We start from the raw sequence: 282,221 nt of genomic DNA, 5'->3' as shown, positions 1-282,221 counted from the left end.
AAAAAAAAAAAAAAAAAAAAAAAATGTGTCGCATTGAATTTTGACCAGTACAACTTTCATATTTTTTCCCAGTTTGGTGACCAAGGACCAAAAAAAAAAAATAAATAAATAAAAAAAAAACTTGGTCCATTTCACAAATGGGACTTGTTAGGAGTTTGCGATCTCTTAATATTAGAACGTGTTTGTCCCCCCTCCCCCCAAAATAAATAAATAAATAAATAAATAAATAAAAACAAGCAAGTTTGCGCGATTAGCCTAGCCAAGCACATGTACGGCGGCCTTCATGGGACAAAAGGCATTCAAATTTGTGAGTTGCCAGTAATCTGAAACATTTCAGACTCATTTACTCAAGTTATCATCCCGGCTCATGACGGCCACGCGTACACTGGCCTTTAAAGGACATAAGGCAAATACTAGAGGCTCTTATCATAAATTCTACTCTGATTATTACTTTGCAAGTTTCGACACTAGAAACAAAGTTCCTGTGTGCTTGACATTCTGATTTACAGTTGCTATTAACTGTCATATTAGCACATCTTAATCCTTTGCAATTCCAAAATATGCACCGCTCAAATTGCACAGATCCCTTGCTGCTGGCTGTCACCATAATAATAATAATAATAACATAAAAAAAAAAAAAAAAGTGCTCTTAAAGCCGCTCTTTCCTGACATTAAAAGGAGCATGCGCGTAGTTGCAGGCGTATATTTATGAATAGGAACCTTTAATTAGGGCCCGTGTTTCCTGGGCGAGTCACATTGAGGGATGGTCCTAGGCGACATTCATTAATGATAATCACCAAGAGCGATGATGGCGCAGCTACAGGCCACGTCTCGGGGGAGCCTGCACTTGAAAAGAAGAATTAAATTACACACGGTGACTCTTTAATTGCGAGGAAGAAAAAAAAAAAGAGGGGGGGGAGGATATATAGCCATCATTGTTAAATATGCTCGTTACGGGATCAAGGATTTGTGTGAGGGGCTCTCATCCTTAAACACTCGGGAAGTCGACGTCTTGTCGCCACACGGCTATGCAGGCACGTTTTTATGTGCACGCACTTGTTTAAGGTCTCATTTTTTTTAAGGGAACTAATAAAGGATTGTAATGCAACAAGAAACGGATCAGTTTAAATTTAGCCCGTTGAATTTGGAAGGAAATGGAAAAATTTATGTAGAACAGCGGTGAGCTTCTTTTTACACCAAAAATATGGGTTAAAATTGTGTAACTTACATTAGTGTAATATAACTTCTTATTATACTTAATACGAAAGTTAAGAAAAATATATATCTAAAAAAAATCAGCAGGAAACCTCTAAATTCAAAAGCCCGCCATTTCGCACATTTATGAAATTCAACCCAAAAATGCTGTTATCGAGGTGAACGTGTTTTATGAGCAACTATGATTAATAAAATAAGAAAATGTAATGACTTGTCTTTGTTTTATTATTTTTGTGTATTTAATACAAAGTTATACGACGCGTGAGCATATTTTCTCAAGTATCCGTCGGGAAAAAAGTATACGCAAAAAAAAGAAAGAATTTTATTGCTGTATACAAGTGTAGAATTGAGGTCAAACAACAAAAAAAATGCCGCAAAATTATTAATTCCCCATTTTGCAGGGGGAAATTAAATATGAGTCCACAATATATATTCAAAAATTCTAAGAAATATAATTGGAAAAAATAATTCTGAATTAAGAACAGTTATCTTACATTTGTACCACAAATAAGAAATAAATGTTAAACAGTCCCAAAGCAAAATTTGTGACAAACAATTGGGATTCGACTCAACTTTAAAGATGAATGCATCACAGCATTTTTTTTTTCTCCTTTATGTCAACATTTCCATCATCTCTACATTTGCATGACAGTCATGAATGTCAAGACGATTGCCTGTACGGTGAATAAAGCTTTTATGATGGCCAAAGTTTGACTGGAATGGATTATTTCTGTCTGGGTTGTAGATGTGACTAAGACAATTAACACCACACCTTTGAAATAGTTTTTTTTTTTTTTTTTACTTTGATTGCAAATGTCTTCCAAGGCTGCCTGATTGCATCCAACATCTGTCAGGACTTTTGTGACATTTCTCAGACGCCTGCCGTTGCACTGATTAAATGGCAAATTAACTGATCACCCAAATAATTGTCAGTCGCAGGCGTAATTAACATTTTGCCCAAAAGTTTGACACACACACACACGCGCACACGCAAACATCCCTGACCTAATTGCTCAGCCTCACTGCACTAATTAATCACAGCTGACTCAACATGGTGACAAGGTTAGCTAGGTGACGTGCCACGATGGAGAAAATTCAGTTTCTCAATCTTCCTCCTCCGTCCTTCCCAAATCCGATGGTTAAAAAAAAAAAACTCGGCGCCCAATGGGTCTAAATTTATCTGAGTGGAGGTGCGACTGGGGGAAGTTGAAGAAGAAGAAGAAGAAGGCGGGATCGGGGCTGGGTCATGATGCGCCATTAATCAAAAAGAATGACACGGCAGTCCCCCGTGACAAGCGGTCGCGTGTCGGATCCTCCTCCCGCCTTCCGACGCGCCGCCGAGCCAACTTTATTAATCAAGTCTCCGCCCGTTAATTGTCACCCGTAAATTCCCCCCATTTGGATTTTTTAATAATCTTGGAGGCGCAGTGCTAACAATCTGCCTGCTGATTGGAGTTTTATTGAGAAGCAAGATGGAGACGGCGGAGTGACACAAATAGCTTTCTCGTCACCTCGCGTCTGGTGACAGTTATGAAATACAATTATGATCGTCCACGGCTGCTTAAGGATTCACCGGGCGCACCCCCGCCTGTCGAAGGGGGGCGGCGTTCTGGGTTCTACTTCGAGTCCCCGCTGATAAGACATCTCCTTTAACTAGCGCTTCAGTTCTCCATCGAAAATTGCATTTACACTACATGCTTCAAGTGACAATTTTCATTTGATGCATGAGTGGGTGGGTGGGACGAGGGTGCGCCATGTTTGTCAGGACCTTAAAGGGGATGCGCGACTTTTAAAAGTTAGGCAATGGATGGCGTAGAGAGTTAAATATAGTCTATATATGGAACATTAGCCGTGAACATTCCAGGAATCGATTTCGAAAGTTGCATGTAGGTGAGGTGGGGTGCACCAACCCTGTCAGGATATTTAATGGAGGAGGTGCGTTGCTAATAAAAGTTTTGGATTGCACGAACAGAATGTAAAATTGGTCAAAACATTAGCGGTGACAGTCCATTTGAAAATTGTAACAATCCTACACTGGGGATGCACAAGATAAGCCGGTATAATAATTTTATAAATATATATATATATATATTTATATATATATATATATATATATATATATATATATATATATTTTTTTTTTTTATTTAATTTTTTTTAAAGCATGATCACTATAAAAATATTTTAAGTTAATCCTAAAACGTGAAGGTAAGCATAATGCACTTAAACTAACATCGTTCTTAATGTTAGAGGGGATCTATGGCTTTAAAATAATTCATATAACATTAAATACGGCCAAAGGATTTCAGAACAATTGTAATTTGTAATAATAGTTACACATTTTAACACCCGCCCAGCCCCAAAATTTACAATAAGTATCTACAGTCTACTGAAATGACTAAGCGAGATGACAAATCTAATTGTTGTGCCTGTCATGTGCATAGGTGGATGAAAATGACACGGAATTGGACGCCAATCGCTGCTTTAAAGGATATCAACTCGTAGGGCGCCCCTTGTGGTCAAGGTCGCTGCTGTGAGTGGTGGTACGTGGGATTGGGGGAGTGGGGGGGGCACTCCTCTATGAGAAGAGTTGTTGGTAATGGAAGCAGCCAGTGACAGTGATCATCAGCACCGCAAACAATGGACCATAAACATCCCGTGATGAGTGGTCACACATACGGGGACGAGGGGGAGGGGGATGTTTGGCCACAGGGATCGCATGGGGTGCGCGTGTGCGTGTGTCACATAGGGAAAAGACAAACGCACACGAGATAGGCTTCCTAATTAGATTTCCTATTTGCTATATGTAAAAGCTCTCATGTCCTTTTCAGTGCATAAAAAAAACAAAAAAAAACGTCAGATCATACTTACACATTCATGGACACCAATTAAAGAAAAGTTCTCAATCTTTAAAAATGAAAACATATACAGTAGAATATCTACAGAATGGCAATGTGATTTTCTTTGCAGTGTTTTGTCACTATTTGTGTCAGTTAAACACGCGGGAGCGGCTTTAATTGGCCGACGTTTAACAGTCTTCTTATGTTTCGAACAGACGGGGGGTCCAATTAGCGCAATCCTACATAACACTTAAATACCGGACCATCGCACGCGCTCGTTCCCTCACTTCGCTCGACTTTGTGTGTGCGCGCACACACGCACGCGAGCATCTATGTGAACGTTCTCAGCGGTTTTGTTAGTGTGCACTAATGTGTGAACGTGCACACATGCACATGCGCAGATAAACACATACAAGGTAGATACACACACACACACACACGCACGGGTTAATGCATTCTCACTTGGGCAAACACACACTTAAGCCAACTGTTTTAATATAAAATCGTATGTATTATGCCCATGTTAGCAAACTGGCACGCTAAACGTGTGTGTGCGTGTGTGCGCAAAGCAACAAAGTCTCCTGTCAGCCGTAACAGCTGTCGTGTTGCGTTCAATGACTGTGGCTTCAATGCGGCCTTCACTCTGGAGGATACATCTAATTGCTCTAATCAACAGCGCCGCGCTAAAAAGGGGGAATTCTTTTTGCTTCTTAAATAGCAAATTAATTTTTTTTTCCTTTAAGCGCCCACCCGCCCACCCCCCCAGATCAATTTAACAGTATTTTTAGTTTTGACAGCTTTTCAGGGTATGTCAGCGTCAGTTGTGACAGCTGAAAAGTGAAAAAAAGCGCCCGACGTGGACACAAGAAGTGGCTGGGCTGTGATGTGCGCGTGTCAAACGACTTATCTCGCTAAAGCGCTCGCTGGCGCGCCCGTCACTAAACTTCACAAACGGGCGAGGCTTCAAACGCGTCAAAAAAAAAAAAAAAAAAAAAAAAAGGGAGAGAGCGCGAAACGGAGTCATCACATCACACATCAGTCATGTAGCCACCAGCGAAATGAGCGAGGTGTCATGTGCACTCAAGGAGACGCTCGCTGATGACGCTTTCAATCTCAACAAGACTTTAAGTGATAACATCATCTCTTTACCGCTCACTCTCGTTGAGTCTTAATCAATTACGCCTTTGATTACTGACGGCGATTAGCAAACAATTTCACGCGGGGCGACCGAGTATTTGAAGAGCAAAAAAGCTTTTGGGGGGGAAATGTTGTTCTAACGAAACATTGTTATTAAATGCAAGTTTGTTCTGTGGCAAAACGTTTTTTGTTTTTTTTTTTTTTAGATGACGAGCCTGTAGTGCACTTGAACGCAACTTGGCTCTCGGCAAGAAACAAACAAGAACGCATCTTGAACAAGCAACTCATTTCCATTGTTCCCTTTTATTTGAACACACACACGCACACTGGCCAACACAAAGCATCAGTGCTGCACGTGAACAACATATTCACAGTGTGTGTTTGTGTACGCACCGTAATGTGAAGGCGTGACAAGTTTGTCGGCAACATGATTGAAATGGATGCAAAAAAAACCAACAAAAAAAACAACATAAAATGTCAAAAGGGCAGAACAGAAATGTCGTTTTCACCTACCGGGCTGCTGCTCATCAGGGATGGGCATGATGACTGCCGTCGCAGGCTGATGACATCATCACTTTGTTCAGCACATGTGGCCTAAACAGGAAATATCTTTTTTTTAATCGCATTCAACTGTGTAGATGTACATCCATTGCAAGTCGCACTCATTCTGAAACTTGACATGAAGAAAAAAAAAATATAGCAGAACGTCATATTTGAAATCTTCATTAAGTCGGTGCCTGCCTGCCTGCCTCGAATATAACTATATTTCACAAGAGATTAACAAGAGGCAGCCGGGTTTTATTGGCTGCAAATAACCATGTAAAATATGCGTGAAAAAATTCTAATCATTAAAGCCGCATTAAACAATATTATTGACCTTTCCGTGGCCACACTTTTTTTCCTTTTCAACCTGCACCCACGTAGGCCCCGATTAACATACGCTGCTCTTAATAAATTACATATTATAAAAGAATTAGGCACAACTGGGCGCGTTTTTATGAGCCCGTAAAGGTGAAGGCCACGCATATTAAGGCGTTCACGCGCCGTGAACTTTTGGAGTAACTTGCCAAATTAATTCCGCCATTGTGCTCCATTTTCAATCTGCCAGAGTGTTTAAAAAGTAAAAGTGGATTTCTATTATCAACCTGGCAACAAAGAACACGTTAAATATGCGTACCGTAGTTGCAGAGCTTACCTTAGCGTTGGAGGTGCGCGGGGTGTCGACGGCCACACGGCACCTGTTCAAACAAAAGTTAAACAATGCAGTTATTTTCTTTATTTGAGACTTTCAGTGTTACTGTCTGCTTGAATCGGGGCCAATCGCCATCCATTACATTAAAACACAAGCTTCCCAAGTATACGTTATGAGGAGTTCAGGTGACAAAATGGTCATGGACAAGCGAGAGGATGTCAATACGAGCCAGACAATACAACATTTTTTTTTTTTTTTTTTCGACCTTACCCAGTCCCGCCTGACAACACTGACACGGAAAAAATGGCTCGTTGTCGCCGTGACAGCTGAACGGACATGGAGGGAAAGTTTGCCTCAGTTTTATACATCTCTTACTAAAAAAAAAATAAATAAATAAATAAATACAAATATGTGAAGTGAATCCGAAGCACTTGGGGAGTGTGGAGACAAAAAAAAAAAATGACACGCAACAATAGCATCTACCAATAGCACTGTCAAAAAACACCACCTCTCGCGGATGTTAAAAGCTTTAAGAGCTGATGCCTCGGTGACACTCGCAGCCTCGGGATGTCACACATGCTTGACGACTTGAGAGCGGTCCTCTGTTTTTTTTTTTTTTTTTTTCCCCTCTTCCTTTTCTTTCCGTGGGCGTGCGCGTCTCCGGGCGGCAAAAGTGACATTTGAGGGGCACTTTACACAAGCCGGCGTTTGCTGCGGGGGGATCCTCTGTATCACCTAAAGAGCCTTTGTCAGTCATCGGAAAGCTGTCACCTTTCCGGGGGCCGATACGGTAGGGGGGAGCGCGTTGACAGCTCGGAATTAATGAGAGGTGCATGACAGCGCACCTCACAGCTCTCGTGTGCGTGTGTGCGGTCCTTTTGTCTCAAGAGGATGGACCAACTTCCTCACAATGCAGCCGGAATGATAGATAAGACGAGACATGGAGGTGGTTGTTTGCTTGGACTGGATGCTGCTTTACCGAAACATTTCAAGGCTCGCACAGCCCGCCCCCCCATTGTATTTACCCGGAGGGCACAGGTGGCGCACCCCCTTTGCCCACACCCGCGATACAAAGTGTCATTATTATATCTTGAAGCCAGGAAAAATATTTTGGGCGCCCACCGAGACTCGTCGCGCACCCTGAGCTGGCTTCAGGTGTCGTGTCGATGGTCTTGCCCAACAATTTTAAGCCGCCACACAGCCTTTGAACATCTTGGCAGACTTGGCGCACCCCTTCCTCCCAACCCATATATAGAGTGCATTACGCTTCATCTCACGCACCCTGTGGCGCACTTGTGCACCCCCGGGGTGGCTGCGGGTGCCATCTAGGTCAGCGGCCCCCAACCTTTTTGGTGGCATGACTGCTGACACATTAAGCAATATTTTAGTGGACTGATGGAGAAATTATTACAAATATAATTGATCTAAGGGCACTTGTTGTATTTCACAAGAGCCTTGCGCTTGTTTCAATTCAACAATCCGGCTTCATCTTGGGGGAATGGGAGACGATACCAGCCTGAAGGTGCTACTCATGTTCAGTGTACTTAAAGTACATTTATTTTGGTCGCAGTCCTGCAGGAAATCATGTTTAAAGTGTAATCTTGAGGTTTTTGGGCATTTTTTTAATCCTTGGTTGCGTCATTTGCAAGACTCCTCAAGTCGCACCTCCCCCCGGAGTGCATACGCCACAATTTGAGAATCCCTGACTTAGGTGTGATGCGGCAGCCGACTAAGAGAGTCGTCCCATTCCAGGAAGCAGATGCGCCCTCTCCAGTATCAGGGAAAGACAATTGGAGAGGCTCCTCAAATTGCATTCTTTGCGCGTGCGTCCGGATGTAATAATCTCGCGGTAAATGATTTCTGTCAATGTTTCGGCATCTCTATTACGCAACGGGGGAAAAAAAACAGGGAGCCAGAAGAGGGAGAAGAAGAACGAGGAAGAGGCGCAGGGACAGAAGTCAAAAGTTGCGCGGATGACAGAGCGTCTTCACATTGCTATGATGGAACGGGATTTGAATGTCTAAGAATTCTTGCGGGTTCCGATGACGGCAGCAGCGAGCAAGTCAAAAAGATCAGACCAAGGACATGCAAAACTGCAGGAAAAAAAACAAAAAAAAAACGAAGCATATTCAAGACATGCGAACGCTTGATTTGAATAACGGACTCGGAGGATCTGACATGGAATGAAAGTGAAAATAAAAGCAAAATAAAACAGCCATCAGCAAGTGAGTTTATCAGCTTGGCACCTGCTACTGGAACATTCTTGATGAAGCAAAGGTTGTCTTCATTAAGCGCATTAATATTCATGACACATGGTAATTCTGACACAGAAAAGGTCTTGGTAACCTTTTCGCGTGTGGGTTTTTTTTTTTTTTCTTAACTTCTCAAGGAAATTACAGTCCGGCAATGACTTAATTAATGCTCGCCTTCTTGCCGGCAGTTTGAGGGCCTGTCAGTTTGCCTGTCAGGCACGCCGAGGGAAGGATTGAAGGAGAGGAAACGACAAGAAGAAGAAGAGGAAGAGAAGGAGAAGGAGGAGGAGGGGGAATAAAAAAACAGACAGATGAAGTCAACACTGAGTCGTCTTTTGCAGACGGAAGCTGGTCATAGCTTTGTTTTTTTTTTTGCATTTCGGTTTCTTGCTAGTTTTTACCCTGCAAAACTTGATCACTATTTGACACAATCGGACTTCTCTCATTTCCCCCCACATTCTATTTTTAATGTTATCGTTTTATGGCCTGTGCACAGAGCGGCCCTCAAGGAATTATTCTTTGAATTCTTCTGACGAACAATCGGGGCCGCCCATCCACGAAAACAACCAATGTCTGGTTTTCTATTGAAAATGTTTGTAACCCTCAAAATTCAGTTCACCAGTTTTAACAATCCACATTTAATTGTGTGGAAGTGAGGGAAGGTGTCAAATCCAAGACGGATCTGGCCCTCCACTAAAAACTCAAAGTGAGCCTTCACAAAAAAAAAAAATATATATCTATAAATCAAATGCAAAGCCAATTATGAACTATAACGGGTCGCCACTTATTCACACAAAACATATTTGGTCAGGAACAAGGAAGTGCAACGTTCGAGGCAGAACGGCAAACGTTAACTGATATGAAACCGCACCAGAATTTATCTCGGTTCATATACGGTGTAAATAAATAAATACATTTCCCGACATGTCGACTTGGTTTATCGTTTAACACCAAATACATACATACATTTGTCCACTTGGGCCCCTCCCCCAGCGAGCGTCACACGGTGCCAAATGGCTTCCAGCATAGCGAATAACGGCGCCAACATCAGGGGAGGCAAAAAAAAAAAAAAAAAAAAGTGAACATAAGGAAGCATTTCCTTTATCATGTCCCATAAAAATAGCAATTTGGCCCAGCCCTTGTAGCGCCGTATGGAAGGCGCTGTGTTTGGCCGATAATGTTGAGATGACAGATCGCCTGGCGCTGGGGGTGCTTTCTCTTCTTCCCCGTGCAATAAATCGAGGCGGAGCAAGAGCTAAAGTGCGGAATTGCGGACCGCCGACACTCCCGCAGCCCTCCGCTGATGTTTCCGCGCTCGCCCGCCGTCACGTCCCCCCGCGTCTTCCTTCAATACAAACAATGATGCCGAGCGACGTGTCGCTGACAAACGACGGCGTTTTGCCGCCTTTAAACGCTGTTAACTTCACTGAGCGAACATCCCCGGCGCAGCCGCCGACATGCTGTTCTATCACATGCATTGTTTAGGTGACATGAATATGTTGTCACCGTGTCACAATGCGTGTGCCTTTCAAACAAACAAACGCAAAGGAGCGTGTTTGTGTACGTGACAGTTTGTTGAATATGGAAATTGGACGGATGTGTGTGTGTGTGTGTGTGTGTGTATAAAAAAAGTGCGTGTGTTCAGCTGTGCTTTGATCATGTTCACCGTCGACTGCACAATCTGCCTCGAGGTGTGTGTGCGTGCGTGTGTGTGTAAACAACTATGTACACATCCATGCCAACTTGAATTTAGATGCGTCGGCAACACACACCTAAGAATATGCCGCACTTACTCGACTTGGAAAAAATATCCATCCTAGATAAGCGCATCAGGTATTGTTTACAATCAAAATCAAGAGTTTGAAGAACACTTGTTTAATAAGTCCGGTGGGCGGTTGGTCCGGCAGATTACGAACAAGGAACGTAAATCCAGTCAATCTAAGATTCGGCCCTCCTCACCTGAAAACATAATTACGACAGAGTCCCCAGAGCTAAAGGTCCTTGAAGGCAAATAAACGTGCCATCTACACGCCTCTTCTAAAACCAACCCCGCTGCCGCTTCCTTCCCAGTCAACAGGCCCGACGCGGCGGCCCTCATCTGTATCGCGTCTGCCGGCGTCCCCCGGAGGAGCGCTCGCTTTAGCATGCAGGGCTCGCGGCGGCGGCGGCGGCGACGACGGCGCTCCCCCCCTCGCTCCGACGACGCCATGGATCAAAGTGACACTTGGTCAGCATCAGCAACATTATGAACTATGGCCACCTGCCACACGAGACGCATTGTTCCCTCTGTGCTAATGTGAAGAATGTAGAGGACGCGCAAACACGGGCTGCTGACATCTTATTCTCTCTTATCGTGTGCGTGTGTGTGTGTGTGTGAGTGTGAATCATATCAGCACTTACTACTGGTGCAGTACCTTGTCCATGCTTCAACCGGATATTGAACAACAACAGGAAGGTAGAGCTCAAAAGACATTTGATTATTACACATTTTTAAGTTTCTATCAATGAGATTATGTTGTGAGTTGAAACTGAATTTTGACCGGCAGTAGCTCTCACAGTGGACTGGATTCCTTTTTCGTACTTAGATCACTCTCAGTTCTGCTATAAAAGCCAATGATTCTTCTTCTTCGCGAAAAAAAAAAAAAAAAATCCCAATTCAGACCTAACTGAAACATAACAGATCGTAAAAAGGGTTGCCCTCTTCAACCTCTCATGAAATCTCTTCCTTGGGATTTTCATCATAATGACGCAACTCCAACAAGAAAAAAAAAATGATCTCATCTCCAATGATAAATCGCACCAACAGGGATGAAATTAATTTCCTCTTAGGGGGAGAAGAAAATAGGCTTCTGCCTGAGCTGAGGAATAAAGATACTCGCTCAAAGCGGACCTGGCGACGTCTCATCGCCATTGACAGCCTTCATGTATGAGCAGGTGGCGGCCGTCCACTGAATAATGAAGCGGGCGATTAAAGTGACGGATGTACGGCCATCATTCTGCCCGCTCTACTCTTTTAATGCGGCCATTAGGGCTCGTGTGGCCAAACTTAGCTCATCAAATGGCCACATTCAGCGTCAACAGTACATCGAGACGCGCTTCAGGTCGTCTGCGATCATCTGACGATGTGGAAAGTGACTTTCCTCAAGTAGACCGGTTCACGGTAAGGCAAGGGTTCTCAGAGGTTTTGGGTCCAGGGAGGCCCCTCATAATCGCAACGCCAATTAAACATAATCGGCAAGTGGACCCCTAACTGCCATCGATCGGATTTAGGATTACCTCAGTCAGCATGTTTTCCCGCACTGCGCTGGGGTTTTGGGTTTCTACGTTGCCCGGCTTTTGCGTCACTGTTCATGCCATCATGGGGCCGATCAAAAAGCGTAACGAGATGTCCTCTGAAACCTGGACAACAACGCAACTACAAAATCCTCACGGTCACCATGTAATCTTCTGCTTCTTATACATCATTAAGCATAGAGGCATCATTGCCTCAGTTATTTAACATTTCAGAAAAAGCATGAACCCTAATCATCTGGTTTCGAGGAACTCTACACCATTTGAAAGGAAAGTTGTCCTCGTAAAGCTTACTGGATATGTGCTACTTGACAACAACCTGCCTGATCCTCTTTCAGGAGACGGCAGCCCGACAGAACCACTCTGATCGTAAGGGTCTCCGCTCACGGCCGCAATGGCATTGCCGTCACCTGCCGTGTCAGACCCGTCAGCTTGACGCGGCGCTTAAGTGGAGCGGGGACCCAGAGGTGTCACTTGCACTCGGGCATTACAGGCGGCTTAAACGTGCTAATGGCCCAACTAATGCAGTGGTATTCATCAGTGGGTTGGCCACGGGCACGGAGTGATACATTAAGTCCCTGTGTCATCCATGTCGCCGCCAAGTAGGCAAAATATTGTTTTTGACGTAAGGGCAGGTTGTCACGACAATTTTGTAGTATTTGGAAACAAAAAAAAGAAAAGTGTAGTTTATGGAAAACAAACAAGAATTGAGTTTGTTTTTGTATAATAGAAATAAAATCACAGTTCGGAATGGACAAGTACCGATATCCGGTATCGGTATTAAGCTGATGCCTGCCTGATTTCCAATTATTGGCTATTCACGAAGGCTGCCGATACTGGCCACCAATACTAAAGTTAATAAAAAAAAAATAAAAAAAAAAATCTAATAAAAAATTTCCTTCCGTTATTTGGCTATATCCAAGTGGTCAGCTATATTTATTTATGCTCGTAAAAAGATTTCAGACATGAAGAGAGTATCACACTTTAATTGATTGAGGAGTTGCTGTTTTGGTTAGCAACAGAGTTCAAAAGGGCTGAGCAGAGTACCTGATAACATAAAGGAGACGTCTGTCTGAGGGAGGCATTGATTTGTCCAGTGGATAATGTACCATCTGACTATTAAAAAGTAAAAAACAATTGTTCATTTTTCAATGAATTGACCGCTAAATTTAGTGATTGAATATTTTTTGTTCAGATTTTGGTAATACACAGATACCAAAAAACAATCAAATCTTGCACTGCAATATAGTTCGTCTTTGTTCCCGTCGCGTCTCCCGCCTCGCTTGTTGACTTTCACTTGTCGTGTTTTTTTAAGTCGACATTCATAGCCGACAGGCGATACACGGGGAGAAATGCCACACATCACACAAACGTCTCGCTAAAAACGATTGCGCCGCTCCTTCTGCGGTCAGCCCGCCTGGTTAAGCGAAGATGAAGAGAAGTTCCCTGCCGGGGCGCCTAGATCAACACTTGACATCTGCACATTTGTAATGGGGGTCGAGGGGGGGGTGGGTGGCGTTCTACCTGCAGCCGGTCGCTGTGGGACACCCGAACAACGGTGCAGAAAGACGCCAACACTGACGCAAGGCTTTGAAAGCATCAATTAGCTCTCCTGGTGGTCGTCACTGTTTTTTTTTTTTTTTTTTTTTGTTTTACATTCCCCATTCTCTTCTTTTACATCCTCCTGGGAGTAGCTGTTAAGGGATACAATTAATTTTTTGACACAAAAATGAAAGTGGTAATTTACCTGTGATAATGAGAGCTATTTTTACCGCCCGCTGATGAACAGCAGAAACGCGGTGTTTATTTATTAATTAATTTCGGCCGCCGCCGTAGCCGCCGAAAGCGCCGGTAAATTGTGTGATCACGACTTCACAGGGGTGTCTCAAAGGAAATAGATTACAGAGCCGCCCGACAGTAATGAAATATTGTCAAAAAAAATGTTGGGCGGAAGTTATAGAAACACTTTGATGCGCCTTTTTTTCAACAAATTGTCAGAAAAATGTTTGATGGTGACGCCTGTACTCAAGCTACATATTTTTTCCCCAATTTTGTTTGGCAAGTTAAACTGCCTGTTTCATTCCGTTATTGCCAACATATTCCACTGCTGTGGCTTATGGAAAACATTGTTATTTTAATTGAGTATGTTTGATCGTTCAAATTTTGTAAGTACAAAAAAAAAAAATCAGCATGTCTCGAAGCATAATGCGCCGAAGCAACATAATACTACTTAACTGCCTAAACGGGCTGCAAAACAAAAACGATCAAAAGGAAGTACATGCTTTGTAGCAGTTCACATTACGACAGCTAATGCTAATGCGTAAAAAGATGGCTGAAGTCGCCATCCATTCAGGGAACTTTTTTGCTGCCTAAATGGGCTGCACGTTCAATTCATACACAAAGTATATGTGAAGTGGTTCCTCCTACAACAAGCAAGGTCAGTACTTTCTATCTTTTGTAGCAGTTCTATCCACAACAGACAAACTTCATACTTTTACACCAATTATTTCAGACCTGACAAGCTTGATGCCGCATCAGGCTGCACAATAAGTCAAACAGGAAGTACATTCAGTAAAATGAATAGAAGGCACAAGAAACCACATATTGCCTTCAAAATATCTTCAAATCTGCTGATACCTGGAAGAAAGATGCTTCCTGTTCAAAGTCATCGCTTAAAAACTACGCTGCCGTCACAGCCGGGATTCAATTGCTGGGGCCACGCTACCGTAGGTCAAAGGGCGCGGGAGGAGTGCGTGATGATGAACGCCCATCCAAACCGGGCAGCACAGAGGCGGCGGCGGATAACGGACAAATCTCCTTAACTTATCAGCTCCCGTTTCAGCTTGATGCATGGGCATAGAGAAAAAAACAATCAGAAAGACAACAATAAATACGTATCAAGCAAACACTCCGGGATTCTAGCGCCACCTAGTCTCAGGTCAGTCTGGAGAATCAGTCAAAACGATCGCAGGTCAACAGGGCACGAACATACCCGTGTTGCCACTTACAAAAATCAAGTCGTGAGCGTACCCGTGAATAGAAATCCAACAATGGGTCAGCAAACATATGAACCGAGCCATTACCCTCAGCTCAGTCTTGCCTCGACTCTGACCAGCCAAAATGATTGCTGTCAAGCCGGGCCCGACGCACTCCATCTTGCCGCTCGCAATACGCCGCCATCTTAAAGGAAGTTTTCGGTGTACCCAAAAAAAAAAATCTGAAAAATGACAATGGACAGGGAGACATACGAACCATGCAATTACCCTCGGACGGAGCGCCGCCAAAACTCTAAAAGGATGACTGGCCAGGTCTAATCACCGGGACTGACCCGCTCCAAATTGCCGCTAGAGTGTATCAAAAAAACAATCAGAAACATGACAGACAAGTCATCACACATGGCTCGAACTCCACCGTGAGTCAAAAACGATCGAAAAGACAACAACGGGCCGGGAGACAGGCACCCTTGGCTCAGGTCAGTCAAGGCTGCACAGCTGGACCTCGCCGCTTAAATCACATCTGGCGCAGACCGGAAAAGAAGCAGAAAAACGACATAACCCTCGTTCGGCTCGAGCACCACCTCGACCCGGGTCGGTCAAGACCGAGGCTGTCCGGCCAGGCCCGACCTGCTCCATCTCGCCGCTTATAAAAGGCCGCCATCTTAAATCACATCTAGCGGCGCACATCTAATGACTACTGAGGTCTTGCATATTTCAACATTAATTCATTAGAGGCGGGGATCATCATGGGGGAGAGGCTGTGGTTGTGTGTGAGAGTCGGAGGGGGTAAATCAGCGGCGGCGGGGAGAATCCTCGGCACACTCTGATTAAGGCCGTTATGTTTTATAGAAGCCATTTTTCAACGCCTCCTCTGACAGCACTTGAGGTTATTAAATTGTGGGCTTCAAAGAAAAGAGTGAGCGAGGAAAGGGAGGGGAAAAAAAGACGGATGACGACGAGAGAGAGCGATTAACAATGGCGAAGAGATGGCTTGCCAGCTCTCTTTTGCTGCTGATAAAGTGAACTACTTATGATGTGTGTGTGTGTTTTCTGGGGTTATCTCTATCTCCTCACCGGGAGATGAGTGTGTATCTGTGTGTGCCTCACTGTACATACACAGCACGCAGCCATTTTCTCTCCGTCGCCTCCGATGCAAGGATTCTGGCTGAGATAAGCAACGGAGGACGCTTTTGTGTCCGAGCTGCGACCTTGAATTTAGAATACAGTCAACACTATATGATTGTTTTTCCTTTGCCGTTTGTGTTCTAATTTGTTGAATGGTTACTCGTAAACGGATATCCAAGATTACGGTAAGATGGTTAAAATGTATCTACCATAGCAGCCAATGGATCAAACGGGAACTGAAACGGGCCGGCATACCATCGACAGAATCAGGTCAGTCGAGACTATTGCAGAGGTACAAACCCTGCATGGCATCCGCTCAAATACCCCCGTTAGTCAAGGCCATCCTGATTTTACTTTACGATTTGCGGTGAGGACTACAGAATCGAAAAACCGGAACTAGTATGGACTGGTAGAAATCGAACCCCAGACATCGCCCTCTGCTCGAGCTCGACTACTCCTAGACCGCATCAGTCAATCAAGACAAAGACTGGGCATCCATGACCGCTGTGGTGATCAGGACAATAGAACCCGAAAATGTAGAACTGTAACAGGTCGGTAGAAATATGAAAATGTATCATAAACGGCGGCTTGAGGTTTACCTAACTCAGACCAGGCAAGACGTGTTTCCTTTGTGATGGTGGAGGCATTACAGAAAAATAAATTACCGTAGCAGCAGATATGACATCTTATACAGTTCCCGTCTATGCAGACAATGCATTGTGACGTTCGCAGACTGATTACTATGCATTCATTAGGGGAGCATGCTACTTTTGTTGCCATGGTAACCATAGAAACTGCAATGCCACTGCCCACCTGATATAACCCTTTTGGTACGGTGTCCCACAAGATGAATGCTGACATTTACGGACCACTGCATCAACAAAGTCCATTTTTTTTTTAGCATGACTACTAAATGAAAGTTTAGCATTACGACAAAAGATTGGCTTCAAAGTGTCATCTGTTTTTTTTTTCTGGGAAGCGTCAGCTAATGCGACGCCAATCCAGCCCTTAACCTTTGAGATGCGCGTCGTTCATCACCGAGAAAACGCGGCGCGGCCCGCCAATGAATTAACGAGCGGTGGCAGCATCTCGTCAGCCGGCGTCCTCCCTCAGCCCACAGCCGGCCTTGTCAAAAGATTGAGTCATCGCATCCTGATAGCCAGGACAGTTCTCGCTTACTCTTGTAATGCGACACGTTTGGGGAAGAAGTATCACGGCAGCACTTTTGTCCGCACTAATGTGAGTGGAGGTGGGACACGTGGTATATGTTTTGGTCGACAGGGATGGGCGTCAAATCAAAGCGCAACCGAAAAGAAAGAGGAAGGAGTGCATACAGGAAGACAAAATTGAACTCCTCTCCATTTATTTGGCGCTTTCACAAGAACTGCATACACAAAGAAACCCTCGAATAATTGAGTGGACTGGTCAGGATAAGCTAAAAAAAAAAAAAAATAACAGATTGAGAGGCCACCTGCAATTAACGAGGTGCAAACAAGATTGTACAGTGGAGGGAAGGAAGAAGCGCATACGGGGGAACATAAAAAGGTAAAAAGTGATTGCCAGTCATAGAAAAAGGCTGCGCTGGGCTAAATGACGCCTGATTCCCAGGGTATTTCGGCTCCTCTCTTGGGAGCATAAAGTTGTTGCTTGGCACTGACAATTTGAGAGTCTCCTGAGGGGAACAAAAGACTTTTTTTTTTTTTTGCAAGACAAGCACACGCGCATCTGCAAGAGCGACAGCCCATCTACATGTAGACGCCATCATCCTGGAACCATCCGACAGAATTAATCAGCGCCGTTAGATTCCTATGCAAATAACATAAACGGCTTAAACGGGAAATCAAAAGTATCCAAATGATACTGAAGGGCAAAAAAAAAAAAAAATCTGGCGGATGCCTTTGGATGCAAAATACGATGGAGGCGTCGTAGTCTGTAGCCAAAATGTTCAAAAGTAAGGCTGGAAATATTCCTATTCAATTCATCCTGGAAACGAACACAAGCGAGGCACAAAATACATTTGAAGACAGAGACAGCCGTCACAGAAAACACAAAAAGACACAAAATAAATTGTGGCAACTTAGTTAGTTACGGCGAGTTTTATCAGAGCCATTACTTTCTGACTTTTAATTGATTTATATTCATGGCCTACATCAAAATATTTCCTGCAACTAAAAATAAAAAATAAATGAAATTTCTGCATAAAGTGCACGTGAATGAAGGGTTGACACTTGACTGAAAATAGCAGAATTTAAATAAGAGGTCCGTATTTGTAAAACGGCTCCACTAATTTAGAATTCGGTGATGGAAAAAGTGCAATTGTGGGGGAAAAAAAAAATTGCGAGACTAATTACCAGTTTTTATCTGCTGAGAAATGGGGGAGGAATGGAAGGATTAAAAGGTGGGCTGAATAAAACTATAAAAAGAGGGTACCCCCTTACATGAGCTTTGTTATTCTTCTCACTGAAACCTTAACGCATCTGTATGAAACGCGATCAAAAGCTCCTCACTTTTTATTCAGATATCCGTGTGCTTTGTGTTGCTCGATGCCGGCGAATCTCGCAACAAGCCGCCGGGTGATTATTCCAGCCGCAAATGGCGTCGGACTTGACGACGAGCCCAAAAGGCGTTTCATATATAGCGCCGACCCCCGGGGGCCGCAGTTTGTCATAACGCGGGGGGAATTATGTATGATGCCCGCGCCCGGTGATGACATCACAATAGCGGGATGAAATATAAGCCGCGATATGGCGAGCTGATTGCCGAGTGCTGCGAGGGGCTTTCATTAAAAACAGCATATCGCTCATAAAAAGATTAGAGCCGGACAGCTGTTCCCCGATAGTGCGAGGCTTCTCTCGTGGCTTCATCACCGGGAGGCACACCTGACAAATAGAAAACACCACAAACGCTTGTTTGGGCACTTGGTGTCGTGCCGTTTTCAAATACGTGAATACGTCGCTGGCCAATGAAAAATGTTACGCGACAAAAGAGAAAGCTGTTTTAGTCAATAAAAAAAAAAAAAAACATCTCCAAAAATAAATAGTACGTTACATGTGGGGACAGAAGTGTCAATTTGAACAAAACAAAAAGAAAAAAACATGAAAATGACAAATAGAGGGCATACGCCGCCAATTTGTTCATTTGATTGAGCTGCTGTGATTTGATAATTAAGTCGCATAAAATTATGAATTAATGATCAAAATAATTATTATTGACGGTCATTTTACTTTTAATATCAAGCACATGCGCCACATTTTGGTCATGCCTTCAGGAAACAAACCCAGAAGAATACGGGCGGCAAATATCGCGCGTGCCATTGCTAATTTGGCGGGAGAGGCCGCGACGCGAGTCCGCCTCTCTCAGCACATCAAAGGCTACGGAGCATCAAAAAAAAATAATAAATAAATAAAAAGTGCGCTTGTCGCTAGTCGCACGCTGTCTGCGAGCACGTCACTCTCGCTTGCCGGGGAAATCTTGGCATGAAAGGAGAACTTTACGCTCAAATCCAAGAAAAGTGATATTCCTGGAGAAGCGTCGTGTTTGCACAGTGAAATTGGAAATGAAAGAAGGCAGTCGCACACACAAGCACACACTCTTCCATTTAGAGAATTTCCAAGTGCAAATAAAGTGTAACATCTGCGGCGGAATGTGACATTTAAACGTCAGCGTGGGTTCGAGCCGTGACGAGCGCGTCAGGCACGGATTCCCGTTTTGCTTTTCGTTGCCATTTTCAATATAAGCAGCACGAACGACATTGGCGCATTAGATCACACACGTGCGCGGTTGTGATTGTTTTTATTCCGGTATGAAACAACTCATGCAAGGATTTAGTTAATGGGGGACTAGTAGAGAAGCCATAGATTTTTTAAGAGGGGAATGGTTGAAATCATCCCTGAGTACGACGCGATGTAGAAACAGTAATTTTTTTTTTTTGTCAATAGTGGACAGCAAGCAAGAGCCTGGATGTGTTCATAAAGCTGTAACAATTTATTATTTTTTTTTTTTTGCGGGAGGGGGGAACAGATATATTAAAAACAAATCATCAGAAGGTTTTATTTTATTTTTATATATATATATATGTGTGGTGAATCATATTTAAAAATAGGAACATGTTCTAAAAAAAAATAAAATAAAAATAAATTACACTTTTTATCGATTTGATTTGTTTCCATTTTCACCTTCTGCCCCTGGATGGAAGAAAAAAAAATAATACGAGCAAAAATATCCGATGTAAAGTTTTAGCAAAAAAAAAAAAAAAAATCAAGACAAGCTACCTACTTTTTAATAAAAAATAAATAATGAAAATAAAATTTAAAAAAATGACCATGGATCTGCTGGAGCACACTTGAGATGATAAGTGGAAGAAAGAAGATCGACATTTCTTTCGCTCCCACTTTTTTTAACAGCCGTTGATTAAAATCTCCCAGCCAAAAAAAATAAATAAAATTTACATTAAATTTGACATTAAACCTGGAGTAAAAAAAAGGCGTGAAGCACACACACTTGACTTCTTATTTGGAAAACTCTGAGAAAGACAGTGGGAAAGAGTGCTAATGGCCACTTTAAGTTTTTTAAATCATTTGTTTTGACAAGTTGGGGTTTTAATAATTCTGATTATGTTCACTCATGTTTTTTTTTTTTTTTTTACATGGTTTCCATCCGATTTTCACCTACCACTGGCAGATCGGGAACAGATGCTAAATAAGCTTTTCATTAGCAACCAAGCAACCTCCTCTACCTCCACCGAAGGCCACAACATTTCCGTATATTGTCATTCCGAACACAAACTGCACACCCAAGATAACATTTGAGTGCAGTATAGGCCTAAGTTGCTGCTTGCCGAAAACCCACGAGATGCAAATTGAGCCATTCAAATGCCTGCCAGAACTGCCCGTTTTCATGACTATTAATGCCTGGCAAGACTTGAAACTGGCGCCAATTCCAAACTTTGTGGAGAATTGTCCAATGTATGCAGAGCCTTAGAGAAAGTCAAGGATGTTTGTCTCAATGACAACTATTTTGAAGTTTGTCCCACAAGAAATTGCCCTATTACGTGTTGCCTCCAAGAGCACTGGTTTGATTTAGCTCATCTCCCGTCAGCTCTCTAAACTGTAACAATCTCCGCTATGAAGATAAAGCCAAATGGCACGGCGGCGGAAGGAAGAAAACAACAAAAATAAATTGCCTATGTAGATAGCGGAAAAATGTCCAGAATTGAGAAGAACGATAAGGCGGCGGCGGCGGCGGGCGGCCGCCGGATAAAACGGGGAGGACAGACGAGGAGCGACGTGGCCATTACAGGTGCGCTCATCACCGAGGGGAGCATGTGTCGAGCGGGAAAGAAAGGAGGCCGTCGCGGCGGGAAGACAATGGCTTCGGACAGCCGCACAATAGCTTCATTAGGAGGGCTTCGCATTATCGGCCGGCAGGAGATAGAGGGGAAATATCAGAGCGGACACGCGTCGCCGATGCCCCAAGTTGGCGAGAGGCTAATCTGATCCCCGCCCAAGGTGGCAGTGACGGGGAAACGGGGTGGGGGGGGGTAATGGCCAGCTCACATCGACTGTCAACTCATGTACAGTCAAGAAGTTAAAATAAGTCAAAGTGTTCACTAACTTCTAAATGTAGTCTTAAAAAATATATATTTTAATTTTAATTTAATTCATGCTTCATTTTCATTCAAATCATTTTTTAATAGAAAAATGGATTAATTTATTGCTTGTATTTGTTCATAAATATATGGGAGGAAGAGGTGATAAAATAACTGCAATATTGAATGGAAAAAAAGCATTTTTCTAAATTATTCAGGCCACGCCCCTCCCAGGAACAACTCCAACACAACTGAGCTTGTCCTAACGTACACTAATAACTTTTATGAAACCAGTTTATTCCTTCCCATTTTAATATAGTTTTTTGCGCTCACTAACTGGCTAAATTGGGCCAACCCAGCGTTGGATTGTTATATCGCTCATTTGGCCACGCCCCTTAAAAGCACATATGGAACACATGTTGTGACTTTCGGCTATCGTGCTTGGATTATTTTTTATTTTATTATTTTCTTGTTTTATTTTTTTATATATTTCCTTTGAAATTGTGAAGAATGCCATTACAGCACATTTAAATGGGGAAAATTGATTTAATAAACCGAAAAAAAATATGGTCACGGAACAAATTATATCTGTATGTCAAGGTACTTAAACTGAATATACACCACAAACTAGTACATTTTAAGATCATTTCAAACTCATTTTACATAACCCTGAAGAATAAATGGTTTTGATTCCAAAAAAAAAGGTAGGACCTGAGAGGTCAGTCTCTTCACATCGCAAGGACTTATCGTCTTTACTCTAAAAGTCACATGCAAATTTTGGACCCGTTCCTCATCCCTTCCCCATGTGCCAATTCCACCTCTCAAAGTTGGGAGTCCAAAGCTAAAAATAATGACGTAGCTTTAGCTGAGTAAGCAATAAGGCCACCTTGCTAATGGCGTCGGCGCGAGAGCGGCATCCGTCCCCTTTGTCATTAGCACCCGGCTTGAACCCTCTCCTTCCGCGACGCCCTCCGTGTGCACCCGCCTGGGACATCGATCACGCCGATCAATCACCGGTGGCTGTCGCGTGGACGCCGACGACTGCGGAGCTGTCATACGACACTTAGAATCAATTATAGAAATTAACTCCTTAACCCTCGCGTGGCGCTACAGGACTGCTCAAAGGCGTGAATGATGGATGACAGGGAGGTAAAGTACTTGAAGACTTCAAGTGGACAAGGTAATCGGAAGGACAACGCTGTTACAGTGTTAGCCCGTAACATCAGATCGTGCTTTGCTCCAATTTTCTATCGGCAATTTTGAACGGCTACGTCACAGGTTGAGCCACTTTTAAGCTAACGTTTCAGCAAGCGTGCGTGTTTAAAACAATGGAGTGAGAGCGAGGACTCAGGAGAGTGACTTCCAAGTCGGCCTTAAGTGGGGGGGAGGGGGGCCGGGGGAACTCCTCGGCTGATTCAATCGTCAGTGTTTAGCATCAAGACGCGCTAATGCGGCGCGGCTGTTGCCATTTACGCTCCGTGTCGCGGGCCGTACTGGTCCGCTCCCCTGAATGGAGCCGTCACAACGATGCTTTGAAAGGATCACGCTAACCTCCATTTAACAATCTCTTCCTCAAATCCCACAGGGCGGCGCTTTGATTACGCCCGCAATTAGCGATGTCACAAATTAAGCATTCAGGTTGCTGTTTTCAAACCAATTAGCCCGCTCTCTTGCTACGACTTGTTGATTAATTATAGATATTTAGTCGGAGAAAGGAGGCATTAATTATTAATCTAAATTGAATTACACAGTATAATTAAGCACATCTATTTTGGGCGCGCTGTTGTCTTTCCTTTCATACAGTCATCCATTCTCTGCGACAGAACGGCGGCCACCATTTGACCTTGGCAAAAGTCGTCAGAGGCGACGACTTGACGGCCTTTGCGGGAGCGCTCCGCAGCCCCAAATCTATAACGCCACGACTCTTTGGCTCGATTCACAATTCCGATTTAATTCTTCTACGCACGATTTGCGACCATTTCAATTTCCAAGTACATTTCCAGCGACAGACGCGTAGGTTTGACACCTACTGAAAGAGATTCAGGGGATTCAAGAGCAAGAAGAAGCATTTTATTTTCATCTTGAGCCCCGCTCCATTTGTCTTCTTCCTCTTTTGGCGGAGACCTGATTCTGATCTGAAGATATCCGATTCAGTGTATTTTTTTTTTTCGATTTACACTACCACGACGCATTTCCCGATGGTGCCATAAATCAGAACTCTGCCACTTGGCCCGTGAGGTGTGAATCCGGCCGTAGAAACCAGATGAGGACTTGTTTACTGCAAGCGGCATGGAGTAATGTAATGGGTGTTTACAGGTGACAGCATTGAGTCCTTAAATAATATTTACTGCTGCCGGCGTCCTTGCGCGCTTGACACGGCAGATTGACGGCGGGGGGGAGTGAATTACGGCATAAAAGGTCAGGAAAAATAACTAAATGCACCGGCGGTTACTTCACCGCCTCATTAGCATTGACGGACAGCTTATTAAAAATCAAGTTAGTGAGTGAAAGACGCCGTAAAACTTTGATGGCTGCCGTCGTGTGTGGCTGTTGCCGGGCAGACTTGCTGTTCTTGTCTGACCGTCAACCCGGGCTTTGTATAGAAAGCAGCAAATATATATTTTTTTGTTATCGAGCTTTCGGAACACTTTGCGTTGATAGGTTAAAAATGAAGCCAATGCGAGAGAGTTCCGCAAGGTGACGTGATTCAATAATATCAAGTAATCGTACTCACACTCGAGTACACTTGTCGCCACTACCTTTGTCTAAGTCAAAGTACTTTTGCCAACTCGGAAAAAACATTAATATTCCAACTTGGCGGTGTATTTCCACGCTATCAGCATGCGGGAGGGAACACATTTCCGCAGCTAAAGCGAGCGCCGATGAGCCGAGGAGATTAGCGTACTTATCATAATCACCATTTGCACGCGCATACAGTTTATTGCTTTGGGTGAAGGCTTACAACGGCATCTTTTCTAATAAGCAAAGGTTCGGCGCAAATGGCGGCGGCTAATCGAACGCTAAATTCACTCGGGGTGCCTCGAGGAAACACGGCATCGCGGGACTCCTTTATTTACCTAATAGATTTAACGGCAGTCAGCTGAAAGCAAAGCATAAGCGCCAGGACAAAACATCGCATTAGAAGAAGAAACGGCGTGACCAAAAGTAGGTGCAGAAGACTTTGATCTGTTGTTTCTTTGCAAGCGTGTCTAATTATTTAGCATGCCATCAAAAAAAACAACCAAAAAAAACAATGAATAAAATTGCGAGCGGTGGTGAACAGACCTAACAACCTCAACTAGTGAAATGATCAAACTTTGACGCCACCTCTGCACCATGTTAGTCGCCGTAGGCAAAAAAAAAGCTTCTGAAATGAGCCATTGCGGAATCTGCTTCCGAACGGAGCTCATTTCGGTCAATTCCTTGTCGAGATTTGTCAACGCATTCAAATGGTAGTTTTTAACCTTATTTTTTAAAATCTAAAACCACAGAAATGTTAAAATATTACAAATAACACTGGCTGCATGGTGAAAAAAAAACTCCCTTTTCCCCATTACTCGTCTGTCATTTGAAAAAGGGTAAGTAGTTTTACTTTATTTTACTTTTATGTAACTGTTAAACATTTTCTTTTAAGAATGTTAAAATTATACCAAAAATATTTAACCACTGTTAATAAAGATGCTTGCAAAAATATTTCTTTTTTTTGGATATTTCTGTGACGGAACGGTAAAAATAAAAATGTCACCAAAAACATTTTATAAGACGGCGACAGTTTGACCCGACTGAAAGGAATATTCTGGATAGATTTTCAATGAGGGAGGGAAGGAGATATGACCAAATAAGAGGTCATTATCCAAGACTTTTGCATGAGTATTGAATTTAAATAATGGAGGACAATGAATTTCTTTCTGCCTAAAATGGTCACTTATCGGCCTTCCGAGTACGGTTCTTTTGTGCCTTTTCCCTCCTCACGCGATCAATCCACTGTGATAGAAAATACTATTCAAACCATGTCACATAATCTCCCATTTATTCTCGTTTTAGTCGGTTTTGAGAACACCTGAGATTATTTTGGCGTTGCCTTCAAGCGTGCGAACCAAACCCACGCCGGATTGCGTGATTGCCACCTGCCATTTTGCACCCCCCCCCCCCTTCGCCCAACTCCACCATAAGTCATGACACCCACGACACCAGATCATTAATTCATAGTCGCAATTGAAAGGAAGCATCGAGGACCTCTCTCGCACGTGAGCGCATCTCATTTAAAATGTTACAACCTATATGAATGAATTAGCTTAAATCACGGCGGCCCACGTGCGACACCCGCTATGAATTATTACAATGCATGGAAACGTTCTGGGGTGAGACACAGCTGTAACCCGTCGCGACCAAAATAGAAGAAAAAAAAAAAATATGCCAGAATGAAAAATAATAATCTTTGCTTTGTGGGGATTTCACTTTCACTTCGCAACATGAAATTTTAAAGCAATGTCAATTAGTAGGGTAGACAAACAAATAAGCCTCAGAAAGATGCCATTTTGGCTTGAAGCGGCCATTTTAGGTCGGACACGATCACTATTTTGATCGAGTTAAAAAAAAAGATCAAAAAGAGTTGAAAACCGAAGTGGCCATTTTAGGTTCATTTCAAAGATGAATTTGTCTGAGTGCTACTAAAAATTTTCATCACTATATGTCGATGTCGTTTGATGACTCACCATCAAATCCCGAATAAGTCATAGTTTCCCAGTCCAAACTCACAATAGTACAACTACGCATCCGAAAGCCCTTCCACAGTTGCATAGAGCGCTAATAAAACGGAGGCGCCCATACGGACAGCAGCGCAGACCTCATAGTGTCACCATGGGGCTCCTTATTATTATGAACATCATTCGTCTGGATGTCTGGCTCGCCGCGCAGATAGGCGAGGGTGACATGTTAATAAACGACCCAGGGTGCCTCGGTGGCACGGGCCTCTTCCTCATCGCTGCCCTCAGCCACATCAGCGACACGAGCGCACATGTGCGCAGACACGTATACAACCATTCCCCCGGCGGCGGCGGGAGGCGGCGATTTGTTTTCCGTGAAGGTCCCCGACGCTCGTCTATTGTTGTTTGCACTGAAGGGGACAAATCCAATTCATTGCGATGACAAGGAGGCTGCGATACGCCGGAATAAGGAGAGCGAGCAGGGATGAGATACAAGGGAGGAGGCGCAACAACATGGGCAGGAGCGTAAAAAGTGGGCGCTACGTTGGACCGACATAATCGTTTCATTGATTGTTAAGAATTCATTGGGAACTGCAAAAAAAAAAAAAAAAAAATGGCGGCAACGGGTTTGCTGTCTAAAGAGCGCAACTGACACCGACATGGAAATCGAGTAACTCGAATAAATTATTGGAATATGTTTGTCCGTCTCCATGCTGAAAGGCAGACTACTCTCTTGTTCGTAGAAATTCCACAGACTCACAAGAAAAATGACAAAAGGAAATTTTCACGTGTTGGTAGCCAAAAGAAATCCTGCCCACGTACATTTCCCTGACTCCGCATCAAATCAGGCAACGCCGAGTGACGTCGTTTGCCGCAATCACAACCCAATAAAACGACGAATCCACGCCACCGCTCCCCGTCTCCGAGCAGTCAGTCACCCGTGAACTTGCTGAACCAAGAAAGCGTGTGATGGAGAACACTTAGACCCTCTCATCCATTCCACATTTGTTCCAATCAATTATTGAAGTCGACAGCCAATTACAAAGCAAGAGGATTTGAGCGCCGTCTCCAAAGGCTCGCATTAAACGTCCGCGGGGCGGCGAAATAAGCGGTGCGATTAATTTACTGTTGGGCGCGAGAGGTGTTTTCATCCGTCCGTCGGCAAACAACCCGCCCGCCATATGAGTTCAAGTATTAAGATCAGAGAAGTGGGTGAGTGGTTGGGGGCTCATCAATCGGCGATAACAGGTTGAGCTGAAGTTTTAATTGTGTTTTGATCCATGCGATTACATACAGCATTCTACTTCTTTAAAATCTGTAATTACCGCCTCCTTTGTCCCCCTAATTGGGCCGGCCGAGCAGCAGCGCATGAGAATGAGGATCATTGTAAAGATCTTTTGATGTATTTGCCGCCTTAATGAGTGAATAAGGAGGAGTTTTCCATCTTTGGGCTCACTTCAGACCAGCGTTTGTTCGTTTGGGATGATGGAAAGCTCATTTATTTGCCCGGACAAATTCCCATTTATTATAAGAGCAGATATGAGGAGAGTGGTTTTCCAGGATGTGAGCGTCGCCGAGTATGGCGAGACGAGGGAAGCACAGGTGCACCATATTGGCGCCGCTTTCATCCCCCGTATTTGCTTAAGGGCAAATGTCGGCGTGATGGAATGAAGTGGCAACATCGCAATCAATTGTCGCGATGGAGCAACAGCGAACAGAAGAAAATCGGAAATATATAAAAACAAACACATTTTTCGTCAGTTCTGGACCAAAAATAAGAAACAAGAAAAATAATAAACCCTGAGAAGAGTCACTTTCGCAGCCTGCCGAGTTTGAAGCAAAGACAATCTTGTGTCGCTTTTGTCCTCTGCGTCTCATCTACAGTTTGTGATCAGCAAGAAAGGCTGCTGTCACCATAATGCATGATGGGAAAGAGAAAGCAGGTGCGCCGATGATTCCCTCCCTTCATGTTGAATAATTGCATCGACAACCTCCTCTTTCCACCCGCCCCCCAGCTTGCTTAGCGAATCCACCCCTGCGAGGTTCTGCTTGCGGCGGGTCGCATCCACCTGCCAAGCGCTAAACACGAGTCCATCCATCACGGCGCCACTTGACAAATACATTCCATAATAGAAGTTTATTTTTTATGGGAGGCTGAATCAGAGGCCTTCCCATGCATACAAAAACGTGTCAACGTTATTTATGGGACCTGCTGAGAGCCACAGTATGTCATATCAAACTCCTATTTTGCCTTTCCTGACGCGGCGGCGCCTGTCAATATGGACGCCGCCATCAATAATGTGGGACACCGGTAGAGATATAAAAAAAAAGAAAAACTCCCCTGCGGAGCGACGCGCCGGCGGGTCGAGTGGAAGAACGTCCTAGCGCAAGTGCGCCGATAAGAGCACACAAGTCGTATACTGATATTACCACACACAAACCGCCACACTGATATTGCCATATAGACATTCCTTACAGAAATCCGAGACTAAAATAGTCATTTAAAGAAATCCTGTTTATCGTGTTTTTAATTGAGATATACGTCAAAATATTCCTCAGCATTTCTCGTGACTCTCGCTGGCACATTTCTAAAGAAGATTTGCTTCATGCTATTTGCGACTCCCAATTCTATTTAATTTTTAACTTGGCTATCTGAATGCCTACGTAGAAAGCGAAATGTCATAGACAGGCTAACTGAAATTAGGATGGATGTTACGGTACTTAGAAACAGTCAAACAGACAAAGAGCAGCAACGCTTACAATGATGACTCTTCTATTTTTAATTACATCTAATAATTTCAAGGAATATTTTAGTGACACAATCCATGCAACTTATCCACAAAGCTGACGTAATTTGAAGTCAACATCGATCTATTAAAGTCTATATCCCGTCAAGTGTGACAATACGCTCTGCAAAGTTTTACTGGCCAAACAAGCCCCAAGACAAACATCTGCATGTGTCGTAAACCAAGTGAAGCCGCATTCGCATCGCCACGGCAGCTGAGAGCGCTTTAAAAGAAATACTTTAACCATATATTCGGCAATGTATAAAAATCTTGACGGCCTTTATGATGCGCAACTCAAAACAAAGACATCAGTGTTATGCTGGGTTTGCTCTTGGGGGAGAGATTACCCTCCCGCTGACCTCTCTATTTACATTAATGAGACCACAGGGCTGCTTTCTTCGTATAAAGTGGCCTTGGGTGACTCTTGACACCCAACTGGTTGTTCCTCGAGAACATCCGTTTAAACTCCGGTCTTGCTTACAGGGGAAAAGGGAGACACTTGGTCCAAAGCTCTTGTCAGATCCCATATGGACGACGGCAGTGTGACCTTTAGACTGCACGTACAGCACATGCGTGTTATCACTCCCTTTTAAAAGTCGCTTACTGGCACGAGAGACTGGTGCTCGCCCGCAGGCTCATGTCAGAGCGCGGCCAAAATTCTTCAAATTAAGTCGAGCTTGGATGTTTTACTCACGTCTTGGCTCAAGAATGCAGGCGATGGTTGGTACATGCAGGACAAGGAGAGCATTTGCCAGAAATGCTGCTTTTAACGATGCCGACGGCCTTTTCTCATCTCTTCATCACCCATCAAAGTCCGGTGGCGTTGACTGTGTTTGTATATATATATATATATATATATATATAAAAGGAATAAAATAATTAATAAAAAATAAAATTTATTTTTGGTCCAAATTAATAAATTACATGTAAAATTTTACAATCCTTTAGTATTAAAAATTTAATATATTTCATATTTTTGGGGTAATTTTGACAGATTTTTTTCTTGTGGGTGAAAATCAGCAAAGATTGAGAAAAAAAAAATAAATACATTTTAAAAGTGCGTATATTGGACAACACTTGAACGCTTTCTAAATTATGGGCAAAAAGTCGACCATGACAAATTATTTTCCCTTTAGACTTTATTTATGGTTTTGGGGGTGAAAAAAAGGTCTTGCGTGACTGTGATGCACAGCTGAGTCACGACCGTGAGTCACAGGAGCAGAACGCTTCCATGCAGGAGCTACACACTGTTCCCAAACACGCCTACTACATCTGTCTCATGGTGTTATCGACTTCAAATGAAGGCGGCAGAAAATAATGGCATGTTGAAAATATTTTTACTTTTCTATTTTGGGTGACTTAAGTGATTACATTTCTGGTTAAACGAATAACATTTAGGCTATTTTTAGTGCTGTCTAAATGGGTCAAATTTTAAGAATATGAGCCACATTGATCAAGTAATTAAAAAAAAAAAATGTAAAGACAATCAAGTATGCATCATATTGCCGCTAGGAGATCGCTGCCTTGCAGAGAAGGAAAAAACTACTGGGAATCATTTCATTGGCTTTACCCACACAGGGCCTGAGTCCTGTCAGTCAACTTGACTGACACGTCCTTTTCAGGGTAAAGAAAAACCCAAGCAAATGGGGTCCCCAGATAAAAGCTGACAAACCAATCAAAAAGAGACAGAAATTAGGCTGGCTGACTTGAGAAGTGCCAGTCACGGTGATTGACGGTTCTTTCGCAGGTGACTCCTCGCCAGGCGAGCAGTGGGAAATGTCTGCTTTAGATCATACTTCATGCAGAAAATGCAATTAGCGTTCGCCGTTGATTTCTCCGCTAGATTTCTTATAGGCTTACATCGATTGAAAACCACTGAGCGGTGACAAAAATGGTGCCGAGTGTGATGGTGTTGGGGGCTCTTGCTTGTGTCAATCCAGTTTAGTTTTTTTTTTTTTTAGGTGAATTCCTGTGAAAACAGAAATTCAATGCATTGCACGAAGTATCTAAAAAACAAAAAAAAAAGTTTTTCTCTCTTTGTGTCTGCTGGTCTGCTAAATTTGTTTAAACATCGAGCATTTTTATAATCCGTCGCTAATAGCTAACAAATTGATGTGCTAAAAATTTCCATCAACAACAACGTCCGTCCCTCATCTGGACTGATGAAGTCACGTTAAGAGGTTGAAGGACGGAAATGACGCCAAAGACGTGCCGCTAATAGCGAGATAAATGTTAAAAAATAAATAAATAAAGAAAGAAAGTGACAAAACTTGACTGTTGGATTTCCTTCCCGAAAGCCTCACATAATGATCCGCAAATCCCATTAGAGCCATGGTGACAGAGCATGAACTCGGCTCACTTTTATGTGTTTAATCCTCGCATCCGGACTTGAAAGCAACAAACCATCTGATGGCGAGATGGGCCCAATTGACTTCGACTCCGATTAGCCGCACGCGTATGTAAAGAAGGTCGTTTTTTTTTTTTGCGTACGAAGTCACGCAGAAGGGAGACGAGCGCGCATCTCGCCATGTCGTTGCCGATGCCCCGAGCGTTGATGTGTTGTGCCAAGCGCCTCATTCATAACTTATGATACCAGCGGCGCTAATGGCGCGGGCGCTTTAGCCAAACATAATGAAACGTGATGAGTAAAAGGAATGAGAGATGCGCGGCTGTCATTTGCGCGCCGCTTAACGGCATGAAAGAGCAAATCAAACGTCGGGATTCCTTGACGGCGAGGCTAAGTGGACGCCCGGATTTAAAACATTAATCAATAAGCGTCAATTAGCATCACAACGCGCTCTTTGGGGCTGAGACTGGCATGCGGGGGAATTGCCTTGATAAATTGAGACCAAAATTGAGCATCTTAAAAGCGGTGTTTTTCACTCATATGGATCACACAAGTCATTTTTTATACACATACAACTGTTATAAGTTATAACACTGTTATAACACTACGTTGGCATCAACCGTCATTAAAAGACTCCAAATCATTCAGAACTTCTAAAATACCATCACATTTTTTTTTTTACAAACATTTTTTGAAAGCTAATTTACGACAAACTATTTTGCAGCTCAGCCTCACTCCCTTCGTTGTAGCGCCTTAAATTCAAACCCCAAAAACACTCACGGCACGATTTATGTTTATTACTTTAGGACTGGATGGAAATGAGTTTGACCTGGCCGCGGGCGTGCTCGCGTTTACAAGCTCCTTCGCAAACACGACTTTACAACAAACTATTTACAGCGGCGACGGTGGGTTTAATGTATGTCGTCCCGTAAAAGACAGCCATAAAAAAAAAAAAGAAAAAGTTGACGAGAGTGCAGTATGGCGGGATGGAGTTTGCCAAACGGAGGCTTCATTAACAACTGTGATGTACGGCTGTGTGTGCAAAAAGTCAAAGTTGGGCTCAGCAAGATCTATGGTGGGTTTAGAAAATAACTTTTTAGACGTATGATGAAATTGTTGAAACTACCGGAAGCATCTGCGACAATTAAATCCAAGTTATTCCGCTGCGATACAAAGAGTACCCCCGGTGTCACACCATATGTGTTTTATCAGTCCGACTAATGCTGACAAAATCCCTCAGAAGACAATTGTCATCACTATTTTATCAGGCCGCCAAGAGAGAAAACGTCAACCATCAGCAGTATTCGGAAATCCGACGGCGTGAAAAGCTAATCACATTCGCTATCATTTGGGGGCTGCCGACGCGGGACGAGCGGCGCTTTCATGGCAGGTGGAGGTCTCGTACGAAGCGGCGGGAAAGGAAATTAAAAGAAGCCGGTCAACGTCTCGCTGTCAATCAATCGTCGGCCGGGACGGGAAGCTCTCTCGCTCGGGCGCTGACGGGAGCGAGCGGATTTGATCCGGGGCGGCACGCTTTGATGGCCATCACACGTCGTTTGCATTTAAGCCGATGGCACGCGTGCAGGAAAATGTCTCGCTATCTGTCCTGCTAATCTATGTTATTACAACTCATTTGGGAGCCACAATTGATTCTTTAACTCCTTCCCAACTTTTATTAACGTCAAACTCAGAGGTGACAAGTTGAACTCGAATGACAGATTGTGTGTTAACTCAAAGGTGACACATAACGGAAAATGTACAGAAAACGTACGCAAGACTCCATATGGTACCGAGGTGTACTTTCAGAATGAGCAATTTACCAAGAATATTTTTTTAATCCGTTGTCATATCGTCCAAAAATATTGTCTATTAGCAACCAAATAACGTTTCAAACCTCTTCGGAAAAACGCGCCACACGTTATTTATCTCCTTTGTTTCCCAAAGTGGTCACGATGCCGTTTAGCTAGTAAACGCCGGCCACGCCCTTCGGTGAAGCGGCGTGACGCTCCGTTTTGAAATCACAACAATATTATTCCGCTTAAGCGCTCGCGGATTGAGGCGTTCAAAATGAGATTTAAATGAAAGGCGACAAATTAATGAGCATGCTAATCACGGGATGTGCCCCCTTTGTCCCAAAGTTAAATTTGCTGCACGGGACACCAGTGCAGTGACTAGAATTAGGAAAAAGAAAAAAACCAAAAAAAAAAAAACAGATGCAATCTACTTCCTGGTTGCCCCGGGCAACAAAAATGTTAATTGGGCTTCTAATATGCGATTTTGCTGGCCACAATCTGTAAATACCACTTAACATCAACGTGATTAACCAAGCGGGCCGATGTGTGCAACCACTCAACAATGCTTCATTGCTAATCAGAGTGGCCATAATATGTGATGCTTTCATAATGTCCAAAATACTTTGAAATATTGCAATGGGGGTTTAAATACAAAAATATAAATATAGAAAAATAGGTTAGGAGCAATTCGAAAAAAGAAATAAATAAATAAAATGCTGCATTTTATCCCATAATAGTATGGCTGGAGTCACATTAAAATGCGTTGAATTAAAGGAGAAAATAATTATAATTATCATCATCACTAGTAGTTATAAAATTACATTACGAAAACATTTGAATCTTTTTTTTTTTTTTTTCACAATTTAACACACGGGAGAGATCGACATTAAATAATCAATTTTTTTTTTTCAAATTTCAATAAAAATTCTTCTGAGCCAAGTGTATGGAATGACATGAAAAATAAAAAAATAATTTAAAAGGTAAATGACTGAATTAGAACGGGAATACAAAAGGATTATATTTTTTTTAACGTATAAAATGTTCGAATGCATTACTAAAATGCAAAAGCCTGACTTCTACAGGTAAATAATACATGAGATTAAACAATAGGATTTAATTTTCAGGGAGATTGCAGAAACAGGCGGATGTTCCCACCCCCCCTTCCCCACCTCCCATAAATAAATATTTCATTGAACAACTTTTGGCAATGACTTTAGTGGCACTTTAGCACTAAAATAGTTTGAAAAGCGCCGTATTGTAATTGCTCCACGTTAAGCTGGTGGAATGGACGCAGACAGACATGCATTATTTTGACAGTAATGCACTAAAATGGCCTATCAACAGCAAACAAACGTCCGTGCTGGCGCAGACAACCTATGTTGCTTATTGCCGTGCATTAGGACCTTAAAACGCTGCCAGAGTCGCATTAATCCATCTCATTGCATAAAATTTCCATTTGATTTGTATGCGGAATTTTAGATGACCGGCAGAGCGGCGGAAAAACCCTCATTATTTCATATTCAATCAATCACTCATCGGCGAGCGCCGCGGTGCGGTTTCATCCTGATTATGGAGATTGGCGTTAGCGATCGGGAGCGGCGCGGCGTGGCACTGCGGCGTCCTCGCGCATGGCTGTTCTTGAGCGTCGCGCGCTTTCATGACTATTGACAAGCCGCATGATAATGTACTAATGCCTCGTCTTGCAGTCAAACGCTGCAAGCGCCGCGCGTTCTAGGCTGTGTACGTTGTGATGTATATTTGCAAATGTCACCGTGCGTTAATAGCCGGCTCGCAAGGAATGACTGGGCTGGGGAGGAGGGGACCGATTTGATTTCATAGGAAATTGATTTGAAAAACAACAAAAAGTCTCGAACAATGTAGCATCTTGGTGAATTTGCCTAATTTATTGATACAAATGCTCGTTTTCAATCACAATAATAAACGTAACGATTTTCATTTTATTTTGACTACTCTGCATGGCGGTTTGGGTTAAAATAATGACAGCCCAATTCTATCAAGGTTTGCGCACCCGCTACATATGGCACCGATTTTTAAACGATTCCTTTATGAATATAGACGACCACGCCTCCAATGCAGCACCACACCGGGCAGCTCGGACGTCTTAAGGACGAGATATAGCAAAATTAATAGCAAGAAGAGTAATCCAGTCCCACATTCTGTCACTTACAGTAAATAGTTGTTACCATACGCTAACACAGGCTAGCTCGAATATAGCATTGCGCGTTATGTTAGCGGACTTTCCTTCAACTTAACTGCATAGTTGAGATGAATATTTTGACCAGTAAATTTCAACTGGAAGCAAGCACGTTTCTCTTCATATTTGGTGATCTGTCCAAGTGAGAGCGTGAAAATATATTTTACAACATGTCGGTGGTGGGATTATCGTATATATTTATACAGGTGTGTCTAAAACATCCCCGCAGTAAAATAGATTTTAATTTAAATAATATGACGGCTACTCCTGCCAGTTGGTGACAACTGCAATTTTGCACAACACAAAGAACTTGAAATAATTCACAAAGTCAAAATAATTTCATGCTATGGAATCTACGTGTCATAATTAAAGTGATGACTAATCACGGTGGCTAACTTGCACAACAGGAATAAGAGTCCTTCTATACTCTTTTTCCCCAAATTTATTGGGCTGCATTCGTCCCCATTCCGAGGAACTACCTCTTGGTGTGCGGTCCACTTGAATGTTGAGCCCTCGGCTGTCACAAAACAGGAGACGGGGAGGATGGACAGCCTCCAACTTTTTCCATTTCACTGTCAATTTCCTGGGTAATTACCGTTGCTTTTATGACACCGCCGAGGGACACGCCACGCGGCGAGATGGCAAACGCGTTTCCCCGCCTTCGGACGCCAATTCCCACGTCTCATAAGTGGACCTTGTCACTGCCGCTGACCCCTGCGGCGTCGAGTCCACGGAAAAGTCGGACCACCGGATGGATCGACATTGGGCGGTCGGACTGAAACGTGCGTTTTAAAACTGACTTGAATACAAAGATGGAGAAACGACACCGTGGAGTGACCACGTTATCGTCCTCACGTAATGTGATCGCTTTAATTTGTTCGAAAGAGATGAATGACTAACGCTTTTCATATGATGAAAGTCGAGTCATATTTGATGAATCAATGATGTCATTGATGTTTTGTCAGCACAGCGAGGCCGAAACGTTTTTTCGTCACGGACTTGTTCCACGTGAAGACAAAGATACGATTTGCAGTCAATCATTTTTAAGTGAAACCGGACACGTTATTGTGAAAATGCGGCATACGCTGACGAGATGATTCCAAATTGATAGTCAGGTGTCCCATTACTTTTGTCCGTGTGGCGCCCGCAAACAGCCTCACGTTTCCCCGAGACGTCCCGTCTTTGGAGATCAAAGTCCGTCTCGGTGGAAAGTGACGGGCGGCGGGTCACAGATGGTTAAGAGCCATCCGTCAAGGCCTCTTAATTCCTCCACCAAAACGGAATATTTCTGTGTAAATATGTCAAAAGGGGAATGAAATTAGCACGCTCGCTTATTGACTGTGATACAATCTGAAAGGCAGCGCGGCGCATAATTACATACTTGTCAGAGTCGTAAAAATTAGCCGTATTATCACAGTTTTTTTTTTTGTTTTTCTTTGTACGACTTCATTTAGGTCTCGACGTCTTGCAGATGGAGACCGCTCGCTGCACTTGAACAGTTTGCGATCTTGTGCAACGCCATCTTGTCAGCTGCGACCGACTGATCTCATTATTGACACGGGGAACGGCCACTCCAAAAAGTTGGTCGGACAATCTCACAAGATGAGGACGAGACATTTATAATTGTCATTGTAGGTATGCTTTTGGGTTGCACTTTCTGACTATGATTACTCGGAATAAGTTGTAAGAATTTCAATTGGCAGCGTTTGGTGCAAAAACGGTGAGTCTTTGGAATCCGACATCCGTGGGCGACGCGTCCGGCATCCGAACCTGGTGGGAGCCGATTGTTGTCTCATTAAGGGCTCGTAACAAGATGTCTGGCCGTGCCGCCGCTCGGCCAGCTGCTGCTTTTCACTTCTGGTCCGTCTCTCGCACACCGTCAGAGCTTCTTCCGGCATGTCGTTTATTTAGCTTTTCATGACTATTTGTTACCATTGTGCCAACCCCCCCATTCTCATCTCAATTATCGTCTCGGTCACACATCCCGATTTCCACTCATATCACATTTACATCAAGTCGATAATGCATCCCCCGGCGCTGAATTATTTAGCGAACAACTTGAACTAGAAGAAGAGGTGATTTATATTTAAAGCAGACACCTACTCTTAATGGCAGCTTCTGCTTAACCCTCGCGGAACGTTGACTCGCTGCTCGTTTTTTAATTCCGGAAGTACGGCAACAACGAAAAAGAAAAAAATCAAAAATTCAGATTGTTGTTTGCTGATGAATGAAATTGTCCGATTGTCATTCATGTGTCATTCACTGAAGACAAATAAACGTCTCCCTTTTCCTTATCAGGAAGCAAAAACTGTAGTAAGTGTAATCACATCGGTTTTTAGAGTTCACACATGACATGAAAAAAATTAAGCCCCCTTTATTTTCTGTTGCTAACCAGAACAGCAGCACCAATCAACACATGCTGGAAATGTTTTATGTTCTGGGAAGCATGGTGCACAATGCCTTGTTTTTATTATTCAATTATTTTAGTGTTCCTATTTGTATTTTTTATCATGGAATGTATCGTTTTCATTTTTGTTATTTTTAATGTGTTTATTTTTGTATTTTCATTGTAAATATTCATATTACATTTCAAATGTATTTCTTCAAATTTTTATTTTATTCTTAGTTAAGTATTTTAATTCAAGTGTTTTGACTAGTTAGAGAATGTGTTTTTTTTATTATTTTATTTGCGGGATTTTTACTTTAATTGTATTCTAGTTCCACGTTAATTGCTATGTTAATTTTTTTTTCTATTTGCTGTGTATATTTTTTCTTATTTGATGTACTTTTCACTTATCACATTGCACTGACCAAAATAAATAAACTACCAACACGCTGTCACCTGTGCTACAATGCGCAAACTTCCACTCACACTCCAATAAACGCAACATGAGTAGTTTGCAAAATGGCCCTTTGTACACGACTTTAAACAAATGGACATATTAAGGCACTTCTTGTTTTATTAAACAAGCACAACCAAAAGACGTTAGCTTCATTTCCTCAAACAGTCCCAAGGTTGGCGAGGATCCCTCACCCTGCAGGAGCACCCCTCGGAGAATCGGCACGCTTGTTTAATGAAGGGATCTCATTACGCCGGACACGAAGGATGCGGCCGAGAATTAAGAGATAAGACGATAATGCCGGTGAAAAAAAAAAATAAATAAAAAAAATGGCATCGGTGGCTAGCCGCATTCCTAATGAAGGCGCTAATGGCGATTCCACTCTGGAGAAAAGTTGCCTCCCCAGGTTGTTGGAGTCGTAAAAAGGAGTTTTCTTCAAAACACACCATTTGTTTTCAACGGCTCCCCGGGGTGCTACGACACATAAAAACGGAAGTTTCCGCGAGCAGAAAAGCCCTCGCGCGATACACAGCGCGGTCATGTTTAAAGTGTTCAAATGAAGGCTGATGACTCTTTTGTAATTTCATTATTAATAGATGTCGCTATTACAAATTGGATATGGGATTAAAAGGTACAAAACGAAGATGAACTTGACTTGTGTTTGTACTCTTAGGACTTAATATCACAATTGCTGTTCTTCAGGTTTGCCCTGATTTCGTAAATAAGTGTCCAGGGGAGTTAATCTAGTCGGAAGTAGATGCGAGAGGCCTATTCATGGGGACTTTATTTCTCATTTTCCTTCTTTTTTTTGTTTTAAAACACTTAATATGATTGTTCTAAAGTGAACCCTGCCGATAAAAGAGTTTATATTATTCCCCCTCTCTACGTCCTTGATTCATAAGCATGTATTTATTTATTTATTTATTTAGGCAAGCCGGAATATAGAGTTGGAAGCCTTCAGTGTACTTGTGCAAAAAATATCGGCAAACACAAAGGCCAGGTGCAAGAAATGCAAGACCGAAATTGCCCCCTTCAGCTTAAGACGGTGCTACTTTTCAAAATTCGTTGTTGCCACAGAGCTGAGCGACGAAAGGCCTTAAATATTGTCAGAAGGTCTGGTTAGACAGTTTATAGTCACTTCCGAGCTCATCTTTGATGTTTCACGTTATATGGTACGTGGACTTTATGAACATGGTGGTGTTAAAAAACGACTAAGATTCATTCTTGGTTCTGTTTTTGTAATTCAAAATGGCAACGTAGGGGGCGACAGAACGCACATTCTGTTCATTATTATTGTGGATGATTTTCAGGTTGTTTAGCATAAAAAAAAATAAAAAAACAAAAGGCAAATTTCACGAGTCGTTCGTCCTTCTTAGGCACCACGCAAGTTGTCATTTATGACGATGAGCTTTATTAGACTACAAATTATTTGTCTTGCAATGTTTGCGGCGACCTGGTTATTTATTTCCCGTGGCATCCCGGCACCTTTGATCACTGACCGCAGAGCCCATCAGACAGTGATCGGCGTTCCCACCGGGACGGCGGCTTCCATTAGACCGAACACAAACAGCTTAAGTGCGAACCAAATTGGCGGCGTGTCTGCCGAACGACAGCGCGAGTGCGACGTGTCAAACAAAACGAGTTCGGCAACTTCTATCGGGCCATACGGCGCCGGATGCTAAAATAAAGCAAGACGGCGTTGTCCGTTTTTGATGTGAACGCCAGGATGCATCGAGCCAGCTTTGGGGAATAACGCCACTAACAACCTTCTTCCCTTCTGGAAAAAAAATAAAATGATGACACAAGCATCTACGTTTAATTTATTCCAGCGCCTGACAAAAAAAAAAAAAAAACATGCGTCAAAGTCAGCGGTGGACTAATTAGGCGAGGACGCACTGACAACGATTTTATGTCGGTACTTCAACGTGTAAAAGAGGCAAGTGATGAGCGGCTACCGCATCTTAAAGGCATTTGTCAAAAACGGGAAATGCGCGGAAGTGACTTATTGTCGTGTTTGAAAGGCCTCTTGCATTTATTTGCCCTTTACAACTGTGACGGAAAGCTGGAACAAACTATTTTTATAAAGCCGCTTTCTGTTTCAGATGACCGTTTCCCCCCAAGATCTCTTCTCTCCCTCCTGTCTAATTACCACAGAGGTCTTTTTTCCACCCCCCGAAGCAGACCACATGCAACTCTAATTGCCTCCCTCATTAGTTATGTTTTCACACCGCCGCATAGGGGGGCAATAAATTTTATCACTTAATTTTGTCAGCCGTACTTCCACTGACTGCATATTGATGCTGCCAGGCCCGAACCTCGCAGGAAAATTAATTGACAAAGCGGTAAAAAATTTATCAGCATATCACCAGATTAGGCGACAAATTGACGCAATGAGGGGAATCAATTGCGTGTCCGTCAACGGAGTGGAGGACGGGGGGCGGACGAGACAACGGCGGGGACGAGGCGCGAGAGTGACTTGCGAGGCAGGTGCGTTGATTTATGTTTTTTTTATTTGGACGGGGGAAATAAATCAATGTGTGTTGCAAGTGCGTCATAGCCGCCCACCCGACAGCCTCACACGCTCGGTGAATTGGGAGTAAAAGTGGCTGAATGCAGAACAAAGGTTTCAGCAGATCCATAAGAATAAAGAAAACAAGAATTATATTAAAAATGTTTTTTTAGAAGCAACGACTTTAAGACCGTTGCCCCTCCTACGTCAAAATATAATTTAATTTATTGAAGTTTAAAAAGGTGTTTGATTCCCTTTCGCTTGATATTTTTGCGCTGAATGCTAATTGGCTAATGATAGCATGCTAACTACAAGCTAATTTGATACACATCTTTGTGCTTTTAGGAAACTGGCAAATATTAGCGTGCCAACCAGTAAGTTTTGTACATCCGTGCATTCTAGAAACTTGCTATTGTTAGCGTTGCAGCTAAATGCAGTTTAACCGGCATTGGCAAGTTAATATTTCTGCTAGCTTAACCTCGCTGTTACTGTATCGAAAAAGAGTGTTTGAAAAGGTGCAAAGACATATTATCCAGTAAAATATTATTACAGGAAGAGCAGAAAGTTAAAAATATGGTTACATTTAAACTTGCACTCAGCTTTTATCAAAACTGTTTATATTATCCCAAAATATCCAAACAAATATACTTAAAAGAATGAAAATGGCCGCCATTCTTCGCTTTTCTTTGTGCATTGAATGAAAAGCCGAAAAATGGCAGAATTTGCGTATACGGTACATGATTTTTATTAGCCAAACTATAAGCACATTATCGACAAATTCTAAACTAACATCAGAACAAAAGATGCATTCTTGCTTTTGCTTTCTCGCAAAGTCAATAAACGTAGACTATGGAATATTCTGTTGCCTTAGCAACCCAAATTGTATTTTGTGGCGTGTCAAGGACACAAAAGTGGCGAAGCAAGTTTATGTTTTAATCGGAATGTGTCTTCTGTGAGACACTGTCAGCACGCGGCGGCTTTACATTTAAAGGTTGCAACCTGCCAGCTGAGAAAGAATGTCCGTCTGTAACACATGACCCCCGCTGGCCCAACCCCCAAGGTGACTGCATTTCATGTTTGGCATACATACTGTAGCCGGTGACAGTTGGCCCATCAAAAAAAAAAAAAAGAAAAAGCACCAGCTTGACCTCAACATGCTTTGTGAACAAATTGAGAGCAAAATGGCCACATAGTCTCGGCCCTCGGTGGCATCCTCACAGGGGCGGGCGAACATTTTATAGGCGTGGGGGGGCGGGGGGGGGTGTCTCGAAAAGGCTCGTCTGGAGGGGTGAGCGGCGAGAATTGCTCGGGCGCCGCCACTGTCACGTCTGTATAAACAGCCATTGATTTTTCTGTCCAGCCCCGCCACCTCGGCCATTTATCCTCGGCGTCGCGGTCGGGGAAAAATTCTGTTACAGTCCGTCCGGGCCCTGGAGGCCCTGTGCGCGAGAATAGATTTCACCTGTAAATCGGGCAAAGGGAGCCGCGGCCACTTAACAAGGGCAGGCAGTGTCATCACAGGGCGGGACGGGGGAGGTCACACTTGACGGGTAATGACACGTGCTGTGATTGGGGTAGGTTGGGGTGATGGAGCAAATCCAGAATGTGCAGATAACGGGGGGGGGGGGTTATGGTCTAGGCCTCTATGGTATTCGGGATAACACGAGAGCAAAGTACAGTCATTACATACAAATATTTATACTTGTCTACATTAATAGTTCAACCGGAATTATAACGCAAACATCAAAATCTCAACCTAAGTTTGGCATTTATGCATTCATGCAAGCACCAACGAGAACTAAGTCAAGCACAGCCACTAAGCGCAACGTGGCTCATATCGGCAAATCAATGTTGTGACTGAGCAAGACCGTATGACTGGACCTGCTTCACCCAGGTGACGGTGATTCGACTAGCTTGATTTTTTTCCCCTCGCAGTAACTTGAGACTTGCTTGAAACTTGAAGGTTAAAACCTGCGACGTTGATTACTTATAACTTGCATGTGAGTTAATCCCACCTCTTGTGCAAGAGCGTTTCGTAAAAGAGCATTTATAGAGACCCCTACCCAAAAAATCAGTTGTCTTTTGTTTGCCAAAAGTTTCGCGCCTGATTTCACCGCGCACCGTGTAATTGAGAGGAACGGTGCGCCGCCTTGACGCAGCGGCGCGGCCTCATCGTCGCGAGAAAGCGAGCTCCTGCGTTAAGTTCCCGCACGGAGAGTGACAGTAATGATAGCGTGTTAAGGTTAACTCGCAGGGGAACCGTAGCGCCGCCGCCGTCGAACGGGAAGGCAAGGTTTGAAACGTACTTATTAGTCAAAGTGGGGGAAACGGCGACGGTATAATGAAATCACTCGGTATTACCTACGAAGCAAACCTACAACTTGACAGGAATTTTATTTTTTTTTTTTTTGCTGATACTCCACCTACCCACGAGGAAAATAATGTGTTTTCGGACCAGTGGGAGGGACGCAAAAGAGCTACGAGCAAACACTTGTTTTCGCCTCTTGCTCCCTCCAGTTAACCGTACGCTTCTTGCGGAGAGTCATGCAATTTTAATGAACGCCAGCACGAGCGCTTCTCGGTGTCGTCGCCGCCGCCCGTCACTTTGGCGCAAAACATCGCCTCCTCTGTGATCAATATGGTCGCGCGGTGGAATGCTAAGATGAGCTTTAATGTTGTTTTAGCATATCGCGTCGTTCCTTCAGATCTGCTGCGGGGTCCCCTTTGATTGGGTTCATTTGCATATAATGTCGAGGAACTTGAAAATGATTCGTCCTGGTTTCTTCTTGCAAATACAAAAAAAATAAAACATGCTGTTATCAAGCGTGAAATTCCATTCATCCATCATCAACCACTCAACTAATTTCGTTTTCATAGTTTTATGTTGTAATTTATTAATATGGGGGTAAAAAAAAAAACCAAAAATTAGGTAAGAAAATTTGTAAATTTTTAGAAAGCCAATATCAACAGATTTAATCGGTCAGCCTCCAATTAAAAATGATTTTAAAAAAAAATTGACAATCAAGGAAATGCCCATTTGCCATGCCGAAAAAACAACTACAGCTCGTTTAAATGTAAAAACCAATCAGTCCGTGATTTATCGCCTCCGTTTCCAATCTCAAGTTCACATGCTGAACTAAATTGTCCAACGTGACTCTAATGAGCATCGCAACGCAGCTAAACAGGATGAAAGCGACAGGATAAGAAAGCAAGGAAAGGCCGGAGCAATAAATATCCCTGGGCCGTGAGGCTCGCGTTGCTAATTGCCTTGCCTTCCCCGAGAAAGAAAAAGCCCCGGCTGCAGTAAATAATGAAATTTTAATTTCTGTCCTCGCCGTCGCTTTTCGACTCGTACGGGACTTTCAAAGAAATGTGCCGAGTTGGAGACGGGAGAAAGCGTTGGTGAACGTGCGGGTGCGTCTGAAAGTAATGACGGCTCGAGATAAGTGGAATATATCATGTTCATTGAGTGTACAAAAAAAGGCTCATCAAATGAAGAATATCTACTTCCAATCACAACGTCCGAGGCCATATTGAATCTTGTAATCGCCGCAAACGAATGCCAATCCATTATTCAGGAAGTTCTACCCGAAGTAAAGGCAAGAATCAGATTAATTGTCAATAAATGTAGCTTTCCCAATTTTTAACTACGTGCCAAACGTTTAAACCTTGGTCTCTTTTTTGTTTCCATGATTGCGCAATTATTTATTTTAGTCATAATAAAATGTATTTTGAAATAATAAAATGGAATTTTATTATTGAATAAAAATGGAATTTTACAGCATACCCAACCAATTAAAAATGATTAAATATGAAGTTTGATTTTCGTGCTCCCAGTGTTGTAAAACTTTTTTTCATCTCACTTAAAAATAATTTAGATTTAACGGACTTTTATTAGTTTTCATAATTTAAAAAATTCTAAATAAGCAAGTGTGATCTATTGAAAGGTTTTCAAATTGCAGTGCACAATAATTTGCTGTTTTTTTTCCATTTATTTCAATAAAAATCCATTGAAATCATACTTAAGATGTATTTTTTATTTCACAGAAGCATCATAAAAGATCTCTAACTTACTGGATTTGCCAAGTCGCCTCGTATTGCTGACGTCAAAGCGTTGGCATTACTTAGAGAAGAACTGAAAACTGCTGATTCACAGTTAATAGCAGTAATGATAACTTTTTTTTTTTTTAAATATAATTTATTCATATAACACCTTTCAAAGGACCCAAGGTGCAACGTCGTAGTGTGATTTTTACGCCCCCTTAAAAAAAAAAAAAAATCGAAAGAGGGACCGGTGTGGACCATCAATAATATCCTAGTGAAACAAACACACCGAGGAGCAAGTGAGGACAATGTCTGGCTCTTGCGTACAGTGTTGGCAAAATTTGAAAGAAAGCCTCATTCATCTAAATCCGGCGGCAAACAAAATCAAATAAATCAACAGCGGGCGAATATAAAAATATTTGTGTTGCGGACAGATAATTAATGAGCACAGCTGCACTAATTAAAAGCCATCGGAGTTCCATTAATCTTCCTTGTTGGGAGTTGCGTCGTTTCTCAAAAAAAAAAAAATATAAAAAAAAAAAAAAAAAGGACAGCCACGCCTCTCCCGACACAAATCTTCGTCCTTGGACTCATTTTTCAGGTGATCCGGAAGAGCGAGCACCATTAATAACGCGCAAAGTCGAGATAAAAATGATGATTTTGCTGCTGTCGCGCAGTCGCTTTTGTGCCCAGCTGTCCTGCTTTGTTCAGCAAAGTCGCAAAAGTGAACACACAGCAGGCCAACAATTTGTCTCCGCCACGCTCCGGACAGTTTTAACAACCTTATTTGTGCTAACCAAACTTCAAACGTATTTATATATATATATATATATTTTATTTATTTATTTTTTTTACAAATTTTGCTCATCAAAAATCAACTAATATTTCAACAAAATTTGTCAAGCTTCCTGACAAAATTGCTCTAGCAATTTAATTTTTTTAATGGTTATTTACTAACTGCAGTAGACAATTTTAAAATTGGAGTGGCACACATTTAGTGTTGTAAGACATGGCACAACATACAGAGAAGAGAGGCCAGATATTTGAGAAGCAAAAAGAAGAGGCAGAGAAGGTCCTCAACAAAACTCGAGTAGCAGAGAAAACACTTGCCCGTCAATACTTTTGCATGCTCCGTTTGCTGCGAATAAACATAACATCGATGCTAAATTCTGTTAGCTATTCTGTCGCGTTTCAAAACAGGAGTTCAGAACATTCACAGATTGTCGGATCGCCATTTAAAAAGTCACGATAACATTGTGCTACGGTGGATCTGTCCAAATCAATATTGAGGGGGACTTTTAACATCGTCAAAGTTTTGAACGACATTTCAATGTCACATTTTAAAACCAAACCCTCTCGCGTTGCTTTTCAAAGTAACGTTTACCATTCGTACATTTTAAATTATTCAAACCCTCTCCCCCACACACACACACACACAAGTCGGCACAGTACATAAAAATTGCGGATGGTAATCACAGGGGCAACTGCCATTAAAGCCTTAATGTGGCTAATGTTTGCCTAATCAAAGTTTTATGGACGACAATAAACTCGGAAACAACATGTCTTAATTAGCCTTTAATTCGAGACGCGATATTGGTGTAATCACTCATTGGGAAGACGCGAACAATAAGGCAACTACCCTTGGGGATTGTTATTGTCTCGCATATTAAAAAAAAAAAAAAAAAAAAAAAAAAAAAAAGGTAGTCGCATTTTTTTGCGTTGAAAAAAAAAATAAATGCCCGCAGCTCAATTAGCATCGGTAATTGTTATTATAAAAACATTTATCTTGCGCGCATTTTTTCCTGACTTGCATCATATTTTAATTTCTGATAAGGTGTTAATTGCATTAATGTTGTGACATTTCAAAAACTCGCAAGGTACGCGAGGCGCTGACGGCCCGTTTTGTTGTGGGATTTATTAAGAGTGAGCCGCTCAAGTGTTTCATTGATCGTAATAATGATTCATTACATGTGCAAATGGCAACGGGCGCATGCTAAAACCCCAGACAAGAAAATGTCATTGAGATACAAAAAAGGCGGAGGCAATGTCTGTGTTTTCCCTCCATACAGTATTTAACGCCGTCTTCACATCACCACCCAAGCACTGGGCAGACATTTTGAGCGACTCTATTAGCCGCAAAGGATTATTATTCTAATGTGAAAATGGAACTAATGGTGCGCCAGATGCTTTTTGCACAATTACCAGAGAAAACAAGTCTCGAGTCAAGTCGCGTGTTATTATTTGGTCATTTTTCGGAGACCCTTCAAAATTGCTCAATTATCGTCTATTAAGGCAAGGCCAACCCTGTCAATCAAGCGCGGCCGCGTCGGGGCCCCCGCCTTCAAACGCGTAATGGCTCTCAGAAGTTTTCATCCCGATGAGGCGACGACGTGGCTAATAAAGTTTGTTTTTCTCCAGACTTTGGAATATCGATGACATGAGCAACACGCCAACTTGTTTAGCGTCACGTTAAAAGGGCGAGAAACATGATGTACGTCGAAGAAATGAGATCGGACCTCCACCAAGGCCGCGTGACTCCTAGGATTAAATAAAATGATGACGTTGCACGCAGGACTCGTAGGTGTCGGTAATGCCCATGACAAACCACACACACCAATTTTTTTTTTTTTTCACCTTGGTTCCATCTGATGGATCGGGTGAGTCATTGTTCCACTTGGCCCCGATGCCAGTTGACTATAAAGCATTTGGGAATGTTTGTAGACAATGGCAGAATTTTATTTTTATTTGATGACTTATTTGAGACACCCTCACCCAATATGTGATTTTTTTTTTTGTTTCAGTTGTTTTTGTTGCCACTTTCAATATAGGCCAAAACGTCCCACACACAAAAGTAGCGCTGACAAATTAACATTCGCAATATAATCGCAATTTGAGAAAGTACGATTTTCGCAAGCAATCGCAAAGGCTGCAAATATCTCTCTGCTTTGTTGGATCATATTCAGCTTCAAGAAACAGCTCCGTCCGTCTTCCATTCCCTTCTTTGTTTTTGTATCTTCATCCTTTCCCCTCCCAGCCTCTGTCTAACTCTATCTGGCTTGAGCGCTAGCATATGTCTGCAATCATTTCCTCCCGGGCCCCCACCTGCCGCCCTCGTCCTTCCTCGCACATTTCCTCCCGTTCCCCTCCCATGTCGTCAGTCACATCTTCCTGTGTCGGACCGGAGTTGCGACTGGCGCAGTTATCAATCACGAAAGGCAAAACTTTGTCGTCGTCAGCCCTCGCTTTTATCCGTCTCTTTCCTTTAACAAATTTGTTCCAGTTAATAAGCACTCCCAAATGACCCCCCCCCCTTTCCTAATTAAGCACAGGCAGCATGTAGGGAAATATGATACTTAATTAATGATGAGATAAACTCTCTCCCAAGGCCCTGTCAGAAAAGCGTGACACCATGTTTGGCAGTTTGAAATCACATTAACACGCCAAAAGACACAGGAGAAAAAAAATGGCGGGTGTTTTTTTTTTTTTTTTTTCTTTTGCCGGTCCAATTTTTCATCAGGCAGGGGAGACGAGAAATTTGAATTCACACTTCGAAAACAGAGGCTAAACAGTGACACGTTGTGTATTGTAAAACAAGACATACTTCACAGGAGACATAGTGGCAGCTTACACAGAATTAATTAGCTCTTTAGCAACATACTGCACCTAATCGTTGCACAGCGCCTGGCAAAGTAATCAAGTCGGTGATCACCATCTATCAATGGTCAAAATGTCTAACTCGTAGCAAGACAATGAAAGTATTTTTGGTACGCATGTTCTTGAGGAAATCACATTCAACGTCTGCTATGCTACGTGGTTTGTAAGCTAGCTAGCTAACGTGCTCCAAGACACTTTATGTATCTTTGGTCGGCTTAAGCTGTCGGACATTGTTGAGGAAGTATTTGGTAAATCAGCGCTCCCCGACCACAGGGGAACGGACCACTTTGGACCGAACAGATATGGGGAGGGGGGGGATGCATGTTAATAATTGTCTCGGCCGCATGACGCTAATATTAAACACACAAGCTAGCAAAATGAGTAACGGTAGCATGTACGAAGACTGCTCATCACTGAGAACAACCCCAAACACTGCTCGTCATAATACACCGGCAGAACTCGGTCCGCTAAAGTTGTATGAACCGGATAGTGGTGGCAAACAGGTTGGGGGCGAGTCTGACATTATTTGGCGAGGTCAGCAGTAAAGAATTTGTTAAGATTGCTAAATAATGAGTGATGCGGCTGAAGTGGACAATCGCAAACAACGATTTTTTTTATTTAATTACATTTTTTTTTTATAAAGACCTAGAGAGACAATCAAATTGGAGAAAAGTTCAAACTTGTATTGTACAATAGTGGTGCCGAAAATCCACCTTGAAACACTCAAAACGCCTCAGCCCCGTTGTGTAAATCACTTTGTCACAGCCTGACACCAGTCAGCCATCACTGACACGATACGTCACTTGCGCTGACACCGCAATTATCATAAAAAAACAGCCGAGTCGCGGTAAACTATTTTTACCGAGCGAGGCGTCCGCATGACTTGACGATGACAACTACATTTTTGCTCCTTCTCCTCAAATTAAATCTACACTGACGACTTTGATACGCGCGGAGTGAGTGTTTACATCCCGGCGGACCGAGCGGGAAAATAAATAAACCCAAACGATCACATCGGCAAACAACTAAGAGCAAATCTGACATATTTACCATAACGGCTGTGGTGAACTTTGGTCCAAATGAAACGCATCCATAAAATAAAGTGTTTGTTGTGCGCTGTCGTTTGAAGCCGGATTTGTTTTTGCTCTTTAATGATTTCTCTCTTCTGATGATGATGGAAGCCGTGCTGACACCTTCTTTTGCTTCATCAAGTTCCGCTGCACAATTACATGAATTTACTTTCAATAAATTACCATCTTTGCATACATCAGTCAAATCACCCAGCTGAGGCCTTTGCAAACAATATGCATTATTAATTTCATTGTCAGTGTTTATTTGGTGAACTTGTACGCGACTTGGACAGCCCCGTTGCCTTGATGATGCATTAAAAAGCATCAGGGTCGGCTTTTATCGGGGGGGTCGGGGGATGACATGCTTCTGAGCATCACTCCGCACCCTGCTGAGGCCAAGGGAGTGGGGTGGGGGGGGGGGGGAGAAATAAATAAATAAATAAATAAAACAAATGAGTGAACCTCAGTGAAAGACCAATCCAAAAAAAAAAAAAAAAAAGTCCAAAAGATGCATCACGAGCTGTCCAAGGCGAAACACGGGGGATCGGGAAGATCATGCGCATCACTGCGATTCCCGGTGAGTGGCTGCTCGCGTTGATTGAGTGCGTTTCCCGTAAATGACTTTCGCCTGTCGACAGCGCTTAATTGAATGAGCAGAATCTACTCAGGAGAGCGCCAGAGCGAGCGAGAGAGAGAACTAAAACAACGTTCAGTGGCAAATGAGCAGTTAGTCGGTAGTTGTTGTTTTTGTCTCCGAAAACATCTCAGGAATTTCGCCGGATTTTGCACAAAAAGTGATGCGCTGTGACTAATGGACTATCTAATAGTGGCTAGAAAAACTCATTAGCGTAAAATTCGGACTCTAAAACACGTTTTTTTCCGCCAAGCTTTACCCGCTGCAATTTGAACAAAGATGCGACTCATTTGGGGATTCTCTTGAGTCACATCGTTGTCTATTCTTAGCGCTCTCGTTCGTTTGGACGAAATCCACAAAGTGTTAAGTGTTTTTAAATCAAACCCTCCCGTGCTGACGCATTCAAGTACCGTAGCGATGGATAATTAAAACCCAAAGTGAGCAACAGGAAAAGTTCAAGGGACACGAACATTTAAACCGCCTCCCTGAGAGCGAAGCGCGCTGACGGCAGGACGAACGTAGTTAGCGGAGACAAATCCGAGCGAAGAGCCGCCACGTTGCAGCCATCCGTTTCGCCCCGAGGGCTCTCGGAGCGTGCCGCCGTGGCAGCTCTCATCTGCCATCCGCTGATCATCACATTTGAAAGCTCAGAGGTGCACTCGCAGCTATATTGTGAGGGAGGGGGTTAAATATAACCCAACAATGAGAAATACTTTGATGATGCGGATTAACAACTCAAGTGTTAGCATGTAAGAGTTTTTTTTTTTTTTGCTGTCATCAAGCTTACATACAGAAACGAGGCACCTAAAAAATATCGCGGCTGGAGCCTGTGAGTTGAATATGATTGTAAGACACGGTCACCGTTTTTACACTTATATCGTATTTAGTGAACTAAAAAAATGGGAGTAATGATTCAATATAAAAATATATTGCACGGGTTAAATTTCACCTAAACAAATTTAAATGAAATGTTAAACACTGCACAACTGAACTGTACTTAGGCAGCGATTCGAAAAAAAAAAAATGACCGTACCAGAACACTTAATCCTTAAAAATGGCATCTCCACATAACTTACGATCGTCTTCTACATTGCATGCATCTTTGCGACTGTGTTTTACTGTGACGCCGTAAGTGCTGCTGGTTTGATTAGCAACAACATTGTGGAGAAACCACACAGTTGCCGCTTTGTTGTTAAAGACGCTGGAATAGTGATCACGAAAAACCGTGTTTAACAATAATAAGTTCATCTTTAATACTGTAAAGGGAATCACATCACCTTCGTGACGTGTGAAGTGCTGCTGGTTTGGTTAGCAGCATGACCAATCACGCGGGCGCTAATTGTTGGACAGCCACAGTGAGAGGAAATATTGTAAATCTAGTTTGAGGTCTGACATTTCCCATTTTTTTTTTTTCTCAATGCAGCGTGGTCGCGATACTTATTTGTAATCTCTTTGGACCACCTGCTGCTTAGAAGCCACAGCTGGAGCAAACTCAAAGCGAGGTACCCATGTGGTCCATGAGATTGATTTCCTTTACGTTTCCATGTACTTCTCATCACACTTTCATTTTTGGCACTCGCTCGAGATGTCATCCTAAAGAAAACAAACAAAAAACAGAACTCCACCCATCTCCCTGCCGGCCACCCCTCCATCACCCGGCCATCATTTCTTAGTGGCTCATTGCCCTTATGGCCGTTTTATGGACCGTGGCAAGTCATCTGCGCGCGGCTTTTCAAGAGGGAACAAGTCCATGCGTGTGTGTTGCGTGTGACGAGGGAGGGGGCATTTAAGGCCGGAAATAAGCCCCCCCAAAAAACATCATGTCAAACTGCTGCTTGATGACCACAGCCGCTGAAGCTTGCAGGAGTCAGACTGGGCATCCCCATCCCGAGGCCATACATTTATTGCGCCCCCGAAACAGCAGGTGTTTTTTCCCCCTCCTAACAGGCGACTAGACGGAGGGAGAATGGGATTTAAAAATAGGGGAAAGCAATCATTTCCAGGAAACGAGCAGGAATCGCTCGACTGGCAGAAGGAAAGCGGTGGAAGAAGACTCCAAATCGCAGCTCCGTTGACGTTCCTCTGCGGGATCGAAGCGCGAGCTTGACAACATGTCAATATCACTCGAAGCGCTTTCTCGCAAATTCCGCTTCTTTTGGGAACGCGCGGGCAAGAAAAAAAACACTTGACGAAGAGTAGTTGATCTCGTGGACCGCGGCAAGACAACTCAAACAAACACCGGAAAGAGAAAAAAAAAAAAAAGTGAGACGAGTCTTCTTTGGCGATCACTGTCAGCGCGTTGACTGGACCAGACGGTTTCGTCTAACTCTCGGCGCCGAGCGCCCGCCCGCCTGCCTGAGATCTGACGCTCTTCGGTGAGTTTAGCCCCCAGTCGGGCTGCCTCTTCAATGTGTCAATCAGTCGCCTCTCAGAAGATGACACAATGATTGAACACAAACCCGCATTAACGGCGACAACTTCAGCCGCAGTTGAGCAGAATAAACAGTCGCAAGCAGCAAGCCAGGCGGCGATAAATGTCTTTTGATTTATTTCCCCCGCCGTGTGTATTTTTAATGTTTACGTTTGGAGCTAATTCGCATTATATGCGCAATTTTCCCAATATAGCTCAGCGCCCTGAGGTGCTCACGGCAGTCTCCAAGGGCGACAGCCACGTTGATTTGTCCCGGGGGGCTGTGACGACCACTGAATAAACATGAGCCTCCTTTGCCCTGCTTCCGCTACACTTGTAAGGGGTCACAGGTCATATTTACAGGCAGAGCACAGCCACTTAGAATCAAAACGCATCGCAGGGAATTGTTTAGGATGCCAAATGTGCAAACCTTCTAGGTTGGATCATTTCAGTAGCTTACATGACGAAAGTCAACTGGATCTTCTCTGAAACAAGTTTCAAACAGGGTTTTTGTTATCGTTTCTCCGTGTTTACATTGAATTTTCAAGACCTCTGAAAAGTGGATTAGAAAGCTGCTACAACAAACAGAAAAAAAAAATTGTCCTCAATTTAAATTTTAATTTGAATGTGGACAGATGGAAATTCAACAGAGACTGAAGGCGTCTAATCTTTAGAACACGAATAGCCGAATTCTGACGTACTCAAAATGAGCGTTTCTAACAAACAAAGGGAAAGTGACCACATAGACAAAAAGACTCGTGTTCAGCTTCTACACTGAGCGCAGACGGACGAAAATCACAATATCGAAATGGTTGCTACCAAAACTGGATTTGAAAATAAATAAATACATAAAAACTTTGTTGAACTGCTGCTACAATAGACCATGTGATCAAAATTCCCTTCGACCACTTCATGACAGTCCTGAAGCTTCACTCATGAAAGTTGATATCTGATTACATAACACCAAAAATATCTGATTAAAGAAACCAAGAGAGAAAAGTCATTTTGGCAAAATATTTGACGGACTGCTGGTAAGAAATCGACCGCATAGACCAAGAGTCTATTAAAAGATTTGGAATCCCACTGCCTGTTCTTTGGACGCAAAATGTTTGGCAGTCTCTGATTCAAAGAGTGCCTGCTAACCAACCAAGAGTTTTCCAGGTATAAAAATAGGAACAAACAGCTCACTGACACATTATCTCCAATGAAGACACCGCATGGACTGCATGTGTCAGCAACTTCAGCACGAATAAGAATCCTTGAAACCTCCTAAGAGTCTTTTTTGGATGTTTCGGATCACAAGCATCTTCCTCCAATACCCCTGCCTCGCCTCCGACGACGCGCATTTGCCGCAATGCGAGCAAACATCTGACGCCATCCCGGCTGCTCTTGTTTTATAGAGGGTGAAATGCAGGACCCAACTGGGACCGGGCCGGTCCAATCTCGTCAGGCGCGGGACGACCAGATGAAACGGCCGTCCGAGCCCCGACGGCGCAGGTTCGCCTTCAAAAAGACAACATGGCGTGAGGCCTGCCAAGACGTAACTGCCCATGGGGGCATTTATAAAAGAGCGGGAAAATGATTAATTCAGCGTGTTTACGGTTTACTTAAAGAGAAGAGGATTTTTTTTTTCTCTCCATTTTATAAAAATAAGATTGAAATCCCAAAGGTGGAAGCTTCGTATCGCTGTGGAATTTAATGTCAGCGCTGATCACCTGTTAGAATGCTGAGAGTCTTGATTCAAGAAAAAGATTTCCAGCTTTTTGGCTTGAGCAAATATCTTTGGCATCACCAAAGTAAAAAGTTGGGGATTGAGCAGCAGATGTGAGAGTTGAGAAAACACACTTAATTGAACAGAGCAAATTTCTTCCTAGGCACGGTGCAACATCCATCGTTCCAGGGTCAGCACGGCACTGTATAAGGTCACCACATACGGTAACATAAAGACACGGGCCAGAACAAATTTGTAGGGAAGCATCGAAAAATCAGTCACCAAATTTTTCATCCATCTATCTATCGAAAACAGGGTGTTGTCATGACATTAAACCGCAAGAGCTTCAACTTATATCATATAACGGATATACGGGAGCCAATACCGGTTCGAAAAGCGCAACCAAAATTTGGCATCAAAACCGCACGACATTGATCCATTTATTAATGCTCAAGAAATTAACGAGTATAATATTCAAAAGGTATTTTCTCCAACATCAAACTGCATCGCATTTCGAGCACAAATTCTCAAAGCTAACAGGTAAGTGTCCACTATTAAGTGAGTAAATACCACGTAGAAAAATAGAGCATATGCAAATAAGGGTGACGACAAGGCGACGTGGTGATGCAGCAGCGATTCATCACGGTGGCTGAGGTTGCTCGCTTTGCCGTCCTTAGATTCATCTAATGAAGCCCCCCCCCCCCCATATGCAAATGAGCATGCCCTTTTCCTTGATTTCTCCTCTTCCGTGTTTATAGCTGCACGCCGTTAAAGCGTGCGGCGGAAATATTGGAGCGCGGCTGAGATAATGTATGTATGGAGGTCACCATGTATATTAAGAATCACACCCGTTATTGCTGCTGGCTCCGATTACTCGTACACGACTTTGTCGCATACGGTGAGATGATTGGTCGACGGCGCATTGTATTTGTCTCAAAACCGAAAATCGGTTTAAGTGCAACACAAATAACCACGTTGGTGTCCTTTGAAAGGAAAACTGGGAAGAGTATCACGCCTTTGCCCAAGGTCACATGGTCAATAAGTGATTGGTCCGTTGCTGGCTTTGAAACTTTAACCTGCCATGGTGACAAACTATTATCTAAACTCCAGTCAAAGCACCAAAGTTGATGCAAAAAGTTCAAAGAAGCCTCATGACTAATATGTCAAACTTGAGTCCAAAAAGTAACGACTAAAAAGCGTCGAAAACTGACTTTGTTTGAGATGGCCATACTCATCCATTTAATTAATCACACAATTTTTTTTTTTAGTTATTATTGTTGCACGTAAGTCCTGAATTGTTGCTAATGAATCTTCCAAACTGTAAAAAAAAAAAAACCCCAAACAACCCGAGTCAATAAGCAGCAGTTGGTGTCGAACCTCTAAACCATCCAGCCAAAAAAGTCGCCAAAAGTGAATCGACAAAAAGTTGTCGGGAAAAAACATGAAAGCAAAGTCCCGGGGAGAAGAAGTTGGGGAGACGTAATTGGAATAATGTGCATACGTACAGCATTACATGATTGTATCCCAAGCGTGTGTAATGAAGACAGAGCTGAACAGTTGGACAACATATTGCCAGACAGCAGCCATTAGCCAGAGAGCGGCAAAAGCACATCAGGGGAAAACTCAACGAGATGGAGAGGCAACGAGGAACGGCAGGAGGAAGAGGGGAGCGGCGGGCCGAGCGCAGCGTCACAATAAGCGGGGCCGACAAGCCGCGAGCGCGCCCCGTGCTCCGACACTAATTGCCCGTGAAAGGTGACCCGCGGTGAGGCGGAGGCGCTCAGCTCCGATCGGCCTCGCCGCGCGACGTGCGCTCTGATCGCACGCGACACCAGACAGCCGAGCCGTCACGCCGGCCACCGGCGCCACCCGCTCGACAGCCGGAACCCATCCGGGAAGCGGGGAGGGAGGGAGGCCGACGGCGAGCGAAGGGGAAAGAGCGACAGATGGAAGTCAAAATGATTCCACTTTGACTCTCGTACCTGACTTGCGTTTGGACGCACTGCTGCACTACGGAGCGACGACTAGATTACGGAAGATGTTTGCTGACCTTCATGACCTCACCAAAGAGCACAACTCCCAACATTGTGGATGTCGAATAGATCTTGCAGATCAAATGTGACTTTCAACATCTTACACAAAAAACACGCGGTGAGCTTTTGGCTGTGGACAGTGAAACGAGCAGAACGCAATTAGGTCAATGCACTTACACATGAATTAAATTTTACAAAACATTTATAGGATTTATATGACTTGCAAATGGGGCTGTTTTGGGACACACTGCATCATTATGCTTGGTTCATCAAAAACTCATTAAAATGCACAGAATGCTACATTTGCCGCGAAAATACCATTGGGCCATAAGAGTGCTATGCTTTGCGAGGAAAATACAGGATGGCGCCAAGAACATGTTCAATTTTGCCCCCAAAAAAATGCTATCATCATGATGCTCTGCCACTAAAAATGTTTAAAAAAAAAAAAAGAAAATATGACGCCACAAATATTTCTTTGTAGCACTTTGAGATTTGTGCGCATGTAAAGTCCATTAAAAATTAAAGCCATTATTATTATTATTATTATTATTACTTTTCCCAGGATTTGTAAAAAATATATTTTGCCAAGTAATGCTAGAATTTGCTCAACAATAATTAAAAAATGCGATTTAATCTTTTGCCAAGAAAATGCTATGTGTTGAAAACGTAAACTAGTTTTTTTTTTATTATTATTAAATTTCAACACTTCATATTCTGCACATATCTCAACCCAACTCCTAAAACCAGGCATATATATATATATATATAAACAAAACAAGTATTAATTCACCTAGCAATTGTGGAACTTTTTTTCCCCAATATTGACTCCTCATTCATTTTCATAGCGGAGCTATCTCGCACCCAGAGTGAATTAAAAAAAGCAGTGGGTGTTTTCTTTCAGGTATTATGGTCGAATATGTTCAACAACGAAGCAGGCAGGACAAATGTGTCGAGGAATATAAAGGCACCGGGCACAACATCTGATTCATCATAAAAAAAACAAAACAAAAATATTAATATGATTTCAGCCGTTGTTTCAACTTGACAAAGGCTACATTTGACACACCTGTGCCTTTTGTAGAAGCACAGAAATGTGTTGCATCATGAAATCTACCTCACACATTTATCAACTTGTTGGCTGCCTTTATATTGATTTTTCTTTTTTTTTGGTCTTCTTTTAAGAGGTTGTAAACGTGGAAGAGGAGCAATGAGGCCTGGATCTTTTTACACGATGGAGCCAGACTGCTGGAGCCCTGCGTGGGGGCCGGTGGGATGGGATTAAAGGGTGGGGGGTGGACGCCGATGCACCCTCTTCCCAGAACATATTACAACGCAGTGGACATTAATAACCGCTACGCTGTCATTGATAACCCACCTCACACACACACACACACCCCCACATGGGTGTGTGTGTGTGTGTGTGTGTGAGGGGGGGGGGGGGGTATTTAAAATATGGTGCTGACATCAAATAAAATATGTATTGCACTAATGTATAAACAGTAAGTCTCAAGTGCCCGCGTGCATACTGTAACTAATAGGAAGGTCATTTTAGTTTGTGCTTAGCGCCACCCATTGGCAACGCACAGTGTTGCAGTTGACAACAGAACAGCTTCCGTGCGCTGTATTTAAACCTCCGTGCAGGTTGAACGACGGGGATCGGAGTGGATTGAGAAGCCTTTTTGTCGAATTGTTGAGGGGCAAAAATAGACTCAAATATAATCACATTTGAAAGTATAATCGATTTAGAAAAGTAGTCATTACTCTAAAAACACCTCTGTAAAGTAATGGGAAAATAACAAATGAATAATTTTACAGAAATTTACAAAAATAAATAATTTACAGAATAATCTGCCCACAAATTGAGGAGATATGATTATTTGATTTGTTCACGTACCCTGTTGACAAAATGTTCCATGAAATCAAGGCCTAGAAGATGACACATCTTAAGAAAACACACAATTTGGATCATGGTTGAATGAAAGTAGGGCCAAACTTGTCAATTTATAATAGAGAGACTATATGGACACCGTATACGTCTATGCCAATTTATTTAAAAAAAAAAATGGTTTCAAAAATTGCTTTGTCCTAAAATTGAGAAAGATTATCTTGGATGCTAATTCTTAAATCACAGAGTTCAAAAGTTTGGGGTTGAAGTTCGACTACAATGAAAACACGACAATGTATTTACCGTAATACTGCTACTAAAGAAGAATATGGCGACCGTGACCCAACGTATGTCGCGAAAATCTGCACGGAAATTCCTCATCTTAAAATTGACTCCTAACTTTATCCATAATGCATTTCTGATTAATCGTCAATGAAAGTGTTACTTTTAAAAGTAAGACCAGTTCTAAGTGACTCCAAACTTTTGAACAGTAATCTAACGCTGTCCAAAACTCAAGCTGCTTTTTTTTGTGTGTGGTTGAATCGCATTAACTACAAACTAGAAAATGTGTTTACTTCCTTCTTGGTGCTAACAAGCTTTTTTTTAAAAAAAAAAAAAAAAAAGAATTTCTTCCTGTGGCTCGGCGTGATCATGGGGTTCCTCGGTCGGACTTTCCAATTAAGAACTCACACGGCGAATGCACTGACGCAGTTTTCAAAGTTGAAAAGTTCCTAGGCGTCCCTCGTTCGCAGGCTCCCCGGAGACAACCATCCCCCCTACCCCCCTCCCCGCAAACCAAAAGATATCACTTCGCACATTTTGCCAAGATGACAAAAAAAAAAAGTGGCAAGTGATCGCGCAGTTTAAGACGCTAACATAGCGCAATTAGCATGTGGCCGGCGCTAGCGGCCTCTCATCAGAGCCCCGAGGGCTCCTTCCTCGCTCTTTTAGCGGCGGCCTGACAGGCGACTGCTTGGCTTTCTAGTTAATTAAAGGGAAAAACATGGCCTTTGCTAAGCGCGCAGTCGCGCCCGGCCTGCATAATGGGACGTAATTAACTTCCCCCCGCGTCGTTACTTCACTTCAAAGGCTCGCTTCGGAGGCAGCCAGTGCCATGGTTTGTGTTTATATCGAAGACGCGGACGTTATCGCTTCTGGTGCGTCGGAGAAACCGATCCGTGGGAAGATGCATGGCGAGGTCGACCTGAACCTGGACCCAAATATTAAAACAATTCAAGTTGGGTGTCCTAATACAGGAAATACAAATTTGGGTTTCGAGACTTAAGTCAACACGTGATAATCATTATTGACGATCACGATCATACTTCCAGTTTTCTGGCGGTATGCGAGATGGTTATCCACGAAAATGAACAATATGCCAATACGACCTGACCCCGAGGCGACTGGCGGCCATCGGCGTTGGGCGACTCAGGTCACACTTGAGCGCACGTGAGGTTAACTCGGGCAGGCGAGCGCACACGGTTGCCGTGTGGCCGCGGCTCCTCCCACGATGAATTTACATACGTGCCAATTAGACTGGAAGAAATGACTGGCTGCTCTCCGCATCGGAGTAAAGAGCTCCCCGCATATCCTGATTGGAGAAGCTATCCCGAGCTGGGGTGTCCGTGAGCCCTGTTGGACGGTAATGCGCCGGGGCGGGCCCCATCACAGCGTGTCAAGAGACGCACCTCTGCTGTGTCGCATGTGATTTACTGCATGTCGGACCACCTCGCAACCCCCACCGCCCCCTCCTCCCTCTAACTGTGCGTGGATGGTTAGGTGAGTGGGGGGTGGGCGGCATAAGCTCCGAGTAGAGATCCGTGTGTAAACATTGTGTTTTCTATGTGTGTTTTTGCACACGCAGACTGAGTTTCTACGTAATAGCGCTTGTAAAAATAACAGCTCGGCCTCGTGTTATTGCTGCTGTGACGCGCCGCTGCCAAGAAAGCCCAGTTTGATGTCTACGAGGCTGGCAGGCCACACCGTGGGCTCCACCGACACCCACCCACCCACGACAAGCCTACAGGGTGGGTGTGTGGGACAAGTGAGCCCGAGCATATGGAGCCTACATAAACACGCCGGCGATTAAATACACGAAGCCTGTTTCTTTAAAGTTGCTACGGATGTGCCGCCATCCTGCATCGCCCTCGGTCGCGTTTGTCAAAGCCCATCGAAATGACGTTGGCCGGCAGAATTTTTTCAGCTGGTGAGCGTAAAAAAAAAAAAAAAAAAAAAAAGTGGGTCATGAGATCTGGCGATATGAAAAAGGAAAATGTTGATTCAACCGGGACGTCATCTGGCAGACAAGGTCGTTCAGGATTGCACGGTTTGGAACCTTTTAGCGACACCGATTGTTGACTTAAATCATTGTCAAATGTTTGGTTTCGATCATCGTGATACATCATGAAATACGGTACAACACGATTTAGCAATGCAGAATAAATGTTGGAACGCACCATTAATAATTTTGCACACATGCGAAGATTTGGTTAAAATTATCACAAAAACAAAAAAAACGACGCAAGATTTATGTCACACTATTTGAAAATAATTTTTCAACTGCCACACACACTGAAATCTGTACAGAAGCGAAATACCCCCAAAAAGGGTTCGGAATTTCGAGAGCAAAGCAATACTTGGGTCGAAAGACTCAATTAGTGACGTCAACTAAGACAACAATTATAATTAGTACAATATTTGACGCATGATTTTGGACTAATTATCGTGTGATATTTTAAAATAGGAAACAGATTCCGTCTAGCTACAACAAGTCGAATATAGAGAAAAAGTCTAGTATTTAAAAAAAAAAACAAAAAACAAAAAAAACCAACGTGATATATCATCAAATGGCAGCTTGTTGAAAGGATAACAAGTCAAGCGAAACGGCCTCTGTTTTCAATTTTCTTCCAAAAACTTCTGAGGTATCTGCCATCATTTCAAAAGAAGAAGAAAAAAAAAAGGAAATCATCCAATTTAGAAAAAAAAAAAAAAAGTGAGGAAAAAAATTGAAGCTGCCCCCTCCCCCCCAAATTATGAGTAATTACCACTTTGGCTCTCAACATGGTGGAATGATTTGATGCCTTTCACGGGGTCGTCTGGTTTAGCTCAACGCAGACATGCGAGTCTGCCTCGTGTTAAGACTGCGGTGACGGCGGCAAAAGCCATCGTTTTGGCGCAGATAAAAGGCACCACCCGCTTGCTAAAAAAAAAAAGAATTTAAAAAAAAAAAAAATGACATGGGTGGTTGAGCGGGATGTGCGGGCGAGAAATCGCAGACGCCGGTTTGGAGATGAAGAGCAGGTATTCATTCGGAGCGCTGAAATAAATACAGCGGAGGGTGGCAGACGTTCACTCCTGAGTAGATGATTGTGTTAAAGACGCGAGGCTACATGCGTCTCGTTTGCTACGAGTGGAAACAAGTGCTACTCCGAAAGTCTGCAATCTTTCAGTGCCGTGTTACACACACGAAAAACATGCAGCCTTGTCTGGATCGAACGTGTCTACAACTCAGCTTGGGACTGCAGCACAGTCAAACTTTTCAAGACAAACCTCCCTGAAGTTGGACAATTAGGATTTTGAGCTCAATATTTTGGACTGAAGTTGCACAAAACTTTAAAAGTCTAACCTTGTGTCATTTTATCGAACATCGAGATGATTAATTTAAAGAGCAATGGAACAAATGACTAATTCCACTAAATTTTTCTTTTTTTTTTTTTCACACCACCGCAGTCAAACACGACTAAACTCTTGCATACTTTGCAGATTTTAGCAACTCGTTTTCATGAGTGGCAGACCATTGCTGCAATTTAAAGGGCGTCGCAAAGTTGCAGATATAACAGCCAATCCAAAATGCCGTGTTGTATCACGTGATATTTCACACCAAAAATCAAATTCTTCTCGAAAAAATGAGATCCAATAAACAATATATTATTTATAGCGCGTCTTATAACAACACTTAACAATAGTCATCATTTCAAATGAAGCAAAAGCAAGGTGTGGAGAGTCTCCGTCACCAAACTACATGTCCAGTCAGTGAAGGGGACATTATGTCTTTGTCTTTACACACTCCAGAAGCAGCGAAGGTAACTTGACAACCACGCCTTGTTTTTGTAGTTAAATGTGAAAAAATCTTGTACAGTGTACCGGAGATGGCGCTTCAATTTTTGCGGTAAATACTTTAGCTAGAAAGAACCACAGAGTGTAACCCACACACACAAATATTCCATCTGACTTATGCTGCCGCTTGTTTGATGGATCCCACTCACACATGACAACGCATTGATTTTCCCGTCTATGTCTCTGAGCTCCGGCATGGAGAAATCCATTAAGGCTTTCCAGCGACTGACTGACGGGCCTTGACGGGCCAGCGCTCTCGGAGCCCGCCCGCCTCACTGAATGGCAGCTCGACACTTAAACAAGCCCCTGTGCCCGCCGTAATAGTTTAAAACACTTTCAATTACCCGAGTCAAACAAATACCGCACGCGAGCGATCCGACGCCGCCCGTCCATCGTTTGCCCGCGTCTCGCTCTCGACATCCTAACGGGGCGGCGTAGGATGGAGCAAAAGAACGATGATAGCTGCTCACGTCTAGAAACAATGGAGCAGCGGCGGGGTGAGTTGGCAAAGAAAGGAAGTTTCAGTTGTGTACACTGATAATGACTAATTAATTTCCCATAAAATTATGGGAAATGCTTTTGAGCGAAAAAAGGGGGAGTTATTATTTTATGCATCATACATTTTTTTTTTCGATTAATCGGCAATCAGAATTTTTTTTCTCCACAAAAAATTGCCTCCATTGCATTGGCCTCCAAAAAATTTATAGACTGTTGGGCCCTAATAATTACGTGACATGGGCAGCACCACCTAGGGGGCTCGCTAAGCGGCATTCTCTGCCGTTGCCATGGAAACACAACAGAAAACAGTGAGATCATTACCAGTTTGTCCTTGAGTGGCCAGGCTGGAACATAAACACGGCGAGGTTGACTGGTTTCACAAGTGTGTTCAGTGGCAAAAATGCTGAAACGCGTGCACAATAATGAGAAAAAAAAATGGCTGCCTTCTTTACGATTAGCGATTTGTTTTAAATCTTCATCAACACCCGCTGAATAGCAAATGACAACATTTTGAAAGCATGTGGAAGCATTTGGGCGACCGAGAGGCAGCCCGGACAACTGCATCAAATAACGTGACGCAATCAGGCATGGAGAAATGTGAACTTGGCCCGAGAATCGTCCGAAAATACAAAACTATGGTGTGAATAAATAAATAAATAAATAAATAAAACCTCCTTGGATATTTAGGGCGAAAAAGTAAAATATATAATGCCGTTTCTTTTCTAGCTTTTTAATATTTTTTTTTTTTACTATTAACCAAAAGTACAATAAGAAAAATTAAAACTTAATGAAAACTTATTCAAACAGTATTTTTAATGCTGATCATTCTGGTGGTAGTGAAGGACTGATGCCTTTTTTTTTTCCAGGTGGTACTTGCAGTAAAAGTTTTGAGAACGACAAATTTAAAAATCTCAGAGAGCAAATGTTGAAAAAAAAAAAAATGACACCCAGGTGACAAATGGCATTCTTCTTCTTGCTATGCGGGTCAATACGAGCAGGCGCCACATTGGGCCGCATCATGTAAGGTGACCCCCCCCCCCCTCCCGCCCCTCCAACGCCATTGATTTGTGTCCCGGTGAGGATGTGGCGGCCATTTAATCAAACACGGTCGCCTCGCCATGTCGGACACGGATGAGCTTGTCACGCACATCGATTGGTCATGGCGGCCGGCTTCAAGGCCGAGGGGACGCGACGTGCACACATGCCCGACATGAAGCCAGGGCCCAATAGTGCAATCTGCTTAACAGACTTCATTTTGCTCATTATGATTATTTGAAAAATAAACACGGTGGGTCGGGTCCAACATACGCCAAGGTGGCAAGGAAGATTTGAGCACCCTCTTTAGGCCAACCAAACTTTACTGCAATCCAATCCAAATAAGAATTTTCACGAATTTTAGGGGCATTTTAAAACCACAATTATAAGAACGGAAGTAGAATGACGTTGAATGAAAATTATTTGCAATTATTTTCTCCTGAGAAAGAATTATTGGCAATTTTATTTCGACAAATATTTTAAGTTTATTCGCAAAATTTATGATTTGAACTGTTTCTCGTGAAATATTTTTTTTTGTCACAATACTTCATTCACTGTATGATTTATTCTCATGTTGTTATTTTGCCAACGCAATAATACAAAGCAAACTATTTCAATTTTGCATCACTGTGCTGAAAATCCATAACAATTTAGCTATCGTAAAGGAACAATTTTGTATTACAGAAACTAGTTTCCATTTTGTAGTGACTATTAATCTACTAGCATTTAGCACAGCGCACATTTTCGGGACATCATTTTTTGAAATAAAATACAAACATTTGTAAGCATTCATCCTCTACTGAGTTTTGAACACAATTTCACATTCACACAACAACACACGCAAAGTGCATGTTCCAAAACTAGCAAAGCATAAAATCCCTCATTTGCCATCTAATTTCCAAAGCCGACAGTGGGAAAAACTAACACTTAATATGCATGGGGGTCATCACAAACAGCATTAATAAATATAAAATCATGGAACATATATAGAGCATCAAACACAAGCCAGATATGATGTGACAAGGCTGCCAATTAACAATCTCTCCAACTTGGAGTACAATAAATACATAAATAAATAAAAAAACTCAAAACGAGATGATCAAGGCCGGCTGATTTCCGCAGCGGATGCATAATTAATGTGGCTGCTACAAAATATCGTTCTGTTGGCTCGCCAGGCTCCTTTATTGAAATAAAACGTCCCGGAGGTCCGAATCCCCCCCCCCCCTATTGATGGAAAGACGATGGAAAAAAAGACGGAACGATCTGGGAAAAGATCGCCAGTCACGGGCAGGAAGACGACTGATTGATCGGAAGACATGCAGAGTATTTAAAGTATTCGTGCTAAACTTGAAGTTCACAGCGCAAAAATCGACTTTTTTTGAAAAACATTTTCCTCATTTTAATATTTTAAATTTATTCATTGTACTTGTTGTTAAAAAATGTATTAGCTACACACCTGAACTATGCTGATTCTAAATCCCATTTTCAGATGTCATATTTTAGGAATGAACCACTGCTTCATCATATTCACTTGAATTAAAAAAAAAAAAAAAAAAAAGTTTACTTACTCACTTCTCTTGCACTTTGCAGCGTGAAGAACCAAGCACGATAATTCGATTACTCCATCTGTGTCTGGAAAGGTAAACCGGTATAACAAAGTAAAATATATACATGTAAAAACAACAACAAATAATATTGCATCAATCACTAAAATGGAAACCATTTGTTCATGCAGTGAAAACATTCATTTAGGGATTTTTTCAATGTCTTTAAATGTGTTGTACTTTCAAATTCCCTCATTACACTTTTTTCTTTTCAATTTTTTTCAAGTATTTTTTTTAATGTTATTTGTCACCCTTTGTTTTTTTGTTTCTTTTCATACTGCTTCACTGATTTACGTACCCTTTCTGTATTGACGCTCTTTAGAGGTGTGCTGGGGCCCTCTAGCGGCTTTCTGCTAGATTACACTCAATGCCGCCGTGTAGAAGCAATTTGGTGTTCTGCAAGCACCAAATAGTTATTTCATGTATACAAGTTGTTGGTATTATTTAGATGTGTTATTATATTTACTGCCTTCATGTTATTACTTTATATTTTAACTGTCAGTGTGTTTGTACTTTATGGATAATTGACGGATGTACAGCACTCTGTATGCAGGTGTGGTTGTTTTCAAAGTGATCTGTTTAATTATGTTGTAGAAAATGAGAAAATAATTTTAAACATATGTTTGACTGTAAAAATTGTTTTTCTGTTCAGGTTTTGTTGCTTAATTCTGCCCTGAGCGGCGTAAACATTCAACGAGACACTACCGACACAATTACACGTACTGTGGCGTCATCTAGTGGCCATGTGCGGGAAAACAAAACAAAGCCCAGCACGTTTTCAATTAATGAATTATGGGGAAGAAATTAAGCACGTGAGTATATAAAATATGAACATACAATAAAAAAAAACATGAATATGTAACGACGCATTACCCATTATGAAATAGTTCGTCGACTACTCCAATTACTAAGCGTCAGCTTTGCTGTTAAAACGTGACTTTTTATCAGCAAGAATCCATTCCGCAACGGATAAAAACCGCACCAGCGGACAAACGTTAACGTTGTTGTGCTTTGGGTGACTTTTGCAGCCTCGAGAAAAGAAAAGGGGACAAAAAACGCCGTGTACACGACATGCACCGGTCGAACACGATTCGCAGAATTTAGGAGAATTGTGGACCATGACGAAAATTTTGCTTTTGGCCATTTGACAGAAACAACTACCGGGGCTGTTTCAAAGGAGAACGTTGTATCTTCTCACCTTTACGTTAACTTTCTTTAAACGTTTGTTGCAAAACGCCGTCGAGATGAAAGCTGCTTCCTGCCAAACAAAATAAATGACAGGTGTTTCAAATTCGACTCTGACGTCATCACCCAACGTCACTCTTCAGAAATTCACAATGTCAGGATACAAAAAGACGGATTACAATTTGTGTATTTCTTAAAATGGAATTAGATATAAGTAACCATGTCACATTTTAAATTTGGAGACGCTTTTCACGGCTCAAGCAGCATCAATTTTCTGCACAGAACTTCAAATGTGACATAACTTTTTCCAACAAAACTTCCTTGGCTAAGCTAAAAAGTCAAAGGTCGGAGGAGTCATTGCAAAAATAAATAATGATATTGCATTTTGGGTGATAAAACCTGCAAAGAGAAAAAAAAAAAACGGCCAAAGTTTTAGGGCCTTTATCTCAAAGTGAGATAGCAACACTCTTTTCGGCCTCTCGAGTGTAATCTTGTTTTATTTAGCTTTTAAGTCACGCTTGGACCCAAGAGCCATTTTTTTTTTTTTTAAATGACAACCCACCGTTCGAGCACGAAAACACAATAAAAAGACATCACTTACAAAAGCAAGTAGCCTTTTTTTTTTTAATCTTACATTGCATTGAAAATTTACATAATAGATTCATTACATTTTACAAATAATCTCATCATAAAAATATATTTCTGTACAAAACACTTTGTTTCGTTAGGCATATATATTTTTTACCCATAATTTCTTCTTTTTTTTTTTTTTTAATTTTCAAATAAGGAATACTTCCAGTGTCCGTCAAGAGGGGCGAAGAAGGGCTCCGGTCTTCCAATCAATCTTATTGCAGTCACTGGGAAAAGCTTGTGGCTTTGCGTGGGGCGGGGGAGGAAAAAAATGCCATTCAAAGTTTAATAAGTGTGTGTAGAAGACGCGGGTCACTAAAAATGTTTCTTTTTTTTTTTTTGGTAGGCACTGTGTCAGATTCATTGTGAAAACTAAAAGCACAACAACACAACAACAACGACGACGACGACAAGCACTTCGAACTGTCCAAATGAGATGGGAAGAACTGAACCGCCAACAAAAGGTCATTTTGGCAACATCTTATCATTAATAATAACCAAAAAAAATTCAAATAAATAATGCGAACGGCGGGACTCGTTAAAGGAAGGAGAAAAATATTAAAGTTGACTGGCGAATTTGCCCCCCAAAAATAAAAAAATGTGTTGACTCATGCACAGTTAAAAAAAAAAAATAAAATTAAAAAAAATAATAAGGCTTGTGTTTTTTAAATGCGCAGTTAGAAAAAAAAATGTAGCGATCGAGCCGGCATTTATCCTCCAAATAATTTCCGAAATGCGTGCTCAGTCAGCCGTTGCGGCTTCGCATATTCAGATAATTACAGCAGACGTGTGCTGATGTCTGGGCGACGGTGATGATGACTTTTAATGAAAAACGACGGAACGAGTTCTACTTGTGAAAGCCGGTGTGAAAGGCGCTCATATCACAGGTCAAAATCGAACGCTTTTTCAGCAAAAAAAAAATGGTCCCACTCGAGCGCAAAAAAATGTGCGATAGTGTGTCATTTGGATAATTAGAAACAAGCGGGTGATAAATGCGAAAGACTGTTGCCGTTACAGAGCCATCTTAAAGGGAATAAACAAAAAATCAAAGAACCTCACGATAAACAGACCACAAAAAGCGATGAAAGTGTGCAACTTCACATTCTATGAAAAAAAATGTAAAAAAAGGGGAAAAAAATAAGTGGTCAATCGGATATTTCTTTTTCGAAAAAACCCGACGTGATAATCTGCTGCGGTGATCCGTTTTGGCCTCGCCCCCGTGACAAATATATAGCACAAAAATATAAGTGGTGACCACTCCCGAATATATATATTTCTATATATTCGCGATCGATTTACAGATCAGAAGATTCTGCAGTAGGTAACAAATAAAGGAGGAAGCACTCGCGGAGTGCAGGATCACAGTGGAGCCGCGGCGGCGGCCCACGTTGGCAGGGCGGCAAAGCCCGCTTCTGGTTCGGTCCGTCTCGGCCAATCCCGTCAAAGTGTCCCGTTGTCCGGGGCAGACAGGAAGCATTTCCTGTCCGATGTGCTTTAGTGCCGGAGCCACAATGTCTTGTCTCTCAGAGTTTTTGTGAGTCCGCCTCGCGTCGGAGTCCGTTTGAAATTCACTGAATCAGAGAACAGCTCCGAGTTTCACGTTTGCTCTGATTTGCTACGAGGGGATTTGAAGATCTCGACACCCCCCCTGCCCGCTTCTCTCTAGACGATTCGCATAATCGACTTCCAGTTCAGTTCGGGGTTGTCTGCGTCTCCTCAGTCTTCTCGTCCACCGGAATGGGAAAGTAGAGGTTTAAGCATTCCGTGAGTCAGCCTTCCTCCCCCTCTCCTCTGCTCCACTGGGGCCCGGGCTCCCTTTTGACTCTAATCCGCCGTTCACTCAGGATTAAGGACGCCATCTCCAGGGCTGCCCTCATCCCTTCTTTTGCTCATGAGATGTTTTTTGATTTTATTCCCCCCCCACCCCCCACTTGTGTTACAAAAACTTCTGCTACTCTCCGATTCCAGATCGGGCAGCCGAGACCAGTCTGAATGCCGGGAACTGTTTTCCGTTCCGGGTTCCTGTCCGTCATGGATCGTCAGACCATGGTACAGACCGTGTTGAGATTGGGGTCGAAGCGGACCGCCTTCCCCTCCACCGCCTTGGCGTTGGTGTTGTACATGGGGTTCTCGAAGGCGGCCTGCCCGTTGTTGTTCTCGTGGACTGAGCAGCCCGTGTACTGGGTCTTCGGTGTGGTCCTGTGTGCAAAAAAAGTTGGGAAAATAATGCAACCGTCTTGGCTCCATGGATGGATGGAAGGATGGACGGATGGGATGGCAAGACAAAGCATCCATTAGGGATGTTTAATACCACTTTTTTCCCAGACTGATACTAGTACGAGTATTCACTCTGAATACTCACAGATACTGAGTATCGATACCTGTAGTACTTTTGAAAGACGCAATTGTGCCCAAAAAATTAAAAATAATAAATTGAAGAGGCCTTTCTTCATGTCGTCTATGATGATTTGCCGATGTGTCAAACTGCAGCAATATAGCGCCAACTACTGCTGAGGAGGACTTCACTGGTTGGTATCGGCAGCCTCTATGAGGAGTCGATACCAAAAATAAGGCTGGTATCAGCCCGATACCGAAAACTTGTATCGCGACTCGCACGTCCCGAGCGTCTACGAATATAGACAAAGGCCCCGGTGTCGCTTTTCCCATCGTACAAGTCCTGCAGGTGAGTGAAGTTGATTTAAAGGCTTTTGGGTGTTTTTCAAGGCGAATCCCCAAAATGATTCTGAAACCTTGACGGCATCCGTTGTTTATTTTAAGCTCCGATCACGCTGCGCGGCGAACAATTGTGATTGAGTTCGAAGGCAGGGAATGTTGCGTTCATGTCAGAGTTCTCCAACATTTTTGGGGATTTTGAATGTCCTTGCAACAAAAAAGTAGAGGCAACCATTTTGGTGAACCTTGATGATTTGTGACATGGATGCACATTTTCTACGTTCGTCATCAGTCGGAAATGTTCGCCCCTCAGTGAGATAGCATTTAGACTATGTCGGAGAAAAAAAACTGGGAAAAAAATATCATCAGCCCTTTCGAGTTGGGTTAAGAAATTAGGCACTTGTTTTATTCCTAAAAAATACCCAATTAATTTTTGTAAGCCATTGTATTCAAAGTTGGAACACTTAAATATCGGAAAATAAAAAATAACTTCATTTTTACATCTCCCAAATTTCATAAAAAAAATAGGGAAAACTTCAATAAGTATTTTCCAAAAACTATTTTATTTTACTATCACAAAAAATATTGGAAAAAAATGCTAATAGGTGAATCTGCGTTTGCTGAACGGTGAGTATGCGGTATGATTTCACTAAAATGTGATGAATACATAAAAATTAAAATAAAAAATTAAATAAGAAAAAAAAATAATCTTAATAATAAATTAAATGCACCTGTATTGAACTTACAAGTGAAATACTATCAAACTTTACTAAGGGAGGAATTCTAGCACACACCACTAGAGGGAGCCCACACAATCCCTAATTTACATAGTACCACCCTTACATGAACATTCTGCTTTCACTCATTATTCTTTGGGCTATTTTGTGAAAAGCCTGTCGGATACAATCACTGCACTCTCCGGTACAAACCTTTGTTTGTAGAGATAGAAGCCGAAGCCTGTAAAGATGAGCGCGAAGAAAGGCACCAGGATTGCGATGGCCACCGAGCTGCTGTTGGTGCCCAGCTGAGGTGGATGTGAATTCTGACTCTCCGACATGTTCAGACCTTGCAAAGCAGGCGGCAAGTTAGCCTCCGCGATTGTCATCGGCAAGTCGTTCGGCGAGAACAATTACCGAGTCGCTGGAGTCCAAACTGTCCGTAGTCTTTTCCCTGAATGAAGCCCTGGAACACGTAACTGGAACCGTCGGGTTCGGCCGATACCTGCAATGTTAAAAAGTGACGGACTTCACTGTTTCACATTAATGTTACTGTTAATATTGTCATGAGGAATTATACAAAACAGTATTGGGATCATTGTTTGTTTTATAATCACAGTTTAAACCAGGCGTGGGAAAACTACGGCCCAGGGGCCACAGGCGGCCCATTAAACATTTTAAATTAAAAATTAAAGAATAAACCTTGTTGATGTTTTATTTTCTAAATACTGAGGACATATATATTGTTGTAATGTTTTTGTTCACTTTCATTTAAAATAATATATATTTGTTTTTTTTCCAATGAGGTGAGGTGACCAAAACACTCCATCCATCTGCTCCTGGTCCGGCCCCTCTGTCAAATTTTAGAACCCATTGTGGCCCACGAATCAAAAAGTTTGCCCACCCCTGGTTTAAACCATCCTCCCTATCTCCTATTAATAACGAGCGATTACTATGTGTAGTTTGTATTTCAGGGAGATCGTGCTGAGGCTTACAAATCCATCCATGGTCCACGAGTCTTCTATGATTTTGGCAGGAGAAACGGTGGCGTCTTTGAACTGATTTCCCTGCTGCACGTAGTTGACGTGGTACATCAGCAAGAGCAGACGCGCTTCTGAGGTCTTGTAAAGACCTGGAGGAGGACAAAGACATGTCAAGAGAAGAATGACATATGCAGATTCAGTTTTTTTTTTCTTCCTAATTGTATTTAGAATCAATCAAGAATCAATGTGGTATTTCAAAATGTCCTTGAATATTTGTGTCGATTCATCTTGGCCAAGAGCAACATGCGCGACATGCCTGATAGCAGCAGCTCCATGTTGCCGTTGCTCAGGGTGACGTTGACTCTGCCCGTGCTGGCGTTGAAGCTGGTGATGCTCAGCGTCATGGGCTGCTTCCTGCCCCTGTAATTGTAGGAGCCCTTCCAGATGTAATTGGGGGCAAACACGTCGTCGGGGACTGCAGGACAGGGGGGGAGAAAAAAAATGGCTTAAATATAAAAAGATGGGCTGTGATGTGAGCCAAAGGTGAAGTTAGCCCACTATAGCGCTCAGTGGCTGTTAGAATTCAGTCAGAATATTAATTAACAAGTAGAAAGCTGGTAACAAACAACTATGTGGAATTATAATCTATAAGGGAAACAGTTTTTTATTGTCATAAAATATTGTTCTGATTAATTACTCAGTCAATTTGATTAAAATATAAATAAAATAAAAGTGAATAAAATAAACCTGAATAATAAAACCTCACAGAAATTAAATCACCATGCAGGAATGAAGTAGGGAATATTTTTTTCAACAAAAATTGCATTTTAAGTAAAATAAAATACATCAGTAGATTTTTTTAAAATATTAAAAATGAGAGAAAATGTCATTGCTGCACGGTAAGAAAGATTCTTTAACCAGAAATTTAAGTAAAAAAATGTGCAAAATGAAAAAACGTTTAAAATGAAACTTTTTTTAATTTCAATTATTTCATATTAAAATTGCCAAAATTGTTTATGCATGGAAAAACAATTTCTGGAATCAAATTGCAAATATATAATAAAAAAATATATATTTGTGTATTTACGACTATTTCATTTTAAATAGATTTATTTTTAAATGTAAATAAATATACTCAATATCAAACACTACTCTTGAGATTAATGTGGTTTATGAGGGGAAAAACAGCAATTAATTTAAAGACAAGCTTATTTATTAAAATGTTCTATTATATCATAAAAACTGAAATCTGATTTATTGCAAAAAAATCAACACTAATAATATTTTTTGCCATGGGAAATTCAATAAAATAATCAAATTAAAACTAAACTAATTCAATCATGAGCCTTCGCCTCAACTTGTTTCATTGCTTCTAACTTTGTTTTTCTTTTTATTTGTTAGATGTCTGATGTTCAATTCTGTACAGCAATTTGTTTCAGGTCACTTTAAAAAGCTCTATAAATAAAATTGAGTTGAATATAGATTGATCAATAAAATTTAGTCCACCCCAAGTAGATGGGTAGATTTTATATCGGTCATATAGTAGTGAAGCGGCAAAATAGTAAAAAGTATCCCTGCGTGAACTCCATTAAATACACTTTGATGTATTGTAGATGTAAATAGCTGGTTATTATGCAGCAGACGTCGCTGGCAATTGGCGCTAGACGGAAACATTTGTTACAGCCGCGACTTCACATTTAAAAGTGTTTAGCTCCTCGCCAAAATAGTGACCTTTTGAGAAATTAATATAACAAACATGGCCGGCAGACAAGTTAGCAACGGTCACACTCTGCTGCGGGCTGTGCACAAGCGGCGCTCGGGTGTCTTTGGGACTGCGCAGACCAAAAAGGAATCAGCACTAACCGTTGACTTTGGGGCCCGGCGTTCCCGTTGCCGGTTTTGCGGCTTTCTTCTTCTCTCCAGCTGCAAGCACACAAAGTATGTGAATACACATTTGGCTCCATTAACTACGTGGCACCCATTGATGACATGGAAATTGGTATAAAATATGGTAGCGTGCCAGATGTAGGCTCAATGTCCCTTTGGGGCAGGCGGCAGAAAATTGGAATTCAATGCCGGTCACGTGATAAGCGCTAATTGCTTTTCAAGTCTTTGGAGAAGGAAGGAAAAAATGTGTTACAGCAGGTTTTGCGATTAAACAAAAATATTGACATGAGTTTTTTTACTTTAATTCCTATTTCAATAAAGTTTAAGTATTATAACACCCGACAACTCAGAAAAAATATATCTTAATTTTTTTAAAAAAATGTGAAAAAAAGTGCTCTGAAAATAATAATAATAACAATAATAATGTGTGCACCAATTTCGATAGTGTCACTGCATACTTGAGCGTGAGGCCCACCTTCAAAATAAAAGCCTAACAAGACATTGATATACTTATTAGGACAAGACATGACTTATAGGGATTTTATTAATTTTCTTTCACACACTTTTGTACTTCAATAACATCACCCGTCGTATTTATTTCATTTTTTACCGCGACATATGGGCATCTTTCCAGTCCAGGTGCCGTCACTCTTGCAGACCCTGTGTTCGGAACCCCCGGCGAGGAAGTAGCCTGGCTGGCAGCTGTACACCAGCGTGTAGCCGAAGCCCGCCAGGTCCATGCCCACCACGTCCACATGGAGCGCGCTCTCGGGTTGCTTGCATGCGTGTGCTGTGGGACGATGGCAACCAAGAGGAGAAGTTAGACATGGGGAAAAATAAACTTTAAACTTGGGGCTAACAGCTCTTTTGCAAGCTCATTCCATTTGTTTGCAGCATAACAGCTAAATGCTGATGCACCATGTTCGCATTCAACTCTGAGATCCACGAATTGACCCCAGTCTGCTCCTTAATGGGGCTCAAGAACATGAGGGGACAGGAACGCTGTTGAAAGGGTCTCTTACGTATACACTCCGGTTGCGTCCCGCTCCATCTCAAGTCCGGCTGGCAAGTTCTGGAGGAGGAGCCCTGGATCAGGTGACCTGGCTGGCACTGGAAGGACACCACGCTGCCGACCTGGGACACAACAAGACACCAGACCCTTTCACACAGAGAAGCAGCTAAACTGCCGCCTCAGGGCCATGACCTCATATGAGGTGGTCTACGGGGCAAAAATTCACATTTACCTATCACACACACCCCAAAACCTCTCATTCTTAAAAAAAAAACAAAAAGAAAACTCAACAAATAGATTAAAAATAGGAGTGAAGCAAGCATGCCTCGCCACTTATTTGGAGAATTTTTTTTTAATGAGACTTCGTGTCTTCAAAATAATGTTACATGACAATCTCTGTGATTGAGACTTGACCACATTACCTTGAATCCAAAAGTGCGGTTGAGGGATCCGTATCTGGGTGTTCCCGGGTTGTCACAGCTCGTCTTGGTCGGCTCTGCAAAGAAGGAGCACAGGCTTTATTCCCTCGCCCCTCTTCTTTGGCTCGCTGTTGTCATGGCAACAGAGGCTGCCGTAAGCCGGCGCAGCAGCAGGGGGCAGCAGAGATTCGTCGCAAAACCAAGTGGGGAGAGAGAGAGAGAGAGCGAGAGAGAGCGAGAGCGAGAAAGGGAGAGAGAGAGAGAGAGAGAGAGAGAGAGAGAGAGAGAGAGAGAGCGATGAGGTGCTGTATATGCCTAAAATAACATTTACCTCTCAAGTTCATCAAAAAGCCTCTCATACGAAACAAAAAAAATATCACTCATCGAAAGCCTGTAACACTCAACAAAACATCTCTCACTTACACTGGAATACCACAGTAAAAAAAAGAAAACAAATCGGAAACAACTCTCATGCAAAAAAGCGAGATTTAACATACATGTCCCACATACCTGCATACAAAAATAATCGCATTTATTATAAAACTTTGCACCAATGAAATCCAACGCACACCAAAATGCTCTCACACTCATCACCCCCCCAAAAAACTTACTCTCTCACAAAATCACTAAAAACCTGTAACTTTCACCCAAATCTCTCACATTGTCCAAAACACCTCTCAGATTTAATCAAAACTCTCACACACACAAAAACAAACCTTGTATTGACCAAAAAAATAATCTCTCACTTTCACCAAAATCTCACATAAATAATTGCTTTATCTGATCTCTGCTCTTTAATCTCATTCCAAATTTCGTCACTCCCCTCCCACCTTCCATATTTGTCCTTTTTCTTTCCCCTCCTTCCATCGTGCGCTCTCTCTTTGCACTTCATTTTCTTTTCACTACTCACTGACCTCCCTCCATCACTCATCTCTCTCCTTCACCTCCCTTTTTCACCCCACTCATTGACCTCCTTTTCTTTGCTTCCTCCTCTCTCCAGTCACCCCTCTCTCTCTCTCGTTCCTCTCCCTTAACCGCTCTCTCCATTTCCTCATTCATCTTTTGGTCCTCCCTTCAACTCTCTCCATCATCCTGCTGATCATTCTTCACCTTTCACACCATTGCTCTCTTCTCTCTTTCCTCATTTCTCGCCTTTTACTCCATCATGCTGTTTTTTTTCCCTCCCTCCCTCCCTCTTTCTCCCTACATCATCCCAAACATCGCATGTGCACGCGTTAAGATGCGATCGAGTCAGGCCGGAGTTCTACCTAGAGTCAAACAATACACACAAAAGCGAGCGTGTGTGAGTGTGTTATTAAAGCAACACTCGGGCATAATGATGAGTCAGCGCGTACTTGACGCTGAAGCACCTACTCGCAAATCACGGCCGCGTGTGAAGTGGCGCGCCGAGCGTCGCCTGTGCTTAGCCTTTGACTAAATAGCAGGGGACGCTGGCTTTTTTCCCCGAGACCTCATTTCAGCCAGCATCGACAGATGAACTCGGCCCGTTTAATGTCGTGATAATCTTCTGTGACTGGCGTGAACCATTCGAGTCCATCTGGAGCTGCAGAAGCGACGAGTCACGATGGAGATTGCGATGTTAGCTTGGCTTAACCTTTCGTGAACAAATGGTTTTGATTTGGATCATGTGTGGCTGGTGTGGCGCATTTGAATCGGGATTAGTGTGCACAAAAAGGAGCACTGACTAAACATGGAATTTGTGTGTTTTTTTTTTTGTACAACTGAGGATAGCTTGGTTAAAAAAAAAAAAAAAAAAGATTCTTGCTCCGCCCCCCAGACCAAAATTTAAAATGTATCCACTTGTTATAATTCAAGTCACAAAGCATACTTTGCAGCAAAAAATGCATTACAAAAATCACAAACGGACATTAATGTCCAGGTGTATCATCCTTGGCAGCTAAAGCTAAGATAAAAAAAAAAAAAAAAAGGCTCAGGCAGCCTCTTCTATTTCAGACCACATCAGAAACATGATTACTGCTCAGCGAGCAAAAAAAGTCCCTCCTTACCGAAAACCAGAGCGGTCACTGGTCTTTTATCCCACCACTATCATTTCAAACATGCGTCCGTCTCGTCCTCCGTCGTTATTATTCCTGATACGTCTGTGTGACTTGTGCTTTGATGAGCAGCGGCCGGCTTAACCGGGAGCGAAAGCCTGCAAAATGCCACATGTGGGTGGGCCCTTAATTGCTCTGATCGTTAAGGCGGAGGGATATGAGACAGCGGCGTTAGCCGCGGTAGCTCGCGGCTCCCCACTGAGCAACAAACAAGTCGGAATAAAGCAACCGCAGACGAACTGAAAGAATGTGTGGCGAACCCACGCAGTCAACGGAATACATTCCAAAACTAAAATGTGCGTCTTTATATGTCACAGTGATTTCATTGTGAGGAAAAAAATACATGCAATTGCACTTATGGATATAGGTCCCATTCTATTTTTTTTTCTGTGCAAGGATAAGAAAGCTCTCTGATATTATATTATCACTTGGCAGCGAGACAAACAAATCGAGGTGATTGTAATTAGCGGGACATCAGTTACACGAGGCAAACGATAACTTGCCAGCTCATGTCTGCAAATGTAACCTCGCCTAAGGAGAAACCGACACACACTTCTTTGACCAGCCATCAGGTTGTGTTTGAACACTCTCCTTGCATGCAACGTCTTCATTAACTCGCTCTCATTATTCTTAAAGTGATAGTCTTGTTGCTTGTTTACTCCGGGGTTGACATTTTTATTTCTTTTTTCATGAATATTTATGAATCATTTAGCGGTCAGTTGTAATCATATCCATGAGTGGTATAATTTCCTCCAGCACCCGAAATATTTGACGTTGAAATATATATTTTTTTACCTCATGCAGTGAAAACAAATCAAAAGTGTTACCTATACAACGGGGCTGTGTTCCGCTCCAGCTGCCGTCACTTTGACAGAGCCTGGTTGCCGTGCCGACCAGGAGTAACGGCGTAGAGCAGGAGAAGATCACTTCCGATTGGTAGATGAAACTCCGGCCCTCTCTGGAACCACCTGCTGGGGTGCCGGGGTCTCCGCAAAACTTGGCTGCAAAAAAGAAATAAATAAAAAGATTACGTTGATGACGCGTTGCCGGTGAAATGCATTGTGGGTTGCGGGCTTACGTAAGCACTGCGGCAGCATCCCGCTCCAGCTTCCGTTGGCCACGCAGGTGAGAACGGCCGGGAAGGACAGCTCGTAGCCCGGCGAGCAGCTGTAGCTCACGCTGCTGCCCCACTCAAAATCGCTGCCCTGAAGGACACCGTTACTAACGGTGGGGGGGGTCGGGCACGTCACCGCTAGACGGGGACGGCAGGAGAGGAAGAAGTACCCTTAAGCTACCTTGATACCACTGCTACGCTGGGTGAAATAATGCGATAATATATATTTTTTTTTAGTTTTTTTTCAGTTACATTGATAATGTGGTGGATTGCGTAAATTTTTTTCTTTGGATACTCAAATATTATGATGCGTTGATTTCTATTATGCCAATGATTTGTACATACATGATACATTTTTTTTTTTCATTTCCAAAAAGGTTGGCAAACTATCATGACATCACACTGGCCGTTACCTGCGCAGAGGGGCATATTCCCGCTCCACGTCCCATTCTGAGTACACATCCTGATGGGCGAGCCGTCCTCCTCCATCCGGTATCCGGGTTGGCACTGGAAGGTCACATTCTGGCCGATGTTGAAGTCTTCACCGTAGCGAAGGCCGTTTGCCGGAACGCCAGGATCGCCGCAGTTTATCACTTAGGAATTGCAGAAAAGAAAAGATCAGGGTTACGCTTTGGTTTAGGAGTAAGGTTAGTGTTGGGGCCTTGTCCATTCGCTCCACCTGCATTAGCATGGATCTCATTTCCTTTAGTGGCTTCAAGTCAAGGGATAGCTGAGAGCGGCCGAGGTTGTCTTGGGTCTCTCTTTGGAATCGCATTAACATTCCCTTGACTGTACCTATAAAAGTCCTGTCCTTCATCGCCTAATAGGTATTTTAAATTCCTCTAAAGCCGCCACCGGATGCGTACATGACTATTAATAGATGTCCTGTCATCTGCTTCCTGTGAGTCGGGCGGAGGGGAAACCTTTTGTCCTATCAGTCCGACTAAAATTCATGCCAAAAAAACAAACAAACTTATAGTACGGTATCAAAAAAAGTGAGTATCCCTCATTGTCTTTTCATTGGACAGCTTGTATAAAAATGTAACTTTACTTTCCCCTCAAAATGACAACACAGCCATTATTTTCTAAACTGCTGGCAGCAAAAATGTCTGAATTGACTTGAGCTGAGGTATTTTGAAGGGAGAGTGAATGTACGGTTATATAAGTGTAATTTCTTCAGTATTATCGCATGAAAAGATAAACTGTGATGCCTTGAGATATGAGATTCATTATGTGGCATCGCTCATAACTCAAAACACATGTATCTTAAATCATCTTTCCGCACTGAAATGATGGAAAAGAACTGCGAGCACGGTTACATTGTCTGTCTACGTGAGTAGCTCCACCGTTTGTGTTAAATATTTATTTTCTGGGAAAAAACTTTCTTTCAGGATCATGTTCAATGTTATTTGCAATTCGAACCACTTGCATCCTTTTTCCAGCAGCATGTGAATAATGTTCATGTTTCACGTCACTTTACAGCTGCTCCACATGTCTTGACATGACACATTAAAACGCTTTTTCTTACCCATGTTATAAAAATGTCATCTTACTGTTTAAGGATGTGGCATGTTGCGATTTCCGTCCGTTCCCTCTTCCCAACTTCATTAAGCCAATTAGCTAAAGTAAACACCGATCACGGTTATAGCGGCGGGAAGCATACCATTACTCAGAGACGGGAATAATTAAAAAAAAAAACGGTCAGGAAGTGTTAGGAAGCCGAATGATCACACATCAGCAGCATTGCAGGACTGTTAAAAAAAAAAAAAGATTTAATGGTAAATATTTCCTGCAAGTAACACATAAAGATTGCTATTTAACCTCAAAGCGCCTTTAAGTTAAATTGACAGCGGAAGTTAATTTAGAAAACGAGCAATTCACTATTTTTATAATAGACGTCAACGTATTACTCTTTCTGTTTTTCCCCCACAAACAGGTACTTTTTAATGATCACATTGTTCCAGTTGTCGTCGAGCAATTAATTTTTTATTTTTTTTATTTTTTAAATTGCCCTTTTGGAGGCATGTAATGTTGTATATGTTAATAGATTTGAATACTAATTATTTTGCTGTAGTTTATGCTTTTGATCATCCTAAATACAGACATTAAATAATAATAAAGCTTCGCAATTTTCAACAAAATGGCGTCAAAGTTCTACTTTTTAATTAGAATTTGGGATGACCTGTGGAAATAAAGCTCCTTCGATCACTTCAAACATACGACCTGATTTGCACCAAAGCAATACAGTATTACAGATCTTTGACATGAGCATAAAATGTGTAAAAAAAAAAAATATATATATATATATTCTGTGAGCAGACAAACAGACATATGCAGGTTAACGCCGCTTGCCATGATAAAAAAATTGTACTCTAAATATCAAATATCTTACTGGTACAGTTGGGCTGTATTCCTGACCAGGTCCCGTTGGCCAGACACAGCCTGGTGGTGGCGCCAGAGAGCAGGTAGCCGTCCATGCAGGAGTAGATGACCGAGTGGGAGAAGGTGGTCCCGTCCAGACGAAACACTCTACCGTTGCTGGGAGTACCGGGATTGCCGCACTGGACGGCTGGAAAATAAACAAATGAACCATCACGTAATATTCATAGTCGTGGAAAGTAACAAAGCATAGAAACATTTTCCGGTATCTCTAAATTGAGTAGTTATTATTTCTCTGATGATTCTCTACATTTGTCTCCTCTTACGTTTGCAGAAGGGCTGCGTTCCCGACCACGTGCCGTTGGGGAAGCACATCCTCTCGGCCGAGCCGATCAGTTCGTAGCCCTCCGTGCAGCTGAAGAACACTTTGGAGCGGATGCGGAAATCCGTCTGCTCTCTGGAACCGTGGGACGGGATGCCCGGATCGCCGCAGGAGCCAGCCGTGTCACCTTTGAAAGAAAAGAAATGCAGACCAGCCAATGAGAAATTGCCCATTACTTCCATTAAATAAAAGCAGAAACACTCAGTCATGGAACTTCAGGGACCGGATGACATTTTTCATTTTCGGGGCCAAAGATATGATTTGCATACCAACATAGATTTATTTATTTATTTTTTTTTTTTCTTTGCTTGAGTGCTTTTTTTGTTTGCTTTACGAGCGATATGGACACGACACGGCCAAGTTCATTCACAGTCATCCATTATGCAAGTGCATTAAGTACTATTGCATGGAAATAGAAATTCAGGCTTGCTGAGAAAAAAAAAAATGAACGTGGTACAGTCAAAGTGATAGCCCTGTAATGTAGCTTTTGAGGAAAATGACATATTTATAGCTATGAGCTACCTCCACTGTGCCATTATTTTACTGCAAACAAGGCCAGACAAAGAACATTGTGATTATAATTCCGACGTTATAATCAACCTTTCCTATGAGGCGGAGTCATTTGAGTATTTTGATTCAAGAAAATGCTTTTTCGTTCATTTGCTGTGCATGGTCGGGTCAGGCAAGCTGAAGCAATGCTATAAATGTCAACGTGGCTCACTTCACAATATAAAATGTGTTGAAGTGTTTTTTTGTTTTTTTTGGGGTTAATCCATACAGATCTTTTCCATCTATTGATCTGACGTATACGCTGCTGTGTGTGCATTGCATCATTTACCCGAGCAGAAGGGCATGGGGGCGCTCCACATCCCGTTGAGCTGACACATCCTGGATGACTCTCCCTTTAGCTGCCTGCCACCCAGACAAGAGTAGCGAACCGTCGAACCAAATGTAAACTTATCTCCGCTAAGCACCCCGTTTGGGGGAGAGCCGGGGTGGCCGCAGTCAACAACTGGAGCGGAGAGAGAGAAAGAGAGAGAGCTGATTGATGGAGCTTAAAAAGAAAAAGATGGCTGCAGGACACTGAGGATAACATTTCAATGATGGCAAGTGTCACCGCTTTGGCTTTTTTTCTCGCAAAAAAACGGATGCAAAGGCAATAAATTTACATGAGTTGGGTTCATTTTGATGTCGAGTGAAAGCAACAGGACCAGGGGTCAGAATTCCGGCTATTACCAGCTTGCAACGTTCCCACGGGGGCTTGGAATCCTCAAAAATGCATTTTTTTTTTTAGTGCAACGCAGAAGATTGATTGACAGCACAGTGAAATCAACAAAACGCAACGGCACAAAAGTGGCACGATCTGAAGCTGCTTTTTATGTATTTTAATTTTTAGACGAAAACGATGAACTATTTAGAAGAATGATCCCGTAACTGTGGTAACAGCGGTACAGAGATAAATTGAAGATAGTTGTCTTCATTATGAGAGTAAAATAAATTAAGCAAAAAAAATCTTAAAAAAAAATCAATTTTGCTGAATGATTTGGGAGAAAATGCTCATAAAGGTGTGATGGTAACAGTTAACTCATTCACGACCAGCCGAATAAAAAAAAAAAAAAATGACGTCTTTAGCCGTCAATGGTAGTAAATGAGTTCAAAATAAACGTTACTAAACTAAAAATGTTATCCAAGATGCTTTAATTACAAGCAAGGCAATATGGAAAAACAAAACAAAAAATTCTATTATGAGAGAAATTGTAAACTGTTTTGTATTCCTAACACGGTGTAAAAGCTGTATGGTAATGCTTGTTCCATTTCCACAACATTGACGGATATTTCCGTATTCGCACATCCCTCACCGATGCATTCTGGCAGCGGCTTGTCCCACTGTCCGGTGGGCTGACAGCTCAGCACAGGCGAGCCGAACAGATAGTAGCCCGGGTTGCAGTCGTAGAACACCACCGTGCCGAAGGTGAAGTTGCCATGTTCGATTTTGCTTTGGCGGATGGAGTTGGCCGGGATGCCGGGGTCTGAACAGTTGACCACTGCAAACACACACACAGACGAAAGCATGTGTTATTTGGCATTAACCCGACAGGCTCACTTTTCCTGCCCCATCAACAACACCTCAAAAACATGAGAAAGGCAAATGGACCAGATTTTCCTTCTCTCTATGCTGCATTTAGCAACCAATTGTTGCATGAGGACTGGTTAAGTGTGGGCGCCTTAGCGGGGTCAATCTTTTTTTTTTAATTGTGTATTGAAGCACAGATGGGTTAGAATCTAGTAAGCCTAGTAAGCTGAAGCAATATAAATATTTTTTTTTACAGAGCATAAATAATATAAACGTTTGTTATATTGTCTGTCTACGTGTGTTGCGTCAGTTGTGTTAAAATATTCATCGCTTAAAGGGTTATAACTATAATTAAAGCGGTAATGATTAATCCAAAATTTTTAACTCAGTTAAATATTTTAACTCAGTTTGAGTTACTTCAAAAATGATTTGCATACGTTGCAAATATTGTGCCACATTAGCTGGACATCTTTGACACTGGGCCTTACAAACCAACACTGCTGGAGCGTGGCGCTGGTGGGCAGTTTTGAGAAATGTTTCGGAAAAAAAATGCCGGTAAAGATGTCTCCATTTAGATCACATTCAAGAATCAAAGAAAGCTATTAGAACAGTCTTTTAATTGAATATACTTCAGATTTGATATATTATTCAAGTAAATATCTGTTACAAGCTTTGCAAAAAATAGTAGTTGAAATATGCGATTAATCGCAATTAATCATTGCATTTTTTTGTGATTAATTAGTTAGAAAAAAATAATCACTTGACAGCACTAGTTGTAACACTTCCACACTGATGCCAGTTTGATTAGCCCATCTATGGCGTTTTATAGTGTTTGTTAACTTGAAGCTAATAGACTTTCATCAGATGAAGTCATTTGGTCAAATAAAAAAAAATGGGGAATTCACGTCTGGTCCATGTTTAGTTTGAGAGGAACTGGGCGAGAGTAAGTAACCTATTTGAAAATTGTTTGAAAAATCTGCAAAACCGGTGCATCCAAAACGTTGCTCAGGAGTACAGTTAGGAGTGAATACACTCAACTTTTCTCCCCACCTTTACACGTTGGGGGCGGGTGGCTCCACTGGCGGTTGGCCTGGCAGTGGGCGCGGGCCGGCCCCTCCATCTCATAGCCCCGATTGCACACGAAGCTGACAACGTCGTTGAGGTTGAAGCCGTTACCCACTGTGCGGCCGTAGATCGGGCTGCCCGGGTGGCCGCAGCTGATGGCTGAAAGGGGGAAAAAGGACAAAGCAAATGCCATCGTTATTTTTTTTCCCCCCTAAATTTCTATATTCAAATAACGTTATGTAATGATGACAATTAGCATTCCTGTCGCCAACATTGCATTTGGCGATCTTTAAATTCCCGGAAGATACATAGCCTATTATTAGTAGTTCCGCCTAATTTACCTGTTCGACATTTTTACTAACAGAATGAGTTCAATAAGTGTCTGATGTACAGTGCGTATTTCTCACGTCCAAATAAAGCCAGCGACGAGCAGCAAGTGTAGTTGTTAACGTAGACGTGTCGATGATTCAGAAGCTGTAAATGTTTGAGCTTTTCATTAAGCATTACTCCATTTTCTCCTTCGATTACGTGATTGATTCCACGGCGAAAATAACTAATTATACGGCTTGAGGAACTGATGTCTGGAAGAGCATTAAAATAAAAAAAGGAAAAATAAAAGAGAATGAAATAAGGCTCACATAGCGCTGATTCATAGACATTCATCTCTTTCATCAGTACGCAGCGCCAAAGGCCTCTCGGGCAATTTACGGATGTCATTTCAGGAAATATCGTCCCTCGCCACCCCGCTGGTGTTGGTTTTGAGTGTCCTGCTGTTTGGCGTGGTAATTATTCATCCCTTAGCTTGATTCAGAGGGGCCGCTTAAAAAGTTTCTGCGCTGACCAGGCTATTTTTGACGTTCGCACGAGGAGACACTCGGAGAAAAGGGAAGCGGAGGGGGCCGAGGGGGGGGGGGGGGTGATGGGACGGGGAAGGAAACGAGCAAGGAATGCTGATGAGAGAAGACGGGAGAGAATGGTATGATTTCTTTATTTATTTTTTAATTAATCAGTGAGAATCAAAACTTACTGTGTATAAATTTCATCTCACGTCATCAGACGCACACAGGCACGAGTGTACGCGCGTGCCACTAATCTCCAAAATGACGAGATCATTTGCTAGCAAAATTATTTTTGGGGCCTTGAGATTTCTTGCATAAACAAGCTCAATAAAAATATTGTCGTAAGGACAAATTCATTAAACATTTTGTTTTTGGGTCCGTCTTTTTTTTTTTTTTTTATTTGCCTCCAGATGCAGCAGGTCTCCCAAATTGTGGAAAATCATAATCATCAACGAGCATTTGCAACTCTATAAAAGCCATGAGAATGAGTCCTTTTTGTTTTAATGTTGCATAAGAGGAATTTAACAATCGATAATTGTTTTAGCATGTTTCTTTTATCAGCCCCATGGACGTAATATGATTTTTTTTTTTTTAAGAGGGACATTTATTGCAGATTACTTTGCACAATTACAGCCTGCTGACCCTATTTTGAGAAACGCAACCGGCAGAGGACTGCTTTCACATCACATGTAGACCAAGCAAAAGAATTTGGAACCCAAACTGCCATAAAGTTGATTTGTTTGCAGATTTAAGAAAAAAAAAAAGGAAGTTGTTTGCTCTCAACAAACACCTCCTATGACAACAGGATCTATTTCATGTTGTGGTGTCACATGCCGCATTGACGACGTTCCTTCTTGAACAGGTGGAAAATCATGTAAGAATGAAGCCGGAGCTGTGGGTGCGATGTATACCTAGCCGCGTGTTGGCTTGAGAGCTCGCTGGCCGTTTGGCTCAAAAGGTTGTCATGGAGACAGCCCCCCCCTCAGCGCTTGATGAGATTCATCATTTGTTTCTTTTTTTTTTGCTTACGTATGCAGATGGGAAGCTGCCCCGACCACTGGTTGTCCTGGAGACAGATCCGAACCGATGAGCCTATCAGCCGGAAGCCGGGAAGGCACTGGTACACCACAGTGTCGCGGTAACCGAAGTTCTCCCCGATCACTTGGCCGTTGACGATGCCCTCCGGGATGCCGCAGTGACCGGCTGCAGCACAAAAACAACACCAAACACACATGCTGGGTCACTTCAACTAAATTTGAGGCTTATTTGCCGTGACAGGAGGGAACGGGGATTCAAGGCGACTGCGGAGGCGGACCTCTGGACCGTGCGATGTTTGGAAGTGAGGCAGAACTATCAAAAGTAGAAGCCGACTGATCATGTGAATGAAACGCTTGATCACACATAAGAGCAGGCGATCTTACTCAGACGGCCAGGATGAAAGGGGTGGGGCATCATACGTGTTTGTTGGCCACATTGCACGTCACAAGTCGGCCTCTTAATCGGGTAAAGTACCGGCTGCAAACTCAGCAGAGTAAAAAAGACATTCTGAAATGTATTTCTTTTTTTTTTTTTTTAATTAAGAGAAGCGGATACGATAATGGATGGTTCACGACAACTATTTTTTATTTTTTTTGACAGCGCTGAAAAATTGCACTTTCTGACTTTTATATCCGTCAATGGCAGTGAATGAGTTAACCGTCCGGAACCGTGAATGTGAGTGGTTGTCCATACACATTGATCGGCAGGCAACCTGTCAAGAGCGTCCTCCGCCCGCCGCCCAAAGTCGGACGGGGATAGGTTTCAGCTCAACCGCAACAAAACTGAGAAGAAGGAATATAGGAAAAAAATGCACGAATGAGTAAAAAAGCTCCCGATTGATTTGTTCCACAGCGTGATTTAAAAGCTGTTGACTCTCTCTCACGCTGCACAAAACGAATGTCAAAGCGGACTCAAAGAAGCCTTCTGCCTTTGCAAACTATTTGGGATTCTGTGAAAAAGCTCAATTATTTATCAGTTTAAAAAGGCTCAGATGGTCAATTGGCCCGCGAGCATTTCTACAGATGCGCCGCGAGCATTTCTACAGATGCGCCGCCGGTTCTTTGTGTTGTTTCCAGCAGAAGAAGAAAATAGGGAGGCACACATGTTCTTTTGAAGATGGGCCGCCTAATTGGATTGGGATTGTTGTCCTTTTCAACTCCCTCGATCACGTTCGATTCCCTCAGTTGGATGCGAGGCGGCTAATGAAAGATGATGAAGCGCATTGTTTACAAAGGAGTTGCTCACAGTCAGATTTGATGATTGCGACATGTCAATTTCGATGATTGGCATCGGCTTTAGTTGTCATTTGTTCGAGAGGATAACTAATAAATTATCGTGTGTTTGATCGTGATGAAACATGAGAGCCCGCGGAAGGGCGGCGCGGGGGGGGGGGGTGTCGACTTTGACTGCACGTCAAAGGAGGCTCCTAATTTATAAAGTTTAGAGAAAGCTGCAATCCAAAATACGAAGCATGCAAACAATTGCATTGCGTTGTCTAAACTTTTTTTATGCCGCACACAACCTCCAACACTCGGGAGCCATAAAGAGACACGAGCTTGAATATTACTGGAGAGCGCCAGCTGCTTCTACACTCATGTAGTTATGATTAGGCACCATTTACCATGATTTTGCTCGGGAATTCCCAAACTGCGCACCACCAGGGAAGGTGTGAAATTAAAAGAGTAATGGCTAATAATGTCTCATGTGATTTGATCATGATTTATGATGTGCATCTTGAAAAAAATAAAATAGGGGAATTTGGAAACCTTGCAACATTAGTGTAGTTAGAATTTCCTTTTATCCAGTCGAAACGGTGGTGCGCTAAACCCCTCCAGGGGGCGAATGAGATTAAAAGTGCAATGTCAGTTTGCTACAATAACTCAGAAGAATTTGTTGTGTGTTTTGATCATGATTAAACATGAGAGAGGCTAAACACCCTCCTAGCCCTTTTGTATTTAATCATGATCAAAACACATGAAAAATGATTAGCATCAGTTCTGTCGGGACGATCTAAGGGGGTGCGCGATGCGGAGTTTGAAAAAAAAAAAAAATGTGGGAAATATTGCATCGACAACAAAGAAGCGTGAATAGTATTGAGTATTAAAGCCCTAGCTGCTTATTTACTCATAGATTTATGACTAATTATCATTTCCAAACTGTGATGTGTGCACGTCTTTGGGCTTGTGTGAAATTAAAAATGTAATAGCAGTTTGATATCATAACAAATCATTTGTAATGTGTTTTGATCATGATTAAACACTAGAGGGCTGGGAAGGCAGCAAGAAGAACTCTGCCGGGACGTCGAAGCGGAGTTTGTGGGGGAAAAAAAAAATAAAAATAAAAAAAAAAAAGAATTGGGAAAAATTGCACCTTACAACACTGTCGTGCCACAAAGTTTCTGGAATATTCTCGGTAAATCATCAGAAGTCAGGCAAACGTCAACTTGCCTTGAACACTGTCTCTAATCTGGAAATAAAGATTAAATCCAGAGTCAAATCACGTAAAACACTTTCAAGTGTTTTTTTTTTTTTTTTTTTCCTCCTCCTTCGCCGCTTGGAGTAGACGGTACGAGCGTAAACCACCAAGGACAAGGGAGCGCTTTCCTTCGAGGTAAATTCAATTTATTTTTTTTTCTCTGCATTTATTTTAGCTAAGCCTTTTTCAGAGAGGAAAAAAAAACCCACAAAGGCGTTGAATCTAAATGCTGTTGAGTTGGCATCTAACAGCTCTCGGGTGCCAAAGCATCTGTCAGTGCCTGACATTTTGTTTTTTTGCCTTACAGAACGATGGAAAGAAAAATGAGGTCGAGGCCAGAAGGAAGCAGCTGTGGAAGTAGGTGAAGGTGGAAGGCGGTTCATCTCAGCTACCTTATTAGACAGCAAAAGAAATTCTCTCAAAGGGGAGAGCGTTCTCGACTTGTAAGCGATGCACTAATTAGCGTTTACATCCACGATAGCGCGTACCTAAACAGCGTGACTCGGTTCCGCTCCAGAGCCCGGATGACAGGCACTCCCTGACGGCCGAGCCCACCAGCATGAAGCCGGCATCGCAGGCGAAGATGGCCGTCGCCCCGAAGGTCGTCTGCGTGCCGATCTTCTTGCCGCTGGGCGGGGACGGCAGCTCGCCGCAGGAGATGACTGACAAAGACAAAGCGCAGACATAAGCAATTGCTGCAGGAAAAAAAAAAAGTCTACGGAAAACATCACGACTCACTCTGACAATGCGGCCTCTCATTCTTCCAGCTCCACACGCCGCTGGGGAGGCACTGGATGTGAGCGGGTCCTAAACGGTAGTAGCCCGGGTCGCAGGTGAACACGATGCGGGTCCTGTACTCGTAGTGCGAGCCGTTAACGATCCTCCAGCGGCCGTGCTCCAGCGAGAAGGAGCCGATGCTGGGGCACACCACCACTACAAAGGAGACATCCGTGAAGAAAAAAAAAAAGGATCGCGACAAACGGCGGCTACGCCAACCCGGTTTGTCGTGGCACCAACCTGAGCACCGCGGGATCTTGTTGTGGTTGCTCCACGTCCCGTCGGGCTGGCAGATGGCGGACGTCAGCTCTTTGCTGGAGAGTCTGTAGCCGTCGTTGCAGAAGTAGGAGACTCGCGTTCCCACCGAGTAGTCGGCTGTTAAAACGCCGCCGTTTGTCGGCGCCTTGGGGGATCCGCACGAGACAGCTTGGAGAGGACGGAAAGACGCGCACACCAACACAAGGTGGTTCAAATGTGGACTTAATGCACCGTTTATGTCTTTCAAGCATCCCGGTTTGATGTGTTCTTTGCTTGGTTCCGAACAGATGGCACAGGACGGCCACATCGAGAGTGCGCATCCTGTTCTCAGATCACTTCAAGTGAGCTATGCTACACATTTTAATTGAATCGTTTCGTAGCGGTACTGTACTGTTTATTTTCCCTCCGGCGTTAATATCACACACGCATACACACCTTGGCACGCGGGCACCGGTGAGTCCCAGGCATGGTGGGCGAGCGGCGTGCGGCGGCAGGTGGCCGTGGCGTTGCCAACCAGACGGTGGCCGCGATCGCACGCCCAGCGTACCACGCTGTTGACGTGGCCGCCCGTCTGCGACGAGATGGAACCATGGAGCGGCGAGTCCGGCGTGGAGCAGTACAGGGCTGAACAGAACCATTCCAGGTGACGTCAAGCAGCAAAAGCCGTTACGTGGTCATTAAAACATGGCAACCCCGAAGCTTATTCTCGCTAACACCATGACACCGAGATGCTAACTGCCCAAATTGTGTCTCAGACTTTCACTTGGACCATCAGCTCGTTGCTGGCTTTGATCTCGGTGTACTCTAAATGAGTCCCTTTGGGGCTTGTTTAACACGCTTTTATTTTCATGTACTTTATCAGGGGTAATGGAGCTAAACAATTAGTTGTTAATCAGCATGTTTGTGTCACATGCCAGTTGCTAGCAATTAAAACTTCACCTCGGCGACTGAGCGATTTCAAACCTAAACAAGATACGTGTATAATATCGTCTGCGAAGCTGGCTCAGGGGCAGCTAACTTCATAAACAGTTTGAGATGATAGTGAGGAAAATAATTAAAACACTGGAGTTCAAGTCTCTCTGCAGGTTGCATAGCCTGAGGTCTGCTGGAGGGCATCTTACTTTTATTTAGAGGGAAGTTCACTCACGAACACGAAACCTTAACAGCAACCCCAACCAGAAATAAAAACTCCGAACATCGCCTCCAACGGTGAACCCTGACCAAAAACTAACAAATATCACCAACCGTAAATACATTTTAAAGTAAATCAGATTTGTTGCTGAAAACATAATATACAAATTTCATGCAATATTCATTTCGTAATTGAAGTAAGAAAGATAATTTATTTATTTAATTTATTTATTATATTATAAAATCTAATCATTTAAATTAGACACTCAAATTTAAAATACATGTTTTCTCTTTACAGGGACTTGAAATAGAAACATAACCTGAAAACTAACCCACACTCCAAACTAATAGCCGAGTAAAAAAAAAAAAAAAAAAAAAAAAAGGATCTTTGACGTCTTTATCCGTCTATGGTATTTAATGAGTTATTCCTTCACCAGATCAGTTAGAAAATTATATTGCCTTTTTATATACACGTATCTCACCATTCCACATGAAAATCTGACATTTGATTACATAATTAAAATATTTCAGTTCAAACTGATTACACTCTGCTGTACCACAAGAGTTACGGAGAGGAAACGTCACAGACATCTGCTCTGACTCTCATTGCGAACAAGAGCAGCAACTTAAAGGTCGGAGAAACTAACCAGGTCTTCCGATTATCATTTTCCCCTTCACTGTCAAAAATATCCTTGACTAAAACCCCATTACATGGGAAAAAGGTCCTCAGCGGACAAAAAAAGTTCTCGTCCAACTGTCTAAAAAGCGGCACCATCTGTGCTCAGCAGGCTCCGCTTGGACTGAGAGCGAACGTTACACAGTGTATTCAACTGCTTGAGAGGCAGTCAGAAGTGTGCGCAACGTAGTTTTAATGGTCATATTCGGCATTTTTGCGTTGAGTTCCCGCACAAATCTGATGTTCAAATTTCTTTTGGGAACCATTTCACAGCTCTGACCTTCACTTTGGGAAACGGTCATCCTTCTGTCTGCCTCTTTGATTATATTCCATGCAATATGATCATTCTAATTAGTAGTAAAATAAAGTTGGGATACATACTTTGGTACTCACCAACATAGCGAATTCTGAAGCCCCTCTTGTTGGTTCCGTGGTCCGAAGACCAGCGCACCAAGAACTGGTGCCCGGAGGTGGTGATGTTGAAGGGCGTCGGTAAGTCACCACTCAGTGTGCCCAACGTTGGGTCGTTAGCGGATGGACCTGAGGTGTGAAACAGGGGGAGGGGCTTAATAAACTTTTTTTTAGATGCAGAGTCGTCCCATTCGGGGTACAGAATGCGTAATGTGCTTTACCATCAAAAATTTCCAAGACGTCAAACTCTCTCTCCGTTTGAAAGCTTTCAAAAGTGATCGTGACGTTGTAGCCCTTCTCCACGTTGATGCTCCAAGAGCACATCTGCAAATTGGGATAGCTCTCGGGCCAACCGGGACTCAGGATGACACCCGACGAGTCGTATCGCACGTCGTGAGCCGGGCACTGAACTGGAGTTGAAAGAAAACGAGAATGTTGGATTTAAATGTTCGCATAGGTGTAATGCAATTCCAAGCAAAGACCTTGGCACGTCGGTGGCGGCGCATCCATCTGTAGCCGCTCTCCCAGGCGGCAGGTGAGAATATCGCTGCCGACCAATGAGAATCCAGGATGGCACTTGTACCTAATGATGTCACCTAAATTGGGACCCAAGGTTTAGACAGTGTTAAGGAGGCGATGACATCATGTACATTCAACTTCATGCGTACAAAAGATGTACTGTATTGTATTCAACGGCCACTGTCACAATAAAAGATAGAATTTTTTGTTTCGTTTGGATTGGTGTAAATCTACACTGCTTCATATAATTTTTTTTAGGGAAAAATACCACAAAACATTGTGGCCAAAATGTAGGAGAATGCAAACTTACCTCATTAGCGGTCAATTTGGGTCCACAGTTAATGTTAGCCGTTGGCAATTAAGTATTAAAAAAAGCTATTGTCGACTTATCAGCTGTTAGAACTAACAAGCTAGCTAACAACGAAAGGCAATTTTATTTATATTTTCACAAACATTTGTATTACAAAAAGCCCTCGCCAATGACTATTGTTAGCCATAAGCCACTAGCATTAGCCGCTATCTCGCTAGCTGCTGACTGGCTCCCTTTTTGGCAAAAGTCAATTAAAATAGTCCTTATCAGCTGCTATGCTATTGGCTGATCACGATCATTAGCTGATAACTTGCTGGCCACACAGCTATTTCATTGTAATTAATTTCTTCAGCAAATGTGAATTAAAAAGCTCTCGTGGACTCATGTTAGTTGCTAGAATCAGCCATTATCTCCTAAGTTGCAGAGTAGCTATATATATATATATATATATATATATATATATAACTATTAAATAATTTAATTAACTAGCCCTTGTTTTTAGCGGTTTTAGCGTCAACTAATTTGCTGTATGATGAAAGTTTCTTTATTTTTATCTATGAACGAGGAATCAAAAACTTTTGTCAACTCTTAATGTCAGGCACGTCTGTAGCTTTCACTCTCTAGCCAGAGGCTGACTTTTCCTTTTATTTTTTTTTTCTTAAGACAAAGCTGTAATTAGCCCCGAGTGTTGTTTGTTAAAAAGGAAGTGAGATTTATTGCATTTTTATCGCAATGTTTAAAAAAAATTAAATATGAGACTTGCATCTTCTGAAGAGTCCACTTCTATTCATCCACAAATAACTGTTGAATTAATACATTTCTGATGAAAACTGGGCATTATTCTTTTTATTTGTCAGACTTTTCTGATGCATCTTACGCTGCGAACTGCTGTTGCCCGGCGAGTTATTTTGTGCACGTCCTTTGAAAATACATTTTCTTCTGCGGTCTTCAGAGTGCCTCGTTTGCAGCCCGCCATCAGAGTGACATGTCTGGAGGCGGCGAAAACGCGGGGACAGGCGGACGGACAGACGGACGGCTCACCTATCTCCAACTCGCCGTCCTCCATCAGCATGTCAGCATTGGGCACCTCCGGAGGGGGCTGGCAGACCCTTAATTGGTAGGCTGCAAGATGGATGACACACCGCACCGGAAAGGGGGAGCACAGAGGAAAACGTATATGAATGTAGAAAGCACTATACAGGATGAAACACGCCATTTATTTTGCTTTATGCTTTACTTAACCTTCCGATTGAACTCCTTATGTGCGCGTGGTTAGGTCAGCAAAGAAGCCAGAGTGGCCACACAAATACACTGCTTGTCTTGAATCGTAAAAGGCAACAGCCACCGGGCTGAGAGGCCGTAATCGATACGACTGCATGACCATAGATCACTTAGTAACCTGCCGAGCGAGTGGAACGGGGAGAAAATACAGAGAGGGGGGAAGCGCTGAGGGCTTTAAGTCAGGATGAAATTGACGATGAAAACGAGACTTGGCAATAAGTATCGTGCTGCCCTCGTGCACATCAAAAGCATGCGGATTTATCGACGATCCCAAAGAGGCAGCAAATGAGCTCACTAATTTCAAAAGCATTTTCATGGCCACTTGGTTTTCTTGAGCTGACCTTTTGGAGTTTTCACATTTTATGGGGCGTCATCAAACTTCGCATCCCTCCTGATGAAAATTAGAACAATTCGCAAATCTCTTGGTCAAGTTAGTTTTCGAAGGAAAAAATAGCCAAGCCGCTTCAAATCAAAATGGCGGACTGTCTCTCCTCTCTATTCAGGCTTGAGTTCTTGAGATATTTTTGTGGGTCTCCTCATGACAGACAAATCTGAAAATTTCATGACGCCAACTTAAGCTGTCTTTGGCGTGTAAAATGTGTTAGCAGTAGAGATCATCTTTTAGCCGTGGAAAAATAAAAAGGCAGACTTCCTATGTCCTTTCTGAGATTATAAGACTTTTTATTTTTTTTTAGGTCTACCCATGACTATTATATTACATGTTCGTGAGTAAAACACACTTCGGGGGACTCGAATTTTGCAGCAGGCGGAAAACATTTAGAGAACAAGTTGACCATTAAAGGATCTCTAAAAGTGGAAGTAATTCCCCCAAAAATGACGGCTTCAAAGCAAAATGGGATGTTCGGATACGGTCTACGGAGACTTGTTTGTCGGTCTACTCATCTTTGACACGTCAACCAGAGTTCATGTTTTGAAGTCAAGCTGGTTTTCTCTCTTCAAAATGTCTCTATGGAGCAAATTTCAGGGACATAATTTTAGTCTTTGCTCAACTCACAAGGCACACCTGCACATTTTTTTATACATATAAATAAAGTGGATGTTCATTTCTTTATGCACACAAGCAGTGCCCTAGTTTGCATCCACCTGCAAGCTACAGCGCACAAGCGCCAACCGGCTCAAAGAAAATAAAACCTCAAAACCCTCCACCAGATGCTATTGTTCTTTTTCTCGACAGCTACGACCTACCAGCGTGATTCATTACGAGCCTGACATATGTATGAACAAGTGTATATAAAAAAAAAAAATACCCTTGCATGGAGGCGCGATGAACAGAAACCTCTGGAAATCTACAAATATGCTGTGAGGAGAGGACAAGAGATCGTCATGTTTATGGATGAGTTGCCGCGTGCCTGCGCCTGACAGTGTGTGAAAACGCTACTGTGAAGGGTAAACAGAGTCAGGAAAGTCACGAGAAATGACTGCGTCTAATTAAAAAAAAAAAAATCCACCCCGAAAGGCAACTTTGAGGAGGACGGTGGGGGCGGGGGGTGAAACTGCATCATATTTATCTGCAAGATAAATGTAATGGGATTCAAGAGAGAAACTTTGTGAGCTTTAAAATGATGTTGAATGTGCTCCTCGAGCTACAAAAGCACCACTGGATAACGGTATCGTAATAGGAATTGTGCGCGCTCTTGGCCCGGCTTTTTGCCTGAACGGGAAGTCAAGCATATTACGAGTTGATATAAGAAGAGAAAAGTGCAATGTTTGGGGGAGCATTTCAAACGGATGAAGATATTGGACTATTTGGCAATAGTCAAAATGAGGCCCAAGTAAACTAGTATTCTGCCTAAACGGGCTGCCAATGATCCAATAGATCGTTAGCGTGAGAACAAGGGCCCTACTGGTTTTTTTTAATTAAATGGGCAGTCAAGGATACGGACTTGCAGATCCAAAAAAAAAATCAGAGTTTGTTTGAGGAATTTTTTCAATCAAAGACTAAATTTGAATATCATGACTTGGAAAAATAATTAGTATTCTGCCGAAATGAGAAGTCAAGGACAAAGAAAGAAAAGTTTTGCTTGGGGAACATTGGTCTGTAGTCGTAGTGCTAATTTAGGTAACGGTTGAGATAAAGTCCAAGTCTTCATCGGCGATCACGCTAAACGATGTTGGCACGTACAAGGTTGCTGTAGTTTGAGTTCATGGAGCCTTATCAATGCATAAGACATGCATATACCTTTTTAAAAACGTAGTCCCTGCCTCCCAAAGACGTATTTATACGTCTTAGCCTTTTTTTAGCGTCATAGTTCCGTGTTTTTAGAGCATTAGAACACAATATTCTGCTGGCTTCGCAAAATAAGTCAAAATCCAGAAAAATGCTGGGATTGAGGGGTTTCCTCAAGTTAAAATGTCTGGGATTCAATGAGTTGATGGCGGGTTTCTGCTTCCTCCGTTGCTTCTCTTCCCACTTTATCAGAAGTATCGTGCAGAGACATGGATGGTGATAGTGCTCCAACTAGAGTTTAATAGACCATACATTTTGTCTTGGTTTGGTTGTCACAATTCTCCAAAACTCTCTTCCTCATGCGGCACACAATTCCGCCGGCACACCCCATGCGGTGCTGAATTTCTGCATCAATGACGGCTCTTCCGGAGCTTAGACTGCTGCGGTTGATTCACATTTTCGACGCGTGTTGTTGTCCAAATAGATCGTGGAAGCTTGGAGGAGTGTGTCAGGAGCGGGTTGGTAGAGAATCGCAGCTTTCTTGATGTTGACGTCAAGACCCGGGAGTAGGTAAGCTCTCTGGCAAAAACGGGCATGACGTTTTGAAGGTTTGAAGCAACAAACGGCTTGTCATCAGCATATTGGAGCTGCAAGATGCAGGATGAGAGCACCTTGCCTTTGGATCCGAATCTATTTAGTCAATCCTGTCCATGAGACTTTGGCTTGGCAGAGACACTTCCGGGGCAGGTGATGTCATATGACTCTTTACCAATACAATGCAACAATTTGACTGCATTTCACCAATAAAATGGGCAGAATTGTGAAACAAATGCTTTTCACTTCCAACAATCGAAAGGTATTGCGGCCTGTCTAGTTTTACGCCCAAACGAGATGTGCAAAATAGCATTTCCACTTTCAACCTTTTGAAGCACTGATGGGTGGGAAATCACTCGCGTCTATAATCAAAAAGCTCCCACTAAATTTCTGCTTAAGAAATTCAGAATTACTGTATTTTATTCCCAAAAAATGTGTCTGATGTTACTACCTATTGAAGTGGAGGACGAAGACGAAAAAAAAAAAAATCTCATCACTACTTGCTGCAAGCAATTTGGAGGCAGCCAGTTTCCTGCCTAAATGGGCAGTCGAGGATTTTGCAGCCAGAGACATCTTGAAATCGTTGTTTCTTTTATCTCAGACAGACTATTAGGTTGTCATTTACTTGACATATTTCAGCAGCACTTTCGCCTTCTTCAGAGCGTCACATGATGGTGCCTTATGACTCGTTTTTAATCAGCTGATGTTCAATGAAGGCGTGACCCACCTGTCAAAATTAACAGGTGAGTCACGCCCTCCGCTGAGGCACATCTAGTTTGGGTGACATTTTGAATTAAGTGAAAACTCGGACTTGGAAACAATCAGAAGAAAGTACCGGTAGTTCTCTGCCCCAACAGGTTGTAAAGGGTATTGCAAGTGGATGAAGCAAAATTTGTTTGAGGCACATTTCGAATGGAAAGTAATCGCAGCCTATCCACATTAATCGACAACACCAAAACAGATCAAAGTCATCGACTAATGACATCATCGCTCACCGTGGTAGCTCAAAACAAAGAAGCCAGCTCCGGAGAAGTCCGAGTGGAATTTGATGAGGATGATGTTGGAGGTGGAGTAGACCGACTCGAGAGCCGTGTTGCCGCTGAATTGGCCAATCTGAGGAGACGATTGGTCCGGACCATCCCTGCAATGAACAATATAGAAAACTCAGCTACAACTTTTTTTTTTTTTTCCCATAGAATGTTAGAGGCGAGGACACTCGCGATAAGTCATTGCACTCACTAAGTGGTCATTTGTTGTCGTGAAACGGGCAAGACACAAGCGTAAAAAAAAGGTTTGATGATATTTACGAGACAAAAGCGGAAAGTGCTGCACCACTTTTAAAGATAAAGACAAAGTATCCTTGGTTCGCTGCCGACAAAAACTGTACACAAAGACAAGGTTCATGGACATTTGACTGTTTTTTTTCCCGACGGTGTGAAATTGGTTTGTTTTGTCGAAATGCAGCATTGGCACAAAGTGAAAGCTCAACACCAAATACAAAGTCGCTTGGAAGCGAGCATGTTTTTTTTTTTTTTGTCCCTCGATGACACGGAGGTTCAAACAGATTTGGCTTTGTCGCTGCAGTCTCAGGGACATTGCAGCTCATTAACGCGTCGTTAGTTTAAAAGAATAACACATGCCAAAAACTGCTGTGGATTTCTGGCTTGGGTCTTTTTTTTTTTGTAATTCAGAGAGTCTACATAAAGACCATAATGATTCATTTTTCGACACTTTTGATCGCGTAATACTTGCTAACTGTTTTTTTGGTCATTTGGAATTGACTCCTCTTGGAAAATATGAGCTCCCTCAACAGTAAATTTGAAAGAACTTTTTTTTTTGTCTAATTTAGGCTATGAATCCTAAAACTAGGATTATCTGTAAAATATTAGTCATGCCTAGTTATTATTGGGGCTCCGACCAACGTTGTTGCTAATACATAATCTGTCTGTGTTTCTGGTTTCTTAAAGATTACTCTCTAGCAAATGCATTGCACTGGTTTTGGAATGTTTAAAAAAAACGGAACGTTAATAAATTGTCCATAATAGTTGGACGCACCATTTTGGGCGAATCCTGGCCCTAAAAATGACATTGATGTCTCGGGACATTATTTTCCAGTGTAAGCTGAGTTTGCACATCGAGCAGACAAGAAGTCATCTGCCAAACGCCAGGCCTGCTGCGTCACAAACCGAGTACCTCCCATCGAGCTGCATGGCCGGAAATGACCAAAACCGCAATTTAAAAATCATCCTCATGACTTCTCCTGCTGTTTGAGTGACTCTGGATTAGGCTAATTACAAGTGACAAGGTTCAGGGGGGGGAGGCCCGATCCTTTTGCCTCCGATTCACATTAGGAGTCCAGGAGTCATCTCCGCCGGCCTCCGTCGTGGCTTTTAAACTGCGGATGCATACGCTGAAGCGAAGACTCAGCATATATATGATCTCTCCCTGTATGAGACCAATTAGCAGTCAAACTCAACTGCTGGCATCTGGCGTCGGACCTGACGAGGGCCGCTGTGAAAATGGCACTCCCGCCACGCAAACGGCACTCCCCGCCGAGAGACAGTTTTGCGGCGGCAGGCGCGATGATGCAAGTGTCAGCATCTCCCTCTCCCTCTCCCTCTCCCTCTCCCTCTCTCTCCCTCTCTCCCTCTCTCTCTCTCTCTCTCTCTCCCCCTCTCCCCCTCTCTCTCTCTCTCTCTCTCTCTCTCTCTCTCTCTCTCTCTCTCTCTCTCTCTCTCTCTCTCTCTCTCTCTCTCTCTCTCTCTCTCTCTCTCTCTCTCTCTCTCTCTCTCTCTCTCTCTCTCTCTCTCTCTCTCTCTCTCTCTCTCTCTCTCTCTCTCTCTCTCTCTCTCTCTCTCTCTCTCTCTCTCTCTCTCTCTCTCTCTCTCTCTCTCCTCTCTCCTCTCTCTCTCTCCTCTCCCTCTCCCTCTCCCTCTCCCCTCTCCCTCTCCCTCTCCCTCTCCCTCTCCCTCTCCCTCTCCCTCTCCCTCTCCCTCTCCCTCAGAAATTTGTTCACACAAATGCAATTTTGCTAAGCTAAAGATGGATCAGCTAATTACAGGACAGATGTCGAATATTTTTTTTGAATTGGATCTCACAAAAGTAAATGGATATTGCGGCGGAATTTTGAATGGAATTATCTGACCTTCCCAAAAACGTTGGCCATAAATCCAACTGTTGAATTTTTCAGTAATTTTTGCTAAAGTTGCTGCTCTCTAACAAGGAGCAGTTGGGGATTTAGTTTCTTGAAGGAAGTGGCCCACTGAGCCTAGAGTGCCATGTTGTGTCATCAACAGACTTTAGGATTCAGGGGCAGATTTATGGGCAGGCTTGTTTTAAGGTGCGCAGCTTTTGCAGGATTTACGGTAGCGTCATCAGATCCTCTACATCTGGCTTTACAATAGCGTTGCTTAAAGCTGCGCCCATTTTTGTGCTATTTATCGTGTTTAACGTTGCACAAGTTTGTTGGAATTATGGTCGCCGTAGTCAATTTTGTGCCATTTGTGGGTTACATACGATTCAATTTTTTTTTAAAGATGTGCAAAGTGGTGGAAGTTTTATTGCAGTCTTACTTTCGGCTGCATATCTTTCACGAGATGTATTTCAACCTGTGCAGCTTTTGTGAGATTTACAGTAGTCTTACTTTAAGACAACTTTTCCCAGGATTTATTGTAATTGTATTAAAGCTGAGCCATTGTTGTGTCATTTATGGTAGTTTTGTTTTACCATGCACAACTTTTGTGAGATTAACGGTAGCCGCATCTTGGTGGGCGATTCTTTAGACTCAATTTTATTTACCCTGTGATTGAAGTAATCTTTCAAGAAGCACGGCAACTAACCAGATTTATTGCACTGGTAGTTGCAGTCAAACTAGCATTTTCTGAGCTTAAGATGTTTTGAAATGCATTTATGTGTTTATGCCAGTCTTGTTGCACGATCTTAGCAAGTTCTGAGATACGTTCGAGATTTACGTTTGTCTGATTTTAGGCTGGGCATTTTCTACGATATTCATTTTAAGATGTGCTGCTTTGGTGAGATTTACAGTCGTCTTACATTACGATGGATGACTTTTGGAGGATGTTCAGCTGTCATAAGAAAGCTGTGCGATTTAGGCGTGTCTCATTTGTAAAGACATTTAGTATGTTTCAGAACTGGACCTCTTTTCAAGTTTAATTTCAGTAAGACGACTGAAAAGAGAACAGCTGTGATGATTCTATGTCAACCAACTGGCGACCTACCACACGGTTGATGTAGTCATATATGGGCTCCGTGCTCAGAACTGTGAAGTTGATGTAGATCCCGTGTCCGGGTGGAGACCCGGACGCTCCACACGCAGTCCTGGCAAGTTGGGTATTCTCGGGTGTGACCGGGAGAGTAATAGTTTCCATTTAGTGAGGTGATGTTTTCCACCACAAAGAGCTGTTAGGGGCGATAATAGCAAACATTACGCACATTTTAGTGTTATGACCACTGGGTAATACGTTTTCGAAACTTTTTAAGTCACAGAAGCCGCCTTCGACCTCATCAACGTTTATATTTATTTCAATTTTTGCAGCTCCCCATTGTTCTTTAGCTGTATTACTAGTGTTGTTTTACCACCACAACAGGGAATAATCACATTAAGGGACATACAGTAAAAGCAGAAGACCTCAAATTGCCACTCGAACGCTACTTGATAAAAGTCCTAATAAAATAAGACTATTATAGCTTGGTGATATGATTCTTCCTCTGCAATTAACTGCAGTTGTATCACAACACTCCTTTTAGTGCCTTTTCTAATAAATCGTTCTTTTTTTGTTTTTTTAATGCCACAGGTCACACGCGCTCCATCTAATTGCATTTGCCGTCATTTCCACTTTTATTGCAGCTCTTCTCCATATCAATGTCGGGTTTTGAATGGGAACCGCTGTGCATATCAAGCAGTAGCGCTGCAAAGTGAGATAAAGGTAATTGAAGGGATATTTAATTACGCTATTATTCTCATTGTGTTTTATGTACTTAGAATCTATTTAATAAATCAACCTATTTTTTTTTACCTTCACATCGAGGTAGTTGGTGGTTCCAGTTCCGGCTGATTCCATGCAAACATGTCAGGGAAGCGTCCCCGATGAGGGAGTAGCCGGGAAGGCACTCAAAGGACACCGTCATCCCAACGCTGAAGTCGGTGCCGATCACGATGCCATTTCGGAATGGACGAGGGTCTGGGCAACTCTGGAGTTGGTAGGCTGTATTAACAAAAAAAAGAAAAAAAAAAGACAAATCTCAGTTAGTTGGTAGAACCACATTTTGAAAACCAAATGCATGCTACAAAAATCCAAAATTAGAATAAACCCCAAATTAAAAAAAAAAAATGCATATAATACACATATCATTGTTATAAAAATAATATAAACAGCTGAAAAAAAATGTCAATGTCTGACCTATAAAATAAAGTCCAAACAAAAAATAATGCTGAATATTCACATTAAACTGAAGTCCAAATTTTCGGATACTCAATTTGAATGGAATGCTTGAATGCTCCATGAAAAAATAATAATGCAATTTACTGATAAGTTATTATTGTAAATGTCATGAACATCATAGAAAAATATACAAGAAGCAGGAGTTACTATCAACGCATTTCAGGAAATTTAAAGCATCCAGAACCAGAACAATTTCAGGAAAAAAAAAATACTGTTAAAATGTGGTATAGTGTGACTATTTCACTCCACGCTTGTTCCACATAAACATCAAATTCAAGTCACCAGCTATTATTTGGTGGTTCTAAACACTCTGTAATGGGGTTGGCAAGCATACATTTTTGCGACAATAATTTGCACATTAATGAAGAAGAGAAGCTCGAACAAATGTAATCTGTTTGTGCACATTTAAAAAAAAAATGCGTCAGCGCCGTAGCGAATAAACAGAAGTCATCACTGAAATTCCCCCCCGACGTGGATCGTTACGCGGCTAATTTCCAGCAAGCTCTTCAAAAGTCACAACCTGTTTTATTTTCAATCGCCGGTATGAAAATATTCATTATCTTGTCGTCAGCCACCCAGAATGAAGTTACAGTTAAATAAATCTGCTTGAATTCAATTACTGCGCTGCCGAGTTGGCTGCGGTTTTGAGCATCTGTTTTGTCTTTGGTTACTTGGATAAAAAAAAAAAATCAGCCATGATCGAAATCAGTCATAATATTGCGATAAAAATTTATCTAAAAAATTGAAAGCAAAGTTTTCGTAATATTATGAAAGCTACTATCAGAAAATCAAATTAAAAAAAAGGACTTATTAAAACTATTAAGTCATATTTATGGAGGAGGAAAAAAAACTCATGTGAATAATGTGTAGTTTTAAAATGACGTTAAGAGAACAAAGTCACAATTTTAATTTTACGAGTCTAGACAATAAAGTTCAATTTTTTTTTTTGGGAGAAAAAAAAAATCTACCAGAAATAAGTCTGTAATTAGAAATGTAGATGTAAAAAAGGGAAGTAAAATAGTAATATTACTCTAGGTAGTAAGTACTTCTAGTAAGTACAAAAGAAAGTAATAAGGATGATTCCAAAATATTGGTCACAAAATGTTTACAGTATTATTGTAATATTAAATGTTATTAATGCAAAATGTTGACACTGACATAAAATTTGTGCAAATGGGTGACTCGTTAACTATTCACGTAAAATTATAATTTAATTTCTTGTAAAATTATAATATTTTCACATTAGAATAATATTGAATAATATTAATATTCATGAAATATTAAGAATTTCTTTGGTACAATTTCACAATCTGTGATTTCCGTGTGTCGTTGTGGTCGCTGACCCGTGTCTCGAACAAAACGTGATGTCATATTTTACCCTGAAAAGTGATGTGGAAGCCGGGCTTGTTCTGCGAGTAGTCGCTGTGGAAAAAGAAGCTGGTCTGGTGCGTGGTGCTGAACAGAGCTTTGGGAATGAGCGGACCGCTGAAGCGGTCGATGACCGAGCCCGTCTCCAGGCTACCGCTGCGGATTTCCAGGTAGTCGTGGATGGCTTCCGTGGAAAAGTTAACAAACTGCAGATGGATTCCTATGCAAAAGCAAAACAAAACTTAATGAGATTTACATGGGGGGAAAAAAATCTAAGCAATATACCCGAATTTAATTATTGTTATTTTTTTTGTGCGGGTATACAAATTGTTGACTGCGATCAGGAAAGAAAAAAAAAAAAGAAAAAAAAAAAGAGGCTCGACTTTCTCACCGAAACCGACAGGTAAATTGACGGTCCAAGTGCAGTCTAATCCACTGGGGTAGTTGCCAGGGTAACCGGGGCTGAGGATCACGCCGCTTACGTCCATCAGGGCCCCACCACACTGAGCTGCAGACGCACACGCCGAACACAAAATAAAAATAATAACACTGAGGACCTTTTGAGTTGTTTTTTTGCATCATTTTTTTTTTGAATGGCAAATGGAGTCTTTAATAGATTCCTCGTCACACTCACGCAAAAAAGCGGCGTGGCGCCGTATCCAATTAATTTGCAGCGCAAGGTCAAAGATAAACATCCAATTTAGATGCATCAGTGGCAGCTCATGGGCAATCACACTGACCAAGAGCACTTATTTCCCCCCGCAGCCTTTAAAATTCACTCACACTGAGAGCTAATCACGTCGGGCATTGCTCCGCTACTGCCGCTTGCATTATTCAAAAGCTGAAAACGGACATTCTCGCTAACGCTAACAGCAAGCATGCTAACAAGCTTCTCAGAACTCGAAAGTTAATTGGGCAACACGGGCAACAATGAATGCTAACGGTGAAGCGAATGATCGGCAAACCGAGTGCACAGATTGCCAAGTCAAATCGAGACAGATTGCTAATTGATAAAATGCTAATATGCTAACAGTAGATAAACAGCAGAGATTTTACAAGAAAAAAAAAATGCTACGTGACTAAAGAAATAATTTCAGAGAATAACCCCGCGCTATAACTTTTATGCTTGGCTCTCAACGAAGGTGGACACTTTTTCGCTCGGCTCTTGCACAAGGAGTTGGAGTTAGCACTTTCTTGATCTATCGCAAAATTCAGCCGACGGGAGCAGCTTCACTGGACGAGAACAGGCTATTTGCCTTTTTGGATGGTGTGTGGCGGGTGATTAGCACTCAACTCAATCGTAAAGTGGGTGCGGTTTTGGAGTTTTATTGCAAATTGGAAAAAAAAAAACGTGGAGAAGTTGGCGTCCAAAGTTGAAAAAGTGATCGAGGATTCGGCTAATTGGCGCCACTAAAAGTCACAGGCTAAAGACTTTCAGGCTGACGGAAATTTTGTCAACCTGCTCTCAAAACATTTGTTATCCGGACTTGTCCCGTGGAAGAAAAATACGCTTGGATGCTAGCGTCCCTATCAGCCCCTCACACCTCCTTGCGGGGTCCGAGACCGGTATGGTAAGGACATCTCCACCAAGGCGACGATAAGCTTGGCGAAGCGACGGCGGACGCTTGACACACATGATAATCCCACGCACAAACATCCGCCTTCGTTGGACTATTCTGTTTTCCCCCGTGACGAGACCGGAGCTGCCGAGCGCTCAAATGGAATGAGTCGCTAGTCAGACTGGTTGCGTCGCCGCATCCATCTTCATTGTACACTGCGTGGAAAGTCTTGCGATCTCTTGTGGATATCTTTTAAATGCACGCAATTTGGGAAAAAAAAATAAAGATTTTACAAAAAATCTAATTATAATTTTATGCAAATTAAGTATTAAAAAAATAGAATATCACGAGGATAACAGAGTCATTTTAGAAGAAAAAATATGAAAAAAAAAATTTTTACTGTGATTTTTCTATTTAAATATTTTCAAAAAAACATGAGCGACATCGACTCACATTATTACATGGCTGTGAAAACATGCAAAACGCATATTCGGACAATTTAAGAACGACACATATAGGGAAGGTTTTCAACTGTCAATTTTTGAATTATAAAGAAGATGCGTATTTGAGGTCGTGTGGTGATAACGTTTGACCTACCGAGGCAAAGAGGCACCGGGTAGTTCCATCGGCGAACAGGTCCTGGCATGCAGGTGATGTGGGCATTTCCCTACAATGATTAAACAAAAAAGAAATGAAGTTTGAGAGCGCAGACAACCTTATTAATGACATTTGAACATTCGGTCACAGAGATGAGGGGGGGAGATATATTATTCATTGCAGCGTACGTGTCGTGACGTTTCCCTCTGATTCACTGCTTTAAGTACTTTTGCTTTGTGCAGCCGAGGGGATTAATAAAAGCGGGAATGAGCTAAGACACTTTAAAGAGTTTTTTTTTTTTAATACAGACTTTTAATGTGCTCTCTTTTTCTTCAGTAATAAGCGTGTGGTCTCACCTGGAGAGAATAGCCTCGGAGAATTGCACAAATGCATCATCTACAATAAATCTCCTTGTCTTATATAAAGTAGGAGCGTTATGAGGACGATGTCTTTGTTTTACGTGAATAAAGAGGTTATTTTACAAGAAAGAATTTGAACTATCGGGAGGATAACGTGAGAGAAAAAAGTCAGTGTGGGCTTACCTGAAGAGAGTATCCTTGTTCGCAGGAGAATTGCACGATGTCGCCCACCATAAATCGATCCCCTTGTCTTATTCCGTAGTTTGGAGTCTGGGGCTCTGGACATGACTCCAGACCGATAGCTGGAAACAAATATTTTGAAGCAAATCAAGTTGCAATTTACCGAGAAAACAATGCCTAAAATTCCACCTCTATTACATATACAGAATATTTGCCATATTGTGAGAAATTTTAAATATATTAAAAAAAAATAATAATAATAAAAAAATAAATAAAAATAAGCTGGAATTTTATCGTGAAAAAAATAGAATTTCATCAGATTTAATTCCGAATTTTTGGAGCGTCTACAAAATGTCCCTACTTTTCTTAGAAGTCTTTTTTTTTTTTTTTCCATGAATAAGATTCAAAGACAAATAGACATCCTAAGTCCTGCATTTTACAAGAAACAAAACAGTGGACGGGATACCTTCCTTTCCCTCTCCATTACCTCACTCAGGCATCATCGTGCTCATCGAGCAACAAATTGCGATTGACTTATGAGGCTCCGACTGTCGAAATATTATCTGGTAGGGGCACTGCCACCTGTGCCCCTTTATGCAGTCTCCACTTTGATGTGCTGATACCTGTATATTCCAGGTGAAAGCCGGCGGCAGAGACGCTGATGTCGGAGCTAAAGCTGAGGTAGAGGTTGTTGGACGTGCTGTTGAGCAGCGGTGGAATGGTGGTACCTTTAAAAAAAAACAAAAAACAGAGAGAGAGAGAGAGAGAGAGAGAGAGAGAGAGACAGAGACAGAGACAGAGACAGAGACAGAGACAGAGACAGAGACAGAGAGAGAGAGAGAGAGAGAGAGAGAGAGAGACAGAGAGACAGAGAGACAGAGAGAGAGAGAGAGAGAGAGAGAGAGAGAGAGAGAGAGAGAGAGAGAGAGAGAGAGAGACACCTGGTTACACTGATGACCATCTGACAGCAAAAACAACAAAGACGTTTCCCCTCCTTTGGAAGGAGATGCAACAGTATTACTATATTGATTTTTTTTTTTCGAGGCCTATATTTTATTTGAAAGCAGAAATGTTGGCCTGACCTAGTTGCAAAGTAAGAAAACATCTAAAGCCAAGCTGTCACAGTTCACCGTGTTTCTGCCTCGTGACGTCTTTTCATGTGACGGAACGCTAACCTCCGTTAAGCTACTCTAGTGCTAAAATAAAATGGCACATCGATGTTAATATTCCTCTGTGATGTTTTTTTTTTTTTTCAACGACGGTGAATGTTAGTGCCTCCCTGTTTTTTTTTTTTTGTTGTTGTCTCTATTGTTGAAGTGGGCTGATGGATGTGATTGGCTGGCGCGATTGAGGGGAATTAATTAGTCTCCCTGCTGTTCCTTTTCCCATTCCACAGAAAAGCTCATTTATTATCATGACAGAACATTATAAATATATAAAGATATTTTTTTTCCTTCCTCAATGAATAATGGATGACGCAGCATAATTAACAGTGTGAGTTTTACGATAAATAATGAGTATTTTGAAACGATTTCTTAGCTGGCCAGATAAGAAACTGTCGAAGACCATTTTTGAAATTTAAGGCAGGACGAAAATGAAAACACGATACATGATTAGCATTTCCGAAGAAGAAAAAAGGTTTTTATTGATTTAAATGAAAAACAAACAACTTCTTCCAAAAAGTTGCAAAAACGTCTTACCGGAGTAGCTTCCCAGCCTTGGCGCATGGTTGTCGGCGCCATCGTAGAAATCTAAAGAGTCCCAATTGTGCTCCGTGGCGAAACTCACGACTTGAACCTGAACAGAGAGACATTGGTCACGTGAAGGTCACAATTTTATGAGAAAAGCCATCATTTTTGAAACAAGAGAGAATATTTACATTTACATTTATTTTATTTTTACCAGAAAAAAACTATTTCAAAAAAGTCTCAAATCACAAATGAGTGTAAAATTGTCACGACAATATGAGAAAAATATAATATTGAGAGACAAATATGTACTTTTACAGGAATATAATGAAATACAATGTAATTAATTTAATTAAATTAAATTAACTGACAAAACGCATCATTGTGTGTTAATGAACATGCATTTTTTTATGAAGAAAACTTCATGAGAAAAGAAACTTGTTTAGAATGCAGTTTCAATTTCATAAGAAAATGCATATCCAATACTTCTGCAAAAAAGTGCACATTTTATGAGGATTGAATACAAGTTTAGAAAACAAACACTCTTTACACTTTACTAAACCGAGACCAAAAAAATCAGCTGAATAATGTAGTGCAATTTGTGTCTGCCCAACGCAAACTCTCCTGTTTTGTCAAGCGTGACGGGCATAGTTATCTCCGCAATGTCTCCAGAGTGCCTCCGCTTGCCACTCAATCAGTTGTTATCTCTTTAGCATGAGATGATATCGGCTCGTGTCGGGATGCTCCTTCGGTTGATAACCGTCCGTCCGTCCGTCCATCTGTCCGTCAACCCAGCTAACAATCTCTTATCTTCTCCCGGTGTCCCTGCTTGCTCAGCTTTTATGTCAATGATACGGAAGGTCACTTACCTGAATTCCGGCGCCTTCAGGGACCGACACCTTCCATACGCAGTTCTGGTTGTTGTCGTACGGTTCCGGGTAGCCGGGCGACAGGATGGTGCCGTGACGGGAGCTCAACACACCCCCGCAGGGAACTGTCAGGGAGGGGCGAAAAAAGTGTACCGGTATTGCTATTACAATATTTCAAAGGCAAAAAGTAATACAATGAACAACACATAGCCTAATTGGCGTGGGACAGCATTGTTAGCATAGCGTGCTAACATTAGTACTATATTTTGGTTGACAGGCTAACAGTTAGCTTCGCATTGACAAATGACAAATCTTAGCTTATCTGTTTTCTTGCTATTCATTTGTTAATTTCATCTGAAAATAATTAAAAATTTGTTAGTAAAAAAAAAAAAAAATTAATAACAGAAGCAACAAGCAAACCTCGATAAGCCGCAGGCTAAGGTTTGCAAGATAATGCTGAGCTAGCTTGTTTGTTTGCAATTAGTTCCATATTTAGATGGCCAGTTTGTTCGTACGTTTGGTGACAGCGAGCTCAAAACACTATTCCTTCTCTTATTTTACTTTGACAGAATTAAGACATACCTTTAAAATAACACTGTTGGTCCTATCTGATAAAAGTAGTAATTTTACGCGATTAAAGTCATCAATATGAAATTTCATGTAACAAGTCAACATTTTTCAATAATGATGGCGTAATTACGAAGTCCATTACGAAGAAATCACGAAGCATTTTATTGGGAGGCTTAGTTACCGATACATGTGGGCAAGCTGTCGTTCCACTGCGCCAGGTTGTCGGGCACACTCTCGCATCGTATGGCAGTGGAGCCATGCAGCACGTAGCCGGGGTTGCACTCGAACTGGACCAGGGAGCCCACGGCAAAGTCGTTGCCCAGGCGATGGCCGAAGCGCGGCTCCGGGACCGAGCTGCACTGTGTGGAGCTTGTCCGCGGCACGGCTGAAGACAAAGACAAGGAGACAACGTTACTTTTTGATATATTCTATAATCAAAAGTGAATATAACGATAAAAACACATTAGAATGTCATTGAAGGGGTGTTTTTTATTTATTTTTTTTTTTTGACGGGCTGACCTTGATAGACAAAGTGGAACCCTTTCGCCGTTTCCGGCCCAACGGTCGTAAACTTAACGGTGATCTGATTGCCCGAACTCAGCGGCAGCGACTCTCCTGGAACGAGATAACATTTCATTTGTTTCCGACGCCAACACCCCCCCTGCCCTCACCACCACAAAGCTTTCATCCATCAGCACACTCATCCATCAGTCCTTACCGGAGTGGGACCCGGAGAGAGATGACAGCAGTGTGCTCTGCTGAGTGGGCCCGTCGTAGATCTCCACCACATCGTTTAGAGACGTCTGGAAAAGCACAAACTGTCCGAAGAGGACTGAAAGAGGGATGATGGCGAAAGGGTGAGGCAAAAGAGAAGATAATCACGTTATTATTTGGCCAAATCCAAAGCGATATAATAAACCTGCAAAGTAAAATCCCGCTGGTGCCAACCTTGACGATTACCAAATAAAATAAACACTTTGTCTTCGCCTGAGCAAGCACAGGCAACACACACTTGAGAGATAAATAGATTTTAATGTGGGAAAATCATTTTGCATAACATAGTTTTGCCAGAATTCTACAAGAATGTTAATTTGAAAAAAATCAAATTAATCAAATTAATAATGAAAAAAAAAATCATGTGTAATGACCAAAAAACATAATTAGGTGAATTTGCAAGTAAAAAAAAAAAAAAAAAAAAATCGCAAAAATGCTGCAGGAATTTAAAATTTAACTAACACAAAATCATCACTCTGTCGAAACAAGCCCTAAATTTTGCAATAAAAAAGTAGTCATTCCAAGCAAAAGTTGTAATATTCGGCACAAAGTCTACAGACTATCTGCGGTACCCGTGAATCGAGCATCACAAGCCGCGTTGGCTCAATAGAGCCATCAGGAGGCTTAGTGTCGGTTTTAAAATCAATCTGGGCTACAGGAGCCACTGGCACTTGGTTGTTAATTACCAGCTAACGTCTAAAAGGACAGCGCTTCTTCTCCGCCTTGGTGTATGATGAAAGGTGCCGCAGTGGAATGGGAATTACACCCAGGACTCCCGTATAATACCTGGAAAATCTACCGCTTTATGTGTTACAGTGAGGCTGCGGCGACATCCTTAATGATACTCCAGGAGGTGCGCAAAGACATCGCAAAACTAGTTGGTGTGCAGTCAACCTCTGCAATATGCAGATTTTTAAGCTATCTTTTTTTTTTTTCATTATTATTATCGTATGGAGGCAAGTCTGAATTTAGTTGAATTATATAGTAGCACATTTTCTTTCTTGACAGCGAGAATGTGAGAACGGGCACTAAGGAATACGTCAATGTGTTTTCATACGTTTCGATGGGTTTAAAGCATGTGCGATTGTTAAAATTATGACCTGAAAAAAAAATGGCTAAGACACAGGCTATGCTTTAATGGAGAAGCTTATTTCATGTTTGAATAAAGCTCACAAAGAGGAGGCGTTGAACCATCGGATTCCCTTTTTTGGAAATCGCCAACCAAAACTAATCCTCCAAATGATGGCTTGTTTCCAAATGGGACTTTAAAAAAAAAAAAATGTTGACGTATCACGGGAAATTGACTTTTTAAGTGATTGTATACAAATAATTGAATCTCTGGAGCACCTCGCCATCCATTGTGTTAAATTAAACAACAAATAAACATCCATGTAAAAACGGTGTTAGCTGCTTGTAGTTTTCCTTGTTCATGGAGCCAGAGCCACTTTCAAGGGGAAAAAAAAAAGCGAAGGCCGACTGACCACGCTGTATGTACGAGAGCGGACAAGTCAATGAATTTTCATTTATTTTCAGTGTGGGGCGACATCATTTCAAGGAGTAACCTTCTAGAGCACAAATTGCATGTGTGTGTGATTTCTATTCCCATTTTTTTATTATTTTTATTTTGTATGAGTACAGCAACAACAAAAACAGGCTGCTGCCAGGTGCGGGGGCGGAACAGGCCTTGAATATGCAAGCAGAGAAAATGCTAGCTTCTCTCCGTCAAAAGCGCCGTCACGGAGGCGATGCGACGAACGCCGCTCGCTAAATGGAATGAGACGGGCGACCATTGATGGTCTATGGGAGAGCTGCTATTTATACACGCCGCCGCCGGCCACAATTGGACCTGCGTCTCAAATAATTACTGACTGCAAGTCAGAGCCGGTTAGCTAATATGTTGTCAGACAACATATTGCTAATGATTATGATATATACATCAGCGCCTTGAAGTTCGTGCATCCTGAAAATTGTACAGTCATCCCCTGCATGTTCGTAGTTCATTCTTGCCATTTGCGGGCGAGGCGGACTGAGCGCCGTAGGAAATCCAGGAAATGCAGGAGTAACTAACACCTGCCCAAAGAAGATTAACGACTAATGTATGCCACAAGATGGCAGCAAAGCACTTATTTGTATTAGACAAGGCTATGACCTGACTAAATAAAGCCCTAGCTCCAACGTCAACAAAGTTCCTTGGGACAGCTCCAACGTCAAGATGGACAAGATGGCACCAAAGCAATATTTTTATATTTGACATGAGTATAGCTTGAGATTTAAAAAAATAAATACATAAAAAAATAAAGCATTAAAATAATGGTGGCTGGGTTCCTCTACAAAATCTGCAAATAGGGAGATTTGAATATGCAGGTGTGTTCATAAAGTCATCTATTTGCATCATTTCGACTGAGCTTTTTATGTCAGGGAGGAGCTAAGTTTAGCCAAATGAGCTCAAATCAAAAGCCGGTCTCCTTGAGAGAGTCGGGATTTTTCGCCCTCACCATCTATTGCGGGCACAAAATGGAGTCAAACTTTGACACAATCCCCCATGCAAAAGCCACATGCAGAGGTGCTCACAGCTTTAACTCCAAATATAATTAATCTCAACGGGGACATTTTGTCATGAAACGCCAACCAGGTGCGGCTATGGGGGGAAATGTACAATATGGCAATAATAACAACCACAAGGGATTCCATCCTGGATGTCGATGCGGGGTGTATCCAACAAGTTGGCAGGAGGGCATAAAACAAGGAGCATGCTGGCCCAATTACGAGGAGACGTAATGTTCTAGACGTGGCTCTAATAGAGGAGCCAAAATGGAAGAAAGTGCTGCTACTACTAACAGTCGTGCTGTAAAACAAAAGTCGAGCAGATCAGAGGGAAACCTTCCTCGTCTTTCAGCACTGCTTCACTGATTAACCCTGACCTGGAATGAAATGACTGGACAGCCAGCATCTTTTGATCAGCTATTATATCCCCACGGCTTTTATCCGCGAAGGTTAAAACGTTCAAAGGTTTGATCTGGTGGAGTCTAAAATGGACTCATTAAAATCAGGTTGAAAAGAGGGAGGAAAATTTGTGATCACACAATCAATTAGTGCTACTCACTACAACAACTGAGGCGAGATAAAGTGTGCCATTCTCATTTTGTGCTTTTTTTTTGTTGTTTGCATGAGACTAATATACATTATGTTTACTGAACACTTGAAACAAACAACAATAAATTATCGTAGATAGTAGAATTGAGCAGCTAAACATTAAGTTATGGATACTAAAAGTTAATCTCCAATGCTCACCGAATTCCCGCGGCACAGCAATGGAGTAGACACAGGTTTGTCCCGTGGTGTAGTTTCGCGGGAAGTTTGGAGACAAAACGGTTCCCTCCGATCCCGTGGAGCGACTTCCACAGGGAGCTGGAAACAGAAGTAATACGAGGTAAGGGGAGAAGTTAACTCGAGCAGCGGGACTTAAACAGAACGGGGATTCATACCCTGACAGCTCGGCAGTGCCCTGTTCCATCCGGGCCTGCCGTCATCTCCCATGCTGCAGGTTAGAGTAGAGTAACCCTGAGGAGAAAATAAAGAAACTGAAGGCAACGGATAACCGGTGGATTAGGAGGCTTTCTAAACACCCAAAATGCTTTACAACCAATTTGTCCCAACTGACCGTCATCCCATCAGATTCTCCAACCATCCAATCATGTACCTGCAGAACATATCCAGCCTCGCAGTAGAAGGTCACAGTCGAGCCCAGCTTATAGTCCGATCCCAGTCTGGTCCCATTCAGCACCACTCCCGGGTCAAAGCAGGACTCCCTCAACTTGGCTGGAAGCCAGATGACAAATGAATACTTTCTACTCGACATCCTGCTGAGTACGATCAGCGGTTGGTTGGTTATACCTTTGTATTCCAGGTGAAAGCCGGCGTAGGAGACGGAGCCGTCGCTTCGAAAGGCCAAGTGCATGGTATTGGAGCTGCTCTCGATCCTCTCAGGCAGTTTGCTGTCTTGGAAACTGCCAATCAGAGGGCTGTTGCTGTCCGGACCGTCGTAGATGTACAGGAAGTCGTAGTTTGGCTCAATGTTGAAACTGGACAGGCGGGGATTTAGGAGAGGCGAGCTAAGGTTAGGCTATAATTGTTTGTCGGGGATAAATCTCACAAACTTTGGTGCTCTTTAAACTCTGGAAAAACTTGCACTCTTGCTGTATTTGCACTCTCCAAAGGATCGACATAAAGTACGGCAATAAAACAAAGGATAGGTGAACTTTTGAAGAAAAATCGGTACCTGATGAAAGCGAGCGACAGGACATAATCGGGATTGACGGCGATGAGCCAGTCGCAGTCCTTGGAGTGCGGGTAGGGATGTGGAAAGTTTGGGGACAGGATGAAGCCGCTGGAGCCAGTCAGGTTGCCTCCACAGGGAGCTGAAATACAGATAATCAATCACCGTTTTCCTTGACATTGCCCCTTTGACGGTAGCGATTCTCACCGATGCAGACGGGCGGGCTGGGCTGCCAGTAGTATCTGTTGTCCACTTGTATGCAGGTGATTTTGTCATCCCCCAGGAGCTCGTATCCCGGATCACACTGAAAGGACACCGAATCCCCCGGCTCCCGGCCGTCGCCGCTGCGGGTGCCATTCATCGGCACCCCAGGGTCCCGGCAGGCAGTTGCGACCGAGCCTGCGCAACACGGGTGCATCCGTTTCAACCGGACAGAAATATGCTCCCGATTGGGGACACTCAAAAGGGGAGGGGGATTACTCACTAGAAAACTGAATGGCGAATCCCGACTTGCTGATGTAAAAGTCCGTCTCGAATTGAACAGTGACGATGTTCAGAGTGGAGTGGATGCCCTCGGGCAGCAGTGACCCGCTGAGTTCGGCCAGAGACATTTCATTGGTGGGGGGTCCGTCCCAAACCCGAAGCATGTCGTGGCTGGCCTCAGTGTCAAACGCCAGGAACTGAAGGCTACAGGAAACGCACAAGGTATTCCAAAAAAAATATCCCGCAGGAGTATGTTGTTCACCACGGTTCTTTCTTACCTAACAATGTTTCCAGAGTCCACCTCGATGGTCCAGGTGCACCGCAGGTTGTTGTCATAGGGAAACGGGTATCCGGGAGAAAGAATCCTTCCCGTAGACTCACCCTTGAAACGTCCGCCACACTCGGCTAACACAAACAAATGTCAATTAGGGGATATCAGAATTGAAAAACACCAAAATTGATTCTTCAAGTCTCTCAGAATTATATTACTGTTTATCTTTTAGACGAAAATGTCAACAATCATGAAACAAATAAGGAAACAATTGAGAGGGATGCTAACAATTTAACAAATTTGTCGTCGTCACATCACGAAAATACAAATGAGGTCACGTTTCTCTTGGAAGAAAGCACCACACATTGTATGACAAAATATAAACTGCCCCCCCCTCAATCTTTGTCTCTCTCGCCGTTATATATTTCCACAATTTCCAAGCCATCTCCTCTTTCCCTCTGTGCTTGTCTTCCTATTTCCCGGCGGCATTCCTCCCTCCCCGGAATATATTAGCTTGAATATGAGGAGCAATTTTAAGAGTCCACTCTTTGCTTCAAAAAAAAAAAAAAGCGATAGAAAGTAGTGAATTGAAGGTATTGGGGGTGTTAAAGACAGAAAGGGGTAATAAAAAATAAAAAAAAGCAATATCACATTAAGATGGGAGGCGGGGTTCGCTGTGGTCATAGTATTCGACTGCTAAAAAATAAAGTCATAGAATATCGGCCCTGGGTTTTATGAGCGTTCCATTATTGATAGTGAGGAGGGACGGAGGCTTATTAAGCTGAATTTCAAATCAAGAGCGTTGAAGGCCAGCGGATGAAGGAAGAGAAAAAGCTTCTTTAAACTTTTACGCTTGCTGTTCCGCTTATTGCGGCCATCTGTTTTCGAGGCATTCGCTGCTGTCTTAGCTGTAGCGCCCACTCAGAGAGTTGAACTCGCAACCCAAAATGCAATACCTGATTTTATCCGGGTTCATAGCGTCCACTTAAAAATTCAAACATGAACATTTTCAATTGCATGGATACTGTGATGTGATGTAAAAAAGATACAATCATACTTTAATGGAATATTTCAAAAGCGGACCCTTGGATTGAACAAAGAACCTAATTTACATTCAGGTGGGTCACTTTGCTTTGTTTTTCGAAAAATGCCTTTAGGTCCAACTGAGAATGATTAAAATGTGCTCGTGACCCAGGTCAGAGTGGCTGGGTTTGTCGGAGAAATAATTCTGTTGGAAGAGAGATAAATAAAACCATTATTTTATCGAACTGTATTTTCTTTATCGGAAGGGGAAAAACTGCAAAGAAACAAATGGATCGGCTTCGGGGGAAAATGTTGATAAGATCTCTGGAATGAATCTGCTTTGTGAGAGTGGATGATAATATCCTGGGACAACTGCAAAACCACCTGTAAGTAAAATTCTGCTTCGTACCAATTCCACACATTGGGTCCTGGTGGCCCTGATGCAATTCAAGATGAATAAATGACTCACTGGAAGTAAAAAAAAAAAAAAAAGCCGCAAAGCACAAAATCCATCAGTACCGGAGATTAAGAGCTGCGTCAACAGGTCGCCATGGTAACATACCGATACAGGAAGGAAGAGGGTTATCCCAGGCTCTCCTCTCGCCCGTCATGCACTTGAGCATGGTGGCCCCGTGCAACGTGTAGCCGGGCTCGCATCGGTACGTGATGCTGCTGCCGGAGAAATGTCCTTGGTCGTTGACCTTGAAGCCAAACTGCGGCACGCCCGGGTCCTCGCAGTGAGACAACTCGAAACCTGCAACAAAGCGACGCAGACCGGACTGAGAAAAACAGCACAAGTGTGGCTCACGTACTTACCCATCATATTTTTGAGACCCTCTCATCCGGATTTAATAAACAAGGCGCTGAAACACGAGCATGTATACACCGTTTCTCATTTAATGTTCCGCAGTCTGTCTGAGCTGTTTCCATGGTAATACGTATTAAAGAGATTCCTGTTTATTCGCGTGCAACGACTTCAAGAGCAGGATATGAAGCGGTATATAAATAGTGTTTATCCTTGCGAGACCCCGGCCAGTATCTACGGTGTTACCTTGAAAGATAAGTTGTTATTTGAAATCATGTTTAGGTGGGCAAAAGAGTTGGAACAGATAAACGGATATCCGTCCCTGTAATTTTTCTTACGCAGCAAAACATCTGTCTTTCAGTCCTTAAATGTCCTTTCTCCACTTTCTGCCATTCTTCACCCCAAGTACCCCTCACACCCTCCACCTTCCGAACACGGTCCAATGCCTGTCGTGCAATTTATGAGGCCGCACGACCCCCCCCCCCCCAACCCCCAAGACATGCGGCGGGTCGCAACGGATACGAAAGGAAGCTGCTGTGAACTCACTCGAGTACACCAGTTTGAATCCTTCCCCCGTGGCTTCTGGGTCGCTGTAAAACTCCAGCCACAGGTGATTGGAGGTGGAGATGAGGGTCAGGCCCAGCATGGACGTGCCAGTGAACGCCCCCAGGACATGAGCTGTGTTGTCCTTGCCGTCGTGAATCTGATTTGGAGACCAAAGCGCAGATGGCAAGGTAAGGACAGGTGATTGTTTTGGAGAGTCAAAGATGGAGTTCATACCTTGAGTATGTCTCCCTGAGCCAGGTGGAACGTTCGGGCGGAGATGTTGATGCCTTTCCCGGCTTGAACCTGTTTAGGGACACAGAATTAAGGTAAGTAAAGATCCATGGAGATGAATCGAAAACTAAAAGCTGATTCATAAATTCGCCACTCTTTACCTGAATGCTGTAGATGCACTCGTGGTTGTTGTCGTAGTTCATCGGGTAGTTGGGCGAAAGGAGGATCCCTTCGTTGTTCATGACGGAGGAACCGCACTCAGCTAACGTAGAAAAACAAAATAAAAATGTTCAGTCATGTTTGAAAAGGAAAAAAATATTAGAGTTCAAAAGATTGACTCATTAACATTAGCGGACACACTGGCAATTTCTAACAGCAGATACTGGGACTTTATTTTTTATTTATTTTTTGATATTTTGATATCATCCAAATATAGTTGTATTATTAAAACGCTCACATTTATTATTTTTTTCTTTCCAGATTCTTTAGTAAAGTTTTATGGGGGTGCATCAACCTATGTTTTAAATATGCTTGTACAGTGACCTCAAGTAACCCCTTCCACGTAAGCGATATAAGCGGCAAAAGACTACTTTGGTCTAAATGAAGCACCTTAATTTCGCACAAAGATGCCACCAGATGGCGCCACAACAATAATCTTACTGCTTTGACGTGACCCCAAAATCAGAGAATAGGTGAAAAATCGGCGAATTCCTGACCAGAAATACGCGGGGCTGCATATGACATCATTTTTCAATCCATTTTCCTTTTCCAAGAAAACGCTGATCACCTTTCGCCCCCATAAATGGTTGAACGATCCTAATGTGAATTTGTGCACACCTAATTTAATAAACGGGCTTAAGTGCTGTCTTGTCAGCAATCTACGACCACATTGTGAGAATATGAGACACCCGTGCAATTCCGCTGAGTAAATTACCTCCAGATTCCCACTCTACTGGGATAAGATGCAACCACACACACACACACACACACACACACACACACACATGCCGCCCTGTCTCAGCAAGTCCCATGTTAATGCACCAAGTCCAAAACCCCGCCTCCGTGTCGCTACTGGTCTAATAGTCGTATTACAGCTGTCATATCGTCAATAAATCACATTGCGACCGCTTCCCATTTAGAAAATTACATCTCAGCCCCGCCTCTCTGGCTCCTTCCCTCCTGCTCGCCCTCTTTATGAATAATGCAACTTTAGCCTCACCTATTTCAATCACTCTCACTTTTTTCCCCTTTTCGTTCCCATTTATCCACCACCCCCCTTCCTTCCCAACAAAATAAAAGATAATGTGTGGAAAATTGCAGGGAACAAAAGAGGGGAAAGAAGGAGCCAGTGGAACTTTTAATGCTGTCGAAAAACGCACCACTTCCCTCCGTTTGACCTACTTGGAACGGACAAGCAAGGCAAATCCACAGCATTCTCTTATTTAACCAGCCGCAAAAATAATGGATCCAGTTGATGCTATTCAACTTTACTAAAACGCTCGGGAAAAATCAACAACAAAAAAGAGTGGAAAATTATCAACGCTGCATCAGAGGTGTGATTATTTGACTGTGGCCACGCAGAGATGCAACAGGAACTAAATATAGCAACACAAACGCTGCACGGCGGACGAAAAGCGGCACGCAATGCCGTCACTTTGCATCAGCCATCGCCGCAAACTGCCGCGGCAAAGCACCAACAAAATGACGCTGTTGTCTTTTGGATTTTATGAAACTTTCTGGGAGAATGCTTCATCGATAATAATACAGCGACGAAGGCGAATCATCAAAATTATTATTTTGCAATGACTTTCATTTATATCTGCCATTTCCTCCGTTGATCGTTTATTTAGTGAAACGTTCTTTCATTAGTAATCCCCCATTTCATTGAATTTCTCATCGACCATTTTGCTTTTCGTTGTTGTTCACCAACCAAATATTTTATTTGGGACCATTCTCCAGTTGTTTTATTTTGTTAGTATATGGAATTTTTTGCCATTATGTGATCGAGATATTTTCTTTTTATTATTTGCTTTTTTGTGACTTTTTTTCCCTATCGGAATTTTACTTTGTTATTTTTGCTGTACACTATTTGTGAACATTTTAATTGTATTTCACTATATGGACCATTTTGTGATTTTTTTTTTGTCATTAGCAGCTATTTAGTAAATTCTATTCCATTGATATTAACCATTTTGTGTTTTTTTTTTTTTTTTCAAACATTTTGTGATTTGCTGTTCATTACCATTTTGGGAAATATCCGATTTCAGTTGAAACACGACCGGGCGTAGTTTCAGGTGGCAATGCAAAGTTTTGTCCATATCCATAAGCTTCAAAAAGACAGACATATTCTGTGTGTTTTTTTGTGGTAAACTAGAGCCAATTCAGTAAGATATATGCGTTGTTTAGCGCTTTCACACTTATAAGTTGCAGGTACTTGTTATGTGTAAACACACACTCCCATTATGCTGATCCCTTGTCGAGGCAGGGCCGAGATTTGTATTTTTATTTTTTTTTTAAAGCTTCATCTCCAAGACAGCTTTCCGAGTGTGTGCATTGCCAGAGTATCTTCACTGATCTACAGCCAACATCCGCAGTGTTTGCTCCGAGAGCAAGCGCTGTAATCCCTACCAATAGACATCTCCCTGATTGGGTCCCGAGGTTCAACGCAATTGCGGAATCCGGCCAAAAAAAAAAAAAAAAAAAAAAAAAAGCAAACAGGCTCCGACGCTGCTGCGGAGGCGTACAAAAAGAATCCCGCACATTGGATTCTGTCCAGGAAATCCGTCGAGAACAGACTCTTTTACTTCATTAAAATAGATGTCGAGTGATGTAGAGACGTCTGCTGCACTCGCAAAGTCAAAAGTCTCAACCTTAACGCACTATGAAGAGCATCTTACTTTTTTGTAGGAGCCCATTAAAGCTGCATGTTTTGGTTTGCTCCATGAACTGCCCAAAGCCAAGCGATGTGTGCCTGCAAACGGTCGGCCGCCTCGCACAAATCACACCAAGCTGTAACACGAGTCGTTTTTTTTTTTTCTTTTTCGATTTTACACTAAACGGTGCACTTGCGCTGGTAAGCGCATGGTTGCGGAAAATCGCGCAGTTGAATCAGTTCAATCAAATATAGCGAGCCCTTGTGTGAATGCACCGAGCGTTCAGACTAATGCTAATGCGCTTCAAAATCTTGTCACGCTTAATAGCGGCGCCATGGCTAAGTGGAGTCAGATTATCGAAAAACAAAATTACGCGGCTCGCTTGGAATGAGTGAGCCTTTACCAGCAAATTATGTGATATGGAAAACAAATTTTTAATAACTTACCAACGCATCTCGGCAGCGGCGAGCTCCACATCCTTCGGCCGCCGCCCAGGCAGATCAACTCCGGCGCCCCCTCCAGGCGGTAGCCCATATTGCAGGAGAACGACAGTGTGTCACCGATACCGAAGCTGTAACCGTTTCGACGACCGAAGCGCGGCGTCCCGGGATCCTCGCAAGGCTCCAGCGTGTACTCTGTGGAAAAACACGGAATGGAATTCAGGTTTTTCACAGAGGATTGTCGAAGTAGGTGAAAATGTGAATGCGCCATTAAGAGGCAAGGCCTGATGTGACGTTAATATATTTTTATTATATATGATATATTTCAGATTTCCTAACAGTAGCAGGGATTTCCACAATAGAGAAGTGGAGATCCTCTACACCAATCAAATCTGCCACGTAATGTGTTTGCAGAAAGCTAATCGCAATATCTGGCGGAGGAATACTGTTGAGTAGAATTAAGAAAATATCAGCGAATCGCCATCTGAGAACGTGCGAGCAAAAGGCAAGTCACATGTCTTGTGACACCACAAGTGAGGGGACATTCTGACATTCAGTCGATGCCATCTGGAAGGCAGGACATGTTCCCAGAGAGCAGACAGAAATTCAACAAGAAGAAAGCTTTTATTTTTTATTTTTAAATTAGATTGTGTTAACATACGCTGATTTTCAAAAGTTTTCAAAATGACAACATCAAGCCACATAATTCATGCGTGCGATATTCCAATGTGCTGTGAGAAGTCACTCTGGACCTAATTAGACTGCATTTGGATCGCACTTCTGCAGTTGGCTGGCGACCAGTCAAAGGTGTACCCCGCCTCTCTTCCAAAGTTACCTGGGATAGGCTCCAGTTTACTCACGACCTTAATGACTACAAACAGTGTCGGAAAACGGATGGACGGATCCCACTTCTGTCACCAATCCACGTTTTTGCAACGTGTTTTGGCCTGACGTCTGACGACCAGGTTTTTGGACTTAAAAAACGGAGAATTTGACGGTATAGTCCAACAGGTTTTAAAAATTGAGATTGTAGAGTTAAGCGTGCAGTGCGAGGCTGTGATACCGAGCAGCACTCACTCCGGCTGGTCCTCATGACGACCATTCACGCGACGGGTCGCTTACAAAACTGCATCCCACAGGACATTTTATGTTTGCTCTGCTTTGGTTGCTCTGTCCCAAAGTGGCAGGGTGTTCCACAGGGTGCAATTTCGGGGGCCCTGCTGCTTTCGTTGTATTTGCTCTCGATGGGTTCCATCTTAAGAAAGCATGGTATTTCCTTTTAAAACGACGTAGATAACAGTCAGAACTATATCCCGCTGAGCAAAAAAAGGACACTTTCTCCTTTAGGCCACTTTTATCCAGACTGGAGGCCTGGATGGCACTGAATTTCAATGCACAAAAAAACTGAAGTTCTGGTGTTTGCTCCATGTGGCCCTTGTTCGTCCCAACGTGTTGACTTGGGCCCTCTGGCGTTTTATCCAAAACCAGTCGCGAACTTGGGTTTTAAATGTTGCTTATTTTTTTTTTCATTTTAGGCAGCTGGCTAATGGAAAGAGCCACCTTTATCGTCAGAATTTAGAAACCGTAATCTCATTCCTTCTTTACATCTCACGTGGATTACAGTCGTGCAGTTTTTGAAGTCAGCCAGCCGTCATTCGAACATCTCCAGGTGGTCAAAAATGCTGCTGCTCGCTTGCAGCACATACATCAAATTCTGGCCTTTATGGTTCATTTTAAGATGATTTAAAAAAAAATATTTTATGGCTTTTGACTCCGCAGACTGGATTTTATTTTTTAGTCTTTTATGGTTTTCACTGTTTTTAAGTTATTAATTTACTGTTAACCTTTCCTTGTTTTTCTGTCTGCTTTTCCCTCCAAGTACAGCACTTTGATTGATTTTTTTTTTGAAAGTGATATAAATAAAGATGAGTTGAGTTAAGTTTGCTTTTGTTGCTTGGTTTTCATCCCTAAACTAATGACTTTCTCAAACGGTCCTCATGTTGATTTAGTTGATTCAGAGCCGATAAATAGTTTCACACGGACCTAAATCTTCCTCTCCCTGGAGGTTGCAGTTCGTATGGACTCGTATGGTCTCCAAAATTTAAATGGATCACTCTCTAATAAGACATCTGGCCATGTGTACTGCCAGACTCTCCAATCAGCCATCCCTTTTGTTTCCTTTGTATATTTTAAATCCATCTACGGACTTTCATTTTTTTCCTCAACTGCGAGCCAAAGTTTTAACATATTTGGGTTGCCATATCGCATCCAAGTCGCTTATGATGCATAGCTTGCTTGAAGGCACTCTGAGTCAGACCTCTATTTTTCTGAAATGATGTTTTACCTCCAACACGGGCTCGCAACAGCAGGATAAGCAGCTGTGTTGCGGCGAGGAAGTGTATTTTTAGCTCTCAGTAGCTGTGTCCCATTGTAAAATGTTTTTTTTTTTTTAATCAACCATAAAGGCCGCTGTGGGCTATTCAATTGTATCATTCGGATTCCATGATGCATTTTTCCTGGAAGTCCTACAAAGTGTTAACTTTGAATCAATCCACAATGATTTTCTGCGAAAGTACCGAATGGCGTACGTATGATACGTACCAGGCTTCAGCGGGTAACCCCCGCCATTCAAACGCCAGAAGTTGGGTCATTAGGATTCTTTTGAGGCGTCACACTCTGTGCTATCAAGTACTGCCTTTCTTTGGCTCCATGATTGAATTTTATTCTGTACCGGTACTTTTCTTTTGTTGCTTCTTTCTGTCTGGCAAAAAGCTCGATATAAAGGCAGCTACTTTGTGGCATTTTCATTTCGCATTTGTGGCATTTTCATTTGTGCTGTGAGAGATCATTAGTTAAGTGGTGGGAAAAGTCTCTAATTTCCTTTCATTGTTCCGAATATCACTCGTCTTTATTCATCCTGAAATTTCATCCAAATCCACAAATCCCCAACGGCAGCAAGCTACGGATGACTTGACATACTTTAGCGAGAGATTCGTACAATGCAAAAGCGCTGAAACGGAATCGAGAGAGATACTTTACCGGTGAACGTTATGTTGAAGCCCTCGTAGGAAATGGAGAAGTCCGAGATGAATCGTAATTGGGCTTTGAAGTTGCCATAGAGACCGGCGTTGATGTTGCTAGGCAACTCATTGCCGGTCAAGCGAGCCAGGGGTTGGAGGAAACTTCCGTTCTCCGTGACCAGCAAGTAGTCATGCTGGTCCTCCAGGTGGAACGAGTTGAACTGAAACTGGACGCCTGTCGGCCGCACGGAGACACGACCGTAAAGTTTTCGGTTTTGTGTTGTCTGTGGCGTATGCAAAACACTTTTGACTCTTGCCTTTGCCGTGGCTGACTTCCACCGTCCAGGTGCAGTTGAGAGATGACGGGTAGCTGTCGGGGTAGCCGGGACTCAGGATGGTGCCCCAGGGGCCTCGGATGTCACCGCCACACAGAGCTGCACATATGCGAGACACATGCACGAGTTGCCGCATATTTATTGATAAGACAGCTGGCATACGCCACATTTTCATGGGTAAAGGATGTTTATTTACTCAACTATAAATGCGATGAGGAATCTATTGGGACAAGGCCTTTATTTTAATTACTGACATGAAAGAACATATGGAAACTTAATTTGGGCTGTGGCACATTGAACTACGGAAAGTTTCCGAGTGGTGTGATACATATAAAAAAGAAGTTGCATTTTTAAGAAAAGTGCAAGGCTCAGAAACGGGAAATGTAAAAAAAATTAAATAAATGACTAAAAATGAGACAAATAGCAGAACGAAAAGTTCACTCGGCGCATAACACAAATATTTTCATTATTTATGATATTTACTACAAGTGTAGTCGTATATTTCCGATCTACTGTGAAATAAATACCGTAGTCAAGTACAAATAGCTGGAAAATGTGTAGGGTAACAATGCAGTTGTTACATGTCATTACTGGTTATAAGCCATTTTATGTCGACTTCAAGGCAAAGTGATTTTATTTATGAATTTTATGAGGCAGTATGACCCCCAGGTGACCTCACGGGCATTGAGCCACGCACATTGTTATGCATTGAGTGGCGCTCCTGAGTTGAAACGAGGGTAGGGGCTTCCGAAAAAAATGTGTTGCTCACATTATGCATACTAATGCGGCATATGGGCCGCGGCTCCATTGCGCCTCGCTCCAGTTGCTCCGTCTTACAGTCGGACAAGTCGCCTCATCATTGCCGTCGCAATAAAGCCCCAGCGGAAATACCATTAGCCTCAAAAACTGCAATGCCGGCAGAGAAGTTTGGCCGCCATCTCAGCTGCGCCATAAGGTCGGGAAGTAGTGGTTGCAAGAAGGACCTTGTGGAGGGTCATAGACTATCAAAGCCATACGGATGGGAGAGGCGCAAACAATCGGACCAGGATATTGAAAACGCGCTCAGACTGCAAGAAAGCCGCAGCGTCTACCGACTCAATCCAGTATTTTTTTTTTTCTGTTTAAAAATATCAAGTTGGAGCTGGTTGTGAGGATGAGTCCAGTTGCGCAAAAAAGGCACAGACTCGACACTTGTGCTCCGACACTAGCTCACACGCGCGCATTGCACTGGAACATTACTTATTTATACTTTGCTGCCAGAAAGCTCTGAATATTGAATGCCGAGCTGGGTAAGAAATTTGGATTCTGATTGTCTTCTGTTTTTTTTTTTTCTTTTTCTTTTCCCGCCGGTTGGGCTTCAATATCTGCTGTCACTTACGATGTCTGTCCTCACTTTCTTTTCTCGGTCGAAAAAAAACAACCAAAAAAAACAAACTTCAATGTCGCATTAGCGTCACATCGAGACAAAGAGTCTTATTGCATCAATCAGCTTGCACGGAACGTGCGAGGGAGCTTTAAAGACATGCTTTTCAAACAAGGCTTCAGGAATTTGCCTGATTTTTAGTCATTACAACAGAAAAAAAAAAAAAACGTGTTTGTGACAACTCTAGTTTTCTATTGTTTGCAATTGTATTCAAAATTGCCCTATTTTCAAGAATTTTCTTTTCAGATTCAACACAAAATTTTTCCTGCCATTGGGGTCTGCCTATTTTGAAATTCTTAGAAATTTTCTGCGTGTGCGAATCCGCGCACTATATTTAAAATTGCAGTGAAAAAAATGTACACTAACGTGTAATATAGAAACACTAAACAATTCCTCATTTTTCCTGAGCTGGTAGCGATTAACTCATTCAATCCATAAAACATACATTTATGTTTTCAAAAATGTAGTCCCCGCCTCCCAAAGACGTATTTATACGTCTTAGTCTTTTTTTTGTTTTGTTTTTTTGTGTCATAGCTCCGTGTTTTTATAGCATTAGAACACATTCTGTTGGCCTCGCAAAATCAGTCAAAATACAGAAAAACGCTGGAATTGAGGGGTTTCCTCTCGTGAAAATTTCTGGGATTAATTGAGTTAATATCGGAGCTCAATGTAGAAAGACACTGAAATTGGACTCACGGTGCATAGAAACTTAGGAGTGGTGCGACACAAACTTTGCAACTTTACTATGGGTGCCAAGCAGCACTATATTAAAATTTTACTAGAGGTGCGGCACATAAAAAAAAAAATGTGAAAAATCATTAGAGCTTCGCCACAATGAAACATATTACTGGAAATGTTTACTCGAGTGCAGCACGTAATAAAAAAAAAAACATTGGACATTAATTAGAAGTGTGAAAACACAATGAAGCACATTAAATGCTTACTAAGGGTGCTCGATGGAGAAACGTAATGAAGGCTTACGCAGAGTATGCGGCAGAGAAACTTAGATTAAGTTTGGTTGTGGTGCAAGACAGAAACATTAAAAGCGTATTGGTGGTCAGAGCAAAGAAAAGTTGAGAGGTTTTCATTTCAATAGAATAGGGGTGCGACATAAAAATATTATTTTGGGGTCTGAAACGTATGAACACTGAAAGTTTACTTCAGCTGTGATGCGCAGAATCACAAAGTTTACCGAAGTGCGGGGAGAACGAACCGAAAATTAACTCGGTGTGGAACGTAGCAATATATTGACAATGTATTCATGACGTGCTTGAAACATTAAATGCTACAAGGAGATGGACACAAAAGCTTATAAGATTCGTGTTACGTGCGGAAACGGAACGTTTGCTAACTCCGTCTTGTAGAGACATATTGAAACTTTACGACACAGATGTGACGCTTAGAAACAGTGAAAGTTTATTGGGTGTGCGGCGTGCAGAAGTATTGAAAGTTTACCGAGGTGTGCGACAAAGAAACCGGATGAAAGTGAACTCGTTTACACGTTATGCAAAGTTTACGAGGGTCGCGGCGCATCAAATCATCATGAAAATGAACTTGGGAGTGCGGCGTGTTGTACAGGTTGCGTATCAAACTTCAAATGTCTCTACGTGTGTGTTTGTTTGCCTCAGCTTCCAAGATGATTAAAAGAAACTAATTCTGTTGATATATTCACGCTCGACAACTTCTTGTACTGGAAGCGTTGTTTTGTTCCTTACCGTCGCAAGTGGGCAAAGCGTGGCTCCACCAGTGGTTCTTCTCGCACACCAGGGGCTCCTCGTGGCTCAGCCTGTAGCCCGAATCGCAGCCGAACGACACTGTGGACCCGATGGAGAAGTCCTGACCATAGCGGATCCCGTTGACGGGGATGCCGGGGTCCAGGCACGAGTAGCTGTCCACCGTAACGCCTGGAACACAAAATAAATCCTGGGACACAGATGTCACACGCCGCCTAACCGAGCCACGCATCTTAAACGCACACATTTAACACGAATACTACACTGTATTTCCACACGTACTCTCATATAAAATCTTGAAGCCGGCATTGGAGCGGCTGTTGTCGGTGGTGAAGAGCAGGTAGAGGAAGTTGGTGCTGCTAAACAGGAACTGCGGCACCTGGGTGCCGTTGAAGGAGCCCACCAGCGGAGACAGGAGGTTGGGGCCGTCGTGGATCTCCAGGAAGTCGTAACCCAGTTCTGTCTGAAATCTGCGGGGAAAGATTTAGAGTGGCGCCATGGACTTTTGACAAGGGTATTTGGGTATATGCGATTTTCACGCAATTATTTGCATCACATTAAAGAGGAGTAGAGCAACACGGTGTGCTCGTGGTTAGCACAGCGACCTGGCGATGTCATATAGAATTTAAGTCATAACTTAGCCCGAGGGCCATCAAAATTAAAGCGTTAACTCAAAATAAATTTTTTTTAAAAATTAATGCGATTAAATGAACTCAGTTAACTCAGTTTTATTTTTTTCAAACACTAATTTACATAATTTAGAAAGCCAAATTCCAAATTAGCTGTACATCTTTAGCACATGATCTCAGAACAAAACATCTTTCTTAAGTTACCACGGAGCCTTGCAAACCAACACTGTTGGAGTGTGGTGCTTACAACTAAATACATTTTGAGAATTGTTTCTAAAAAATATTTCTGTGAAGATGACTCAGTTTAGATCATATTGAAGGATCACACACTTCATGTTTGGTGATTTTACAATAATTAAAATATATTATTCAAGTAAATTCCTGATAAAAGCCTCAGAAAAAATAGTAGCCAAAAAAAATGTGATTAATCGCAATTAATTACAATTTTTTATTTTCTTTTTGCTTTTAAATAGTTTAAAAATGTAATTGCTTGACAGCACTAATTATTAGAAGCAAATATTTAATTTGTGGACCAGTGAAGTGAAAAGGGATCCCTCCCAGAATACTTACAGTGTGGGCCACGGCACAGTTGTGAGTCGGGGGCCACATTGGTTTAAGGTATAATAAGGCAACTTTTAAACTAAAGATTATTGTCATCAATATTTACTGTTTTCAAAGGAGCACATTGTTTTCGTTGATTGATGGTAAGGTTCATACACAGAAGTGTTTTACGCCACCCACCTGTCAAAGGTGACTTTGATGGATCGCCCGGGTTCTGATTCGATCACCCACTCGCAGCTGAGGGAATCTTTATAATAACCGGGCCACCCCGGGGACAGAATCACTCCATTGGGAGCCGAATAGTGTCCACCGCATGGAGCTGGAAGGGGAAAAGGGACAATGGCCATGAATTGTGAGGTCATCCCAGCCGCCAGCCGACATGCTCCCAACTGTTAGACGCCACAGTGGAAAGAAAGAAGCTCATTCTGATCCCTCCGGTGCTGGACAGATTTCCACGCAGCCTCTCCTGGATTTGAACAGAACAACCCACCCACCCGAGTGGCAGCGAGGCAGCAGATGGATAGTGGCGGAGTTGCTTTGTTTCGTAACACTAACTCATGCTGGGGGAGCGCATGACGGATGGACCCAATCTGACTAAAGCCCAAATCCAAATATCCATCTCGGCGTCGCCCGCAGCTAGCGACTTCACCCAAACTGCTCGCTTTGCAGCCTCACATTTTCAAATCAGTTATGCAATTGAGGAAGACACACAAACGTACTCAGTTAAAAGGCAAACACAAACTGGACATTAGTCAGCAACACGGAACGCTCATATTCAATGACTACAATACATTAGTTTAAGTGCTGGCAAAAAAAAAAAAAAATTCTTTACAAGAATATCTTCAATGAAGTCCCACAAGTCGAAAGGCGGCATTCTGGTTAATATTGCGTTGGTGGAATATGAGTTAAGCAGAAAAATCCATCCTGTTTTTGTACATATCAGCGAGCGGCCATTTTGTCACTGTCGACTTAAAATGACATCACAGAGGCTCAGGGCTCAGGTAAGGACCAATCATGGCGCAGCTTCAGAGAGCAGGTGAGCTGGGAAAATGCTTTGACATTGATTTTATTTGCAATAGTCCACATTTATGCAGTATAGGTTTTTACTATTTTTCGGACAGCTTTAGATCAGGCCAAAATAGCTGCCAGGAAACCCTTCACAAGCCGCAAAAACAAAAAAATAGCTCCATCAAAATTCCATGCAGTTATCATTGTTAAATAAATGAAAATAAATCAAAAAACGAATCAAGCAACCTAAAAAAAAAATACTAATTAGAGTGCATTTTGTATGAAATCCTAAAAAAAAAGGCATTTTAATAATAGATACTCACATCTGTTAGATCATGCAAAATGGAACACTTCTTAAACCTCATGACAATTGCTACATTTTGCCATGAATCATAAATAAAGGATGTGTTATATATATATATATATATATATATATATACAGTATACAATTCAAACATGAATTTTTTTCAAATTTATTTTCATTTAAATTAATCTTTCAAACCTATAATTATTATTTGTTTGTTGCTGGCTAAAGAACTTCACATGGCGTCAGTCAAAGTCGACCTCTGTGTAGGCGTCCACAAACATATGGAAACAGGAGTTCAGAACACTCAGAAGCTCACGTCCCTTTCCAATTAATATTTTTTTAAATAGCTGTCCATTTTCGCCCTGAGTTGATGAGAAAAACTCTCTTAAGGGCAAGCAATTCTAAGTCAACATTTTACCTTCACATTTGGGGATGGGCCCGCTCCACATGACCTTTCCTCTCTCCAGCTGGCAGGAGATGGTCTCGGTTCCTTGGGTTTTGATAAAGCCATCTTCGCACACCACGGAAATGGAGCTGCCCAGCTGGAAGCTGTCTCCGAAGCGCCGGGCGTTGATTGGAATGCCAGGGTCCGGGCACTCGTTGTGACCGAAAGCTTTAGGGGTGAAAAGTTATAAGAGGACACGGATAGTTATTGGACTGTGGTCTGGAATGTAATTAAATCGTATAAAATTCATATTTTACAGGCATCTTCACTTTGATTAAATTCGGCTTCATGACTCGGAAGCGTTGGCCTTGAAAAATATGTCCCCTTGTAATCTGTCTGTTCCATATTCCAGCTATCGTCCTTTTTAGGATTTTGCTCAGATGCCTACTCGCTTTGCTCGGGTGGACTCCAGCAAAGCAAATCGGGCCGCTGATAAAATTCATGCAAGCGTGCCCGCCTTAGGGCATATGGTCCACTTCATCGTATTACAAGCCGGTCCAGTCCCGAATCTGAAACAGTCCCGAAAAGGCGAAGAAAATGACGAGTGCAGCGGCCGGAAATAATCAAATGCTACACTCATGTTTCTAAGCTGAAAGTAGACGAAACAACATCACATCAGAGCCATGACAGCCAGAAAGTTACTCGTGGCAGTTTCTCATATTTTTGTGCTGAGAACAGAGAGTAGAAATCAACAGTTTTTGACATATTACAGAACAGTTACTCCACAAAAACAAAAACTAGGCTGTAAAGTTTGGGTCATGCTTTTCAGTTATTTTACTTTTTGGACCTGGTTTGGCAGCTTCTGATTTTAATTAGATTTAGTTTCAATGCCCTGTGGTTATCTTTGCAAAGGTAATAAAAACTTGCCTCCCTCTGTGTAATCAAAGACGGACTGCCAATGATGGATTGGAGTTGTATCCAGAACCCACCAGCAAGCAAACAAACAATTGATACCCGCCTCAAAAGGTCCCACAATATAGCAGCAAACTGATATGATCATAAAGCATCAACACCATCCGTCCAGAATTGAAATCATTAGCAGCAGGTCGGTTCAATGTAATACACATTTTTAAAAAGGGAGAAGAACCATGACATACTACTATAGGTGATGTTAAAGCCTCTCCCCGACATGGAGTGGTCCGCTTGGAACTCCAGCCTCAACGTGTTGGTGTTGGACGTCATGTGCGAGGGACTCTCGGCGCCCGAGAACCTGCCGACGACGGCGGCGTCGCCCGTCTCTCCGTCCTTCACCGTGAGCGCGTCGTAGGGCGCCTCCAGGTCGAAATCATTGAAGGCCAAGTGGATACGTGAGCCCGGCTCCGACTGGATGAGCCAGACGCAGTTCATGTTGTTGCCGTAGCCTTCCGGGTAGTCGGGCGAGAGGACGGTTCCAGAAGGAGCTGTGAAGTTGGACATGCAGGGGACTTTGCGGAGGTGAGGTGGGGAAGACACAAAGCAGCTTCCTGTTAAATATTCATATCCACATCATTGCCGGTCGTCATCTGCCCCAGGCCGTGGTAAACTCCGTCACCATGGCGACTGGACAGAGTGAATGTTATCAGCATTGCAGCAGACGGCAAGAGTTGCGGAATACTCACAAATGCATATAGGGATGTTCGCCGACCACTGGTTGTTGTCCTGGCAGGAGATGCTTTTCTCCCCGATCAGTTCGAACCCAAACTGGCACTCAAACCGCAGGATGCCGCCATTCAGGAAGCTGTCGCCTTCCCTTATTCCATAGAGAGGCGTCCCGGGATCACCGCAGCTCTCTTTGTCTATTTCTGCAGAGATTGTTGACATTCTTGAATTACAACCACTTAGTGTTTCAATTTTGAGAGGGCACATATTGTGGAAATTGAATCTGAAAATGTGATCCAACTGTAATCGGATCCGTTGGGTTAACAGACCGATTTTCTCCGTCAGCAACGTGGGTGAAGATCCAGAGCCACTTTCGAGTGACTGTACGACACGTGACCACGGAGAAGCACGAGTGAAAATGCTACTGTCGTCTTTAGGGGCACTTGTTTCTTTTCACACTGAAGTAGACAACGCTCTATTCAAGGTTTTTTTCCCCAGTCGCCATGGTAACAAAAGCGAGAGTCAGGATTGGCAGCAGTATATGCAGGGAGGTACAGTCTCACAGCCCCCTTGAAATTATTAATTTCAGCAGGACAAAAGTGTCTGTAAAAAGGTTGGTATAATTGTCGACCCTCTGGGTTTTTAGCCCAAAATATCTGGAAACAGTTTGAAACGGTGAACGGGAGATACATACTGCATGTCTCCTTTAAAAATCTTTTGGGACATCGCTGTGGGAGTCACACACAAACACAAACAAACCAGTGGGGAGAAGAGAAGGGTTGAGGCGTTTGTGGATTTTGCTCCTCTCAGGTGACCTGCTCAAAGAAGCCCAAAAAAAAACAAAAAACAATAACCTAAAGGATCTGCCGCCCCGTCACTTTTTCTTTTTAACGAGGTGGCACACCTCACATTCGTGAAGACGCGGTGTTGGGATAGCGCTTTGAGTGTGACTCACAGTTAGTCGCCTTTCGCACAGGTAAGCGATCAGGCCGCTTGTTAAAAACAGTGCGCGTTGGTGTGCGAAACGTAACCTCTGCCAGGAATAACACTTCTTTTGAGTTAAAAAAAAAAAAGGAGACACCTAAATGGACATGATCAAGGAGTGAGAAAAAAATGCAATGTTGGTGCCAAAAGCAACATAGACCAAAGTCATTGCTAAATCCAATAAAGCGGACGATACAGGCTCCATAAAAACGGAGCAGATTTTCGTCATTTTCTTGTTAACTCCTCAACTAATGTATGGGGGCAAATTTATAATGCTGGCTAGGAGCACTCGTCAAATTGTTTGTAGACTATGAAGCAATCACAACATGAGATACATTTGCTGGGGGATTGGCTTACTCTCAGGATCTGAGAGAGTTGTCATGGGGGGAAAGAAATGAAAAACATACAATTGTTGAAATGGATCAGAGGAAGAAGGAAGCCCAAAGTATCCGACGATTCAGACAAAGATTCAAACCCACAACCTCAAGACCAGCGGTGCCCAAACTTTTATATCCAAATTCATATAAACAAAAAAGTAAAAGGACGGAAGGGCTAACTTTATTTGATTTTTTTAATTGCGCTACAACCAATCAATCGGCAAGCAATTACAAGTTTTTGTTACTTTAAAAAAAAAGCGATGTCAAAGCTTTCTGTTAAGGTTGATGCGGCAATTTAATTAAATTCCATTTAAAATGCATTACTGGTCATGATGACGATTTTATTTTTTTGTACATGCCACAGGCCTCTAAAAACAGCGGGCGGGCCACAAACGGCCCCCGGGGTCATAGTTTGCACACCCCCGAGCTAGACTATGTGGCAGATTTCCGAGCCACGACACTGCGACGTATTTCCATCAATTGTGAGATGTTTTTGTGAATGCGGGCCGAGCTGACACGCAAACCTGCCTCCTCTCGACTGCGAGGCAAAAATAGCAACCGCGACCAGCCTGCGGCGTATGCGCACGTCACATTAAATGGCGTGGCTCTCCCGGCACGTAAAGAATGGCGGCCTCGTTTGCTGCGTCAGATGAACGACTCCAGGTTCGAATCCATCACATCCCGCGCAGCGTTTCAAAAGGAATTAACGTCGGTCGTCTGGCGATAAGGTTAGACGGATCCCCGTTTGAGTCCCCGTGAAATGCCACCGTGTCGCCATCAGTCTTTTTTTTAAAAAGTCGGCGGATGGCATTTGAGGGAATGGCGTTCTTCTGAAGCGCCATTCCCACTTTCACGATTATTTACAGGACGGGAGGGGGGGGGGGGACGATGCGTTTTTGCTGTATGTTCACTTTTGTGTGTGTGTGTGTTTTGTGATGTATTGCATTAATTTCCGTCATGACACCATCTTTATGAGCGGCGCCGACTCCACCAATCACAACGGCCAACGCACAAGAACCGAGAACAAATGACTTTTGTAGGAATATTTCGACAGCGCAACACACCCATTGTGTGTGTGTGTGGGGGGGGGGTGTGCGCGCGCGTGGAACAAGGCGCTTTTACGACGTGCATGTACTGTACGCGCATTTTCCCCCAACAACGCGTCTGGGGATTGCACCAGCCACTCGCCACTCATAATATTACATCACGCCGGGCCGAATGGTTCGCTCGAACCAAACATGCAATACGTGCCAGGATAAAATGGCACTTAAAGATCCAAGAGGGAAGATAATCGATTTTGGTTGGATAATGAGATTTGGGCAAAGGGAGGACACAAGCGTAAAAAAAATAAATAAAAAAAATGTGCAGACTGCTTTTGTGAGCATTGTAGAATCGATTTGGCCAAACGCATCGCCTACCTGCGCGCTCTGAGCTTTTCCTCCCGGCAATAAACGGCCCGTTTTTTTTTTACCCGTTTCTGTGCTTTTCACACGCGGCAAACAAAGGCCAGAATGCATTAAGAGATTAAGTCAAACAATGATTAAAACATTTACAGGGAATAGCCACTTTTATGTGTACTATGAAAATCTCTCATTTACCTACGCTATGTTTTATGCTTCAGTCTTGTATCAACAGCGCCAAACATGGGAATTTTTTTACTTGTGCAGAATAAATAATAAATAACCGAGGTGGGACGGAAGTTTGATTTTAAATGATGAATGGCTTTGGCTGGATTCGAAATTTAACACCCAACACTCACTTCTCCTGTGTTTGATCTTTTATACGGGACTGCGTGAAAGAGACTACTGCTAACTTTGTACATTCCTTTCTTGTTTCCGATTTTGGAGGTCATACTAGATCATCAAGACAGGTGAGACGACGACAGTCAGATACCGGAGAGATACATTTAAAACTATTGTCTTCCAATTTGATAGTCTAGTTTTCAGATTACATTTTTGCAGAGCTGTGAGAACAGGGATCATTCCGACAATGTCGCCTGCAGGTAAAATTGTAAAAATTAAATCCATAAAAAAAATAATACAAATATGGTCACCTCTATTTGCTGTGAAGTGCAAAAAAAAATGTGTTTGTTTTATCCGTGGCTGGTGTGAGACCTGAAAAGCCCTGCTTAAATTGGATGTCGGGACCGCGTGTAATAATTGGGGTCTTTTCTTTGATCCGAAAATGTCACCAGGCGAGAAATATGCTTTTACTCTCCGGCGCTGGAGGCTCGCTTTCTCCCCGACGACCTAGTAGACTTCAGTCGGACATCTTCGGCGGCATGTGGACTGCCCTCGAAGGATTCCTGTGATTTTTCTCCCCTGCGCCAATGTTATACAATTTGAGATTTATTTTCGATCTCTGAAAAGAATGTTCTAGCAACAATAAAATTGCCACGCTAATTTGAGTTTGTTTCTCAACTCATTCAATCCATAGGACGTATATATACATTTTCAAAATTGTAGACTGTGCCTCCCGAAGACGTATTTATACGTCTTTACGTTTTTTGTTTTTTTTTTGCATCATAGCCTCATGTTTTTATCTTTACAACACAATATCCTGTATGCCTTGCAAAATCAGTCAAAATCCAGAAAAAAAAAAATCAGTTGTTTGCTCTCGTGATAACGGCTGGGATTGAATGAGTGAAATGCTATTGAAATATGAGCTAATGTTAGCATAAGCGTAACATGATGTTATTAGCACCACAGCGGTAACACAAGCTAGTGTTGGAATGATGGCCTTACAAGCTAATGCTTTCATTAACATGGAAGAAAAAAATGTCAGCGGGGGGAGGTGCAACACAGGCCAAAATTGATAGCAGAGAGAAGCATAAGAAGCCAACGTGGTATTCAGTAGCAGGAAAATTGTTGTTTCCTGTTAATTTATTACCACAGGTCAATAATTCATGAGCGAAAAATTATATCCTGTTGACGCTTTTGTGAAGTAAGCATTCGCCCTTCGCAGGTTACCTCGACAGCACAAACACGGAAGCCTAACGGGAGCCTTATCCACCGTAATATAAGAAAAATTTATAGTGAGGCCATGACTTCATCTTTTATAAAGTCATATTTCAGCATCGCTTGCTGTCCACCAAGCATGATTCTTAAGATACTCATAATTAGGGACTTTCGCTACGGCACTTTTGGGGGGGCCTGAAGGACCCAAAAGCATTCGCATAAGTACGTTTTTTTTTTTTTTTGCTTGTGTGCGTTTCACGAGTGACAAGTGACTCCTAATGAGCTCAACAATGCTCATAAAATATTTGTCGTCCTCCAAATTAGACATCGAGTGCCAAATTAAATTAGATCTGGTTGGTCTCTCACAGACCGATCCTCCTTGTTATTAAAATGATACTACGGGGCATCGTTTTTATTAGTTTGGACAAGTCAGCAATAACGTTGAGCTACCTAAATCTTCCTTAAAGGGGACTTTGGGAGTTACACGATTGGTTCCTATAGAGTGCCCGCCCAAGCATTAAATGTAAAATGAACTTGATAAAGGAAATCTTTAGTGAGTTGCCTCTTGCTAAAAGTCTCCCTGTCAGCGAGCCGTTCTGAATTTTGCCATATTGTGACATCACAAGTCAGCTAATTTGCACAACACGTTCTCGGACTATGATTTCGCCAGCCCAAGATCGAGAGCTACTTTTAAGCCATGGCCGAAGAGCAGGAAAACATGATCACGTCAAATCGAAGCCAAGCAGAGCCACATTGTTGTTGGATGCGCCAGATTGGAGACTAACAACCTACCGTGCATATTTTTGGAATATGGGAGGAAATTAGAAAAATCTTTACATTTATACCTTGATTCCACTGCTTGCAACAATTGGTCAAATTTCAACCCTGAATCGGCACACGATGGTCAAAAATATGAATACTATGTTCATAAAAAGAAAAAGACTGCCCACCTTATAAGAGGACAGTCGCCATAACCCTTGAAAAGACATATGTGGTGCTAATAAAAGAAATTACATTTGAAAAGCTGTGAAATAGCAGATGAAGAACGTAAAACACACAGATGAGACGGAATTAAGACTCCGGAGATAGAGGAACAAGAATTACGGTGTAGTCATATTCGATATTTATCTGTCCAAGATATTGCAATGCAATTCAAAGAGTAATACGCGTTATCACCTCATGCCAAATATAATAGTTGATGGCTTTATTTGTACTTTTTTATGCTATTAAGGCTGCCCGAATCCCAAAATGCAAATTCATGCATGCCTACATTCATAGATACGTCTCGCGGGTGTAATATAGGATGCAAATGTAAAGTCGCGAAGGAGCTAAATATGAACTGAGGAATGGATCCATATTTCAAAATCTACGTATGGACTGTTCAGCCCGAATGACAAATGGGTGTGTTCATAGTCCAGGCACAAACTCACTGAATCTTTAATGCAAATTTTATGTCAATAATGTTGCAGCGCTGCCTCAAATCTATAGCGGGGGGGAGGAACGTGCGAGTGTGTGTGTGTGTGTGTGATACGTGTGTGTGCCTCGCAGCTGGCAGAGGGGACCAAGTGTTGCCAGGTGGGTGAACTTGGCGTTAATAATAGATGAGTGGAAACAAGGGGAGGGAAAAAAACGCAGAGAATCAGATAGAGGGAAGCAGGAACAAAACAAAAGAATGAAATTTGAAGGAAAATCGGGACAGGTCATTTGCAAACTTGAACGGTAACCTACATGAAGAACGTGTACTTGTACTTTTGTCTGCATGTGTTGACGTACATTTGTGTACAATTTTATGTTGTCGCCTTGCTAGCACGCATACTCGCCTTTGTAGTTGATCTTAAAGCCAATGGATCCGACGCTCTCGTCCGACTGCAAGTGGAGCCACATCTGGTGGGTCATGCTAACGATCAGGTCGGGGACGAAGCTGCCCGACAGACTGCGACACACCAAAGACATGACTTTTAATTCCAATTGGAAAGAAAAGGCTCACTTCCACCACAGATACTGAGACGATCATCGCCGCTCGGAACGCCGTTTCCCGAGCGGGATATTAAGCGATAGTACTTACACCTGCAGGATGGTGGTCGGGTCCCCCACCTCTCCTCCATCGCCGATGGTCAGCGTGTCGTAGGCGATCTCCAGGTCGAACTCTTCAAAGTTAATTTGGATGACCTGCGGCAAACAAGAAACACAATGCTACAACTCAAATTTGAATTTTGAATTATCTTATGACCCATGGCTGGAAAAAAAAAAACACTTGGCATGATACCTCCACAACAATAAAGCAATGTAACATTATCATTGAATCAAATCTTTTGGGAATTGGACCGCTCCGAAGAGTTCATGAATGCATCAAGGTGGGGAGAAGCACAAAGCGAGCAAGACTCTGATCGGGAATTATTCACCCGATACCTTCTGTTTCATGTGAGACCATAGAGAGACAAGAAGAGGAAACCCGAGAAGGAGGAAGCTGATGGTCACTCGGGGGAGGGAGCGGGGGGGGGGGGATGGTCTAATAATGAGCACATCTTTGATGCTCGCACAGAACTGTGTAAGAATATTTCAAACTTGAGTTCACCCTCGGGGAGAGATTGAAAGCTCACTTGCTCCTTGGTTCTCTCGCTCTCTGTTGCTGGAAGGGATTTTTTTTTTTTTTCCTCCAGATTTCCAGATTCAATATCCCGCTCGTGGACTTCACAAGCATCTCCCTGGTTTAAATATGCCGTTAAAGAGTGGAGATAATGACGTGACCTCAATGCCAACACGCGGGGCAACTTCAATGTGCGCTACGCTAATTTGCCTCGTTAATGGTAATGATTGGCTTTTTCACTAATCAGAGTCTTCCAATGAAAAAAAAAAGTGGCTGAAAAGAGAACCACGATATGGAAAAGTGTTTTTTTTTAAAAATTTTTATACAAGGTACTAACCCTTACACAACTGGAACACAGAGTGCAAGAAGAACCTCGCTCTATGAACCACATGCTGCTTCACCAAGACATTTGCATGAGATCCTATTTGGTAGCGGCGCGAAACATTCTTCACTAATTGCTCCAAGGCTGTCAAAACTGCAGATTCTAATCAAGCCTCCGAGAGTGGCGCCCTTTGCAGCGAAATGTTGGTGCGATGAACGTGCGGCCATGAAGCTCCTTGATGCAACGGCCCCAGAGGCCACATCAACACAGTTCACACGGCATTAAACGTGGCGAGAACAAGACCACACTGCACCCAAAAGGCGGGTGGGCCGGTTCAGGGGGGAGGGGGGCGTGAAATGGCTGCAGTGAAGTATGCAGCTCCATTTTTTTAAGGCGTGAGTAACAGAATTCCTTTCAGTGTAGCGCGCATGGAGATATTCCTCCTGCCTCCTAATTGGTCGGTGGCCATGCGAGCGTCCGTCTCTCGCTCTGCAATCTGGTCCGTCACCCACCTTCGCCACCCCTGTTCTAATTGGTCGCCGCGCTCCCGCTTCTCGCCAATCCGTCCGCGGCCGCTGGCCAATGAGCCGGCAGAATTGGATTTCTGCATGATGAAGCGTCGCCTTTGGTCGTGGTGGCGAAGAAATTAAGGTGGGGGTCGAATCAGTGATGTAAAGCGGGTAGAGGAATACAGGGAGAACCTGCTATACCGCGGTTCATCTCTCGCGCCACCAATATTGCAGATCTGTTCGATATATATATATCTATATATCTATATATCTATATATCTATATATATATTTTTTTTTTTAATGTTTTTCTACACTATCCAAGCATATCTAAATTCTAGGTTTGGTACCTTCAGTGTCGTACCTCAATGTGCCACAACATGCTGGGCAGCACTGAAGTCTATTGGAAGGAAGGCAGTTCAATTAACTCATTTAATACTTTCATTTTTTTTTTTTTTTTACTTCACATTGGCAGTTCCACACTTTTAAGCAGAGGCAGTGGAAGCGAGTCTCGTCCATCTTGTTTATTTGTAAACCACCGCAATGACAAACACGACCCTGTAAAGGAGGATGTTGCATCACTTTGGATTTAACATTAACACCGTTTTTGAATGGAAGAAACAGATAAGAAAGTCAAAACGAGTATGTGATGAGAGGAGCTGACGCACTTCGAGGCGTGAATGAGGAACAGCCACTGACGTTCGACACGAGGGGCGAGTCAGCATCGCTCAGGAACGTTTCTTAGTTGTATCTGTCAATAATTATTCTAACGGTCTTGTTTTTGTTGTTTTCTAGTTTAAAGCGTACGCGGAACTTTATTTGAGTACAAACTGTCCGCAGTCTTTCCACCTATGTCATTAAGTGAATATTCAATATGGCAGCCACGTGGTTGAGCGTCGCCGCATTCCGACAGCGACGGCCGGCGGGGGCAGAGGAGGGGCCGTGAGGGGAGCGCATGAAAAAAAGCAAATGAGATGCCGAGCGAGCGGCGAGAGGGGGAGGATGAAGAAGAATGAAGAGGAAGGAGGCGGCATTGCTAACGGCCTTACTGCCCCGCCATCCCCAAGGTTAAATGAGAAGAGGGGGGAATGAATTGGCTCTAAAGGCTCATTCCGCTCAAACTAAATGAAGCAATAACGTCAGGGAGCCATAGAAGGCCATTAACACTTAACCCGAGCCGAGGGGAGAGAGAAAGTGGGGACGGAAAGAAACCGGAGAGGACAGGTCGGCGTGAAGAAAACCTGCCGCTACTCATCCTCAGAGATGGACGCACGGGTGGAACACCCTGCACTTCCTTTCTACGTAATTTGATCGTTTCGCGCTCCTTAATGAAGAAACTGAGGAGAATTCCGAAGGGACATTTTCCATGCCCAGCGTGTGTCACAACTACCTCCTTCCTCTTCTTCTACTTTGTCTCATGTTCATTTTTTTATTTTTTTATTTATTTCCTTCTCAGGAGATTCAATATCCTCGACTAGCTGCTCCTCCTTCACCCATCAGTGTGCTCATTAAGCGCAAGCTATTGCAAATACGCTCGTAGCTATTAAACTTGCTCCAGTTGGATTAAAATAATTTATCCAAAAAAAAAATAAATCTGTAGTTTTGCCACTGTAAATGCATCTTGACGATGGGGGGAGGTTGTGTTAACTTCTCCGCACTTAAAAAAAAAATTCTGTAAAATATGAAAAAGTGAATCTAACTAAAATGCATCCAAACTAATAATTGATCATATTTGTTTCAAATTCAAATTATTAAAAGTGGCATTCACATTATTAGTAGGAATATTAAATCAATACGACATTAAACATGGCATTTATTGAAACTAATGTCGCAAGGCTGTTGAAAAACTAAAACTAAAATAAAAACTAAAAATAAAATAATACATAGTTCTAAAAAAACAAAAATCCCGCCAATAAACCTTTTCTAAAAAAAGACAGAACAATATCCAAAATGTAATTGATACATATAACAATATTTGCGTGCAAATAAAGCAATTATTCATTGCAAGGCTAAGCACATTTTTGTTCTGAAATGAAAAAAAGTGTAATATGCACAACAATAAAAAGGTAAATTATAATAATAATACAATCAAAACTACAATTCACAAAAGAGTGTTTCATAACAAATGGATAAAAAATGCAGACTGAATCTGGGTGACTGCGCTTAAAAATCACATTAAAAAGTTACTGTATTGTTTCTGAACTTTTCATAATGTACTACATGTCGGATACGTATCCCTTCCGTTTGATTGACTGATGCTCTATGGCGTTAAAAGCTTTCTGGAATCTTCTGCGAATAGAAGCCCGGCGGGAAAGCGATGACACTTGACTGACGGCAGTGATACAAAATCCATGAGCAATATGGCACATTTACATATCGTATTTTATTTTTTTTTTTTTAAACGAGGATTCTTTAATTCACGTGCCAATTCACACGAGTCCTATATGAATACAAGAAAAGATAAAAACTGCCAGGATGTAAAAAATAAATGAAGAAAGACGGATATTGGGAGTGAAATTAAAGGATTTGTCACTCACGCTTCATCCTTTATCATCGGCTGCTTCGAGGATTGTATTAAAATGTCTCCATTTTTATTGTCATTCATGCACAGAAATGCAATGACAGTTCATGATTAAACTATTAGTCAAGTTATGGCTACATTTTATTTATTTATTTATTTAGATTATATTGCCGCCATTTTTTTCTGCCCTAACGAAATACATTAGCAAAAATAATTCAGAAAAAAGCGATCAAATAAGACCATGAAGCTGTCAAAAAAAAAAAAAAAAAATGCACTTGGAGGTAACGTCACTGTAAATCCCGTTGCAATTGCACTGGAGAAAATAAGATAACTGCAAATCCATCCCAAAAGCAATAAAGGTAAAAAAAAAAGCCTACCGTAAAGCCCCAAACAGCTAATCAGCTAAACCAAGAATGCCGTAAATCCCCTCAAAATTGCACAAGGTTAAATAAGATAACCCTTAAAAAATAAAAAAATAAAAAATAAAAAATAAAAAATAAAAAATAAAAAATAAATAATAATAATAATAATAATAAAAGAAAAATGTTGAAACAAAACCATAAATCCTGAAAAAGATGTGCAGGATAAAATCAACTGTCAGCCTAAAAAATTGCACAAATTGAAATGATATTAACATCAATCGACAGTGGTGCAGATTAAATAAAACAACTGTAAATCCCACAATAGTTTCAAATGAAACTATGATAAATTGCCTCTCAAAATTGAGCAGCTTGAAATAAGACGAAAGTAAGTAAGATGTAAATGATTCATGGCCCTTCTGCCGCAACGTGACAGAACAGAATATAAAGCCTGGCATGTTTAACGACATAATGTGTAACACTAAACTACAGGTGAAACTATATGTAATTATGGTCTATAAAGCACAATAGCGAGCATCCAGGTCAAACAGGAGAGACACAGGAAGTTACTTTGACACTCCAGAGAAGCTGTGTGCGTGCGTGTGCGCGCCAGTGTGTTTCTAACGCTATTGCTTTTCTGATGCAACGATGACACGACCGCTCACATTCCACGAATAGCAATGACATTCCATTCCAGGCGGCCATGCAAGGCCGACCAATCACAGACCACTTGAGGTCGATGATCAGCACAGAGTCCTCGTCAATTATTATCCAATGGCATTTTCAATTATTTAAACATGTCGGCGAACTAAGCATGTACATTCTTGTACATGCATTAAAGTTCCGGTAGATGTTAACTTGAACAGACAAGCTACCAGCACGTGTGTTTCTATTGGTGGACCTCAATGTATAATGAGAAGGTTGAAATAACCTTGGAAGGCTTCCATCTATCGGATCGAGACTCGGCAGATACTACAAACCAAAGACTGAGACTCGGCCTCAGTTGCCAGAAATTGTAATCGGGACGTCCCTACCCACAAAAATTGTGCAGGTTAAAATGACATTCCGTCACAAATTCCCAAAATAACAAAAAAAAAACCTCTGGATCATTCGAAACAACAACAAGGAGATATTTTATGTAAATGAAGGGTGACTTTACCTTATTGGGGTTGGATGCCGTGATGATCCAAACGCACTGTGCGTTGCTCTCGTACTGAATCGGAAAATTGGGCGACGTGAAGGTCCCCGACGGTCCCTGAAGGTTACTGCCACACGTCTTGACTGAAAACAGAACAACGATAGATTGTCAGATTTCTTTTTTTTTTCTGGTTAAATAATGTAGAGCACACAAGCGGAGGAGTCAGGTAGACCCTATCGACACCATCACCGAAATCTCTCCCAACAGTCCCACTAAATTGGAGACTATCGGCTGCGGAATATCACAGGATTAGCCAAAGTCGCGGTATTGACTCATGGGGGTTACTCTCGGCGCTGCACATCTATGGAGAATCAAACGACTTACAGACCAACTAGCCAAGTGTCAATTAGGAAATAGTTTCTTGGGCATTGACAAGCATACCACCTGAAACTAAAAATGCTAATAGCTAGCTAACTAGCTAGCTAGCCACCGACTTCACTTTACCTTTTGCCACCAAGTGACTTGATAGTCCTCGTTTTTGAGAACAACTTAACTTGGCTTTCTCCCACATCCTTCCAAATAACGTGTTCAATTCAATAAAGACAATAAATTGTGCAGAATGTGACACTGAATAGTTGTTTGTCGAAACTGCATGCGTTAGCGATTGGCCAGCGTGAAATTCCTCTTCCCCTAAAGTTAACCAAAGTAGGCTTTAGATCACACTAAATCCTAACAAGGACAAGTGTAAAAGAAAAACGGTTGAATGCACTGACTGTATTAGTGGTGGAATTCATTTTATAATTCACAATTATAGCACAATAATTTCTACGTTTTAATTCGCAGCCGTGTGACATAATAAGCGAGTCTGAAAATGAAACACACTGATCGTTAACACACAAAATAAACCCTCATTTAGGCGGCGTATAGTGTGACAATCAAGAAGCGCAGCTCGCTCCGTCCTTGGTTCGTCCCACGCCGAGTCGGGAGGTAATTTTCTGCTTGGTTTGAAGCGGCGTTTGTTCCTTAATTAGTTTGTTCGCAAGGCGCACGGCTAGTGAAACAGGCGGCATGCAAAAAGAAAAAAAAACAAAAAACATCTTTGCCTATACTAATATAAATGCGTCCGTTTACATGACGTAGCAAGAGCAAAAGTCAATTTGAAATAAATATATTTAGACCACCCAAAAGAAGAAAGTGGAGTTGAGGAATTCCACATTAAGGGCAAATAAGGCAGTGCCCAACAAAATCCACCAGATGCTGCCCAAATGACAAAATAGTTTTCAAGAGCAGTAACTATAACTTAAAAATTAATGTATACGATACATTTTTCTGATTTTTTTTTTTTTTTTAGTATTTGTCTGACTTTGTTTCTTTTACAAATTATTTCTTTGCTTTGTGGGCGGCAGACCTTTTGGCCAATGTTAGGAGTGTGTTTTGTTCAAGTCGGCTTTGCTACCTAGCAACAAGTGGCAGTACATTTAACTTTTTTCTTTTTTAATATAAAAAGACCAAGCAAACTGTTGGTGAAAATAGGTACAGTGAATTACTTTTATTCAAGGTTGATACTAATTAAAAAATAGACTAAATTCAATCCTAGAATTTTTTTTCTTCTTTAATAAAGAAAAAAATATTTTAAAAAAATATTAGCCCCGGAATAAGATTCAATTATTTGGATAAATGCATTTCTAAAATGTGTTGAATGTACATATATATATATATATATATATATATATATATATATATATATATATATATATATACACACACACAATATAATGACATACTTTTAATAAAAAAAAAAAAAATTTATACAGTCCAATATTATTTGAACAACCTAAGGATTTGTTAGCCCACCAATTTTTGACAATTGAGTTAAAAAAAACAAAAAAACCCATCAGTGCACAGATTGATTTTGCTGGAATGTGCATCCATGGAGTCCTCCACGGGACAAGTAAGAGACCCTTTCAGACGATCTATAGCCCCCCCCGGAGTGTTTTTGCCAACCTAAGTCCTGCAGCTTCTTGTCAACTGGCCCCTGAACGATTTTTCCCCTCAGAAGCAATGCATCTTCCCTTGACCTTCTCCTGTGTTTGGCTCGCGGCAATCCATACACCAATACCGACATGTACAGTATGCATGAGTGCGAGTGTGTAGGCCTACGTACGTGTATGTACAAGTGTGTGTTTGTGCGTGACAGAATATCTGCATGTGACAAAGTATGCATGTGTGTACTTTGACAGCTTAATCAGGGCGGCCTGAATAGACGACGCCAAAAGGTGATTGGGCACTGTGGTGCCATAGCAACGGCATGAAACTGGTCTTAATATTTGTCTTGCTGTCTTTTCGCCTGCATGTGAACATTCCTTAGCATTGCACATATTTCCGGAGCAACATATTCACATTTCAGGGTAAATCGGGGGGAAAAAAAGGTTAGCATATCTGCACGCTAAACAAATAATTAGGATGATATTTACAGTGGGCCCTCGAACAGTCAGCTAGAGGCTCGGTTAGGCTAGGTTAAGATAGGCTAGGCTAGGCTAGGCGAGGTTAAGATAGGCTAGGCTAGGCTAGGCTAGGCTAGGCTAGGATAGGACAGGACAGGATAGGACAGGCTAGGCAATGTACAGCCCTGCAAAAAACTTCAGGAAACAGTGCATAACTATAAAAATATCTGAAGTTAGTTAAATTAGCATGTTATGGCCAGCAGGTGACATCAATTAAATTTGATTGTTTACAGAATTGTGGACAGAACAAAATTTTCTAAGTCAAATTGAATACAGTCGATACTGAGTGTATTAAAATTACAGTACACGTTATTATAGACTGAAATGTTTTTTTCTGTTTTGAAATTTTCTGTACAATTGTCTAAGATTTTCTCTACAGTCTCGGTAAAGACCTATTCCCCGGGTTTGTTTGTCAAGGTCCACATGGTCTCTCTAGCGGGTCCGGCCTTCAAGGTCAGTGGGTGGTCCTTGAACCCCTACACCCCTCACAAGAGGACTCTATTTAATCCAACTGCGGCAGAGCACCGCCAAGGATGTCAAACGGACTTCCTGGGCATGAACTGGTCACAGAGCTGATTAGGAATCAAGCTTGGTTCGGCCCGTGGTCCCGAATGGGGACCAGTATGAAGGGGCCATTCCTTACTTCCCATTCCAACAGCTCCTGTGGACTTAATAGACGTGAGATGTCATTTGTCAGGGGAAGAGCTGGAAAGCCCGACTTTTGGGGCAGAAATGAGGATGCCCAACAAGGTTCTGTCCATCATGGAGCATCCACAGCATCCACTGGACGGCACCGAGGAGCAGCTTCAGTGGTGAGCTGCCGTCACTGACAGAATGAGGAAATCCGCCTCATTCCTGATGTGGCTTTTTAATTCCACTACGGGAGGGAAATGTTTGGATCACATTCCATCAACCGAACTGTCAACATTTTGCACAATGCACTTTTCTGGACTTTCAGTTTCAGATTTTTATCGACAGAATCTTTTGCAAATGGTTCCAGGGTCTCTGTACTACTTCCCGTTATTTTTGGTCCACACTAAAACCTCCCAGTACAGAACCATGAAAGCCATCGTCAAGCGTATCTAACGTCGATTGTATCACCGAAACGTCGTGACTTTCCATCGCAGCTTTTAAAATGAGTATAATTTGGGATGTTACAGGCCATAAATCAACACCTACAAAGTGTTATTTCGGATGGCAAATTTTCCATCAGAGGAACGAAGTGTAATTTAAGTGAATGCATTATTTAAAGCGGAAGTATCTAATTTAAAGGATATGATAAGTAAGCCCAGAAGGTACGCTCGTCTTCATTTGGAGAAAAAGCGTTAGAGGGCATCTTTTATTTTAAGGACACGTTAAAGAAGAAAAGGAAAAGAAAAACACGTTGGAGGTTTTAATTTGTGGAGTGTCCTCATGATTGTTTGGGACTCAAAAAGAAAAAGATATTTTTTTTTTTGGGTGGGGGGGAATTTAAGAAGTTTTGAGCTTGTTAAAAAAATAATGAAAATGTTTGAATCGACAAATAAACGGCGGATTAAAGTCAAATTCAAGATTATTTGCACTTTGAGGCTTTTTTTGAACTTGCGAAAAAAAACAAGAAAAATGTGATAAGAACGTCCACTAAAAGTTACACAGCGTAAGCTTTTTGAGCTTGTCTGTGAATGATGAAAAGTTTCCAGTCCAATATCTAAAGCTTTTATTTTTTTCCTCCGCAAGGTACTCCCAAATGAGCACTTTGAAGCAGCCCGTCGATATAAGTAGGGATGGACCAATAGGCTCGGAGGTTGATTGATGACATCATTAAGCTGGAAAGGTGTCCCGACGGCCGACTGTAAATGGCTCCGCACTCACCAAAAACTCGTCTAAAGAGAGAGTGATTCACTTCTTTTTTACACATGTACAATGAAGCATTTTTCATTCAGGCTGGAGATTGAAGGAGATCGACTGAGCACCCCCCCTCCCTCGAAGTGTATGCACACGCACACACGGGTTTGGCTCACTGGCCTTGCCATCTGTCCATTCATCAACATGCCACATGGACGCTCCCTACGTTTGTCCGTCTGCACTCGAAAAACGGACAGAAGGACGATCTGCCTTGTTTAGTCTCGTCGAGTTTCATAACTACGAAATAATAATCTGTTGGATTACAATTCCTCCCCATTTATTTTGGTTTACTTGTGTGAAAAAAAAAGCACATGTTGACTTTATTAGCACATTTGGAAGTGATGAGCGTATTAATTCATAAGCTGGCCTGATGCTTTGCCGACAGATTGCTCTTTTTACACGCAAGGTGCCGTGGAGAGAACGCGTCCATCCTCAGCTGTCATCGCACTTGGCGGCGTTGTGCTAATTGCTTTGTTTTTGGTATGATAATATCCGCAATCTCCTGCATATTCTCAATCCCCTATTTGCAAATTCAGTAATTCACTAATTTTGTGATCAGGCCAAAGCAATAAAAGTGTGCTTTGGCGCCATCTTGTGTCATACTGGCGCAAAGGAACTATGTTGAACTTGAGTTGAGGTGGTTCATGGAGTTTTGCAGTCATCTTGTAGCATCTATAGACACTGATAAACCGTTGGGGGTGGGACTATTTGTGGCAGGGGTCAATCACTACCACTAACAAATAGCTGAGGTTCACTTGAGTCCAATGGCAATAAAGGGATTTCTAATTTCTAATTCTATACATCAGGGGTGGGCAAAGTTTTTGATTGGCGGGCCACAATGGGTTCTAAAATTTGACAGAGGGGCCGGACCATATATATACATTTAATTTGAAATGAAAGTGAATAAAAACATTACAACAATATATATGTCTTTGAAAAACCACAGTATTTAGAAAATAAAACATTAACAAAGTTTATTCATTTAATTTTTTTCCAAGTTCGGCGGGCCGGATTAAAACGTTTAACGGGCCGCATGTGGCCCCTGGGCCGTAGTTTGCCCACGCCTTCTATACATTGTTATCCTGCACATTCACAGCATTTAGTTAAGAAACTACCTAGTCAAATGGAAAAAAAATACTTTGCCACCATGTTGTTGTTCAAATATATGGAATGAAAGACATTTTTGTGTGGGTGAAAATTACCGGCGGATTTCGTTGCTATTTATTGTACTTACTTTATATTACGGTAATTTGCAGTTGCAATCGAACGCATCATACATTTGAAGGATGGTTTCCAGTGTTCAACATACTGCATATTACACATTTTGATAGTAGAAATGTGGTGAACAAATAAATGTAACAGGAAGGTGTCAAATGTATTTTGTGGTACAAGTGACGTGAAGATTAAAATCCCTCTTTGGCTCCATTCAGCGTCTTCTGTGACAAAGAAGAAGAGCTGATGCGACATTTACATTCACCGCAGCCCGCCGTGACGCTACCTGCGCTGACAGCGTAATGCGCCCACAATTCCCTTTCTTCCCCCCCCACAGATGCAGTCGCGTTTGCTGCAACTCAAACTCGCATCGGCTAATATTGCCAAAAGGAATTACGTGTGTTTGGTATAACGGAGAAGTTGGTGAGGCTGCTTGATTTTTTTGGGGGATGGAGGCTTAATCTCGACAAACCCGGTTGCTAGATGTATCGGCTAATCATAAAGAGTCTATTAGCATCACACCTGCATATTTAAAAAAAAAAAAAAAAAAAAAAGATTTCGGATATTAAAGTCTCCAACCTGAGGTGGGTTTATATTTTTTCGGTGACAAGCGGTGTATACTCAATATTCCGTGTGATGCTCCTTAACTAAGCCACCAAAACATCCTATTTCCAGCTGGAGGGCTTTGTTTGCAACGTTTACACTCTGAAAGGATTGATCTTGCCTGTAGTTTAAATACCTGTAAAGTCTCATTTTTATTCTAAGTGTAAAGAATAACGCTGCGCTTCAAGCAACGGCGGCGTACTCAGATGCAAACATTTAGGAACAAGATGTATCCTCGCATCTCCAGAAGCATCGCTTTTAAGGAAAACAAAACAAAAATGTTTTTTTAACACGTTAATCATCAAGACAGCAAGCCATTTTCAATACTTTAGATTTGTCTAGAATTTATAAAAACAACAGAGCCACAAGAAGACGAGCAAATGGTATCAATTTGTGGAAAAAATATCGACTAAATTTGGACGTGGGATTCTGCCTGACAATGATGATAAATTTACACTTGGTTGGCCCGGTAAAGTTGAACTAGTCGTAAGAATGCTCCGAATATATTCTCTCAATTGCCTCCTGATTCAAAATGTTGCGTTTTTAAAAAAAAGTTCAGAGGGGAGAGTGGGTGCGCCAACTAGGTCAGAAAAAATTGAAAACAAAATGTTAAATATCAGATTAACCTTGATCGTTACCATTTAAAATCTGAAATTAAAAATCCCGAAATATATATATATATATATATATATATATATATATATATATATATATATATATATATATATATATATATATATATATATATATATATATATATATATATATATATATATATATATTTTTTTTTTTTATTATTTATTTATTTTTTTTTCATTAAATTACAATTTTTAAAATATTACAACTTTAGTTTGGAAAAATACATCACTACCAAGATTATCATATTTTACCCTGACTGAAGTGTTGGGATTAAAATGTTCCTTGAAAAAAAAAATATATATTCTCTTTCCCTAAAAAAGTTGATTAGTTATCGTAACATCAACATTATGAGACGGATCCTTGAAAAAATGCCTTCCCCGTCAGGGTCCTTGGATGCCTTCCTGTTCCAAATGCAAATTGAAACCTGACCCGGAAACCACGACAAGTAGTAAACCGTTAAATCGCACCATTGGATCCCGATTGCATACACTTTATAAATATGATAAACACAGAGCACACATTCTAACGTGAAAGAATACAGACGCTTAACATTATATGCGATTAAGCGTTACCTGGAGTACATTATTCCCACGGTGCGCACATCGCACGGCGAGGCCAAGCACATAATGGCCTTGTTACTAAGCAACAACTGCCGGAGCGGCACGGAGCACTTTGTCATGTCAAACAAAGTTGCCCACTGTGCAGTTGCTCATAATGCCGCTGCTTTATTGCAAACAAATCACTGTTACGCAACATTCTTAAATTTGGTGGCTTCTCCGGCGGGACGACACTTAACCAATCGTCACGCCCGAGACTTAATGGCAGCCATTTAAAGGCTCATTATCGTGTCTTTGGTGATGATGATTCCCTAACAGGCGTTAACCATCTTCAATTGCCAATCGTAAGGAATAGAGAAGACTAATATGTCAAATAATGACTTGGATAATGCGCTTGATTGTTGTGGACCCCGTCGGAAACAGAGCGAGGCCGTATCTTAACGTTTAGGTCGATTTATATTACCTCGGCTTATCAAGAGATTGTGTTAGGAAGTCGGTCCACATGTGTAAAACCTGTTCAAGGATCCCTGACCTTGGCGGTGGCCAAATTAAAAGTCTAATTGCAGTCTGATACACTAATTACAATTACATGTATTCCCTAATTGTGTGTTTTTTTTCAAAAACGTAATTTGGGAGTAATGTGAACATTGTAGGCGGCCAACAGTCTCCTTACATCAAATCATGCTTGCCTCATTCGAGGAGTATGAGCCTGATATATTAAGAATCGAATGCTGAAATAATTTCTTTCATTCTCCCACAAAAGGACGTGCGCCCTATAAATTTTGTCTTCTATCTTCAAGTATGTGTCTCGTGCCCCGAAGTCTGAAGCCCATCCCAAGGCCAACGTTGACAAACGGCTTTGGCATTTACAGCGACGGACGCCCTCCATCTTTGTCTCTCGTCGCTTTTGTATGCGAGTGCGAGCCCAGGACAACCAGGCCGTGTCCAAACCGGACGCAGTTGAGCCAAACGAGTATTCGTTCAGAGTGTGCATTGACTTAAATTTATTTAAAATGATAGCTCTCCGAGGGCAGCATATCTCGACATGGATGGAATATTTTCTTTTTTTTTTTTTACTTTTGCAGACGGGCCTGTGGTCACTCCAGGCTGCGAAGACCTCGGCCACTCGCTGGCAGCTGATACTTTTGCTCCCTTGGAGGACGTAGTCTTCGTCGCAGCTGAACTGCACCACACTGCCGATGCTGCGGGAAAAATGAGGCAGACAGACAAATTCAAAGAAAAGTTTTGAGGGGGAGGAAAGGAAAAAAAAAAAAAAAAAAAGTGTTTTAGCAGACATGACCAATGTATGATGGCGAGTGCAGACAGTACCTGAAGTCGTTGCCATGGCGTTTACCATTCTCCGGCTCTCCAGGGTCGGGGCAGGAGTTTGACGCCTGTCGCACACCGCCTTCGTTTACTACAAGGACACATTGACAAGCAGGGGCAACCATCAAGAGGCAGGAAGCAGCTAGCATGGAAATAACGTTTGGAGGGATAATGATTCATGCACGGACAGCCAAGTGAGTGAAAAAAAAAATTGAAAAACATTCTTGCCATGCATTATATAACCCCCCAAAAATAATGTGATGTCATAGTGGGGCTAATTTACATAATAGCCGCCCCTTAAAATGGTTTCTCCAACCATGACTTGGTTGCGTCACTGGGCTAAGATCCACTATTTTCCCATTTCACAAATGAAACACGTTGAAACTAACCTACTCGCTTGAGCACAGGGAGTCACTCGCTACCACTAGTCGCCATGGCAACACAATGCCATGCTAGCATACCTCGCAATAGAGGGCAGGATGAGTCTCTTACGCCTGTGGTAGGACTGCCCTCAGATTGCAATTGTGGTGAAGTGCAGTGTGTTCTATATTCTTTTTTATTTTTTTGTTATCCTTGGGGTTTTTTGACCAATTCAATTCAAAAATAGTCTTTGTGTTTTGTAATTAAACCTACCCGGTCAATGTGAGTCTAAAATAACAGAAATACAGGACAGAAGTAGCTGCTCCCTCGTTTTTCAGACTTGGCTGAGGACGAGCTCGAATTCTACTTGACTACAATAGTGCCATGAATCAAAACTAACACGGCCTAAAAACTAAAAAGTAACCCACAAAGTACACCAACAGGTAGTTTAGCGCTGAAAAATTAAACAAAACAAAAAAAAAATCCTTAAAGATTCAACAAAAACAGTCGTCTGCCTGGAGAATACGATCTCCGTGTCAAGGCAAGAATGAGAGATAAAAGTGCGACATTTGTTTTATTTCCATTCTTAAACCTTTGGAATATTGTGTGAATAAGTAACAACCCCATGGCGTGTTGTTTTTGCGCGATAGAACGCCAACAGACGTTCTCCCTTCAGGAGCGTTCCAAAAATGTTGGGAAGGAAAGAAGTCGGCCTAATTAAACACTTGAAGATCATACAAATAACTTTACTTGTTGAAAATAATACCTAATGAGGCTGCTAAAATAGGTTAGCATTGAACTAAAGATGAATTAGTCATGGTGTTATGCATTCCATTATTATATTATTATTATCCATGGAATTATTCTTTGACATCAGATTAAGTCCTGTTTCGTGGTACCCCGCAGCTTTGGAACGAAACGCGCTTCGAGCGACTTCACTCGGCGAAACTTCCTGGCGACGCATGGGGTCCGTCAAAGTGAACCCGGCGTCGATGTCGGTTAGATTTTTCCAACTTCTAAAAACCGAACAAACACAATATATGGCGTTTTACTGCCGACCCGATGAGACGTAGCTGCCAGGTGGCGACGGTGATTCCAACGAGCGGAGGCAAACGTGGCGGCGGCGCAACGAGAGGCCGAGGGCGACGGTGGTGTCGTGTCTGTTTGTTGTGTTGTCTCCGTTTGAGCGACGACGGTGAGTTTTGTTCTCTTTGAAGTGTCTGTCACGATGAGTCGGCGTTGGTTTCAAAGAATTAGCATCATACCTGGAGTTCTTTCGTGCCAGTCTTGCTGTATCTCATGGTTTAACCCGCTTATTCCTGTCCATAATTCTTTCCTTTCACTGCAGAGCCTAATTCCAATTAAGTGTCTTTGGCCAAATTATTTACAGATTATTACAGGTTTTTGGTTAACGACGGGACCAACATGCTACCTTTAAAGGTTACAAATGGCGCGATTGTCAAGTGTTTGATCGGGAGTCAATGTGGACCAAGATCGAGGTTGACCATTTACAAATTCACCCGTGGAACCGACCGCAGTTTCAGCTGTTTTTTTTTGTGTGTTCTTTCTGAAACCTCAAGCTCAAGTGCCATTGCACTTGTCTTAAAAGGAAAGTCGTACAGTAATTGGTCCAAAGACGTTTGTTAAAATGATACATCTTGACGTGAGGGCAAGTTCTGTAGGAGTCAAAATTAGCCTGGGTTCTCATGGAGAGTCACCTACAGAGCATTGTTTTTTCCTAAATCAGATTATATATAATATTTATATATTTATTTAAAGGGTAATGTTGGAAGATGACTTTGAAAGTATACAAAACTTTTGTGGATCTCAGATTGTGGTATTTGTGGCCAATTGAAACCATTTTTTCAATACACTGTTTTTTCTATGTCCGTGACATGCAAATGCATAATTTGTTCAGCAAATGTATCTCCACGAAAAACAGTCACGGTAAATTAACAGCATGACTGTTTTGTACTTGACCTACACTCAACACTCAAAGCTTGGAAAAAAAAAAAAGTTGCCAGAAACCAACAGTTTTAATTAGTTCTCAATTCAAAATAATCCCCTGACATGACAGTTACTTAAGTTTTTCCCACCTCATGGCACATGAACATACAGTACTGACTAAATTAATTCAGTGGTTAACAATTGACATTCCAGTATGTCTGAAAGTTTGCCATTTCGCTAATTATCTGCCATACTAATGATATTCCAATCAGCTCCACTTTGTGTTGGCATGGCGACGATCCTGCTAATTTGGCGGATGCACGGTTCGTGTTCCAAATGCTTCGCATTGTGACATTGACATTACCATTACAAGCCGGCATTTCTTTGTTTCGTTGATATCTGTGGTGGTGTGGCCAGCAAACAAACGCGTCAGTGTACACTCAGCAGGTGGCGATGGATGCGTGTGTGTTGTTTCGCCAACGGGCTGGTTTGTTGCTTTGCTGGAGCGGCTAATTTGACCATCTGGACTATTCGAACGGCGCACCCCAGAGGGAGCAACTTGTAGGCGCGTCACAGAGGCACACGCGTACATCAACGTAAATGCGTGGGTTGCGTCCGACACGCGTGCATGCTCACTTTGGTTGCTAAACTAGTCAGAAAGGAGAAAATTAACATCTGAACAGAGCACGGCAGCGCCATCTGTGGAAGTGAGACTAGACAAACTGTTAGGAACGCGACTCGCGTCTGTGCTGACTGACTCGAGCAGCATCGGATGCAATATTAGTTACAGGAGCACCATCGGAAGCTATGCTTAACAAACTGGGGTTCCCGGGCCCGTGGGGATCTGTAAGATGTCACCTGAGGGTCCGAAAAATTATTCAAACTAACTTACATATTTTAAACTACATTTAGGGACTGTTGTAACGATAAAGCATGCTTTTTAATCACCCGAAGCTTGGGGCTTTTAAAAGCTCTAAAAAGACAGTGATGTACCACACTGAATGGATGAAAAAAAATGGGAAAGTAATAAATAATTTTCTCAAATTTATTTATTTATTTTTTTATTTGCAAATGTTCCAATTGTGTGACTAATAATTAGTAACTGTAATCATCACAGCTAATGGACGTTAAAATCCGCGCAAAGATTGCTGAGCATTTTTTTAATAGTATCGCTAACCAAAACAGCAGCGACTTTGACGAGGAATTAAAGTGTGGAGACTTGAGCGCACGTTCTAAATAAGTTCTTGACGCAACAATGATCTTACCTTATGTCATGACAACTAGCAATCGAGACCACATGGTTGCGTTTCACTTCTCCATAATGGTCCTTTTGATTTCGTTTTAAAATCCACTGTCACTCGAGATAAACTGCCGCATACTCATAATATTGTGCAAATAGATGCATCGCCACTAATGGAGGCTTCCGTCCACCTGCAGTTGAGTAAATCGTTGCCCTAGGCCGCTATTTGCAGAAATACAGTGTTGTTTTCTGTGCTTATTTCTATAAGTCCATTGCTCAATATATTACATTCAGATGACAATGTTCTGCTTTCAGAGAAATAGATCACAATGGGACTCCGAATCCAATTAGGAGGAAAAAAGCGCTGTCGAGCATACTCTTGTTGCGCTATTCATGCATCTGGAATGATGGGCACGTCCTTGGAAGAGTGTCACTCGCTGCCACTCTCCACGCATGACCACGGAAACTCGAAATGAGTGTCGCCGAAGTGAAAGGGCAAAAATAATAGCGCGCGTCGTCATGGTTACATGCAAAAATATGTCTGAAAACAGCATGTCTTTGGAAGAGAGCAGGGAGGGAGCGGAAGAAGAAATCGTGTGAAAGCACTCTAACGCATGTGCGATTAAAGTGGTCGCTGACAGCTTCAATGACCGGGACCTCGCAAACTAAAAAAAAAAAAGAAAAAGAAAATAATGTCATGCTATTTTTTAAGTGTCCAAATGGCTTTGTCCTTGCATTGAACAAAAAATGCCCTGCTACTTATAAAATTAGCCCAAGCAGTGGGCGGGATTTATTTAAAGTCAGATCAAAAGAAAACCTGAAAACAGTGTATGGATAATTGGCATTTTATTTTTCCAGTTTTTGTACAAATAAAATGAGTGCAAGAAAACACAACTGCACCTAATGTATTGCTGTTCCTTATTCTTTGATCTTTTTATTTTATATAATCTTTTTTCTTTTTATCTAATTATTGGTGGCTTAGTGCCAGGGGCGGAGCACCAAATAAAAGGTCCCCATAACCCCCCCGAAGGGCTGGCCACCCTACCCAAAAGTGACCAAGGCCTCCCCACCAAAATATTTCTCTATATTTGTGAATTATACTGCTGTAAATTATTTCTAAATAATAACAAACCCCAAAGAAGACTATAACACAACAATTATAACTTCCTATCTATAGCTTACTTCAAATGCAAAGTTTCCAGTCCAATAAATGTGCAAGGCACATCCAAAAGTTCCATAGCATTCATTATCTGAACTGCTTATTTTATGCCATTAAATTAATAGGGTTGAGTGGAGCCTGACTAACTAATTTGTTCAGTGAGAGGAGGAGCTTGATGAAGGGCTTTCCAGAGCCCTGTCTAAAGTCGAGCATGTTGCGGAATTACAGGCAATTGGAAAACTTTATTGGAGTGGGGGTGTCAATTTGTGCCATTTTTGCCATTTATGGCTCACAAATAGCAGGTGGAATGGTGTGAATAAATCATAAGAAGCGAAAAATTGATCATGCTCATGATTAAAAAGAAGACATGCATCAACGGAGACACAGTCAACTCAAATCCATACACGAGGAACAAAACATTACTTCGGGTAAAATTAGTCACTCTTCAAAACATTTGTGCTTCAGCAAAATAGGGTTCAGATAAGCCACATTAAATTGAATTCAACTGAGGCACTAAAGTGTTGAAAAGCTGTTTTCTTTCTATTTTTTAAAGAGCAGGCAAAAGCAAGAAAGAAACATGAAAAAAATAATTAAAAAAAAAAAGCAAGGCCATCAGCACACGTTAGTTCATTAGCCACAGTGACATTAAGATGGGAACTCACAGATTGAAAACTTGCCGCCGGAGTCTTTGCCAGGGAACAATTTAACGCCCCGCGACTTAAAATCAACTGAGCGCTTCACTGCAGAAGAGAACAAAACACAGAGAGAGAAGAAAGAAATCAGAACAGACTGGATAAGGAGGTGCGAATAAGAATCATAATAAAAAAAGCAAGAGACAAGCGAGGAATGAGAGGGCAGGGGGGGGGAGAGCGATTCTTCTCCACTCGCGATTCTGAGAGTGGAAAGAGCGGCATGCTAAGCAGACAATGAGAGGCAACAAAAATCAAGAAATAAACATCAATTTCATGTCAAGGTGTCCTGCCGCCAGACTTTCACATATTGCAGTTTTGATGAGATGAGTCAGAACACAACAATCTTTCCTGACTCTTGGGGGACCAGCCGAGTTTGTCGGGTAAACCCGATGCCAAAAAATTTCAACGCGAAGATACTGGACTGTACGATAAAAGTTAAAACACAATCTTATGATTAAATCAGTCACACGAATCAATTGCATGATGCACCAATGAAGTATGTGACATAAGCATTTAATTATTTTGTTATTTTTAACGACTATATTATTATTTTTATGATTATATATATATATTTTTTTGCGAATCATCATGTGTCAGAAAGATAATATCTTTGTTCACAATTAATCATTCAATTCATAACACATACATATACCTTTTCAAAAATGTAGACCCTGCCTCCCAAAGACGTATTTATACGTCTTTGGGAGGCAGGCCTCGCAAAATCAGTCCAAATCCAGAAAAACGCTGGGATTGAGGGGGCTTCCTCTCGTGTAAATGGCTGGGATTAAATGAGTTAACGGTAATTGTGTGAACTAAAACTGTATATATCAAAAGTACTCAAGAGTGAATATTTGTACATTTCGGTGAGACATGAAATACGGTATGGTAAGATCTGTGCCAAAATGTCCAAAGTTGTCAAATTTGTATCCACCTGCGCTAATTCATCGGTTGTGTTGAGGTGTGCTTCTTAAAACCCGCGCAAATATGCATCAAAGTTAAACATCCCCCTCGGTGATGTTCTCGCGGCAGATGGAGGGCCAGATGTATTGAACTAAGCCACATTTATCGCCTCAAGTGTTTGATTTAAAACAAAGGAATGAACAAAAATCTGGATTGAATTAGAGTAAACGTCACTTTTTCATACGAGACTCGTCGAGATATTTACCAAGAAGAAGCTCTCCCGCGGTCTAATATTAGCTTGGTGCTTTTTAAGGACAATTTAGGTGGATTTTTACTTATTAATAGAACACATTAGACAAGCGTAATAGCAAGCAGACACCCAGAGGGATGAAACCATTTTATTTGGGGGGGGAGTCACATTTTAACAACACAGAGCTTTTATGATTATATCACGGCATTCTCTGAGGAGCTTATTTAGGCAGACACCAACATGCACTATTTAGTAACTCACAACATTTGGGCTTAGAGTATGTTCTAATATTCTAACCACGGGAGGATGGTAAATACGAGCTGCCACGGTTAAGGACAAGAGTTAATTATATTCCAGTTAATATGAACCAAAATTGTGTGGGAAATCAATTTTTGTTATTTTGCAGGAGAGGGATTGAAAGTTTCAGGGATCTCACCTCGATAACTCTTTAAAAGTACGAACATTTGTCAAAACTATCATTTGAAAGATGATAAGTAACAGTCATGTATAGTACAATTATTTCAATAATGGATTTTTGTAAAAAAAAAAAAAATCGACCAGAAATGTAATTTAAACTGATTTAAATCTGAAATTTTATTTTTTTTCATTTCTCTATGTAATTAACTGAAAAATGGGGTCAGGCCATTCCAGTTCTCAGTTGCTTATTTGATAGGATAGTGTCAGGGTCCAAATCCAAAATGGAATCCGCTCATTCCTCCCTCATAATAAAGGCACACACGGTGCATTCAACAATATGCAATTCGGCGACATTCCCCCTCGAGGGTGTACAGTGCACCTTTGAATAATGTTTCAGTACTCGCCGTTTTTCTGTCATTTATTTATTTTTTTGACTGATGGTCGTAGTGGATGGTTGCCATGGTGGCGGGCTGAAGGATTGCGCTGTCGTCTGTTCATTAAGAGCCGCTCGCAACACCCCGCAGACACAGAAACTCATGAATAGGTCATGCGGAGGGACGGCGTGATTGGTGGCTCTCGCCTTCAGGTAGGAAACGCGATTGTTCGCACCTCGCACTTAAAAATCGCACGACGGGAGAAGAAAAGTGGTGTAAATACACGTTTGAGGATTTCTCGAACAAAGCAGCTTTGTGTAAACATGTTGATGACTCTGCTAAGATAGCATTACGTTGTCGTGTTTAGCACGGCGCACTGTATAACCACAAGCGTACTACAGCATCCTTCCTACATCCTCAAAAGACCTCAGTTATTTATTTTTTCAGATCCACCCCCCATGTGTTTGCGTCGAACGGCATGCCACGTTTGCGTTTGAATGCGCATAAGCATGCCGTCTTTTTAAGTCCACCTAACGGGTTTAGACATGGTGGATTTTAGGGAGGTGAAAGTTGGTACTTTTAAAAGTGGGCGCATTTATAGGTAGAACGAGAATATTGCCGGAATCGCACCCAAGTTTTTAGTTCCGCTGGGATTGTTAAACCTTCACATTGAAATTCACGTTAAAGTTGTAGAACATGGACCAAATAATAGATTTTTACTTTTGAACTTGCACAAGTGCATAGCAGCTTCCATAAAGTTTTTTCGGCGATATCAAGTCAATGTCTAAGTCAGAAATCTACATTGGCAGCAACAGGACAATCAAAACGCTGTCACTTAATGTACATATGTAGAAGGCCAAACAATCTGGTTCAGTGACTCCATCAGTTCCCTTGCTCAGCCTCCGATGTCTTGACTTCGAGGCATTTTATCTCACATGCTTAAGTCAGAAAAGCTGATCCGAATTTTTGGTAGGTGCATATCCTCCCATTGACTGGAGTGTGTCATTTACCCACAGTCCTGCGCCAAAGTTTTTCTGCCTAAGTCCACATGCAGTCTCGATACGCAAGTATTATCCTTAGGGACGAGGTAAGAAAAGAAGTAAATTCTACATCAAAGGTTTAGGTCAATATTTCAGAGCCATTAAGTGAGATTGGGTGCACCAGGACTGTAAAAACCTGGTCAATGGATGGATATGCCTAGAAAGCAAAATACTTGCCAAAATGAGTTCTGTCTAGGTCTCAGGTTACTGGTGCAGGTCCAGGTCTAAAGAATGTGATTACAGAGGACTCAAAAGCCTTAATACAAGGGGATAAATGATCGGAGGGCCAAACTCAAGGTACCAGAGGATTCTCCTCACGAACTTGCTACCAAAGGGGTCCATTCTACATCTCATAAAACACTATAACTTTTTAACACTTTTTTTCCGTGGATGGAAATTCCTAGAGTCAAACACTCTGGCTGAGGGACTCTATTACTCCAAATGACTTCTGTCAAGGTACTGTGTACCACATGAGTCCAGCCTAAGGTTTGTAACCATGAAGCAAGACTGAAAACTAAAGAACCTTAACAACTTTGGAATACCAAAAACTAGGTCCACGATATGATTCAGACTGCCGGTTTAAGTCCAGGTCTTGTAATCAGAAAGCAAGCATAAGAACTCCAAAGACTTGAAATTCTAAAGACTTTGTCCTTGGATTTAAATATGCCAAACAGTTTTGTTTGTAGTACTCACAGTTGCCGGGTTGGGATAATGTTCTAGCCGGAATTTATACAGTATCTCTAACCAAGACCGCCTGACTCCAGAGAAAGGTTCCCAAAAATAACCGGCCTCAATTGTATTTTTGCACATACAACAAGCAGTTCCTGGAGCCTCTAAAGTTCACTGACATGTGTGACTCAGCCACTTGCTCCACTAGTACAAATAACTCCGGCCAGCGGTAATGACAGAAGTTGACCTATTTCGAGGGAACCTGAACTGTAAAATTGGTGTCACCATTTATTATTGCGAGCCTGTTGACAACTTCCAGCAGCGTGCTGCTATTCCGGCTTTAATGGAATTCATGTCCCTTTATTCCCTTTACCGATGGGAATGTGTAAGAGCCGCAGCCGCCGCCACAGCAAATAATGCATCTTCATACACAGTCGATGGTGCATTTGCTTGGATGTGCTTCGTACATGAATAAAAGATCAAACCTGTGCCGTAATTAATCCACGCTTGATAGCTTTTTTTTTCCCCTCCCTCTGTGTAATTGCCCTGAGGACTCAAATTCTAATACACGAACATCCAAGCAAGGCAACAATAATTGTTTTAAAGCAACAATAAGTAAGAAATCACCCACATGAAAAGAACTTTGAAATCATATTGGTGACATGGGGAGATGTAAAAAGTAGGCTCCTTTAATGTTCTGCTCGATTCATGGATCTGCCTGGACATCTCTCTTGCCATGTCAACTGCAAAGGGCTAAACACATTTTTTTTTTTTTTTATGAATTTATTTCATGCTATTTATCAAAATGTAAGCACCAAGTATTATGTAAACTGATTACTTTTTTTTACTCATTTTTTTCTCAAATGCATGTCTCTCATAATAATAATAATAAATAATAATAAATAATAAATAATAAATAATAAATAATAAATAATAAATAATAAATAATAAATAATAAATAATAAATAATAAATAATAACAGCAACAGCAACAACAACAACAACAATAACAATAATAATAATAATAATAATAATAATAATAATAACCTAAATTAAAATAAAAGCAATCCTGGCCCGCTGCTTTAATTTCTTCCCCATGACCAGTGGCACCTGCTTTCGAGCTTTCACCAGTGTGACACATGCCCACCCCAGGCCGAAGGACATCTAAGCACCACATGTAACCTACTCCACGCTCCACGCCTTCGGTAGCATGTGACATGTGTGTCAAGGACCCCCGTGCCGCGCATTATTAAAGCTGTCTGAATGGAGGCTATTATTCAAAAGGAGTTGAGCCTTATAGATGGAATCATAATTGACAAGGCCAAGGCCTAAGAGCACATTATTCGCTTTGCTTATTTGTGTCTGGTGATGTAATGGTGACTGTACAAGGTGCACTGCATGATCCTGAGGGCTATTACTTTATTTATGACTGGAAAAAAAAATACATATATCCATCACAATCATATAATCAAATTTAATACATGCATCACCCTGTTCTTATTATTATTTTATGTATTTTATACATATTTTGTTGTACTTATATTTTTTAGATCACATCAAATGACCAAACAAAATAATAATAAAATATTTAAAAATAATTATTATTGTGACCAGTGGGCAAACATTTTTTGCGCAATGTCCACCCATCAATTAAGCATCGAATGCGACAAGTAGACTAACACTCTTTCGAATGATGGCCCCTTTGGCTGCGAGCTATTCGACACACCGCACAAACCATCTATCACACTCCCACATGCACACATATGCTCATTAGACACTAGTTGACAACAGCAGGGCAAATATTAAGACAAAGCCAAGCTAGGCTGGCTGAATGTCACCGTTTCCCCGCTCTTGTCTAATTCACCGATTCACAATTTGGGGAGCGGAGGCCCAATTAGATGAATATGCGAGCCAATTGGCTGACCCCCTGTGGCTCAACACACACACACTTACAAACACACACACGGACTGAGAGAGTCACGCAAAGAAAGTCTGACCATCCTAGTTGGCAGTGCCAAAGCCTCTCTGGGAGGTCTCGGAGCGAGCGTCTTAGGAACGCGACGCCTGCCTGCCAAAGTACATTTGCTCATGTTGTCTCTCCGGGCAAGGGAAAAAAAATTATTGCAATTGTTTTGGTGCCGTGTTGCTAAACTGAAATAACCTTTACTATTAGCATGGCGGGACCAAAATGTTAGGCAATATCCAAGTAACTGAACAATTGTTTGTTTGCAGTTTCAACTTGGCTTTTAAGTATATGTGAGACAATTTATGTAGCGATTAAAATGTTATGTTTTTTAATTGCGGTACTCGAAGTTTAAATGCGACAGGATGTGTCGTGCTCGTCAGAAAACCTTCAGTGCAATGCTGTTTAATATCGCCAAGGAAAGCACATTAAGAAAGCTCTTGATGTTTCCCTCTAATAACGTGGCGGTGAGTGTATAAAGCCTTATAATCAATAATCATAATATTTTTGCAGTGGGGATGACTGACAGCTCTCGTTAGCTCGTCGGGGAACCGGCGGCTGATTAATCAAGGAACTTTTTTTCCAACTGCAACCCTTCATTAACAACCCTGATTAACCTTTTAAAACTGAATTAGGCGATCAATCAGGATCAATTAAGCCGACCCGCAGGGGAGGCGGTCAGCTTGTCAGTCAGTCAACCGGGAGGAAGGCCCCAGAAATTTAGAATATGAATACATTCAAATATATTGAAAGATGAATGCAATAAGATCAATAAATTACAGGTAGTGTAATGTAATAAAATAAAATAGACTAAATCATTATGCACCAATTTGGTTGGAATCAAAATCTTTAACAGAACCACCGCTGGTTTGAAAGAAATTAATTAAAAATTGACAGATATGGGAGGTGCCATATAAATTTATAACACACCATACAAGAGCAGAGTATTGGGAATCATTATAATTAAAAAAATGATAATAAATTACTTTTCATTGAGACCATCTGGGTACACGAGTGTAACATGTTAAAAAAAAAAAACGGGAGTTGGGGGGAATAGTTTGGAATATGCCCACAGAGGACTATAAATCTGTCATTTATTAGCCGCCAACTGCTAACGCTGCTCATGTAGCATCAATCATGCACTTATCTAATGCAATGATGGCGGCAGGTTGTAAATATGAACGAGGGATTTATGACGTCTCCACTGATGCACTGTTTGTACCATGTGGAAAAAAAAAAATACGTTTACCTTGGAAGATTAAACGGGAATTACATTGGAATAGAAATTGTGTATGCTTCTTGAGTGGTGTCGCTCTTTCCCTCTCTTTGGAATGAGCTACCGCTAAATGTTAAGCAAGCCTCCTCGCTTCCTATCTTTAAAACTCATCTGAAAACGCATTTTTTTTTATTTGGCTTTTGACTCTCTTTCTGCACTTTTAACTGTCTTCATTATTAATTTATTTTGTTTGTTGTTGAATGACTTTTCCTCCATGTACAGCGCTTTGTCTTAAAGCGCGTTATAAATATGGCTGAGTTGATTTGCGTTGAGAAGAGGAACATTTTTGGAGAAATCGATTAAAATGTGGTAAAAAAATAAAATAAAAAAATCATAAAATATAAAAATGTCCACCTATTCTTTAGTTTTATTTTGTAAGTAGCCTACAATACTTAGCATGACTTTTCAATTATTGTTTGATTTCCAAGCATGCCGGCTAGCATATGAACGGTCAAGCAAAGAAAAACAACTAAACAGTTCCCCCCAATCACTGAATAGAAATGGAAAGCTCCAATCATTTTCCATTCCATGACCCAGGAAGTATTTTTTTTCTTTTGGTCATTTACGTCATGATAGAACCTTCCCCCAGCCCCTCATTCATAAAAATAATATGATCCATATCATACATTTTTTTTTTGGGTGGTGGTAGTATAGCACGAACACTAACCTTGATAGTGTGCGCTAAAACCGCGGTACCGATGATTGTTGTCGGTGACAAAATGCAGCCGCAGCCAGTTCTTGTTGCTGACGATGGGCGATGGCACATTGCTGCCTGACAACCTGCGACACAAAACAAAAACACATTTCTATATTAAAGCGATAAACATCGTCGGAGACACCAGAAATCATCTTTCCGAACCAACATTCTAGTGAGGACAGCCACACAGGAAGGAATACTTTAAATAGTTTACTTTAATACGTTTGAATATGTTTAAAGTGTGTGGGAAGGGTAAAATTATATTTAAAAAAATAATAATAAGGTCTCTTTATTGTGGATTTTCGCCAACTGCGGGTCGGTCGGGAACATAAGTCCTGCAGGGATTCGCTGTTTGAAAAGGTCTTTTTACATTTTACTTGAAAACGGTGTGCAAGAATAGCCTTGCTAATGAGCGACATGCTGCTTCACCATAATTCAAGACGTGATTATTTGATCAGAATATGGTAAATCCCAGATTATACATTGAGAGGCTTGACTGGCTGAATGTGTGGTTCTCCTGCTGTGAAAGGAAGCGATTATGATCATCATTATTAAGATCATTATTATTATTATTATTATAATACGCAGCAAGCTCAGAGGGTCTCAATGGCACTTAATGAAGAAGCAGATAATCATTCGTATTCATAGTTCTTGCACAGATTTCCCCGCCTGCACGCTTCAGAGGATTTGACCCAGCAGCGAGTACAGTTACACCTCCGCAAATACATCCACCAAATGCAAATATCAATGCTTTAGAGTTGAATCAACATGGGGATATGTGAATGTTTCCGCAGATCAGGTGATTCTGGAGCGCTTCGGCATTGTTAGCTTGGTGTATGTCAAGTGTAGTTTGCCCACACTTGCTTTAGCGGAATAATTATCATCCCCAAAAAAAAGAATTGAGGACATATTTTGTAAGTGACGTAAATCTAATTATTTACATGAAGGTTAATGTTTTAATTTTTTCTTTTTTTTTTTTTTTAAGCAAACAAAATACAATTAATTCTATTGTAGCACTCTTTTGCAAAAACAATAAAACAAGATTTGGGGGGAATTTTTTAAATTCATTTATTTATTTATTTATTATTTATGTTTAACGATAAAATGTCCATCAAACTGTCACAATCGCTTTATTGGCTTCTCAATTAAAAACAGCACCGGTGTGAAGTATTTGACCAGCGGTCGGTGAGCTCAACTGTCGAGCTAACCGAGCTAGCTTGGCTTCACAGAGCTAGCTTGGACACGTCAGACATAAAAGGAAATTTCAATGTCGTTTGAATTTTTGAGTTGCATGTTGCTTTTTTTTTTTTTTTATTGTAATTGGTTTCACCTTTGCCACTGTGCTATTGTTATTAGCGATTTCAAGATGAAGATGGTTATGCAAATATTTGAAAGGAACTGACATTGGCCTCGGGACATAGTCAAGTCGTGGATGCCATGTACTGTAATGCAGTGCACCATTTGTTGTGCAATTTCTGACTTAAAAGTAGTCAAAGCAAGCATAAAAAAAAACAACACTGGATTAAGTTAAAAGCATGCTATTGCCGCTAAATGACTGTGAAGGCACGCTGGATTTGAACTTATAGTGCATTAGTATGCACACTTCTTTAGCGTGTTAGCTTTATGATGGCTGTTTTTTCCCCCCTTCTTTTTTGTCAAGGCACCGGCACTGTAAAACATCACTGCTGCGAATTTATAATAAACAACACAGTCAACTCAACCAGACTCCCGGGGGACTCGCAGGCGTTTGTGATGGATTAACACCGCCGCTTGTTGCGCATCCTGAGTTATAATTGTGACGGGTGGCCAACAAATGTGCTCTGTATTCAAAATAAGACTCCATCGCTTCACGTTGGCAGCGACATCATTACCTGCAGTGCATCATTAAAAGTTGTGGCGTGTGCATATTTAAGACCTTCAAATATTAAAAGAGGAATTAAAGCATAAATCTAAAGCAGGAGCGACGCAACGTGTGTTCCGAGTGTATAAAGTTGCAGCGTGACCATATAAATATATCTATATATAGAAAATCAGGCTAAGAAGGGGAGAGAAAACAAGCGGACGAGATGGAGAGTCGCTAGCGAATAGGTCCAAGGAATGAGGTTAGCTTTTGACTAAATTTCGTTGGTCGTCCTTCAGTCACAGATAAGTAAGCAAAGACAACTAAATTACAGCTTAAGTATACCAGAAACTTTAATTAAAACCGAGCTAACTAAAAGGAAAGCTAACTGAAGCTAAGCTAATTGAACCGGGCATGATTTAAGCTAACCTAAACAAATCAAATTAAAGCCACGTGTACCCAAACCAACAAACAAAGCTCATGGAATCCACAATACCTACAGCTAAGCTAAGAACACTAAAATGATGCTAACTAACAAAACAAAGTGGCAATAAAATAAAATAATAAGATACGATTCCAAAAGTAACTGAAACGTAAGATGCTGCTGAAGTTGAATGAAGATGAAAGAAGCGAAGCAAACTGGAGGCTAAAATAGGTTAAGATTCAAGTCAAATTCAATTGAGTAAACTTGAACAACTTGTACAGCAACGCATCAGAGATGTTGCTTTCTATTGACCATTTCTGTTTTATGGTATGAAATCCGACTCAATCCTCACGAGAAGTGTCTCAAAATGTCATACACAGCAGAGCTCTAAACCCTAACAAGAGCAGACCCTAAGTGGAGTCATCTTCATTTCCGCCATGAGGACAAAAGCATTATTAAATCATTAATCTGCGCTTATGGCTTGCGTTTGAAACCACGCGCTCTCCCTCGGCACAACTACGGCTATTAAAGCACTTCGGGGGTGTCACAGAAGACGAGCTTGGCGATGTCTCCTAAGGCGGGGGCGGACTACATTTGGACACGACTTCCTTAATAGGACTTCCACAAATTAATAAATGACAAGGACAACCTACGACTGTTAAGCAACTTCTGTTGCGACAAAATAACTCAAAACAGTGCAATAGGACAAATTGAGGAGGCCTACTTCAAAGCTTGGCAACTATAAGAAGATGACTGAAGCTAGCTAAAGCCGTGCCAAGCCAAACCTTGAACCAAAGCTTATTTAATTTAACTCCAATGACGACTGAAATCCGAAGAACCTTCAGCTAAGCTCAATAAAACTAAAGCTAAAATAAACCTAAGTACATCAAAACAATCTGAGACTTCTGAAGTCAACACAAATTGAAAAAAAATCTCACATGGCGAAATTAACACAAACTTACTTGCTACCCGCACTCGTGTCCGATCGTTTGTCAGTCATTAAATAGTCACTTCTGATTGGCCGCATTTGTCCTCCACTTGGCCAAACTACACGGAACACGTGTAGCACGTGTGTTTGCACTGTTCGAGCTCTCATTAGACAGTAGGGGGAATGCTATTTAATCAGGCAATCTGTCTTAATAGCCTCCGTTAATTAAGACAGGTGGGAACTGGGTACTACTATACACAGGCGCGCACGTACACACACCTACAAGTATACACACTCGGTGAAAGTATGCCGCTGGGCTGAACGGAGTCTGGGTGGAACCGTCATCAATCAGTTGTTACAGACAGCAGACGGAAATGTGTGTGTGTGTGTGTGTGTGTGTCACTCGCCATCAATCTCAAGTGGGCAGAGGGTAATCAGCGCTCACAACGGGACCCCTACTCACACACCCCCGGTCCCCGTTATCTCATCTAAATTTGTCCCCCCCTCCCCGCCGTCTCGTGAAAGAGAAAGATGACATAAAACACTACAAGCACGCGAGTGCGTCTCAAACCGGACGATGAGAACATAAAACGTAACAAGTCGAGACGCAGAGTATCAACTTGCACGTGGTGGGGATAAAACACCCGAGTGGTGCGTCCGTGCATAGATTGCGCGAAATGCGCACCCGTAACGTACTACGCATCACAGTATCGGGATGACATTATTCCATCCATTGATGGACTCATCACATGGTTTTATTGTCAGAGCTTTGGAAACGCTGGTTTGGTGTTTGGTTTTCTCATGGGGGTCAAGAAAGTAGTTTTATAATCTATTTTTTTTAAATAACTAACTAAATGAAATAATTACCCCAGTGAGACACCTCCAAATGGATGCAAGAGACCCATTAAAAATATTTTGGCACAACACTAAAAAGAAGCATCCAAGTACATACACAGAGCTTTTATTCCCACTTTATCTCACATTGCAGTACACAAATCAATTTGGCAGTTTTAGCTTTTTTTTTTTTTTAAATAACGATTAAAAAGCTGGTTTCAGTTGATGGCGTTGATTTTTATTAATAAGCTTTTTGTATCGAGAGTTTTAATTACATTTTGCTTGAGGATGCTGACCATGCATACGTAAAAAGCCCAGATCAAATAATTAGAATTAGAATTAGAAATCCCTTTATTGGGCTTACAATTAATATATATTAAATAAAATTTATATTTATATTTATATTTATATTTATATTTATATTTATATTTATATTTATATTTATATGTTTATATTTATGTTTATATTTATGTTTATATTTATATTTATAATTATATTTATATTTATATATTTATTTATATATATTTATTTATTTGTTTATTGTTTTGGATGCATTATTAATCAAACGAGATGATTGTCAAAAACAAACAAACAAAAAAGTTGTGCTATAATAGGACTGACCTATTTTATTCCATTTCCCCCCTCATTGTGTTTTGATTGTGACTTTCTTTGCATCCTCACAACAATAAAATTAGCATACGCTAATCTAATTATACACCTGCCTTTGATCCTTTGCATATTTTTTTTTTCATACGAGCAATTTTATGAAGCTGTTTTTATGCATATCAGAGGCCGATTAATCTTAACGCACCATTTCAACGCAATTCTGCACAGCAGGTATTTATGTGCGTGTTAGCCTATAGGCAACATGTCAAGCCTTCCAATGCTTGTGTCATGTTTACACCACTTGCCAGATTAATAGCTGATCCCGATAGACAGTACAGCCAGTAGAATATGGGTCGTTTTTTCCAGCCTTTCTGAGCCTAATTTCACACGTGCTAATCCTGTACAGAAGCTACATTCAAGTCGCATGGCGGCGGATTAGTGCTTAATTGCTTCTACGCTTGTAATCTAATTGCGGTATTCTCTCATTCCTTGTTTCTCGGCCGCTCGTGTACGTTTACCTCCAGCTCGCTCCCCGGGGACCCCAATTGCGCACCCCGCCCTTCTGCATGTCTGGCCGGCCGCACCACTTCCGCCGCCATGTATCACCTCCTGCATTACTACAGAATGGTCTGCTCGATTGCTTTACCGGCAAGGCAGAAGGTGGGTTCTGTAAATGTGAAGGTCATTGGGAGCCCCGAACCCGCCGGGGGAAATAGTGTCAGTCTGTGCCTGTTTACAATCATTTGGCCAATAGTCCGTTAATGGATTCCCAAGAGACTCGCCGATTGGCTGATGCGTTTTGCAAGAGTTCATTTTTGGGGTAAGAGGAGAATACAAAACAACTTCTATGTCAGTTTGCAAGTTAGATTGCAGACATTGGGTACAACTGCAATTGCATTTCATTACGCAATCACCCCAGAAGTGATAAATCATTACTAACGTCTACAAATGTTTCACGCGTTTCCAGAATGCACTGCAGTACTTTTCTGTTGTTGCTCCTCTTCTCTTTAGCAAGTAAAAAAAATGCATGCTCAATAACCTTCATGTCTGGGGATTAATAAAGACATCTTGTTTTGGTCAATTTTGAGCCATTATCTTGCTGCATGAGGAAGAATCTGCTGTTTCTCACCTTCACAATGAATATTTTTAATCAACATTCTTATTATTTCCCAATTGAAGATTTAAACGCAATTTGCCAAACTGCTGTTTGCCGTGAAGTGAATTGAGGTGAATCAAAAAGCGCAATAATCTCAATTTATGTTTTTGCTTGAGAGTCAAAGTAAAGCCAACAACAACATAATAAATAAATACAAATTGAGCGACAGCTCGTAAAATTCAGAACTTGAACAGCAAGTTAAGACCGTTAAATAATACAGAAAATGAACAAAATAAAGCTTTTTTTTTTTTAATGGTGAACAGAATCATTAGCAAGTCAATTTGCAGCAACTACCTCTGGCGCATCAATCCGACTCCCCCGTGCCTGACATGTCACCAAAACAACTCTGCCTTCAGCTCCAACCTGTCACTGCTTATTTCTAGGGATGCTAATAAGAAATCTTAAAAAAAAAAAAAACATATATATGATGGAAGCCCGACGTGCGGCGAGACAGCAGCATCACACGCAAGGTGACGGGCTGTCAAGCAGACGCGTATAAAGATCAGTAAACGGCGAGCTACTTCCTGGCAGATAACCGATAGACGGGACGTGTTTTCAAGGGCAACTGATTGCGAAACAACAAAATGCAACACTTTGCATTTGTGTGTGGCTGCGCATGTGTGTGTGTAATGTTAGGCTAGGATTACAGGCACTTAGCTCATATTGATATACTCCTCTTGCAGGCACAAGCACCCCCTCTTTGCATACTGATTAGACAAGCATGAGCGGGAGGCTGCCAGATCAAGTGTGTGGATGTAAATAGGCCGTTTGTGTGTGCAAAAGACTGCTGTTGTCCCATAAACACCTAACTCTCGCAGCCGGTCACGGTATCAGCGGCGGCGTCCATTAGCGCTGCCTTTTAATTGCCGGTGGAAAATGAGCATTTTAGCTTGTGCCTTCTTATTCTTCCCCTGCAATTTGCCAGTGGAAATCAGGAAACAAGGAGCTTAGCGGCAAACTGACCCAGTTTAGAGAAAAGCCTGTGATGACGACAATATAAAAAAAACAAAAAAGAATAAATAAGGTTCGGCGTTTGACGACTGCAACTTGATAAGAAAAAAAAAAAGGGAACGAATCAATGGAGACTACTATGGATTAAAAACGCTTTTATTATCATTGGTGCCATCTTGCGTTATCTTGATGCCAAGGATCTATGTTGACGTGAGAGGAGGAGCTTCATTTCTTCATTCTACAGCCCTATCGAATAGGAAAGTGCTGCTCTCTTTGGTTGCAGTTGGACAAGTCTGTTTGTTAAACCGCCCCCTGGAAATGGCGTTGCTTATCTCAAAATGGCTGCTCCAAACTAAAATGGCTGACTCAATGCATCTTTTCAGGCATGAGTTTTTGAGATTTTTTTTGCGGGCCTGCTCAGAAACCATGCCTACCTAATTTCCTGTTGCTAACATTGCTGTTGCTGAAATTGGCTTAGGGGGCTGATTTTTTTTTTTTTTTTCAAGAATTCTGGGCAGGCTAATGGGAGCAGAGTCAACAGAGCCACTTTGTCAACACAAGGCCTCAGCAGTTTTTCCAGGCGCCTCGTAGGACAAACATCAACTAATTGTAGTGTGTGTGCATGGCAGTCACACTCAAGATTCATGTGGTGGCGCCACCGGCCTGAAACAATATTTCATAGCCCCCACCCGCTCATTTTGGGCAAATTAGGGTATCGATCAGCTCTTGCCGGAACCAATGTGGATTTAATCACGGTGCGGGCTATTAGAGTCTAATTGATCGGAGGGCACGGGGGCATAATGGGCTGAGAACAGCTTTTGGTGACATAAGCAAGGTCACATGTACATCCCACTCTCACGGTTTTGTTTATGTTCTAGCTAATCAGAACCCAAAGGTGAGACAGGGTATAATATATAGGGCAACACCCAAAATGTGTTAACACATTTTTTTTTTTTTAAATGACTGAAGTGACTCAGGCTAAACAGAGGACGGGATGATGACTGCAGGGGGACGTGAGTTCACGCAATATCTCCCATCTCAACTGAGCCGCTGTCTGGAATTGGGTTGAAAAGTTCATATTTGCAAAAGATATGCGACGGGGGATTTCACTTCGGAGCCGTAGTCCATTCAGCCAGATCGGTGTGGACTTTGACACATAGTTGGCGCGATTTATCCTTTCTGGAGAAATGAGTGTGCCGTAACACGGGATTGAGTTTGTTATAAGGCTAAAAAAGTGTTAGCCGGTGGGTGTCAGGGGATGGTAACGCTATATTTATTCGGGAGGTGTTTGATTCACGAAAACTACCTTAATCCAATATACATTTCATACACTGTACCTAATGTTGGCTGGATATCAACTCTTCAATTCAACTCTTATCAGCTGTTTTTGTGCCATCCAAACAAATGTACTTTTAATTGCAAAAAAAATTCCATGATTGGAAGTCAGTCGGGCGTTCCGATGAATCTCTTCAGGAGACGCTGGCTCTGAGTTAGTGGAATTCGGTTCTTACAGTTTCCTTTTTTTTTGTGGCAGGTCATCAAACCATACACTACGATGGAAAGTAAAACATCTTCGAATCTGTCTATGATACGGGCTTTGAATTTGGTAACAATCTGAAGAAGGAACCCTGCTAAACACCAAATTGACCCAGAGATGGCCCCTCCCTCTGTGTTTTACAGCATCAGTTCTTGGGACGTTCTTTGTGGGTCGGCTCATGACAGACATGTCTAGCAATTTTCATGTTCCTGACTGTATTGTCTTTTAATAAGGAGCCATTTTTGCGGAATGGCTACTTGAGGTTTTTTTGTGGATCTACTCTTGCCTCAAATGCATCCCAATCTCATAATTTTCAAATTATAAAACTAATTTGACTCTTAATACTGAAATCAACAAGGCTGTGTGACACATTTGCACATCATTACAAACGGCGCTCGGGTCGATACAGCATTAAACGTATAAATGCGGCTCATTGCACCCTTGTCATTTGTCATTAAAAAGTAGAGCGAAGTGCTTTTGCGTTTTGCCAAGTAAAATATGTGAGGCTCATTACGGAGTTACTCCCCCATCATTAACATTTGGATTGAATTTTTTACTTACAAATAATGACTTATGTTACTTGAATGCAGAATACGTAAAGTCCAGTGTTTTTTTTCATTTTTTATTTTATTTTATTTTTTTTCCGCATTGTTTTTGTTTTGTTTTTTTAAACACGGGAAGCCAAACCAATTACTTCTTTCTTCATTTGGCGATATTAAAAGCCGATATGATTGTGACATCATAAATCAGACATTCCAATGTGTGACTCGATGGTCTTAACTGGATTAATCGAAACAAGTGTGCCGCAGAGTGCCATCGATTAGAAAGCCAAGCAAGAGTTCAATAGTTCTGGTCAGTTCTCCAAATATGACATTGACTACACCTCTGACCATAAGAGTAAGCGCCACTCACCAGATGGTTGGGGGCTCAGATCCCTCGACCTCCAGATAGTCATATTTCTCCTCGGTGTGGAAGTCTGTAAAGACGACAGAGATGGTGTCTCCGGGTTCGGCCAATAGGATCCAAGTACAGTCGGCCTGGTTACCATAGTTGCCGGGGTAACCGGGACTGGTCACCACCCCACTGCCGCCCCGCACAGTGCCCCCACATGTGTCCTCAGCTGTCAATCAAATCAGAGTGACAAATAGAAAAACCTGGGTTAGGGAGAGGAGGAGGAGGGACTGAAGGGCGGACTTTTTTTTTTTTTTTTTAGACGGGTGGGTCAATTCAGGAAAAAAAATGGAATGGGAAATTGATTTCCATTACACCAAGCAGGCAAGACAGCCCAACGCCCACCTTCTCTCTCCCATTACACGCTGACACGTATTATGGCTTCAATGTTAGAAATGGGATCGCCAATTGGTGTTAATGATCATTTCGTCCAGCACTAAAAAATAATGATTGCATCAACTGATAATCTTAAGAATTTAGAACAGGGTTGTGAGGAGGGTTAGGCTGCAGTTCCTGTGGTCAACACCCAAATGACATTTGACTCTCTATTGACTGGTTTGGTTGCGTAACAGATAAAGACACATGGATCGGCGCTGTGCACACGGCATAAATTATAAACATAATTTATACAGAGGACGGGGTCGGGGGCGGGGGGCAACATTGGATGACTTTGGACCTTTTTGCTCCACTGGGGCTTCAGTAAGCAATCGCTGCTTAAATGGGTGCCCCAGTGGAAAAAGATACAATGTCAAAAGCATTTTCAACTATGAATATAAATTATACCTGTATAATTTATAGATATTAATATTAATGAGGCAAATCATGTAGACAACACATTCTTAGAGGACAACAACGCCAGCGAGTGCAGTTATGAATTTTCCTGGCAGAAACAATCAGGCGTCAAAACTGCAGTCACTGATGGATGTTTCAACAGCAAGGCGCGACACCCTGCAGGCGGCCACAGGGGCGGGGGCGCCTTCAGGGTGGCAGTGGGCCCACCAACATCCAAAAAACAGTGTAGACACAATAAACAGATCAGACGCACACACTCGCAGAGCAGACACGCAGTACAGCACAGAGTGAGCCAGGAATAGACATGGGGATCACAGGAAAAGGTCGGGAAAAACAAAACAAGATATGGGATGAAAGGAGCGGCAAGTAAAAAGCAAGATTTAAGTGTTGGGCTCCAGTCTTATCTTGTGTCAAACGTATTGAAGACAAAGTAGCAAATGCTAAATGTGTTTATTGTTCATGAGACATATTGGTGCCTTGCGTGTGCCTACTATTTAAGGACCACCATAAATAAAAATATAAATATAAAAAGAATAAATATATTAAAAAAAAATGTTGATAAAATAAAATTGATTTCAGCGACTGATAATAAAAAGTCTTATGTTTAGTATCTCTGATACCGACTGGCCTTCAACCAAGTACCGGGCTGAGGCTCGGTGGTTAATAATTAAGATAATACTGTTCTGTCAATGGGGGAAAAAAAAGGTTAGGCTTGTAATTACGCTATTATTTCAAGGTGAGATTGAGACAGAACCGTCAAATTCATCCACCTGCGGAAACGTCACCATGATAGCCTGGCTGCTTAAGGACACATTTTATGGACTTTTGTAATCTGCTTTCACACCTCGGGGCTCGAAGTCACCCGGACTTGCTGTGAGTTAGTGGGAGAGCAACCTGGCAATTTGTAGAAGGTGAGAAAGTGTCTGACACCGGCACAAATTGCTGCTGCATTCTGTACGGACACCATTGTGGTATGTTGTATTCGGAAACATTCCCTCAAGGTATTGTTTGTGGTATCAGAAACAGGGAGGGCGTATGGAAGGTGGTGGGGCTGACTTCACCACAGTGGTGTCATGGCACGGGCCAATGAAGAGTTCATCTAGTACTGTACTTGAGTTCTGTTCTAGTACAGCACACGGCAACATGTGGAGGCTGAACTTGTGATTCAGCACATAAGCACTGACCCACAAGATGGAGTTCCGCGAGCGTGCGTGCGTGCATCATTTCACATCACCTCAGCGAGTTACACTTTTGCCCTTTTCTTTGGCTTTTCCTGCAGTCATACCAGCACTCCACCCTCCGCAGCCACCTTTACTTCAACTTGTCTTCTGGCCTTAAAACACTGGGTGGTAATCACGGATCATACACAACGCTTGTCAAGAGTCTAAAAAAAAATACATCTCTGCAGAGCTTTTATTTTGAGCAGGGAACTGGTTTACAATTACATTAGATTACACACTAATTCCTCTGAGAGACTTTAGGGTAAGGGTTCGACCCTCAAAAGGTTGGAAAATACTGGAAAAATATAGCAGGGCAGGTTGTTCAAGAGAAAGTCCATTTGCTAACCAAAACAGCAGCACCTACCGGAACACAGTCAGCCCATCGGAAAAATCAAAGAGTGGAGAATGTAAAGTAGTTCCCTGGGCAGTAGCATGCCGAGACAACGGAGGCGTGGCTTATAGTTGTTTGCCCACCTCGAGGTTGCGGGTTTGATCCCCAGCCATGGTGACCATGTTGAAGTCTCCTTCAGCAAGTGAGTGCCTTACGTGGAAGAGCGCTACACAAGTGTAAGACCATTTACAATTATGATCCAGACACTGACATGGATGCATGATTTTGGTGCGCCGGTCGTATTGTTTAACATGATTCCCAAGACGAGCTCGGATGACAAATTTGGACTTGGCGACCAATGGACAAAAATGAAGCCGCGGGAAATCTCCACACGGGTATTTTCTTCCCATCCACTAGCTCTCTCGAGGAAATGGGGGCTTTGATCCCTTCTTCTTAGCCTGCTTATCCCCGCCTGTGTTTACCATAAACCCCCCGTTGCGCTGTCATCAATATCCCCATCATCGGAGTATTCCGTATTTATCCCTCTCCGTCTCGCTCTGTGCTTCCTGGAGAGCTCCTCCTCTTTGCTCGTCTTGCTTCTGATTGCTTTTAATACGTTTTTTCTTTAAAACCTCTCCTCTCTTCAGTATAACCCCTTTGGCTCCATATATTATTTGCATCGCTCGCGCAATGAAATCGCCAATCCCCCCCTAGTAAAAAATTCCCAAAACAACAGGTTCAATCAGCCACCGTCAGCATGACGGGATTACTGCCCGTCGTATCTTGGACTTCAGGCTGCATCCATCGTTCCCCGGCTGCTCTATTATCTCCATCCACCCACCCATCCATCAACCTCTCCATCCATAGTGTGTGGTACTACTCCATGTATAGCCATCAGTCAGTCTAGACCAGACCGCTTGCTCCTGAGTAAACCTGCAGCAAATAATTAAATGGACTCCAAATGTGCAAAACAGCAGTGAATTTCTCCCTAACAGCCCTTTATTTTTCTTCAACTGACATGCAATGTAATACAAGTCGTCACCGCCGCCTCATCTGCAGTTGAGCAAACACCGTAAATGCCTCCAGACACAATTTGTAAGTAAGTAAGACCCCCTCCGCCCCACCAAGTCATTTGACTATCCTCCATTTTCAATAAGAAATCTTAATGGGTCATTCTTCAACAGCAGCTCTCTTGAAGCTCTCTGACGTTGCCCATCATGACTTCCAGGAAAGACGACTGCCTCACTTTTCCTCCTTCGGGGGAAATCCGTTTCCACTTGGATTGATACCGCACAAGGAACCTGATGCCATCTGACACCATCTGGCCTTCTATTCCCTCTTCCCAACCAACCGCCATCTCCCCCAAAAATAGACACATGGTGTAAACTCATCTCGATACTGAATTATGGGCTGATAAATCTTTTTCAACATTCACCTCCACAAATTATTAGCCCCATGCCAAAACAGATGCAAAAAGTCTGGCATTTTGGATTTTAGTCCAAACTTGAACCTCATATAAAAGATGGATGGGCGACACTACATTACAAAACATTTAATTACTCCTCATTGCAGGGTGGTAAAACTTGAGGTCAACTCCGCGAGGTAATTTGAACAATTTCCACCAATATTGGGGCTTGTACTTTTAGAAGTCCGCCTCAGACTTTATCCAAATGAGTCGAAAGCTGCTCTACTAGACAGAGAAGTTATGCTAAATTGTTAGCCTATGCCATCCAATATGGGCGGATCATGCTCCCGAAAACGGATGTTTGTTTTACGGCAACATGGCAGGCAACACTCTAAGAGCTGCAACATGTAATTAATGGCCGAGTGGTCTAAGGCGCCGCGTTCAGGACCCAGTCTCCCCAGGAGGCCTGGGTTCGAATCTCGAATTTCCCCATTGTGGGACTAATAAAGGGAATATTATTATTATTATTATTATATTATTATTATTAAGAGCAAGAAGGAGAGACAGAAATGGTCTCCAAAGAACCTCTAGTCATTGTTGTTCTGACAGAGCAGAGAAATACACAGTATGCTTTTTTTATGTGTTACAACTGTGTGTTTAAAAAAAAAAAGTAGTTTTTGAAAGTCCATCATTAATTATGTTAGGTCACCATGGCTTTTTGTGTCACATGTTAGCAAGCTTGTGAACTTTTATTCAATGAAATGACTCTAGTCTGTCCATGTGTAGCCAGCAGGGTGCCCAAGTCTGGTCCTCAATAGCCCCTATCCAGCCTGTTCTGTCAGGTTTTGGTGGAAAATTGAGGGGAAGCGAGTCAGGGGTAACTTCATGGAAATTTAATTGACGAAACAAAAAGCAAGCGAGGAACTTGGAATAAACCAAAATATAAAAAAAAGTACAACACAACAGGGAGTAACAAAACACAAGGACTTAACTTGAAAAGGCGAGACGGGCAGGAGGACGACTGATATGGACATGGACATCTGACAGGGACAATGAATCGACAAGAACTGAAAGCAAACAGGGAACTAAATACAAACAAATTACAGAGACAACGAGGAGCACCTGGACAAGACACAGAGTTGGAAGGAGCTGATTGGGTAAACGAACACAGGCGTACACATGATGAAACAGATGACACAAGGCAAAACAAAACTAAAGTCAAAAATCCAAATCACTAAACAGGTCATGACAGTTTTATTTATTCCAACACACCTGATTCAAAGGATGCAATGTTTGCAAAAGCCTGATAACGGGCCTGATGATTTGAATCAGTCGTGTTTGCAGTCGGAATCCAGTAGGGGATCCCGAGGACTGGACTTGGGGACGCTTGCTGCCAGGTGACGTTTATAAATAACTACATTTCAATCTGGTCAGACTGTTATCAGTCAGGGTTTTTTTTTAATTTATTTTTTTTTATCTTTCGCACGTTCAACCGCGTCAAGCAGCGCACCGGTCGTCGCCCCTCGCTCGTGCGCGGCTCTATATATCATCAGAAAAAGTGACAGCATCTCTGCTGCCCTGGCGCATAAACAGTCGGCGCGGTGACCTTCAGTGCCGCCCACCATCTGTCCACAAATCAAGGAGCAGCTGCTGTCTGCCACTCAACTAACTCACCCGACATTTAGCCCAATTAGGGCAGAAAAGCAATTGAACGCTCCATCATACGGAGGAGACGTCAATGATGGATGGCGTTTTTAATTCCGACAGTGCGAGCGTTTGACCCCTGATTACATTCAATTTCCATGTCAAATAAAATACGCATGCCATTACGCCTTTGCCCAACTATTGATATTGTTAAAGACCCCCTGACTTAAAGAGCTCACTGAACAGAAAGCAGGGGATTCATATTTTGAAGAACAGAACCTCAGCTGCGGTCTTTGTGCTTAAATCCGACTGGGGCCATGTGGCAAAGATACCACATCCGTGCGTTGTTTGTGACACTATCTCGATTGCGAGTCATCTGGCAAATCATTTCTTTTAACGAATCAATTGATTTTGAGATTTGATTTTCGAAAATTTTTCCCTTTTACGTCTTTTTAAGGATGCGCGGGAAATCCAAAGTCAAAGGATGTCATGATACGCCCCTTTTGAGGGGTTCCCTGCGTGAAACGGGCCGATGATTAACACCTCACAGCACGACACCACCCTTCGCCGAAACCTTTTTGTGAAGAGCTGGCATGTTCCCCTCGAGTAAACGATCCGGCGAGAGCGATTGCCGTTGAAAAAAATCAATCATTTTGCGCGAGTCCTGATGTTTCATTTCTCTCGGCGTCGTTGAGCGAATGCCACCCCCGCTGCTTTGGAAATTATCTCAGCCGAGAAGAACGATAAGAGGCGGGGTACAAGTTAAGGGTAAACAAAGCAAAAGAGACAAGACGCCGTCTGTCTAAATCCGGAGTGGGATCAAGATGAATGAATCAAACACTTCCCCGGTTTCTCATTTGGGTGTTGCAAAGAGTTTCTAAATGATCAAGCCTGACGACACACTCCTGAAGTTGTGATTGATTGTCTCGAACACTCATTCGCCCTGCAGATATGCCTCACTATTATTCACACTTGTTTAAGCTGTATTTGTGTGTGTGTGTGTGTGTGTGCCCAAGGCCAGAGACCCCGCTATCGGTTAGTGTTAAATGTCATCTGTGACATCTTAAATAAATAGCGGCGTACTGGGAGGTGAATGCTTCACCGCCCCGATGGAATAGGAGCCACGCATCAGACATTCTTCCAGAAAACAAATGTAAATGTAATTCTGTCCTAATTCTACAAACCAAAAATATAATAAATTGCCACAATTTTTTAGCTAGTTGGTGAAAATTATGTAATCACTGTTGAATTAATTCCATGCTAAAAAAATGAACATCATTATCAAACACGGAGAAAGAAATGTGGTTAATAAAGTTTTTGAAATATATGTATCTTTATATTAAAAAAATATATTTATTTGATGCATCAAGTGCATGAAGTACTTTAAATGTATTATTTATGCATTTTTTTAAAATTGTATTCAGTATTTTTTGGAGCTTGATTTTGGTGGCTTTTTGATTTTTTTTTAAATAATTATTTTATTAATACAAGAGTATTATTTTTACTAACAACAGCAACAATAACACTAACAATAATCTACTTGGGGGAAATTGTTCTTTTTGCTTTTGGGTTTCATGGATTTTGTGATCATGAAATTGATACATTTTAAGATAAACTGCAAAATAATTATAGTTTTCCTTTAATACTTTTTTCCTCATGTTGCTTCTTGTTTATTGATTTTTAACCACCATGAGAATATTAAGTTTTTAATATACAATTCAATTAATTTTACAAAATTTAATTTCAGTTTGTATATAATTTTATTCTGTTCGTGTTTTTTTTTTTTCATTATAGGTTTGTCATGGTTGATTTATAGTACTACAAGGAAGTACTTTTTTTTTCTTGGTAGAGTTAGTTAAGCCTTTTTAATCCAGCTCTACAATATTGGATCTCTTCAATCAGAGGAGGTGCGAAGTGTCCGATGAGTGAAGCTTATAATAAAAGAGAAATCACACAAAACACAACGTTAATCACCATATGACGCATGATGGGTTGGTACAAGTAACGTCCCGGGGGTCCCATTAACTTTTAGCACATGTGAAGAAGGAGAAGAAAGCATCCGTCGCATCAAAAAAAGGTCACGCACGACAAGTAAGTGCTTAGGAAAAAAAAATGAAAAAATCAAGACGGCGCACTGTGAGAAGTGTCACTCGTTTCCGACGTGAGAATTCTTAGCAGATTGCTGTCAGCCCGCCTTTAATAAGAGGCCGTCACAAAGGATTTGATAGATAAATGCCACACGTCTCACGACGTAAGGAAAAGGAGATACAACATTTGTCTAAATCCCCGCGAGTCCTTCGAGGCAAGCATGAGTTGACACAGGCTGTAAGGTGTCATTAAAACAACAAGCTTGCTTTTATTTCTTCAGTATATCCATAAAGACGCTAATAAAAGTCACGTTGGGAAATGACTCATCTGTGGTTGTTAAACGATGTCACGAAATAACTTACAAAGCTCTCGAGTTAATATCGCCTCGCACTTGGAGTGGTCGAGCCAAAAAGCACTAAGAAACAAATCATTGGATCACAATAAGATGGAAAACATTTTTCAAGGATTTTCCAGGAATGCAACTGGCAACTTCAAAAGGGAGACTCCTTGGCCAAAAAAATGGTGAAATCGCATCAAGGTTCATCAGTGAATAATTTGGTGGCATCTCCTGCAAAGGCGTACAAGAATCACCAATTCATCTTGTAATCCTGACAACGCCACCAGAACGCGGACAGAAGAAAGAGTCATCAATGACTCGAAACAAAAAACAAGGTCAACTTTAATACGTCTTGTTCAATCGTTTGTTCACGGGCGGAAGGAAAAAGAAGGGGAAGTGACAGCAAACCAAAGCGATAGCACAGCTTTCAAATATTTTTGACGCTTTTTTGTTTTGACAAGTTTATTGAACCTGACCTCTATGGCAGGAAGAAAAACAAACGTCTCTTAGCTTGCCTAGTGTGTCATTATTATTTTTTTAAACAGCCTGCCAGCTTTCACAAAAGATATGCAATTTTTTTTTTTTAAATAACTCAAGGATAAGATACCCTTCCCTCACATGATGTAATTTTCTCAGATTAATTTTTTTCTATAATAAAGCTTATGAGAAATATTCTACCATTATATCCTTTTTTGGCTTGATCGCACGGCACATTTTTTTTTTCATGACTTAATTTCACTGAGATGATATTTGACTAAGTACCTATCAATAAAATCAATCAGAAAAATAATATCAGATTTGACAAGACCATGGCTACGTTTCATTAGCCAGTCTATGGTGCTTTGCATTGTGCGTTAACATTAAGCTAGTGGAAGGCAAAATGCGGTTGTTTTAAAAACATGAAATTCTCTTTGAATTATGTTTATTTTGGCACAAATTTTATGTACTTTTTAGGAGTCATATAGAACTCACTCAATCCTAAAATCAATCCAGGCATGAGTAAATGTTCCTTTGCAGATCCAAATGCAGAACCTGACTCTACTCGAAGCTAACTTTGGACGAGCAAGCTAAATGACAAGAAAAAAAACAAAAAACAAAAACAAAGTAAGATGATGGATGACTTCAAAAGTGTGTGTGTGTGTTTGGAGGGGGGGTGTGTGTTGGAGGCAAGGCAAAAACAAGTAGATGTCACAGTGGACCAACCGTAAGGTGAACGCTAAGAAAGACGGATGGATATTGGATAGAGACGAAGAGGATCAAGACGGTGATGGAAGGGCGGTAGGATTATTGGGAAGACAAAGCAGAGATGGGAAGACAGATAAATAACAGATGGAGATAGACACAATGAGAAAGAGGATTGAAGATTGTTTGATGAGGCAAATTAAAGATGGGAATCCCAGATTGTGTGTGCTGAGCTGTTTATTTGCAGGATGCTTGTTCACAATCTGCAATTGACATAACGGATGAGAAGGCGAATAAAACGACTTAATCCAAACAAGTTAGCTGCACAGTTGACTTTACGCAACATTTTGATAAAAAATAGAAATACAGATTTACTTTAATGAATGATAGATTTGTTTATGGGGCAAGGAATTTTATATCATAAATCACATTCAATAGCACCGCAAGGCAGTGTACAGCGAGGTGGTTGCTTAGCAACCTACCAGGTAGTAGCCTGGAGTTTAACCATATCACAGGACGGCATTTATTGTGTGTCTCAAGAAGTCGAGTAAAATATTAAATATAAAATATTTCATTGAATTTAATAATGATATGAAGTAAATTTTTGGACTAACAAAAATAGCGACACAAATATGACTAATACTTATTCTGAGGTTAGTGAACCAAACCTTGGGAAATAATCCAAGAGGAAAAATAAATGATAGACACATGCATTCGGAAGCCCATCTATCCATTTTCTCCAATTTGCAACCCTCACACCACCTCATGTTGCTTAGTCATGACTGAAAGGCCAATTGCATTTATCTGTTTTCATTTTTTGAATGTCTCCATTTCCTCGCTGCCTCGCAATTCTTGTATAGGAGGAGGGGGGAGGGGGGGAGTAAAAGGCTAATTTCCAACTTGGTTGATGTGCAGACTTTGACCCGTGTGATCTGCTGGCGTGTCGCTGGCGAGGCCGGCGCTCGCGTCTGCAAGTTAGTGCGCATTTTAAATTATTGATGAAGCCAAAGCGGTCCGCTCGGGGTGCGAGGAATGCAACACTACTCACGCTTCTAATATTCAATAGATGTACGTTTTAAAATATTAATGGCATGCAAGGGATTGAACTCGTTTGACGTCCTGCGAATGGACGTGAGGCAACGCGGCTTGATAATGAAATATATACGGATGTTTTAGCACCAAAGCATGCATTTAAAGAGTTAACTAACATCTCGAGCTTGTACAGGAGGCAACATTTAATTACCTCACTGTTCCAATACTTTTGGACGGGGAGTGCATAGAATTCAAACAAGAAAGAGAAACATGGCTTTTAATCAACTTACTCCCGTGAACCTTCACGACATGGGTAGATCTTCCCTTCAGGGTAGAGATAACGCTTGACAGTCTATTTTCTGGAACTACATTGATGTCTCTCAATATCTCAATGCCATGCATAGGTGAGCAGCTTGATTGCCTGCCGTACTATCGGTGGGCGACTCATGCATGTCGACTCGCGATGCACAAACAAGACGCTCACCGACAATGTGTGTTTATTGTTCTCATGGCACATCATAGCGCATATGAACTGGCGCATCCGCAGGGAATGCACATTTGTGCGATTACTTTTATACCGCGTATGTTGCAGGTCCATGGGAATTTAATATAAATGATTTGAATAAATGCGAAAAAGGCACTTGAACGGCACTTCATTCATTCCCGTTCGAGGTTGGAAGGAGAAATGAGAAAATAAAGTTAATAGCAGAGAAAATGGGCACCTGAATGCGTGATGTCAGACAAGGCCACATGGGAATTGAGTAGAAAATCATTTCAAAATAGGTGTCTTGTCACAACAGACCGCACGAAAATTACATTTTACCATCCGCCAAAGACCTCTACCAAGGCCTGTCAAGTTCCAAAGCACCAACTAGAACCCTGCGGACATGCATGCGGGTCGACCAATGGAAAAGAAGTAGGACAGTTTAACAAATGCATGGATAATTTTTGCTGGCGACCAAAATTAACCTCACAACTCGCTTCGTGGTCATCACGTGACCAAATGCGGGAAAACAAATTGGCAGCACGTTGAATAATACTTGGGATCCCCATGCTGCACCTTAACTCCAAACACCCCCTCGCTATCTGCCAGGGGGCTGCATGAGCATCCCCCGTGCAGTGTGTCCTACTTAACAGAAATTACCATGTAATCGGCATCCGTATAGCATACGAGCAACATGTCGTCTCGTCACTTTTTGCTAATAGCACATTATCCATGCAGATGTAGCGACAGTGGTCTCGGCGGTAAACACCACACCCACCTTCCCGGGAATAAAAAAAAAAACACATCCATCATCATTGCCATGACAACTGGAGATAGGGCTGTCAATCAGCCAGGGTCCCCCTCCCCAGGGGAGGGGAAGTCTGTATGCTCAACAAATGTGGAAGGCGACCATCACGCACACACACACACACACACACACACCCACAGAGGTGCATTGAGGCGCATCCTTAAGTCGGATACAGAAGGAATCCGTACAGAACACACTTCCTGTGTATGGTTTCTTAGCAACCAGCAGCAAATACGGGCAAGTGTGCACACCTGAGATCGCTTCACATTTTGCCAAACGGAAGTCCTTGTGATGCCATGGTAAAAAAAATTATGTAGTCCTGACAAAATAAAATTGAATATAGCCCTATACGAATCTCAGTTAGTAATGCTAAAATGTGTCTTAAAAATTCACTAGTGCAGTGAGGAATCGTGATGAAGTTTTCCACTAGAAGCACTCTCATACCGACAAGTCCTGATGATAACCTTTAGCCCCTCCGCTACCCATTCCTCTTCCCTCCATCTTTCCATGTACAAATTCCTACCCTACCTCGCCTCCCTCCCCTCTCATCGTCAGATTACACTGTCTATCCCGATGTCCCCCTTGAAGTCCCCTGTTACACACCACCTCCGGCTGTGTGTGTGCGTGCGTGTGCGTGTGTGTGCAGGCAAGCCAGACACGCTTAGTGAGCATTAAACTGTCACACATTTTAAAAGGCACGGAGGTGAGCTGCAGGGGTGGCAGGCATGTCGTGAATAAGATAAATAAAAAATAAATAAATTAAATGAATAAAAACTAAATAAATAAATACATAAAAAAATAAATAAAATAAACAAAATAAATAAAATAAATAAAATAAATAAAATAAATAAAATAAATAAAATAAATAAAATAAATAAAATAAATAATAATAACGAGCCCATTAGACAGTTATTTATGTAATGTAGTTTCTATATATATATATATATATATACATATCATTTGTGTTTGTTCATTCAATAGAGCTCGAACTTTTGTCGCCATGTAGTCAAGAGAATTGCAACTCACTGAACTTTGACTTGTGATTTGTTAATTTCTTGAAAGAAGTACTCTGGTTGGTGTTGGGCTTGTAGTTTAGTGGAGATCATTATCTCTTTGCCAAAGGTGGGATGTGTTTTCCATAACTCAAGTGTTGTCAGATCTCATTAAAATGTGCAGGTGATCAGTGAGCAGTGACTTATCCGTTTTAACAAGCTTAAAAAGTTTTTCAGGTTGCTACCACAAAGTCTTCTCCCTTATCTTGCTGTGTGCACTATTCTTACCAAAACTCGGCTATAACTATTTTTTTTTTATGCAGGTATCGAGGTACCTGCTGTGACAAGGGTCCCTTTGTGACTTCCTCAAGGGTATGTCTGATGCCTCCAACTATCTAGTTTTCTACGTTCCGATGATCGTGACAGAGAAAACTAAATAGATAGAGGACACGACGTGAAGGCCATGCGGAGAGATGGAAATTTGATCGAGCTTCATGTCCTTGTCGTTAGAATCCTAAGGCCAGATAAATTGCCTTTGCGCGCTCGTTTCCATACTCGTGTCGGGAACCTTACGACAAAAAAATGTCATCTCAAAGCTTCCTCTTAACCCTACTTCTTCCATCTAAGCACTAAGGCCGCACCTTAAAATGTAAAATCCGCATTACATCATCATGTTGTCCCGGCATTGAGACTGCTTAGACGCATTTGTATACACACAGAACACACACATTGAGAGCGAACATCCTGAATCATTTAGCGGCTAAATGAGTCCCTGCTGACTCCAGTAGTGCGACTATACACCGCTTGAGCTTGCGTGTGAGTGATTTTGTGTGTTCGAGCGTGAACGCAAACTTTGTGTGTGCCGGTGTGCACGTTTTGTTGTCCGCATTGTGCGTCCCCGTTGCAGCGTCAGCATCCCGTGGCGGGGAAAGGAGCCATCGCGGTGAGCATTTTTAATGCAATCAGATTAAAGTTAAGTAAAACGCAGCTGACATAAGCCTTCTGCACACAACGCCGCCACCGCACAACGGAGTCAACTGAGATTTGCAAACAGGAGGGCGACAAACTTTTTTTTTTTTTTTGCACGGACGGTGGTGTCAAAAAGTCCTGCAAAATAAGGGACTCGTTTAAATCAAGTCATTGCAAAGGCTTGTGCAATCGCAAACTATTGTAAGAGATTTCTCCTACTTATTATTCCGTGTTTATTTTGAATTAATTCCACCCACTTATACAAAAGCACCTGGCATTAAAATCCTCATTAGTTAGAACATGTGTTTTTTTTAAGTGGTGAAAAAAACAAAACAAAAAAAAAAAACATTCTTCCGAATTATGAATTTCAAAATGAAGAAAAAAAAAATTAAAATTGACTTTCTGTTTATTTTTGCAACTTCTATTCTGCTGTTCACTGAAAACCTCATCTTGATAGCTTTATTATATTTCTTTGGCGCCATCTTGAGGTGAGGGGTGGAGCTTCAGTTCTTCACTCTTGCATACTGAAGATTTCTCCTGTCAATTTTGGCATTCTAGTGTTCAGGGTATTTATGGTCGTAAAATAATGCCGAGACCCTATTTGGACCATAATGTTTTAAGATGATGCAAATTGCTGGCCTGTGATTTTATACAACGCGACATTAATTAGTGTTTAATGATGTCGAAAATGCTAACACTGAACCAACGGTGATTTGGACTGCTTGAGCAGCATCAGGTGGCGTCACGCTCCAGTTACACCACACGAGCCGACCACCGTCATTGTGGTGCTGGCGCATGCCACAGAAGTGTTCTTTTACAAGCGTGTCGCCACGTGCACCTCCATAAATAAACAAGCGAGTGGGTCACATCAATAAATGAGCAGCGTTTTTGCGAGGAAACACGCTCGTACAGCCTACGTCGGAGTGATATTACGCAAAAAAGATGCTTAATTGATTGTAGCGTTAACGGCGACTATTGCTACTGTTTAAATATAACTGTGATTATTGACATGTTCGTGGCAGGTTATTGATCCCCATTCAGCATATTTCACATTAAAACCAAAATAGTTTTCAAAGTGGGATATTTTTGATCCAATAAAAATGAGCCAAAAGACATTTTGGGGTGGAAGCTTGAAGTGACGTTTAAATATGAGCTGATTATTATTTTTGATTTTTTTTTTTAAACATAATTGCAGCCTTAGGGCCAGTACAAATATGTGTTTAACAAATGCAAACAAGACAAGCCACAGAAATAAAAGTTTTGAAAAATAAAACAAGAATACGAACAACTTTGCAACAGGGGCGTTTGTTTATGCTAATCAGCCTGCTACATACCGCCAAGATTTTGGACCGTGGGAAGAATAGGCTACACATATTTGCAAGTCAGAAGTAGGTAGTGCAATCTGTTGGAACTGTTGACTTTGGATTATCTAGATTTGTTGGTAATTAGTGACGCCTCTCTTGTTATCAATATTTAGTTTGAGGTGAATGAGTCAACTTCAAAACAAATCAAGTTTACAAATAATGTGGCAGAGGAGGCGGAGCTAGATGATGAAGAGCGGGTGCCCCGGGATGGAGCCCTGGAGCACACCTGGAGGGACTGAATGAAACTCGACCCAGAACTTTCCTTTTGATGTCACCTTGTGAAGGTGGCATTTCAGTTTTTCAATTAATTCAGAAAAACAAAAATACGTAATTTCCTGACAGTGAAATACTGTATAACTTTAACACGAACGTAATTATTAGCGATGCAAAAGGTACTTAAACGTTACCTATTTAATATTTAATGGTCTTGTTTCTTTCTTTTGTATTCATTATTACTTAATGGCGGTATTTAATTATAGGACCAAACAAATTGCAGGTTGGACAGATATGTTCGACTTCCAAGGACCAAACATAATTACGGAATACGGACGGTTTAATCTCATCTTTATCCCTCCTTCGATTGTTAAGACAGCATCCGCCGCGCCGGTAATGAGAGACGACAACATTAGAGGGGATGAGCTAAGAAATAAAATATGTTGAGAAGTGGATTGCGAGTGTGTGTGGGATGATAACTCTGTGTGTGTGTAGTGGTCGTGTCGTCGGAAGCAGTGAGCACGCAGGTCTGCAGGAGAGAGATAAGACCACTTCAAGTGTCACTACAAAACACTACATTGATCTGCGGGAGACGAGGCAAGAAGACGGAGAGGAGGGGCAGGAGGGTAGGAAGGGAGTGTGATTAGTGTGAATAATGGACTTCTAAACACAATTCCACATGCAGTTAAATTGTTCGTATAAATGAACTCGGCTCACTATCTACCTGCCGCATAAATAAAACCATTTGCAAAAAACCTAGCAGGGGAGCAGAGGAGTCAGAATACTATATTGTCTCTGCCAAGGATATATGACAAGTCAACTGACTTCAAATAGAACAATAAGCTCATGTTATCGCCATATTTCTACAAGCAGCAGCTGCGGGTTCTGCTAAGTGGGAGACCTTTATTAATATTCAACAATGTGAACAGGACATTACAATTTATGTGGCGTTAATCAGGAATTGAAAATCAGATAAAAAGGACTATTACGGAGAAAGGCAGGAAAAAAAGGAAAGAGTCGAGACAGACAGGGAGGAGATAATACCTCACATAGCTCGTCAAAAAGTAATGGACACATGTCGTGAGGCCCGTTTGCACTTAGCTTCGAAAGGGGGGGGAGGGGGGATTGATTCCTATTTTTAATGCCTTAGATCATGGAGGGGCAATTTTACATCAGTGTGACTGGGGTGGTCAAAAGGTCTAACCCAGGTGTGGGCAAACTACGGCCTGGGGCCACATGCGGCCCATTAAACGTTTTAATCCGGCCCGCCGAATTTGAAAAAGAATCAAATGAATAAACCTTGTTAATGTTTTATTTACTAAATACTGAGGTTTTTCAAAGACATATATATTGTTGTAATGCTTTTGTTCTCTTTCATTTAAAATTTAATGGATTATTTTTCTACGATGAGATGAGGTTAGCAAAACACTCCATCCATCTGCTCCTGGTCCGGCCCCTCTGTCAAATTTTAGAACTCATTGTGACCCGCCAATCAAAAAGTTTGCCCACCCCTGGTCTAACCAGATGAACCGCAAGAATGCTGACATTATGAATTTATTATTGAAAAATACATTTGCATATTTGCAGTTTGGAACGCGCAGATTCGTATTAGTGGATTTTACACATTTTTTTTTTTTTTAATTAATCAAGATGCCATGAGTGTTTCGATGTAGTATAGTAACAGTTTTTATTTTTCACTATAATTCATCTGAGTGACTTAATGAGTCATAGTAGCATATGGCTTTTGCAGGTGACCATTTCATCTCCAAGTGTGAAAATTTGTGTCCATGGACGCGGGTTGTTACATCGTTTCATGAGTATATACGGTGTGTGTACCGTGTATGTACTGTGTGTGTGTGTGAGAGAGAACGCCCATGTTTGGTTGGCAGGTCGAGCACGTTCATCTTCTGCAGCTGCTTGGCTCAGCAGAGCTTTACATCCGCAAGGAGCCATTAGCAAGGCAATAATTAGACCTGAAAGACCACTGAGGAGTTTTTGCATGTACCAAACTTGGTCAGACCAGAGAGGTAGGTTGAAAAAACATGTCCTGCAGGCAAAAAAAAAAACGATTGGCTGCCGTGGTTATTGCTTGTGAATGTGGGGACATTTTTGAAAAAAAAAAAAATAAATAAACATTTGAATTGATGACTATCTTTTTTCTATCTTAACATTTTCGCGACAATGTGTGATGGGATTCATTTATTTTGAGGAATGAAACGCTACCGCCTCAACTGTTGGGCCAATGGGGAGTACGGATTTTGTCACGCCAACAACTAGGGGCGGAGTTGGGTGGCGGGCAAGGAACTCCATTTTTTCCTCTTTATTTTTCATTTTGTCAAGCAACAAGTGTGGATGATTGCATGCCCTTTACAGGATTATTGCGCACAACATGTCACTTTATTGCACAAGAATAAAAATCCAAGTCATGGAGGGAGCATCAAAACTGTTCAGGTAAAGAGAGCCCCCCCTCCTAATTTTTTTTTGAATTTATGATTGTAGCCTTAATAAAATAAGGATGGGGGGGGAAAAAAAATACAGAAGCAGCAGCAGGTTGCGAGCGTCCGTTTGATGAACAGGTTGTGTGAAAGCAAACCAGCTGCCACACATCATCTCATTAGCACCCGGCGCCATAGCAACCCGCATCAACAGCCAGAAACAGAGTCGGGGACTTTACAGAGCAGCCCGGCCTTTGTGTACGGTAGAAAGTGACTAATGAGAAGCATTGGAGTCCGATAGCAGACATTAAGAGTATAATAGTGACTGATTCTAATGAGCTCAGCCAAGCATTTATTACATGGACTGTATGGAGCATTTGGGGACAGACATTTGAAGGTTTTAGTTATGAAACAAAACTTATTTTTAGTACAAGAGCAGTGGTAGAAGTACAAATATGGATAGTTGGTGAAAATGAAAGATCATTTTTAGTACTCTCACCAGTAGGATTGGACGCCCCACTCAAAAGGGTTTGTGGGATCCCAATAAAAGAGTGATCTATGCCCCAAGCGCACACAAAAAAAAAAGACACGCTTGACTAATTTATTCGAAAAAGGATTACCCAAGTTGCAACGGTCATAACTTGAATTTAGTGAGAGACCAAATTTCCCAAAAAGGGCTGCAGTCCGCTGCCCTGCGTTCACAGTCGTAGCTTAACCCCTCTTAGCCTCGCTGACAAGAGTGACAGAGACATTACTAATCCGCCAATGACAAGTGGCTTTTCCTGGCTCCCAGCATCCCCCGTCCCGTTCCATAGCCATGCAGGGTGACTTGAACATTGCTATGTTGGAATATTAATCCTAATCAGTTCTGGAAATCAATCCTGAGATGCCCTCTGCTTTCATCTTTGGCAATCATTTTAATACACGAGCCTTTGGTTTGATTTTCATTCTTTTGGGTATTACTACACGCCTGTTAGCCGGAAAAAGAGAAGGTCGAACAGTTGTCTTGAAGTTGTAGTCCTCTTAATGTATGTCGCACGGAAGCAACGTCATCAAACAGCACCCAATAAAAAAAGAGCGGTGGCTTTGGGTCGAATGGCTCACCTGTTCTTATGTTGCCTCAAACGCAATGCTTGGTAAAAAGTGCTTCCGATTTGATTTCATATCGGAAAAAAAAGATATAAATGGTATCCAAAGGTCGATCCTTTATTTTCTTGTTTTAATCTCCATTCGCAAGTTGTCTTTTATCTAGACTAATTGGTCTTAATCATTTTTAATCTAATTATTTTAGATAATTTTATTGAGATTTTTGCAACATGAAATGTACTTTACAAATAAACGTGTCATGCCTTACACCCTGGATTGGTCGCCAGCCAGTCACAAAGTACACACAGACACCGTCACTGAGCGGGAACTGATCTCACGCTGCACGCGTAACAAGCCACCTTTGAACCGAAAGTCATCCATTTTGGTTTCAAGCAGCAAATTTGAATGTCATTTGTTGTCTGCGCATGAATTGTAATCAACTCTGAGCGTAGCGCGCTAATCGCCCAAAATCAGCCGCGCGACCTTAATGAGGACAAGCGCGATAATTGATAGCGAAAGTTCCCTATGAGACAAAACCCCGAATGAACTCTTTAACCCTCCTCAGCCACAACGAGTTTTCTTCAATTACAAAAGGGAAGACGGCCTGTCTACGAAACGCGCATTCGCTCCTCTTTGTACTTGTTTGTCGAGTTCAAGCCATCCTGCCACCAGCGACGTCTCTGGCGGGGCTTCCATTTTGGTTTCTTTGATCACGTTGGCACCCCCCTCCCCCTCCTTCAGCTGCAAATCTACCGGACCCCCCGCTATCGCTGTGAAACTGCAGAGAATCGCACTGCGTCCCCATGATTGACACCCACTGTGTTCTTCGGATGAATGCGAGCAATTAACGGAGCCATTTCGAAGATAGATGGGGCTTGAGGGGAGGTTATGAACGAGAACATGAATCGGTTTCACGCTGCGATTCGTTCGCGAAAACCATGTTGGAGTCACGTTTCCGTCGGGGGGTCTGTCGGGTGACTCATCGCTCGCATTTGGTTTGACGCCTCTCAGTCATCACCAGTCTCTTTTAATCACATTCTAATGAGGTGGTGTTTGTGTGCGACTGTCGTTTTGTGTTGGCAAAACTTGGGATTGAGGTGGCTCAGCATGAGTCCAGGAAGAGCTGACTTCTATTTTTTGTTTTGAGTTGTTGAAAATAACACCTAATGACTAATACTGTAAAAGCACTGCAATTGCGAGGATGCAGACTTTGTATTTGTAAGTCATGGTGAAGGAATGAACTTTACACGAGTTCAACAAGCATCATGTGTCAAATGTTGCCCACTCGGCATACAGTGCAGCCTAGTCATCCTTGGAAGGGGGATTCCCCTATCTGTGGTCCCTTCGCAAGGTTTATCATTGTTCCCCAGATGGGGTTTTTCTGAGTTTTTCCTTGCCCGCTGGGGGGATTAAGATCAGGGGATGTCGTTAATATTTGTCAACTGTGGGCATGTGAAGCCCTTTGGGACATTTCTGTGATTAAGGGCTGAATAAATACATTTGACTTGACAAGAAGGAGCTGAGCCTAAAGGCAATGCTCTCAATTTTCTGGTCGATCTACATTCCTACCCTCACCGCAGCCCGTGACCGAAAGAAGGATCCCGGATACAAGCGGCCACAATTTGTTTTCTCTGCAGGGTGTCCGGGCTCTCTGTTTGAGATAAAGTGAGAAACTCGGCCATCTGGGAGGGGCTCAGAGTACTGCCGGTGCTCCTCCGGAACGAGAGGAGCCAGATGAGGTGGCTCAAGCATCTTGTTAGGATGCTTCCTGGATGCCTCCCGAGGACGTTTTCTGGGCACGTACTGCTGGGAAGAGTTCCCAGGGAGGAGCCAGAAGACACTGGAGAGACAATGTCTCCTGGGTGGCCACTTGAACTTGGCTAAGCGGAAGAAAAGGGATGTATGGGGGGGGGTTAGAGGAAGATGGGGGTGAGGGCAATCGGTCAAAGTGAATGGTTTGAGTTTAGGTGTTGGGGTTAGAGGAGAATGGGGTTACGTTGAGAGGTCGAGGAGTTTGGGGATCATGGGGCTACATTTGGGGATTAGTGTTTTCGGTTCAAGACTGGAGGGTTTGGGGTTCAAGTTTGGAAAGTTTAGGCGATGGGATGTAGGATTCGCGGTAGGGTTCAGAGTTAGAGGTTTAACTAAGTAGTTAAGTCTTGGGCTTTATGATGGCATTAGGGTTTAGGATGAGTGTTGAAGGTTAAAGGCTAGGTGGGGGAAAAATTAGGACTTAAGGGTTAAGAAACAGAGTTTGGGGCTAGTGGGTTTTGATTGGAGATTAGAGGTTGGTTCGGATTAGGGTTTTAAATTATGATTAAATCTTAAAATTGTGACCAGCAGAGGTGCTGTTGAATCTTCTAGAAACCCATTGTTGTACCGCTTTTGGGAAACCGAAGAGGTACACTTTCCAAACAAATGGTGGAAAGATATTTAAATACCGCCAAAAATATGGGCAGAATGACTTGTAATGGCATGATGAACAAAAACAACAACAACCCGAGATCCCCTCGCACACATACGCACATCAACAGCGACACTGATATGCATGCGTCAGGCGTTTCCCTCACGATAGATTCAACAAAGCCGCAAGAGCAACGCATGCAAGCTCGGCGATGGCGTGTACCTCGGCAGACGGGAGCGGGGAAGTCCCACACGGCTGTGTTCCCGGAATTGAGCACGCAGGTGAGTGTGGCGTGGCCATCCAGGACATAGCCGGACACGCAGCTGTAGTGCACACTGCCGCCCACGGCAAAGCGCCCGCCACCACTTAGAACCGCTTTGGGCGGGACGCCGGGGTTCCCGCAGGATGTACTGTGGAGTTCTGCGAGAACACATAAGAGAGGGAGTCGGTATAAGCAGGCGGAGCATCACTTCAGATGAAAATTTATGGTTAGAGAAGAGCATAATGCATCCCAGCGGAGCGGTTATAGATTTCAATTAGCAAGTGGTTGATGACTGGAATGGAACGAAGAGGAGAACAGAGCGGGTACAGTATGTTGCAAATTTTACCGGTGGTTCGAATTTGACAAAGCAAACTCCACTTTTTTATGTCTCAGTTTTACTTCAACTCGGGGTGACAAATAGCTTGAAAGAAGCAAGCTGCCCGTTTTTTGGGGGGAGAATTGCGTAAGCAAGAGTGTCTCATTTTCATTGCCTCTAAGTGGTTATATTCACGGTTTCTGAATTTTGGTAGCGCGGGAGAATGAGAAGAACAGGCGCACAGGAATGGTTTGAAAAGTGTATTTTAATAAATCCCGTGTTGAAAGTAAACGAAAGGGGTAAAACTACTGCCATTAAAAAATATTAATTTCAGGTATATGGTCTCTATGCAGTATATTAAAAATGTTCTTTTATCTGGAATGGATCCACTGTGATAAAAGGAGATCACTGTCATTGAGATAAAAATTTAGGCCCATTTTTACAATTCAAGCAGTTCTAAATCAAGTGTATCCTGGTGCAAAGTAAAATATTACAATGGTAAGTAGCAATTCATCTTGATTGTTCTGACGTGCACCATGCATGAGGCCCCGCGGGAAGTGAGACTTCCACACTCTGCCAACAGGAGACAAGGCCCGTGAAGACGAGCAGATGTTTGCCTCCGCGCGCCGCCGTCACTGCCAGCACAGACCGCCGCGTCCTTCGAGAGCATTTGTGTGCTCTCCGGTCGTGGCGGCCAGATGCCAAGAAATGTTATTGAAGTTTTCGATTCAGACGCCAAGGAAAGCGCAAGCGCTGGGACGGAACTGACTCGTCTTGCAGCTCCTTGACAAGTTTTTCAGCTCTGTCAAGGTGCGGGATATGTTGAAAGAAAATGGTCTCCGGAGAGCAGGCGCCATTATGAAAAGCAGAATCCCTCGGCGCAAGTCAAAGATGTCGAATGTTATCAAGATGGGGAAATGGGAAATGGAGGTCTAAAATGGTTGCCAGCAAGTGCAGGCTGAATTTTCAAGTGTTTTATGGTGATTCATCAAACTTTGCTCTGCCCAGATACTATGATGAGAATTTATGTCTCGTATATGCGGCTCCTATTTGGTAGAATCGGTCAAACGAGAAGTCCATTTTTAAAGTACCCCTGAAAAGGTTGGCTGAAGAAAACAAAAATGTCTTTTCAGCGATGGGTCATGCTAACGTTTTTTGTGGGTTTATTTATCAAAGACTTCCAAATTTCATGTTGCTAAGCGCAGCCATCTCCTGGTGCTGAAATTTCAAAATATTTTTTGGGAGTGCTGACCGCTTCAAACCTGAAGAGGGTGATTCAAACCAAACAGACCCGTGTCTTCCATGTATGGCTTCCTGAGACATATTTTGTGGGTCAACATATTGAATTTTATGAATTTTCAAAAAGCTGCCATGTATATCCACGCATGTTTAAATGCATATAGTATATCGCGAAAATCTCCACAAAACTCCAAATGTATGCAAATCAGATGTTAATTATCAGTTGGAGCCGTGCTCCATTTAAAGTTAATGATGTTTCTCCCTCAAGATACATTTACTGACGCATGTGTTGCTGGCAGATGCGTACTGTGTACACACTAAGCTGTATATGCGCACCGAAGAGTGAGCAGGAGGGAGGCAAAGGGAAGGAGGACGCTACGAGCCATAAAGCAGGAGCTAGATGGGAGAATGGGGACCAACTCTGCTCTTACAGATTCGGCGTGATTGATACAATGATGAAAGTGTGCAGACAGATAGGATTTAGCGAGGTTAGGCGGAGGTGGGGTGGTGGTGGAGGGTACGGGTCTGGGGCGGCTGAGGAGGTCTAGTGGAGTGATGATTGAGGGGGTGACTGGGAAGGAGACAGATGGGTTGTGTTTGGGGGGGGGGAGCGTGATCTCGGTGATCTCAAATGCTTTTTTTTGCAGGGAAGCTGAGTGGTTAAGGGTACGTCTTGCAGTTATCACAATAGAATAGCACATTGCATTGTTAGCGATTTTAGCATTAGCATTAGTTTGTGTTCACTGAAAAGACTCCCATTAAATTCCATACATTATTTGAATGAAGTTTCAGCGATTATAATGAGGGCTTGTTGCCTCAAATGAATGCATGTTTTGTCCGTTATTATTAATATAGCTATCAACGGTTAATTACTATGTAACAGACGCTTAATTGCATTGTAATAGATGTAAATACAGGAACCCCCCGCCGAGGAGTCCGTGGGCGGCGGCGATTGATCGTCATCACGTGAATTAACGACTTCTAGATCGTTCATTTAACTGAGAGACGCCTCGCTATTGTTGCCGGGGCGATGCTCATCACTCGCCCGAGATGTCCCTCCTCCTTTCCCGAAAAGCTTCCTGGATATGAATAGCATCCATTACTCGGCTAATGAGGGCCGCCGCGCTTTAAAACTTTTTTGGGAAAGGAGAAAACGAGGACGTAATTGACTTAATGGCGGGATAAATTTGCCTCCAAACGAGTCTCGGCTGCAGAAAAAACAGTAAAAAAGAAAGGAAATGAACATACTTTTATGTACAGTAATTAGTTTGGTTCGAGCGTCTCTGTAGAAGCGTTTAGCGCGAATGCCTTTGCTGAAGACCTCTCTCTGACCTTCTTATCTCAACACACACATACGCACGCAGGGTCATCCATCATTGTGGCAGCCCCCTGGTGGTTGGATGTCGGGTTTTGACCTGTTGGCCTATTGATTTTGTACCCCGCGGCGTTGGGAGTCGGGACTCTTGTGGTGGTTCATCGTCCTATCAGAGACACATTTAGTACTACACACACGGGAGCGATTGCCAAATTGCTTTCATCACTTTTTCATTCAGGCTTCCATTACATTCCGTCTTTCCAATCGGTCTCTCTCATTCCAAGTTTTCCCGGCTGGACAGCGGTTCATCTTTTACATCGCTACATTGTGGATTTTTTATAATCAATATTTCGTTTGAGGCAGAGAAGGTCCCCAACAACTTCCAGTGGTAATCGTCATATAGTTGTACGTTGTATTCGCATGCGATGTAGCTACGTGTGATTTAAAGTAGCAGTTGTTTGGAGGTCAATAAATCTGACAAAATCTAATGTCACTTTCCATTAGCTTGTCCGGGACATTTCACATAAAATGTTAGCATTGAGCTAACAGACCCTTATTATTTTGATCGCGAGAAAGAGTGAGGACAGGATCAAAGGAATACCTTCAAAAGTATGTTTTAATTAGTTGAATTGTACTAAAGAAAAATTAGCATTAGCTTAAATGTCTCATTTGTTCCATGTTGCAGATTTTAACCCAACATATGAAATACCATGTGCATAACTCTAATTTCAGTATTGTCTCCATACACTAAAAGCCGCGAAAATAACAATTGCTTCAAATTCTCTGATATAGCCGCGACTCACTGCTTTAACATTGTGAAAGTAAAGCTGTCTTTGATCTGTCTGCCGGAGATGCGGACATTTTCATCGTTTCATCACAACAATTTATCCGGTCGCCAGCAGCCATGCCAGACTGCTGGTTTACTGACGAGCGCCCTCAATTATTTATCCTCACCTTTTCTTCCTTCCTAATTACTCGCTCCGTCTTTCCATTGCTACCTCGCTCGTCCTCAACCCCCCGCACCCGCCTCTGGTCTGCCATAACCATCATTACGGTCTCAGTCGCTTCATTACAAGCTGCTGCTTTTATGGCCCATCTGTAGACTGATCTGCATTGGTCACGCACATGTAGATGCGGAGTGGCCGGGATGCAGCCATCTAACCCCCAACGCGCAAACTCACGCCAGCGTTTATCTGGACTTTCATTTCGCCATAGATAAGCAAATATAATTTGGGGTAAAAAAAAAAAAAATAAAATACCAGCTTTTCGTGAGACGGATGACAAGGGAAAAAAAACAAAACGATTCAGTGACTTAAGAAGTTTTTTTTTTTACCTTTGTCAGCACCATCTTGGATTAAAGGAGTCAACTGTTTTTTTTCCTCCCTCAACAGAACAGCTCAAACCGCGCATGAAAGATCCATTTAAGGAGTGTGACGGATGAATCCAGCAGAAAATTCATCCAACGGCATTTTCCATAAAAATCTATCAGATTTGAAAGAATATTCAAATGAGCAATGTTCATCTCCTCACCTGTTCCTTGACTCAATCTTCTTACGAGAAAAAAATATATATATTTGTGAGCCGCTACGTTCATGAATTGCTTACGTTCACTCCAATTTAATATAATTTACTACAAGTGAGTGGAATCCTACTTTAATTTGATTTAATAAAATGCAGTCTCACTAGATTTGCATTGCTCCTCTTCAAAAGTAGTGCTTGCATGTATATTTTTTTATTCTACGCTCTATTGGAGTGTTTCACACACACACACACACACACAATGCAAGACGGGAAAAATGTTTGAGCACTGTATTTCTTTAAAAAAAATAAAAAGTAAGCAGTATATGAAACTTCTTCCTGTTTTTTTTTTTTGCAGCGTTGTCAAATGTTTAAGGCTCATCCTCCAAAGCCCTCAGAGAACTCGATTATATTCACAATTCACTCACACATTTCCACTCCAGAGGCCTGTCCCCCCCCCCCCCAAGAACCTTCACTGCCTTCTCATCCCACCATGCATCAAGTTCAAAGTACTCCTCACTTTCAAAGGCGTCCAAAACCACCTGGCCGCTTTCTCTTGCTCAGACCGGCTCTCAAACTTGTGGTGTACAAATATTCAGAACTTTACATTTTCTTTATGGTTCATGGTATGCGTTCCCAAATGGAAATGTGAGGTAACAGTAGGTAAGAGGAAGTGTAAATGTCTAGCACTCAAGTCGCGTCTTCTTTTTTGCGAGAAAAGTGCAGCTCAGAGACCGGCTAGCAGATGGCGTGATCAATATCGATAGGCAACGGTTAAGATTTCGGTAGCAAGGCAACCTTGTCGAAAACTGATGCATGCGTTGAATTAAATAAAGTGTCATGATATCCAATTGAAAAACTGAAAACTGTACAAAATGAATCATTTTATCCTAATTTCAATTTGCATTTTTGAATTATTGTAACGTTACTTTAAAGAGACAACCATCTCATTTTATGTATTTTTTTCTTTATCAGGATGATAATATTAGCTTGCATTTTAAATTTTATCAATTTGTTTTGGAGAAAGCAATACAAAACTAAGGAGTTTAAAGACACCTCCTGGGATTGAGCATTATGGCCACGCCCCCCTCCCTTCCCACCATGTCACGCAAAGGGACTGATCACAATTTGTCAATTCAGTCATTGTAAGTCAGAACTAACAAACCGAGCAATATGCAATATTGCGTTTTTTTTGTGTTTTTTTTTAATTATTTAAAGAGTTTAATCACACCTCTATAACATCAAGATACATTCATTTAAAACAGATTGAAAGGCTCCCTTGGAAAACTTTTGAGCAGTCGGCTAAACTTTGGAGGGAATTGTTTTTTTTCCATTTAGAAGACGTGACATTCTGTCTTTCAGCTCTAATATTTGTGATATATCAGCAGTATTGACAGCAAGAGGACGTCTGACTCCCTTCACTTTTAATAAAGTATCCGCTGAGCTGTCATTCACAAGCCCAACAATGGTGTCTGAACTCACACACACAGAGGCACACTCGCGCAATGAGATAATGGTATTATTGAATGTGTGGCTTCTCGACGAGAAGATAAATGTGGCGATGAGCCAGCCGCAGTTTAAAAAAAAAAAAGTGACAAATCGTACACAAAAGAGCCTTAGTATGGTAAAATTAAGCCGTTTAAAGATGATCATGCCGAGGAAATGTCGAACAAAAGGATGACAGATAAGTTGGAGTGGCTCAAGCAAAAGAACGACATTTCGCAGCAATTTTGGCAGTGTTGAATGACAATAGATTAAATACCCCGGGGTACTCATTTTCGATTTTGTTTTTAAAGTAGCTTAAAGCTACATAAACAATGACATTTTTAAAATAAAATAATGAAGAAATAGAAACTGAAAAAAATATTTAGGTTATTTTCCCATAATGCCATGGATTATTGTATTGCAAGTAAAAATAAATAAGTAAATAAATAAATAAACAAATAAATACATATATATATATTTATTTATTTATTTATTATAATTTTTTTTGCAATGCATGTCATTATCAAAAATGTTTACTTTACTGGGCAGTTACACACATCTGGATTGTTTTTAACCTTTATATGGAACATTACAGAGTGTTTGTTTTTTTGTGGGGAGAGTGCGTTGTCACCTGCCCACCTAAAAAAGCGAAACATTCTCACAAGGGTAGATGCCCTTCAAAAGGGATCGGAACAACTTGGCAACATCTTAAATGGGATTTCAGAAGTTAAATATGCAATGCATGCTGAAGGATGATCTGGATCTGATCGTCATCCAACAAGGTTTTAAATTATAACCTTATCATATTTGGCTTCCAAATGTTACAGTCCAACCGATTTAAAATGAACCCACCACTTAATCATGAAAAGCTCACAATATGTTGTTAAAAACCTGTGTTGTCAGCAACTAACTATCACACAACGCCCCAGTGCAACCTTACAAAGACAGTGACGAACATCTCTAATAAAGCTACAATCACGGCCACCTCAGCTGGCATGTAATTAGAAGCAATTATTATTTATGGAGGCATCAACAGAGTGGGGGAGGGGAAAGAGGTTGTATCCGGTTGTATCTGGCAGCCGTGAAGATGCGTTTGTTCCCACGCTCGCGTATTGCTAATGCTTGTGGATATCAAACATTACAGGACCGGGGGGGGGGGGGGGGCAACAGACCGTCAACGTCTCGCTGGGTCTTTATAATGCAGCAAATTCACCTTCATCCCTGCGGCAACCAGGAGTCTGACTTTATAGTGTTGATGCCTTGATGTTGTATGTGTGCTGTGTGAACAATTAGTCACAGGGTTAGCTGAAGAAGTTGGTAAGCAACTCCGGGCGGTTTTAAATCCATTCTGGACAACTATGAGGACGCTGCGAATGATGCCGCCACCGTAACTGAACAAATAAAAACACATACAAATTGAAAATGAATAAATAAATAATGCTACATTAAATTGTATAAATGTTGCAATTTTTTTCAATTGAATTATAAATTGTATAAATGTTACACATTATTACAATTAATGATTTGAATTTACAACTGCAAAAATACTACATAAAAGAAAAATAAATAAATAAATAAATTTGTAACATTTGAGAATATCTACTGAATGAAAATGCAGGACATGAAACAATGCCACTTGAGTGACAGCCAATCATCCAATCACATTGCAGCATCACCGGTGAAACGCGAGTGACTACTGGAAAAAGGATCGATCGTGTTGGAGATGATGGCGCCGTCCTCTGCCATTAGCTAATTCTCACCGAACGAGATTCCCCGTGCCAAGACGTCAACGGTTCTTTATTTCCCTCTCCATGTGTGTATAAGTGAACGAGCACATAATGACAGCCGTCTTCGCGCTCACACGGTTGCACGAGAAGGCACAATTAGAGGCCCTTCACCTCCACTTTTGCTGCTCCACATGAGTGCAATGAGCCCGTCTGTGTGGATTCAAGACTGTGTTCTACTCTGTGAGTCCTTGTCGGGTGATCAATGCCCGCTTCAAAAAAGCTATTGATACATTTCACAAAGATATTATTGTGAGTAGTGATAGACGGGCACAAGTGCCTATTTTATGAAAAAAAAAAAAGTCAATTTAGCTGGTCTCGGATACCTGCCTCTCTCTAGGGTTCATGTAGGCAAAATTCTAGCCTTAGAAACGGCTCCGAAATGCAGTGTGAAGTAAAGAACCAAATGCAGTGAGAAAATGCTTTTGTACAGAAGTTCAGGTGAGGAAATGCTCAGAGAACTTCTCATAAGTGACAATAAAAGAGCATCTTTCCCGCCTTCACCTTGGCGTGAATCCAAACGAGCTGCGTGCACCCGTGAATATCAGGCTCCGGTATTAATTAAGAGGCGTGAATGCTAATTGGCCCGATCAATGACGGGCCGTTAGGCCCAGAGGGAGGGAGCCGGCGACCAATAGGAAATCTTTAAGTGTGCGATATGCACACGCACGCACTTTGAAATGAGTGCCATCTGGAAAGATGGCGTCGCCTCACACAGTGAGTGCAGAGGCAGACGCGGGTTCGCAAAGGCAGATCGAAAGCTACAGTATGTCCCTAAAACTTAATCAATATCCATTACGAGGCTGAACACCACAGAGAAGCAGAAAGGCCGAGAGAAAGAGATTTCCAAAAGAAGATCAGATGCCATCCATGTGACATTGAACAGAGCTGAGTAAATGAATGCGGCCCTTGAGAGCTGATCAATAGCGCGACACTTCGTCGCTCACTGAGCACACACATGCACATGCCCGCTCTTCTTTTGTATTTCTATGTCTTCCTCACTTCGGGTCAGCGTCCCATCAGCCATTGTCATTTTGATGTTCACTCCCATGTATGATGCGCTGCAGCTCAACCTTGGCCACAGTAAGCCTCATAGTATCTTCTCCTTGGGACGGCAACACAAAATAAACGCAGATGTGTTTGAATGGAACCTCCTGATAATTTTCTAAATAGGATTAGCATGATGTTAGCAAAGGCCTCCAGCCATGTAGGCAACTGGGAGTTAAGCCCAAGGGATGCACACTGCGCTTCTACAAAGAAAATAACTGCAGAACAACGCCCGACAAGTTCGCAAACAATTCCCATGACCATCCAATTCGTTGAAAGAATGATCCGTCCTCGTTCAGATCTTTGCCGAAAAAAGCCAACCTGCGTGGACATGTTTGACAAAACCTCTGTAATCCTCCAAATTCCATATCCATACAAACAGGACTTACTTGATGTGCAACTGATTTTTATGTTCTTCAGGATGGTGAAAGCTAATCCTGTCTCTGATGTCTGTCTCATCTTCCAAGGTAGACAAAAGAACCCGCCTCCCTTGATGGGCTCTCCACCAACCGTGACTGGTATTCTGGCAGTGGTGTCGATCCTCATGGAATCTGTCTTCTTTGTATCGATCCGGAGACTTGTCTCTACTGATGATCTCTCCAGGTAGAGTGGTGTTATCTTGCATCGGTCAGTGGTCGCTCGAGTGCAAAGTCAAGGTCATCCAGTTCATCCCTGCTGTAGTGGTCTTCAAGAACCAGAAAGAAGAGACATGGCAACATTGCACAAGCTTGGTGGACTCTAGTCTTCACCTCAAAGTGTTTTACCAATTTGCCAGCATTAAGCAACTCTGCAATCCTAAATTTAAGAGGATGAGGTAGATGATTGCGCCCCAGAGGTTTTCACGTCGTCTATTCATACGCATTGTCGAAGTGATTCTCTTCTATGTATGTAGAGGTGGGAGTACCGGATCTGTTCTGCCGGAATCTAGCCTGCTGGTCACGGAGCTAATCTTACATTTTTTTTTTTTTTAAATCCTCTCCAGTGTAATTCTTGACATTGACAGGACCATGATTCCATTTCAGTCAATGAGATGAGCACATCTGTCCCCCAGTTCGGATCCATGGTGCTCCAATCTCTTCTCCGTGTTTCCTACGTTGTGATTCCATGTTCTCTCTGTGCTTACCAGGATTTTTTTTCTGAGGACTCTGGTTTCCGCTCACATTCCAAAAACACACGTTTGATTTATTGAAGAATCTAAATGGTCAACGGTTGTATGTCTCTATGTGCCCTAGGATTGACTGGTAACCAGACCAGGATGTAACTGCATCACGATTACCACCCGTATCGTCTACAACACCTTCAAGTCCATAACCTTTCCTGAAGTTCCGAAACTGCCAACTTTGAAAGTCTCTCCCAGCTTGATGTGAATACGGTAATGAACATTGACACCCCTAGGGATCGCCGGAGGGTGTTTTTTTTTTAACCACCCTCCCCTTTAGCAGCCACTTCAGACGGATCTTTGACTTGTCCCCAAAGAAAGTGACAGCTAGTGTACTGACAGCGGGATGGAGGCCTGTGCAAGGTTAATGCTACTAAGTGATGTATGAATCATTAAGCAGTGCGCCATGTACACATTAGCGCCTGTTGAGACATACCCAGCATGTGTGCGTGTCTTTGACTCGGGTGAAGACTACTCAAAGTTCAAGTATTGGATTCATGCAAACAGTGGCCTATAAGTGTCTAATGGGGTGATTGTACATTAGGGGCTCAACCTCTCCAATACTAGTTATACAACAATTCATGTCCGGCAAAGTTGCACTTTAAAACTAAATAAAAATGGCTATTACAGAGAAATTCAGCGAAACGGCCATAAAAACGATTAAAGGCATAATACAGGTCCATAAATGCTGAACAGTCAGATAAGTAGCCTGGTGGATGATGTCGCTGTGGTTAGCAATAGTATTCAAATGCTATCATAAATTGACTCATTTAACTACCATTGACGGATAAAGACGTCAAAGATTATTATTTTTTTTTTTTTTACTCAGCTGGTAGTGAATGCGTTAATTCATTAATGCGTCTATGTGACCGAATGTAGATGATAACAGTTACTAAGTGGAATAGAGTTTTATCAGAGCAACCTTGCGTTGGTGAAGCAGATTGTGTCTTATTGCCCAAGCTTATGTTTTAACTGCCGGTTGCAAGTAACCATTGTATTTCGCACACAAGGATGATCCTGTTTAGTACAAATGAGGCGGCAGTTGTGTGAGTAAGAAGACCTTGTACACTGCATTCCACTTCTTTCAACTATTGTCGTTTTCCTGTGGTTAACATACCATTATACGACTGATCCTGTCACCGTCTATTAAAGTAGTGGCCACGATTTGAGGAAACATGGTAGAAGAAAATGTGCACTAACACTAGAGCATGTATTGCTTGGCTAACTTTAGTGTGTGCGTGTATCTAATAGGCATGCTTATTGCAGTGTGACTTATTAAATCTAACGTCACGGCAACCTCCCTGGAGAGCTGAGTGACACATACAAGCTTGCATGCAAGCACTTGATCACCAAAAGTTATAGACGTTACGTTCATAGGTCAAAATTACAAGCATACTGTATATTTGGGTGATTTCATGGCCGTCTTATGAATGGATACTTTTTTTGTTTTTCTCACACTCGGGAAATAGCTCAGTGGGTGGAAAGAGTGACTCAGAAATGTCAACATAGTGGCATTTGAATATCATAAAAATAGACTGAAATCAGTCGACTGTTTGCAAATATTGAAGGTGTGACACTCAACAAGACCGGCCAGAACAGACCAAGGCAGGACAGGACAGGACAGGAGTACACAAGTGGGTTTGTAATATCGTCTAAAATGCATCTGACAGGCCTGAATTCGGTACCAATGAATCATTTTCAAGTTGGCAATGAGTCCCTCACAAAAAGTAGTGAACATCATTCAGATGAGGTCAGAATATCATCCGGCGCACGTCAATTTCCTTTTGTGCCGCCTGCTACACTTTAATTAAAATACCAAGGTGTCACACCGACAACCACTTTTTGGTATGTTTTGGGGACATTTTTCTCAGCCTGACACAAATTGGATTTTTGTCGTTTCTTTGGACATGAGACATCATCAGTGTCCTGTCAAGGTAAGATCCGTTTGCCGCATTGACATTATGACATCATCACAACAAAACATGAACATGCTGTAATGACAGCACCGTTATATTAGACTCCTGGATCGCTTATCGTTCACTAGGGAGGACTTGCGGCATTGACCGTTTTTTGTAAACGAAGACTTATTAAGTTGATTTGCACTAACACAGTAGGTGCATTGCAAGTTAGACAAGCGCACTGAGCAAATATGGAGCTCGTTAGAACAAATGATTATCAGTACTAAATTAATAATCCTAAATCATTGGTTGTACAGTTAAAGTTTCATCATGGTGAAACTTTAGACAATGCGAATCTAATGAGAAAATTGCGTTTCTGTGGTGTAACTGGAAGCTGTACTTTCCACCTGGACGGATTAACATGGGGAATATGCGGCGTACATGCATTTCCATTACGGACACACACCTCCGCATTCGTATCCAGGGCTTTACACCCCCAGTTTTGTCTCCAGGGACAGTACTGACATTTTCTCCCTCATTTGAAATGCATGACCCGAGCCACACTCGTGTATATGTGCACAGCCTCATGCGTATTTGCTGGTGTGCTGCATGTAACAGTGGGGGGGGGGGGGGGGGGGGGGGTAAGCGATGAAAGAAATAGATGTGAAACAAGTAGGAAGAAAAAAAAAAACGATAGTGTAAGATACGTATGTCATTGTCGTGAAGAAAGAGAGCAGTCACTTTGTCTTTGGGGAACGCAGCTTGCTACAGCGACAAAACCTCCGCCTCCAGTTCTGGCAGAAAACAATGTTTAACTTACAAATGCCACACACAAAAGTAAAATTCAATTGAGTACATTTCCTTGATCGACATAGGGGGAAATAGAGCGAAAAAAAAAAACAACGCAACGCTTTGTTCACGCCCTCGTAGCAATTTGATGCGAGGAGGTTCATTCAGACAAAAGTAGCACTGTGCCACCACCTTGTGGCAACTTGTTAGTTACCAAGGTTGAAGTGAGTTGAAGAGTGCCATCTTGTGGCATCTATGGGCATTTATAAATCTTTTTTCTCAATTTACTCGAGGGAGTACTTGCATGACAGTTAATGTGAAAATTCTAATCAAAATATTGTCAAGAGAGTTCATTAAGATTTTATGATGCGTGAGAGGTCATACCAACACAAATTAAAGTTGAAAGGCAACAGGTCACCTTGAGGACCAAATCGGTGCATCTGATGACAGAAGGCAAGGCCTCTTATGAGGTCCACGTGCGACTATATGCATCACCTTTGTTCATCGGCTTTTTACAATTAACACAGAAGGTCAAGAACGCAAGGCTACATGCTTTTAATTACCGAAAGGTCGCCGTCGCAGGGTATGTTTTATCCACTCCTAGTGTTTCTGGAACCACGGTTGCATGCAAATTGCTGAACCAAAAAAAAAAATATCCCAACCTTGTTTGCTGAAGTTTTTGGCCAACTGTTCCGTTTCATCATCTTGCATCGTAAATGCGGCGCATAGGATGCCAGCAGATCACATTGTTGACTTGGTGGCAAGCAAAATATACTATAGTTGTGAGTAATTTAAATTTTTAATACAAAATCATGAGATCAACGACACTCTCAATCAATAAAAAAATGTTTGGAAGAAGGTAAACCTCACTCCCCACCTGTCACTACCTTTCAAAATAAACTAGATGGCAGTATATCATAATCGGACCTTTCTTAGAACTTGTCATCGTCTGAAGACGACCCCGACGGGCCAGTGACACAAAAATATAGAATCGTCTTCATCTTTTTTTGAGGCCTTTTCATTGCATTTTTGACCAAAGTAATTGTTGGCATCTCCTTATTTGTCCTACTCCTTCAAAAAGCTTTCAGGGCAACTTCTTTTCATGTCCCTTACACTTACAGCCCAAACTGAATAATAAACAGTCAAAACGATGTTGGCCGGGAACAAAAAAGGCAACATCAGAGACGTCTGTTTGTGCTTCTTCGGTCTACAAAAATAAATAAATAAATAAACAAGCCGGTGTCGTTGCTGTTTTTGTGGCTCCTTGTCAGTGAAAAGGCCACATCCATTACATGACTCAGTGTCTTTGTCAGTACACACTCAAGCGGTGTCACCGCAACTGATAACGCGACTTGATCACGCTGGCAAGAGGAGTGGGATACAACACATCAAAAGACACACCGAGTTTGCTTTTAAACCTCTGTCATATTTAGAGTTCAGGCTGGCCTTTTCAGCCTTCAGGCAGTCAGCACACCTCATGGACCACGCACTTCGCAAAGAAAGCTAAAACTAAGGCAAAAACTAAACCATTCTGTTCTTGTAAATTGCAACCCAGACTAAACAGAAAAGTAACTCAAGAATTAAAAAGTATGCTCCGAGATTTTCGAATGAATCCGAATGCCCAGATAAGGCCTTCTTAAACAAGTGAGCAAGGTGAAGGACAGCGGAAACGAAAAGAATAATTATTCAACATGGCGTTTTGGTGTGTGTGTGTGTGTGCGCGATCATCTGTGATTCCATCTCATCAGCACGATATCAAACCGCCTCTGACATGATGCTAAATAATACATAACTCCCTTTCTTTCCTTCGCTCACACACACACACACACATGCATACAAATACAGCGTGCATGTGTGCTGCCCCATGAATTAATGATGGTCTGGCGGTCTTCACAGGAACAAGTGGGGGGGCTTGTGTGTAGATATCCCACAATGACATCAAAGCAAGAAAATGACAGATCTCATTCGAAATCCCCAAATCCATGCATTGGAAGAGAGAATCGAGGAATCTTCCCCCACGCCACATGTGTTTCGAAGCCTCCCCCATGAGTGAGGGGGGCCGGAGGTGTTCTGACTGTGATCACATGTCCGGATAACCTCCACTGACATCGTCGGCGGGCATGTCGAAACTCCTACATAATGTTTGACCACATTCTCAACTCATCTGTGTCGTTTTTATTTTGGCCTGCTTTTGCAAATGGGCTCCAAGTCTGAATTTGAGTGGGACTTAATCCCACCCCTGCTGCACCTCGGTCAACTATGTGAACCACTGCACCAGAGTGTCCCAATCTTTACGATGCTAAGACAGTATTCCACATCTCATGGTACGCCACCAAAACGTCGCCCAATTTATAGGGAAGAGCAAAATTTAATTGGGCTGTCCCTTGTCTAGCACTTTTCTACCTTCGGTATTCAAAGCTTTCTCCTCATCTACCCAAAAATAATAACAATATCCATTCATCTATTATCCGAGCCTCTTATATTAAATATGATAATTAAAAAAAGTAAAAACTATGAAAGTGCAAGAGGTTCACAGCACTGAGTGTCACAAAATACTGTTTAACACATTTTTAAAAAAGTCACGTCCTACCATAAAGAACATCCATCCACCCATCTATCCATTATCCGCCGGTTATCCGGGGTCGGGTCGCGGAGGCAGCAGCTTCAGCAGGGAAGCCCAGACTTCCCGCTCCCCAGCCACATCTTCCAGCTCTGCCGGAGGGATGCCCAGGCGTTCCCAGGCCAGCTGGGAGACGTAGTCTCTCCAGCGTGTCCTGGGTCGTCCTCTGGCCGCCACGACAGGCACCGACCACCTTGCGTCCACAGCTTTGATCGGCTGCCTCAACAATGGAGGCACGAAACATGGTCCACTCAGACTCAATGTCCCCCGCCTCCACCGGTACGTGGGCAAAGTTCTGCCGGAGGTGGGAGCTCAAACTCTTTCTGACAGGGGATTCTGCCAAGCGTTCCCAGCAGACCCTCACAATATGCTTGGGTCTGCCGTGTCGGACCGGCATCTTCCCCCACCATCGGAGCCAACTCACCACCAGGTGGTGATCAGTTGACAGCTCCGCCCCTCTCTTCACCCGAGTGTCCAAAACATGCAGCCGCAAATCCGATGACACGACTACAAAGTCGATCATCGAACTGCGGCCTAGGGTGTCCTGGTGCCAAGTGCACATATGGACACCCTTATGCTTGAACATGGTGTTCGTTATCGACAATCCATGACGAGCACAGAAGTCTAGTAACAGAACACCGCTCGGGTTCAGATTGGGGGGGCCATTCCTCCCATTCACGCCCTTCCAGGTCTCACTGTCATTACCCACGTGAACATTGAAGTCCCCCAGCAGAACGAGGGAGTCTCCAGGGGGAACGCTCTCCAGCACACCCTCCAAAGACTCCAAAAAGGGTGGGTACTCTGAACTTCTGTTTGGTGCATAAGCACAAACAACAGTCAGCACCCGTCCCCCCACCTTGAGGCGGAGGGAGGCTACCCTCTCGTCTACCGGGGTGAACCCCAGTGTACAGGCGCCAAGCCGGCGGGCAATAAGTATGCCCACACCTGCTCGGCGTCTCTCACCTTGGGCAACTCCAGAGTGGAAGAGTGTCCAACCCCTCTCAAGAGGACTGGTACCACAGCCTAAGCTGTGTGTGGAGGTGAGCCCGACTATATCTAGTCGAAATTTCTCTGCCTCGCACACCAGCTCAGGCTCCTTCCCCGCCAGAGAGGTGACATTCCATGTCCCAAGAGCTAGTTTCCGTAGCCGGGGATCAGAGCGCCAAGGTCCCTGGCTCTTGCCGCTGCCCGACTCACATTGCACCGAATCCCTTTGGCCCCTCCCATAGGTAGTGAGCCCATGTGAAGGGGGACCCACGTTGCCTCTTCGGGCTGAGCCCGGCCGAGCCCCATGGGTGCAGGCCCGGCCACCAGGCGCTCGCCAACGAGCCCCTTCTCCAGGCCTGGCTCCAGAGGGGGGCCCCGATGATCCGCGTCCGGGCAAGGGAAATCGTGGTCCATATATTGTGGTCATCATTGGGGTTCTTGTGAGCCATGCTTTGTCTGGACCCTCACCTAGGACCTATTTGTCATGGGTGACCCTACCAGGGGCAAAAAATCCCCCGACAACTTCGCTCCTAGGATCATTGGGATCATTTTATTTAAAATACATTTTTTTTATTTTTTTTTTACCAATTATATATTATGTTTAAATGAATAAACCAATAAAAATGCAACAAAAATCTTGTTTAAATACTCAACCGGTTATCTCAAACAGTCCTCATTCTTTTGCTGTTGCAGACAATACATGTCAAACAACCCCACCATAAAAAAATGAAAAAAAATGAAATGTGTCCAATGGGAGGATAACAGGAGGATTACCTGCTGTGGAAATGGACCTGCCAAAAATAATCCATGTTGGATCATTCCGCCCGTGTCTAGCTCTCCCCCGTGAACATTATGGGATGCTGCATATGGTAGATTGTGCCTGATGCACATATAAATAACAGGCGGCTCTTCAGACGACTCCCCAGGAAGCTCGCTGAGAGTGCAAACATTTCATGTTGCAAGTCCTTCTGAATGTTTCCCCATCGGAAAAAGCGAGGCCGCTACCTCAGTGGTGCATTCATGAGGGCACGGTTTTTAATGAAACATCTCATTGTGAAAGTCGTCATTTCATTTGATTGTGGCAGAGAGTAGGGGAGCTAATTCCTGTTAAATAACAATTTGCAGCCTTCTTGCGCGGAATTTGCATGTTCTCTCCTGGCCTTGGGTGGGTTTTCTGCGGGTACTTCAGTTTCCACCCACATTCCAAAGATTCCAAAGAACCCTGGTATATTGTCCGGAGAGTTAAGTCGGACAACATGCGAAGTGGGACAATTGGTCTGAGACCCAAGAAATCAGACATTTTGGAGCCCAAGCATTGGAGGATTGGAACTGGCAAAAAAAAAAAAATAGAAAATAAGCTTTGTCTGCCCTCCATGCCGTCTCAGAGATCTCAGTAAGTGGGTTCATCTTGAAAAAGTCTCACTTTTTGGGTCAAAATGTGGCACTTTTACCACCCGACTCGATTGCTCACAACGCTGGGCCCAGTCTTGACAGCCGTTCGCAGAGGAAAAGGAATTAAAGTGTCACTGGTGACAAGCTGAAAAGTGAGCGTGTCAAATTCCGCGAGAACTTTTCTTGAAGTCCTTCAAAGACACTGGACTGGGGGGTAAAAGAGAAACAGGAGGACTCTCAGATTGCTACGGTGGAAGATCAACATGAGACAAGACAGATTTTATTTGTCTCAACCACATTTTTTGCGCCATGCTTCCGTGCCTTATAAAATATGTGCATCGTTTTCAGATTTAGTTTTATCACTCTGCATCTTTTTCTATTTATTTATTTTTTTTTGTGAGCACCGCATTCCGTGCATCACCACGGAAACAACTTGCGCGCCCATAACAATGTTGACTCGCCTGAAAACAACATTTTCAAAGGACTTGCTCATTCAAATTGAGGCGAGGCGTGCCTCGCGTTTCTTTTCTCCGGCAGTACTGCGGCAAACATTGACACACACACACACACACACGCACGCACACATACACGTTGACACATTCTGACCTTCGTAGATGAGCTTGAAGCCATGTGCGGAGACTGCGAAGTCGCTCGTCAGCCTCAAAGAGAAGACATTCCCAGTGCTAGTGACCGGAGGGGGCACCTGGAACCCTGTTAACCTGCAGAGGCACAAATAAATAAATATATACGTACATACTCCAAACAAATCAGCAAACACTCTTACAATTTCAGAGTTGCTGCATAATTGGTTTGCAAAACCCATGAGAACACAAACCAACTTTGTATTTTATCTGTTCAAATTCATATTTTTATTTTAAATCTAATATTTTGTTCTAACAAGGTAACAGTTTTGTAACAAGACTAAAACTATTTTAATCCCAAATTTAGTGGACAAGGTATGAACTTTCATCATTTATTTATTTTTAAATGGCTTTAATTGATCTTGTTTTTTTTCCCTTTGACCGCACCTCAAGTGGGCTAAAAACACATTAAAAATTATTTTAAAAAACGTAAAAAAAATATGCAATGACGTATTTTAAACATTGAAAATACAATTAATGAACATATAAATACATAAAAATATGTAACATAAATTATTTAAATAAGTATTTAAAACTAACTGGCGAAATCAAATTTCACAGTTAAATTTATTTTAATTACGTTGGAAAATTGGAGGCTGTTACCACCCAAATGACTACTAATTAAACAATTATCAAAAGACAAACTCAACGTTGTCTGTATCTGACTTTTTCAACAGCAGCGGCTGTAACAAAGCAAACAAAACAGAATAATAAGTCGAAAGAAAATACTGTATGCACTGATGCAATTACCGTCAAGCATTTTGTGAAACTGATTTTCCGATCCTGTAGAAAATTCGGAACTACACCAAAAGTGTTGAACAACCATTGCTGCACACTTCCAGGAAATCATCTTCTGATTTATACTCGGCTGGTTTGATTACACCACTATTTGTGTTTGCTCCTCATAGCCGACTGAGCCTCTGAGGTACGACACAAACAACTCTCCATTATTTGAAAATACATTTAAATTTTAAAAAAGGTGGAAGAGTAGGTTGCGAGGCGGAGTGCTAGCAATAAAAGCCACTAGTGGATCAGGTTGCTTTTTAAATAAACCATGCCACAAGAATAAAACCCGTAGAGTTGTGAAATTGCAGTGTAGCTTGATATACAAACAGGAAAACAACCAGGTGGGAACACATAAGCGACACTGCACTGTTGGATTTTCACAGTTCCACAGTTTTAGCGCAAAGGTTCAAATGACAATAAAACACCAAACAGACACAAGACAATAATAGATAACACAGGAAAAAGTCAATCAAAATGTGTTTCTCAAAAGTACTTCTCGCTGCTATAAGTGCGCACAAAGGGATCCTGTTCCAAAAAAAAAATATATATCACTTGCGCTTAAATGTCTCCAAAGAGCTCTTTCAAAACATTTATTTTATATGTTGTGTCTGAAGCTGCTGACCTATCCTTGCAGCATCACGCTCTTCTTTTCATCTTTTGTACCTCCTCAGTCTATTTATTTGATACCTCAACAAAACAAGAATAAGAGTCAGCTCCGTCTTTTACACGTTGAATGGAATTCTTCTGGCATATTTTCCTTTTGTAAAAGGCAGAGGCCTGACATGACCGTTCACACGCCGTCATCCGGTCGCCTCTCATGTTTTACAATGTAAGTTCAATCACAAATCGGAATATACCCAAAAGTCACTTATCTGGATTTCGCAACTGGAGGAGGTGGTCTATTATATTTCAGGGAGTAGTGGGCATCCCTGCGGTCAACCCGTGAAATATCGCTGGCTCGCATACAGAATAACTAATGTGAGCTCTGTTCGACTAAACGTGGCATACTCGCACCATTAAAACGAGCAAAGAACATTTTTTTTTGCTAACTATGATACTTAACTGATGATTTATGGATAGCAAATCTCTCGTAAAGGGAGAGGCGAGTGCAACCAGATAGCTGTAGCTTGTCATTCCCCTTGCTAACGCACCACCACAAACGCGTGCACGCGCACGCAAAAGCAAGCACGCAGTCCTCTTTTTCGCTTTTTTTTTTTTTCTTCTTGACTCTGCATGTCACTTAATAGGCGTTTGAGGAGTTGTTGTTTTTTTTTGTTTGTTTAGTTTTTTTTCTTTTAGTTGTACGATGTGAATTATAAAGATGTGTGAAAGTCAAAAAAAAAAAAAAAAAAGACCCCCATAGACTTAAAACCCCTCTGAACTTCTCTCTTCAGAAAAAGTAGCTGTCAATTTACGATTTACAATTTACATTTATTGTAATGATGTGGAAAATCTCATGTGATCTATTCTCTTATTTTTGATGATCACTTTGGCTTTCTACGCGACGGCTTTTAAATGTTCGTTTTGTCGGCTACACTTGGCAAGCTAAGTGTTTTCCCAGGCGGTATTGTGTTCGGATCAGATTGATTTGTAAATGACTACCGACGTTCAACGTGTATTTTAAAACACGATTAAACCTCAATTTAATTTCCTGCCAATTGTGTGAGGCATATCTATTCTCCTGATCATTATTATCACTTAAGTCCAGATCCATTCCGATATCTTTCCTATCATTTCCCATCACCTCACATTCATTCACCAGCTCCACCGACACACACGCTTCCCTCGTTAAAGCCATTAATTGTGTGTGTGTTTTTTTTATTTTTTTTATTTATCCGAGTTCACAAACGTCTGCCTCTGTTATTTCGCCGCATTTCATCATTGCGGCATCGCGTTAGCATTCATATAATCATCAGATAAACTCTGTTTGACAGAAGCGCTCGCTCGCACGCACGCACACGCACAGTCGAATACTGAAGGAGGAGATGAGGTCCAGAGGTCACAATTGTTCAGGCTGGTTAGAGCGTCAAGGGCAGGCACATTCACTTTGTATTTTCTCTCATGTTCATTACCGAGGACGTTCACACCGGTTAACTTTTATTCTATGTGCAAGGTACTGAGAAAACTTGCTGTAACAATCCACAAACACGGCGGACATCCCACAACACTCCGAATGATTGGCAGCAACACCAGCGATGAGCACCGACAGCCAATCCTCCGCACCGTTTGGGATTCGGTGGAGAAAGCCCCCCCCCACCCCCACCCCACTAAGGGAGCGAGGCACTCCAACCGGGGGTCGAACAGCAGATTAACCCCGCTGTCAGCCCCAAAGGTTCAGAGGGGAACATGCTGTGACTCAGACTGACAAGTAGTGATGCAAGCTAAACACCAAGGCAGCCTTTTCTGGTCCGGCAATGCATTTCCTAACCATCTTTAGTCGCTGGGAAAAAAAAGAAAAAAAAAACGGTCCAAATTGAGTCCAGAGTGAACCACTACACCATCAGTAAAATGGGTGACCTTCCATAGAGCAGTGTTTCTAGAAACACATTTCAGCAAATGCTCAAAAACTACATGCACAAATTCGTAAGTTACAACAAAAATGGTGGATTCCATTTTTTTTTCCTAAGTTGACCCTGCATTGAGTATATCTGCCAGATGACATTCTCGTAAGCATCATTTGGCTTATCTGCTCCACGATATGTGAATTTGGAAGGAAGCTGTAGAAAAAAAAAAATAGAGAAACACAGGCAGAACATGCATGGGTGGATTTAATCGAATGCACATTCATTCCCCATGGAAAACGGCGCTCTCCATCCTCGCTACAATATCACCAACCTCTCGTGACATGACAGCGCCATTGACTTTTATACATTTGCCCTTTTTGCCACGGTGACATAAGCTTCAATATCAACAGGTGCGACATCTTTACCCCCCACCCTCTGGGGTTCATGGTGACATGCCTCCGTGAGCAAATGCGATTTTCCTGCCGCTATTTTTCAACAACATCCGTAAACAGCGGTTGCGCACTATTTAAAAATAAATGTTGTGTCCCTCCGTCTTCCCACACCCAACTTCCCCTCTCTCTCTCTCGTTCTCTCTTCAAGACAGTTAGATAGATAGTGACTGCTGACCCCCCCCTCCCCCCTCCCAACTCCGCGAGCTAAAGCTTGTTTAGGCTTCTGGCTATGCCATCACTTACTATTACACTTGACGCGCTACACACGTCAGCACATGCAGTGAAACGGGGCACACACGTATACACGTAAGGAAGAGGAACGTGCATGCGGGTGGAACATTTGCACACGTGCACGCTCACGCTCACATCGGTGTTGGGCGCAGAGACAGATTGCATGCCTCCACCGGCATTCAAAGAGGAGGTGTCGGGGCTGACAGCAACTTAAAGGTGCAGTCGTTAGAGAGATATATGGCACGGGGTGGTGCTGAGCAAAAGAGGAACGTAAAAGAATAAACATGATGAGGGATTAAATGTGTGCGCCGAGCACACGTGGGAGGTAAAGGACGGTCACACACACCAGGAGTTCAGGAGAATTATGCAGGTAATTGTACAAAATGTTAGCCATGAAAAAGAAGCGATGGTTGAGATGCTGGGAAAAAAAAACACAAATATGGAAGTATATCAATGAAAATAGACCAAGAATTGTTTTCCAAAGTCGCAGTAGACGCTTGAAAAGGTCTTTAACGTAAAGTTTGCTTTCAAAGAGGACCACAATATGAGAATATTTATTTTTGAGGGGATGCAGTTCCGACATTTTGTTTAATTTTAAATTAATTAAGATTAATGGAATCCTAAAAATAATAATACATTTGCTAATTGATTAGTAGTCAATTAATCATTGCACTGCTCCAGCAGTTAGCGTTATTTATTTATTTATTTATTTGAAACCCGAAAATAAAAGGGCTGAATTGGATCTTTATGAGACAACTCGAGCGGAACCTTGAATTTAATTAACCGAACCGCCCACCACTTCTCCAAAGTTTTTCATAAAGAACACGTGTGAGTGGTTTGGCATAAATTGTTGCCTACGTTGCCTTGTGACGCTTTCCATTTTGTATTTGTGTGTTTGACTGATTGTCCTGTTCGATAAATGGCAGAAAGTGCATCTCGGATTGGGAATAATTTTTTTTTGCTCGTAACACAAAGCAAAAGTCACCGAGTGGCATTCCTAAGTCAAGGTAGCACAGTTCCAACAATTACATTGCATTACTTTAAAGATGAAAGTCGGACTATTCTCATAATGCAATATATAAATTATATATATATGTTTGTAGTTCATCATGAAAGCATCTCTCCATCCGTATTATTTGATGTTGTTCATTTGACGTCAGTTTTGCGTCAAGCCCTGCAAGCCTTTAAGGTAAATTTCACATTGGAGCCTTCCCACATGAACTTCAATGGGGGGGGGGGGGTGCAATGCAGTCACGTCTCTTGTAATGCTTTGTGTTGGCTTCTGTCTGCAGTCAAGTGCGCATCGCCCGTGCTAATAACTACCTCTTTGACTTGTTGACAACAACATGGTGGCACTAAACACCAGGCCCGCCCAAGCATACACACAAACACACACACTCAAAGGCAACTTTACACATCTCTGCACACGGCACAGATGCACATTTGCCAAGAATAGTGTGGCATGTCATAAGAATCTGGGATGTCTTAAAAGCTAACACTAAATCCAAGTTCCAGACAGCATTCCCATCTAAAAGGCTGCATGGAAATGTAAACATTGCCCTTGGAAACGGCAGATAGCTTAATCAGGAAGGTGGCCATTTTTATTCCCCGGCTTGGCATCATGAATCACTTTTACTTAGGATGTCCTTCCAAGTCCAGTTTCAGGCGGCGGCGTGGCGCAAAGTAGAGCAAATCCGAGTGGACGCTTTTACAACGTTCAGCGTGATGAATGGCCACGCCGCTGTAACTCCTACGATATACCGGCACAACATAACACTTGTGGACGTGGTGTCGTGCTTTTTCAGTACAGACACAGATTTTATTCAAAGGGGAGTAAATCCTGCCGTGGTGGGAAGTAAGTTCAATTACTTTGTCACCGTATTGACGAAGGTTTTTCAGGTACTGTATGCGTACTTTAATCGAGGATGATGACTTTTTTACTTTTTCTCCATACACTCCTGTAAAAATGATATGATATAAAGTTACTTATTTCAATTTCAAAGTCGTATATAGAGGTAGAGTCAACTGTAGTCGAGATCTTAATTAATAGAGAAATTGGGGTCGTAAAAGTTGGAAACAAGAGGGACAGCAGTGACATGGAGGAACACGAACCAGGGAGCATTAATAATGACGGCAACAGATTCGGACATGCAAGATATTCCCCATAGGCCTTATATAACCCATATTGTTTGAGTCAAATTTGACATTTGGCAGCACTAAAAAAATCCCCAAAATGTCATTCCTTCACCCTGAAATGTGGATGGATTTTCCTAAAGTGACATAGAACAAAAATTAAGTCCAGAGTGAAATGTGACTCGTCTACTAAAATGGATTCACCATATATATATATATATATATATATATATATATATATATATATATATATATATATATATATATATATAATATATATATGTATATATATATATATATATATAAAATCATAATTTAATACGGACATTAATGAGGACTTTAATATAGAATATCTGCATGGGAAAATCAATCAAATTCGGTTGATGTTGTCAGCTCCAAAAATGCTTGTTCCAACTGAAAAAAAAAGCTTCTGTATTCTGTCAATCTTCTTTAGTCCAAGCCTAGCCATATTGGCCACCCAAAGCATTTCCCTGGGGCTTGCTGTTTGCGAAACACGCCATTAATACGATGATTAAATAAAACCATTGGCATTCGCCGCATGCTCCGATGTACAGGTGGCGAATTAAAAGGAATAAAACGCATGGCCGTGCTCCCGTAGCACAATCTCAATGCTCTCCAGGGTTCACTGAATGATCGGATGATTACGAGAGTCACGCCGGTGATGGGTTTTGGCCTTAACCCTCGCATCATATCAGCCCGATCACATGCCTACGGGGGGATTGGGAACAGATGTGATGGATACCACGATCACCACAGCATCGAATGTGGCTATATTGTTGGGGGAGGGGGGGGGGAGCTCTTTCCAATCAGAGCCAAGGCACAGACGATCCATTTGCTACCACAAAGAGACTGAAAGAAGTTACATTTTGAAAATCAGCCTAACAAAATGAGTAAAAGAAAATGCATGAAAAGGGTCAAATGATGACCAAGAAGAAAGAAAGACTCAGAATTTCTAATAAAAATAAAAGAAGGCTTTGCTGGAATGGAGAAAAGGCCTTTTGGTGGACGGAAATTGGACTCTGGAATTGTGGGAAAACGTAGCTTAATATTTTTAAATTAACACCCTCTAAACCAGTTTGATTTACCAACTTAACATATATGGTATATACGGTATCCATCCATTTATGGTATATAATAAGATAGATTAAAAAAAAAGTCTCAAAAGTGACCTTGTCCTTGAGATTTTGTCAGATTAAAGTTGGAACTTGTATACTAGACAGATGGATTGCAAAGGATTTCAGTTTGAGTGAGGGGTGAAGAGTCCTTGACATAAAACACAAACCTAATAACTCCACAAGATCAGAATCAGATCACACATCATGTGTGCATGATGACGATGCCATCTTCGATTTCTGGCGATACTGAAAAGACGTAACAACCCCGCTCTGTTTTTCTGTTTTTATATTTGCCTTGAGGTCCACCCGCCCTTGTCACGGTATAAAAACATTTCTGCGGTTCCATATTTGCGCTGAGTGGTGGCTAAAACATTTGCTATGGGATTATTTTGTATTATCGAGGCACAGCGTGTTCTGTTCGAGCCAAGGCATTCGGGCCACATTGTGTCATCTCCTTTTATGTTTAAAAACACAAGTCTGGCGAATCGGAATATAAACACGCACACATAACCAAGTGCAAGCACTCTAACATACTTATTGGTGTGGCGCTGGCAATATTTTAAGAGTTCGGGAATAACGATGGTCATGACCAAGCACACACACCACAAAAGGAGGCCATGGTCCACTGAGGAAACACAGTCTATAATGGTCAAGTGACAGACGGTGATTAATTGACACGTCAACAAAGGCACTGCGTCCATGTGTTAAGGTCACTACACGCTCGTTTTAATTGAATTCTTGTATTTGTGTCTGCGAGGATAATGAAGCGATGCACCGGAGCAGAGAAGAACACGCATCGTTCTCGTTCCACTTTTTTTTTTTTACATCGCAGCGTCGGTTCCAAACATTCGCTGCTCTTGCCGAGGCAGCGTTTCAACGTTATTAGGCCGCCGACAGAAAATCTTTAAACACGGCCGTCCTCGTAAATATGTGCGCACACCTGAGCGATTAACGATGCTTTAAGAGCGATGTTTTACTAAAAACTTCTCCCTGCTAATGAAGGCGGCTTGAGGGAGCCTCAGCTTTTCCAGTGTTGAGTAGCATTTCGTTAAAAAAGGAGCTCAGTGCGATTCGAAAATAAAGCAAGTTGCAAAACGAAGAATTTCAGACTTTGGTGTTAGCAAAGACAGCCGGACACCTCTCCGAAAACGTCACGACAATTAATTACGCATTCAGTTCCATTTGAATTATCACATCTGCCGTGATTTAGAATAAGAAATGGGAAACAACAGCAGGCAGAAACGAATATCAAACAATGTTTTTTTTTGTTTAGGCAAAAGTACAAGGTCAATCTCCTCGGCTAACCCAAGCATCCAAATCCGAAAGAACACAACAGAACCAACTGAATAGATTCCTTAGTCAAGACGGTGTACAGTAGAAGATGCCGCAACCCTTCCGTAAGATTGAGTCACCCCCTGTGTTTGTGAGTCACGCTCCGAGGAAAGAATTCCACGTCGACATCAATGCGGGAGAATCTTAGGCCTCAACGCGGATGTCTTTCAATAACGAGACAGCCGCGTCGATCCCTGCCCACGCGGCTCACCGCTAAACATCCAGTGGGAAGTCGGGTGGGCGTGAGGCTCGACAAAAGAACGGCGAACGAAACGCTGAATGGAAAAAGAAAAATTTAAATAAATGAATAAATAATTCAAATAAATCAAAATAATTAAAATAAAATATCTAAAATAAATACAAATATTATATATAATATATTAAAAAAATAAAATCAATAAATAATTAAAATGCATCTCAATAAAAAGGGATAACTGCTGTGTGTGTTGTTACGTTTGTTGTAAGACGTAAAGATGTGAATCATCTGCCATTTAAAAGTCGACTTTTTCCCACCTTTCCTCTCTATATTTACGTGATGGAGAGCAATAGCGCCAATTTCTACCTTCGTCGGTGGTAGCGAGGTAGACGTTGTACTGAGTCGCCTGGACAAGCGATGCCCGCTACATCACCTTCATTATCACATTTTTGAATCTCTAGCCCCTTTCACACCCACTGTAACAATATTTTATTGCCGCAGCTGTCGACTAGGACCAAAGTCTTCTGGCGCCACTTTTTTTATTGGCTGGCGCGAGACCACAATTTCAATACGACTGTTTGTTACTTCTTTCTTAAGGCTATTGTCCGAACTGTAATCCCAAAATAAATACATTTAAAATGAACCCCTAAGGCTCATGTTTTAAACATGTTCTCTAATTATAGTTAATTTAGTCAATTTAAGAATTTGTTTTAGTTTTTCTTTTTTAAAAGCTATTTTTTTTTTTTTTGTTAAGAAAAATGTCTTTAAATTTTAGTTTTAGTAATTTTGTTCATTTTCATTAACTCAAATAATCTTGGTGTGAGCGCATTCCATATGGCAGGGACAAACGTCTCAAGTCAACCCCCCCAGTCCTGACCCACCCACTCGCAGTTTTTGAAAGCAATTGTCATGTCATAGCAGACACCTGTGTCATCTACCCTGGCCTTTAACTGAGCGGCATTCTCAGTTTTCTCATTTTTTTGGTCATTGTCGCCTGCTTGTCTCCGTCGATCCCCTCCTGCAATCGTCAGAAGGCTCGCCAAACATCAGTTCTCATCCCTTCAGTAAGGAGGGGGGTAGAGGCCAGCTTTGTGGCTCATCAAACTGATCCATCCCCAGGGAAAGAGCACACCTGACACCCGGGTGACGACCCGCAAGGAGGTTGTGAGTGTCAAGAGGCTAATGGGCAGTTCAAAGGGATTACCAGTTTAGCTGCTGGGATTACTGGAACCTGAGACCACACACACACATACGCCCACACACACACACATTATTGCACACAAAAAGACACACTCGTGAGTGTATTTACCAGAATAGACAAGCCAGCTGGGATCTGAGTCGGGCGCTTGACACAAAGGTAGGTTTGATATAATTTTGGACATTTCTACCAAAGAGTGTTTGCCCGTTCCTCGCTTCATTACGTTAGGTAAAGTCACCAATACATATTTATGAAAAGTGAAAAAGGGCGTATTTCTCTTTGTCCTTCTGAAGGTAACATGGACACTGCAGGAAAAACTCAAGATCTGCCATTCAATGAGTCAGTTCCATCCTTAATGGCGCGTATAACACCTTTGGAGATAATAGACTCCATTTCAACACTTATCGTGATTCATAATACAACTTCAATAATTGGCAAGTAGTTAAGAGCTGAGTGTTAAGTAAAACTTGTTTTATGTTCCAGAAATAATTTTTCATTTGTCAAGTCATTCCCAAAGTCAAAACAGAGACAACCACCACGATATCAGCTCGACCTGACGCAATCAGGATCTTTGAGGCCAATCGCGATATCCACTCAGCAAGTTGAAAGACAATCAACGAACACACCCCCAAGGAAGTAAAGGGAGCGACAAAACAAGTGTGACCACAATTCACAATCAATTCTCATAAAATTGTGGACTACGCAATGGAGTTAACTGAGTTACGCTCTCGAGCAAAAAAAAAAATAACATCAGCCGCCACACTTCGGCGCTGCAGCTTTGGGTCACTTTCCGAAATAGTCTTTTCGCTCATAAAATCGATCATGGGTGGCCAAAATTCACTCTTTTAATTTGCAGAATCTGCAAATGACATTACGACCAATCACAAAATTAACAAAATGTGCAGAACATTAGCTAATCTAATACAGCGATCAGATTGGTGGAAAGTTCAATACTAAGCATTTTGTAAAGACATTTTATGGCACAGTCATCACAGTATAAAAGAGGCTTTCATCAATCACTCGAGGTGATTCGCCCCATTGTAAAACCCCAAATTTATTCCAGCAAAGTACCAGAAGAATCCCAAATAATGTCAGCCAGGAGTCAATTTTTAATAACCGTCAAAAAGGACGACAATGACACAAAAGTAGATATATTGCGACTCTTTCATTGAATACCGCTGAGCGTTCTTTCGCCATTACAATTGCAATCTGCGACTGGAAATAATGGTCGGCCGGTTATCGGGCGGCGAACAAATGACGTTGACAAAATGGAGGCGAAAAAGACACGGTCGCCGAAGTAATATTTGAGAAGAGAGATGAAGGAGTCCATAACAGGTGCAGACAGAGACAGACTGTGCACAGGACGATAGGAGATAATGGACACCGAGTGATAAGCTCGACACGCACAAAGTATAAAGCACGGCTCAAATACTGTATCTCATTTTTACAGCAAGAGCCGGGAAATCCCTGACAAGCTGCCGCACGCTCAAAGAAAACACTTCATGTAAAAAGTAATTTCCTAAATGGCTGTTAGCAGCTTCCAAACTTCCCGTGAAAGCTTTTTTCCCCGCCCTCCTTAAAAGAAAGCCAGCTTCATCTTCCTGTGCGCCAATTACAACACATCAACTGAAATGCTGATCGAGACAGGCAAGCAAATGTCCTGAGTTCACCTCGTAATAGTCTCAACATCCACTCACGGTTATTAAATGTATTATAGTCATGTAGAATGATATTCATGCTATATTTAATTACATTTTGCACATACAACTGATATTGTAGTTTGGAGTAGAAGCACATGATCGCTAAGGTAGTGGCACCCAGTGAAACTGTTCAATTACTGACAATTAATTACAATTTTAAATAAGTACTTGTTTTATATTTTATTTTATTTTATTTTATTTACAATTTTTTTCCCTGTATAATACCTTTTCTTAATTTGTTTGAATCCAGTTTAATTTAATTTAATATAACTGAATTTAATTGAGTTTGGGAAACTGGCGCCGATGTCAACTGACTTCGGAAAAGAGGCGTGGCCATTTCATTTTGTATTCAATCTGATTGACTAGAACTAGAGTTCAAAGCAAATATGGCGAGTCATTTGCTGCACACGGATGGAACAAGCTGCCAACACGTTAGCCCCAAGTGTAAATATTTTTTTTTAAATACAGGTTAAAAACAACGCTTCTTGAGCAATGTTGGCCAAATAAGCACCACAAAATAATATATAAAGAACAATAATGATAAAAAAAATAAGCTGGCCTATTATCGCTCCGCTTCCATCTTTGGACCCTTCAGGCAACGTTATGTGGATGTTCGCGTTCTCATCCACAAACACAAAAGAGTCGCACAAGCAAGCAAACACACACCTCTTAAGGGCAGAACTGATGCGGCAGCAGATGAAATATGACAACCTCAGGGGTAAACACACCTCCATTAGAACCCCACACGTACAAATTTAGCGAACAGCGACATACACACCTCGTGCAATCTCCCCCCGCTTAATATATTGTACCAAAATCAAAAGTGTTTTCATGACCTTTGTATTTGTACGCTATAGTTCCCTGTTTATCCCTTTGAAGGGTTTTTTTTTTTGTTGCATCTATGCGCATGACCCCCACGTGTCCTCCTGCAGAGGAAAATAAGAGAGGGTCTTATTGAGTGTAAAGGCGGCATTGCAGGAGATTACACACAACAAAGCGGGTCAGGACCGGAACAGGCAAAGACCAGCTTGTGATGTTTAAGGGCGGGAATTTTGAGTTGTCGAATGAGATCTGTTTATTTTTAAAGCTGCATAGTCGACCCACATTAGTTGGCAAGGGCAAAATAAAATACCTACTTCCAATATGGATTCATTTAGGCAAATTCCTGAGTAGGAATTTATCAAAGCACGAATGCTAGCGGTGAACCAAAATGGCCGACGCCCCGCTCAATTTCAAAAGGTTCCTTGAAACTTTGCAGCCCCAATTTTTGATTGTGATCAAGCTTCAGATAAGCCTGGAGAGAGCAAACCAAGGCCCGGGGGCCACGTGCAGCCCATTAAATGTTTTAATCCGGCCCGTCGAACTTGAATAAAAAAAAAAATGAATAAAGCTTGTTAATGTTTTATTTTTCTAGATACTCTGGTGTGTCAAACACGGATATTTTGTTGTAATGTTTTGGTTCAATTTCATTTAAAATGTTTTTTTTTTTTCTCCGATAAGGTGAGGTTACCAAAAACACTCCATCCATCTGCTCCTGGTCCGGCCCCTGTGTCAAATTTTAGAACCCATTGTGGCCCGCCAATCCAAAAGTTTGCACACCCCTGATTATAAGCTATGAAGTGGGAGAGGGCGGGAATTGGAATACCAGTCGCCGATGCATCTTCAGCTATCCGTCGAACAAGACAGTCAAACACAATCAAAAGCAGCATGGAGAAGGCACTAAAGCTCCCTTTCACGCTCGGCATTAATTGTGAAATGCGGGGAAGGGTCAGGGACCAGGGAATGGAGTGTTGCCACGCGGTTGTGTTCTATGTTTTATTTGAGAGGGGCAACAACATGACATCAGACAAGCCCCTCCCAGAGGAAAAGGGCTGGCGAAGCCATTTAGTGCTATTTTGAGGATTTCTTTACAGATAACAACATGAGGAAAATGGAGGCTCAGTTGTCCAGAGCTTTGGGGACGCACAAGAGATGATATACCGAGACGTTTGGAAGAAGACGATGCTCCCTGCTCGGCCTGAAATATATCTCGGAGCAGTCTTGGTGGAGCTGCAGCACACAAAAGAGACTCTTAAATAAAGAGATTTTCAAAAACGAGATTTATTATGTGACAAGGAAAATGTAGCCGACATCTCATCTCAACGACAGCGCTTCCAAATATCGGCAAAATGCACACTGCAAGTGTACAAAAAAAAAAGGACATTGAATTGCTTAACTGAAACGTAAGTAAAACCAAATCAAATGTCAATTTATCTGTGAAACTTGTTGAACTTAAATTACTGATTTATCTGGGGCGCTGTCTCCCTGTTGCTCCGCCGGCGCAACCTCTTCACACTGAGCGAGTGCAGTGCGAAAAGGGCTGAGCACTAAAATAACAACATGGTAAATGGCTGACCTGAGCTCGAGTCAAAGCTCCGACTGTGTTTAGATCCACTGAAGTGAAGAATATGACAAAAAGACGCAGTGTTTCCTCCAAGCAGAAAGACAAAGTGAGCATTATGAGGTTAGTAAAAGCGAAATTGTCTGTACTCGTCCTGGATCTCATTAGATTGTGGCAGCTGAAGCCCCAAACAATGCAGACGCTTGGAATCAAAATAAACCGCAAACATTATATTCCCATTTGGAAGCCATTGAGTGAAAAGCCTCGTGATAAATCACATTAGACAAGCAGCCGAAACTCTGCTCACCTTCTTCACCCCAAATGCAATAACTCCGTTTGTGTGGGGTTTTTTTTTTACACACAAAATGGAGACACAGCCAGCGCAATACAATTGAAGACACAAATCACGACATCTTAACTTAGTAGGCGAGTGCCGCGCCCTTTTCGCCCTCTCCCCTCTCCAACAATCTCATCTTTAGCCTCAAGTAACCTTGTCGTTCACCCCGCTGACCCAACTAAAGACGGATGCCCTCCACTCCGGCATATATACCCTCGCATTGATTGGCTTTCGAAGTTCCTCCGTTGGATTTTGTCCTCATCTGACCTCGATTGTATTCCTCATTGCTTGGTGGATAGAATGCCAATCGTATTGAGTTGGCAGAGTGGCTCACGGCAGCAATCATAAACTGACGACAAACAGAAGTGCGCTTTCAAAACCAAGCCACGCAGTTAAATCAACTCCAAAATGCTTCCCGCTGTAAATTCTCAGGGTGAATTATTGAAAAAGCAGACATTTGTTGTGGCGCTGACTAAAGTAAATTAACTATTTTGCAAGGAACCTGACTTTTTGCACAAAATCAGCAAACAACTTCAAGACGGCTTAAAAGACTGGAAAGTAGAGGCGTACAAACTAAGGTTGTGGTAGATACTTTTCACCTCTGCAAAAAAAACAGTCCAATATAGACAACAAAAGGTGATAAATGTGATGTGTTAATTGATGTGTTATGAAGCATGAGCAATGGGTACATTTATTTGTTTGTTTTTTACACCATTCATTTATTTGTTTCACAACCTCGCTGACTGCCGCCGTCTGCTGTGACACTGCCTTCTCTGTAAAATGTTGACTCCTTCATTTCCTCTTTCAATGATTTTTCATTACTCTTCTTTGTATTCAGAAATGTTGTTTTATAATATGACTTGCCTCCTCCATTTTCCACCAGCTTTTGGCCCGCTGCGCCTTACTGAAAACCCCGTTTTATTGACTTAGCAATACGCTCGCCGCATGTGTACGACATTCATATAGCAGACGCTGTAAACACATTTCCAAAGAATCCAGCCTGAGACGCGGCGGATCGAAGCCAATCAGACGCTCAAACACAACCCCCGGTTTCCATTGAAGCCCTTGAGAGTATACGAACGTATTGAGTTTGTTCTCGCGCAAAAAAATAAATATGGCCAGCATGCACGGGCACATACGCATTTGTTGAAGAAACATTCACACCGCTGAAAAGTTCTCGGGTGGTTGTATGACCAACTCTCACATGCAGTGCATATTTAAAAAAAATAAATAAATAAATAAATAAATATATATATATATATATATATATATATATATGATTTTTTAAAAATCTTAATTAAATATTCTAACTCAGTTTTATTCAATTCAAAAATCATGCATTGAATTTATGGCTCATGCATTTTATTAATTTATTTAAAACAAAACTTTGACCGTGTTTAACGTCTTATGGTGCCATAAAGTGGAAATTTTTTACCTCTTTTTGACAGCAGAAAAGGCAAAACTGTGCTTGTATTCAAAACAGCCACTCTGTGTTTGGGGAGTTTTTTTTTTTCCAAGCCAAAAATCTCCCCAGTGATCATTTTGATACAGACCGTACCGTATTTAGTCCACAGTTAAAAGACAGGTCACCAGTCAAATTGAATTACCACCAGGACGATTTTTGCTGCAGAACACGAGTCAAAGAACGACAAGGAGGGGGGGGGGATTGCGGGAAACCGTATGCAAATGTGTCAGGTTGAATTAGCATGAAACCTGAGAGGAAGCGTCGTCCCGTCTGTCAATCCCATGAGAAGCTTGTACTGTATGAACAACTTTTCCCGGAGTGCCATGAATACATGCATGGCTAACTCACCGTAACTTTTCCAACTAGCACACACCAAAAAAAAAAAATATGAGCACATAAACAAACATAACAAGGCATGAATTGCCTCGTCCTTGAATCCGTGTTTCTCATCCAAAGTGTTGCCATGCTTTGGGCCAAGCAGACTTTTTCGCACAACACCAGCGGCTGTCAGCAGGCCAACTTGGAACTGCTCTACGGAACATGCGGCACAAGCGAGGTGCCCTTTCATTAATTATGAAAACTTGTAATTAGAACAAATTGTTGCGATTGAAGTCGTTAACTCATAAATAGATGGAACGCGGAAGTGAGTCGATGAAACAGGAACAAAGTTAACAAAGGGTTGGCTAGTTTAATAAATACGTCGACTGAATGTCGTAACGCAAGGCTAATATCGCATTTTTGATTCGGAGCGATATCAGTATGAGTGTTGGGTCTTTAACTCATTCAATACCATTGACGGCTAAATACGTCAAAGAGCCTTTTTTTTACTGAGCTGGTCGTGAATGAGTTAAGGACGAACCAATACCGAGTGGCGATATTTGTATAATTTTGACAGGCAAAGGCCAGTCTCAGAATTTTTCGGAACTTTCCCAGCTGAGCTTGAGTACATCCTGGACCGCGATGCCAGCCGATGGCAACATTCTAAAAGTTTATCGTAGACGACTGCAAGTCACAACTGTTATGTTTCACCATAACCAAGGCTCGTCTTTAAAGTTACGATTTGGTGCAACGAAGGAACAAAAATGAAAAAAAAAAAACTAAATAAAAATAAATAAGACTGCTTATCTCTTACGTCAAAGCCAACAGACAAGTGCAACAGAACCCACAATTGTGTCATAAAAACACAGATGGCATTTGTTATGGCTTTGGCTGCGAGTTTGATGTTCTGCCAAGAGCTCATTGCCAGCCACCATGTCGACGAGCCAGAAGCAGAGCTGCATTGTCTTTGTTTACAGATTGCCACGCAAGCCAGTTAAACTAAAAAGGTACACGAAACTATCACCACATGAACATTTACACAACTAATTGAAAACTTTGTTGTTTGATGCCTTTACTTACAGTCGTTAACTTGAGTTGACATTTTTATTTGAGCTTTATGAGCAAAGTTATAGATGATTTTCTTTTATTTTTTTTATATATAAAACGATTATTGTACCTGTCTGGTATCGTTCATTTTAAGGTTCTTGCTTATTTAGTTAAACCTAGTTAAATTAGCACTCATTTGTGCACCTTTTAGCAATTTGAAATGTGACACATGACATTGAGGAAATTAAATAGCAGTCGATGGATTTTCTTAATACAGCAACTCTTATTTTCCGCGAGCTCACATGAGACATTCCATTAAGTGACCAACGAGGCCCAGATGAAATCATAAATATCGTCTTCACGAAGACAATGTGGAAAAAATTCCACTCAAGTCGCTTGCGACGTTAAGCAGGGGAAATGAGAGTCAACCCAGGACGTCTTTTACTCTTCCTTTCCTTTTAACCGCTTTATCTCCTCCCTGGGCATCGCCAAAGCAAATCCCACATTCACCGTTTCTTTTTTGGCGTCTTCACACGGTATTTGAACAATAAACGCGTTTTTTTTTTTTTTTGGGTTTGAGAATGCTGATTGCGTCAGGCTTCTAACGGATGCGAGCCAAAGCGTCCCATGGTGAGAGGACTGCTTTCCAGCAACTATCAGGAGGACCTAAATCGCTTCCCCTCATCTCGGAACCACGTCTTGCCTAATCTCATTAAATAAGTCGGACCTTTGCGTGAACTCTCGAAACTGCTGATTCTGCTGACTCATGTTGACAATGTAACTCCAGACCTATTTCCCGAGGCGGTTGCAGGGGTGTTTGCATAACTTGGTGAAACAACTTTACCAAATTAAAAAAAAACAATAAATAAATAAATCCTAGATTAAGATCTGATCTACATTTGACGTTGGCGTAACCTGCCAATGAACTCGGTGGGGTTTGTGCAACACGATTCTTCGTAACTCCCAAATCACCAGGCTTGGCATCTGTGCACTTTTGCAGGGTGGAGCTGTTCCACTTCCGCAGCCGTCGACCATGTTGGCGCTCCGGTGCGTTTGAATTTGTGTTCAATTAATTAAGCAATGTTTTGAGGTATTCGTTGATGACGCGACACGTACAGACGCATACGCGCCCCTGACACAAGTGACACTTGACACTCCGAACAAGCGTCACGAGAAACACACGGGGAAACACCCATCCCTTATGCGCGACATAGGAACAAGTTCTCACAAAAGCTAGAAACACGTACAATTAATTCAATTTGAACATGCTGGCCTACCTGGTTCTGAAGTTCGCCGGGTGCGGGTGTCCGTCGTACAAGGACAAAAAGTCATACTCCTCTTCGATGGCGAATGACAAGAAGATGAGTTGGATGCGACTGCCTTCCTCGCCGATGATGACCCAGGTGCAGTTGGCCCCATTGGGGTAGCCGTAGGGGAACCCTGGCGACTCGACGCTGCCGTTTCGCCCCTTCAGGGTACCACCGCAAGTGTAGATAAAACCTGCGAGAGACACACGAAGAACTCTTTTAGTTACGGCCGGTCCATTGAAGATGCGAAGTAGGAAATAAGCTTGGGCCCTAATAACATTGAAAACTGGACAGCAGAAGACTTTACTCGTCCCCCCCCCCTTTCTTTTTCTCCTCGCTGTGTTTAATGCAACGCTTGGGCAGAGTCGCTGACAAGTCCATCAGGGCTTCATCTGAACTTAATAGATTAGCGGATGTCTTGGTACGTGATGAAGTGGAGTCATTAAATCAGATCGGCGGGTGAAAAGGAGACAGACGGACTGCGGAGCAAACAGAGAAAAGGAATGTTTTTTTGTTTTTTCGACTTTCGCCCCTCCCTGACGGTCGTCACTATGATAGAAAGTGGGGAGGGGGAAAAAAAAAAAAAAGATGATTTAAAAGTCATCAATCAGAGCAGCGAGAGGTGGGTGGTGGAAAAGAGAGGGGGGTGGCTGGGAGAACGCTCGCTGGGTGAAGCAAGATGGAAAAATATCCAAAGAAAGCCAGAGAGGGCGAGCGAGCGAGAGAGAGAGAGAGAGAGAATGAAGAGTACACAGGGGTAAAAGATTTCTAATTATGCTGACTGCCAGACCGAAACTGACAGCCCTCCTCAACAAACACACACACACACACACAAACTATACAAACCAAAATAAAAGACGCACAAGCACAACTACAAATAACCGCACCGAGTGTATAATCATTCCCGGACGTCCTCGACCGTTTGAACCCATCCCTCATCGCGTCATTTCTTCATTCCGCCATCGCTAACCTCAATCGACCTCGTTTTCTAACCCTCGACCACACCGCATGATGCACCCCTAGCCCCTCCCCCAACCAAAAACATTATCTGGCACTGTGGCCTGTGTGGCTCTGCTGCTACCACCACCCAGAAACATAATACATACGTGGAATGTACACACACACACACACACACACACGCGCACACACACAAAACACAAAATGTTTTCTTGTCCAATAAAATCTGACGTGAACCTTTCTTGACGGTCTAAGAGCTAATTGTGTCCAAACTAGTTTTGTCTGGAGGATTTACACAAAGACACTAATTGGCAAAGTGTCAAAGACTTGTGGAAGAAATTGGGTAGGCAGGTGCAAAATATATGCAACAGAGCTAATGAGGAATGGTGAGGCTTTTCCGCAAAAGAGCATACCCACTCAGCAGAGAAGAAAAAAAAGAGACATGAAAAGCTGCTTAAGAATGGAAATCTTGCTGCTGAATGGAGGGGATTTAATGACTTTGCAGTAACGAAGAGCATCATTTGGAATAGCGCAGATAGGCAAGAAAATATATACAGTTGAAGAGCCCTGATATTGAGAAACTGTCTTTTTTTATTTTTTATTAAAATATTAAAAAGGTGGGTGTCGGATTCAAAATATACGTTACGCTTGAGCGAGCGACTGACAGTGTCGGTCGGTTGCCTTGAGATTGGAGTGAAAAGGGAATCAGCAGAGGTAGTAAGTAAGGAGGTTTATTTCCAGCATTTCCATTACGGTCGACAGTTTTATATGCCACTCGATCACAAATAAATTGTATTGGACTTTTTTTTCCCTCAAAAACAACCATTGATACGCTCACACTTGAGTACGAGTGAATGGGAAGAACTCAGATCATTCTTGCAGCCATGATACATGCCGCATAATGGACAAAAATAACACTTTAAAAACTCATTTTTTTCTCCGGATTTAAAAGAGCAAATAATTGATTGGATACATACGCTGTAACCCCCCAAAAATTGTGCGTTTCAGTAAAATTATTGACATAGATAGCTTTTGAGTTGTCCGTGTTGCCCCGATGACTCAAACCGAATGTTTTAAGCCCGTCACAATGCATACACAGCCAGCAGGGAAATCAATTACCCCGCCTGTCATTTTCCACACGGGAGAGGAATCCAGTGATCAATACGCTCATTTGGTGACAAAACCGAGCTTTTGTTCAACCACCGTACTATCGCCCGTCATTTCTAATCTATTCCCATCGTCTTGCTCCTCTGTTTGTCTCTTTCATCTGCTTAGCAGCCTCCCTTTAACGGACAATTGTGTCTAATCTTGCACTTTCTGATTATTTATTTATGATTAACAAATCACTTTCACCCAGTCGAGCAACTGACCAATCATGCTGCATCAGTCACGCTACCCTAACAAGGATCAGCATGGATAAAGGGGCGGAGCTATGTAGTGCCCAGGGACGATGGCCACCCCTTGTAACGTTGTGAAAAAAAAATGGCATGATTGAATAAATGATGGACAACAAAACATTGCTTTTCACATGCAACCCTGACTTCGGATGGCATGATGTGAATCATCGCGCCGTTCCAGGAATGCAAATGTGCCAACCCTCAATGAGATGTGTCACCCTCGCCACATCATAGAAAATGTCTGGCGACGGCCGTGCGTGGACGCCGTTTTATTTGGAGGCTTTCTAGATTTCGGGGATTTTTTATTTTTTTTTATTTTTAAAGACAGAACAAAAGCAAGAGAGGCAGTGAAAGGCCAAAGCGGGGGAAAGGAGGAGGTATCACCAATGTGGAACCGAACGTGTTTGAAATGTCCCCCTGGGGCTTGTCACAGAGCCACGTCAAACCAAGAATTAGACTGCTCCCGTCAAACATGCGGTCTAGACTATACCCTGGAGTGGTGGAGGCTAAATAAGGGAATGCCTAGAGAGAGTGAGACAGGGGGAACACACCGGGCTGAAAATCAATTTCTAGGGCTGTCAGTCACCAGCTGGGGAAGTGGATGTGAATAAAAATGAGGGGTAAGGTTAAAAAAAAAAAAAAAAAAAAAAAAAAAAAGAGGGGGGGGTAAGACAGAGAACAGCACACTGAATAGTTCTGTGGTAAAAATGAAATTGATGCAGCAATGTTGAAATTGAGAATCAGGACGGCAGTCGTGTCGGAGAAAAACGACAACTCACCGGCAAATACACGACGTTATTGTAAAACTTGTATATTCAAAATTCCACTTGCATTTTGGAGTCTACTCAAAAGAATAATGAAATTTTTCTTTTACTTTTTTGAACTATATTACCAAAGTAGTCTCCAAAATGAAGAACACAACAACAAGTACAATATTAACTTTTTGTGTCGTGCTTTGAATTGGGAAAATGTCGCACCACCTGATGGACAAATTTAAGCCAATAGTAGCCCGGACCAAAACAGCCTTCATTAGCATATGACACAGGCATTCCATCTAATTCCGCATCATGGTGTTGAAAAGATATCCTAATAGAGTCAAATTACCATTTCGGACTAATGAGCACCAGGCACAAAAATCGAGCAAATGCACTCACTATTTGAATAATAATGCGCCATAATGTGCGCTTTTATCAGCACACTGGCCAAGACGGTAATGGCAGCTGGCGAAATGCTGAACTTCTTTTTTTTTTTTTTTTTATGTGCTTTCTTCGACAGCTGAGAGTTACATATGGTCAAGCGTATTTTTGGTCGACTTCCAGGAAAATGTATTTAGTGTTCAAGGAGAGCCCGGTGATGATATATTGAGGTGAAATTGTCTCCCGTGTTTGATTGATTTCATCTGTTAAACATCTACAATGTGCACGGCGATACAAGAAAGTGACAAGTGCACTAAACCCTTAGTGATTGGCATCAGGAGCCACTAATGAGATGCGGATCGGCGTGGTCTGAAGGGGGCGCTATTGATTACTCGAGTGTCATTGACGCCAAGCTCGCTAATGAGACCCCGAAGCACAAAAAAAAAAAACAACACTCAGACGAGCCTTTTTTTTTGTTTATGTGCTGTAGGTAAGATCTTTTGAGCTTGTTACTGGGGAAACTCGGGTGAGTGTATGTCGCCATGGTAACATTTGACCTATGAGGCAGGAAGAGGGCGCCGGAGATGGGGTGACTTCACAAACCATGACTCCTTTTACTATTTTTAACACTTTCAAAGAGAATTGTCGATAAATACGGAAAGAATACGCACAAATAATCATTTTGGAGATTTAAAAACTTTTTGGCTCGTTGCGAACACGGCATTTCCAAATATACGATATATTCTCTTGCCAATTTGCCCCATTTTTGTTTTAAACCGCCAAAAAGTCTTGAAAATGAAGTTAAGTGGGCTAGCCGAGCGAGCGGGTGCCATGTTGGGATGCCGCGCGATTCAATCAAAGCTTTAAAAAAAAAAAAAAAAAAAAAAAAAAAAAATCTTCCTTTTGACTACGCTGCTTAATATGGGATCTCGTAACATCTTTCTCAGCCGGGGGAGGACAAATTAGCGGGCGTTCCTTTGTCGGCATCTGTGGGAGCTTCAAGTGGAGGCTGGCGTATGGTTCATCCAAGTGGTTATTTACCCCAAAAAGTGCACATTTCAAACAAGCAAAGGTAATAAAAAGCACAATCTTCCCTTCCCATTCGTCTCTTTTTTTTTTTTTTTTTAATGGCAAGCGTAGCTGCTATAATCACACACACGCACACAAACACACGCTTGCTCTCATTATGCTGTTCGGAGACAGAGCCTTGCTTAAAAAACAAAAGGAGGCTCCATTAGGAGCTGAACAGTCATTAGAAATACAACAATCCCGCTGCCCTAAATATGCTGGATCCAAGTCAGTTTTTTTTTTCCCGCTTCCTATTTTGCACCAGGAAGGATTTAATGATTCCATGACTCAATATCATATTTTGTCTTTGTTAATTTTTTAAGACAGCCATCAGCTTAACAGATGCGACAAGGAGGGAGACGTCGTCTAAGGATACAATGGCTTCAAGGATGCGTATTATTCATCCACACCCCACAACACCGCCACCCCAACATTTACAAAAATGAGAGCATCATGTGGCCACTTGTTCTCAAATGTTATAGATTAACAACATTTATATCCTCACCTGCGCACCTCTATGAATACAATAAAGAATTTATAAAAAAAAAAGAGCTAACACACTATCATGGACCTAATCACCATGAGTACCTTGGCAGCCCGATTCTAAAAAAGTCGGTGTGAAAAAATGTAATTTAAACTCTGAACAAAAATATAACTAAAAATGCATGGTGGCACACCCAACAAAATGCATCTCATGGAACATTTTGCATTTGGATGATTTTTCCTCCAATATATTCACTTTCACTCTTTGCAATAAATAAACAGAAATATTTCTTGAGAGCAAGGCTGACAAAACAAATGATTGGATACATATATTGTTTTCCATTTTTTTTTGTCGGAGCAAAAAAAAGAAAAAAAGGTTTTGGCTGTCAAATACGCCTGCACGCACTCAGCATGCATGGTTCTGCTCAGCGGGAAGGAAGCAAACCTCATAAAGCCAACCACTTTACGAGGCAATATTAGATTGAGCTTCCACCGAAAGAAGCTGCCATCTAATGCGCAGATGACAATTTGTTAGAGTGTAGAAGTCTGCGACGGCACAAACTCGCTTCCAGATTTGTCTAGAAATGTATAAAACTTTACATTTCGAATGAACGCACCCAATTGGCCCTCCAACAGAAAGGAGAAGCATGGCTTTATTGGTTGAAAAGTTATTTTCCGGTCGTCAATCCTATATTTCTGAATCACTTGCGTCAACTCATCAAAGCTCTTGTACTGACTCCGACTGTCGGAGCTAAAAAGAAAATCATAATTCCTTTTCCGTCTCAGATCGATAATGTCAAAGACTCGTCCCGTCTGTGTAATGAGCTTCCGTCCAGGGGTAACTCAATCTGATCCCGTCCGTTGAATTGTTCATTTTCATTACCACTCCGCTCGACTTATCAAGCGTGTCTGTGTCATAACTAATTGCTGGGACACGCTTGTCTTGGGGGCTCGGCTTTTCATGGATTAATCATCACCTTGAAAGAATCCATTGCCGGTCTTGACTTGGTCATCCGTCACCCTAGCGGCGCCCTCTAGTGCACATGTAGGTATTGATAAATCAATGGCTGCCGATGGAGTCAAAACGGCGCGGCGATTAATTACGTGGTCACTTTGGACCCAAGAAACATTTTGATCGCGGATTAATCATCGCTTACATTTTTATTACTTTTTTTTTTTTTTTTTTAGTTGAGCGTTCATTATAACCATCCATAATATATCATCCACTCAAGATTAGACATCCACCTTTTGAAAAGAGTGCCATTATTTCAGGTCATAGACTATATTATTCACGGATGGATATGAAATGTTAGCAATTGAACTATTTTGCGAACCAAAACAGAAGCACCAACTGATGAAACAAATAAGGGGCGAGGACTTACGATGTGTTGGAAATGATTTCTCAAAAATTTCCAATCGTTAAGCTAGCCCGCATCCAAAACTCACACACACGCAATCTGCATTTGTGAAAATGACAGGTCAACAAAAAACAAAAAATAAATTCTATAATACACATAAATTGTTTGTTTTTGGAGTGCTTTTTGGAGTCCATTATAACGATCAACCGTGTGAGCATTCAATCTGGCAACCGCTAAGACTTTTTTTGGAAAGCATTTCCAGTCCCCCCCCCCCCCCCCCCATCTACTTTTCAGATGGTTGCCAGCTTTTCAGGCAGCAGGACTAGATATCAAATCACCGTGAGGTAAAAACAAAAAGAAATAGATTATGCGGACTGCATTTCCAACCTAATTATGCGTTTCACTTTCCAACACCACAAGACGACGATGGAAGTATATAAATTGACTGAAATTGCGGGAAATTGTCGGACAGGATGAGAGATCATTCCGAGTTTGTTAGCCGACTCTTTCATTTGCATGTCAATGAACGTGTCGTTTAAACCGGCGGAAATATATGCAGTCCAAACGAGCTTCAACAAAGATAATCGCGTTCCGTTGTGCGCTCAGCAAGTCTTAAATGTAACTATAAGGTCACACCGTTTTGCTTTTACAAGTGTTGAGGCGCGTTACCATGATAAATGTCAAGTAGCTTGACTTATTGTCGGGACAAATGTCACCTCAGCATGCAAACATCCTGCAAAGGGAACCGAAACACAACATCGTAAATCAGGCCACGCTGGGACATGAGGGATTTTGTTCACGCTTAACCTTTGTCACAAGTCGCCAAGCGGTCTATTGTGGGCGAGGAAGTCTTATTTAAGCAACAATGAGGCGATCACGCCGCGCATCTGGAGGAGGCGTGTTATGTTTCAAAGTACCTCCCAGAGGCGCGTTTTGCGATTCAACTCCGGAGTTGTCGCAACATAAATACAACATTTGAAATAATTAATATGCAGATGGAAGCGTTTGTTCTAATTATAGGTTTAAAAAAAAAACAAAAAAAACAATGTGGTTTTCTAATTCAGAGCAGTGATTAAATCTCATTGCGCCTTTTCAACTCGAGCCAATAAAAATGTTTGGAGAATGGGAACGTGACACAGCAGTTGAGGTTGTTTCGTCTTGTTTTTTTTTTAATTTTATTTATTTATTTATTTTTTAACTGTCCAGTGGTGTGTTCTGCAGTAGTTTTGTTTTTGTTTTGTTTTTTTAGAACAAAAGAAACACCGTCGCCGTTTGGCCCCAGTTTGAAATAATCAATCTTCAGCAAAAACTAGAAAGAGCAGAAAATAATTCCTAATTTTGTTGTTTTACTTTCTAATTTACGTGTGACAAAAAAACACACAAAAAACAGGAACCAGCATGAAATGGAGTTTGATTGCGCTTTTTTTTTTACCATTTTATGAGATTTTACTGAATAATTTCTTGTCCTTTTTGTAACAACTATGAAGCAACTGAATCAAAAACAAATGGCCTTTTAATGCAAGAGTAGAATATAAATTTTTGGCATTTAAAAAAAAAAAGGAAGAGAAGCCAGAGTGTTATTTCAGGACCTTGGACAGCAATTCAATTTATTCCCTTGACTGTGCTCCTATTTTGACACAACCACAAGTAACTCCGAAGTGTGATTCATGTAATATTAAACAATCGCAAATAACTGACAAAACAAGAAAACCTTGAAAATCCGAGTCGTCACTTCCTTATGCAAATTTCAAAACGTGGGGACACTTTTGCTCGGCTGGCGGCCCAAATTGAGCAAAGTTCTGTCGCTTTGTGGCATTTCCCCTCCCCTTCTGAACACCCACTCCATAAAATATGGATGCCGTTCATCATTCATGAAATAATGAACGACTGGATGGAAGGATGATAAATGCTGGCGGAAGACGCTTAACCTGGAAGTTGTTTTTTGTTGTTTTTACGCTTACGCCACACGAGCGTTCGATGAAATGTTTTGAGACAACAAACTCCAAAGACCAATTATAACATTTGGGTTTAATTTGGATGTTTTTGTTTCTTGGTGTTTCCCCTCGCAATGAAATTTTCAGTGTTGCGCGGGTCACCGCCACTTCATCAACAATTTAAAAGACCCGTACTTTCAAGCACGGTGAAGGAAACAACCGTTCTTTGGGGTCAGATTTGCAGAATGAGAAAAAAAAAAAATGTTGAAAAAGAATAATGCAGGAAATTGCTAACGACTTTGTTCAACTGTAACGTATGAGAATGTGAATTCTGAACGTGGGCGTGAACAGACGTTCATGCGGTGGGAAAAGAAACTGGAGGCTTTCGATTGGGGAAAAAAAAACGACAGCATTTTAGTTGAGCACAACATAGGAAGTTTCCCATTTTAATGGTCCCGCTTCAAACTTGAAAATTTCTCTTCTCACTGCGAGCCATTTCAGGAGCAAATTTATTTTACGTTCACCCACATTTATATTTACCCAAAATAATGATAAACCTCATAATTTTGTCAATCATCCGCTTGCATGCATTCCAAACGCCTATAAACTAATAAACTGTTGCCAGCTCGTTACGTCTGCTTCCAGTCCCCCCCCCCATCTTCCCAAATCTAGCAGACTCTTTTTGTATTTGTTGTAAGACACCCCAAGTCTTCTGGGTGTTTCTGATTTCACGTCTCAAGGCGTAAATCTCCCCTTTGTGCGCATTTGAGATGGGGGGGAAAAAAGGCCAAAGTGTGTGTGTGTGTGTGAGTTTGGCAACGTGGCACTTTGCCAATCTCATTAACTTAGCACGCAGTGGGCAGCTTGCCCGTATATGCGTGTGCACGCGAGCGTGCGTGTGCACGCGAGCCTGTCTGAGTGGGCCAACGTCAGGGCCAGTAAATGCCACCACTCAGTCTGATGCTTGCAATAATGGTATTAAAGAGAGAGCGAGAAAGGAGGAGAAACCGGCAGGAGCTGCGGGGAGAGAAAAGTGTGGAAAGTGACAAGCGCGTGGAAAGATTTCTTTTTTTTCCTCCTCTCCCTTCCAAAGCGGCAAGACATGCAACATGCATGTTATTGCGCAAAACCAAATAAAAGGCCTTGGCTGGTTGCTAATTACCATGTTATAACACTTGTTGCCGCCCGATAACATGAAACACAGCTGACGTCAGAAGCGGAGGAAACGCACGTCAAGAACAATGTCGTGAGTGTGTGAGGTGAGAAACAAGCATGAGAGAGAGGTTAATGAGAGAGCAGCGATGTAATTAGGGCGCTTGATATGCGCTGTCCAAATCATTACAATTACCGTATTTTCACAACCATAGGGTGCACTTAAAGGTCCCTGATTTTCTCCAAAATGGACATGGCGCCTTATAATGCAGCGCGCCTTATGTGGCGTTCCAAATCTGAACATTTGTGACGTTCATGCATGCTAGCGTATATTTTAGCTTAGCATGCATGCTAAGCTAAGATAAGTCTTGACATGCCTGTGCCGAATCGTACACTGCCTTATGTGCAAAGCCATCCAATTTAGAATCACCATTTTAGAGTCACTAAAAAAAAAAAAGCAAATCACTCGAGATACACTTCAATACAGAGCTAACATTTCAAAATTACCCTCAGTACAAAGCTAAAAATTCCAGAGTCATAATTTTCCAGGCATAGCAACATCAGGCTAATCATGCTACACCCGCTATGTTCGTATAAAGCTGCCATTCAAGATGAAGCCCGTGAATCACGAACACAGATTTTAACGTAAATATTAAATCATCTACATTACATCAGACAATCATGTCTGACTCGTCACAATAAAGTCGTTTAGTTATGATAAGATTAGAAATCGAGCTAATTGTTGCAACCCACTCAAGATGAAAGCTAATTTAGTCCATTTAATACAGAGATAACCATTCTAGATTATCTATCAGAAACTCATATTCATGCAGAGGTCCTGTACCATTCGAGAGGCTTCAAGTTGCATCCTCATAAAGCGGAATAATATACAAAAATATTTGCTAAAAGACTCGGGTGGCTGGGATATATTCCGCCGGGTCGTCGAGGGGCTTTTCCCACGCATGCACTCAATTTTACACTGAGCAAACATATTTTAAACTTCAGATTAATAACTCCGGATACTACAACCAATCAGTTTGGAAAAATCTAGAGTTTACTCAAATGAATCGTTTAATGTACGGAATTTTTTTTTAAATGAACGTCAAGTCTAAATTCACTTTTGTTCAGTGTTAACAAAATTGGCTGCTTTTTCCCACAGCGTTGACCTTTCCTGGATTAATTCCATTATCAGTTAAATCATTCGTGCTGCATCCTAGTAGCAAAAGAGATTTTTTTTTTTTTTTTTTGTCACAAGTAGAGAAAAGCTGGAAAATGTAGACTCGGTAGGGAGGCTGTCCACTTGTTCTGTGACATTTTAATTAACCAAAAAAAAAAAAAAAAAACGGCATGTCATATCGGCAAGATTACTTCGAGGAAAAACCGTCGCCAGATTTTGGGGGGTGCAAAAATGGAGGATTCGCAAAAAAGTGAGCTCCGGCCTCACCCGTTCTTTCACAGCCTTCATCATCACCATCCATCAGATTTGTCCCCACTTTGTTCCCTCATCCTACCTTCCTCTTGCATTTAAACGCCTCAAATGAAAACTTGGACGGCGCCGCCGCTGACCGTGATGACTTACAGGACGGGATGATGGGATGATTATTTGTTTAATTAGCCAATTTGCATACTTAACTTAATCACGTCAGAAAGCCCACCTGCGGAGAACACCTGCTCCGAGTGCGCCGAGCAGCCTGCCGAGGCCTGGCCCACAAGATGCTGCTTGCTCAGCTGGAAACAAAATCTCCAAGAGCACTGAAAGGGACTTCAGCTCAGCTATTTAACTATATTAGCCATGTCAAAATCAAGTCAACTGGAAAAGTATTGCTCATAGTATCAGCATATTTTCTAAATGCAAAGATGTCCTGGAAGATTAAAAACTAAACGGGGTGAAAAAGCAGAGAAAATAACAATAGCACCCTGACTTTGGCCAGGAGTCACGTCAACGTGTTTGAAGTCTAAAAAGCCCTCCAAAATGTCCTACAGACGTCAAAGTACCATTTAACCGACGTAAAAAAAAAATATATATATATATAAAGAACAAAACACAAATACTAATGAGATAACATTCCGACAGCGGGTGCGTGTCACTAAGTGCCACTTTTGAGGAGCTAATGCTAATGAAAGTCTCTCATTAAAACGTTCAACTTTCCGACTGATGCCAATTAGGTAAAAAGGAGATAATGGGATTATTTGTTTCAGCGATGTCAACAACACAATGTGAGTTTTAGGGATTAAACAAAAAATATTTTTTTTTTATTATAATTATATTGGAGCTCCAAATAGATCATGTATCTGTTATAATTTACCTAATTTATATGTGAATAATATTTACTTATGTACATGAAATGCTTCTTAAGACAGGAAACAAAAGATGCCTCAATTTTCAATTCATTAAAAAAAAAAATGTTGAAACGTTAAATGAAATACCGAGACAATACTTAACCAAAATTTGAATTTTTCGCAATCTACGAACTGAGTAAATGATTCGGAATTGAACGTACGGTAATCAAAATAAAAAAAATATGTTAAGTAATTTGTTTTTAATTTTTTAAGATGTTTTATCTTTTCAGATTTGAGATAACTGCAAAAATGTAAGATTTTTTTTTTTTTTTACTATGAATGACCAAGAATTGATCCCAGGTATCGTATTGGGCCTATATTGACACTATTTTAAGCTTCTGAGTCCTTGTGGAGGCTGCCGATACCAGCCACCGATACTTTTGGCAGAAGTTGGCACACTACTCTTGCAGTTTGACATATCTGCGAATTGACCTCTGCGTCTTTATTCACAATTTTTAGTCGCCAATTGGTGAATATTTGAAATGATATCGGTCAGGAAAAAAAATTAATCGATCGTCACATTTTTTTTTCATAATTTTCCATCCACCCGTCATTTTTTGCTGTTACAATATGAACGTAAAGATAATGTGACGTTGAGCGCAGGCATATAATGCAAGCAAATTCCCGTCGTTTTCAAGAGAGCATTTGAGGTCGGATGTTTGCTACGGCAATGCCAATAAATTCAATGAAGTGAGGGGGCTTCTCATTCCGATATGCATTCATTACGCACTCATTTCAATTACATGCGAGGACACGGCGGAACGGGCAGAATTACACTGCGTGATGAGCATATATTCAAATAGAGACTTAATGCAATTATCAGATCGGGTGTGAGAGTCAGTTTGGATTCACACGAGCGGCTTTAATTTCCGACTCCTCACACACACACACACACACACGCACGCGCACCACCATTTCACATGTAGCTACATAACAGGAGAGCACATGCTTTGTTGCCCGCAGCGGTATGAGGTGCTAGACGTGTAAATGTCTGTAATCGACAGAGAAAAGACTGTCAGAGTGGAGGTAAAAAACGGAACGGGAACATGAAGAAGAGTGTCAGTCGATTGACGGTTTCAAGACTGAACTTTTTCAGCGCAAGCAAAAAAAAAAAAGTATCGCACAGATAAGCATGATGCGGAATAACCGAGAGGAAGGAGGCGATATGGACGCCTTCATCTATTAGTGTTATCACAAAAGACCGACGAGTGACCCTGGTCAAGTCTTCTATTTTTGTCAATGGTGCTAAGTGGAAGAGCAAAACAGGAAATATTGATCATGCATTTTTTTTGCTCGCGTTGAATCATCGCACTTATCGTTGCAGACCAAAAACGTCTTATAGAGCGATAGGAGTGAATTTACTCATCAGACAGCATTTTTTTTTTTAAAAGAAGCAAGCAAAGCGGGAAAATGTCACAACTCGCTTGGTTCAGCGACGACCTCTAAGGGTTCGGGTAAGTTATTAATGGGACGACGATGTCGCCTTCGTTGCCTGTCTGTGCCGATTATACTGAGAGGCGGAAACGAGCTGACTTTTACAGGCATTGTGAAAGGTTACGTTGGCAAAGAGGGAAAACTGTGATGACCATAGACCCGGAAACTGACGTTGGAATATGTGGGCATCATAGTGATGAAAGTTATTTATTTAGAAATCCGAGCCAAGAAACTCGGTGTGGAGATGGTACGAAAATAAATAAATAAATAAATAAATAAAAGAAAATAAAAAATAGAAAATCTAAATGGCATATTTATAGAGACAGTCTGATAGAAAAAGCATCCGGTTGTGCAATTTCACACTCATTACACTGGGGGTGGGCAAACTATGGCCTGGGGGCCACATGTGGCCCATAAAAAGTTTTCATCCGGCCCGCCAAATTTGAAAAAAAAAAATGAATAAACCTCATCAATGTTTTATTTTTCTAGATACTCTGGTGTGTCAGACACGGATATTTTTCTGTAAGGCTTTTGTTTATGTTCATTTAAAATTAAATAGTATTTTTTTTTCTCCGATGAGGTGAGGTGACCAAAACACTCCATCCATCTGCTTCGGGTCCGGCCCTTCTGTCAAATTTTAGAACCCATTGTGGCCCACCAATCAAAAACGTTTGCCCACCCCTGCATTTAAAGCTTGAAATTCCAACATCATAACTCGAGCATCTTCAAGATTCTCAAGCGCCGGCCTGCGTTAACACTGAACGCGTCGCCCACCACGCATCACCACGCATCAGATGATGTCTCTCCCCGAGGGGGTGGATGATATTTTATTTATCTGTTTTATTCCTAACCAGTGTGCTGTAGAGAAGAGGTGGTCACGGGCAAGGAACCCGGATCAGATTGGGGAGTACGCAGATGGCGAAATGACAGGAAGCGGGAAAAGGCGAACACGGAGGCAGACAAAGATTGAACCGATTATTGGAACGTTTGTGCGATCGCCTCTGGAGATTCCACACGCTGACTTAAATTCTCTTTGAAACCAAATCTGATTTAATCGAGCTCGCGGGCACCCTTGAATGTGTGTGTGTGCTGTACAACAGGCTAATGTCAAAAATGCTTTTTTGGGAGGGAGGGTGGAGGTTGCATCACCAAAACACAAGCGATGAAAAGAGCAAACCCGCTCATCCGCGTGCGCTACGTTTTTGACTTTACACATTTGACAAGTTGCCATAACGTATCTGTGTTATTTGATCCTGTCAAATACTTGCAACACACACACACACACACACACGATGCAACAGTTTGTATACAAAAGCGTTATTTTAGCCATGAAGGCTCACACAAGGAGACACGCTGGCGGCGCTATCCTGCGTAACGAGTCATAACAATGTGGCAGAGCTGACAGCTTGCGTTAAAACCACAAGGTCTTGCAAAGACCATGCTTGTGCGTTTCTTCACAACAGTGGCTATGTGTGTGTGTGTGTGTGTCTTTCACCAGTGTGAGTCACTCTTACGTATAAATGTCAAGGGTTAGCATCAAGTCAATGTCTTAAGAGGTGCCCAAAGATAATTTTAGCAAAGATTTTAGACCTTGTCATTTTTTTTTTAATATTGTATTTTCCTTATTAATCCGACTGCAGCTTACATATTTTTATTCAAATCCTCCACATTTGAGCCGTTGATGCCCATCCTATTTATCGTGAATAAATAAATATCGCGAATAATAAATAAATAACGCTAATCATCCGCAAATAGGCCACCTACCAGAAGATCATTTTTAATTCGACATAAGGAATTGGTTAACATGCCCTACTCCTGTTTTGGTTAGCAAATGACGGGCTCAGTCGTGTGTGCAGAGGTGGTGATCTGACTCAAAGGGTTAAATCAAGGTGTCTATTCAAGAGGTCACTATTTGTGTTAACGCAAGAATTCTCACGTTATCGTGTATGTTGACCGAGTAAACGGCCAATTAAATCCTACAGTCGGGCAACGAGAGGAAAAAAACTAAATAAATAAACACACAAAGGACATCTAAGAGCAGAAATAAGTGAAGCGAATGGCTAATTTCGACGATTCATCTGTTCGTTTCACCAAATGGTTTAAAGCGAAAAAAAGCCTCTAATGGAGACTAAAAATAGCCGCCGCGCCCGTCGAACAAAAGGCTGAGGTGAACATTAAAATGATCAATCGGGTTAAAAAAACAACAACGAAAAAAAAAAACACTTTGTAAATGTTCAGGGACCGTGAGTGGGCTAATTTATAACAAGCTTCATTTCATTAGCGATTCAGTCAGCAATGTAATTAATAATCAGCAGTTTGGCATTAATTGGAAGGCGCTGTGAAGGCTTTTTAGCAAACTAAGTGCGAGTGGTCCTCCGCTTATTTCAAGTAGGCGGCAGGCTAAAGCCGACATATTTTGGTTCACATTCTTATGACAATTTATAAACGCCTCATGGGAAAAATAACACATTGTTAAATTACACATGTACCACCTTCCTGCAACTGTCAAAAGAAGTTCACTTTTTTTTTTTCGGCAATAATGTCATGGCACTTACAATGCGTCCAATGAGATTGCTCGAAATGATGACTCAGCTCACTTCATGTCATCACATGCACGGTTCACATTTTTTCTTATATCCAGGAAGTGCTTTAAAATTGTTTTTTAGCAAAACTGCTTCTTAACTCATTTAATCCCAGACATTTTCACTGGAGGAAACCCTTCAATTCCAGTGTTTTTCTGGATGTTGACTCATTTTGCAACAGAATATTGTGTTCCAATCCTATAAAAACACGGAGCTATGACGCAAAAGGCTAAGACGTATAAATACGTCTTTGGGAGGCGGGGACTACAATTTTGAAAACGCATATATACGTCTTATGGATTGAATGAGTTAACTAATTGTTTTTGCATTCATTTTCTACAAAATTCTTCTCAGTTTTTCCAAAACCCGCCACAGTCAATTAAAGAGGTGTTTTATGATGCTCTTGCCAATTATCACGGAAAATCCTGCTGACATTTCACAGCTGAGTCAGTCCCTCACGCCAAACGTAGCCCAAAGTTCCACCTACTGTCAACGCAATCCCTGGACAGCCAGTGACATTTTCTCATCTAATTTCAAACGCTGCGGATGTTGCGCCGAGGCCATCTGTACTTTTCCCATGGTCCTGTCTTGTCATGACTACTCTTATTTCCTGTCCCCTTCCTACTCCTTTACTCTTAGGCCTATTTCCCGTCTTGACTTTCATGGATAGTAACGGACTCGAGTACATTTCAAGTTGTTGTAAAAGCTTAATTCGAGTACGATGTTAGAAAAGTCCCAATGATCAGTTCTCAAAGTCAATAAGTGAGGGAAAATCCGGATCTACAAGATGGCTGCCATCTTGGAATTGGAGACTGTTTTCAGTCACAAGCAACTACAAAAGGTTGTTCTTCATTTGGCTGCCGATGGGCTCGCCGTGGGGGGACGCTGCCTTTCCCCGAAAGAGATGAATGCCTTCACTTTGGAACGACGGATGGCAGGATGTTTCAAAGACTATTCTGAGCAATTACAAAACGACAGATCTCCAATTCTGGTTTAACTCCTTTATCCGGCTTTTTGAGGGATGTGTTAGTCCCTATAGACGAGAGTCACATTGGTAAATATTCAATTTGCAACATAAACATTACAGAACTGTACCAAAAATGTATCCATAAATTCCACATTATTTCCTTAAATGGAACCTCATATTAACATCAACTTTCAATTGATATGCCTATCCCATTTTTATGAAATGTTTGGCTGGGCATATGTGATGACTGTTTTAAATGCTATTAGCACTTTAATCGTCTTTTTCGTGTTTCACAATCTTTATTGAGCCAAGCTCCATATTTAAATTACAAATCTCATTGCAAACCTCCAAACACATAAACAAGAAATAAATTCAGAGAACTAAAGAGGATCTGGTCTCAATTTACTCACACATTTATTTAAATAGTGCGAAATGTGGCCAGTTAAGTTGAACAAAAAGCTGGTAGAAATCCGGGAATTATGCAAAGACAGACAGATCTTAAAACATCAACAATGCACACTACACATAAAAAGTACAATGTTTTTTTTTTTCTTGCTAATTCTTAGTACAAGTGAGCAGGTGCAGTCAATCCCTAAATTGTCAAGTCGAGTCCCACACCATGTGCTTAATTAATACCCACTTGTCGATAGTGAAAGTGTCGCGTCTTCGGGAAGCGCAGTGGGAGATTTCACAGACGTCACCAAATCAAGGCTTGGCAAAGATTGAGTCTATTTTTATTTATTTTTTATTTTATTTATTTATTTTTTTAAATGTTGCTGTGCCAGGCACTTCGGCATTGCAAACTTGGCCGGCGAAGGTGCGGCAGCTGCCAGTGAATTTGAGATGTGTGACAGCACGACAAGGTTCAAGCAAAATGTGGCGTCTGCGCGACACGAGCGCTCTTGCCAGCATCATCGTCTGCAGATTTAAGAAGCGATACCTGCTGTGTTTATGAAAGCAGGGACGCGGAGGAGGCCATGATGGTTTTTGCACGCATATCCGCTAAATAAACTTATCGGCAACAACACCTGCACAATTGAATCTAATCCAAGAATGAATTCTAAATACTAGTGTGTACGTAATTTATTTAGGGAGTCCAAAACTGCCTTTGTGATAAAACATTTATTCAGCGGAAAAAGGAAACATTTTAAGCAAATTTAGTGTGATCGACTTTCAGACTATAAGCATGTGTCCAGAAGACAATCGGTTAAATTCAACAACCTCTTAAATTTAAAAAATGAAGAAGGATGGGTAAAAAATAAATAAATAAGCATGTGATAAAATGAATTGTCACAGATCCACTAAACTAAAAAAAAAAAATAAATAAATAAATAAAATGGCATATTTTCCGTATTTTTTCCTCCAAGTTCCACAACAAAGGCGCTCGAAGTGATGCAATCTTGTTGTGGTCAGTGAGTATAAATAGTCGACGGCAGGCCTCGTTGACTGCAGACGTTCTCTTCTACGAACCAGTCAATTCACATGTGCTCCTCCGGGGACCCCACCGTCTTTTTCCGTGTTTCCATTCAATGCTAATTCGATTGCATCCTATTTAATTCAGCTCCTCTCCTGAGTCCTCTTTCCTTTGATCGCCTTCTCACGTTGCCATCCCCCCCCCCCTTCCGTTTCCCCTGCCTCTTTTAGTGCCCCCCCCCACCACCACATACCTCTTAGATGTACCCTTTGGCTAGATTTCATCCTCTTTTCAATCTAATCTTTCTTTCAATCTCTCCCCTGCATCTCGAAGAGTAGCGGCAAGAGGGGAGGAGGAAGAGAAGGTAACGAAGCTGAGAGAAATTGAAATGCTTTATGAGCAAGACTAAAAAAAAAAAAAAAAGGAAAGACAGATGTAAATTAAGTAAAAAGTAGGGGCAGGTGAAAACAAGAGGTGGGCAATGAATAGTGGGCAGGAGGGGAACAGGATGCAACGGGATGAGTAAACAAGCCCCCCCCCTCCAAGAACGCCGCTATTTCGCTTGGTTACATCATGCGGCAGAGTGCAGAAGGTACACGGCACCTCGGGAAAGCATGTTCACAACTGGACGGATAATTCCAAAACTAAAGGTCTTCAAAATGGACGTCTTTGTGATGCAATTTGTAATATTAAAGATAATTTCAATTACAATGAAGTTGAGCTAGGACCTACACTAAGCTGGGATCATTCGAAAATTGGATCTATGAAAAATTTCAAACACCCCTGTGTGAACAATTATTTTGGAATCGAGCACAAAAAAATCCTTCTTTTCCTCCTCGCATATTCCTCACCGCCTTTTGCGGCGCGCGCAGTATGCTCAAAGTAATCTCTGTCTTCGCTGGCTCATTACAAGCCAACCACAAATCGGCGAGGCCATAAGCCACCGCTGAGGCCAAACGACACCCACGGTGATTGGACAACAAGCCGACTATTTAATTACGACTCTCGCCGATTGGCCGCTTCCCGTTCCCTCGGGCAGGGAGTCCGAGAAACTGGTCCCCGTTGCACTTTGTGTAATAAATGAATTACGATAAAGGTAATCGGCTTCCTTGAAGACGCGGTTCTAATTTTCGCTCCCATCGCCAGATTTCATTACATTTTGTTCTTGAAACGCTACATTTGATTTTGCAGCTAGAGGGATTTTTTCTTTTTCCTGTGGAAGCGGGGTCGGGTTGGTGAGAATTAAACATGGTAGCCTCAAAAGAACCTTATTATCACACGACGAACGTCATTGGAGTCGCTGTAGGAGCTCTGGCTGTCTTTCGAGTGATTCTGCAGCAGCGTTGATGACGCCTTAGGAGTAACGGAAAGGAGGGAGCGAGTGAGCGAAGGCGGAAGAGGGTGTGCTCGTCCTTCATAATTATGATTACAACCGTACGCATTGACACGCACTCAAAGGCGCGCAACCTTTTCTTTTATTTTCTTTACAGTTTCCCGCATCAGGATTTTATTGTTATTGCCTTGATTGCAGTTTATTTTATTCCGCTCCTGTAGTTTTTACTGCTGGAAGTAGGGCATTCTCGCTCTCTCGCTGTACACACACATACACACACGCACGCGCACACACTCGCCCCCGAGCGCAACACAAAGTACACCTGGTGAGAGTGACGCACATATGGGGTAAGAAAAGACTAAAGGGGAAGGGAGGGAATTGCAAATGATTTGCCCAGAAATTGAGGACAGAGAGAACGATAAGGGGGGTGATATTCGGTCTCTCATACTCACACTAAAGACATGATTCATGAAGATATATTCACAGTTATGCTCACGGAAAAAACATGCAAGTCGACACTCATTAGCCGCGAGGTGCTAACAGCGCCACCTGGCAAGCGATAGCAAGTGTAAGGGTAGATTTTGAATTGAGGTCATGGAGAGCGAGGCTGGGGAACGTGAGGATTGGTAAGAAGCAATGATGAAAAATAGCGAGGACGAGGTTTGACGAACACAACTGCAGTAATTGGACAAACTAAAACAGCGTGTGAGAGAGGTGTGCCAAAAGAAGTTTATGACAAAAACAACAGATCCGCATTGGCTTCAACAGCTTGGACCAATCAGAAAACCTCAAGTGCAGCTGAACAGGGCACCAGATATGAAAGACTTTAAATACAGTAAAATGTATACAAAAATATGAATATTATATTTATTAAATCTGACATTATTATTATTATTATTATTATTATTATTCGTTATTATTATTATTATTATCCATTATTATTATTATTTGTTATTATTATTATTCGTTATTATTATTATTATTATCCATTATTATTTTCCATTATTATTATTATTTTGATGTCAATTTTGTCATGAAAAAATGCTTTTAATCCCAAATTCTACTTTAGCGCGCCCATCACGATGGCTGATCTTCAGACGTGAATGAATATTTACAGAGGAAGAGCAGAAAAAAAAAGCACATTGAAAAGAGGGATAACTGAGTGAGGTCAGAAGGATGGACTTGCCGGACATATTTCTTTGTTTAAAGCACACACACAAAGAGTCACACGCAGGCTCACAAATAATGAGAGAGGGGGCAGCGTTTCGCTTTGAAGGCACACAACGGCGGAAACGCAAATAGTGCAGCAAAAGGCCAACAGAATAAATACGATGCAGAGATGAAAAGTCCTCCCGTCTGAATGCAAAAAAAAACAAACAAATAAGCCCAACTTGTGAGTTGCAAGTCAGTTTTTGCAGCCATATAGAAGCCACGCATGCTTAAATACAAACACGCCAAAAATAGCACACGGCCAAGACACACACTCGTTACATGGAAAGAAAACAACTCGTGGTCAGCGAAACATTGGCCCTCAGGAAGTGGATGCTATCTCAAGTGTGTGCATGTGTGTGTGTGCACATCACCTAAAACTAGGCTAGCTGATACCTGAGGGTTCAACACAAAATGCACACACACACACACAGACACACACAACACACACACGCAAGGAAACGCTTCATTGGTCCAGCAGGGCTGCAGAGGTCCCTTATCCAGGATGATCCTGATATGGTTTCCTACGACTGCTGACTCAAAGTTTGCTACAATTTTAACTTGAGCAAATGTGATAAAGTTCGCTCATGCCGTTTATCAAAAGGTTTTGGTTTTGGATTAAAATCCAATGAATCGTGCATGGAAAATCGACGAGCTTGTAATCGGATAACATATATGTACGCATTCACATACATACTTTCAGTTTGAAATTGTGCACCAACCAAAAAATGATGCGCCCTACGTGTAACCCCTGATTCCATTCATAAATCTCGAAGGTACAGGAATTCAAAGTAGCATTTTTTTCCAAGCCCATACTGGTGAAGCAGTGCTACATAAGCCGGCAATGATGCTGCTCTTAATTAGCTGTGTGCATGCGTGTGTGTGTGTGGGGTGTGTGGAAGCTCATTAAAAGGCGGGCGGTATGACTCATGTTGTCGTGGGTAAGAGCGTGTGAACGAACCCCGTTGTCATCACATCCTCGTAACACCCAAACATGATTGATCTCCATAAGGCACATGGCGCACTTCGGGCGCACGTACTGCACATGTGTGGAGCTTAACGTGTTTGTGCACGTCTTTCCAAATGATCATGCAAATAATATTATTCTCATGTATTCCGTTTTGGAAGAGAGTGGGAGGCAGTTCATGTCAGAACAGAAGCTCTGGGAGGCTATTTGAATATCTTGCAAATAAATTCAAGCAGAGACTGCAAACATTCACAAGTTTGGTGGATGGAAGAAGCAGAAGCATGAGTTCAGTAAATGACATAAAAATTCTCCGAATACACCAAATGACTATTTTCAGTCTTTTATAAAGTAGAAAAATATCCACAATAATTCAGAAAAAAATAAGTGTTTTTTTTTTTTTTTTTTAATGGTAATAATTTTCAGCTTTGCAGGAAATTCACTGAAAAAATACCAATAGCATACTATTTTCAAAGCCGGCGTATATGAATTTAAAGTGCTTTTATGCTTCTTCTGCGATTGTGCATGTCAGTAAAGCGAGGCTTTAAAATGCCATCAAAGGAGGAGGCGGAAAGGAATTCGGCACCATGGTTTAAAAACAACACCTTTACTTTACGAGCGCCTAAGATCATTTAGCGGAGAAAAAAAAAAAAAAGCCCCTGACAAGAAAATTACAGCAACCGATGTTCAAACGTGGAGATACAGTAGTCCACGTGTAATATGTTTCAGACTTGAAGAAAAGCGTCATGACATCCGAACAGGCAAACTGACCCTACAAGAATTCAGTTCAATGAAATAGAAGCATTTTTAGTTAGTGATGGGTAAACGAAGCTTCAAATCTGCTTCATGAACCAGTTGTAGTATTTTTGGACTCCAGTAGATGGCACTCTCTGATCAACATTGCACTGACTTACCATTTTTTAAACCCTTTATAGAAACCAACAGTGCCACCTACAGGACTCAAATATACCACAATTGGTTCATGAAACAAATTTGAAGCTTGATTTTCCCATCGCTTCTGTCGGTACACCCAACAAGAGTCATCGCCCAAGTTTTGTGGATCATTTCACAAGAATTCTCCCGAACGCGACATCAATGGAGCAGGCAATATTTCATAAATATTTTTGTCGAAAACTGTGAGCACCGATACTGAAATGGACTGTTTTCCAAAGAAAGCAAACAAACGGAAATTAAATAGATCCTTGGAATTCAGACACAACTTTGCTCCACATTTAAAATGTTTTGAAGGAAATTTTCAAATAAGAATTATGTAAATAGCCGCAAACCATAATTCAGATGCAATCTTCGCATCTGTGTTCAACTCCACAAATGGACGCTGTCAATCCCGATAACTTCATGAAATCGAAACAAGCTCACACCCACACTTGTTTTCAGCTCTGGGATATATTTTCATGATTGACATGAAGGTTTTTGGCATAGCATATTCCTGAAATTGGCGGGTCTGTTGGCGATTGTCCCGCGAGCAGATATTCAATTGATTTGAGGTGACAGTTTCCGTTCTTTCAATAAGACCTAATTAGATGTGAAGGCCTGAGGTGGACCCAAACTCGTCATTTGATTTGTCACAAAGTCCTTCTTTAAATCTTGAGATGAAGTATATAATCAATAAATAAATACATAAATAAATAAAATTAAATAAATAAATTAAAAAGAATGTAACTTTAAACCGGTAAAATTTTATATTATGGCCGATTCAACATGTACAATCGGGTCGGGCTGTCGGGTTAAATGAGCACTGTGATTGGCTGTTAGCTAGCGAATCTTTGCACTGGGCAAGAAGTGACAAAAGCGGAAAAACTGTGGAAAAAGACGCCATTTCTCAAGAACTAAACGAACCGTTGCTCAATTGCTTCTCTGGAGTAGTTGACGTCTCCGTCGGGTTTTGCGGTTTTCAACTTCTAGGCCAACGTGACAGTTGGTCACAATGGAGGTCGTCAGATTCGTATGTAGCAGCCTTAATCCATTTTTGTTTTCGCGGGTCAAATCGTTCATTTCATCCACGTGAAGCCCATCTTCCCGTGGAAGCGCAGATACCAGCACGCCGCCGAATCTCTCGTGAAATACGAGACATTTTAAAAGGTGGGCAAGCTTGTCATGTGATGTTAGTGGCTTAATTGGCTCATTTGATGCAAAGCGCAACAGGAGTCTTCCGAGACAAGTCCACATCGATTTTCCCGAGGCTGTCTGTGACTTTGAATCTCCTCCAGGCCACCAATCTTCATGGCAAACGGATGTTGACAAATGCACGGCCACGGAAAATACACCTGCCATTTGCACCATATAAACACACGTACTGATGAGGAGGAGGATGATGACGGGGTTTGCGATGGCTCTCGCTCCGACTGTCTCTCAGCTGGACTTTCCACTTTTTAAACTTGACCAAAGTCACTTCAATAACGCACTTGCGCTCACACACACACACACACACACACTCCCCAGTTGCGTCCTTCGGCCTCCTGCAACACACTGATAAGAGCTGTTCTGTCTCCCCCTGCCTTTCTATTATTGTCTTTTTTTTTTTTTTGCTCATTCTCTATTTTCCCCTTACTTTCCATGAACGACCCTTGTTCGCCATCTCTATCCTCCTTTTAACGTAACAATATATCGCACTTCTTCGCCTGATTCATCGTCGTCCGTGGCGGATTCATTTATGTGCCGTTAGAATGCTTGTTTTTCTTCAAATTTCCGCCGTTTGTCAGAGTATCTAAGATCTCAGCAGGGGCTGAAAATGGAGCCCCGAACTTTAATTTGGAGGCAGTTATGTCATGTTTGGTCATTCAAAAGTCGTTTAAAAGTTGAACACAAAACAAGTTGACTTAATCATGTTAGCGTTGTATATTTTTGTCTAGACAGTAAATTTATATTTACAGAAGACACAATTTAGGTCAAAAAGAAATTAGCATGTTTTCCAGGAACAAAACTGTGGAATGAAATGGTGTCAATTTAGCACAATCTACAAAATGAATAAATATGTCATGTGGAAATAATTGTCCCTCAGAAAAAAAAAAAAAAAAAAAAAAAACAGGAAAGTGTTTTTTTTTTAATTATTAAAGTTATTCAAAATAAGTGCACTTATTGTACAAATTTTGACCGTACAAAATTCTGTTTTTTTTTTTTAAATATTTTTTTTAATATATTTGCATTAAGCCATGTTTCTTGTTGTTCAGTATTTTCACATTTATATTTAGGAATGCATTTAGTGCAATTCGGTACTAAATTCTCATTAGGACATAGTCCCTCCTGGAATGTAGTCAGAATTTGTGATATTTTTGCATAAATGCCAGAAAGAAGTCAGATTCTCGATAATCACAAAGACGACATTTTTATGTGCTTTTGTACCAAATTTACGTGACGACATGTTCCCAGCAGAAAAGGAATCAAAGTTAGTGACATTTCACATGATTATCAACCAAATTTGCAGGAAAACTTGTTGCTTGCTGGAAAGAACTCACATTTCGGTGTAATTTGATTACATTTTTGTCATTTTTATTGTGATGACTGCATGCTTGCTGGAAAGAAGTCATTAAGTGACATTTAAAAAAAAAAATTTCTCAATTATTGTGAGGAGAGTAGCTTTCATTTTCTTTTATTTGATTACAAAATTGTCAGGATATAAAAGCATTCACAGAGTGACATTTCAAGAAACGTCCAACCAAGTTCTCACAAGGACAAAATTAAGAATAACGTTTTTCATCTTTTATCCAAATGACTTTGGAATCATTGTTCAGATCCAGATTATGAAGCAGCGTAACGAAAACAAATTTATGTTTATATGTGTGTCCCTGAGGACAATTTGCATAGACACCGTCAAATTGAGGTTTGGGACACTTATGAACTCTTACCACAGTCACACACACAAACAAATGCCAAGCATGTGCGTAAAAAGCAATATAATTTTACATTTCATCAGCCTCTTAAAATAAGGTCATCTGAGAAAAACATTGTTTTGCTTTATTATTAATAAACATGATATAGTCGGAATTGGGTACAGATTTTCTTGTTTTTTTTTCATTCATTTTTTTTTTTTTAAAAAACCGTGTTAGGGCATAGGAGGGTCAGAAAACAATGTTGTCTTGGTTTTAAAACCATTTCTTGCTTATTGTTTTACGTCACACAAGTGAGAGCTCAGAGTATAGCAAAAGGCCAACTAATAAATGCATCAAGTGAGATTTTTTTTTTAATCCGACTCAATTGAGGATACGTACGGTATCTTGCACTTTACTCTTGTTCATAAATCAAGAGTTTCATCAACGTGCCCCCCAAGCTGAATCCAACACAACAGCATGACTGCTTAAACGCGAATGATTCCACATCATCTTTAAAGCAGTTTGCGCTCCCGTGAGTCACCGAGCGCAACGAGCGATCCTACCCGGACCGGTTAAACTGTCATCCCGTCACGGCTCGCGAGGCAGCCAAGCCATCTTGCAAATGGACAGTAACCAGTTTGACCGCGTCGAAGCGACCTTGAGCCAAAAAAACGCCGCAAGCCCGACGGGTATTTCGGCACCGCCACCATAAGCGATTCTGATTGAGGTGCGACTGGAACGGCGGAGCGCAATAATAACTCCACTTCATTCTCTGATGACTAGATCTGTCTGTTCTAAAGAGCTCCGGGAGGCTTAGTGACTCCAAAGTAGCTAGCGACAAAAAGTCACGCTGCCCTACAGTTGACGAGCGCAGTCAGGAGGGAGGGGATGGGGAAAAGCAAAGTGGAGAAGCGCCAACATGTGGTCCACTTAAGGGTCTACTTGCAGGTAAAAGGCAAAAGGGTGGAGTGCGCAGTTTAAAAAAAAAAACAACTTTGGGGCTACAAATCTGAAAAAACGCAAGTATGGTACAGTACAGAGGCAAATCAAATTCCCACATGGACTCCAAAAACGAACACAATATAGCTCAGACTTTGGCAAGCAGGAATCAAGGCTCACAATATAACTTTGGCAATATTGTGTCGTTTTTCCCGTAGAATCCTTTCGGAACCGGTACGAAGGTATTTTAGTTAGCTACCGTATCGAAGTCAAAATGTTGGTATCGTGACATTGCCTTGAAATGTTAAGCGTTATGACATCCACATTCAACGAGAGCAAGGCCCGATGGATCTGATCTGTCTGGCCTCGAGTATCAAAATGACAAAATCCCCGATGTCTGGTGGAAGATTTTTAAAAATATTTTTTTTTTTATGTCAGCCAGACATGTCACTCCTATAACCAGCCGTTCACTTTTCCCAACGCATACCAGATTCCGGCTTGTCTTTAACACCAGCCCTTCTTAAAACCCTTTTCTCCTCCGGCCGTTAAGAGACATTCCGCTAATTGCTGCGATAAAGGGCTTAGCCAAGGGATCACTATACATTAGCGGTGCTCCGTGCACAGATACAGGGGTCCAGGTGCCACGGCTTCCTTACAGCTGTCAGAAATCCAGCCAACGCCAGGGAGGTATCCAGATCTTACGACTCGTACTCACGCTACTCATGATGAAAAAAAAGGTTAAAGTATATTTCAAGATGTGGCGTCATGTACAGCAGATTGCAAAATTCTGATTAAAAACTGACAAGGCTATTTAAACGTTTCAAGTTGGCATTCAAGAGATAAATGGAATCCTGGGCGCATTGAAGCATCTGAAAGTGAGACTTGTTGTTTTTTCGGAAGGTCATTTGAGTTTAAACACTGAAAGAAAGCGCTCCTCGGCTCACCTCCTACATGCACAAACCTCTATGGAATAAAAAGTTCAGGGTCCCCCGGTGTCTGGGGACGGTTGAAAGGCATTCTGTGTAGGCGATCGCTAAGTGGAGTGGGAGTAGACATGGCCAGTAAAGGGAAAGTAATCGTGTCATAAAAAGTACACTATTTCATCCCAAAAGAACTTTTGAAAGGCAACAGAGTGCAAGATGAGAACAATGGGAAATAAAAATTCAGACATCACCCATTAGGCAAATCCCAGTTGTGAGCAAACTTTAAAGTGACGGCGTCTCAACTAACTCGTATTTAAAAAATCGAAAAACGAGAAAATTGTACAGAGCAAACAGAACTGGAGAAATAACCTTCAGGGAGTAGCCACATGCTGCTTCACCAAGACAAAGACTGTCTTGTCATTTTTCTGTACAAACCATTTTGTATTTTGTACAACGACATGGAAAATATGGTCGATTTCACAGCGGTAGGGGAGTGTTCCATTTTACATTTTGAATACGATCTATCATACTCGCCTCGCTGACTACGATTGTACTTGATTTCTTCAAGACACAAAGAGCAGTTTTCTACACATTAATTAAGCTTTTTGAATGATTATGCTGCTCGGAGGAAAACGCAATTTAAAAAACACTTCTACCTTTTTGTGCACAATTGCTTTTTTGTGTTGGGGGAACGGTTCCAATTCAGCAGGTTTCTTAAGTCTCCAGTGACATTGCTCAAGCTTGAAAAATGATTCCGAGCGGTGTTTTTTTTTTTTTTGGCGGGTTTTCATTGACTTGACGTTGTTGTTATTGTGACCAATTGTGTTGTGTCAAACCCGGGCCAAAGTGGCAATTAAATAGCTTTAGTGTGGAAACGATAGAAAGAAATTACTGAAACAGTTCTAGGGCGAGAAACCACAAGGGAGGACAGAATGGAGGGAAAAATAAGTGAGCGTAGCCACAATGGAGAGATTTAAAACCATGACAAGGCACGAGGGGTAACTGGGGATTTCAAAATTTCCTCCGAGATACTCGGACGGCTGCGGGAATCAAACCGGCAATCATCAGGCTGCCCGACAGCCACTCAGTCGCTGCGGCCTTGACACCGCGTGGCCGCATGAAGTAATTGAGTGGAGAAAAGAACGCTGCTGTCTGACATGAAAATCAACGCGCCATGACAACACCATTATACACACACGTAGAAATAGCCAGCTGCTTGGACCGAGGCCGACCCCAGACAAATAAAATAAAATCAAAAACACAAGCACGTCATGAGTGATTATTCTTTCAATCATTACAACGGAAGAATTTGGAGACGGTTTATTGGCTTCATGACTCAATGAGCTTGACATTCACAAGATATTATACAGCGGAGTCTTATTTGCAGTGCACGCACTGCAAGAGACCAGCCTGAAAATCATGGATCATGCCACATTTATTTTTTTTTTTGTTTTACTCTAACACTACAGTAATTAACTCATCAACAACAACAAGGAACGAGCATCGTAAAGAAGACGTATGCATTATGACCGAAAACCGTGGATTGGGTTTTCACTCGGGCAAAGAGAGAATATATGTACTGTTTAGGATAAAAGGCGTCTGTGTATGGAGTAGTCATATAGTGTGTTCATATCCCCGCAGATTTCCGTGACCTTTCAAGGTAGACTTGGAGAAGCTTCTAAGGTCAACCAAGGCGATGGAAATGAATCCGACGTTACATGTTTGTCAGCAACACACAAACACAAGCACGTGCGCACATGCACAGAAAATGTTGCGGCGTGGCAAGGGGTGGCCTTTCGCCTGCGGAGAAACGACAGCACTTTCGCCGTCCCAGTGTTCGTCTTTTTGGTCGCCAGCCTCATGTTTGTCACTTTGTTGCCAGAAATGATTGTCTTTGCTTTGTGAACAAACATTTTTCCTCCATTATATAGCGGCTTTGAGAGACACAAGAAAATTGCGGCACATAATTGGATTGTCAGTTACTGAAAAACAAACCTATCAAACGGTCTTAATTATGCTTCATTTGTTTTCTTGTCTTATTTCATTCAGCATTATGCACGGCAATTTGGGTGAAAAAAGAAAAAACCCAAGTCGGGGTTTCTAAAGTCTAGCTTGAATGCCATATGTGGTCCACAGCTTGCATCATGTTAGGCTAAACTATTGACAATCCTCTGGGGGGTTTAAATGAAAATAAACTGATTGACAAGGAAGACTTCCACTTAGGTTTATCGATTTACTGACATTAAAAGCGGAAGTTTGATTTGTTCAAAACTGTCATTGCAACATCATAAAACTTTAATTAACTGTACACAAAACGATTTAAACTTTTACACAGTCTGAGCTTATTTACAAGCCTAAAAAAAATCATACCTAAGCAGAGAGAACGACAGAGCGAGAGAGAACGAGAGATAGAGATAGGGTGATTGGATGGATGGATGGGTGGATGGTAGGGAGGGAGGAAGTATGGTTAGTGGATGGATGGAGGGAGGCTTGGATGGATGGATAGATGGAGGGAGGGATTGATGGATGGATTGATGGATGGATGGATGGATGGATGGATGGATGGATGGATGGAGGCTGGGAGGGAGGGAGTGGATGGATGGATGGAGGGAGGCTGGGAGGGAGGAAGTGGATGGATATGGATGGATGGAGGGAGGGAGGCTGGGAGGGAGGGAGTGGATGGATGGATGGATGGATGGATGGAGGGAGGGAGGAAATATGGTTAGTGGATGGATGGAGGGAGGCTTGGATGGATGGATGGATGGATAGATGGAGGGAGGGATTGATGGATGGATGGATGGATGGATGGATGGATGGATGGAGGGAGGCTGGGAGGGAGGGAGTGGATGGATGGATGGAGGGAGGCTGGGAGGGAGGAAGTGGATGGATGAATGGATGAATGGATGGATATGTGTGGATGGAGGGAGGGAGGCTGGGAGGGAGGGAGTGGATGGATGGATGGAGGCTGGGAGGGAGGAAGTGGATGGGTGGATGGATGGATGAATGGACGGGTGGATGGATATGGATGGGTGGAGGGAGGGAGGGAGTGGATGGATGGATGGAGGGATGGATATGGATGGGTGGAGGGAGGGAGGGAGTGGATGGATGGATGGAGGGATGGATGGATGGTTGGATGGATGGATATGGGTGGGTGGCTGTATTGGATGGTTGGGTGGGTGGATGGAGGGAGGGAGGCTGGGAGGGAGGGAGTGGATGGATGGATGGATGTAGGGAGGGAGGGAGGAAATATGGTTAGTGGATGGATAGAGGGAGGCTTGGATGGATGGATGGATGGATAGATGGAGTGAGGGATTGATGGATGGATGGATGGATGGATGGAGGGAGGCTGGGAGGGAGGGAGTGGATGGATGGATGGATGGATGGAGGGAGGCTGGGAGGGAGGAAGTGGATGGATGGATGGATGAATGGATGGATATGTGTGGATGGAGGGAGGGAGGGAGTGGATGGATGGATGGAGGCTGGGAGGGAGGAAGTGGATGGGTGGATGGATGGATGAATGGACGGATGGATGGATATGGATGGATGGAGGGATGGATGGATGGTTGGATGGATGGATATGGGTGGGTGGCTGTATTGGATGGTTGGGTGGGTGGATGGAGGGAGGGATGGATGGATGGATAAGATGCAAATTTCAAGTTGCTTTCCTGATTGGCTATCATTCTGTTTCACGCCACAATTACAGAGACTCTGGCTTGGCCCAACTCTGTGATGACTACACACACAAAGGGAGACATCAGATAATCATGCCTAAGCTGCATTAGGCCATATTATCGGTATGTCATTTTAATTCAAAGCCTCTGCGTATTACTAAATTTTGTAATAAACAATGACTTTTTCCTGTGTTCTAGCCGAAGCTGAGCAGTAAGTAAACATTTGTCCATGCGAAGTGTCCCACTTGGGCACTCCTGTCTTTGGGCTTCCTGACTCTCCCTCTTTCTGTCAGCTCGAGCGCACCAGCTAACGGTAATCATGAGGTTTTCGAGTTAATTAGCAAGGCGCACCCAGCTGTTTCATCCCCGCAAGACAAAAGGGGGCCGTGTCTCTCTCACACTCACACACACTGTGATACATTCAGTTACCTGGAGGGGTCTGGTGTTAAAAAGAAAAGAAAAAAAATATGTCATGGCTGCTCAGGTTATAATTCCCACGTTTGACACGTTTTCTTGCTAAGCCGAAATGAACCAGTGGAGTAAGAAACATGTTAAGACGCGGCTACAGGAATTTTTCGTTATCAATCAATAGTGGACCCTGTCTCTGAAAAAAGAACATCCTATGGTGACTAAAACTTGAATGAGAATTGCTTGGTATCGTCACGTTGTGAGTTCCTCACCTGTGCTTCGTTATGTCACATTACCTCAAGTACTTGTCAAGTGAATTCTGAGATTTGTTTAAAACGGAAGCAAACAATTACTTGCACATCACAACAAGATTTGGCATCTCAATAATCATAGTGGCGGGTTTATTCGCAATTTTGTCAACAGCTACCGATTAGTGTGAATTAAATAAATTCCCCGGGCAACAATTAACACATTTGGCGCTATTATATTCCATGATGACTCGCTAGTGACACATTTCGCAATGACATTTTTATTTTTCCCCTTCAGGATCTTCGCCGTTTGCGATTTTTTTTTTTTCAGGCAATGACATTGCGGGTGTATCTAGCCACATCCAGACCCTGAAGTGAAATCAACTTCAGCAATTGGGAAGCATTTTCATTCACGGAAATGTCCCCGAAATTGTGTTCTGTTGAGACGAAGACGATGAGATCCAGCATGCGGTCTCTTGAGAAGTACCTTTAATGAAATTGCTTCTAAGCAAGAGAACTGCGAGACAATCAAACCAATAAAGTACCTCACAATTGAAGCTATTGTTTTTTAGGAGGGGATTTTACTGCGCATGTCAATCACTTTTGGGTCACGCAGGGAGATAAATATAGACAATGGATCGCTTGTATACAAATAGAGGAGCTTTTTGAAATTACAAAATGTTGCCGCATTGTGACAAAACAAAAGGGCTAATTACCAGAAAACATCCCAGACATTGAGTTTCTCCACCCATGACTTGGAAACTGATTGTCGATTGTATAAAATATACCGTTGCGAGTGTGAAGTGCTGCTCTCACAAGCGAAAATGCTTTGCTCTCTATTTTGGGGGGGCTCCTCTTTTGCAAGTATAAGCCGCTCGTCCAGTTGCAATCCCCGAAGAAAGAATTCCGTCACTGGCCCAGCAGCATATGGAGAAGCGGGGAACCGCGCCCTCCATTAAAATTTTGGCACAGATCTCAAACCAAGTTTGTCTGATTTTTCTATTTTTGGGGTATTTCGGTGAAAGTCAAATTATTTTTGAGATATCTTTAAATTTTTACATTTGTTTGCTACTGAAAAAAATGAATTCAAATGCTTGCATTGTTAACCAGCACGATCAAAAAAAAAAAAAACAAGAAAAAAAAAGACTGCTGAATGAAATTAAGTGACTTAACAATTTAAAAAGGCATGAAAAGCAAATGAGTTGCTTTATGGAGGAGGCGAAAAGGGACTTAGCAGTTAAGATAAAGTGTGCAGAAGTAGAAGAAGATGTGACAAGGTTGACACGAGCCGAGTCCGGTGCGCCGCCCGCTTGAATGGATTCCAAGTCCGATTCAAAGCCTTTTATTTCCCCTTTCCTTATCGCCCCGCCGTCGTTTGATCCGGCGAAGTCATTTGAGCTGAGGCGCAAGCAGGTATTTGGGATTATGACGGACAGACGCGGCAGCCATTTTATTTCCTCGGTGCTGTGTTTGAGAAAATACAGTAAATTACCTTCGCCAGATTGAGGGCACAACAGAAAAGTGGCTTTGACATTTAGGATTTTGTTATTTATCCGGTGATGAATTCAGGCCATCTAATGGGCCAAGTAGAATAATGTCTTTTTTTTTTTTTTTTTTTTGCAGCAAAGCCAACCCATTTTACCTAAACAAAATACGAGGGAAAAATCCCCCCAAAAATGCAAAGAGCTATAGACTGACTTTATTTACAAAAAAAAAAATCAAAATAGCGACTGTAAATTTAAAACTTTTCTGATTGCCATACCAATTACCAAATGAAAATGCAAACTAGCTCGAGAACGGATCTCTTTGCTTGGAGCTTTATAATGAACAGAAGGGAGTCGAAATCTGTTGGCTTGCATTCCAATCTAAAGAGATTTTTTATGCTTTTTGTTGTTGTTTTTTTTTTTTCCTCCACACACAATCCCATCAAACACTGGCACTGAGAGGAACACCAAGAAAAAAGTGCAAGGCGGGGGTAAGCTTTTGCCAACGACATAAACACATTTCAATGATGACAATTGTTTGCGCGAGGAAACAAACCCAGAGGCTCAAATCGTGATGTACAAAAAAGCCCACAATGTGGCGTTAAACAATTAGCTTTGACTCCGGCGTAAAAGCGCCACGACACGTTGCTTGCGTGCGACATGAGCAAACAGGAGTAAGCGTGTCACGTTATTGGTTGGAGTCACGCCGTGAAAGCATCTGCTCGCCGTCTGACCTTCTGACCCGCAAGCAAGCAGGTGAGGGGGGCGGGGGGTGGAATGGGTAGCATGAAGGGTGACAACACACCTAGTGGGTCTGTAAAGCAGCTTTTGGGACATCCATGCAAACAAACGCCAACAATTTCATTTCGGTCATAATTAAACAGCTGTTCATTTATGTAAATGCAATAATTGTCTGACCTTCTGCTTGTTAGTTCAGCCTATTTTGCAGCCAAATATTGTATATTTATTTTCCACACACCAATGAAGAAATGCGAATGCCAGATATTCCCCAACTATGGCGGACGGCATTACAAGTTCAGTGGCCATCGGCCAAGATATTTATTCTGTTTTTCAACTAACAAAGGTTTCACGTCAACTATCAATCCAATTCCTGGCAGTTTGGTTTTAATGTTATCATAAAGGAACTATTTCCCCGCCCCCCCCCCGTGTCCTCACTCCTGAATGAGATGGGTTGAAATCCATCCAAAAGAAGACAGAGGGGATGTTAGGTAAGAAGGTGACAGCGGCAGCCTCAAGCTGTGAGCTGAGTGCACCTCCGAACAGCCTGACAGGGCCCGCGGGGCGAATGAGTGCGCGGTGGAAATGAAGCACATGCGCATGCACACACATAAAGAGACGCATGGCATAAAAACACAAAATGTCTCCAAAGGAAGGAAAAAGGAAAAGCCAGAAAGGAAACGCACCATCACTCGCAAGAAGCGTTCCCGAGACAGCCGTCGCCAACTCAATGGCACCAAGAAGATCAAAAGGATGCACGTACAACACCGGAAGGTTGACTTATTTGTATTAACTGTAAGATTTGTTGTAACAGAAACTCGAAAATGACGTGGGAACCACATGAGGTTATGCGATGACTGATGCGAGTGACGATTGGTGTCGATAATTGCAATCGAACGTGGATGAAAATGCTCCGACACCGACGGTGTTTATCACTTTACCAACTAGACCATTTTTTTGGCAGGTGGAGTCTCGGAACTATCGTATGTCAGCCAGGTGGAGAACAACACTGTTAGACATTTGGAAATTATCCTCTGTTACGCGGCTGAACTCCTCCAAAGAATTTGCAAGAATTTAAAATAGCAGTCAGTGTTGGCACAAAAGAAAAAAAATCTGGGAAAGCCTACTAGAACAGCCAAAATGCATTTGGAGTTAACAAGCGGCATGACCCCCAATAATGATGCCTTCGAATGTGATGAGTTCATTTTAAAAACAGCCATATCCCGATCCAGAGAGTGTGCACACTTGTGCAATTACATTATTCGTTTTTTTTTTTTTTTTTTTACTTAATCTTTTATAGAAAGGTAATCTTGTAGAATTCTACACACGCTAACACTGTAGAGCGGCCGACTGGCCAAAGAAGATAAAAACGTCCGAATAAATGAAGGAATTAAATCCGCATGTTCAGCTCGCTTGCATTGGGTCAGAGTGTGGCAGTCAACCGCTAGATGTAAGAAATAAGGCAGGCTTTGTCTCGCACACAATTTCTTGTCGAGTAGGAAGCGCACCTTAATTAAGGCACGGGGTTCCTTATTCAAGGACACCCGGACAAACTTTGACCCACGCTACTCTGCATGCATTCAACTATCTCTCTTCCTTTCCTACACGCGTCACCATCTTCAAGCAATTGTGTCCACAATTTATGGCTTTGTTTCGTGGCACCAGCTGGATATGAAACTGTCTACGTTAATTTCCCATCACAAAGTCAGTGTTTGTCTCCTGTCCCCTATGCATGAGCGTGCAAGTTTGCGGTCACGCTCTAAGGGACGTGCTTTCTTGATGTGACCTGAATGTTTTTTATTTTTTTTTTGGTATATTTATCATTGTGTGTACGCGCACAGAGTCAAGATGTTCATGTCAAACTCCGTTGAAATAACGGCTAGGCTAGAGACTGGCAGATTAGATATCTCACCCACTTTTACCATTTCCAGATTGATTTGTTAGAAATTAAGCACAAGTGTTCCTGTGTGTTTCTAAAGCTGCGATTCCCAAATACTAGTGTGCCTTGAGGTCATAAGGGTCGCCCCAGGATATTCGTTTTAGTCTACCAGAATTTTGTTTGAGTACAAATATATATTTCCGGCAACGTATCATGACAGGACTAATCCTCTTAATTACTACGATGCTGGTTTCCTTTTTGCAGACATTGACAGTACTGACCTATTGGGAGCTGCACACACCTCTCACCGCATTGTTACAATTGTGACTGCACAAAACGACAACCATACAATAAGACCGATGGCCTTTAAATCCAAAAAGTCAGCCAGATTCAACTTACAAACATGACATTTTGTTTGTATCTATCGAGAACTTCGTCTCCTAAATAAACAAGAAACTTGCAGTGATAAGCGGCTTCTTTTTGGGAGGGGAAAGCAACATACAGGACAAGGCCAGATGTTAAGTATCCATCTTCCGAAGTGACAAAGAAAAAAACATGAGGAGAGGGAATACGGACGCTGTGACTTTCATGGAAATCGCATGGACTGACTCCAGGTGCCAAGCCCTCTCATCACGGATATCAAAGGAAGTCATCATCCAAAGAATCCGGGGAGATATGATTTTTTTTTTTTTTTTTTTTAAAGCTATGGGGCCTAATTTAATTTAGATCTCTATCTGGTAAGATCTTAATCCAATAAGAATGCAAACATGTGCACGTGTTCATGTGGAATATATCAATTGAGGGAAAAATGTCTCCATCAGCAACTTATAAATGAAAGTAAGGCTGGGAATGAGCAAGTGAATTTCAGAAAAGCAAACCCGAGCCATAAGGAACCACTTTTTGGGATTCTTCCCATTGGGGTCCCACCTGCAGTGGGACGGCCACTCAAATCCTTCACGACCAGCATTTTTTTTTTTTTTTGATGAACCCCTTTCTAACCTTTCATGTGTCAAGATATGACTTTAAAAGGGATCATTTATCCTTAAAAGACAGATCCCTTTTGATGTTTGAAGAGGATCCATCAGAAGCATTGAGGCAGTCGTTAATATCATGAATGCCTCCTCGCTGGCCACTATATTCATAGCCCAGTATATTACAAAGGCCTCCTCCGGCGCGCTGCCTCACAATCCTCCAATTCCCCTCCCTGTGCCATGCGCCTCTTCCTCCTCAGCACGGCGTCACTATTTACAGTGCATGATCTCCCTCTCGGAGCAAGCCGCCAAAAGCCACAGAATTAAGTATTTGCTGATGTGTGTGTCAAAGTGTGCATGCAAAAAAAAAAAAAAAAAGAAGTGAGACCATAGCTAACTTTCAATCAGGCCACGTTTGCAAAGAACAAAGCGTGACATTTTCACACCTCGTCAATATGGATTGAAATGCTCATTTTGAACCACTTACGTTAACCGCTTGGTCACGTGCCAGAGGCAAATTAGTCGAGAGGTAACCAGAATGAATAATTAGCGCTAAATGATCGTTTACCATCTTTTGGGTGCTTTGGAGGGCGTCAGAATACGTTAAAAGAGCGTAGACGGTGAAAGATGTGGGGGTTGACTTCCTGGTGTCCAAGTGCGATGTAGCGTTGCGTAAATTAATCCTCTGGAGGAGGTGGGGGTGGGAAAGAAGCCAAGCTCAGAAGGAAAAAAAAATTATCAATTTTTTAACGACAAAATTGTGTCTCGGTGAAGAGGAACCTTCTTTACATATAATAATTCCGAATTTTCCTTGTAGATGAATAATCTGAATTCAGATACATATTTTACGGAGCCAAACGTTGAGATTATAAACAGGATAGAGTAAATGTTCACTGTGTTAAACTGTATTTGTTTTCGTCATGGCTACACTACTTTGGACAAATGGCGTTATGTTTTCACTGCTACTAGTTTGGTCGTGATGAAAAGTTCTAGAGAAGTTCTACCGGCCCTTTTATATTGAACGGTAGCCATAGTATACAAATTGTAACTGCCTGAAGACAATTTATTCTCAGTTGGATTATTTAATGGATACCAGAAAGATCGTGATCCAAGATGTTTTCACGGTTGTCCGAGAAAACCACATCTGTTTTCTGACTGCCACCTGAGAACGAAAGCCAAGCAAAGAGGCAGTGGGCTCTGACCAATAACGGTGTACATTTGGATTCTCATCCAAATTAGGATTGTTTCGCTTTAGGGGAACATCTGCATGAGTGCCCCCATTTTGTTTCAGAAGAGAATTGCACCTCAAGTGCTTATCCATTACATTCAGTTTTGCCAAAATCTCTCCAGCTTGTGTCCTAAAAGCCACCGTCTCCCCAAAATGTCAGCAAATGTCATCAAGTATCAAACGCTTTTCATTATTTACCTCTTCTTTGTTCGACATTTTAATGGCTTTTATTTGCTTGGCTGCTTCACCAACTTCTCCATTTACCTTTGACATTTTATTCGTCTTAATTTGAATCTGCCCAAAGGTTTTTTTTTTTCGGCCTCTTTCCAGTCAGCTTTGGAGGCAGGACCCCCCCCCCAGGCCCACCCACGGTTTCAAATGCAATCTCACGTTTTCCAGAGAATCCCGTCCAATCTTTGGCCTACTACACAGTCAAGCAAAACCTGTATGTTCTCCACCAATGGTCTAACTGATTCCCGTCAGCCAAGAAACTTCAAGATTGAGTATCAAAGCAAGATTATGGTACGATGCTATAAAACAAATTTTGTATTTGTCAGATTTTGCTCTTTTGCCAAAGAAAAATCCATCTGCACTCCAGAAGACCACACTCTACTTGGCCGTGACAGTGACAAACGCTCCGAAGCCGTGCCCTGCCTTTAGCTGCCCACTTCCTGGACAAGCTCCTCCTTCTCCTCGCCCACTTCTTCTTTCACCCACCACTGGCAGGTTCTCAAAGTCGGGCCAAGGTGCCGGTCCATTCCTCCACACACACACACACACACACAACCACGCTGCATCTTCTTCATTGTGCCATGATGGCTTTGGGTGATCAGAACCGGAAGATGCGCTGCGACACAGTAAATATCTTAACATTTGATTCCACTTTAGAAGGAACGTGGGGGACAGAAGGCTCAGGGTTGAAAAAAGTCTAAGGAGGGGGGGGGCACCATGTTCATTATATAACAAATTTAGACTGAAATAGGTTGAGCTTTATCTATGGGAGGAAAAGTGCTGCGTAAGGAAGGCTCGGAGATGATTGCTATAAACAACACACACACACACACAGACCACTTGCACACTCACACAGAATTTGGAATAATCAGCTCACGTTCGAGCTGCCACAGCCCAAGAGCTACCGCAAGAATATTTATTGGCTACTTGCTCAATGGCTGTATTGAGGCGAAGGCTTGGAGGGAGGGAGGCAGAAAAACGAGCAAAGAAGAAGCAGTAGCAGCTACAGCTCAATAGCTCTTCGCCAATTCGTAACACTTCATGCATACACATCAAAGAAGCGGCAAAGAAAGAGATGCTGGTGATGGGAAAGGGGGGGGGCAAAGGGGGGGGGGGGGCGAGGAGGCTCAACCAGTGCCACGACCCTGCATGTGCGATCGTGCGTCCATCCATTCCCAGCCCGTACCTTGCGCGTGTGTGCAGAGCGAGCCGAGGACGATGATCCACAGGAGACAGCGCGCCGTCATCCCTCCGTCGGTCATGCTCATTCGTCGTCCTCTTCCACCGCCTCCTCCACCTCCTCCTCCTTCCATCAGACGGCGTTCCGTGCCGCTAGTGCGGGCTCCGACGCATCCTCCGCGGCGAGGTGAGCGCGAGCCCTCTGAGCTCTCACCGGGCCGCATGCTGCTTCACATCCAGAACACGGGAAGGGAGGGGAGGAGGGGGGGAAGGGAGGGCGGGATAGATAGGAGAGAGGATATTGGGCGAGGGTAGGGGGGTGGCTGCTTGAGTTTTCTCCTTCCTCCTCCTCCTCCGTCTAACATAGACGAAATAAATCCATCATATGGCGCTCAACGGCAAGAGGAGAAGTGACTTGTAAATCAGCCACCAATGTTAAGGGAGACATGGCGCATCAAATCCAAATCTGTCCTCCTTTGGGATGCATCCCAGCTCCCTGGATGGTTGGTATTCCCCCCTCCTTCAAAAAAAATAAATAAATAAAATAAATAAATCCCTTTTTTCCCTGCTTTTAACCGTCTCACAGCCTCTTCTACTCTTTTCTCTTCAAGTGCGGATGCGGGAATTGTTGCATTCTACTCCCCGCTGTGGCGCTAAAAACAATCAGCCTCACTCTTTCTTGCCCCCCCCCCCAAAAAATAAAACCATCAAATAGTCTTGCGTTCAGTTTAAGTTGTCCCGCAGGATTGGAAAAAGAAAGGAAAAGAAATCCCTGTGGTCTTCAAAGCAGAGGAGACGTACTCCGCTCCATCCTTGCGCCTCGTCTTCTTCCTGCGAGTGAGGCAGGCTGCCTGACTGGTGCGAGATGTTGCCTTCAAGTGCTCCTCGGAAGCTCCTGCGTCGTAAGTCACGCGCGTCAGCCACACGCGAGTCACAGCCTGAGCGGCTCCGTGATTAAAACCGCTCCGGCGCGAGGTGGGGCGAAGAAACACTGGCGTGCATGGATCAAGCTCACACGAATCATTCCGCGAGCCTCCTCCTCCTCCTCCTCCTCCTCCTCCGCCGCTGCTGCTGGTCTTGTGGAATTAAGTCAATAGAGGAAGGAGTTTGGGAGTTGGTGGTAGCGAATTAAGCGTCCCAGTCGCTTGTGTGGGTGTGACGACTGGTCAGGGGATGGGCCATGGGAGTGATGCAGCAATGTATGTCTGCATGGTACATGGGAAAAAAAAAACAGCAGAGCCCCCAACGAGAGTACGAGAGTATTGTGTTTTAAGTCATGGATGGAAGACTAGCACCACTGAAAACATAAAATGGCAGTGGAATTTTTTTTTTCTAGTCATCTTTGGAGGCAGGACTGTTTCGCAAAGCGCCTGTTGCCTGTATGACTCTAGGGCTGACTTCCAAGATAATCTTTTATAATTTAACGATGCCACATTGGTGATCGTGGATCCATCTTTTCGCAAACATCGAATTTTCATTTCAGCCCACGAGGAGGCCTTTTACTTCAAAAGCCAACTCCAACCATCCGTTACTCGCTGCATGGCATGTGGTTGTCCTCCAAGGTCACTGCATACGGGTGGTCTAACTGATATTTTGGAGGTGACGATGCCTCTTTTTTTGGGGGCTTTTGGATTTTCACAGTGCATGACAAAAAGCCTCTCGGGCAATAAAATGAGTCTTAATGACAGGGATTAAAGACTGAATTATCCAGATAACTCTTGTTAAAAGTGGAAAAAAATGCTCTAGAAACAGGCAGTAGACGCACGTGATTTGCCCTTCGCGGGCCACAGGAAATGAGGTTGCGGGCCAGATTTGGCCCCCGGGCCTGGAGTTTGACACCTGTGTACAAGTTTGTCCAACAGATAGCAATACTTTTCATCCTCCTTACAGGAACTATTTGGCGAAAAAAAAAAAAAAATAGTCACGGGGAATTCGAAGGCATGCTCAGTTAATGTCGTACTCCAAGTTGGTTTGTTTTATGGATATAGGGCCTAAAAGTGCTTTCCTACAAATATTTACAGCAATTCTGACAACTGCGCAAGAGGTCGGTAGGAAGGCAAGTCGACTGATCAACTTGTCAACTCAACCCAGACGGACAGACAGAATAATTCCAGGCATCATTGGTTAAACCAATCAAGTTAACAATTGATTTTTCACCTTGCTGTAATCATTATAGAGACAAATTATTGATGCTGATGCTTCTGATTCATTCATTTATGCAGTAATACATTCATCTTTAGTGTAATCTATGCATGCATGCTACAGTGACTGATTCAAATGAGAGAATTCCATCAAGGAATATCCAAACAGGTGCATCGACGCAAATGTGAGGGGGTTAATGGACGTAAGACTCTGTGTGTGTGTGTGAGTCTCTATGTGTGTGAGACCGCTGGCATCAAGTAGCTCTCTCCTGCCATCTACAGGCACACTCCCTCCACCTTCTCCTGCCTCCATCTCTCCGGCAACAACCTTATCTTAGCACTGCCTTCATTGCATCTCTTTGCTTTATCATCTGCATACTATATATTTTTTTAGTGCCGACATGAGCGAATGTACTTTTCCTTCTTGAAGACTTTTAGTATGAAGATTTTGCTGGCCCCTCTTCTCCCTTTAATGTCTGCTTGGAGAAATCAATAAGCCATGTGTGAGTTTCACTTCCTGAGAGGGAGAGGGAGAGAGGGAGAGAGGGAGAGAGAGAGGGAGAGGGAGAGAGAGAGAGAGAGAGAGAGAGAGAGAGAGAGAGAGAGAGAGAGAGAGGGACGGGGGTAAAGATAAAGAGAGATGGGGAGAAAGAGCGAGAGAGAGAGAGGGAGAGAGACAGAAAGAGAGAGAGAGAGAGGGAGAGAGACAGAAAGAGAGAGAGAGAGAGAGAGAGGGACGGGGGTAAAGATAAAGAGAGATGGGGAGAAAGAGCGAGATACAGAGAGGGAGAGAGACAGAGAGAGAGCGAGAGCGAGAGCGAGAGCGAGAGCGAGAGCGAGCGAGAGAGAGCGAGCGAGCGAGAGAACGAGAGGAGAATAGACGACAGGGTAGAAAGCAGAGAGACGCTTTGGAGAAATCAATAAGCCATGTGTGAGGTTCACTTCCTGGCTAAGAAAGAGAGAAAAAAAGAGAGAGCGAGAGCGAGAGAGAGAGAGAGAGAGAGAGGAGAATAGACGACAGGGTAGAGAGCAGAGAGACGCTGGAGGGGGATTGGCAAGAAGGGAGGGCTGGGAGGTTGCAGACATCGAGCTCGGGTGAAGAATATCGGATGAGACGAGGAGCGGGGAGGAGGTAGGCAGGGAGAAACGAGGCAATTAAAACAAAATGAGGAGGAGAAGAATGAGAGCAAGTGGACAGACATGAGGGTTATGGACGTGATGGGATACGGAGGCAAAAAATAAAAAATTGGGAAGACCTAACGAGGATGAACGCTCTTCATGGATGCCGCATTCCATGCTTGTGCTCGGGTGCTGCAAACTTGTTTAAAGTGCGGCAGCTGACAGAAGCAGTTAGCTTGCAGGGTGCTACTCCACTGCATCAAATGAGTTGAAATTTATGAACTCGACTCTTCTAACAGCCCATTTATTTGCCGCCATTACGGTCGGAATTGCTCAGATACCCGCGATCAGCTTTAGTTTGATACATTCCCCATCGATTCAAACAGCTCCTTGGCTTTGTAGCGGTCAAGATGGAACATTTATTTGTTATTGCCTTTAAGTCGTTGCCATTTGCCGCCGTCTGTGAAGGGAATCCAAGCAAAACCAAGGCCGCAGCAGGTGAAGCCTCAAGGCAAAAGGAAGAGCATATCGTTGTCACTTCACGACCATACAAGGATGTACATGGCCCAATGCTCGTGGCGAGATTCCGCTGACTTGTACGCAATTGCAACGGGCTTGGTTCCCGTTCCTGAGTTCATTTGCAACAGGATACTATTCATTTATGAATAATAGTACTTTGGTTATAAAATACAGATTGATAATGCATGAAAGATTCTCCGAATTTGCCACAAGAACTTCATCATATAAACGAGCGGGAAAACCGTTGCCAAAAGCTTTGTTGACGAGACGTCAACCGTGGAGACAAGTGAAGCGTGATCCACAATGAGAAGACGAGAACACATGCGGGAACACTCGATGCTAGGAGGCATTGGACTCGTGACAAAAGCAAATGTGAAATGGCGACAGTGGAAGGTGTTTAAAACCTGCCGCTTCTCTTGACAACCGGCGGATCGCGGAGGCAAAGCGAGAGTGAAGGTTGTTTTCTTGTTTTCAACAGGCATTCCGAAAATTATCTTGACGCGGGGGGGGAGAAAGAAGCCGCCTATGTGTTAGCGTAGCTGTTAGAGACGAAGCGCTTCAGGTGTGAGTGCGGTGCCTTCTTAGCCACCCACACAAGGAAGCTTTGCTTTAAATACACAAGAGACAAATACCCCGCCGGTGGATGTTACGTGCTGGTGAATGCTAAAAAAAGAAAAAAAAATGAGTGACAGGATCCTGGACTCTCTCCATCGTGAGAGCTGACTTTACGCTGGACTGGTTGGTCAATCATGGCGCACAAAGACAAACCAAATTTTTTTTTTTTTAAATTAGCGGTCATTACAAAGGCCTTTGTTTCGCATTGGATCTATGAGCAATTTGTGGTTTACACCGACCTCTCAGTTGACACTCATCGAGTTATGTGCACTGGGGAGGCAAGGCAAGACTTTGCCAGAAAAACGAGTCCGAGTGCATTAAAGAGTCGTATTGGGCTTTTGCCAGAATCTTCAACAAAAGCAGTCAACTGGTTCATTGGCCAGCTCTGCATTAAGCAAATTAAGTTTAAAAAAAAATGGTGGATGCAACTAAGACCAGAAAAACAGAGGGGTATTGGATAGAGTATTTCAATTTCAGATCATTCCGTGCTTGTATGGCTCAATTGTCCTTAAAGTAGGGATTTTTTTTTTCCCCCCGGATGCTAACCAACCGATGCTCAGCAAAGTCTTGTCCCATTTTTAGAAGAAGCACAACTCCATAATGGGACAGCCACTGATGAGCTGGAATCGTAGTTCCCATTTTGTAAACATGAACAATCACGCTCACACTCTGCACAAAAAAAAAAAACACACACAACAAGGCAGACAATGTTTGTTCGTCCCCAGCTGCCTGTTTACAACCGTTGTCGCTTGCGGGGAGGGGACGTCGAGAGACAGATTGTTGGGGTGTTTGTGTGTCTGTCAGTGAGGAGAAGCTCACTACACAAAGAGAGGCAACGCCATTGACTTTTCAACAAGATGCCGGGGGCGACCACCAAAACACACACACACAGGTTTGACTGATGGCTTTCAAACGCCGAGACAATATCACCCGGTCTAGCGTGATAAAAGATAAACGGATGCCATTTGATGAGTTGGAGGGGAGGGATGTCATTACGCTCAATATCCTGAATGTAAAACTCACAAATGATATGAGGCGCCGTTGGGAGAAGGACTTTTAAGTCGATTTGAGCACCGTAATGACTGCACTACCTTTGTTGATTATCTTGAGTCTTTACTATTAGATTCTCCTCATATCTTGGGAGGACTTCGGAGGACGGTATGCCATTATAATTATTGTTTTTCAATTTGAAGATTTTAAGTCGAGTCAAACGCAACGATCACAAAGACATTACAGGCCGCAATCCATATTTGCCGGTGATACGGCTTCTCCTCTTCGGGAATCGAAGAAAAACTGGAACCGAATGCATCTGATAGCAGGTGAAACACGGACAACACCCTTGCACGGTTGGCCAGGGAGACGCAGGACGCAAACAGAGACAATCATTCAATCTCACCAGAACAATCAATGAGTGTGAATTGAACCAAAGCTCCCTGCGTCGAAGTCAGCTCAACGTACGACGACACCATCAATGACAATGTCAAGGTCACATGAAGAGGTACAGTTTGGAGACACACACGTGAAAGGCGGGACTCAAAGGCAGCTGATGAGAAGAGTCTGTGGCGTCATTGGTCGCCGCTGAGTGTTGCCATCCATTCGCAGCATTCCTTCTTTGCGAACTTTTGTTGCTAACTGGAGTTAAATAACGAGCCCTCTGCGAGTGGCGGTGCACATCCCTCGGTCACGCCTTCTGACTCTGAAGTCTGTAATTGGCTGTTTTAGTCATGCCGTGATAAGTTAAGAAATAATTATTTAAAATTGAATTTGAGGCAGAAAGAAGGGGCCGGGTGACTGCAAAAAAAAAAAATCATTACATATTCTACACTCAGGTCATGAAGGTAGTTTTGACAAAAGGCAAAAAGTATTTTGTTGTTGTTTTTTTTTTTTAAGACAAAGTAGTTGAACAAAACAACAGTGCCTCCACTGGTTGAATTCTGAGTTGCACCTGCCATTAATCCGGGTAATCGGATTGGATCTATTCAGTTACATTTTTTTTAATCAACAAGTTGGAGCCTATGGATGTGCGCGATAGCAGACCAGAAAGTGCACTGGAACCTGAATAGATTTGTTTTGTTAATTTTATACACAGGCGTCCTATGTTTTCAAAATGAGCGTTTGAATTAAATCAATGCGAGCAATTCTGAGAACCAGAAACGTGTGTAGGTAGCGTGTTTCTTGTAATTTCCAATAAAGCAGTAATAAAACGTTAGTGCAGCAATTCTCGACTGAATTATTACAATGTTCTCAGAGTTACTCTCTATTTTAGTCTGTCCCTTCCAATCCTGTTTATCGTACTTTACTTTTAAGTCTCAAATATTGCCCGCAGGAGCAAAGTGTTTTTTTTCCTCCTTATCCTCAATCGCAAGAGGAGAGATAACAGTGAAAAGGCTTGACGGAGCAGACCCTCTCCAATGGATTTTGGGGGGGGTGTTCAATCTAAAGGTTCAACCACTTAATCCAGGAAATAATTTGTTGCAGTTCATCTCCATCTCAACCCTTTAGTAGCTGTAGGCCGTTAATCCAGCGCCAAACGTACAAACTGTCACCCGCAGCCCCATAAATAACAAGTGTTTGTGAATGTGGGAGTAGAGAGGTTAAAGCGAGGGTCTCTGTATGTGTGTGTGTGGGGGGGGGGGTGTGCGGGTTGGTCCAATTTAGTGCTTTCACTTTAATGAAGAGAACAATAAAGCCACACTTACTCAAAATCATCAAATGAGAAAGACAAATGCGGTTCGAAACTAGAATTAACGATAATGTTACGGTAATACCGATTTAAATGAGTCCAAGAATGAGCATTATTGACGACATAGTTTGCTGTCTTACATTTAGCGGTGATGACAGCAAAATAAGAGCAAATACTTACAGTGATGACGACTCGTGCAAAGGACTCAACGTGTGAGTCAGTCAGTGAGCAGATCCCAGTCACTTTCAAGAAAACGTTTTTTTTTTTTTTTGCCATATCTTGAATCATTTAATGATTGGGAAAAGGTCAGATGGAGGTAAAGGTCAGCCGGCGGAAGATTAAGATGTAACCATACTTGCAGGCCGTGGTCAAAATGTTTCTTTTTAAAGGCAGCTGCCACTTCATTTGGAGCCTTAAAAGTAGCTCCTCACTACACTCTCTTTAGTAGGCAGGAAGAAAGATGCAGTTTAAAAGAACAGTTTGGGGAAAAGCAAAATTGAAAATGACATTTTGACTCGGTTGCGATTCAGCTAAAAGAGTGAAGGCAAAGTGTTGAAGTCCTGCAGTTGTAGGACAGCCAAAAAGAACAAAGAACCAGAAAGCGATAGGTCGGGACCAACGGGTCCAAGATTGTCCGTATCCGGTCGTCAACTACTGGCCTCTCTTTGCGGTCAGGTTGTGTCTCTTCTTTTCAGTATTAGTCAGTGGGCTCATCATTTTGTGGTCTCCCTCGGGGTGAGTAAAGCTTTTCAACTTGGAACAGAATAGAATTTATACGGTGCTACCCGCAAATCCTTTGTATCCCGTTCCGACTGGGCAAACACTGACAGTTGGGCCTGGCCTTTCTGCTTACGCTGCCAGGCTGGCGTAACGCAACATCTATCATCGAATTCAGAAGTGAATCTTGAAAGCCATAATCCTTTCTAATTGACTTAACCTTGCATAATATTGTAGACAATACAGAGGGGAAGCGGGGGAAGTGAATGATACTGTTGGCATATATGAACGGGCTCTAGGACAATTCGGCTTTCCCGGGCAATGTACAAACGTATATTTAATATTTATATTCTCACCAATAATATTTGAACAATTTTGCACCCCAGAGAACTGAGTTTTCACATCTGCACAATAATAGCTAAGGGACAATGATTTATTGATATAATATACACGATTACACAAGAATCCAAAATTATACTTGACAGAAAGTAGTTTTTAAAAATCGCCCCCTTACAAAACTTTATTTTCTTTTCTTTGAATTATTACAATAATGGTTTTGATTATTTTAACGGTATAATGGATTTTTCTGTCACGACAGTTTAAAGGAAATCGCTAACTAAATCGAAATTGCAATATCTGTCAGAAAAATCGCAATATATTTTTTTCCTAAAATCGTTCAAGCCCTAGTGAGTGGTGCACCCTGGATTGGCCGTCATCCAGTCACAGAGCACATACAGACAGATTAAAGCTAACATCTACATTTATGATTAATTTTCAGTTTCATTCTTTTTGGAAGGAACCTCCCTACTAAGACAGCAGCAGTCATTAAAATAAAATAAAATTGCATTGTATTATATATATATATTGTACATATGAAGTATGTGTACGAGTATTATCCTTTATTGTACCCACAACCCTCCATAATAACAATGTGAAAATTGATTTTTTTTTACCATGATTTATTTATGGTGCACGTGAAAGAGATTAAATATTTGAAGATATGGATCGCTCAGACATCAGAAGCAATCGAAGATGGAGGACGTCAAGGGAGCTGTACTTAAGATGCACACGGAAACCATACTGATGTTAAACCGCACTCAGTCTGGGAGAAATCTGCACGACAAAGACGAGATTTTATCTCCACTGTTCCTTTCCTCCGGGTAGCTGTTTTTGAACGGCGATTTTCTTACTAAGCCCTTGCAGAGAACCTCTGAACCAGCCTTGACTAACTGAACAAAGCAGTTGCCAGTACTTGAAGGGAGGGCAGGGGTTGCTACACCAGAGAGGCTAACATTGAATCCAACACTTCAAGCGGCTCTTCTGCTCAGTTGTTAGCCCGGAAGATTATATCGGGCTACATGAAAGGACTAAGGCAATTTCAAATCGGATGGCCAGCATTGCTTGTGGATAGATTACTTCTGGTGACTTCGGCCCAGCTCAAGTGGATATTTAACTGGTTTAGCCCCCTAGGTTTAATTCCCAAGCCCACTTGTAACAGAAACCTTTTGTTACTAGCCTGTATGGGTTTTGAGTATCCACACCAGAGATTTATTAAGGGTCACTGATGCAGGAGTGATGGAGACGCTAACTTTTGCAAACATTTTTTTTTTTTTTTACCCCAAACAGAAAGAATACTCCTTCAGAAAGACAAATAGCTATAAAATGGTAATTCACTTTCCAGGAGAGGCGAACCCTCAAGGGGGAGGAAATTGATTTGCCTCGTCTAGGCCTTCCAAAATAATTTCAATTCATAGCCGAGAAATCAACTGCATTTTCAAATTCGATATTGCATATGGGGGAGAAAAGAGCATGTTATTCATAAAATTGGATCCGGGGCAAACTGGTAAAACACCGTTAAGACCGACCAGCTATGTGAGCTTGTGCTCCAATTTAAAGTTTAGCAAGAACAGTGGACAGTGAGGAAAATCCTTTACTGTATAAAGTTGAAATTATCTCCATGCACAGCGGTGGTTGATGATGAATATGTCATGTGACAGCTGACAGGAAGTGGTGCTGTGATTGACGCCTGAGAATGTGAGCAGGCTTTCCTGGCTCGCATAAACTAGAATACAATGTTGATGTTATTTTGGGATGGCTACTTCAGTGTTTTTTTTTTTTATCTAGAGAGAATATCCATTTTTCGGGTGAGTTAAATTAAATGGAAGCTCGACATTTCTCATAGAATTATTTTTTTTTCATGGGTGGTCAATTTGCATCAAACCCGACCTCTTGCCAAAAGCTGTCATACGGTAACGACTACTTTCCTGTAGTTAAAAATTATACCTAAACAAGAACGATGAGAGCACAAAGCTGTGATGAGGTTGCTCATTTCCTGTAAATGACCATGATGGTTGCGTTCCGTAATGGCCTCCATTGATTTGCGCGGCTCTAAAAGGTTAGGGATATTGCGACCTTGACCTTGACCGGATTTTAACTCAAAAGATAAAAACCTGATCTGAGGATGATTAATGACCACTTCAACAAATGACAGAATGA

At 42.1% G+C, this 282,221-nt stretch overlaps 1 protein-coding gene across 1 annotated transcript; it reads right to left on the bottom strand.

The window, feature by feature from the left end:
• Window positions 1-69,271: 69,271 nt before the first annotated feature.
• csmd3b (CUB and Sushi multiple domains 3b) lies at window positions 69,272-272,916 on the bottom strand. The gene is given in 75 exon segments (XM_088318195.1): window positions 69,272-69,539; window positions 70,943-71,078; window positions 71,147-71,234; window positions 71,725-71,861; window positions 72,029-72,187; window positions 73,576-73,635; window positions 74,210-74,389; window positions 74,622-74,733; window positions 75,034-75,107; window positions 77,933-78,106; window positions 78,184-78,357; window positions 78,633-78,812; window positions 80,612-80,788; window positions 80,925-81,107; window positions 81,819-81,992; window positions 82,840-83,025; window positions 84,105-84,278; window positions 85,988-86,161; window positions 88,960-89,133; window positions 89,210-89,404; window positions 89,489-89,674; window positions 89,942-90,130; window positions 91,707-91,853; window positions 91,946-92,134; window positions 92,207-92,320; window positions 93,595-93,675; window positions 97,612-97,757; window positions 97,949-97,950; window positions 100,858-100,929; window positions 100,931-101,020; window positions 101,022-101,035; window positions 101,653-101,841; window positions 103,457-103,666; window positions 103,838-103,954; window positions 105,603-105,672; window positions 106,145-106,263; window positions 106,765-106,869; window positions 107,842-107,938; window positions 108,699-108,823; window positions 109,450-109,653; window positions 109,788-109,883; window positions 109,987-110,100; window positions 113,334-113,450; window positions 113,528-113,603; window positions 113,743-113,861; window positions 113,937-114,124; window positions 114,322-114,460; window positions 114,526-114,717; window positions 114,803-115,005; window positions 115,080-115,206; window positions 116,658-116,849; window positions 117,447-117,603; window positions 117,681-117,749; window positions 117,839-117,939; window positions 120,997-121,185; window positions 124,030-124,245; window positions 124,328-124,444; window positions 127,484-127,672; window positions 127,784-127,971; window positions 128,872-129,010; window positions 130,425-130,619; window positions 131,549-131,875; window positions 132,050-132,232; window positions 138,168-138,280; window positions 138,413-138,516; window positions 143,804-143,925; window positions 152,259-152,383; window positions 152,511-152,598; window positions 157,876-157,953; window positions 165,461-165,573; window positions 174,679-174,886; window positions 195,726-195,923; window positions 213,921-214,033; window positions 232,448-232,670; window positions 271,939-272,916. Coding segments are annotated over 75 exon segments (10,872 nt in total). The 5' UTR covers window positions 272,156-272,916; the 3' UTR covers window positions 69,272-69,379.
• Between the last annotated feature and the right edge of the window lie 9,305 nt (window positions 272,917-282,221).

Source organism: Idiotropiscis lumnitzeri, chromosome 16, assembly GCF_059441095.1.
Source record: "Idiotropiscis lumnitzeri isolate Australia: NSW breed Sydney's pygmy pipehorse chromosome 16, RoL_Ilum_1.0, whole genome shotgun sequence".
NCBI classification, from domain to species: domain Eukaryota; kingdom Metazoa; phylum Chordata; class Actinopteri; order Syngnathiformes; family Syngnathidae; genus Idiotropiscis; species Idiotropiscis lumnitzeri.
Note: the sequence above shows the minus strand (reverse complement) of the source record. Positions and strands in the feature narration are given on the sequence as shown.